This window comes from Agelaius tricolor, unplaced genomic scaffold (genome assembly GCF_023055355.1).
Source record: "Agelaius tricolor isolate 1412-34295 unplaced genomic scaffold, bAgeTri1.0.p SCAF_2, whole genome shotgun sequence".
Lineage (NCBI taxonomy): Eukaryota > Metazoa > Chordata > Aves > Passeriformes > Icteridae > Agelaius > Agelaius tricolor.
In genome coordinates, this window is record NW_027269262.1 from 40,061,401 (window position 1) to 40,349,758 (window position 288,358).

A 288,358-nucleotide genomic window follows, 5' to 3' on the forward strand; every position below is an offset into this window, starting at 1 on the left:
AATGAATTATTACAATTTATGTGTAGTACTTTTCTCAGGAAAACTGCTGTTCACTAGAGACTTGGTTGAGCTCAAAAAAAGTACATTTAATTTAGAACTGCACATTTCACTAAAATAAGATTGATGTAGCCCAACTCCATTAAATATGAACTGAGAGAATGAAACCTATTTTCTTCAAAAGTATTAGAAAAACACTAAAGAACATTAGACACAGGACTGTAAGCCCTGTCCTGTTGTGACAGATAATGTTAATTACCTAAAGAAGAGGAAATACAGAAGTTGTCCTACTGTGCTTACAAATGCATCCTTGAAAGCAGTATATTAACATGTTATATTTGGATGTTCGGTTTTTTATGCTGTTTAGGGAGTAACTGCCTTCAGAAAATGTATTTTTTTTGCCCCTTGCAAAGAAATGTACTAGAGTTGAGGTAGCAATGAAAAGCTTGTCTTGATTAGCCTATTAAGTTTAAGATGTCTTCTCCAAAGTTAACATATGAGAGATTCTATTTGGAAATAATTCATCCAGCTGTGGACTCATAATTTCTTTTCAAATAGGTACTGGTCCTCAGTTAACTCATCTAAGCACAGATCATATTGGTACTTCTGTCTGAAATGCTCTGTGACAAGCACACTTTCTCTCTGTAGAAAACAGGGAAAGCAAGAATAGATGGAGGAACATAACCTTTTGATGCTTTGGTGTGAAGAGAGAGATCCATGGGAGAGTGTGCTATGCTATAAAAGCTAATTTTTGCATTCCTGTTGATTGTGTATGTTCCTACTAATATTCTTTCATGCTTTGACTCAGCACTGCCCCAGGAGTGTAACTAAAGGTGAAGTAAAGAAGAGAACAACTTGTGTTATGTCTTATAGGGTCTTCTCATCACCATGTCCTCATCCAATAACCTGCCCATGCATGTGCAATAAACTGTTTTGACAAATATAAGTTTTGCTGTGGCCAAAGTGTTCTCTATTGGTTTTTGTGAGTAGGTGCATTGCAGATAAATTCTATGTATTTTCACAATTCCCAAAGTAAAACTAGTGGGGTTTTATTACAAAAGAGAGAAGAATCTTAGCCTGTGACTGCTGTGAAAATCACTAGATATACCTTCCTAGATGTAAATTACCTTCTGTTTTAAGATGATAATTTCTCTTTCTCTTAACTAAGTCTCTGCAAAAAAACACAAGGTAATGAAATAAAAAGTTTACATGGAAATTCTTAAACTGCTCTATATTAAAAGGATGTTGCATGTATTTTGAGGTATTTGGGGTGATGCTATTAAATTCCAGCTCCATTTGCCACAGGACATTGATGTAAAAACAAACATACTTGTTTGGACCGGAAAAAATTCTATTGAAGATAACTATAAATTTCCATTTGTTTTGGAGTTTGTGAGGCAAAAAATACAATCAATGAGAGTCATTAACAGCCCTGTAAATACACAGTTCAGAACTGGATGGCTGGAAGTTGTGTTCAAATAGATTCAGAAGATGAGAAATTATGACAGTTCAAAATTTCACAATTGAATTCAGCCAGTATATCTTGAAAGAACCTTTGCTTTTGATAAGAAGTACAACATTAAAGAGCTGCTTCAAGCATTTGAGAGGGGATTTTTTAAATGTATGAAGTTAAAAACAGATATGCAATACTTTTTTCAGTGGCTCAGTTCTTGGACAAAATAGTGGCATCAGTACTGAAGAGTAATTTATAGTTAAGGACTATTAAAAAAAATGGGGGAAGTGGGTGTCCTTTACAAGGCTAACCCTTCAGATGAGTTCACATGGATCCCAATTTGGGGGAGACATTTCTCTCCATTCTGGAGTAAATAATAAAAATCTGGGTTTACTTTGATTCGTAGCATCTGTCTCAGGCACCTCTTCTACTAAGATCCCTGCCTAGAGTGACACTTTCTCTTTGGTGATTTAAGCTCCTCCTATACATTACAGACAATTTGGATGTCCCTTCAGGAAGCTTTTACAGAATTGGAGACCCTGCATACTTGGGGGCATCCTTAAAAGTCAGGAGCCCAACCCTTAGATTCAGCATGCTGTATATGTACCCACCCTATGTCAGAGCTGAGACTTGTCCTCCAGAGAGCAGTTGCCTGCTGGGCAGGATCAGGATCAGAGGCTGTAAGGTATTCAGCTCAAGGCAGCAGCCTGGAACCTGGCTTTTCTGTGGATATAGTCTTTTCCAGCTATTTCAGCTCACAAATGAAAGAAGCATTGCAGTGTCACTTCATGTGGCAAGAAATCAGGATCTATTTGCATATCTCCTCCTTGCAATGAAACAAAGCTGTCTAAAACATTTTTTTGGATTTTTTTCCCCCCAAATATGCAGGTGCTGAATGGCTTCTCAAGTATTCTTCATTTATTCAATTAGTCAGATGGATTCTTTTGTTGGCTTGTTTTTCAGTATCATATTGCAGCTGGCTGTTTTTCTCAGTCTGTCTGCTAGCATCTTTCACTCCAGACTGGTAGTGCTGTTGATTTAGCCAGGTGCTGGCTGATGTTGCCAACAGAAGCATCTCAGGGAAAGCACTATGCTTTTCAGATGTGTGCTCTTAATTTTGAGTTCTGAGAATGTTCCCTTGGAGCCTTTGGCATTGCTGCTTTCTCTGTGAATTTGTTGGCCTGGATACAAACTCCCCCATTCTTTTGTCAATGTGATCTGAGAAATAGCATTTTCATTATCCTCCCTTCTCTTATCTGTGTGTAATGACTTGGGTATTGTAGTTTTCCCCAGTCAGTTTACAGAACACATGATCGTGGCATTGCTGTGGTGTGATGACTTTTATGGGTTTCCAGCTGTTAGAGTTCTTGAGGTAAATAGTCAGTAAAAATTGCTGTTTTTCTGTGTTTGTGCTTGATGCTTTTTTCTTGTGCATGCAACAGTATATTCTCACCTAAGTATTACTTTTTCAGGCTGCTAACATTTCAAGTATGATATGTAAGTGGACAAATATATTTTTCTAACTTAGGACATCAAAGTCTCTTTTAATGAAATAGCTTGGTCTGGGAGTTAATCTCTCCTGTAAATACTGAAACAAATTATGACCTACTTATTTAGAGCAGCTTTTGGCCTTTCATATTTTATTGTTTCCCTATCTCTTTATAATATGTGGTGAGCTTTTCAAACACTGATTTGATTTTTTTTCTGTAAAGTAGAAAGCAGTTTTGTCTTCTTGACTTCATTCTAACAAAAATAACTGAAAGGACAAAACCTATGCAACCACAAGCTAATTTCATTTGTTTTCTCATGTTCTCTGAAAAACAACATAAGTTACTTATTGAGACACATAAGATCTCTCCTGCTCTGTTAAAATCATTCTTTAAATGATGCTTAAAGATCTTTAGCTTTTACATATTTTTATATATTTGTAGCTATGTAGATTGTAGCTAATACATGGTTGTAGCACCTAGTACTTTTCCTAACATTTTTCCCTATTTTTAGCATATTACAGTGCTTTGTAATTCTTCTATTCCAATGAAATAGTTCAGATATGGAAGAATAACTTAAGAACACACTTAAATACTGATTTCACAAATTTAACATTTGATTTCCTCACAGTCATTTCCAGTCACACAAATGGAATTGCATCATAACACTCAGGAAATTTATGTCTGAATAAAGAAACCCAGCACCCTAGTATTACATCTTTCTTCCTGTATTTTCAAAGTGCATGAGTCCCATTTATTACTTCATCCCTACTAAGCAGGTTGAACTAAACTTCATATTTTGTACCAGATTGATTTTAGGTTATATCAGCTTAGTCTACATAACATACCTAGATTTTATTTAGCCTGGCTACAAAAGATAAAAATAAAACAAAAATAAAAATTAATTAGACATTGTCCTGATTCCAGCCATTACGGGTTTAATTTTTGCAATAGCCAGGAGGGATCATGGCTAGAACCTTAAAATTATTCCTTACCACCTCACTGTTATGTGTCCATCTGTATGAGAAACCTTCTTCTAGGTCATCAAATCCTATTCTTTCAGATTCTATCTGTTTGCAATATTTTCAAAATTGTTTTAACAAAGATTAAGCAAGATTTACTATTGTTAGAAAGGCAGATTGGGCTTCTCAATCTTACAGACTGAGGCCTTTAAGCAATACCTTCTGTGCAAGATGCTCTCATCACAGACCTGAAAGGGGCTGTGCTAGATTCTAAGTCCACAAGATAAATGTAATTGTTACTTTATCATTTTAACATCATAACTAAAGTAGATCTTGTGGTTCAAGAGAAATACAGTAAAGAATAGTTTTTCAGTCTTTGCATGTATGTATGGAAATAAATGATCAGTTTTCATGGCAAATTTCTGGAGTCATATACTTTTTCTTAGAAACAAAGACTATTTCCCTTAAATGTAATTTCAGATGCTGTTTCTTTACAGCATCTCTGTTATCTATTTATCTATTGATAATTATCTATTTATCAATTTATATAATCTTCAACATAATCAGAACACAGTGTTAGGTTTATAAATGCTACAATTTTGTTGATGAATGCTCAAGTGTTTAATTAACTTGTGCAGATATTTCAATTAATTTTTCTCTGTAAGAGTTACACAAATTGCTTGATTCAGAGGGACAAAGAGTCTTCAAATTATCTGTGATAATGTTGCCTTAGATGTTTGTACACTTGTACAGACATTTTTTCTGTCTAGGAGTGACTTGAGTGAAGCTTCTTATGATGTTTATTGAAAATGGTATTCTATGAAATTTCAACTGTATAACAATCAGTCAGTCAGATTGTTGAAAAAGACAGCAGGCTCTGAAAGGAGTGATCCACAGCAATATCCAGCAAGCAGACTGAGGCCTTGGATTGTAGCCTTCCTTCCCTTTTTTTTCTCTCAGCTGTCCAGATTCATAGTCACCAAATACAGACATTGAAAGCAGGGGACTGTCACATTACTTGTTCCCTTATGAATCCACATCTCCTAACATAGTTGAATAAGTGATTGTGCCATGTAATAGAGTGGAGATTGCTACAGGGGTGGCTTTTGTGAGGAGCTGCCAGAAGCTTCTCCCATGTCCACCAGAAGAGGGACCCATACTGGAACAATTTGTGAAAGCCTGTGGGAAGAGCTCCCATTGGAGAAGTTCACAGAGGAACTCCACATAGGAGCTGGGGAGAGCGTGAGGAGTCCTTGCCCAGAGGAAGAAGGAGTGTCAGAGACAAATACAATGAACTGACTTCAACCCCTTGTGTAGCTTAGTGTGAGGAGGCTGAGAAAATCAGGGGTGAAGTTGAGCCCTAGAAAAAGGGAGAGGTTTTATCTGGTTTTATTTCTCATTACTCTACTCTGTTCTCATTACCCTACTCTGATTTGATTGGCAATAAATTAACCAGTATTCCTATGTCATAAAACAGAGGTTGTAGTGAATTGGGGCACTGATGGAAGAGTGTTGGTCAGTCTGTTTAGAAATGTCACTTAGGGAATTTTAAGAAACTGTTTGGGGCATGACAGTTGAGCAGTAGTGTCGAGATTCAAGAGGCAGAGACAACTGATTGATGATCAGAAGCCGACTTATTTGGGCCCCACATGGTGTTTATATAGGACCTCTTAGCACTGCAATCATCCAATGACCTTAAACATTGCCTTATTTGGTAACATACTGCTCTTCTTGCTTAGCCAATAACACTACAGTTCACCATATATGCACATCTCTACCTTTCCTGCCTGAGTTACTGTTCACTTACTGGTCATCTGCTCACACATGCTGCTCCTTTTGTCCCGTGTGTTTCATCTCATATCCTGTTTCCACACCCTGCATCCACACAGTGCCTGGGTTCTGTGGCTGTGAATTTGCTGTGTGGTGGTGGTGGGAAAATTACATAAACAAAGTGCCTGCCACAAGTCACTGATGTCTTCCATATCTCTGTTTATGGAACTTGGGTACTGGAATGCATGAATAATTAAATTATTCAGGCATTCATGCTAGGAACATGAGAAGTTTTTCAGAACTTTTAAAATATCAGATGAATCAAAAGCATAGTAGCGTTCAATGGTTTTAACATAAATATGTCTATGCCCATCGCTGATATATTAAATTGCTCTAATAATGATCTCAAGTAATTTTTGTCTCAGATGGGAATTGTGGTGATAAATGATGTGATAGGAAAACCACAGAAAAGCCCATGACAAAATTAATATAATTTGGATAATGTGCAGTTAATAGTGCATTGATTCACTCAGTGAGTGATAAAATAATCCCCAACACTAACAAGAAAACCCAAAACCCCAGCACTGAATAGCTCCACAGTCTGTGAATACTATCCATCTCAGGAACTGAATTAATTTGGGACAGTATGTTGGTGACAGTATTCAATCCATGGTGTGAAACACCATAAAACATAAAGCATTTAAACATAGACTGTAATTCTGGCATTTTCTGGCTCTCAAATTTTCAGAGTTAATTATGAATTTTCATATAGTTTTCATGTACTTATAAAAAGGAGGTAGTTATGTTCTAATTATATTCAATTACATGTTTGGGAATGGTAGGAAATTACTTGGAGTAACTAAACATGTATTCCAGTTCTCAAAAGACATTATACAATATGTTTTTAATTCAGTGGATCTCATCTAACGTTCTGGCAAGACTTTTCAAATAGATTTATAGTTAAGAAAATGAGATGAGGTAACAAGATAAAGTTTAAAAAAAAATAGAGGTTTATGACTCAGTATTCTTTGCTTCAAAACAATGAAACATCCTTTCAAAAGATACAACTATGCAGCTGTTTTGGATTTTTTTGTTTTACATCATAGCTCACTTAGCAAGTACATTTTCATCTACAAGGATGTTATCAGGTAGAATTTTACATAAGAAGACAACATGCATTTGTGTGTGAAAATGTTTACTTTGTGTAAAAATACTTCATATTAATATATGGAGTAATAAATCTGAAGAATGTAATTACATTCACCTATTGCTTGCTTTTCATTCTAAGATGTGTTTGTTTTCTATTTATTTTTTTCTAAAGCCTTAATCAGAAAATTGAATTTCTTCAATCAGTTTTTCTCCTTATATTATTATATTATATTAATTATATAATATTATATTATTATATTTTAATTTAATGTAATTTAATATTATTTAATTTGTTGGATTTTTACAATTCTGTACTGTGAGGATGATAAAATTTAGGAAATATTTTTTGCAGAATAACATAATATTTCATCCATTGTCCCACTTCTGTGTAAAGAACTGACTAGTCTTTAAATCACGATTTAAATAGAAGTTCTATTGCCCTTTTATAATTTCAAGACTGAATTTATTTATAAGAAGAGATATTCCAGAAGTATTTAGGGTGTCACTCTGATTCTGAACGTGCCTCATCATCCAAGAGGGAAAAAGGGACAAAATGAGGATCCAGTAATTCATAAGTCCCTCAAAATCCCCTGGATGAGAATGGTGAAGAGAAACTCAGTGTGGCCAGTCATGATCCTCTGCTGAAGCTGGAGGTGAACTCAAACACAAAAAATAAATTTGAATGGAAATGTAACTGTGTCCATGACAGCTTGATGCAGTTCCAAGTTTGACATAGTGCCTGTCAACTCCTATCCCAGGAAACATTATCTATGACAGTAGATTGGCACAGAGCATGTCATGACTACTCTAACCTCTGTGACAGTGTGGGTGTTTTGGTGGTGTGGTTTTATCCTATGCAGTTTTGAGACACAGGCATAGCCTACAGAAGCATCTCCATTTCAGCCCATCAAGTGCAAGTAAAACTTCTCAAAGAGTTTCCTGATATTGTTAAATGTACTTTTTGTTTGTTTTTTTGTTTTTCTTGCAACAGCTAAGAATTCATTTAATGTGGAATTATTTTATATTTGCTACATACATTTTGGATAATATAACTGTTATTTGTTCTGTTATTTGTTCTGTTATTTGTTCTGCATTTCCTGCGCTACATGAGACACTAATGGTTGTTCCCATACACTAATTAATTTCTTCTTTAGATGGCAGGGCATTTTTCAAAAATTATTAATTTGTATACAAATTAATTATTTGTACACAATTTTGGCTGAAATAATTAATATTCTTTCTGTTAGTACTTTTAAAGAAATATTGCTGCCTGTCAATGCATAAAAATTGATGAATTACATTTTTGCTTTTCTAATTTACAGCAGTACAGGTATAAAGACAGAATTTCAATGTCTCTTTTTTCCTACCCTTGAACCTACTTGGAGATTAATCTCACATCTAAGTAATGCTAAGTTATCAATCAGTCATGCTGCTAAATGTCAAAGGCAAAGGAACACACTGTGCAGTGACTGAGCTCTTGTTCTGAAAAAAAAAATCTGTTTCTATAAGAGAATGAAAAAAAGTTTTAATTTTTTGATGATAATTGCTTGAAAAATGGTAGACAGGTAATTTCCATGTTGTGTTGTTGAAAAAGGTTATTTTTAAAAAATGAACTGACTTCAATTGTGCTCATAGTCTGACAAAAGAGGAAAACAGTCTGCTACCTAATGAGAGAAGGCCATTAAAACAGGAGACTACTAAGAGTGATGACTCAAAGAGGCTGTCAGTGAGATAACAGATGAAGAGGCAGAAGTTTGTAAGGCCAGAGGATAAAATATTTGAAGGTTTCTTTAGCTGCAACACAATCAAAGACACTGTAAACTTTCATGTCTGCCTTCCACTCCCTCTCCTCATTCTGGCGTGTGCCTGATTAATGCAGCTAATACAGTTTTTAATGTTTAAAATAAATGTTCTCAGGTACTTGCCCTTCCTGTTGTCCAGCAGCTAATGGAAATATTAATTGAATTACACATAGATCAAGGAAGGCAGACTCTGAAAAGCATAGTACTTTCTTGGTACCACTGAGAAAATACTGCTGCTCATATTTCTTTTTTCCCCCATCTGCTATATTGTTTCTGCTAAAACCTCTCTGAAAGAGAGCTCAAAATAACAGGAAATACTTTCAAGTGTGGAAAGCTCAGTAATTTCATGATCCCTCTGGATTATATACTTCAGAAAGTACATCTTTACTGATATTTGCTAATTCCAAACTTTTTGAGTGTGTTCAGGATGTTAGGAACAGTCATTGTAGTGTCATTTGGAGTAATCAAGTTAATTGCTCTTTAGTGATGTTAGAAGCACAGCCCCATCCTCCTCTCTAACCCCCTTTTTCCTGACACTCTCCAAGTTCACAAGCACACAGAGGCAGGCAGATCCTGTCAGTACCTCCATGGATTCTGTCTGCTTGGCACACCTGCCCAGATGGTGGCTCCTTACCTGCTTCACAGTCCCTGACTCACCAGCTGGTCTAGCTTGATGCTTGCTGGCAAATTTGTCTCTCACAAGCTCCACATTCTCAAGTCCTCTGCAGCACATGGACCTCCTGCTGACCTACTACCCTGGTCCAGACCTAAGGGTCCCTTACCTGCCGTGGAGTCCAGCTGGAAGTTTGAGAGGAAGCTCTCCAGACACAAGCCCACGCAGAAGTGCACACTCAAATGGTCTGTGTAAGAGGCAAACACTTGTCAGCCGCCAGCAGCTGGCAGCAGGCACACAGGCTGTGCCCCATGGTCCTGCTCCAGCAGCCCATGCAGAAACCCTCACTCAACTCATTCACAGAAGTCCTCACTGTAGCAGGATTTGGGAGCACACACCCCGTTCCAGCCCCTGCAGCTGGAAGTTAAACACCCCAGCTCATTTTGCTGCTGTTGCTAAGACCTCACTTGCTGCAGTAGCTGACACCATAGGCCAGGGGTGCCCATACCCCCCTGACACCCAGTCCACAGAGGGTCACCTGGGTGTGCATGCAGGACACACATCCACATGGGATAGAGACTGAGACCATGCAGTGAGAGAGTTGAGGAAAGAATGAATGAGATTATGGAGCAGACTGGTGATCAGTCACAGACAAGTGAAGCTGACCTCTTTAATACCCTTTTCTGTCTATCGCCCTCCCAGATTCCCTTCACTTGCACATTGATTCATCAGTTGGCCTAGTCCCCTCACCCTCCCCACTGCATTATCCTCTTTGCCTCCTTTCCAGTTGAAAAGGTTGACTGCAGTTTCTTGGTAGCCCATCAATTAGTGTGATTGAACAGGTACATTTCTGCTTATTGTCTTCATTAGACTAATTGTTCAGGTTTTGTGTCTCTGTTTGTCTCTCTCCCTAATCATCCCAGTTTTGCAAGGTCATTAGTCAGACAATCATACTGAAGAAAAACAAAACCTTCTCACCTCCACACCAATTAGTATGATTGACTGCGTTTATCCTTATCATAACTTCCCTTATCAATTGACACTTAGGTTTGCCTCTCTAAGTTCTTGTTTATGGCTCCTTTAACCACATACCCTTAAAAGAGCAGCTATCATCCTTCCACATACCCTTGCAGATTGTTTTTGTAACTAGTAAAATGATTTTACATATAAATTTTCATTTACTGCAAGCTTTTATAGCAATGGGTTAGTGATGGCTAACACTAAATAGCTCTTCCTTTGGACCTCAAGATTTGGTTTTCCCAGTGAATCTATCTAGTCAGACTAGACATTAACCTGAAATATTGTATTCTTTGGAACAGTTTTGCATATATATATATATTTTTACATATACATATATATACATATTAATAATTTGAAATGTTCTCAGTGATTTATTGATTATGGGAGTACAGGTCACTCTGATCTATATTTTCTTTTTTGCCATGGGATGAGTCTAGAATTATGTTTGTTGAATTACTCCATATTTATGAAATGTTTCTGAAATCAGGCTGTGCCCAGTGTTTTTGACCATAGTCATTAAAAACTGTAACCTTTACAAATTTGTACTTCATTTACAAAACAAAGAAACTTATGCTTTCATGCCTTAAACAGTAGTTGTATTGTAGGCTACAAGACTAATGGGTTCAAAAGTGCTGTGGAAGACTATTCAGCATCTGTATTGTGGTCTACAAAACTGAAAGATAACACTGGCTGAGAAGATAAAAAGACCTCTTAGCCTGGTAATGCTAGAATTAATTCCAGCTTTTGAAGAATGTCAGAAAAACTGCCACAGTGAAAATGTTGACTGACAATTTAATCACTGATATCTAAAGAATCTACAATTAATTTTTTGTGTGCAGTTCAAGAAAGTATTTGCAATGAAAAAAGTCTTTATCTTGTTGAGGTAACGAGAGAGACTTGGATAAGATTAAATCACAAATGTAGTTAAAGAAAACAGAACAAAATACATCCCCCCAAGAAAGAACACCCCCCAAAAAACAATCAACCAATCAAAAAACCCAAAACTCCAAAGAAACAGAAACCAAAAACCAGAATATCAGAAGGTAAAAAGAGTTTTAGAGATTGTAGACAGAGAGATAATGATATTCTCCCTCAGAAGTCACAGATAAAATCATCATTTCCTTTATTTAGACTTTTATCTCCTCACACTTGAATTTAGCCTGCCTTTTTGTCCTGTTCAAAGGGCAGACAGAGTAGATGAAAGAACAGACACCTCCCAGCTAGCTGTGAAGTCTTTCTGCTTTGTACGCACTGCACATCTTTGTCCGTTGCCATGTTCTGTGTGAGCCTCGGGTGCATTTTCCTGTCCATCTCTTCTCTTGTGAATCCCTTTGCCTGACATGTGCAAAAGCATGATATGATAACTGCTACATAAAACATGAAGAGAAATTGACTGCTTATATCCAAACAGCTCTACTTGCTTGCTATGTTCTGTGTGCTTGTTTCTTTCATTGACTCTATTTATGATACTGAAAAAAGGAAGCAGAATTCTTTTCCAGAGTAAGATACCATGAGTATTTGGATAGTAATCTAATTTTCTGTGTCTAAGTAGAACCTAAGACTAAATTCCTTACCCCAACTACCCCACAACCAGATGTTTCAGATCTTGAATTACAGCTTGGAACAGGTAATTTGCTTATTGGAGTCCTGGATGTATGGTACAGCTGGAGCTTCATGATCGTCTACTTGACAAAAAAGGAAGCCAGTTTGCTCTTTAGTGGGCAAAAGAAGATCCTTAGTCTTTACAGCTAAGGATTCTTTGGTTTCCTGAAAGTCTTCATCTCAAGCTACACTTTGTTCTGTTTTGTTTCCATTTGACTAATTAAGATAATGAAAGAGGCAAGAAATAGAATTTGTGGGATAAATATGATTAAATAACACATTGGTAAAATTATTAGGTGTTATATCCAAACCCAGTTTTTCTCAGTGGATTCCTGTTTGTCTAAAGGAAATGAAGCCTAGAGAGATAAGTTTTTTTCAATACTCTTCAGTGAATAATTTAATTTTATCAGGCTTTCATACTGCCACTCAGAACATCACCTGAAAAAAAGCCTTTTCCTTTCAGAAAGCTTGGAAAAGCTTATGTGGGTGGTGGTTTCAATGCAATCTGCCTTACCTAATAAAAATAAAGGAAGAAAATAAGGTGATATCTGCTTTACCTAGTAAAAAACCAACATATCGTGCTAATATTTTAGAAACAATATTCTGTTGGAAGAGCTTCTTTCTCTATTATGTTCTGTCTGTGTGCAACAACAGCTAATAAGTTTTGTCTAATGTTTCATTCCTCTGATGTGAGATTAGACGAAAAAAACCTATATGTAATAATTAGATATTAAAAGTTGCTTGCTTTGAATTTAAAAAAGGTTTTGCCATTGTGTCCCACAGTGGTCTGTGTTGTGAAGTAGCAATCTGGAGAAGAGTAAAACAGAATGAATGAAAATGTGGGTGCCTGGTGCTTTGCCTGGAGGTCAGTAAAAACTGGAGGATCTCTGGAGTGTCTCCTTGGAGTTGACCTGTTTCTTTTCTCTATCAGTGACCTGTAGGAGGAAGCAGAAGGTACCTTGGTACATTTTCCAAGTCTAAGGATGACAACAAACAAGAGGCAGCAGTTGACAAGCTCAGAGGCAGGGCTGCTGTGCAGAATGTCCTGGGCATTCTCCAGCCTAGAGAAATGAGCCAACAGAGACATTGTAAAGTTGAGGAAGAACAACACAGGCCCTCACAGTCACTTCTTTTGTATTTATATTTAGACAAGAAATGGTGATCAGGAGCACGGAGTAAGGCTCTTTCTTGTGGGCAGGAGGTTAGAGCTGCAGAGACCACCCAAAGTTTACCTGATCAGCCTAGATTATCTTATGATTTCATGAGCTCCTAAATTACCTAGTAACATTAGGTATTTGGATTCTAGGAAATCAGCATTTTTGGCAAATTTGTGTGCATGACCTCTTGAGCTTAATACATGAATTATAGGACATCCATTGTCAACCGTAGTTTGGAAGATTATTTCTATGGAATTTTTTACACAGTGATAAATTTCACCTACATTATCACCTTTCCTTCTCCATCATGTCTATCACAACAATTCTTGATATGTGTGGGAATTCATATCTATACTTCTGCACTGTTAAATTTTCTTTGTAAGTCTTATTTTTTCTCTGTTGATAGAAACTGATAGAAATTGATAGAAATTATTGACATAAATTTTAAAGTATAAGGAATTTTTTTTTTATAATTGTGAATAGCAGCCTGTCAGTAGGGGTATTATAATTAAGTAGGTGTATTCCATGACCAGGTACTTTTGTCCTTTCTCTTCTTAAGAAAGGCCAAATCTTCTCCTTAATGATGACAAGACCATGATTGATTTCTGACAAGAGAAAAAAAATTACACAATACTTTTACTGCAGAATTTTCCTTTGAACTAGAAACTTCTTTAATATAGATGAGAGCTGTTCTACTGAAGCTTTAAGATAATAACTTTAATTAGGGCTCATTTGAATTTTTAGTGGCTACTGTTTGAATAAGGATGTAAATGAAGGGAATATTTTTCGTATTTTTTAAAGGTACAAGTATGTGTGTGACAAAAAAAAATATATTTTCTTTATTTAAGGACAATTTTTCTTTCTATTTTAAAAGTGATTTAGATTAGTTTGAAAGTATTAAAATGTGTTAAGATTTTCAAAGGTATATTTGTCATACTAGCCGTATAAAGCAACGTGCCATCAAAAATTTTAACAACAACAACAAAAAAAGAGTTATGTGATACTCAATATTGGTGACATGGCCCTTAAAACTGATCGTAGAACTAGAATAGAAATGAACGTTCTCTTTGAAATTCAAGTGGGTTCTTCAGTGCATTGTAAAAGAATTCTGTAAGCCTGTGGGCATCTTGTCTGTTATCTTTCCTTGAAAAAACATAAAAATGCAACTTGGTGATAAATAGTGTGCAATAGCTTGTGTTTAGTGGGAAAAATATAAAATAATTTAAAATTAAATTTATTAAGTTTTTCAAGTACTGAATTCATCAGCACACCGTGTTGCCAAAGTCTTTTCTGAGTATCCAGAGAGTAAAAAGCCTGAAAACCCAACACTGTTTCCAGAATTTAATTCTTGGAAGCCTTGAAACTTGTTCTGCTTTTTCATGATCGGCATATGCTAATATATTAGTGAATTACTACTTTAAAGCCTTGCTCACCCTTTTGTTTTGACTCCATTCTCCCTCTCCTTTTCTTCCTCATACCAATCCCTCTCTTTTACTCTCCTCTCCCTTTCAAGCATGAGTTCACACACAGTGAACTGTGTTAAGCCTTGGACTTGTGTAGCCATCTCATGAGATCAGCTGGGTGTTCCACCAGTTGGTCTAATGGAAATGAGTATTCCTTTCTGGTACTGTCAGAGCTTCAGGGGGACTATGACCATATAGTTTTAGCATGGCTTACTCCATCCCTGGACACTTTTCCTGGAATAATTATGTAGGGCAAATGTTATCCCAGAAACAAGAAGTTTCACCAAATCATTATCAGCATGACACAAGAAATTCAGGGCTGGTTAAAGAAAGAATAGAGCGATAGAAAAAATATCAAAGTAGGTTTTTGTTTTTTGGTTTTTTTTTCCCCACACCAGCTGTTGTTGTTGGTCAGAAAAACAAATGAAATTCACATACACACAAAGGAAAGTGATACTAGATATGCTAGCATGGACTGTAACATATTTTTTACTCTGGGTAAGCATCAGATGTAGATCTTAATATGGATCTCATTAAAGCAGTATAATTTATTTACACAGTCTCATGGTGCAAAAATTTGGCTTTATTTGGGAGGATATTGTCAGTTTGCATCAAAGTGTGTTTATTAGAGGAATTTACTTCAGGACTAAAGATGTTAATTAATGCTGCTGCAAGTAAAGTAACTGTTGTTGACTGCAAAGATGCAATTTTGCATTATCTCTGTAAACAACTTCTGTTCCTGCTGAAAAACTCTCTTATCTCAAAAAAGGATATTAAAAAACCAAAGAAACAAACAAACAAAAAAATCTGATTAACTAACTCTGCCACAAACCAATTTAATTAAATTATAATCCTCTTTATTTTTAATCTAATTCTGTTATGATCTCCCACTTCATTTCTGATGACATTAACTAGGTATCTTTCTTTTTTTTTTTTTGGTTCCATTTCTCTGTGCTCCTTCCATTTTTCTTTTTAAGTGTGGAGGACTTTTTATGGTGACTGTTGCATTGCTGGAAAAGTGTCCCAACTGATTTAATTAGTGTCCAGTGTAATGCCAGTAAATGTCCAGTAAAATTTAGCTTTCAATTAGCCACCAGGGCCAAATATTGTCCTCTTGAGCAAGAAGAATAAAATTTCAATACTTTACTCTCTTTATAAAATGATTCTCTTGGGTTACAGAAGCAGATTAAAAATTTTGCTATCAAAGGTGGCGAACTTGCCAAATGTGCCTTTGTAAGTAACTCTAAAAGGCTGGGAATATTTTCAACATGTTAGGGAATAAAATGAGAGGTGGAGATATCACACTAACTGAATGATCTGGCATTATTGCAAATGGAAATGATCCTTTATTTTTCTAGAAAGACTCTTTTGTATGCTAAATTTGTTTTCAGTGTATTTTTTAAAATGCTTTTGCAATAATTGTTTGTTCTGCTCACATCTGGTCTTTAAAACACATTCATTAAAGCAAATATTTGATGGTAAATAAAGAAGAAATGTCATATTCACTGTCTTATTCACTGTCTAATATGAAAACACATGACTGTTGTATTAGGATGTTCCTCCTCTGGAGCTAGTATTATGAAGGAAAAACATGATTGTAGCATCCCAAAAAAACCTGCAAATGAACCAAAAAAACCCCAACCAACTGATTAACCAACCAACCAACCAAACCAAAAGACCCAAAAAGCTTAGGGGGTGTATCAGGTATTCATTGAAAACTATTCTTATATAGTTTGATTTTATACCTCTTCCTGTACTCAGTGTGTTTCCTTTTTTCTATAATTTTTTTCTTCATTCTAATATTGCATACCAGAGCTGTGCTCCTTCCTCCCTCCCTCTCTCCCTCCCTCCCTCCCTCCCTCTCTCCCTCCCTCTCTCTCCCTTTCTCTCATTTGTCAATTTGTTGCTTGGTTTGGTGCTGTGATTTTCTCCCCAGGTGAGTTTATGGGCATGACAAGTAAATATCTTCATGTGTGATACTTGGTAAATACCTTTATAGTAGAGAATGGAGTAGAGTTTGGTTCAGAATTTTCAAAATCTAATAGCTATGGGCATCAAGTTTCTCCAGACATTACTGATAATCTAGTTTTTGTTCCTGTGGGAAAACTAAGGCAATCGTAAGATGTGAAAGTGTAAGACTTGTAAAATATTCCTGCTTTGAGTACAATTATAATATGTGCTGAGGTATCTTAGATAGGGAAAAATTACTGTTGAATAAAGCTTTCATTTCTGTTTTGTAATAAACGTAGCAGTATTTTTATCTTCTGAAATGACTGAGAGGTTGAGAGAGGGTAGGTATATCTAGACTTAAAATACTATTCAGTTAGTAATATATGTTGGCTCCATTGTCACAAATTAGATTTCACAACCAATATAGAGAGTATAAAGAACTGTGAAAGGTATTTTTATTTTGTGCTTATATAGATTTATCTTTTTTTTTTTTTTTTCCAAGGGGGATATTTAGCCTTTCTTATCATTATCTGTAGAAATCATAAAATAAAATCATTAAGTCCTTCATAAGAAAGAATGGTAGAAGCAAGATATGATACTGTAACAAATAAATCATGCATTCCTAACTTTTTTACAATTTAGAGGATGACCATGTCTCAGAAAGAGCTTTCAATAAGACAAATTTTGTAATGAAAAATAGTTTGTAGAAGTTGTTGTCATGAAGTTTTAGAAAAAAAGTTCAATGACATTTAAAATTGTTTGAATACTTCTTATAATTTGTTTACACACTATTGTGAGTTATAGAAAGATTGACTCAAAACTTTGAATTTTTTTTTTTGATTTGTGGCAATGCCACTTAAAACTAGGATATTATTGCAGTGTACCAAGATCTGAATGCTTTACCTGCCATCAATGGGTGACATATCCTGCAACAGGTCAATGCAAAAAAAGCATCTCTTGCTGATCATTTCATCTAGACGTGATTTCATACTTGTTTTAAGAATAAAAAGTGTAAGCTGTCGAAAATTTTTTTGCTCTTCCCAATTTTCAGACTTTCAAGTCTTGGTTCTTGTCAGTGAGGTCAGGTACAAAAATTATAAATTTCTGTACCACAGCAGAGTCTGGAATATCATTACAGCTTTTGCTCTTTTTCTTCACCTAACCTTTTTGCTCTTTGAATATGTTATCCATTTTGGTTTTGTACTACAGAAATATTTACTATCAGAGAAAAAGTCTGCCTTCAAATACACATATTTGAAGAAATACATGTAGCAAGTCTCATTCACATTAAAAGATCTTCTTCCCTATCTATGTGGTGACCTCTATGTCCTCATTCTGGAGAAAGAAAATAGTGAAATGTATCTGTTTTAAACAGGGCAAATAGGTGTCCTGAGTATCAATTTTGAGCAGGCTTTTAAAGTATCAGTGCAAAAAGGTTTTAATGCATTCTAATTTTGTAAATCTTAACAGAAAATTTTGATAATTTCAAAATTTATGGCAGCATATATAAGATTGAGAATCAAAACCAATTCTTCCTATATCAAAATAAAATTAGTATCTTTACCGAATTCTACCTGCGGCAATCTGAGACCTTATTCATGCTTTGAAAATGACAGCTGGCAGTATTGGGTATTCCTTTATCTGCAGTATTAATGGTGACTCACTTTTTTCTTCTTTCTGTGACTGTAATATATAGTAATATATGCTGTGCAATATTTAGTGATGTATGCAAACTATAGGAAGTTATTCTGTGAAACAGGATTATTTTGATGGAGAGACAGCTGGTAGAAACAAAAAGAGGCCTAAGTAAGCAGAAGAGAAAATTCTGAGTATGTAGGATTTCTCAATGAGTTTCTGTTATTTCATTGTCCCACTCAGACTGAATTGATTAGCAACAGTAAGTACACCAACACTGCTTTTAGGCTTCTGCCACCTCGAGCTCTGTTGACAAACCTACATAAAACAAGGTGAGAGACCATTCTCTAGCTTTAAGGCCAAACTATATTACTTACCCTTGGATTGTCTCTTGACTATCTTAAGCTTCCTTAAGATATATAAATATAATTTTTGTTTATATTCTTTTCCCTTTTCAGAATTTCTAAAATAGGGTGAAAATGGAATCACAGGCTACTTTCTTACCAAGAAATGGGCAGTACATATTGAAATCCCTGATGTGTGGCAATTGAGCAAATGTAGTGCAGAGCAAGTGATGTAGAAGTCTGGAAGTTCAGGAGTGAATTTGAGTTGCATTGACCAGACAAGGTTAAAGTACATGGAAAGTTGCAGTTATTTGTGCAGTCTCTTGTATATTATGGCTCACTTGATGATTCACATGACATAGATGGAGGTCTGAGTTGTGAAAGTAGAGTTTCTACTTCCTGACCCCATCCAATCCTTGCAGAGCTTTTGTTGGTGTTCTTGTTATTAAGCTTGTATTAGCTTAATCTCAGAAAATTAAAGTTCTATTTAAATAGAGGTCATGAGAAACAAAACAACCAAAAATCTATTATGGATTTTTAAGGATGCTTATAAGCTCTCTGTGAAACTACATGAACTTGATACTTCTGCACATCCTTATTTACAACAGTTCTGTACACACAGAAAAAATTCTTATGTGTATGGATTTTTCTACAACAAGTTTATTCAATCAGGTCTCAAACACTGAATTTAAAGCATGCAATATATTTTTTTCTGCTGGTCTGAATGAAAATGAACAGAAGTATTACTTTCAAAAATATTAACAGTGTCCTCCATTCTTGGTAGAAAATGAAGTATAATTTAATATTCTTTTGCATTTTATCTCAGTCATATATACTTGCTTTTAAAAAAATATTTCTAACCCTACTTTTTTTTTTTTGGTGGGGTTTGTAATTCTCACAATTCTTTAAAAGTAAGCTGAGCATAAATTTAGTAGAAAAGATTAGGAAAGCCACTAAAATATTTGACTGAGCTCTATAAAATTATTCTGCCAAAAAGAAGGTGACTCTCTAAGGCAGAGGATAACAATTCTTTTTTTACATTAACAGCAAGAATTCTTCTTTAATCTAATTCTACGTAATCTTATTATTTTGATATGTATTGCTCTGAAGATCTCCCTGTCAATTAGTTTATGTATCCTTCCTAACAGTCTTCTACAGCATTACAAATGTGTAAGTCTTCCAAAATCAAAAGAGTTTTAGGAAAATTATTATTCAGAAATTGAAATATGATGCATATGCAAATGTAAAAGGATGGAGGGTATGCAAAAATGAAGCTCCATTTTTAAAAGGAAGGAATGATAACCTCCCAAAAGGAGATAAAAATGGATTTAAAATTTCAATCTCTTCTGCAAATCCTTGATTTTGCCCTCATCTAAATACAAAGGATAAAAATAGAATATAGCTTCATATTTATGGTTAAATCACAGGACACAGTAAACTGTTCACTGATCAATTTTAAAGTTGAAATTAATATTTTTGTTATGAAGCTAATTGAATCAAAACTTAATGTGCAATAGGACTTAGTGTCTGAACACTAATTTTCTACCTGTTCTTTGTCTGTCTTTCTGTACATGTTCATTAAAAACTTAGGAAATGGCTGTGAACTGGTACTACAGGGATCATCCCTGGCTGGTTGTGCATATCAGAATCATGTCAGGAGAAAGGACTCCATACCTGAGAGCTCTAAAATCAGGAAGAAAATTATTCACATCTGAGAATGAAGGTTTTTTTCATCTAAGAAAATACAATTGTCTTTTTCTCTTTTCAAGTCCTTTCTTTTTTTCTAATTTTTCCTATGGATATATTTTGGACATTCAGGATTTCTTGACAGAGAAAACAAAGTAATTTGTGTGAACAAAATCAGGCCATGAGCATGGAAGTAAACAGCTTATTATTTTTTGGGACATCCATACTTTTTCTCTGCGTTATGTACAGAATCAATTGTAACTAACCTTTGGTCTATTGACAGTCAATAAAGATATTAGTAAAGAAGACAGGTTATTTTGTCTGTGGTTATTTTGAAAATCTGTTTCCAATGTTTTGAAGTATGCTTTCCTCTGCTGGTATCATCTCCCCTACATTAGAAGAGTTCATTAAAAACCAGACCAAATAAAACCAAAAAGAAATAAAATGACAAAAAAAAAAAAAAACCAAAACCCAAGAAGACAACAAAAACCTCAAACAAAACAAAACAATACAAAAAAAAAAAAAAGAAAAAAAATACCCCAACCCAAAACAAAAGAAAAAACAAAACCAAACCTAAACTCAAACACCAAACCAGATCTATCTGTTTTAGTCCACTAACCAATGTATAAATGGTAAAAAGCTGCAGAGTAGAAGACTGAGCTACAAACTGTTTTTCTGTGTATTTGGAACCTGTGCAGGCCTAATAGCATCTAAGAGAGGAGTGTGCACTCTGTCCCCCTGTTTTAAAATCATGTCAGGGCCTCCGGTTTACTTTGTCTTGTAAGAGCCTGTGAAAGTCCTGTTATATTGGTGTTTGTTTCACAGAGTGACCTCTTGAAAGGTTTAAACTATCTTTACTTCTGTACTGGGATCAGTTCTGTTATAAAAGTCCATTAGTCTTTAGTTTCACATATATATTGCACATCTTTCTTATTTCTGATAGGAAAACTTAGCCATAGAAGAAACAATATTTCCTCTCCTCAGGAACATGGTAGGAACACTTTATCTGTCAAATTATATTTTCGTATGGATTCTTCTTTTCTGAGCAGCTTGACATGAGAAGATTAGGGTATGAAATCTCCTTTATCTCTCATCTCTGAGAAATGTCATTGCTTGTACATGCCAGAAATATTTCCAATATTGCAGTTGCTATATTTGCCAATCCTAATGTAAAAAGTATGACAAAAATCCAGAAATTACATTTGTTTGTGAGCAACCTGATTTTTTTTCTGTTATTGTGACTTACATATTTTATATATACATACATATATATTGCTATATGTAATCGCCCACAATAATGTTAAGCTTAAAAGAGACTAACAACTCCAATGTGTCATGAAGTACAAAGTGCTGCAAACTAGTAGAATATACCAACAAAACCAGAAGATAGACTGAGGAAAGGACTGCTGATAGAGTTTCCTTGCACATGCTCCACCAACACACCTTAACAAAACCAGAACAGCATTTGTGATGTCTTTTCTTTCTGATACAATATCTGTATTCTAATTATTCTTCAAAGTGTTAAATCTTCCCTTCTCTTTCTCATTACACTTACATGAAACTGTGGGTTTTTTTACCCTTAACTCCTGCTATATTTTTTCTATTTCACATCCTACCCTATCTTATTCCACCATCTCAGATCTTTATCAGTGATCAATATCCTCTCCCAAGGTATATCTTTTCCGTCCTAAGGCATTCATCACTCTGATTTAATCTTCTCCATCTGGTGGGGTTTCTATCCACACATCTATTCAATGGGCCTATGGAGAGCACCAACATCTCTTATTTCCTGCATCTCCATTACTCTGAGCAGCGCCGTGTAGGCGGAATGCTGGGGACGAGCGGGACAGTGCCACTCTGATGTGTTGTGATGTGCCACTGAGCGAGCTGTTATCATCCCGTGCTTGCCTTTATGTTTCAGCTGGCCCAAGCAGAGCAACCTCAATCAAGGCCAGAGACAAAAGACAAAGCATCAGCTAAAAGATCTGTCATTGGACCTGGCCTTGCTCGGGGATTAGAAAAGGTAGGAGTGCTTTGCTGGCGTTCTGTCTCTAGATGGCACAGTACACACCACGTAAAACAGGGCTGTGCTGTAAACATCTGCGTAATAACCGTGAACAAATCTCAGCTACGCCTTATGTTTAAAATATTTTAAGACATCTCAATTGAAATGTCCTTTCTTAATTGCCTCCTCCTCTTGACAGGGACTTTTGACATTTTAAAGTTGTTTGTGAGATATTCAAAGCGCATCAGATGTATAGAGAACTCTTTTAACCAGCAGATCCCTCCAAGGATTTCCAAAAATCCTCAAAATTGAACTAGAAATTAGATACAAGGCATTGTCAGTACCTACTGATAATTTGTATATTAGTGTTTGTGAAACTCCTCTGTATACTTTCTTAAACATATTTCTTCTATACCACATTGCTTTAGCCACGTAATTGTGTTTCAAGACATAACATCTGCAAAGTCCAAAGGCTCTCATCAGGCATTCACTGGCCAGTATATATTACCTTAACACACTCATACATACATAAACTTTTCCTTTCACCTACAAAATCATAATAATTAGTGGTTACTCTTAAATAAAAATAATTCTAAACAGGCTAAAAGGAGAGGGAGAAAACACCTTTAAGCCTGTTATTTCTTAAAGTCACTGTTCCTGTGAATCTTGTATTACTGTGTTTACTGTTAGGCTTGTCACCATTTATTTTGATTAAGAGGTGTTATACAGACTTTTTAAATGAGAAGAAATAAATCCTCCTGTCTTCATCTCTTTCTACCCCACTGTGTAGGGAATGGTGGTGTAAGTTTCATTATATGGAGAGAGAAGTTGATCTTTAATAGAGTAGACACTCTCTGCAGAGCTACATTTTACAGCTTTTGCTCTGTTTTACTGTTTTACTCCCCCTTTGGTAAATCTAATTTCAGATGGGAAGCTTCAGATCAAGAAATAATCATATGGTAAAACATAAATGCACAGTATTTTTCACAAAAATTTATTTGGTTTTTGTACATAATTTTTCCCCTACTGGTTAGATATAAGAGACTTAATAAAGAACAACATCAATTAAAGAATAAGAGAAGTATTGAGTGAACACAGAAATAGTTGATGCTGTTCATTAAGCAGCATTATTTCAAGTTTACTTTTCATTTTCTTTTCTCCTTTTTTCCCCTTTATTTTCCTTTTCCTTTTTCTTTTTATCAATTTTTCCCCCACTTTAAACCATTGCAATGAACTGATACATTTCAAATATGTTTATTTACTAAGGAAGTTCTTTTTTGCTAAACTATGATTTATATAGTTATAGTCAGCCTGAAGTGTACCTTAAATAAAAAAGTAGTTTTTCAGAGACGACACTTAGAAAATGGATGGTTCTCCAGTGTTGTGCACTTACATTCTTTACACATGGAAGACTCAAAGAAAGAAATTGGGAAATAGCTTGAAGAAACAATCCAGAGGATGATACAGACAGACAGAAAGCTAACATGTGAAAATGGGAGTTCATACTATCAGTGATGCGTTCAGCATGCCATAAATCACAGATATTTATGTAATCATTTTGCCCAGAGCATCTCTTATGATGTTGAGCACCACTCAGTGACTTATAACAAGCTTACAACAATCTTTAGTACAGGGGTGGGTGAATTAAAACATTATCTACTTTTGTGCAGCTCAGTTGTTCATGTAGTCCTTGCAGTAATGCTCAAAAGACCCAGATCCTGCCATGGGCAGATGGTGCTGGTGCATCACAGGCTTAACAGTAACACCTTTTGTGTTAGGCTAATACGATTACACTGACACTGTACAATTACTCCAGGAAACCATGCTGAAGTAATCATCAGGAAAAATAATTAATATTAATTCCAGATTCTGAAGACATAACATCAAAACCTGAATGAGGTAGATGTCACAAAGTTTTTTCTATTAGCATCTTGGTGATATTACACTAAAAGTGAATTCTTGCTTTCATCAAGAAACATAAATGGTTTGTGAGATGATTGAGGACACATTTTTTTTTTATTTCTGTGGCTATTGATATTTGTGCTTTCCCTTGTAAAAATGTGCTTGTATTTTCTAATATATGGGTAAAGATAACTATTACGTAGATTCTGACTTTTTACACCTCACTCAAAATTCCAAAGCTGTTTCAAACAAACTTCTTTCAGTTGAAAAATACAAAGATTTTTTAAAATATGACAATTGTCTAGATCCCAGTGAAAATGATTTGATGTGCTTTTCCCCAGATTTTCTTCATTTTTTATCTATAGAAAAAAATACTAATTCAGAACATTCCTCAGATTCTGTTACTGATAAAAGCAAGAATCATGTGGCTTTGTGTAGTGCTGTCATTTCTAGTGTTATAATTGGGCCATCATATTTAATATACTTAATGTTTACATCTGTTAACAGAACTCATTTTTTACCTGTGTCCAAGTATGTCTGTGGGTATGTGTTTGCCACAGTCTCTAAGCTAAAGGTTCAATTTTTATTTCTCCTCCTCTCTCTATTTCTCTGTTTTGGTCTCAGTTTTGATCTAAGATGCAGTCTGGGTAGTGAAAATATTTTCCTTGAACTGTTTTCTTTAATAAATAACCTTACAGGTATTTCAGTATCTTTTTTTTCACTCATCCAAGAAAATAAGAAATATTTTAATAGGTCTACCTTTAGTAAATCCACTTTTAATATCCTGACATATTTCAATACATATTGTGTGATGTTGTTTTCATAAAAGGATAAACATTATGGTCTGATAGACATTCAGATGAGTTAATATAGCTTGATGACATTATTGTCTCTTAACTACTGATTTTGTATTTTTTTTCAGTTCTGTCATAGCTATAACTATAATATGTATCAATATCACCCTTTTTTAGTGTTCTTTTCTCGTCACTTAGAGCTCTCTTTTTACTTTTCCCAACAAAAGACATTTTCACAGTATGTTTGATACTCTGGAATGTAGGATAGCAAATTGTAAAGTCATTATAAAATGCTAAGTGAAATAAAACCCCCAGATGGTCAAAACCCAACAGGTTAATTTAAGTTATGCTGAAAGTTTTGCAAATAGCACTCTCAAATACTGTGATGAGATCAGAAATTGCTATAGACAAATTTATGTCATAGCTAATAAAAGAAACTTGTAACTTGTTAGAATTTCTAAATGTACTTATGGTACCTCTATCCCATGTAGAGATTTTTGGGGGTTTTTGGGGGGTTGGTTTTTTTTTTTTTTTTTTTTGTTGGTTTATTGGTTTGTTGTTTTGTTTTGTTTTGTTTGTTTGTTTGTTTTTTCTTTAAATAAAACTACCATCTTTTTTTTCCTCTGTTTGCAGTGTGCCTGGTTGTTATGAAAAGAGCTAGACATCTCCATGACAGCCTACAGCACAGCCATGTCAGGCAGTGTTGTTTTGCTCTTTAGCCTACAAGTATGATCTAAGCCAGAATTTTGATCTAATTTTCAAATAGATCCTGCTTTGAGTAGAGAGTAAGACCAGATAACCTCCAGAGGCAGCTCTCAACCTAAAGCATTTCCTCATTCTATCTCACTTATTTAGTGATGTGCTATTCTTCCTCTTTCTCCTCATTTCCTTCTTTCCCCTCGTCCTTTTCTTATTCCTCTTCCTCCTTATTTTGGTCTTTTCCTACAATCTCAGTCTCTAAAATAAGGCAAGTGCATCTTGCTATCTTTTTTTTTCCAAAGGAATTGAGACCTTAGAGTCTTAACTGTTATTTGTCTTTAAAAGCCCCTAAAATAAGTCATTATGGTTTGGTAACTTAACTGATTTAATATTACAGTAAATTTACTGATTTGACTTGCCACTTTTGGTCCAAAATTTGCACAAAAAAGTTGCAAAAGCTTGCATAATATAGCTTAAATAATAAGCCATAATTAAAACAGTCTTGGTTGGAAAGGACCTTCAAATTCTCATCAGTACCTTTGGATGAAAATTGAGTTCATACAGCCAGTTCAAGTAGTTCTGCTCTATGATTTCTACTTAAGTAAAAAAGTTTTTAGGCATTTTATGTCTGAGTTTGCTTGTGTAAAAGGAAGATAGCACCATTCCAGGCTCATAGTGTTATGGACCTAGACAGGAAAATTCCAGTCTCATAGTGTTATGGACCTGTTGGTATTTTTCTTAAAAACAGGCAAATTTTTGAGGTCATCCTAAAGATCACATAAGGGAAAAATTATAATTTATGTTCAATAATTGGTTATAGTTTTTTATATTTTGTAAAACAAAATACGGAAATGATTAGAGGAAATTATTAAGGAAGAATAAATATTGTCTACTTCAAAGGAAACTATAAAATACTTCAAAATTCAAAATTTTGAGGGGATTTTCCTTCAAAAGTACCATATTGAGAGTGGGACTGAAGATGCACAGGAGAAATTAATTATGGTACACCAGATGTTCTAAGGACAGAATCTGCAGGTCATGTAAATTTACTGTGATAGCACTAAAGTCCACAAGGTTGTATGACATAATAGCAGCTTAGAATTATTAATTTATAGCAACAGACTGTAGATGTGAAAAAAACCTAAATCTACAATCAGAACTGTCAGTAGGCTGATGGAAAAAGATAACTTGGTTAGTGTATTTAGTCAACTATGATACTTTTTTTGTGATATTCTTATCTCCAATCAACCAGAAAAAGTCATGTAGTTCTTTATTAATTGACTTGAACAGAATTCTGGTCCAGATGCACTCAGAACACTTTTTTCACACTATCATCCTTTCACTTGCAACTATGCTTTTAGAAAAAAATGCATAAAAATATATTCATAATGAAAGAATTATTCACGTTTCTAGGTAAAATTTTCTTTTTTCCTTACCTTTCCCTATTTCTTTAAGCTTTGATACATTTGGTTATCTATAAACCCTATAAAATGTCATTGCCAAATAAGTAGATAGTATTATAAAAGAGAAACTCATAGTAAGAATTAAATTGCTAGTTCAAATGGAAAGATTTTGTTTGTTCTATGCTGCCTTTCTTTGTTCTATATTTCTTTGCTTTCTTTCCTTTTCTACTTGTGTTTTAGTTACAATTCTATTTGCTGTGCAATTTATTTTCTCTTATTCTATGTTTTATTTGTCACCACTACTTAAAGTGTATGTACATAAATGTCTTGGTTCAGACCAGAGTTGTGCATGGGGAGTAGATATCCTGATAATTCCACTTAACTCTCTTTGGTAGCTTCAAATAGTCATGAGGAGTGAAAAGCAGATTTTTTTCAAGATGTAACTGAACAGAAAAATGTAATGCAGAGGCTGATATATAATTGATTCATGGGATCAGACTGAAGATACTCTAGTCTCTGAATATATATGTGTTGTGCACTAAGTATCATCAGTGCCACACACTTTATTCCACAAACCTGCTCCAATTTTGCCACACTTTTATGGAAGCAGATTTAGCCTTAGCCTCTTGAACTAGTATTCAGTGAAAAATAGCTCTCCCACCCCCTCACCAGTTTAACTAACTTTTATCAATTAAACCATCACTATGAGGATGGAGGAAAAATGAGGATTTGAAGAAGTTTGCATGGGAATCCATAAAATCAGAGGGTTTTGGGAAAACTGGAAAAGACAGGCCTCAGAGACAGCAGAACTGTGATTAGAGCTAAGCAGTAGCCATAAGATTCAGCAGAAAAGTTATGTAGAAGAACTAGAAAAGTAAGGACAAATAGAACAATGGTCTGTGTATTAATGCTTGTCTAGAATAAGTCCCTAAGCTGCTGAAAATTATATCTAGCAAGATATTAGGAAGTTCTAAGCTAAATAACACAGTTCTAAGCTGTGTGCATTGTGTTTTAAGGATTACAAATGTGTATTTTATTTGAAATAAGCAAGCATTGTTTTAACCGAAGGTACGTGTGCTTACAGTGGTTGGATAGAACTATTATGTTTTTGTTGTCAATATGTTTTTGCTTTGTGTGATTGGTCAAAAAACTTTTAAAGTAAGTTGCAACATTAAGTTCTTGGTCTGCTGCCTGGGATGTGAGCTGATGGCATCTTCCCATTGTCATAGCCATGTAATGAGACTGATGCTGGAAAATAAAACAGCTCAAGGCTTGTTCCTAGCAGTCCCATCCTGTCCATGATTTGTACATAGCTCCCGGCCAGCAATAGTGTGATAAAAATACTGCCCTGGGTTATGCCCAGGTAGATATTTCCTTTTAAGGTTGTTATTTATATACTAGTTTCCTGATTATTTCTCCATGCTGCCTCATCTAGAAATGAGAGAGATTATTTATTATCTCTTTCATCCAAATGCAGTACACATGAGGTGTACTTGCTTTATTTATTTTTTTATTTGGCTTTCTTAGGTGTTGTTGTGGTTGGTCCTGTTTCAGCTATCAGTCATCCCAAGTGTCTATAAAATCAAAGTGCTGCTGGTGACATATGTATGTGTGTGCTTTTACAAAAACTCTACATGGGAAAATACATGGGCAGGCAGGTTTGAGGTGATAGAAGTCTTGAATAATGGTGACTGGTAGAAGAACTTCAAGACCTTCTATTTGTTTCATAATGAAACATAATGGTTGTGTGCAGTATTTTAAAGAAATTATTAATTTGCTATTCTATTAGGAATTGAGGGCATAAATTAAAAGCTCCTTGCAATCTGTTCAGTAAGTGAAAGAGGTGTTTTTTTCATTTCCATTCCAGCTCTGAGTGCAGTATTGATGTATGTGTCTTCATTTCTCACAGAACAAATATAAATTAATGGGCAGTTAAATCAAATTTCTAAAGTGGTTTCACTTTGCAAAGTTCAAATATTAGTATGAATTGATTTTTATATTTACTATAGTAACCATCCAGCAATGAAATATTTGCTGCTAATAATTATTTGTAATTCTTGCTTGCCTAGTGTATCCATTTATCAAATAATAATACTGTAGTTTTCCTTCTTCTGTTTACTGTGCAAACTCATGCTTATCAGGTTATCAGGTATTTTTCTAGAAATTTAATCCTCTTCATCTAATTTATTTCTTAATGAGTAAATGAGAACATTTTTTTTCTGTAATCTCAGTTAAATGCAAAAAAACAATGCCCATCTGTAAGGTTATGGGAGCAAATAGCAAGGTGAATGGGAGCAATGGCTTGTCAGATGGCTCAGGAATATGCAGACAGCACCACCCATGATGAGCCTGATTCCACTTCTTTCCTGTTAAACCAGTGCTCCAGAATTGGGCAGCTTTAGGATACAAACAGCAGTTGGTGACTAAAAATGTGGTTTAGTGTGATGGAAAAGTCAGCATGTCAATTTATGTATTTTTGTCTTTTAACTTCTTTGAATGAACAACCCAGAGGGATCAAAAACAGCTTGTCTAATGTCTGCATGGGACAGCTTGTTCTGACTCAGATTACAATTCCAGTCAAAATTAAGATTTTTTTCTTCATTCAAAATATATTTGAAAGCATTTTCTCTATTTGAACTATGAATAAATTTGTTACAGCAGAGCAACATCCCAATGCATGCAAAGACTCTGGAGGAATTATTGTAGAAACTGAGTTGAAGACCTCTAATTCATAAAACATAAGGTTTTTCTTGTGCAAGCCCCATTTAGGTCAGGGTAGCATGTCTGCTATTACCATCATGGGCAGAGGCTATCTGCTAGGGGGAGATGACAAAGCTACATGTTGTTTTGTGGAGTGCACAGTTGCCCTTAAGCATATGGTCTTCTTCTGGTGTTTGAGGAAGCTCTGCTGGACAGATAATTAGAAATTTTGTGATAAAGTCTCTGCTCTTCAGGCAAAATAATCATAAGAGTGCTGAATTAACACAAGCAGCAGAAAATCAAGAAATATTTAATCTTCTAGAAGAACCTACTCTATTTTAAAGTGAGTGTTAACAGTGAAGTAATATACTGTTTGCCAAGGAAGACTGTAATACTACCATTTCTCATGCCACAGAGAGAAATGTGCATCTCTCCTTTGAATAAAAGTGATTCTCCACTTACTGGGATGATAATGTTTATGAAAGTTGGAATCAGCTGTGCTAAGTAGCAAGAGATGTTCCAAGTTTGTTCATGTTGCACGGTTTATAAAATATTTGCATTTGTATATGAGACTGAATTGAGAGTCCTAAATCTTAGGTACATATATCTCTTTGTCCTCTTTTTTTTAAAAAAAGAACAAGAGATAATAAATCTGCAATTACTTAATGAGTGCTAATGAGTAAATGAGTGTTCCTCTCATCAATATTATCTTGCTCTAAAGCTCTGTTTGCACCACTGATAACTGAGGTTACTATTGCTTTCCAATGAAAAGCGTGTTCAGTCTCTTACTGTGCCATAAGAAGGAAGAAAATATTGCCATACTGTCTGATAATATGAATTGTTTTCTCTTGGCTGAATAACAGAAATAAGCAGTTTGTGAAACATTTGCCTTTCTGCAGATTTATTTCTTGCAATTGTATGCAAATGGAATTCAAAACACACCACTTGCAATAAGCTGACCACCACTGCATCTGTGGTTGCAGTTGACACCAGCCTTTTGTCTGAGCACGTTCTAGTTTAAATGAAAAATCAAATGTGTATGTTTTGGTTACACCTGGGCTTGCATATAAGGAACTTGGGTGTTTCTGTGCCATTGGTAAAGTTGCTCCCACATATTCCTTGCAAGCAAAGAGGAGGAAAATCAGCTTCTCTTAAAAAGTGTGGCTGGAAAAAGTAAAATTTTAAAAGATGGATGGGGGAGTAGGTACTATGAAAGAAAACTTAATGGAATGATATGAAAGTGAACAGAGAATTATAGGGGAGAATATGTCCTTGCTGCTTTACATAAGCATCTCCTCACCCAGTAAGAGATAGTTAACTGCTGAGCAATAGGGAGGACAGTAGCTGTCTGATTGGGGCTATGGAAAACACTTAAGAAAGATGTCAAGTGTTTGCTATGTCTCAAATAAATATGCCCAATTTTAAATAGCTGCTTGTTAAGTGAATTTTTCCCATTTTATGACTTAAGCAAATTGGTATTCCTGCTGGCAGAGGGACAAGAAATACTGAATTTAATTACATGGTTTAAGGAATAGGTCTTGTATCTTTCATATTGGAATGTTTTAAGGGCTGCATGTGATACGTTGACTCAGTTACTGTAGAGAAAATGTAAAAAACCTGAAACATAGAAAAAACTAGAATAAGGATTATAATTTGGATTCACACAGAACACTATTTTCAAAAATTATTTTTGTAGGGTAAATATTTAGGAAATTACTGGGCAAAATGGACTCATATGGCTGCTTCTACTCAAATGAAAATGTTCAATATAAGTGGTCTTTATAAATTACAAAATGAGCACTGATATCTCTCTACTGGAATATTTTATATTGTTTCCTTCTAGGATATGCAAGTTTCCCCTTAAATTTCATTAAATACTCTCTGATTTCAGGGGTTCCTAGTATAGTCCCTCTTACAGTGCATTTTCCTGAGTGTTTACATGTGTAATCTGAGTAAAAAATGTGAAAAACTTAAACTACAGTTTCAAATGTAAACACTCAATTCCCTGAATGTAAAAGTTGTATAACTGCATAAAAAATGTAGCAAGGTTATAGATATATTAGTCACCTCAGTGCCTGGGAAGGTGATGGAGCAATTTCCAGGCACACAAAGGTCAAGGCCATAAAGAGTATCATCTTGGATTCACTAGTGAGAAGTCATTCTTGCCTGACTTGATGCACCTCTGTGACAAAGTGTCTTGATAGAAGAAGGGAGAGCAGTGGGTATTGTCTACCTAGACTTTAGGAAAATTTTCTATTCTGTCTGCCACAAAAGCCTTACAGAGAAGCTGGTACGTATGAGCTGGACGATCAGGCTGTAATGGTTCATGGAAAACTTGTTAGCAGGGCTCTGAGAAGTGGTGATCACTGTAACAAAGTCTAGTTGGGAGCCACCAGTGTACCCCAATAGCCAATATTGGATCAAACCCTACTAAAATTTTCCATTAATGATGTGCATAACAAAGAGGTGTTCACTCTCGGGACCACCTGGATTTCTGTCTCATGTTCTGGGCTCCTCAATAAGGAGTCTCAGGAGGAAGTCCAGCAAATAAGATTATTTTCTTGCACAAGCAATCTTTTAAGGGAAAAGAGTTGGTGTTTCAGGGAATGAAGATCAGACATAGGCCAGGGAGTTTCATGAAACACTAAGAGAGGGGCTAGACAGATTAGGAGGAAGGAGACGGAATTATTAGCTGAGAATAAGGTGAATTCATAAGAAACCACTCAACTGCCAAAAATCAGTAACCAAAAATGAACTACTAAGAATTAGAAATATAAAATGAGCCAAGCACACAGAATGGGTCTCTGGGAAGTAACTGCTCAGCAGTTCAGGCAGTGCAGCTACTCTCCGCTGTCAGTGAGTGGCCCACGGGGGCAGAGGCTGCCAGCACCTCTGCTGCTCAGACATTCAACTTCTCTGTCCTCTGGTCCTCTCTTCTCAGGAGCCTTACAGACACTGCATTTTATGTCTTCTTGGAAGCTGGCCTCAAGCCCTGCCTTTGTAAATCTTTGTCTGCCATCCTACTCTGTTGCTGCATGATGGGTGCTCAAGGGGTGAGTAAGAGCTCCCGGTGAGCAGCTTTGAGCGAGAGGCAATCAGCAGCACTGCCAAACTGCACAGGTGGCACCAGGCTGAACCCATCACATTTATAAAGAGCTGCACTTGGCAGGAGCAGGTGCTGCGCTGGCGGGGACTCCGTGTCAGATTTAATTTACTGGATGATCTGGCTCGGCAAACATTCAGCATAGATGCTTGCTCCTGCCTAATGTTAAGTAGCTGAGTAAATGGGATAGAAGATCTCTACAAGTGTTAAATAGCTGCTGAAAAACACAAGGTCTTGAAATGTACTAGTGCACAAGAAATATTTTTGCTCGTTTGCCTGCTAATATGCCTAATTTGTACGTTATATCAAAGCACTACTGCTTCCAGATTACCCAGGAGCTTCAAAATTTCTCAAAGGTCTGTGTATATATTCCCCAAAAGTCAATTTGCAGAGAAAATTTTAAGTGTGAGCTTCAAAGCCAAGAGTTTGAACAAGATCTCAAAAATTTCCATTTTACTACTTTCCAGGAGATTTCCTCAAAAGCAGAATCTGCTCCCAAGTGTCCTATGAGTTAATTATTTTGAAATGTTGTCTTATTTTTATATTACTAAATATATCATCCTTCCTCCAGTTGCATTTTCAGTGAGAGCTGAAAGCTAAGGGTCAAATCCCATTTTTAAAACATACCAATGCTTTGAAGAGAACTTGAGGATGGTGAAGGGGATTCAAAATTACAACAGATTTGGGTTTAAATAGCTAACCTTGACAGCTTTCTTCCTAATTTTATCTTCCAATACCTATTTGTCATTTTTGAAGAGTGAAATTTAAGTATGACTCACCTGTATTTTTAGAAATCATTGATTTGTATTTGAGCTGCTGTTATGTAAGAAGAGTATTCCATCTATTATATCAGTGCAGAAGACTTTCACTATTATAGATTGGGATGTTACCCAATCTACCCAATTCTCCACAAACCCAATTACCTCACAAACAATCCATGTTTGGAAGGTAATTGCAATGAAGATATTTAAATATATCATAAGGCTAATAAGAAGGACATTTTTAGACTTTGTGTTATGATCAAAATAGCAATTTTTCCTGTGTCTGGCTATTGTAACACTTGTTAATGAGTCAGCCTTTGAACAGTTGAAGTAGATTTTTGGCAGTTCATGTGTGAATGTGTGGACACATTCTCTTCCAATCTCCTCTTGAATAGCAGACATAACAACAGAACAACAGAAATACCAAAAATTTAAGCACTTATTTTATAATTTTTGCTACTTTTTTAATGCTTTGAAAAGAATCTTTAGAGTGATACAATTTAATACCATGAATATTTTTCAATAACAATGTATGGTTAGGTACCTGCAATTCTGCTGATGATTGGAAAATTCAGTGTTGTGATTATTGAAGTAAACAATTAGATGACATTTTATTCCAGTGTAAGTGTGACACATCATGAAGAGAAGGTTGAGATCAAGTTGTTATATCATGCTGATATTCTTTGAAATATATTAAAAAAATAGAGTTCAATTGGTTTAAGTGTGACTTTCTTTCTGTTAATGTAGATCCTCGCTTCATTGTCCTTAACATTAATGGAACTTTTGCCTGCAGCAAACCATGTTTGGTCCTACTATGCACCACAGACCCATTTAACAATTAAGATACTCCCAATCAAGAATAATTGGCAAAATTATTTTGTTTTACTGCTGTCCCCTTTGTAGTCATTCTTCTGGTGGTCTGCAATAAATGGCTGTTGAAATTTCAATAATCAAATTATCAGCTTTTTCTATTTGTATGGAATGATTAGCAGAGATTGTATTAAGGAATATCAAGTTTTTAGATGCATGACTACTTCTACCCACAGCATTAGCAAGTAAAACAGCTCTAAGGCGTTAAAAAAAGTCAGTAATTTAATTTACACTCCAAGTCCATGTAATTTTCAGTAATAATTAGGGTTTGGGGTTTTTATACCATTACATAAAGTGCCAAACTGGTGCAGATAAGTGCTTTGTCAGGAGTTTTTTTGGTTAACTTTTTAATTAACAACTAAAAACCCTGAGGGGGAGGAAGTAAATTTTTTGGTGTGGGCTGGCCAAGTCTCTGGCCTGAATAAGACAGAGAGGGTGAGCACCCACCACAGGAGGCTCTGGGTTTTGAGCCATATAAAGGAGAAGGTTGATCGGAAGCAGATCTTTTGGAGGCAGCATGCTTATTATCATGCAGATTGTCCTCTTTTATACAATTCAGTTGTAAAACTGCCCATGGCATGACAGTGTTCATCCCTTTTGTTTCAATTATGTTGGCATGACAAGCAGCTGTCATGTCTTATGAGGGGCCACATGCTATCAAAGACACCCAAAGTTCTTACAGACTCATTCCTGAAGCCAGACCTTCTACCAGATGTCTGCATATGATCCACAGTGCTGCAACAGACCCACAGCCTTTTGCAAAAGACAGCGTAAAAAACCTCTCCAGGGAAGATGCTTGGGTGCACTTACAGATATATATATATATATATATATATATCTGTATATGCTAACCCATAAAATTATATATTTTGGGAGCTTTCCCCCACCCATGATGGATCAAGACTGTGACCATTACTTCAACCAACACCGCGTTGCTGGATCCGAGGGCGGTGATATCTTTCTACTCTTATCCTTCCCTTCTCTTCCTTCCTTTTCTTTATGCATTTTCCAAAGTGTTATTTTCAGTCTTTCATCTTGATATATTACCATAGATAATAACCAAAACAGCTACATACCTCCTTTCCATGACAACCAAATTGTTCTAAAATAAAACTACTACACTTACAAATTCATGAGAGAATTATAAAACAGGGATTTCTGCCTCTCAACCATGAAACCTGCTTTTTTTTTTCTTTAAAGACAAAACAAATATAGATGCACTGATATGAAAAAATACTACTTTTTAGTTTAAGGATGGGGTATGAGCAGGTTGAGAGCAGTCCTGCCAAGAAAACCTTGGGGGTGCTGGTGGGTGAGAGGCTGGAGGTGACCTAGCAACATGTGCTTGCAGAACTCCCAGAAAGCCAAACGTGTTCTGGGCTGCATCCAAAGCAGCGTGAACAGCAGGGAGAGGGAGGGGAATTTACCCCTCTGCTCTGCTCTGCTCTGCTCTGCTCTGGTGAAACCCCACCTGCAGTGCTGCATCCAGCCCTGGGGTCCCCAGCATAAGAAGGATGTGGAGCTGAGAGAAGGAGCTTGGAGAGGATCAGAGGGCTGGAGCACCTCTGCTCTGAAGACAGGCTGAGAGAGTTTGGACTGCTCAGCAAAATAACATGCAGTTGAACTGACAGAGGGATTATTTACAGTGACAATATTATGTATTGTGACATCTGCTTGGAAAAATGAAAAAAAACCCCAAACTTCTGGTCTCATATTCAGATAGTTTCTTGTGTTCTTTTTAAGTGTTATAGAACTGCACAGTTCCATTACTTTGTGGTTGTTTTTCTTTCTTTTTCACATATTTCATTTTTACAGCATGCTGTACAGAAATTGTAGCTTGTTAGAAACTTGTTATACAGGAACAACACAAGGAGGTTATTTGTAAACACCTGGAAAACTGAAATCTTGTCTCGTCTAGACAAACACTTGCAAATACTCTGTTTAAAAGATTTTTTAGAATATAGTTCTGTCCTTGTTTCAGCTTGAATAGAGTCAATTTTCCTCCTAGCTGGAATAGTGCTGTATTTTGAATTCATTTGAGACTAATGTTGGTAATCCACTGATGTTTTGGTAGTTGCTAGGTGATGCTTACCCTAAGTGAAGGACTTTTCAATGTTGCATGCTCTACAAGTAAGAAAATGCACTTGAAGCTGAAAGGGAACATAACCAGGATAACCAGTCCCAACTGGCAAAAGGGATATTCCACACCACAGAATGCCATGCTTAATATATAAACTGGGGGGAATTGGCCAGGAGATGCCAACTGCTGCTGAGGAACAGACTGAGCATCGGTCCACTGATGAGCAATTCCATGTTTGTCTTAGACTCTATTTCTCTCTCTCTCTCTCTTAATTTCATTATTCTTCTTTATTCTTGTTCTATTTTATTTAGTTTCAATTATTAAATTGTTCTTATCTCAACCTGTGAGTTTTGCTTCTTTTTTTTTTCCAATTGTCCTCCCTGCTGTGTCAGAGGGGTGAGTGAGAAACTGCATGGTGTTAAGTTGCCAGCTGGAGTTAAACCACAAGGGTCCTCTCTCTATCACACAGCTTAAGAGTCCTAGGGAAACTGACCTGAAGTAAATTTTCAGTGTGCTGCAGATATTCTTACACATTGCTACACCAGATTCATAGGCATTTTGAGAAATTGAATTCTTTTAATGTGATCAGAGGAATAAATAATCAGATGAAGCAGAGTTTTGAATTTAGATGATGGTATGTTTTCTCATATGTTGTTTTCTGTTTATTAGACTTTCCATATCACTTTAATTATTGTCACATTGTTGAATGAATAGTTGATGTAGCTGTGACAGAAAAGATGCAAGTTTAAAAAGAAAGATTAGGGACTGAGGTAGGAAGCTGAGTCCAAACTCTGTGATACTTGATAATTCATATATTACTTATATATGTTATATATCTTGATGTATTTGGTGTTAGGCTGTATGAAAAATGGTCCTTATGTTTGTATTAGATCACTTCTGTAACAGATTCAGTCTACTTTATGAGGTAACAGAGAGAGGTGATAACAGAACAAAGCTCTTTTTTGTTTTGAACTTAATAGCTTCTATTAAATCTTTCACCTCTACTGCTTCCATGGGCTGTTTCTGCCTTCCTAAAATAAAGATGTTACAGTAGGTGTAAAATAAACAGATACATCCTTTCTCCTCTCCTCTTCTTCCTTTTGTACAGTGGAAGCTAGAGGGAGAAGCTCTATTGACTTTCTGAAATGGAAATGTCCTGTTAAGTAGAGCACTGAGTAGCATCCTTTCTTCTTCAGTGCTCTCAAGTGCACTGGGACAAGTCAGCTCAAAAGACAAAGTTTCAAAGCTTCTATCACACTGAAAAAGTTGTCCTTCAAGGTTTTCCAAAGAATATGATATTATCTAATCACTTTCAGATGTGATTCATACTGTAGATTGCCTTTGGTTTGCTTATAGGTTTCTCAAGACTTCCTAATTATCTGTGTACCTGATTATTTTCAGGGGTGGAAAACTGAATCTCTATGTTTTCCAAAATTGTTTCAAATTACTAAAAGCTTCTGGATGGTCATGAAACATACATAGAGATGTGTATATCTGCCTCTCTGAAAAAAAAGGGTAAAAATTATTTTCAGTCAAAGAAACAAAGGAAATCTTATAATCCTAATTAATGGCAACTTTGAGCTGTAAATGTTGAATTCTCAGATTATATAAATGGGTTTTTGGTCTAAGTTTCATTGAAAGTTCAAAATAAAAGTTTGTTTTTAGTTTTAAAAGGTACTTTTATCTTCCGTTTTAAAGCATTTTCCAGTGACGGCATCCCTCGAAAAATATTCTCTCAAATTTTCATTATCTGAAAAATTCCCATCTCTTTGATTTTTCTGTTCCTGCTGTTTTTCCAAAATTAAAAGCAGCTGAAGAAAGAGTTTATAAAAAGGAAAAAGCTACAAATTATTTTACATTGCGAAATTCTTAAGCAAGTTCATTTGAATTTCTTTCTTGAGCTACATATATTTTAAAAATACAGCTGTTTTATCAGATATGATTAGTGATGGATAATTTAAAGTTGTGCCTAACCAGTAACTCAGAAGGGAAGCACTCCCCCTTAAGTGATTTCTCCTCATATTTCTTTCTATCAGACAGTAGTCTAACAAATTTTTCATGAGGAGATCTTCATAAAGGCGAAAGGTAAAGTTTAAGAAAATTGAAGAATCTGTATCTTAAATAAAAGATATTTGCTTGTTAGTTCTGCAGCATACTAGTGATAAATATGAGGGAAAAACTAGGACTTAAAAAGTTACTTGTGTTTATTCAGGAGTTTTTTCCCTCCCTGTAAAGATTATTTTTCTCCTGAAATGTGAGGATCCAAGAAGCTACAAAGTCACTTCTTTACTCCTTTTTATTAAATTAAGAAACATGGTGAAAAAAAACAGGAGAAGAATATCCATATGTCCTGGTAGGAGCACACTACTGTCAATGCTTCATTATAAGCATTAGGAATTCTGGCATTCACAGCTTCAGTGAACATTCAATTTGGGTAAAAAGTATCTGAAAACTACTATGCTATATTCTTCTTTCTTTTATGTTTTCTGTTTCCACATGAACTCTATGCTTATCCAAGATTAATGTCTTATGTCATTGCTAGAGGATAATGAGTTCTTATGGGAACCAGACATGGACTGGTATAAACCAAGGCCCAGGCTGTTTGTGTTTAACACACAAGACAAAACGGTATCAACGCTTTCTGTTTACCAAATATAGAGCTGCTAAGTACTTACAAAGCAGAATGAGTTGCAATTAAATCTATTTACCAAAATTAGGCTTGCATCAAGTCATGGATTTGTTTCAAGTTGTGCTATTGACATTACTTTTTGCATAGGTGTACTTGCAATTTCCTTTCTAATTAACTGCTATTTTTTAAAAACAATCATTTCTGCTAAGGGAGGAAACACTTGTTTATATAAAATCCTTCTGTCAGTAGAGATGACTTCCTGAATATAATGTACAGAGTAATTTCATTGCTTTTAATAACTGTTCTCATGGAAAATAATTTCATTGACACAGGAAATCCAAAGAAAGTATTCAAATTGTTGAAAAAGGAAGATGACAGATTAATAACCTTGTAACACAGGCATAGAAGAGCAAATAGGACACTAACCTGAGAAGCCTAGATTTTATTCTTGGTTTGGGTAGATTTTTCTTATTATCCTTTTTTCATTGCTCACTTGTGTAAAATTTAATTTCCTGGGATGATGGAACACTCATTACTTAGAGAAATTTTACAACATTTTTGGCGAGAAATTTTAGATACTAGCCCTGTTGATTGCCTCTTTTTCTCACACTAGATTCATTTTAAAAAATCTTAATAAATGAATTCTGTAGCTAAATGTGGATGCTTCCAGTTTTAGAAAATAATTACTTTATTTCTTTATCTTGGTGCATATGTTTAACAACTGGCACTTTTTTGTATATTCTAGCAAGGTTCATGTAGAGTTGTACGTCTTTTGTTTCAGTGCAAAAGACTGATGTTATCAGAGTTCATTCAATTAGTGAACTGTAAAATCTCTTTTATGCTGCTGCTTATCTGTATTTTTGAAGGGTGCTTTCTGATGATGAGAAACAGCTTGTTTGACACTATTTGTTGTGACCTGTAAATGGTCAGCTGGAAACAGCCATGATTTTTTTCCCTCATCTCCAGCAACAGGTGGAGTACTTGGAATTCATCAGAATCTGAATTCAACTGTTTGAGCTATGTTTTTTATTTACACTTTTAAACACAGTAATTTAACCAAAAAAGAGTGAAGAGATCTTTAAACAAACAAAAAATAATATCTCTCCAGCTTATTTTTGGTAGGGATGGGACTCAACCTTTGATATACTTTTTTAAACCCTGTTTCACTTTGTTTTTTTCAAATTTAGTTTTCCTGTCTGAATCTGACATCTATGTGGCCTATGCATGCTTATCTCTGCATGTCTGTATATCATACTGCATTACAATAATGAAAAAAGAAAATAGCTATATATCTCCTTCATTTCCCAAATCTGTAGTAATTTCCTTTCAAGTTGTAATACCTCTTTTCTCACAGCAAATAGTTTGCTTTTATATCAATAAAAGTAGAAGAAAAAAAGGAATGAAGCAAGAATAGAAATTAAATTTATCATAACTTAAGCTGCATATGTTGATATTAATATTGAATTATGACTTTTCATATTTAGTGCATTAAATTATTCACTTGGTATGTATAATTACAGTTTTAGTTTAAAGAAATACCCATTGCCAGTGATATTCTTACATTGAACATATGATTTGCAATTCACAATGTGAGACTTCAGTAGGTCAGCTTTCTCCTTGTAGCTGTTGCAGAAATTCTGTATGATTTTAAGCAAGCACTGCGACCTTTCCATGACTCCTTTTTCCTGCATACAACAAAGTACTTTGAAGTGAGAGGGATTATGTAACTCTGCCGTGTCTGTACTATCCACAAAAGCTGTAGGAATCTCTAATCTGTAGCAAAAATGAATCCACCTGAGTTTTCCCCAAACACTACGGGGTTAAAAGATGCTTAAAAGCCTGGTAAAATTACACCTTAGCCCTGCACTACCTGGGTACCTCTCAGCTCTGGTTTAAGCGTACCTAAACAAGAGGAAGGTATACAGAGAAATGAGCACTGTCAAAAAGAAAGTTTGGAGTCAGTATCAGCCTTAGGTAGAAATACAGAATTTAGGACATGATAATTGCCTTTTTCCTGTTTCTGTTCATATAAATATATTCATACATATGCAGATACATGTGTTTATAGACACATAAAATACGAGTTTAGAGTACAAGGATATTTTAGGAACCTATAGTAGTATTGCTCATTATGATCAGATAAATGGCAACTATTATGAAGATTGTAGTAATGTTTAGTGAAATTCTTTACTCTGCTATACTATTGTGACAGCTGTATTTTTAATTTCTTCACGGATTTTCTTGTTTCTTATTTTTCTGTTGCTAAAAATATAAGCTGTGTATTCATAGGTTGGTTTGTTCCCATTGAATTCATACTCCGTGACCATGACTTTTATTTTTAACTAAAGTATGAAGAGTTGCCAGGTTGCCTCTTTCTAGGGAAAGGAGAAATTGAAGGAATTCTATTTCCACATATAGTTAGTAGACCAAATCTTAAAGGGCAAAGAGATTTTTTTCAAAATATTCTTTGTCACACCAGGCCCTTCTCTGTGGCCTTTTAGAGAAATCCTACCACAATAGAATATTAATTGTCAAAATACAACCAACAGGACAAAAGTGCTTGTAGGCATTGCTTTCCTGTGATTTTAAATTTTTATGTAATGAATATTATAAATGTTTTCTTAAAGAAACTTGTTTTGTTTACAATTATGTGTTCCAGTTAAGATTCTCAGAAACATTTTGGAAATATATTCTCTTATTCTGAAAAAATTCCCTTTTAATTTAATTTAAAGTGTACAAATGTACACTTAAAGTGCACTTTAAGTGTAAAGTGCATTTGCACTTTGAAGTGCAAATGTATGCACAGGTTTCTGTATGTTTATCATCAACTAGGCCATGCAAAACCAAAAAAATCCTTTGTGTCCCCCATCCAAATAATTTTGATCAAACAGGCAAATCAGATGTACATTTTGGCTATGTCAATTTACATTATTTTTCTGTAAATTTACTTTGGGTAAATGAGACAAACCTATTTCTAAATGCATCCAAATATGAGAAATGAAGTGCAAATCTGTAATTCCCCTTTTCATCGTATCTATGAACAACACTTATAACACAAGAAGCCAAAGAACCAAGTGTTAATGTTTCAATGAAATAGTTTTTAAATTCCTGTGAACCGAGTGGGAAAGGCAAGCCCACATCAACTTTCTCTGTTCTGCCCTGTCGAATTACAAAATCTTTCATGTGTAGTCTTCATTGTCCTACTTTGCTTCATACAGTGAAGTTCCAGTCCCAAACACTATTTAATATCCTGTTTCAAAAAAAAAAAAAAATTGTTAAAATTACTAGATCTTGGAATGCTTTTAGGAAACATAAGGTTGTTTTGGACTATACTGGATAATGTTAGTTATTGACAAGGGCTGCGTCATTTTGCACTTTGATATATGAAAACACAGTTATAATAGAAGTTCTAGAGAAGGTTTTAATTTCCTGCTTTACCATTATTTGCCTTAAAACTACTGTTTACAGTTGCCTACTCTATGAGAATTACACCTTTCCTATCAATGAGATTTTTTCCTTCCTGGCTGAAAGCCAGATGTGCTCATAAAAATCTCTTTAAAAGTTACAGTTAACTGCCAGCAGCCATGAAATAACTCACAACCCTTTCAAAAAAATATTAGAATGTATTTTACCTCTAATTTGAAGAAAGAATTATGTATCATTCTTTCTATTTTGCATGCAACATAAGAAAGAATAAGTGATTCTGCATGAAGGTTTCCTGTCACACTGACATACCTAGGGGCTAAATTCACCTACTGAGAGGCAGTTGCAGACTGATGGCCTGTTTAATTGCTCATACTAAATAGCCAGGTTTATGGTACAGATGTATGAGATTTCCATCAGAGAAATATATACAGCAGCTTTAGAAGAGTTTGTAAACTGTCACCATCAATTATTGAAAGCCCTTAGCTGATATGGAGGTGCTATATCTATTTAAGGTGGCCGAATAGGGTTGAGCAGCTTTTATAGGACATGCACAAAAAGCTGCATGGAGGACTGTGTCTGTGTTTATGAGAACCTGAAGTGTTGCTCGGTGTGTACTTTACATCCTAGCACTCCATTTGTCAGAGTCGTTTGCAGTTAGAGGAGAGGTAATAATCTGCTGTTAATAATCTGGAAAAATAATGTCAAAGGGGAAGCCAGAGAAAGTTAAGGTTGCCTTTGAGACCACAGACATGAGAATTCCCAAACTCATAGATTTACAACCTTTTTTCTCGTAATTATTTGCTTATCATGCTTGTCCAAATCTTTGAAAAACTCCGTTATTTTTGCGAAGTATCTTACATAATTTTATTTTCTTGTTTGGTTAAAATGTATGAGAAATGTATAATTGTTTTTAATTGTTTCATTAAAGAAGCCATGTCTAATGAAGTCTGCTGGTATGTATACATTGCACAGGCTTTTAACAGACTTAAGAATGCCCGTGAAGTCCAGCATTCCTCAGCACCTGGACAAAACAACAAGAACATGGTTTCATATTGTTCACCCCGGATACAGGTAAAAACCTCTGGTGGATTTACCCTGACTGGACATCTCACACCGGCCTTCACCAAAGGATGCAGGAGAATCTCTGCTTTGGCACCTGGAGCACCACCTCCCCTTTCCTTCTTCACTGACCTTGACATCTGTTGTTTCTCTCACATATTCTCACTTCTCTTTTTCTGCAATTCCTGGTGTGTGGGTCTTTCTTTTCCCCTTTTATCTGTGTTATCCTCAAGGTGCCACCACTGTCACTGACAATCTCAGCCTTGGCCAGTAGTGAATCTGTTTTAGACTGGCTGGCATTGGACCTATCAGATATGGGAGAAGCTCTGGCAGTTTCTCAGAGAGGCCTCCTTGGAGTCGTCCCTGCTACAAAAACCTTGCCATACAAACCCAATACAAAAGTAAAATGTTTTCAAGAAAGTCTTAGAAATGGTTTAAGCTGTACATAAGACTAGGATGATATGGGATAACTGCACATAATTTGGTGTCATCTTGTAAAAGAAATAATTTAATCATCAGTGTGTTTGAAAGTTGCTTGTTGCACAAGGAAAAAAGAAATCTGAGTATCTTTGCCCAAGCTAAAAGTGTTATGAATGTTCCTATGTAAAATAAATTTTTCTATACCTATTATATAAGACATTTTTGCTAACAATTTATTTTCTTTCTACAGGTAGAAAAACATAGCACTTTTTGTTTTGTCACCTAAACTTCAAGTGTTCTCTGGTATTATCCACTCTGTGCTTTCAAAATAATTTGTGTTTGCTAGGCACAGATATATATTATCTTGATATCTTTCCTAACTTGAGTTATTGTATCTTTTCTCATATATTTCTCTCCTGTGCCCTTCTGGACTTTTATGTTTTGGTATGCATGACAGTTCAAACTGGTTTTACTTGTGTATTTCAGTGAATGCAAACTCTGCCTTATGTTTGGAGTAATTTTTAGAGAAAATATCCTTTCAGGTTAATATAAGGTAACTTTAATCCAAGATTTTGGTTTGTGTGAAGTGGCTCTGGTGATCTACGGGGTTTAAATTGTCCACTCTTTTTCTTTGTTTGTTTTATTCTTAACTAGTTAAGAATGTTGAGAATTTCTGAAATGATAATGCATTTCCTAGCACATTCTTCTTCTATTCAGTTTGCTTTCTAGATATAAATAGAAACAAAACTCACTAGTGCTTACTCTTTACTGGCAACTTCTGCTATTTTACTATCCCAGATAAACTACTGATTTGAATTAGAATGTGTTTTTCTTTGCTATGATTAGTGATGATGTAGTTATGAGTGGAATTCCAGATGTTTGTGCTTCTTCTGGTTCCTCTTATACAAACTAAAACAAAACTAGAGTTGGGAAAAATAACTGTGCTTACTTCATACCTCAGTTATTAATACTAAGAAGGCTTGCAAAGTATGTTTAGTAGTTTTGAGCTTTGCTTTGCCAAACAATTTCAGCACAGAAACTGATTATCATGTCTAATGTCATAAGATCTTGCACAAATCTTGCAGTTTTGAAACGGTATATTGCATTACTTCATACAAATTATTTTTTTGACAGCTCGTTAATTTATTTCAAAATGATTAATTGCTAGATCTAGTAACACTCCAGTTAGATCTCTGTTGCTAGTGTTGAGATTTAGTTGCATACTTTTTCTTAATGATACAACAATATATAGAGTCTTAAAATGACTGACAATTCCAATTTTCTGTTAATTTTATTCAGGTGTATTTAGGGATTGTCATGTGATAAGTATGACTAAGCACAACAATTCAATTTTTTCTTATGTATACAGATCTGTTTCTAAGCTGGGAAGGTTAAAACTCTATTAAAGATCAGAAAAAAGATTTTAATAATTGTATCAGCTTTGTGAGTTATCTCTGTGGGTCATCAATTCCTTTCCTGATATATTTCTTTTCTGTTGGGTACAAACATGAGTACTTAATGGCACTTTTGTGTGTATTTCTATCTTTGTGTCCTGAAGTTTGTGTAATCAAGCACAGATGCACGTCTCAAGTTTCTCAGAGTTACGGCTTGGCTAACAATCTTCACTTTTTTCTAGAGCTGTTTAACTGCTGTGCAAATCAAAGAATCATATTTCAAAATAGTTTTATTTACTTCCATTCTGTTGCTAAGGACAGTACTTCTTTAATTTTTCTGTGTTGTTTATAAATATTAGCTATAGAAAGCATGAGTGAGTAACTCTCAAGATGACAATGGAAGAAGTGATTGTCTTTGAAACCCATTGGCTTTCTCAGAAGCTAAAAAAATTACTTCAGTTGAAAAAAAAAAGCCCAAAAACTAAGTAAAGATAATCGACTATCTTACAAGAATTCTCTTTGAAATATCTACAGCTTTCAATGTATTTAGTCCCTAAGTATCAATTTGTTGTTAAGCATGTCTTATGACATGCATTTGAATATAAACTTCTATAACATCTTTTAGCTGGTGGAGATTTGCCTCCCTCCCACCCACAGGCAGCCAGAGTGCAAGTACAGGTTCTTCTTGTTCTGAGCAGTATTTCATGCTCTCTTGTACCCTCCCTCAGGGTGCTCCTGGTGTTGGTAAATTGACACTGCAGTGCAACAAAGAAGCATCACTCAAAGGAATTTTACTGATATTATAGAGTTCAGGGGGGGAACAGTCTTAAGTATCCTCATGATGAGCACCACCTTTGGAAAAATATGCATGTTCTATTGACAATTCTTCTTTGCGATATAAAATCACAGCACACTAATAAATCAGGTCATTTCTGGCAATGTAAATATTACATCAATGAAAAAGACAGCAGCATCGAATTTCTAAACCTTTCTGTTCATCCAAGGGGAAACAATTTTCCTTATGCAACCCTTTTACTGATGGCCTATTTTAGTTCCATTTTTCCTGCTCTAAAACATCTGTGTTTCAAGGAGTTGTTCTACAGAGACAGGTTGCTTTTTGATAGATGATCTGATGATGTTTCTATGAAAGCACTTCTTCTAGAAATACCTTTCTGCTTACAGCTCAGGGAAAGCCGGTACAAAATACCCTGACTCCATTCTAAATCTGATTTCACACTCTCCACTTCCCATTCATTGTTTTTCTTATTAATTTTAGACAAGATAAAAACACAAGCTGGAGGCACAGTGTTTTCCCCGAGATTCTTTCCTATGGATGTAATTTACTAAGTTTAATAAAAGCCAATTGGGAGAAAAAAAATTATTGTGTTCTTTCTGTTATCAGGTCATCTGAAGTATCTTGGAATTTAGCTTTTCCCCACTGTGTACTCCAGACACTTTTTTCAAAATTTCTTTTCTATCTCTGTGATGCAGAATGGGCTTGAACAGAACAGTGAAACTGCAGAGATGGACCTGAAAGTTTTCCTTAAAGGATGTTGACATCAGGTGGTAAGACCAAGTGTGTCCCAGTGTTGCCAAGGAACAGCATACTTACTTGTGCAGGAGGTTGATGCATGTATTTCACAGAGAAGGGAGAATTTTACTGCTCTACACAGGGTGCTGTGGGCAAATTGGCACACTGTGAATTCATTCTGTGTGATCATTAAGGCAGGTCTCTGTCGTGCAGTATTGCTCTTCTCCAAAGGAGCAGTCTCTCAGTAACACATATAGCCAATTTCAGCAACCTCTTTGTACTTTTGTTTCATTTTGCCTTGCTCATGCTGACAAATTTTTCCTAAGTTTTCTCCCAGTGACATGGAAGCATGATTAGAAAGATCTTGCTTAGGCTCATGTATTGGACTAGCATAGCTCAAAGACCATCCTGTTCCTCATTTTCTCATCCTCGAAAATAAATCTAGGCCATTTCAAACACAGCATGCAAAAAATACCTTCATGAAAGTGTATTTGAAAATTCAGAAAAAAACCCCAAAACATCATTAGATGTCCTATGTAGCTTACTATCTGGATAAAAGTCTCTATTTGTGTTTATGTCACAGCATCTATATGGCTATCTATCTTTCAAAAACCCCCTGCTGTCATGTTCATGTCCCTCTTTGTCAAGACTATCTTTTCTACCTTCCAAAAAGTAATGGAGACTCATGAAGAGCCTCTTTGCAGTAGTTAGGATTTTCTATTTCAGAGCCTCAGGTAGTCTCAACATCATTGTACTGAATACAAAAGGGTTTTTATTTGCTTGCTTTCCTTGTGGAGAGCACCAGTTGCTCCTTTCTACCATGTTCTTTATGTGTCTGTCAGTATCTTAACAAAATGTACACTTTCTTTAGGAGGATTTTTTTTTCAAAAGATACAAAATACTTCATATGAGCAGTATGTTTATTTATTCCACAGACTTAGTTTAAAGCTGCTTCCATACTCAAATCTGATGAAAGGACAGTTTTGTGCATTCCTTATTTTATTAAATAGCTATATAAGTCTTCATTTTTTTTGTTATTTACAGTTTTATTATTCTTGCAGCATTTATTTTCCTGGCTATTAGCTGACACTTGTGCTGGCAGCCAAAGACTAGTGGATTATGGGAACAGAGAATACTTCTGAAGAAGTCTTCAGCCTAATTCAGTCTAATTGTAAATAGTTCTCATAAACTGAACAACTTTCAAATTAGTAATAAGCTTTTAGGCTTACTATTTTTGATGGGAAGCTGATGCAAAAACTCCCCTGTCTGTTATTAAACCAAACTTACCAATGCCCATTCAATCCAATCTTGCCTTCAAGTGTAGAGAAGCATTTCATACTGTTTCCTATCTCCTGATAAGGAATAATTGTACCTCTTTTAAAAAGCTCTGTTTATCTCCACGTGACAACTCCAGCTGCATGTGAGGTAGCCTGATGCCAGTGGTCTGTACCAATTGCCTCTATCAGAGGACTTCTAGCAGGAACACAAGACACAGCAGAGCTAGCTTCTAGTACAGTACAAGCCTTTGCAGACATATCTAAAAGCAGAGTTTTAGTCGTACTCAGCTGTCAGCATCTCTGATCCCTGACTGGAAGCCCATTGCAGACTGCTTTGTTCCCTGTCTCAGGGCAGCACAAGAATCCATAAAAAATTTTCCTACTCCCATGTGTTCAATGACCTCATTAACTCTTACACCTCATCAAAAGAAGCCAAGCAAATAAGAAGGAAGAAGGGATCAGTGGGAAAGGTTTATTTGGCCTCATTGCCAGTTTATGCCACGTTAAATTGACTGTGAAACTATGACAGTAAGACTGAAATCAACGGAGACATTAAGCAGGTCTGATAGCAATCTGTGACCTTCTTTTCTTTTCATTGTGCAGTAGTGGTGAGGGTGGGGCATTGTAACCTCCTAAAGAAATATGTGTTTGTTATTCTCCTTTGGTTCTTCCAGGTGGACAAATGAGATTTTAAGTAATTTATTTGTACTTGATTTTACCTGACAGCTCACCGTTCTCTTCTGCTTATCCAGAAGTGAAAATAAATAGCACAGAATCTTGCCATTTTTTAAGCCATTTTTTTTTATATTCTGTTGCTAGGGATTTTAAGCCCAGAGGAGCCTAAAATCAGCAAAAGTTAATCTGGATCTGGTAAATTGGTCTCATCCAATGGTAAATAGGACTGAAAAAATTATTTGGGAAAAAATCTAGTTTATTTTATGACATTAGGTAATTGGTTTTCTCTTTTGTTTGTGTTTTCATTAAAAAAAGTTCAAAAAGGCATTCTAGTCTGTCTAAAGGTGACTGAAATTTTTTACTTATTATTTTTTTCAGTCTATGAGTTCTGAAAAATAGTAAAACGTACAGTAAGGAGGAGAAAGTAAAAAGTGTCTGAGCATTACTAATCTGACAGCTCTATTGCATGCTCTGCAAGACCCTGGCACCTTTTTTCCTTTGCCTTAGACTTTTCACCAATGCCTGTTCTAAGATCGCTTCAAGAATCACTAGCAAAGGTATCAGCAAAAACAAGTTTAATATAAAACTGAAACCATGACAAAGTTTACTGGCAAGGCTCATCCTATTACTTACTAGATGATTAAAGTGCACCAAGGAAAAGAAAACAAAAATCCAAAATCGATGAATCCAAACTGAAATAAAAGCCAAACTCTCTATGTGGAGGATGGGAGGGTGAGGAGGGAAGAGAAAAGGATAGGAAAGGGTAAGGATAAAAAGGAACACAGAAGACCTTCCCTGTTGAGTCACAAGGTACAGAGTAGAGCATTCTGCTAAACTGAGTTTGCACTTGACTAAAAGTTTATGCCTAAAGACCCAACAGAACTTAAACTTAACCTTACTTAACAATGTTTAAGTGGTAACTGAAGCTGTACAGTTTAGCAAAATATTCATATGAAATTTATTTTATCACTGTAGTAACTCATTTACAGGCCTGACTTACTACAAGTGGGAAATTCTTAAGAATCTAGGAGAACAACACTCATGGCACATTTGCTATAACATATTCACTCTTGTATGTGCACAGAAGGAGTCTGTACTGGACACATACCTGTGAAAAAGTTCCCCTTGAAATCAGTGAAATTCTCACTTCAGATGCCTTTGTGGCTTCTCAGTGGGTGAAGGGCAGAGACTTGAGGAGTTGGGAGTAACAGCCCAAGGTCCATCGTGGTCCTTTGGTGATTCTCTGAGTTGCTGGCTCTGAGAGGCCCCACTGGGAGGGAGAATGCTGTTTGCAGTCTGCTGTGGTCTGGGAGAACTCCAAGGGTTTCACTTTGGACTACTTTTACAGGATTGCTAGAGGGTGTGCTTTAGTCACAGTAATTTTCCATCCTGGCTACAATCTAAGTCACTTCTCTGAAGGTTTGATAACAAAAATATTATTCCACTTGATTTGTTATTCAGGCAAGACAAATAAGTTTCCAAGGCTGTTCATTAAAAAACAGGAGCTTGTTAGACAGCACTAGTATCTGGGAGCAGGCAGTGTTTCTGCTAAGAGAAGCTTATCCCAGGTGCTGCTCATCAAGATTGAGCAAGCATCTCTCAGATGATAGTGTGGCCTGAGGAGGTGGTTGCTGGTGATGCTGATAAAATGCACCACCACAAGCTTCCTACCCATTATCTCATAATATTAAGAATTTTTGCATCAATTGCTCATTCAGGATTGCCTTTCCAAAGAGATGCTGTTCTCAAGTTCTGAGTCTCACAACTTATGAAATGTGAAAAATTGTAGTTAGGAAAACTTCATTAAACAGAATCACTTAGAATCATAGAATATGCTGAGTTGGAAGACACCCATCAGGATCATTGAGTCCAACTCTTGGTGCTATGTGGAACACCCCAAGAGTGATACCATGTGCCTGAGAACATTGTCCAAATGCTTCTTGAACTCTGTCAGGCTGATGCTCTGACCACTTCCCTGAGGAGCCTGTTCCAGCACCCAATCACTCTCTGGGTGAGAAACCTTTACCTGATATCCACCCTCAATCTCCTCTGACTCAGCTTCATGCTGTTTCCTCATGTCCTGTCACTGTTCACGAGAGAGGAGAGATCAGTACATGTCCCTTTTCTTCTCCTTGTGAGGATATTGAATACACCTCACTGTCTGACGAAGAATTAAAAAAAACAATCCCTTATCAGATACTTAAGACAGTGATTGCCACAACAAACAAGCTTGTGAAATGTTATATTTGTCTTGATTTTGTAAAGGAAATAAAATACATTGTATAATTATGACTAGAGCTAAATTTGCCACTACCATGAAAAGGCTCCTTATTTGTTTCAATCTCCTAGCTTAAAAATGGCTAATGTAGCCATATAAGCCACATAGTCTTATGTATTTGCTTCATGTCTGAAAGAAGATTGAATTAGAGAAGTGAAATGCACATTGTGAGAGTTTTTTAAGGTTATTGTAAAATATTCTTTCTCAACTGAAGAACAAAGACAAAAGGACTTTATAGAGCATTTCTCACCTCTTTTTCACAAGATAAAAGACCTTAAGGACTTTGCATTGGTATTTTCCATTAAGATGGCAATCAATATAATTCGCTTGTTTATCAAGACACAAGGCAAGACAGAAGATTGTTATGTCCTGTAGCACACAAGAGCATCAGTAAGATTGTGATAATTGCTACGAGATAAAGTGGATTGTGTAAATTGGATGGATTAATTTAAACTACTTAGGAATGACAGATTTGCTGATTATTTGGATTGTTCCCTAATTTCTTTATGTCCATTGTGCCTTCATGTAAAATCTGTCATGCTGGTGTCCTTGCTACTGCCTTGGTAGATTTTCAGTGTACTTGCTTTATTATAATACAGTTGTACAGTTGTGTCATAGATTAATATACTTAATCATTAGCACATAGCTTTGGACAGTAGGTTGTCTTTGTTATCAAACTACAAATTTGATTATGGAATGGCATTATGTGTAAGGCTTTCAACAAAAAAGAATATAGAGATCGATGATGAAATGTAATGCAACCTTAATTATCATCATCATCATAATCTTTGCTGACTTTATAATACTTCAAAATATGAAGACTTTTAAGAAATTATATAAATACCTGTCTTTCTAGAACAATAAATAAAAGAGAAACTTCAAGATACTCCTTTGTAAGGTCTCCTGACAAGGTAAATAAAACAACCACCTATGTGTAATTTGTCTAGGATTTAATTTCAAGATCAAATGAAAATGTACCAGTGTTATTGGAAAAAAATCACATAGATATGTACACAGTTATACTAAAAAAACCCTGAACTGACAGATGAGTTTGAGCAACTGGACTCCTGCCCACAGCCTGCAATGCATGTCCAGTGTACTGTGCCAGCATGTCTTCTCATGACACTGGAGTTATCAAGGTATGAGAAATACATTCTTCTGAGTGTATGTTTTGAACATATTATTTGTTTGAGACTAATGTTTTGATACTGTGTGATCTAAATTGCTTGCATAAGAAGCTTTTGAACAGCACTTGCACCTAAAAAAATAGCTTAGGTGACAAAATACTTTCCTGATGATGTGTGCAACATCAGAAGAAAGCTCTATCAGAACAGAACTTATCAGCTTTTAAAATAACAGTCTGACATGCAGGATACTTGCACAGAATGAAGATTTCTGACAAGTTTTATAGTTTTGCAAAAGCAGCATTTAGGGCCAAATTTACAGATGGAAGTTTCTCATTGCATGTAATACCTTAGAATCATAGAAAAGCTGGGGAAGAAGGTACTTATAAAGATTTTGGTGAGGATACCTCCTGATGTCATGAATATTATGCATTTCTAGACATAAGGCTCCTGATATATAAGGCTCCTGATAACGCATATATTAAGGCTCCTGATAACGCATGATATCGTGCTAGGCAAAACTGTTCCTTTTGAGAAATGTCACAATTTCTCTTCAATCTAGGACAGCTCCATAGCAACATTTTAACTTTCCTTTATGTATACAGGTATGCGTGCATATGCACAGTCATTTTGGTGGGATTATTTTCTTTCTTTTGAAGCTCTTTGGACACATATTGCTTATACATCAGAACTTGGTAAACTTATTTTTTGTTGTCTATGTGCTTTTATGTGGAAATATTATTAAACAGACTCATATCTGCAGGTATTTTGACTGTATTTTTTTTTCTCCACTGTAAGGATAACTGTAGGAAGGGATGAGAGCTGGTTCAGCTTTGTTTAGTTTTTCTTACTTTTGATCTCCTTTTTATTTGGAAAAGAGAAAACCCTGTGTCTCTGGTCTGAAATGAATAGGACTAGATTATATTGTGTTATCCCTCTTTCACCACTTCATGTATTGTTTCATTCACCACAGTTATGGAAACTATCATTATAATATGTTGCCATTTCAAAGCGTTGGTATATTGTGAGATAGAGGTAGAAAAATCAATGTTACATTCTGATTTGAAATAAAGTTAAAAGAACCTTTTATTTTTAACAGAAATAAAATTATTTTGTTTGCCACAACTTGCCAAAGGCAAAGTATTATTATCATCAGTAACCATGAGTTGAGATGACACATTAAGAGCTGTGACATTGCAGTGTAATTGTGTGTGACTTCTAAATGATAAAGATTTTTCTTCTTTGCTCTATGCCCATTTTTTTTCCTGTAGCCTATTCTGTTGACCTAATGTTGCAGAAGTCTCACTGCTCAAGAAACTGATTTTGTTACTGCAGCCTCACATGGTTTTTATGGGAAGCACCGTTCTAAACTTAGTAATTTTTTATTATTAGTGATACGTCATATCCAAGACTATTGGAGTTTTGCAGTAGCTTAGCTTTTAGTATAAAGGGAAGTAAGTAAGAAATGAAGAAACATTGTTTGGGGTTTTTTGTTGGTAGTGATGGGGGGTTTTGTTGGTATTTTTGTTTTAAATAATGGCACTTATTACAATACCTCATTAGCAGTCTGTGTTCTCACCTGCCACAGTATGTTCTGTCTTAGAGCATTTGAAAATGAAAGCTGGAACTACTAAAGTAGCTGGGAGGAAGAAGAGTTAGAAAGTATGATTTCTTAGAGGGTGGAAAGAAACCTAAAAACTTTGTGCTGAAAGAAATATGAGAAGAACATCTAATCAATTTCCCTGGTCTGAAGCTGTGAAAATATACCTAAAATTTCAACTGAAAGGCTTTCTCAGTGTAATTTATTGCAATTTTTTTCTTTTCTAAAGTTAAGATATCTTTTTCCATATCACCTAATTTCTCCTGCTCTTATGACTGAGCTTATGCGATCTCATTGGTGACTGCAGATACAACAACACTTCTACTTTCTCCAATTTGTAGCAAATTTATTTGAAGACTGTTCTGCCTTCTCTTTCTCATGAGATCTTTTTCCAAAACTGCTTATGATTCTATCCCCTCTGCTTTCTCCCAGATGTAATATATATATTCTTATTGAAATGTAATGAATGCCTCAAACTGGACACAGACATACCGAGAACTTGTGTTTTATGAGCAAAGTGAATTATTTCCTATGTGTATCAATGAGAAAATCAATATCAGATATTGTTTTGCAAAAGCATTCCATTATAATAATAGCTGTCATTTAGCAGTGATTTCTTATCCCTATTTACTATTTTATTCCTACATTTACACATTTAATTTTCAGCTTCCCCTCTTCCCAAGGGCTTGATTTTATATACAGTTTATGGTGTTGCTTGTAGGCTTCTGCTGTTGTGCCATCCTTGCCCCAGTAGTGCAAAGCAGCATGAAGAACTGAATCAGACAAGATTTGACTTTGGGATGACTCCCCTTTCCAGCTGAATCCCCTTCCTACAGTCTTCCTTTGTTATTCTGTTTCAACAGAAAAATGCAATGGCAATGTAACTCAGAGCTAACACTTCGTGAAAAATCACTCTGAAGCCATTTTCCACTGATTTTTGTTTGTCTGCTTACTTTTATAACAGATGTTGAAATGCATTATTATTATTATTTACCACTACAGATTTTCAATCAAGGATTTCACTAACTGAGAAGCCTTATAGCTGGTACTGGAATCAGGAGACTGATTCTGATTTTATCACCAACCCTTCAAAAATATGACTTTTAATCCAGATCAGCTCACTCTGCATCCCTACACCTGGCTCTGTAACACAAGTGGAAGAGCAACACAGACTGAAGCAAACAACCAAGATTTAGTAATTGCTTAAACTGGCTCTGAAAGACATCTGGACAGCTAAGCCCGAGTGTAATAACTCCACACTTGTTATCATTGATCTTGGAATGAAGAAACTTATCAGATACCACTAAATTTTCAAGAGCTTCCCTGTTCTACTGGCCACTCTTCAGAGTGATCTGGCACATACCAGGTAAAAACAAGTTCTGTTTTGTTTTTATTACTTCCCTGAATAGTATTTAATTTAAAAAAAACAGTGTCATTTGTAGTTTGTTGTTTAGAAACTCACTTCAATGTGACTCACTGAAGCCACAAGAGCAACTTTCCATTACCACATGAAAGGAAAAAAAAAACCAGTCTTCTTATACCATCTTCTTTTCTTACTACTACAAAAAGGGCTAGGTAAATATTTGATGCTCTGTAAAGCTCTATAGGGAGAAAACACATATAAACCTTGTTGAATAATCTCTTGAGAGTGACCTACTAGGGTTAAATTAGTGCCAAAATTATGTGGATATATTTATGTAAATCATCATTAGAGTGAAAAAGGAACAATAACCTCACTTGTCATTTAAGACGTACCTCTTTAAAATGTCCTTGCAACATTGGCAAAGATGCTTTACAAGGATTCTCTACCTTCAGAAAATTAATTACTTCAGTGGTTAGTACCTATGAAAACTATGTATATTGAAATACAATAATATCTGACTATTGCCTCAGAATAAATGGGAACTGATGTTTCAAAATTACCTTTGTATCATAGAAAAGATAGCAGTCTCTGAAGCATTGCTACAAAAAAATCTTAATTTTAAGTAACTGGGATAAAATTCTAATTAGAGTTTGGGGAAGAAGGCTAAGATCATGTCCAGACACCAGTATTTCCTGGTGGTAAATGATGCTAAAAGAAGGCTCTGAAAGTAGAGCTTAATGCCATGCAGAGTTTTGTTTTTAAACAGGTGTGTATGATGGATGGGTTGGGTTTTTTGGGTTTTATTAGTCGGGGTTTTTTTGTGGAGTGCAAATATTTTACTGAAGACTGATATAATGGAGAATATAAAACATCGCAAATGCCCATGAAAGAAATGTACTGGAGTAGGCATTGCCACCTATGGACTCAGGTACAGAACAGCAAGAAAGGCAATTTCAACCAGAAAAAAACCCAGTATTAGGCAATAGCAAGAGATACAAATATTTAGATTCACAGAATATTCTGAACTGGAAGGGACCCACAAGGATCATCAAGTCCAAGTCTTAAGCAAATGACCTGTATGGGATTAGACTCCAGAACCTTAGTGGAATTAGCACCATGCTCTAACCAACTGAGCCACTCAAAGGATGTGTACTGTAAAGTGTTGTTTGCTGTTTATCTGTGACTTTAAGAGAATACAGACCAATTTTGAGGCTGGCCAAGAGTAGGGATGTTATTTATTGGTGTGATTTTGTCAGTGTTTCACCTATTAGATTTTCTTACTTGTAGACCAGATATCCAAGGATTGCTTATAAGATAATGGAAGCTATTGACTCCAGGCTGTTTGATCCAAATTGCTAAAGGTCAGCAGAACAGTGATGGACAGTACTTGGACTCTATGACGTGATGACAGCCTATCAAACTGTACTGAATATGTTGTTAATGTCCTTGTAGCAGGCAGGTATTAAGGTCCTAAGAGTTCAGAATCAATCATGTTGTTTGATACATCAGCCAAAAAAAAAACGGAGTTATGAATCAATGGACTGAAGCAAAATGATTTTATATCTTGGATTCTCTTTTGAATCCTAGATTTAAGAGGGTAAAATTTCCCTACTGCTTAAAAAAACAGGAATAAAAAAATGAGTAGAAAAAAATGTTTCTGTGATATTTTTATGCTGTAGAGGTGGAGTTGTGATAAATCGGAAATGATTATTTGTTTATTTATTGTACACGGCTTCTTTCGTCCTATAAACTGATAAGAAATTTCATTGTGTCCTTAAATTTGTGTTTTTACTCATTGCTGCTAAAGAGAGATAACATTTTTATCCAATCAGCATTTATTGTAGAGACTGCTGAAATTATTTTAGTTTGAATGCCCCTGCTCTAGTTTAAAGTACAATATTTTATTGTGGTAAAACAAGAAACTCCTGACCAAAATAATTTTGGAGCTTGTCTGCAGTTGTAAGTCCTTGACACTGGAGACCACAGATTTTCATGAGTTTATCTAGTTTATGTGGAAGGGTTTTGAGGTGGGGGGCTACAGGGATGGCTCCTGTGAGAGGACATCACAAGCTTCTCCCATTTCCAACATGGAATTACCCTCTAACAGGTTTTCTGGTAGGACTTGTGATCCTGCAGGGGACCCACACTGGAGCAGCCTGTTCCTGAAGGACTGCACCCTGAGGAAAGGCCTGGAGCAGTTTCTGAAGAACTGCAGCCCATGAGGATGAACTCATGTTGGAGAGGCTGGTAGAGGACTATCCCCCCAAAGGAACCCCACACTGGGACAGGGGAAGACCATGGAGAGGCCTCCTACTGAGGAGAAAAAAGTGCCACAATTCTGATTTCCCATCCCTTCTGTGCTGCTGGAGGGGATAAGGCAGAGAATTCAGGAAAGAAGTTGATCCCAGGAAGAACTGGTTTTATTTCTCATTGTCCTATGCTGATTTGATTAGCAATAAATCAAATTAATTTCCTCAAATCAAGTCCGATTTGCCTGTGACAGTAACCGGTGACTGATCTCTCACTGTCCTTATCACAATCCATTAACCTTTGGTTACATTTTCTCTCCCCTATCCAGCTGAGGAGCAGGGCGATTGAGCCTCTTTGGTTGACACTGTCCACCCAGCTGGGGTGAACCTACCGCAATTATTAAAATCATGCAGGGGAAATAGGAAGAGGTGTCTTTTTTGTATGTGATAGATTTATGTGGATTCCTTCCTGCAGAAATTCTGTGGCCCATGTAAGATGAAAAGGCAATTTGCTGAGTAGAAATCAAACTCTGCTTATTTTATACCTACTCTAACTATGTTGAAGGTGAAACACACCCTAAAGAAGCACAAGCCGAGTGGAGAATTCGAATAGATATGTGGAAAGAGAAAGAGCATTTGCCAGAAACATGCTTTAAACAGAGGTTGCCTTCAGAAAATATGCATTTTAAATGAATTCTGTAATAATATGAAAATTTATTCCTTGGCCTCATAGAAATCTTTCTACAAAAATGTTTTCAAAATATAAAGTCTATTTTTTTCCTCCAAAATAAGTGCAGAGCTTCTTAAAGTCGTGTTTTTGTTTTCAAACAAGCAAAAAGAAATTTCCTGGTTTATTTTTAGTCAAAAATTTGTTGTATCTGGGAAGGGACCTATCTTTCCTGGTTTAAATTTATGTCAAATATTGGCTATCAATCATCCTGGTTGCCCAACATACCTTCTTTTACCAGTGCTATATGCTAACAAATGTGGAAATCACTTCCATTTTGTAAGAAAGAAGAAAAGTAAAAACATATGAAAGTACTGCAGGTAAAGTCTTGCTGACATTTAAGGTTTTTTTTTACATAAGGCATGTCCTCTAAGATCTTAGAGAAGAAATGCCTAAATGCCAATATATATAAAAGGCGAAAGTACTTACTACAAAGAGCCTGGTCAAATATGAAGTAACCAAACCCCACCCAAGACAGGGAGGACAAAAGCCTTTTTAATAAATGTTTGCTTCTTGTAGAAATTCTGTAGGTTTTTTGTTTATTTTTAAAGTTAGACCTAAATGTATCATATGGTTGGACACTGCTAACAAAAATCAATAGAAAAGCTTTCAACGAATATATTCACAATCAAAATGAAAGCATAAATTAAATTGCTAAAACATCATAATACATCATTCCTTCACAAGATTCCTTAGTCTTAATTGTGCCCTTAATATTAAGTATTGCCCTCTAAATATATTCTAAAGGAGCTGCTGATGTCATTGCAAAGCCTCTCTCAATGATTTTTGAGCGGTTTTTGGAATCCAGAGAGGTCCCAGTTGACTCGAAGCTGGTCAAAGTTGTCCTGATTTTCAAGAAGAGCAAGCAGGAGGACCCCAGTAACTACAGACCAGTCAGTCTCACTTCAGTGCTCACTGAAATCATGGAAAAGGTTATTCTGGGAGGTATTGAAAAACACCTGGAGGACAACTCAGTCATTGGTCACAGCAAACTTGGCTTCATGAGAGGACAGTCCTGCTTATTGAACCTGGTATCTTTCTACTTCAGGATAACCCACCTAGTTGATCTAGGGAAGCCAGTTGATGTAATATTTTTGGATTTAAGCAAAGCTTTTGATGCTGTCTCTCACAGGATCCTTCTGGATAAAATGTCCAGCACACAAGTGGACACAACTGTGTTAAGTGATGTGTGAGCAACTGGCTCATGGGTCAGGCAAGAAGGGTTATGGTGAATGGGGTGACATCAGACTGGTGACCTGTCACTAGTGGGGTTCCAGAGGGCTCCATCCTCCGTCCTGTGCTCTTCAACATCTTCATTAAAGACTTAGATGCAGGACTTGAGGAATACTATATAAGTTTGCTAATTAAACTAAATTGGGAGTATCTGTTGACTCTCCCGGGGCAGAGAGACCCTGCACAGATGGGCAATCACCAACAGTATGAAGTTTAGCAAAGACAAGTGCTGGATTATGCACCTGGGACATGGCAATCCTGGATGGATGAACAGACTGGGGAATGAGAGGCTGGAGAGCAGCACTGCAGAAAGGGACCTGGGGATCCTGGTCAGTGGCAAATTGAACCTGAATCAGCTGTGCCCTGGCAGCCAGGAGGGCCAAGAGTGTTGTGGGGTGCATCAGGCACAGCATCACCAGCTGAGGCAAAGGAGGGGATTTCCCCCCTCTGCTCTGCACTGGGGTGGCCTCACCTTGAATTTTGTATGCTGTTCTGGGCACTGCAACATAAGAAAGACATTAAGCTATTTGAGACAGTCCAGAGGAGGGCAACGAACATGGTGAAGGTTCTAGAGGGGAAGCTGGGTGAGGAATGGCTGAGGTCACTTTGTTCTGTTTAGCCTGGAGAAGAGGAAACTGAGGGAAGACCTCATTGCAGTCTTCAACATCCTCACAAGGGGAAATGGCAGGGCAGGTACCAATCTCTTCCACCTCATGACCATTGACAGGACTAGGAAAAATGTAATGAAGCTGAGTGAAGGGCGGTTTAGATTAGATACCAGGAAAAAATTCTTCACCTAAAGGAAGGCTGAGCACTGGAACAGGCTCCCCAGGCAAAACATACAAGCACCAAACCTGTCTGAGTTCAGGAAGTGTTAGGCCAGTGATCTCAGGCACATGGTGTGACTCTTGGGAATGCTGCTGTGAACAGCCAGGAGTTGGACTCATTGATCCTAATGGGTCTCTTCCAACTCAGCATATTCTGTGATTCTGATTCTATGATGTGAAGCAGTCAAGCTGGAGAAGGATTGTCCTTCTGGGACGTCCCAGCCAGCTATCCAGCACCGCTAGCAGCAGTGGGGAACTATCCCAATCTCCATGGCTCGGGACAGCACCTAAGGCAAACACTCTGTGCTATGACAGCAGCGTGACCTTGTGGTAGGACGTGGCTTGGCTTATGGCTACAGTCAGCAGAAATAAGAGAGCGCGCTCCAGCTGTGGTGAATCCAGGTTTATTGGGTTCAAGGAGAACTGACAGCCAAAGAGAAAGAGCGCGAACTTGCAGCAGCTTATAAGGAGGAAGGGAAACAAGGGAGGAGTCAGTCCTTGGATGAATAGGGTTTCAGAGGGGAGTGGGATACAAAAGATTGACTTAGGGAATACCCCAATGGGGATAACTTGAGGGTGGGGCCCTGGCCCCTGAGCCAATCACTTGACACTCTAGCTGGAAGTTTCTAGACAGTTCTAGAGAGAAGGGTGGGAGCGCCAAGTGATGGACAGGGCACCGGGGAGGGATTTGAGAAAGGGTACATTAATCTCCAAGGCAACTGGGGAGGAGTTGGGATAACTGGCAGCACAAAGGAGGGAAGTGATAACCAGGGCAGAACCATTACATGACAGGGGGAACAGAACAGTCCAACTTATACAGACACAACACAACAATGATATAAGTGTTATAAGACTACAAGGTTTTAAGCAAATTATAAAGTAAAAAAACCAAAAAAAAAAAACCACAAAAGAAAAGATAATCAATGTCTTGTGATAATCTTATTTAACATTTTGCTTCTAGTTGATTTTCTTTTTTTTAACTGTATATAATCTAAAGAATTTTGCCTGGTATAGATCAGCATTTTTGCACCATTTTGTGTGATAACCCCTTTCACATTATTCTGTGACACAGCTTCTGGTTTTACCATGTCCTTTCCTTAGTTACTAGTCAAAAGACATATAAGACATATAAGAGAAGTGCTGCTTTTTTAATTTTATTTTTGCATTAACCTTGTACTTCTCCTCAGTGGAGAATAGCCTTGAAAAGGGATGTCTTTTTTTCCCAATGCATTATAGATTGCTGTATCAGGAGTCTCTAAAAACCTCATGTGGAGAACCATGTGGATGGCATTGACACTTTTAGTATGTTATTGGACTGCCAGCTGCTCTTCGTGCCTTTCTTGCTGGCATGTTGTTTTACTCTCAGCAGGAGAGGACTTGAAACAAGAAGCAAAGAAGTGTTTCAACCATGGTTTTTGAATTAATTCTAATTGGGTTTTTTGTTCTTCAATTTAAATTTTTTCCTAGCTCGCTTCTAGCTCAGCACTACAGAGGCTACTGTCTTCCGACTCTTTTCATCCTGCTGGTATTATACTCTTCTTTTAATACCTTCCACCAAGTTAGGTTCAATAAGAAGGCCTCATGTTAGGGTAAAAATGGGCCTTGATAAGATACTTGTGATTTCACTGACTTTAAACTTCTGTATACGATATGATTCTGTGAGTTTGATTCATAGGCAAATACAGTTTATATTTTTCCTCTTTCTTGTCATTTTTATTGCAGATACATTAGATATTTTATAGCCAAAAAAATAATTATTTTAATCAAGCCAAATCTTGGAAACTACAAAATTAGGAATTTTCATTCTGATGTAGAATTTCAAATGGAAAATCATTGTTCATTTTTATATATTTTATATGGGTTTTTATTTAGAAATTATTAGATGTACTCATTTGAAAAAAAGGCAATTGAAAGAAGATATCATCACTATGTGCCCAAAAATGTCTTTGTCCAGTATTCATTTATGTTATCAGCTTCCACCAGAGGGTAGCTTTACAGAGGCTAATAACACTGTGCCACAGCAAGAAAGGAAAAATCATGCAATTATTATAAAAACATCTGAATCTACTCAATGCAATAAAAGTGCTCATTTTGGAAAGAGGGAAATATCCCAAGAGGTTCTGGTATAAAGCACTCACTATAATTAGAAAAAGACTGAGCATCGTTATACATGAGGGATAAAAAACCCCCTTGTTAACTTTTTATAAGTGAATGCATTCCAGTAACTACATATCTATGTCCTTTGACATCCAGAAGCACAGAATAGATTAGAAGAGAAAAAAAAAAAAGGACTAAAATATAAAGACTTGCCTACCAGTGACAAAAATACTTCGCTGTTTTATACTTCTCTTGATATCTGAGGAGCTGTGAAAATTTGAGTCTGGCAGTTCTGGCTTACAGATTTGGATTTGAACTTCTGAATTCCAGAGTATAGTTGTGCCGATCCCCATATTTCAAGCACTGGAACAGGCTGCCCAGGGAAGTGGCAGAATCCAAATCCCTGGAGGAATTTAAAAGATGTGCAGACCTGGTGCTCAGGGACATGGCTCTGTGGTGGACTTGGAAGTGCTGAGTTTATGGATGGACTCGATGACATCGTAGTTTTTTGCAACCTGAACAATTCTATGATCCTGTGATGATTCTGTCTAACATGTCTTCTGGTAGTACTTAGCTGAATGCCAGATTATTTTGCTGCTGTATGAGATAGCTCATACCAGGCTGAGTCAGAGATCACGTCTTTGGTGCCAAAGCACACTGTGTCGTGTTGCTGCAGAAGGATGGATGACATCTGCTTCAGCTGAGCCCCTTATTTCTGTTAGACCTGCTGGAGTGGGTCCAGAGGAGGGTCACAAAGAGGCTCAGAGGGTTGGAGCACCTGTACTATAAAAAGAAGCTGAGAGAACTGGGATTCTTCACTGTGGAGAACAGAAGGCTCTGGTGACACCTCACTACAGCCTTCCTCTAAATATAAAAAAGAAGGAGACTGACCATTTACATAGGCAGAGAGTAATAGGATAAGGCAGAATGATTTTAAACTAAAAGAAGAGATATTTAGAATAGATATTAGGAAGAAATTCTTTACTGTGAGAGTGCTGAGGCACAGGAAAAAGTTGTCCAGAGAAGTGGATGCCTGTTACTGGTGCTGACCAGGCTCCACTGTCTCTGTATTTGATTTTTTTCATCACTTTTTCATGCAGTTTTCATCCTTCTTGAGCTTTTGGTTGGCATGCTATTAATGATGTTTACATCTCTATGCTAAGAAATATATGCATTTCAAAAATCAGCTTTCTATTAGGGGGTTTCAGTTTTGCTCCTGAACAGTAATTTGATATATCTAAAGTATTTCATTTGTTTTCTAGTACTTTGCATTGACTGGATTTTATTATGGCTTGCCTTCCTTTAGAAAATGGAAGTAGATGACTGCAAGAGCATTATTTACTGTCAATTATAAAGTCTGAGTGGCCTTACTGGCTAACCCACACAGTGAGTGAAGTCCCCAAAGTAGGAGAACATTATATTAAAACTGGCATCTGCTTGTACTGAATCTTTTCTGTTCTACCCTTCACATTAAAAATACAAAAGCATAGATGAATCCAATGAATTAAAAATAAGCTGCTCATTTGGAGTCAGAATGCAAATCCAATAGGTAATAAATTTCAAGAACAATTAGATTAAATTCCCTTTAAAACCTTATGAAAATATTTCATGTTTATGTTTATATGGCATCTTAACTCCATCTGCTGTCAGATTAATCCTCAAAGTACCTTCTTCAAGAGAAAATAAAACAAAAAATAAGTTGTTTGCTTATAGAAAGGCTTCTTACTTTTCTGTTTGTTTTCCCCCTTATTGTTTCAGTTGCATCTGAAGTATTACCATAATGACTGATTTGTCATCAACAATCAAACTTGATGTATAAAAAGTCTGATTTTTCAGCTAGAGGAAGGAAATAGACCATTTGATAGTTCAGGCTTTTTTTTTTTTTTTGGATCAAATCCCAGTCACAAATTTCAGAGAAAAAACTATAAAATGGAAATGCCATTTTCTTTAAAAAAAACCTGCAAACAACTCAAAACAGTCCTCCTTCAAAAAAGCCCCCAAACAACCCTTCCCAACCTCAAAAAAACTCCCACCAACCAAAACCCAAACCCAAACCCTACACCAACCACCTCCCAAAAACAGAGCCTGAGCTGATTTCTGAAGTCAAGACAGTGGCACCTCCACTTGTTTTTTTCTCTTATCCTGGTAGTCAAGGAAGTGCCATGAAGCTGGCATATTAGAGAGATGCCATCAGAAGGGTTAGAGATGCAGCTTGCCAGTGCATGAGCTACTGTTTGTTGAGGTTCATACTCAACCAAGGAAAGTGCACAGCACTGAACACATCTGATCAATCCACAGCCAGTAGGAGAAAGCTGTGCCTTATCATTTAAAGGACAGTCCCATCAGCAACACTGAACCTAACACTGGGCCATTGACATGGCAGTGATCAGATGACAAATCAGATGTTCTATTCATATTTCTGGGGCTTAAGCACATGATAATAGGTCATCCTTTCATCATGGAATGATAATATCATAGTGGAATATTCTAAGAATAAGAGCTATTGAAAATTAGATTGTGCTTGAAGGAATAGTATTTACAAATCCAAAGCTGCTTTAGGATATTTTAGCTCGCTTTTGAGTATAAAGCTGCACAAAGACTAAACTTTAATTTCTGTGTGACTGAGCTAAAAATTCAGACACTATTTTTAAAATAAAAAGAATCCTATGTGTTTATCGGATTACTCCTGTATTACGACATCTGAAGCTAGAAAATAGACTTTCAAAAGCTGAATGTAATCTGGGATCAGATTTATACTATAAGGACATTTGCATCACAGGCCACCTTTTCTCCTTGAAATTTTATTATGTCAACATGAGCCACTTGCTGTGTACTGGAAGCAAAGCTTAAACTTTCAGTTATCTGTATCTACTTTTACCTTTTTTTTTTTTTTATGGAAGTCAACTGTTTTATTAAAGGATTCATGGAAGCGAGAAGTGTGCCATCATTAGAGATAATAAATGTAGGTAACATCTGTAAAAGGAATGAAACATGCTGAGATTTTGTCACTGAAGCTGAGATTTTTTTTCACTGATTTCCTGGTCCTGAAAACTTTGCTTGTGTACTAGAACATTGCATATTTTTGCCTGTGTATTTCCTCCTAATATATTCTAGAGACTCAGATAAGATGGAAATACACAGTATTTAGAGATACTGTAATTATGTGTTTGCCAGTTAATACCTGAGAAGAACTCTTCTTGATTTTTATTTATAAAATTCTGAAGAATTTTGGCACATTAAAATTAGTGCTTTTAAGGTCATGTTCTCTTTGACTTGGAAAAGTCAAAAGATAAACAAAAAAAGACCCATAGATAAATTCTAACAGAATCAACAGCAAAGTTGAATTCAAGCAAACACAAAGGCTGTGGTTCAATAATAATGTGTAAATATTTTGTTAATTTGAAACCTTAACTTTGAATGGAAAAAAATAAAACTTTAGCTTTTGTGTTTGATAGACAAGACCTTCTTAGGGATTTCATAAAATATAAGGCAGAAGAATGAAGCAGTCCTTTGTACCATATGAAGCAGACATATAAATGTGGAGCACAATTACTGCAATTAAAATCCTGAGTGAGGAATGAAAACTGCACTGAAATTCATAAGTCAAGAAATATAAAGTATGGTGTATTCTTTATCTCTGGAGACTTTTTTTAATTAAGACTGATTTAAAAGATTCTATTATTCAGAAAAGAAGCTGTGCAAATCACTATGGGCTTCATAACTGCAGAAAGTTTAGAAGATTATAATGGTCCCTTCTGGCTTTAAAATCTGTACTCATAAAAAAAGAAAATAATTTTTTTAATCTGCAGGACTTCCTTATTGTCATTTATCTCTATAAAATATTCCAAATGGATTCACTCTAGCTAAAAATTTGGATTAACATTAAAAAAAGAGCTTCAGTGTTTATATAAATCTCAGAAACATCAAGAATTATACTGAATGTTAATAATAATAAGGAAATGTTAAATTTTAGAAACATATTTATGTCTTTAACTCTGGGAGCTCAGGATATAAATAAATTTAGACAGCCAAATATATTTATTCTTTGCCTTGAAGAGCAGCCAAAGAACAGGGGCTAGGGAGCTGCAAGAATACATATATGCATATGTCTATTCATTGAGAGGAAAAAAAAAAAAAGAAAGAACCATTTTAGGATACAGCAGAATCCTTAAAATATACCCCTTTCCTTTCCTTTCCTTTCCTTTCCTTTCCTTTCCTTTCCTTTCCTTTCCTTTCCTTTCCTTTCCTTTCCTTTCCTTTCCTTTCCTTTCCTTTCCTTTCCTTTCCTTTCCTTTCCTTCCCTTCCCTTTCCTTCCCTTCCCTTCCCTTCCCTTCCCTTCCCTTCCCTTCCCTTCCCTTCCCTTCCCTTCCCTTCCCTTCCCTTCCCTTCCCTTCCCTTCCCTTCCCTTCCCTTCCCTTCTCATTCTCCCTTCTCCTTTCTCTCTCCTTTTTTTTAAAGAAAAGAGCCAGACACAATGTCAGCTCCTAGCTGTGATTTATCCTTGAGTCTTTTCCAGCCAATTCATATTTTGTGTGATGTTCCATTCATTACATAACAAATGCAGCAATTGCTGTCTAACCCCGACTCCAGTGATTTTAGTCAAACTGATTAGAGTTAAATAAATCAGTCTTATAGGATGAAATATTGAATTAGTCATAACCCCCACTTCCTTAGTAAAGGCTGTAAACTTCTTCAGTCCAACTAGCATGACAGTGTATTTAAAGCCTTAAAAAGGGATGAAGAACATATTTTAAAAGATCTCAAAATCTACATCTGTAATAAAGTCAGTCACTTATACTAATTTTTCCCAAATAGACCATAATAAATACATAAAAATTAAATGTTAAATGTGAAAGCAGTTCAGATATATTAATTTTTAACTGAAAAATCACTAAAAACCTCTGAAAAAGTGTACGATATTGCTGCATTAGTGAGCCAGAACCTCCATATATGTATACTTTTTTTGAGAGGGAACTTTTGAAACAGAGAATAAAGACCTCTAGGAAAGATAGGAGAAAAATAAAATTATTTCAAATCACATCTATTCCCTGTATAGCATATCCTCTTCAGGATGGGGATCTTCACATCACTCTTATTCTCATTCCACTGAATTCTGTTGGCCTTCTGAGTTACAAGAAACTTTAGAAAATCCCTCTGGACAAAGCCTTCTGACAGAAGTCACCTAGAGGTTTTGATAACGCTGCACTGGAGAGCAGGCTGGGCAGAACAGGGGGGTAGTCTTCTCCCCAGTTTTTATGAGACACAGCCTGGCAAACAGGTTGGATAAAATAAGATTTGGTAGGATTTGTCTGATAAGCATTTGTCTCATTGATATTTCTTGTTTATCCCTTGGCTCTGTAATATTGATGGATTAAGCATATCATCATCTTTTTTTATTGTCCTGCTCAGTTTGCAGATGGGCAGCTCTGCACTCAGAAGTAGTGGCCTTGTGGGCTGAAACAAAGAATTGATTTATCTGGATATCAACAGTTTAAAGTGTAGGTAGAAACATTTTGAATCACTCATTTTCTTCACACATTCTTATAAAATGTTGGTCTAGGCCATTGGCTGGCATTGTAATGTGTAACATTAAAGAATGTCAATATATATTTTTTTTGCCTTAAAATAACTGGATCAAACACTTTCTCCTATACCTTTTATGGAAATTATTAGCCTCATCAGCAGAAGCTGTTGCCATTTTTCTCCTGCTTTGTCTCAGTACCATGATTCACTTTGCACCTCTCTACTGAGAAATCCAACCTGTACATAGCTGGAGTAGGAAACAACAGTGCTTTTTGAGAAAGCAGAAGGCATGAGAGTCAGAACATTGAGTGTTTCTGATAAAGTCAGGGAGAATGGGGGAGGAGACCTGGGCTGGGGATCAGCCACGAGTACAATTGAGGATCTTTATCTGTGCCAGGGAGCTGACAGGCCATGATGAGCTGAGTCTAGGGTCCCCCTGATCTTTTCTCTGGCTGCAAGGAATGAGCAAAAAATCAGCACTGCCAGTGCCATGTGCTATAAACATAGAGTTGCTGAAATAGTAAGGGAAATGTGCCTTTACTGCAGTGACCCTTGGGTCTGCCTCTCTGTGCAAAAACATTCAACTGGATAATGCACAACCTTTCCATGAGGCTGAAAAAAAGAGCTGAACAACTTTCATAAAGGAATGAAGTGGTTGTTGGACTGTTTGGTGCCAAAATACCACAAATATTGTGTGTGGAGCCTGACTTTGTAGGCATGATACCAGAAAGGATCCCCTTACAGGATCTGTAAGCATAGGAACACCTGGTTTAAAATCTTTCCTGGGGCATAAGGACCTAAGATGCATGTCAAGGATTGCATATTTTGCCCTTGGATACTCAAAAGCTGACACATAAAACTTCTCAGGACTTTTTTCAGTAGTGGGAAGGAAAACAGAAGTCTCTTTTTCTTGAAACATTCAGAATCCATTTTATGTATTGGTTATAACTTATGAAATTACTCTGTTCATTGATATTGGGAGTGACCTTGCTGGGTGTTTAGTATTCAATTAAGTAGCAACACAGCTTGTAGAGCTGTATCCAGCCTTTAGAGCAGTGTGCAGTACATGCCAATGTGCTTCTACATACTTCAAATCTTTCTATCCAGCACATCAAGAAAGCAGGACTCCCTAAATCTGGATTCAATCAATAGTGCCAATGAGGAAATAACAAAAATCAAACAGATTTAAAAAGAAACTTTAGGGCTAATTAGAAATTCTAAGTGCAAAAATGAGATGCATACAAATAGAATAAATATTTTTGACTTTTCTGTAAGTATAATTATTTTTTATTAATGAGATCGTGGTTAAAAGACAGCAACACAAAAATAAACACCTACAGCTGTGTTTACACTAAAAGTTAGTTTATATATAGTAGTTTAAGTATTCTTTTATTTGAAATTGATAAATGCATCATTTTTCAAACAAAGATATTTATGATTTTTTCATTATTTAAAACAGATTCCTACAGTTTATCAGAAAAATGTTATTATTATTCTCATCTTCTTTTTTAGACTTGTTCAGATTCTTTTTTTTTTTCAAATTTTTTAGTGTGATGATGATGGAGCTATATTTTCACAAAGTAGACAATGCTCTGAAAAGATTATTTTTGGGATCACTATGCTTAGTGCTATAAAAGGAGCATATGCTTATTAAAATGGTTCATGCTTAGAGTCAAAATCAGTAGGTCCCATATAGGGTGGGAAGAGTATTGGTAGCAAGCAGATTCACATTTCTGGGAACTGTGGTTGCATGAGGCTGTGAAGACAGCTGACCAGAGACATATTGACACATTGGACTTGGATGACAAACCCCATCCCTCTATTAAGCTTTTATTAACTGAATAGTAACTTTCGAAGTGTTTGAATGTAATGATCTGACATGTTTGCATTTCATGATGATGTACTAATGTGAGACTCTAACCAGTTGTTTTTGAGTTTATATTGCTCTGATTTAGGTAAAACACTTCTTCTGTAGCTGTGATGCTGTAATAGTGTAGAAGAGGTGGCAGTGATAGTGTAGAAGCTCTAGAACAAGATATTCCAGTTGTATTGTGGAAGAACTCAACTTCCAAACTTTCCTCAAGATGGGGGGGATAGTTTTTCACATGAGTTTGGTTGTCATGTTCTTGGTCAAAGATGATTCTCCGAGTGAAGGAGATTAGATAAAAATCACAACAAGCTTTAGCTTTGCAGGAATGTTTCTGTTATTTTTATAATAAAAAACCACATTACTCTTTGCTCCTTGGTTTCTGCTTAATATTCCCATAAATGTGGCTGTATTTTGTGAGCAACTCAGCTGCTTCTTATTTGATCCTACTGTGAACCATCTCAGGAGGCTAAATAGCAAAAGAAAAACAAAATGAAAAAGTGAGTAATTTTCTGCTGTGCCTGGTTTTTTTAGCAGCAATCAGATGTGCACCAGTGCAAGAAAGAGGAAAAGACCATATCTTTCCCACAGTAATTCTAATGTGACTGTTCAGTCAAACATAGCTAAAGTAATAAGCAATAAATGGACCTTAAGTGTTTTGATGCCCACCTGCTTAAACTGGTTTTGAGCTGGAGTGATTGATGAGTTTTTGAAAGGGAACTGTTGCACATTTAACATCAAGAAAAAATATTTATGTTACCCATTTTGTTTGTCTAGAGATTAAATTACTGCACTATTTTTAGTTCAATATTAAACAAAGTATAACTCTTGGTATGGATTCCTAGTAGAGCAATAGGAAATTATGTATAAAAATAAAAAAAAAAATCTCTAAGACAGAGATTATTTGGGTGAAAAGTACAAAAATCAATATAGAAATATTTCTCAACTGAAAATTAAAGTAAAAACTAATATTGTTATTTAATTTTCTTTCACAAAAGTAGCAAGGTGATATGGTTTTATTTCTTAATTTTATTTTTTTTATTATTTTCCCTTTCAGTGAAATCAACTTAATTACTATTGGAAGAAGGAGCATTAAGTTTCTCTGTTTTCCTTGGCTGATATTTTTCCATTATAGGAGCTTACAATAGGTTTTACCTTAATGCCTTTCCCATGTGTCTGGGCTTTAAAGCTGTATTTTAAAAAAATACCATCATAGGAAAAAGCTATTACATTAACTGGCTGTTGAACTCAAACTGGTCTTGTTTTCAGTCTTCTAATAAAACAAATTGGATATTTAGAATTGTGTATTAGTGTCTGCTCCTTCTAAGTGAGGCACTGACCAGGAAGGACTCTGCCCTGTATCAGATGGAATTACATTGGCCTTGAATTTACACACACCTTGGCTTGAACTGCTCTGTCATTCCATGATTCTGTGAAATTTTTCCATTCATTGATGGAGACTCACTGGCTTTTATATACTGGGCCAGAAGACAGATGTCTGTCCTTTTTCAGAATTCCCTGCATTTATGCACAGAACACAAAAGTTTAAAGAGTGAATTATATATAGGTATTCTTAAACCAAACAAACATTTTTAAAATAGCACAAGTAAATTTTGTTACTGTACATGTGCTACTGCAACATTCCCAAAAACCTGACAGCTTGTGCGCACCTTTTAGAGGGGTGAGGACTGAAAGCAAATGGTTAATATATTTTGAACATTCATATTTTTTTAATATAGTTATATATAAAAATATATATAGTTTATATATAAAACTATATATAGTTTTATATCGTTACCTGCACTTTGCTTTCCCATATGAGTGTGCTAACTGATGTTTGATTTTGTTTCAATGTGATGGTAAGTGTAAAAGATCGTTTATTCAATTCTAGATTACCCATGTTCTCAGGATTCAGGCGTACATTTGGGAAGATTCAGGGGATAAATAATAAAAAAGATTGCACAAGTTTCTGCACTAAATTCACTTAAAAGGGATAGATTTTTCATGTGTCAGAGTTGACAGTGACTAAGGTTCTCCAGGACTTTTACCTAAGAGATAGCTTTTCTTCCTACTTAACATTTTCTCTGCCCTTACAAATAAATATATATAAGGACAGACTGAAAATATTATTGGATAAGTAAGTATTTCTTATCATGGCTACTTTTTCCTAACAAATGTTTTTAAGATAAATTTTGTAGCCAATACATGAAACTCTCTTTGCATTAACAACAATAATCATAGAAGTCTCTCAATAAAGACAATGCTTGCCTAAAATAAGATCACAACCTATTGTGATATCAACCGGAATGAAAAAAAAAAGATGCTATGAGCAAAGATTCAGATGCATTCCTTTCTTTACACAAAATCCTATCTAACTTATTCATGTTCTACTGTGGAATGAGAAGCATAGTTTTACTGGTTCTCAGCAATTAAAGAATGAAATTACACATATTCAATTAGAGGCAAACCTATAGAGTCAAAATTCGTACATTATATCAGTATGTCCAAGAGAAGTGTGAGAAATTTTTTACTCTTCTCTGTGAAACCCAAGAAATCCACCATATCCAGGAATTTGGAACTGCACCAAAATTCTGTAGCCTTTAATCTGAAATTATTTATATATGCTTACTTGATTTACTTCTACTACCCAGAAGTAGCAAAGGATTTATCTATTCCTCATTATGCTATCTGAGTCAATACAAGTCATTATATTCCATTGTTACTGGCATTATAATATAGTGCCAAAGAAATTATAAGCAGCAAAACTGAGATATTTGTTTATCCCTCATGTCTATTTTCTTACCACCAAGAAAATCCCAGCCAGACCAAGTGTTTGCAAACCAGTAGCACCTTGCATGGCTGTCATGTGATGCACCTTCTCTGGACCACAGCAATATTTAACAGTCCCCTGCAGAGGCTTTTCTATTGACATAAATTTACAGGGTCTTTTTCCTTACCTCCCACAATATTTTTTGACTCAGCTCTCTTTGTCTTTTAAAGACTTTTACTGTGCCTTTGCTCAAGAATAACTACTCATTCTGTTAGAGCACTTCAGTTTGAGGAGACTTTCTTTATTTTCATATAATTTATAAATGCAATAAATTCACACAAATAAAGATCTTAGAGCCTATAAATGTTAGAGCTTCATTAAGCTGCATTTTTGAAGCCAGGAAAAGCCATTAAGTGATAAACAGAAAATGCCAACTTTCCTGTGACATTTCTAAAGCCTATCAAAGGATTTGAGAATTAAATGAAAGGTTAGATAAAATTTTGTTTCATAAAGATCTATTTTCTTCACTTTTCGTGTATTCATAATATTCAACAGCACATACAATCCATAGATTTCATGTTTGGTTTTGTGTTTTGTTCCTCTGGACAAGAAAATATATGAATAGATATACGCAAAAGTTTTGCCAAATCATTTTCTAGACTTACTTTTTGTAGAATATATTGGCTATCATTTATTAAATGTTATGCCTTTCTTTATTTTTGTCTGTCACATACCTTAAGCTGCTACCACCATCTGTGAGTCCAACCTGATTCCAGATTCTTTTTTGCCACTCACACGAGTTCTGGCTGGGACAGATCCATGCCTTTCACCTGGCTTTTCTTGCTTACAAAGGTAGATTTTTTTCTCTAATATTCCTACATTGCCTATTTCAGTGCTTAATAAAGTAAAAGAGTATTGCAATAAAATTGATTTCTGTCATCGTTCAGATATGGATTTGCAGTGTTCCTAACTGTGGAGCTGTTGTTTTACTGAGTCCTTTGCTTGAGGCTTTAATTTGAATTTTCCTCTTTAATTGTAGACAAACACTGAGTATAAGAGCAGTTAATAAAATCAGTAAATATATTTGATAGAAGTTGTGTTGAAAGCATTTCATGCCAGTTCTGCACATTATTCCAAATCTATACTTCTTACAGAATACTAGACACAATCAAAAAACACCTGCAAACACCCTAGCTTTTTCTCTAGATGAGGTCTGTTCCTAAATTTTAGCAGTTAAAATATCTTAGTTAGAAAAATGCTACTTTTAAATGCTTAGATTAATTTCTACCTAAAATAATAATTTCCAGGAATGGTAGAGAAACCATATATACTGCAGATATATATATATATGTATATGGTACATATGTGTGTAATATGTTTATATACACACCATATAAAGCATTCCATTTATTCTTTTTTACATTAGAATTAATGCTGTTAACAGTTTGTGTATATTTATTTTTGCTGTATGAAGCCATTAGAGTCTTACTTTGATTTTCCAAGATAAGGACAAAATATGTGTATCTCACAGATTTGAAAAAATTTGCAAATCTTATGTAAAGGAGCTTTCTACATGACTTCTGGCTGAGATTTAACTCAAATTGTTACTGGGATTGTGTGGTCACGTCATGTATAAAACAGTAAAAGGAGAAGGACATTTACCAATTCATAGCTAAAACTGTCTGGAAGTTTAAAGGCTCCTTAAACTCAATTGTTTTTGTAATTTTTTTATTATATTACTAAGTAAAATAGACAATGAATTTGATGGGGAGAAAAGAAAAAAGAAAATAAAACATGCCTTACATCTTAAAGTCAAGCTGTCATGCAGAGTACTGTATCATTTTCATTTTAGGTATTAGTCTTGACAGGGTTTTCCCTTCTATCTCATTAGAGACAGAGCAAACCTGCTGAGATGCAAGATTTTGCATCTTATAATTCTGTCCTAGAGGGAAGGAATGAAAAAGATCTCATCAAAATGAAGATCCCCTGAAAATCAGTTCTGTGAAACTGATCTCCCACTGTTAATATTCAGAGCTAGGAGCAATGACATGTTACTGTATTTGCTTTTCTTTTAACAAACGGCCTCCTGCATTCCCTAGGGATGCAGCGGTGTTAGAAGGCTCCACCTATGCCAAAGCTTCTGACTTCCCTAGCATCAGCCAATAGTCACAACCTTCTCTGCCTGCACATCTGTCTTCCCTTTCCTATCCCTCTCTCAGTTTTAGTTCGTTCTTCCATCTACTTTTCTTAAGTGCCTGCCTGCAACTTAAGTCTGTTCTTGGTAGACACATAATATTTATCCCAATTAAAAATTAAATACACTGGCACCAGAGTTTTCTTGGCCATTTCCTGGACACTAGAACAATACTTGGTTATACCTAGAAATTTTATTTTCATTGATGTGTAGGGTCAGGGCTTGGACTGAATGCTTCTCATGAACTTGCCTTAGTCAACTACAAGAAAACTAAGAATTTTAAGTGAATTTTCTTTATAAGTCGAATACTCTGATCTGTAGCTCCAGTAAGTAACTAAACTTGGGGTGGTAGAACAAATAGAGAACACTAACATATGTATGTATATGTGTATATAAAGCATACCTCTCTATATATTTTTAGATAAATATTTATATGGACACACACACATATCTATGTATCTACATATTTTATGTAAAACATTTATATATGCTATTTATAATATATATATGTTTTACATGACATACATACATATTTTAGGACTCCTTGGTAGAATGAGGACTGGCCACATGGTTGTAGTTACAACAAGAGCTTTATTATTAAATAAATATTTTAACAGTGAGCAAAGTTTATTTTTATGTACAGCAATAGCTAGTGTAGGGTACTGTTGTACAGAATTTTTGCCAATCACCATGGCTTTCAATTAGGCAGAATTTCTAGTTAACTAGACTTTTAATCACTTGGATCCTCTACACATTAGGTCAAAATTCTTAATAACCAGCCGATGAAACAATAATTGCAAAACTAGACTCAAAATATTCTTAACAAGAGTTGCCATTTAGTCCTTGGAGACTTCCATTTTGATGGAAGTGGACTTTGTGTGCTAAGATTTGCTGATAGGAAACCAGGATGATTTCCTTGAAAAGTTGTGTTTTATAACACAAGAACATGGAATTTTGGGAGCTTGTTATGGTAAAAGCTCCCAGTAAATGATCGTGTTTTGACATGAACATGTCCTCACATGATCAGATCCTCACATTCACATTCTCTGGCCTTCCCATATTAAATCAACTGAGTTCACACAAAAGTGAGCATTTTTGACATTGCTACTACTGATGTTCATGAAGTGGTGATACATGATGAAATTCTGGATCACTCTACAATTTTTGCGTGTAATTTTTTGTTGTGTTTCTTCGATGCTAAATTTGTATCCGAACTATTGAATACATCTCTTTTATAGAGCTGTTTTATGATGTGTCTTCTGTCTTCAGAATATTTTGCTTGTGACAAATCAATAGTAAAATGATTAAGATTGTTTCCAGAAAATAAGTGTTTGTGTCAATGAATCATAGCAGCTTCAAATTTATTCTGGGTTATGTGCATGTTCTGAAATAATTCCATTATCTACATGTATGTTTATCCCTGATGTATGAGTGTGCATTCTTTTCCACTTTGATTTGTACTTTGTTCTTTATGCTAAGATGCTGGAGATTAAATTTTTTTGGATGTTTTAAAGCAAACACTTCATTTACAAGACTAATTTGAAAAATATCAGTATATATTTTTCATGATCTTAGCTATTTTTTTTCCAAGAACTTTGTTTAATTTCCTGCTATAGTTGGTCTCCCTTTAAAAGAGAAAATAGTATGGTAGCAGTGGTGGGGGGGTGGAGAATTGGAGTCAATATATGGAGCTTTTCAGTGATTTGAGATTTTCCGTCTGTGAAAATGGAGGCGTTGATGTGACTGGGAAATGCCTGCAGACATAAGGTCGAAGCCACAGAGTGGCCAAAGGGCAGCAAAGTTACCTTGTGTAGTGGAAGGAATGGAAGCACAATGGTCAAATGGCAGCAGAGTGGAAACACCGTGCAGCATGAGGGTTCTGAGGTGTTCTTAACATTATGCTTGGACTCTGCTCCATCAATGTGAACTGCACGTGCACAATTCTGTGTCAACACCCAGGGACGTGTACAGGATTAAGTAATGATTATTAGTGTTGAGTTTGTTTGTTAATAAGCAAAATTGTCTATGTAAGATTTTACTTATTTAAGATTTACAAATTTACTGCATAAATACTGCATGTGTAATTATGCTTATATTGCAATTGTCTGTTTATTGACAGAATTTTGTATTCTGGTAACAACCTCTTAAGCTGTTCATTTACAACACACTTAGTAAACTAATCCAAATTTCCAGGCATTCAGACTGGCGATGTAATTGTCCATTTATGTATGATTCAGAATCAATAAAATTTTCTAGGATTAAATTTATACTTAACATTTTTTGATTTATGTTTTCTTGAAATGTCTTACTGTCATTGTTAGATTTTTCTAAAAGTTCAGTGCTTATAATTATGAGAGGATCAATATAAAACTGAGATGAAATCACTTTTAGGTTTCATTAAAAAAATTGCACTGTTTCCTAAAACATTTCTTATTTATGCTTTTTCAAGGATATAAATCTAAGCTTTTGGCTGCAATATTGTGTTATGTGTTGTCTTATTAAAGTCCCAAAGTAGAAATAAAGTGTGTCCCTGTGCAAAACAAGTAGTTCTTTATGTATTGCATTTAATAAGAAAACATGATAGTTCTGCATTATATTTTCTTGTACTCTAATATGTACTTCTCTTATGAGCAAAAATCCTTGGTTGGAAAATATACCTTGAATTAAATTGTTCCCTCAAATGTGACTGTGATGAGTATTGTGGGCATCGATTGCTAAAGGAAAGGTTGTTTTCTTCGTTTCTTCATCTAAATGCTTCTCAAAGTTGCGAGTCCCCTCAATAAGGGGCATGACCTCAGTATCAGGGACATCTCCTGAACCATGCTTTTGCTAAAAGAAGAAGTTACCAGAACAGCTCTCGGTTAATGTCAGTATTAAATTTGCAATTCTTCTCTTTTTTTTGTTACAGCAAAATAATTTTCAAAAGTAAAGTTCTGAAAGTTGTAATTTACTATAAAATTGCCAAAATGACACCAGCCCACCCTTCCCATGCCTTCTCTGTCCATTCAATTTCATACATTTCCCCTGGGGAATATTTGAAGTGACTCAAGTTGTGAAGCTTATGGTGAGAGAGCAGCTGAATCCTATTAGAAAAGTGACAAGCTGTTTGTCCAGACGGGATGCCTGTCAAAGCAAGTTTGTCCAATCACTGACATTTGGGCTAGGGAATGTGATGGAAGGTGATTGATGCGCGATCGCCACATTCGCTCTTCATTCTGCCCAGCAAGTCAACAACTTGTCAGTGTGGGAAAATAAGCATGTTATAGAGTAAGATGCTAGTCCCACAGATAAGCAGGAAGAATTTGGCTGTCACCTAAGGCAATTTTAGTCTTTAGGTAGGTGAATGAGATAATCACAGCTGGCAATTGCCTTATATTCAAGGAAGAAGCAGAGCCTTCTAAGAGAAGACTTTAAACTGATTTTATATTAGCAGCTACCATCATTTTCAGCAAGAAATTTCTTCAGGTAATTTACAACTCAGGGTATAAAGGAAATGAGCTATATACTCTTGAATTAGAAAGGTTTTAAAGAAAATTGTGTGAATAGCTATATTAACTGAGTTCAGCACCAGGATTTATGTTTGAAAAAACCTTTTATTCAGACAGTTTGTTAGCAAAGACAGTCCTCCTAAAGAACAAGTGATAAACAAGACTAATGGAAAGAACTGGAGGGTGAAGCAGCATAGTTTGCACTTTCTTTGCATTTTTTAAAAAAAGATGTGAAATGTAAACAAGTAACATTGCTACTTTTATCTTTTTGGCTCATCCAAATATATTTCAATTATTCATTATGCATAAATAACTGTAACTTTGCAGTGCTAAGAATGGTGTCAAAATAAAGCTTCTTTAATTGCCAAAAATCAAACATTGACAGTTGGTTAGAAGGACACACAGAAATATTGATCTTTAATCACCTTGACTGTCCCAGTGTTTTATAGGATATATATTGCCTGTGTTTAAATACACTTATCCACCATTTGAATAGTTTAGGAAATTATATTTTTAAAATAATAATTCTTCAAAGGAGTATGAAAAATCTAAAACTTGTAATTAATGTGCTAATTACTTTTATCTTCCTCATTATGTAAATTTTTACTTTAAGGCAAAATCAGATTAATTTTCATTGTTGCCCTGCTATGAACGTACAAATTAATATTTGGATGACAATCATTTCCTGAATGACTTAACAAGTGTGGGAATGAATATAAAGCATTAAAAGTACTTGATCATTTTAACATCACAGGTAGATTTAGAATCAGCTTGCAGAACTGCCGTTCCAGTCCACTGACCACTGCACAATGTAATTTTAAATCTTCTACCTGGAAATAATAATTTAGTTTGGTATCCCTCAGCTCCGGCTTTGAGGAAAAAGATGAATTCATAATTTCATATTTTTTCAAAGATAAAAATTGAAAATGGGTATAAAAACAGAGGACTCTTGAAACTGTCTTCACTCTCAAGGAAAATAATCTTCCCATTGTTTTTTCTATTTTTTTCCAGCAAATTCTATTTGTAATAATATGTAACTTTCTGGAAGTAGATTAAAAACTAAAAAAAATTAAATTCCCCAAGAGGAAAAAATGAGTTATGCACATAGAACAATGCAGAAATATATGAAAAAAAAGAGACAAGTACAATATTATAAAAAACATATATGGTTAGTACAGAATTAAAATTGTACTGCTGAATAACGAAACAACATAAATAAAATTTCTGTAATGATACATAACATTATTTGAACGAAGCGTTTGTCTAGAGACAGGAAAATTGTATGAACCTAAGAACCTACCCCTGAGGGAATATGTATGTGCTATTTTTGCAACCTGTCAAAGCAATTAATTCTGTTTTCCTTGCATCTTTCTTTTCATTTACTACTAGCTCTATGTTTTTGAGGAGCTATGCAGAGTAACATGTAATAAAAGAATTTTTTGGAACAAAATTGAGAATTATTACATCAGCCCATTAACATGGATTTATTAATACAATGTGTTACCTATCCTACCTGTTAAGTGACAAGACGAAGCTCTCTTTTCTTGCTCAAGATAAAAAAAAAAATGTTCTGCTTGATAATTCACTTTCTTCAGTGCTGCATGCTGAATATACCTGAGTATATTGACCACAGTTCCTGCAGACTGTTCAGAGGTCAGCCTCTTGTGAAATAGAAGAAACGAATTTCAAAGCAACTTAGGAAGACAGCACTTATATCTTAGGGGTGTTGTCACATTTTTCTTTCTAGTGTAAGATTTTATTCGAAAGAAACTTGCATTGATATTTTCATTAAGTTTTGACAAATGTCAGTTGAATCAAGGATTTAAAACACCATGGAAATGCATTAACACAGTTTTTTGTAGTTTTGGATGGCATGCCATTTAAGGAAGAGTAAGTAAAGGTTACGACTGCAGCTTGATTTTCACACAGCTACTAAGGGGGAAAATATGTCCACAAGTTTTTTGGAATTGATGAAAAATTCCTGAAGAACTTGAAGAATATGATGAGCTGGAAGGGACCCATGATGATCATTGAGTCCACCTCCTAACTCCACACAGGGTAACCTACATATTAAACCACATGTCTAAGAGCATTGCCCAAATGCTTCTTGAAAACTGACAGGGTTGAGGCCACGACCTGTCCCCCAGGGAGCAGTTCCATTGCTTGATAATGCTCAGTAAAGGCTTTTTCCTAATACCCAATCTGAAATCCCCTAATTCAGCTTTAACATTCCTTTATGTTCTGCTACCAGACACGGGAGCAAGTGATAGGCACCTCGATCTCTGCTCCCCATCATGAGGAAATCATAGACAGCAATGAGTTCATGACTACGCCTCCTTTTCTGTAATCTGAACAGTCACACCCTCTACTCCTTTAACCGACTTTCTTGCCCACCTTGAGACATATTACATTATTTTTTATATCCTGCTTATATTATGTGGATTTCAACACTGAATACTTATTCAAAGTGGGGTTGAGTGTTTTGAACAGCAGCAAAACTGATGAAGAACTGAAAGGAAAAGCCAAAGACAGAGCATTAAAAGTGCTCATGGGGTTAACTTTTTTGTCATATGAAAGTTAAGAATATTTTTAAAAATTCTTAGAGTTTTATTTTGGTCAGTAACTGCAATTGTCCTTCCTCACGTGTTTGCAATTGGTCAGTATTTCTTTCCAGATCTTTTATCCTATAAATATATCAGCTTTACAAGCTTCCTTGTATTTGAAAAAGTGACAAAAGTCATTGAAAGTGACTTACTTTCTCCTAATAGTGGAGGATGTTAAAATGTTAAAATGTTTCACATTAAAACTCAATAATTATTTCCTTTTCAAGTAGAAAGCCTCCTTTTTTCTCCTTTTAACTTAATCTGATTTCCATAATGCATTTTGCATCTTGAATTCCGTTTGTTGCCAGCTGGCAGAGACACTGGAAATTCAAAGTCTGGTTTTCATACTTGTGGTAGGATGAATTCTCAAATTAGTGTTTCAGTCCTTGCTGCTCTTGAACAAAGCTGTGGATCATGGGGTAAATGGTGACAGTGTTACCTGGTGTGTTTCCTGGCATTCTGGCAAAGGATACTTCTGGTTGCCAAAACCTATTTGGCTAAATCCAACTGTACAAGAAGACTTGTGTCTGGTCCCGGTGTTCTGATATGACAGGCTGGAGAGGACCCAATCTCTGCTCACCAGCAGGTACCTCTTCCATTCAGACATTTTGTTCCAGCTCTGGATTTTTCTCATTCTTGGTTTACTCTAAAACTATTTTTGTAGCACTTGAAATTAATTTAATTTGTGAGGTTTAAGGCTCATATTTTTAAAAGTTACATAAGTCTCACTGACAACCTTCTAGGGCCCTGATATAGTGTTTGTGTTCACTGGCAGATACTTCTCTTCAGTTTCCCACTTTTTCCCATTCCAAATGTTTAGTTAAATGTGGATACACAATAAACTCATAAAATATGGTTTACTGTGGCCTCTAAACTCTTGCCAGTAGCACAGCACACTCCCATTAGAATGCTTACAATTTTGAACAGCAAATGCAGATACATTCCTCTTGAGAGGAACAGAAAACAACAGAGAGAACTGGGAAACTGACTGATTTTGCCTACATCTCCTTAGTGGTTCATTCATTTCATTTAATTATCCCTCTAATGCCTTCACATTGTTTCATGTTTGATGTTTTGGGATATGCGAATCTCATCCCTACTTCCTATTTTATGTCCTTCCAGCAATATCCTCCCTGGAATCTGAGCTCAGGATTGTGAGAGGGTTACACATCAGCTTAATATGAGGTGTGTTGGCTGGGAAAGGGGTTCCAGCCCTGGGTTATGAAATCACAGCCCCAGTGTAACCTTTCCCATTTCCCCCATGTACAAAAGAGACTGCCTGCAGTACATGGAACATCCTTCACCTTGGTGGAGCAGCACCTGTGACCAGGCCTGTAGCAAACAAAACTTTTAGGAAAAAGCAACAATATATAATTAGGATTGCAGCATTTCCAATCAAATTTGGGATAAGTTTTTGGGTTTTTTTTATCATTGCTTTGTATTACAAAAATTTTCATAGAAAAATTAGAGACTTAAATTCTACCATTGTTTCCCATTTTATTTTGCCACAAAACTGAGTCCTCGTTATATAAGAACTAGAATACCACACTGGATATTCATTCTGCATAAGGAAAGTTTGCCACCAAAATTCTGAAAGTATTTTTTTTGTCCACATCACATAGGTTATGAGACTAGCTTATTCTTGAAAAAATAGAAGAAATTTGAAAGTCAAAAATTTTAGCAGGATAACAATACCTTCTTCTTCTTCTTCTTCTTCTTCTTCTTCTTCTTCATCAACAAGAACAAGACTTATTTAAAATATTGTCTCAAAAAGATCCAAAATAAATTTAGGTATTCCAAAACCATAAAGAATATTTTAATTGCAAAAAACAAACTGCTCTTCAATTATAACCCAAAACAAAAACAAAGAAACATAACCAAAAAAAAAAAAAAAGAAAAACATAGACTTTTTTTTCTTTAGCTCCAAAGATTTTTAGCTCCAAAGATTGATAATTTAATTTTGAAATTTTCAGATCTAAGTTCAGCTATTCTATGTGCCTTTAAGTATTAATTTTATGAGTAAAGTTTTTATGATGGTAATAACAAAGTTTGTTTTTGGCTATAGTGGCATTAAAAAATGTGTTTACTCTTTGCAATATTTGAATGCAAAGAAGGATTTTTTTCCTTCATTAAAAATGCTGCATATCCTTGTAATGTTTTCCAGTACAGCAAAACTGTCTCAACCCACATCCTCTGCCTTTTGTATCTGCCACTAGAGAAAGGAGCAGAAAGGCTTTTGGTTTTCCTTTTTTTGGGAGTAGTAAATTGGTCAATACTATTCCAAAATAATGACATACATGTAAGTGTGCTTGATAAATAGTTCTGTCACTTGGATCCCTTTTACATAAATCCACATTTACAGAAAACAAACTTATCTGAATCCATCTTGAATGAGATGCCTCAGTCCCATCTATCACCTCTTGATGCCTCTGGAATCATGTGGGCTGGTCACAAATTCCCTACTGGCACTGATGTTTAGGGCAGCAAGTTATTTGAAGTAATGCCAGTCAGGCAGAGGAGAGGTAGTTGAGCTGAGCATGCACCATATGATTTTTCTGACCAAATGATTTGGCCACTTACCTCAGCTGCCCAACTTAGAGCAGCTCTATGGTTGCTGTATCTACCCTTGCTTTGCTCCTCTTACTTCTTTCAAGGCAGGAGGAAATGGAAAACACAGAAGCACATATTTGTCTCAAAAAGACCACTTATAATTTCTTTTCAGCTCAAGATACGCTTAAGAATAGCTATTTTTCATTCATTTTTTTATAATGAAATACTAATCAGTAAAATCTGAATGGAAGAGCCAATATGCACAAAGCGAATACATTTTTGCTGAGTCAAGAGCTAATAGAGCATTATTTTGACCACTGCAACATAATTAATGAAGGTTTTAATTATTTTACTAGAATTAATTTGTTCTGTAGAAAACGCTGTGATTTTGGTTATCTGTAACTTAACTCATGTAGGTCCTCACTATATATATAAATGATCCATAGGAGTAATATCCTGTAAAGCTTTTTAATTATAAAATAAACCCCCTAGTAACTCAAATAGCAAGTGAATTAATATAGATTATGCAATTAATTTCTTGGGTATAGCCTTATTTTATAATTTAAAAGCTTTCTAGTCATACTACTGATGTGTAACATTTCTGTAATTAATGCAACACTCATAACTAGGTCTAATTAGTATGCTTTCAAAGTAATTTGTTGCATAAGGAAAAAAATCCCCCAATATTTTGCAGTAAGGTCAGATCCTCTTATGGTGTACTCTGTCAATGTCTACATAAACAGTGTTAAAAGCCATACAATGTATTTTTGCTCAATATTGAAGAACACCAGTATTTATTGCTTTCTTTGGTAAAAATTTAAAGACAAAATTGCTACCAAAAAAAAAGATTTTCTGTTCTTTTAACAGTCTTGATGATATTTAAACCATTCTGGAAGGACGAATGTGTGACTACAGCAGAACCTAAACTCTGATATTATCTCTGTTAGGACTGGCATGACTGAAGACCTTCTTTCTCAAAGCTAAAGGAAAAGCTGATTTTTCAGTGTGGTAGTTCCTCCTCGGTAAGTAATTCCCAGAAGTATACATTATCATTCTAGCCCTTAACCCTCTTTCCCAGCGAGACAATCAAGCTTCCTCTCTCCATCAGGCTGGGAAAAAGAAAAGTATATACTTGTAGATAATAGGAACGTGATTGGAGTGACAGTGCTGTGTGCATAACCAAGGACGAAGTATCTGCCAAAAGGCCCTTGACCATAAATGGTTCATTGGGATTTTCTGGACAGGTTTTTGTGATTTACTGGTATAAAACTCATTAGTAGATGACTGATCTAAGGTAGACTTCAATACCTGGAGCACAGAGAATGTGAGTGCTGTCCAGCTAATCCTGGAGTATTACTTAAAAGGGGAGGCTAGGGTACAGATGGCAGGAAGGGGAAATGATTAGCTCTCAGATTTGGCAGTAATGGTTACATTCCACTATTATTTATTAGTTCTGATAAACTGAGAGATTTCTTTCCCTTGGATAAGAGGTTTGAAATACCTTGTTTCCTGCCCTACCCCCTAATTTTAATGTGTTATCCATCTTCTGTGAATCAACATGATGAGGAAAATCAGTGAAAGCGAAACATTTTCTTTTCCTCTCTGAATTCAACTCTATCCAGACTTTTCCAGTACTGACGCCTGCTCCAGTTTAGGGTACCTCCCACAGGAGACAATCTTTAATGAGCACCTCTAATGTGGGCACCTTCTCACAAGATTCAGTTCTTCAAGAATTGCTCCAACATGTATTCTTTCCAAAGGGTGCCGTGGAATTCAGGAACTTCCTCAGTATTTCAAGAACTGCCTAAATGCTTTAGCCCATAACTTAAACTTCTGTCATTATCCCCTACTTGCTTGGAAGAACATGGTGTCTTTTGGGAAGACACACCAAGTGTTTGTGTAATAGAATTTGATCATGCAGGTGTTGACATATTTGCACATACATACTTTTTTTGCATATGAGATGTGGGGTGAATTATCAGGGAAGGATTGACATCAGCAAAGAAATCCTTTTGTCACTTGAAGAGACCAAATGAGCATCCTTCTTCTCAATATTCTATAAAAGAGAGCTTTTGGTTTCTACAAATTTGAAGGCATCAGAGTGCTTACTGGCAGGGATTATAGTCTGATTTGTTTACAAGACTAATGCTTATCTCACATAAGACTATATAGTAATAAACTTGTTTCAGGACACCTGTGGTTTTGGTAGGGCAATATGTCACTACGCCAGGGATCTCCCTGCTCTATTCTGGCTGTGGTGTTTCAGCACAGGCAATAGGGGCCCCTACAGCAATGGCAGAGAGCTCACAGCAGAATGTGTTGCAGGCAGGAAAGAAGAGCATAACAGCATCTAGTAATTTAGTGGTATGGCTGCTTGGAGGTTTGATTCTGCACACCAGTAGTATGTAACTAGTCACTGCTCTGCAGACTGTATCATGAAGGGAATATCTCCTACTTTTAGGGTAGATAAAATTTTTCAGTGCTTGACAGGAAGAGAGGGGACATGAAGGCAAAGCTGGTCCATCGCCACAATTTAATCTTCCAGATACTACTTAACAAAATACATCTGTTGAGTTGCCTTGTCCATGTCACTGATGTCCTCATGTCCTCTTGGTTGTGATTGTGAGATGTTCTGCTTGTGACCTCTTATCAGAGGAAGTGCACAAGAGGAAACCTGCTATGTCTTTTCTTGGGGAAACACCTCATTTTGTTAACAAAATTTGAAATGCTTATTCAGAACTTCCCTGCCTTGCAACTGCCAACATACTGATGTTTTTAATTGCAAAGAAAATGACACTAAAAAGAAAACAAAGAACTCTCTGTACCACTAATTAAGATAATAGACCAGAAAAAGAGAACTTCGATGAAATGCAGGGCCAGCCTCCTGATGAACCTGATAACCATTTCTTCTGCAAAATGAGTATGTAACAAGGAGGAGGGGGAGGTATTTGTTTTTATGTTTTGGAGGGGATTTTTTAAAAAGATTATATTAGAGGAAAAGAGAACCTGCTTTATCTAAAAAACAAAAATATTCCAAACAGCACAGCTGCCTACCATTTTCACTACACAAAATAATTCCTATATTTGAGAACTATTTTTTTCTATTTTTCTCATGAGCGAGGTCTATAAAACTGAAATACTATGTGTTTACAGTCTCCTAATATTAAAATGGCTGAAGAGAAATGTGATAGTACAAGGTATTTTTTTATAAGAAGCAAAAATTTTCCTTCTTTGTTAAACAGAAGATTTTTAAATGTATTTATTTGTTTCATTTAGCTGTCTTTTTAAGCTTTGGCATGAACTTCCTGTCAACAATATAAGTATGCCAAATCTAAAGGAAAAGAAATCACTGTCAATAATCAAACATATTTTTAGAAAATACTTGTATGCATCCTTATTTGAAAAGTTATGGCATTTTTCATAACTTTTACAAATGTACTTTGGGTAAATTTTGTTGAAAACTTGCCCTTTTTTATCAAAAACCAATTAGAAAAAGTATGCACAATTATGCTTTAAAAATGTTGAGGTTTTTCAGTAGCAGACTTACAGTAATTAACTCATGTCTTTATTCATTGCCAATACAAGGTATATATAATGTTTGGTTCCCAGTATGGTTGTTTCAGCTGGCACTTGCTTAAATGAGGAGTACTGCTTTGCTAACATGTGGAAATTAGGTCACATGTGATTGTGTAAATGCATCTTGCTATATTATAATGATTTTTTTTTTATGAGTGACAAATATAGTCAAGTTTATTGCCAGATGTTTATGAAAAGAGGGCAGAAATGACTTCACATAAATATTTGTGTTTCACAATATCAATACCTTCCCAGTTCCCAGATCAAGATTCTTGTATAACTTCATCCTTATATGATTGACTTCTATTAATTTCAGTATATTAAAAAAGATGGTTCTCAAATCTAAAACTGTGAAGCAACACGACTGCTACTAAGAAATAACTGCACTTAGGTCACACTTGAAATATAACATTTCTTATCTCAGCCACACTTTTCACTTCACTGGGAAGATAAATGGAGCACAATCCATACATATGGAAAAGAATAGTTTTTGTTTTTTCATAGAAAAACCAGTTTACTTCTCAGTTGTCTTTAATAAACTTTGTAGAATCTTGAACTTGGTTGTGACTCCCTTAAAAACAGTGTCATTTAAGACACTTCGGAAAAAGACACCTAGTAAAAGAAAACATTCATCAATTAAAAAAAAAAAAAACCAACCCAAAAAAACCCACCCAGAAGCAGAATTCATAATTATGCATGTGTATACACACACTGTCTAAACTGGAGCATGAATGCCATGTGAAAAGACTGTGAAATTAATGTGCTCCCAAATCGGGAAGCAAATTCCAGAGAAAATGCTGAAGGTAAAATCTTGTCAGAATTCTCCTTGACTTAAACAGATCAGCATTTTACATTCATCATGTGCTCAGATTTTACTTTGAAATGTTTTTCAGATGTTATGCTAAAGCTATGCTTAGGTTGCCATGTTTCAGTCAGGGGGGATTTCAATCATAGTCCCTGACCTTTTTCCTCTTCAAACCAAAATGACGTCTGTAATTGGTTTAGTCTTTTACATTACACTGACTGCATTTTTCCTGCTCATTTGTGACAGACTGAAAAATTCCTTCTCACTTCATGTCTTTCTTCTGCTTCAAGAGAATAAAATACAATATGTGACAGCACTAACTACTCTTCGACAAAATGCACATAGGAAGTGAAGAAATTACAAAAAGTTACAAAAAGTTACAAAAAGCCAAAACTGGTGGAAGCCAATGGTCAGTCTCTATGTTATGTTGAGGTGATATTGCTGCATGCTCTGAAAGACATTTTTCCTGATTCATAAACAGGAAATCAGTCTAAACATTTCTAGCTGCAGTGAGATTTTAGACAACTATGGCACGATTTAATGAAAACGGGTCAATCTTTTGTGTGTCATACAAATGAGCTTACTGATGTCAGATTTGTGTCTCCCAAAGGTGGCTTTCTAAGAGCTGATCTTGTTTCCAGTGCACAAGAACAGGATGGAAAGAGAGGAGGAACAAGTCACTTGCAGTTCAGTGATGTAATTTCAAGATTTAGTCTTGTGTGTGTTTGTTGCTGCATCCAGAAAGAAGCTTGATAGAAAAGATGATTTGAATACACATGAAATAAAGAAAGATTTTCACTTAACCATATACTTTTCACTGATTTAAGAAACTGTTAGCTCTTGTAGAAGAACAAATATCCAATCCTTCAAACACCTCATTGAGCTGTAGGTGTTATAGTCCTGCTTCCAGCTGTTGTGCTTTCAGCACTGCCCTAACCATAATTTTCCAGGCTAATCTATTAGCTGCCTTTGGCAACATACATTTCATTTGCATAATTAAAATCAATCAGAGGAATAACATTTCAAAATAAACAATGCATTTTCCCTTTCAGTATAAATCAAGCTTTATGCAACTAAGATCAATACAGTTGTAGTTGCAAAAGGATTGATGTCCATGAAAACATGGTCAGGCTCTTATTTTGTCTACTGGATGATAAATTTTATACTACTCACTAACTGAATCAAATCCAGAGATGATCCCTCAACTCTGGATTTGATTCAGTTAGTGAGTAGTATAAAATCCATCTTGATTTATATACTTTATCTTCAGATTTATTTGAAGAATGGTAAGGTGAGTCATAATCACCTTTTCTTTTAATCATGATTATTAGAATATCTCAGGTAAATTTGGGTAGAATTTTAAACTTGGAAAATATCTGGTACATATCTTCTTCAAAGGAGAGAGTCTGAAATTCACTTATCTACGTAATCAGCATCATGATACTTCTTCTATTAGCAATTCTAACTTTTTTCTCCACTGGAAAAAGAACCCCAGCTCTATCTGATAGTTTATGCTGTACCTCCAAGAGCAGTGATTTAAAAGCAGAATTCTGTCACTAAATTCCTGCCATGAGCGTTTGCTGTTTCATGTAATTCATGTCCTAATATTTATTCAGAGGTACTTTTCAGTACAAAAGTATTAAGAAATTAGGCATATGATATTCAACCATTTTATCTCATTTGGATTTATTAACGAACATTCTGTCAGTCTTTTTATTTATTGGGTGCTGATTATTCCATAACTACATTAGGATGATCTTGCTAAAATCAAATAATAAAAAAATCGACCTCTGTGGCATTGAACTGTATATTATAATTTAGGAAATCGGCATTTGTGAGCCTAATTTGGCTTGACAAAATATGCTTTCTTTCTAATAGGAAAGAAAGAAAGAAAGTATCTTTCTTAATAGGTTTTGTCCATTTAACAAATATCCATAACCTCTAGAGTGATAATTTTACTGAAAAATCTGTGTCCATAGTGTACACTTCCTCACATGAAAAAGATCCCACCCTTTTTTCAACTAATTTATCTGGCCAATTTGATAGTGCATGCTTCTTTAATAATTGCAAGGCATTAAGTAATGCTTTGGGGAGTAAAAAACCATTGTAAATTATTTAACAGGGGATATTACTGGGACATCAATTAAAGTTAATCCAGCAAGCTGAAGGGCAATTTAAAAATGGTCTAATTGACACTCACCCTGCAGTGTCACAGTTTTTCAGTTTTGACTAACTATCCATTTATTACTCAACAAAGTGCAGAAGAGGCTTAGTAATTCAAAATGTAATTAGTTTTCACAGAGAACAAAGGAGGAGGAAAAATGGGGGAAGGTTTAGCATACACATGCTAATGTGTTGTCCTCTCTGTGTGCAGATGCACAGCTTAGCATGGCTTGATGCCAGAAAGCTCACAGCTCTTGCATTAATGTGTTAATAAATATTTATGTTTTCATACATTAGACCATATTTCAAGGTAAATACAATTTATTCTGTTTATGATAGAGATGTACTCTTTCTGCTGAAAATAAAAAGTTTTAAAAGCTGTGACTGAAAATTAAAGAACAGTTTTTCCCAAGCAGTTTGTCATGGAACTGTTTGAACTCTGAATTTTTCTTCCATTTTTTACTAGATTGCTAGTAATCTTGCACCAGCTACTACAGTTCTTTGAGGTATGTGTTATTCTGGGATTTCCTTTGATGTTCTCATTAAAATGTGAAGATAATGAAGCTTTTTGAAGCTTCAAAATTATATAAAAAGAAACAACTTTTTTTAAAATTCACAATAATTTCTGGAATGCAATTTATAATATCTGGAATATTACATGTAAACAGCATGTACATTTTCAGTCCTTTAAGGCTGAGAAGTCAGTGGAATGATTCCTGAGTAAAACTTTAAGTACTTGAAGGTTTAGTCTTTGAACCTATGAGAATGACTTTTCTTGAGAAGTTTTTATTCTACCTATGTTTGGGCCTTTTTTTGTGGCCCAGGTAGGCACATTAGAAGACAGTTAAGATTTTTTGGTTTTCACTGTAATAGTCCAAAGGACTCTTAATCGGTAATTTCTTTATCTATACTTTAACAACTTAGGGCTCCTTTTCTGATCAGTCTGTGACAAAAGCTGGTTATGCATTTGCAGCTTGAATTTTATTTCTGGAAAAATACTTCAGCTTCTAACTGTAACAAAATTAGGGAGAGTTTGATTTTAATCATTTAATGAGGAATGGTATAATCAGCTGAATCAGCAAAACAATAAATGCAGAGTCATAAAATAATTAATATTGGAAAAGACCCACAAGACTATCAATTCCAAGAGTAAACCCAGGACTGCCAAGTCCACCCCTATAAAATGTCCCTATATGCCATATCCATGCATCTTTTAATTACCTACCTTCTGGGTGGTGACTCCATCAAGATTGTTCCAGTGCTTGATAACCCTTTTGGAGAAGAAGTTTGGTTTTTTTTTTTAATATCTGATCTACAACTTACTTGGCACAGCCTGAGGCCATTTTCTCTCATTCTACCACTTCTTTCTTGGGGGCAGACACAAACCCTCACCTCATTACAACCTCCTTTTAGGCAGTTGTAGAAAGCAATAACATATTCCTTGAGCCTGCTTTCCTCCAGGCTAAACCATTCCAGCCCCCTCAGCCACTTCTCATAGTACCTCTGTTCCAGACCCTTTCCCAGCTTTGTTGTCCTTCCCTGGACAGACTTCAGCACCTCAATATTCTTCTTGCAGCGTGGGACCCAAAATTTCAACACAGGATTTGAGGTGTGGCCTCACTATTGCTGAGTACAGGTGGAAAATTTCTTCCCTAGCCTGCTGATTGCACTGTTATTGATATAAGCCAGGATGTCCTTGGCCTTCTTGGTCCCCTGAGCAAAGCTGGCTCCTCTTCAGCTCTTGTCAAACAGCACCCCCAGGCTCTTTTCTTCTGGACAGCTCTCCAGCCACTCTGCCCAGCCTGTGGCACTGCCTGGGGTTGTTGTAACCCAGGAATGGGACCTGGAATTTGCCCTCATTGAACCTCACACAATTGGCCACAGCCCATTGATCCAGCCTGTCCAGCAGATGAACACTCCTGACCAAGGATGTATTCAGTCTGATCATCCAAATAATTGGTAGATAAAAGATAATAACCATATATCTTTGGTTTTCTTGCACAACATCTGGCAAAAAAAATCTCATAAAATACCTACTTGTATGGATTGATTTTGGTATTCTTATAGAGCCAAGTTTCAGGACCATTATTCTTCTATTGCTTTTTCTTTCTTTAAATTACTGCTATTAATGTTTATTCTTCCTTTACTGTGTTTTTGCCTTACAAGCATAGTCACAGATTGAAATGGATGCCTAAAAATGACATTGTTATACTTATTTCAAAATTATATTTTCAGCTGATAAAGTATAAACAATTTAGTATAAATATTAAGCAAACCTTTTTCTCCTTGTGCACTTGCTCCATTCACAGGCTTATTCCTCTGAAAATTTCTTGAGCAGAATCTGTTCAGAGGTTTCTTTGTACAGCTGAAATAACAATTCTTCAATCTAAAATAGCAGTTTGCCATTTGCTCAGGAGCAGAGCTTTGTTTTTGCCCTCTGAACGTGAAAGGTCCAATGACACAGAGAGAAGAAAATGAGAAATATCCTGGCCAGGAGGAGCAGATTTCAGGAGTACTGTTTTTCTTTTTAAATGTGAGAACTAGACAAAGATGTTTATAGAACCTGAGGCAGCAGCAAAAGCAACCTGAAAAATGGAGGAGACAAAATGAGTTATGGGATGCCAACAGTGCTGGATGTACGTTGTTTGTGAGTGGCTACCTGACACCAGTTATTTATGAATGAAATATTGACAGCTAAAGTTCATGGAGAAATAGATCTCAGAAATAAAATCGCACCAAGGAGAGATGACAGAAGTCAGAAAGGGTTTCTAACACAAAAGGAAGATGAGTTATTTGTCCAATCTCTGCTCTTAAAATTTACTGAGAGTCTAGAGGGCAAACTCTTAAGAAAGGGTGATGTGCTGAAGAATGTGGCCACATGAATAAGTCAGGAAGAGAAAAGAGGCAAATCAAAAGGAAAAAAGTTACAAAAGAATAAGAGAGACTACCCTAAAGAGTGGGGAAAAATTGTCAATCAGAAAGCAGATTGCTACAGAGGAAGAATAAATTAATTAGGCCCATGTCATCTGATTACAGCAATAGCAGGATGTGAAAGAAGAGGGGAAGATAACCAGGAGGTCTCCAAGAAGTCAATTCGGATCCTTCTCAGACCTGAGAATATTGGAGGGACTTATAAATCCTGAGAAACACCCCTGTAATCAATGATTTTTCTTTTAAGAATAGTCACTAAGGTTTTGCCTGGAACTCTGAGAAACACAAAGTGTTGGCCACCCCAACAAGCTGCAGAAAATATAGAATTCAGCCTGGAAATATATACGCTAAATGGGCTGTAAGTCATGTTCATGTGGGCTATAAGTCTTGTTCAAAAGTAATGAAAGAGGAATCATGAACACAGCATAAGGTATTTCACAGAGGGGACTGAAATATTAGGTGAACAAGCAGGATAACAGAGCATACTGATTACCTAAATTACTCAAAGGAAACAAACAAATAAACGCTCCCCAAAGAAGCCATAATTTAATAATCCAAGCTTGATACAGGTCACATTATATTGAGGGAGCAGCTAAAAATGTTACAGCAAGGTTATATAAAGATTCTATTTAAAGGCTTCAGAGTCAGATCAGGATATGAAAAGAGATCCTTTGATATTTTCAGGCTTTTCTAGGAAGAAAAAATGAGACAAAACTGACTAATGTAAAAATCATATAACTTCATTCACTGCTCTTTAATGTAAAATTTAGAGTTTTTTTCTGTCACTCAATAAAAAGGGATTGCTTTTTTAAATTTTGTTTTAGTGGGTATATTGAAGAAAAAATTTTAAACCCCCCGAGTTTTGGAAAATTATTGAAAGATCATGATTTTTTTAAATCAAATCTGAGAACAGACAAAAGTGGGCCTATTACATAAGTCAACTTCAGTTTATAAACTCTACATTTTCTATTTGATTTTGATGTCCTGGAATGTTATATAAAGAGGATAAAAAGTATCAGAATTATTTCTTCTGAATGATATGACTTTTTTTAAAAAATAGAACCTTGCAACCATGCATACTTCAGATCTGAAATCTTCTTCTTACCCAAAAGGATGATGTTTGCCACGAAAAAATTAAATATAGGCAACCATTCAAAACTGAAGTAATGAGCTACTCTCTGGGGAACAAGAATAAAAAACCAAAACATGTACAATAGTTCTAAAAAAATATTTATATCAATTGCTTCTTGACACACATCCTGAACCCTTAAGGAATGTAGATATATTGAACTATAATATTCTCTCAACAACATTAGGTTAAATTATGAACGTGGATGAAACTCTTATGAGTTGATATTTTAGTTTGTAGCCATATTAAGGTTTTGGATTCAGTATTTAAGGAAACAGAAAAAAATGGAAAGGAAATCCTGAATGGGGCATTCCTTCAAGAATAGGGACTGTGTAATATAAGGTCAATCAAATAAAAATCTCATAGACAGTGGAAATGAATAAGTGAGATATTAAAAGAGAGAGAGAGAGAGAGAGAGAGAGAGAGAGAAAGAAAGAAAGAAAGAAAGAAAGAAAGAAAGAAAGAAAGAAAGAAAGAAAGAAAGAAAGAAAGGAGAAAAGAAAGGAAGAAAGGAAGAGGAGAAAAAAGTAGTGCACAGTAGAGGAAAACAGCTTTAAGATGGGTACAACTGTATTTCATTATGCTCCATTTATCATATTTTGACATGTTCCTGAAAACCTGTTCAGAGGGAAACTGCTTCATAAATCTGTTATCCACTGACTGTGATGTTTAATGTGTTACACTGGAAATTAAGAAAAATAATAAATCAGCAACTCAAGCCCTAGCTTGCAATAAAATGGTGATTTCTGAGCTTTCAGTGAGAAAGTGACTGTATTTACCTTTAGGAAAGGATCCGGGCTGGTGAATGCTGGCTTACCTTGCAGTAATTTTCAGACAGGAGTGTTCAGGACAGAACTGCTATACAGCAAAATAATTGCCTTTATCACTGCTTGCATACAACTCTGAGGCAACTATATTTCAGTATAAACCCTCTGTTGGTGTTTAGATTCCATGCAGGAGGTCACTGTCCAGCAGTTCATGAAGAGCTCCCTCACAAGGACTGAATGTGGGACCTTAGATTTTTTTTTTCTCTTGCTGACCAGAGCATTAGATTTGTGTGACAAGGTTTTGGTAGAGGAGGCTACAGGGGTGGGTGATGTGAGAAGCTGCCAGAAGCTTTCCTTATGTCCAACAGAGCTAATGCCAGCTGGCTCCAGCATGGGCACACAACTGACCATGGTGGCCAGTGGTAACACCTCCAGTGTAACACAGTTACAGAGCAGCAGAGAAGTGAGAATGTCTGAGAGAAACAGCCCTACAGACACCAAGGGCAGTAAAGAAGGTGGGGAAGAGGCGCTCCTGGCAGGGCAGCAGAGCTCCCTCTGCAGCCTGTGGTGCAGACCAAGGTGAGGGAGCAGTGCCCCTGCAGCCCAGGGAGGAGCAGAGATTCACCTGCAGCCCAGGGAGGAGCCCAGGCCAGAGCAGATGAATGCTCCCAAAAGAAGCTGGGACACTGTGGGAAGCCCACACTGGTGCAGGGTCATGTTTGATTTTAAGGTTTTGCTATTTGTGTTGTGGAATTTGGGGGCTGGGGGGGGGGGGGGGGGGGGGGGGGCAAAAACTTTGCTTTTGATGTTTCCTTTGCTCTCCTCTTACACATTTTAATAGCATCAGATTGTGCAATAGAACTAAGGATTATCTTCACTGTGAATGGCTTTTGTGCCCTTTCGTTTGATTGGCTCATACAGAAATCACCAAGAGGCTGCAGTGAATCACTCTGACTCATTACCTTGAAATAATAGGTTAGGCTTTTTTGCAATTTCTTCTGACTGCAAATGTGATTTAATTTTTTTTTATATTGTCTTCAAAACATGAATTCACAGAAGAATAAAACCAGAATAAAAATCACTTTTCTTGATTCAGCTAATATTGTCTTCAACAAAATTAAAACTGGGGGAGCTTCAGCCTTGGTTTGTTTGGATTTTTTTTTTGTTGTTGTTGGGTTTGTTTTTTTTTTTTTTTAATTTGAAGGAAAGATTTTTCAACAGGAAAGTACTGCCATCAAAATAAAGAACCAAAGCATGAAACTGACACTTCTCTGTTCTATTTTTACTGCTCTTACAAGATTTGTTATGTAGTATTTGGCATAAGAGATCCATCGTGCTTTAATTTTCCATCTGTGAAAACGAAATGATGTGCTATAACATTGTTTGCTATAAAAGTGTATTTTGCTGTTAATGTTTTTTGCAGAAGTGGTTAATTGCAAGTAACCATTTCTATAACCTAGCAGTTATAGAAGTTAAACTGGAGGATCTCTGGAAGTCATCCTCTGTGTGTGAGCGTCTGTCTGCCTGTGACTTTCAGCATTTCTTTGTAAATTAGATATGAAAGCTTAACATCTACATCAAATGAAAACATCTGGCCCTGAAGAGATCATATTAATATGTTAAAGCAGCATTAGAGCTGGAATTAAAACCCAAGCTCTTTTTCTTCTTTGAACTACAGACCTAAGACAATGCAGAGAAGCTTTCATATGAGCCACTCCTCCAGGTAATATATTTAGTGAGTGTTAACTTCACTCTTTGAATGCAATATATGCAATTAAACAAACAAAAATTATGAATTTATATTATTTTCATTAATTTGTAATTTCATGACATGTATAGCCACTCATCTTTAAAGGAGAGTATTTTTTTTTGTACCAGTTATCTTATGCATTATGGAAACTGCAGTGTATTTGAAGTAAAATTATCTTATACTCAAAATATTTTTAAACTATAATATACTTTATGAAGTATACATCTTCCTAAATCCAATTCAGAATAAATTTAATCCTTGAGGTTTAAGAATGAATAATAGCATTTCTAAATTCATAATAACTAACACTGCTTAATGTGCAACTTTTAGATATCTAACTTATTTTGAAAGATGTTTGACTAGAGTCCTATAGAAGTGAATTGCATAGCTGTAGAATCCCTAAATATAAGGAACTAATGTGTGTGTCTCAAGCACTGATGGCTGGATGGCTGTGGAACAACCAAGGATTGTTTCAAATAACTGACTAATACACCAGTTTCCAGGCCAAGTGTGTAATTTACTAATAAAACTTTTAGTTTTTTGCAGATCCTCTGACTTTCTTTCAACCATGTGCATTTATGAATCTTGGGTGTTCCCTCTCCCTTAAGAGCAGGATGTCACACACAGGTTAAATACACTATGCATTACATATAAAAGCATTGCATTTATTGCTATTTAATTTCCAGCCTCTTTCTTTCATGCTGAGGCTATCACAGTGAAAGAACATGACTCATAGTAGTCTCAAAGTGCTTTCAAGCATCACCACTAGAACACTTACAGGGTGTACTAGAAGATATTTAAACACTGTGATTTTTACGCACTTAAATTTTCTTGTTTATTTGACAATCAATAGCATTGAAGAGGTGGTTTGATAGCAAATTGTTTTTCCTCCTGGAAATGTTACAAATTCCATGGGTGGTCTCATGGCCTTTTCAGATGAAAGTGGTGCAAATGGTATAGGAGAAAATTTATACTAATGCCTGTGGTAGCCAAAGTGACAGAAGCAGCAACTAACTAAAATAAATTTATAGAGGAGAAAAGTAGAACAAAATTAGGCAGAAATCCTCTCTGTCCCAATGGAACTAGGGACTTGGCTCTATTTTCTATAAATGGATATCTGGAAAAGATGAGAGAGGTTTTACTGCAAATGATTCTCACTGGAAGACTGAACACATACTCAGATAATGAGATTTTCTTACAAGAAGCTGCGGTAGACGAGTCTATCATAAAGTCTTGATATGAACAAATGGAGAAAGCAGAAAGCGTAAGAGCTGTCTAAGTGCAAAGATAGACTTATATTTTTGGTGAGGGAATAACACTACAGAATAGTTACAAGACTATATATTTACTATAGAAATGATACACAGTCCGTAAAAAAACAATCAGAGGACTTATGAAAATCAATTTCTATTTTCCCATTTAATCTCTGTCATATGGATGTCATACATGATCCTTTAAAATTTCTTAAGATAATAAATAACTTCATTTTTTACCTGTTACTTAGAGATCATGCATACCTGCAGGCACAGAGTGGTCAAATACTTCTGTGGAACAAGACTGAATAAAAAATCACATCCCCAAGAGACTGGTCAACACCCTCAACATCGTGCTGTCAGCAGTGTATGTTGTATGCTTTCAAGAGTACTCTCTTCTCACGCTTAAAGTTTCTTTCTGCACCTACCTGTAAGCCTTAGCTGAACCTGATCGATCCCTACAAACTTTCTGTTTTGATAAATCTTTCCCCCTGAAAGGCTTTCCTTCAGAGTTGCTCAGATGCACATAATGAGGCATATTGAAAAACATGTATATGTATGTATATGATATGTAGCCCAATAAAGGCTAAAATTGCCCCCCAGTATTTTCTACACAGAAATAACCTGACCTCCACCACTCCTGCCACAGCAGTATGAGTTTTATCCTGAATTGGGATAGCTAGTTGCAATAAAACAAGCCACAGTTCTGTGACATGCGCAAACACGCTGAACAGACAACTTCCAGACAATCAAATACATTCTCCTTTCTGGAACATCAGATTATCTCCTGTGTCGTCTCACACATGAAAAATCAGAGTAGTAAGCCACTGTGCCATCTAGGTCTCTGAACAGGAGATTATAAAGAAAGGTGTGAAGATACAGTGAATAAAACAGAAATTACCCTTTCCCATTGTTTTCCATAGACTTCAGATTCTGATTCACAGCAGATTTACTCTGGAAGGTGAATTTACAGTCTCTCTAGCCCATATATACCAGACCTTTAAGTATTTTTATTTGCAATTACTTAAGTGACACCCTGCAGCTGAGTATTTTGTAATGCAGCAATTTCAAAAAGATTATTTAATGTCATGCAAATGGATAGGCTATTTCCAAGGCTTTTATGAGAGAATAATATCTCTAAAGCAGACAGGAGAAAAAAGCATTGCTGCCAGGTCGGGTTGATGTGGTGCCTTGCATTCAGTTATGGACAATGAGTCGCAGTACTGATATTAAATCTTGCTGTGGAGGAAGAGATAAGTCTACATTGGTTATGTCTGAAGAAATGCTTACCTAATATATCGACATATATAAATTTTTCAAATCAGAAAGACTGAGGATTGATACAGGCTTTTGTTTTCCCATGGGTCCAGTAGTTATTTTTATGTTAATAGAGGGAAAAAAGGCAATTTTGGGGGGGTTGGGAGTGTTTGGACTTTTAATCAGAAAGCATATATGTTTGCAGATTATACTTAGACCTTGAATTGTTTCCTATGGGGTTCAGAGTGTTCTTCTTGAAGCCCATTCCAATCACATAAAAAGCAATTTTTTTTCCAGCTTTATAACTGACCCCATTCACAATATCTTCACACATAAAAAAAGAGAAGAAATAGTGTTTAATGCGCTACATTGTATGCCTTTTTCCAGGAGCATCCTGAATATCCAGAATGCCATTTCTAATCACTAAGTTTAGACCCCTAAACATGACTCATTTTCTGAGAAAAAATTTTTGAAAATTGCATTTTTGTTTTGAAGCAAAATAAACCTTTTTTGCAGCAAAATCAGTATAGTAATATGAAGTCTTTGCTATAATTTGGCATTCAGAAATCTATTAATTTGTATCACTTCTTAAGATACCCACTCATCTTTGCTATTTTGAAGTGTTACATTGCTGATAATTTCTTAACTGAGCATAAGTGTTAACCAAAAATAATATGTGAAAATATATGAAAAGGTGGAAAAAGGTAAAAGGCAAAGGCAAAAGAATTCCTATATCTCTGCTCATGCCAAATGATTTTTCCTAAATAATCTACCGCTTGGTCAAATCTGATGAGCTATTTCTGTGTGTGAGGTCAATATTTGCAATGTCTCTGCAACTAAGGAAATTAAAAATTGTCTAAAAGGAACAATTTTTTTCTTAGTGATGAGAGAGAAGTAAATTGAAATAAACAACTTTTGAGGGCCTTGGCATCCATAATTCACTAAAATGACCACAGCTTTCACTTCAAATTAATTTTCTACACCGCCAGGTGGCCATGCTGGCTGCATATTATTCTTCTGGAAGTGATTTGAAAACTAAATGAACCCAAATTCCAGGTAGAATGAAATAGGAATAGTAACCTTTGTTCTGTAGGATATATTAAGAAAACAAGATGATACTTGTCTTTCTATGAAATTATATACAAGGCAAATAAAGTTACACCTAAAAGCATTTGTATTGGTTTAATGTGTACTGAGGTTCATTGACTTAATTCAGTTTCCCACTATATTTGAATATATCTAGGTGAAATAAACAAGGGGATTTAAAAATATTTTTAAAAAGGTGTTTTTCCCCCTTTATTTCTGTTGTTGTTGGTTTTGCTGATAAAATTGATCCCAACAAGGACTGAAATGCATTTTTATCAGCAGAAAGCTCCCTTACCCTTTTAAACAATAAATTGGATTCACAAACAGGGCACAGGACACAGTGCTCCCAGCACAACACAGTGGCTCTGTTCTGTCTCAGATTTCATGGAAATCCTACAGGCTACACTTGAAGTTACGAAAGTATTCTCTTACCTCTAAATATTTTTGTTTCAAAAAGGAAGGCAAAGACTCAGAGGTGAACTATTCAGTAGACTAGGACCACAAGATCAAGAGATCAGTGCTGAAATAAATAGAAGGAAAATAAAAAATGGAATATTGTTTTCAAGAACTTGGACAGTTCTTTCCTTTTGTCTGATTTTTTTAGTAACGGATTTTGCTAGGTGTAGAATAACAGTACCTGAACTTTGCAAGAGCATATGCTAATGTTTGACATTTCTGAAAGAGTGTAGAATAATTCTGAATTTATTTTGTCTGACTAATTCAGTGCTAGACAAGACTACTATCCACAGGAAAATATTGCAACTATATTTAAATAATGCTGACACATTTTGAAACATCCTCAAGATACTGGAATTATAAATACCCTTCCACTACTTTTAAGCATAGAGATTGTTGTGGGAATAAATCATAATCCTTTCCTGCTTATATATTACAAAAAGTGAGAGGAAGAATTTTTGCCTTTTCGATCAACTCCTTCCTGAGAAAGAAAGGAAATTCTAAAACAGCTTGGAAAACAGATTGTCTTCCTTTTTGTTTATCATTTCTTATAATCAAAAATAGCAGTAATGCATCTTCAACCTGGATAATACCAGCTCAGGGACTTTAGTCTTCTTAGGTTAATTTGCATGATGATGCATATGTGCCATAACAACCTTTCTCTTTTTTTTTCACCTGCTGTTGGTTTTATAAACAATTTTCTTTTTAAAGAAGAAAAAGAAAACAGTTTTCCTTAAATAATATTCAGCTATTTCCCCAGAGATATAAAGTGCAGGAGGCAAAACTGGAAGGAAAGGAAATACTGTGTTCTCTTAGCTATTAAATTTATTGTGGTGCTTCTGTATGTTATGATCACATCTCAGAGATGTCTAATTAAGGACCTTCTCTCCCTCCCTCCTGCCAAGTCTACAAAAAGAATAGATCATTTGAATTTTTCCTCTGGGTAAAATAGTGCCATCGATCTTGAAACAAGATTTTCATAAGCTTTTCAGTTCAAACATTAGCATACTCTTTTTAGGGAGTCTTTCTACTCTGGCACAGGAAGAAAAGAAAGACTGAATTTGCCTAAGTAAGGCCAGTTTGTTACTCAGGCTGAGTGAGAAATTAGCACTTTAACAGCAGAGAGAAGGAACACTCACTTCTGTCTTCTCTGCTTAATTTGGAGGGCTTTGAGCTAATCTATGTCAATGAAGAAATCCTCTGTGTTTATGTTATCTCCTATAGGACTCTTTTGAGTTACACATCAGGTCCGTTGTTCTGTCTAACTGGAAATTCACCACACTCCAGGGGGGAATTAAAAAACACATTTCTCAAGTACCATCCAAACAGAAAAAAATTATGAGAAGGTTTTGGTCTCTTTTGTAACCAGACTCTACTTTGAAACCACCTTGTTGCCCTGATGAGGAGCACGGACAGGTTAAACTGGGCTCAGAATCTGAACTACTCCATTACCAAGAGTTATTAGAGAGTTTTAGAAGTGCAATTCAGAACTTTTGACAGGTGAAAATGTCAGCAGTCTTTTCTGCCCCAGAAAAAGTGCAAGTAGAATATTCTATTGTGAGAGAAAGCCATGAGGTTAATAGATCTAATTTCCATCTATTTTCCATCACTGTTCTGATTAGTGCTGCTGTCTGTGCTGCATACAACTTTATTCTGACTTTGGGCTGCTGTCTTAAACCGCTTTGTCATATTCCCATATGGAGCAAAAACACAAGCATAAAAGTTGCTTTTTAAATTTTAATTAACTTAAGCTATCAATGCCAAAAGAAATAGTACTTTACTTATTATTCCTTAGTTTCAGTAGCAAAATATGGTCAAAGATGAATCAAAAAGAGATGCACTGAGAAAAACCTTATGGAAGATATCCAGTGATGTTGCTGAAACATGGTGTCATTAAAGGTGGAAGAAACCCTGCTCTATAGTCTTCATCTGTTCAAATTTTGTAGAGTGTTTTTTTTATGCTTTATTTCTTGTTCCCCCCCATTTTTACCATATGAGTTGCTTTGTATGTAGTGTTTTAACTTTGTTTGCCCTGAATACTGCTTTATCTGGCTTTAAATGTTCCGAAGATATTCTCAGTGTTTTATGCTGGGCCTCTGGTGTCCCTGTGGTGTCATCTTGTTCCTGTACTCTCAATGTCTCTGCTATCAGCCCCTGCTGGTCTTCCCTGCTTGCGATGGGTATGATCCAGTGCCTTGGAAATGTCTCATTTTGCACACTTGACACTCGTGTCTTTCTAGTTATTCTCCTTCAAACTCCATCTGAAATGCACATAGTTTTTGAAAGATGGGCATGTTCTACTCTCAAAGAAGGCAAATCACTTCCTTGTTCAGATCCCTTAGCTGGCCTATGATCCAGCCATCTATTTGGACAAATATTTAGCTAAAATGTTTTGTGCATTGTGACCAAGCATATAGAACTATTTTACTGTTAACTACACCAGTAAAAGTCTGTATGAATGTGAGGTTAAGGGCAGAAATTATTTTGTTTCATTTCTTAGATGACTTTTCATACTGAATAAGTGCATCTTGATGCATGTTTGCTATGGTTTAACTTCTAATTATTTTTTTTCCCCAGGATAAATATTTGCTGTCAGGGTAGGACATGCATTTACTGAGTATGTATGATGTGTAAATTAACTTTCTGATACTGTGAACTGAAGTTTTTTTGAGTTCAGGGAAGGAATGAAATAAACACATGACTAATGCATTTTCAAGGAAAAGCAATTCCTGAAACTATTGTTGTGTTCTATTCTTCTATTGTATGGAAAGACTGAATTTTTTCTGAATTCTGCTGAATTGCATATTTATTTGCAGATTTAGCTAGACCAGGCTAGTGGCAATATGGAGGGTAAAATGTGTTTCTGTATAGCCTGTCATAATTTCATGAAATGAAAAAAAATAATGCAGGAACTTCTATTTCAATTTTTTATTTTCTTATTTTTTGAAAGTAGTGGTTAATTGCTTCAAAATAAAAATAGGTTTTTTTTCTATTTGACACTGATGAAATTCAGAGATTAAATGACCACTTCATGCAAATTGCACATAGGCACAAGAAAATAGCTGTACCCATTCTTAGATTTTAGCAGTGTGTCTGCCTTCTTAGAGATAAGGGAAGAAGTAGCTAAAGTGAAAGTTGTTAACTGCCTTTGCATGAGATCATTCCTGTAGAATGATCAGAATGTAGTTGAACCCCTAAATTTTAGCGCTCTCTTTCATCAGTTCTTACTTCTTAAACCAGCTTTATTATATGCCTACCAAAGGTCTGGATGTATGAGAAACAGAAATAATTGTCATTTCTAAAAGAGACTTTAAAAAAAATTATCTTTTAATAGATTAATTCTCTTTTCATCATGATCTTCTTAAAAACTGAAATTAAAGGGGATACTCTGGAAGAAAGGATTGAATTCCAAGGCGCTAGTATAGTTACTGAGTAATGTGTTGAGAACACCGTCACATACCTAAAACTGTCTGGTTCACCACTTTATTGGTTATGAAAATTATTTTTCTGTTCTAGTTGAAATATTTGAAGAAAAACTTGCCCTAGGGTATAAATTTTCAACCTTCACAAGTCTGTTCTGAGTCTTTTTCAGGTTGGGGTAGGTAAGAGGTCAGATCTTGTTTCATATTTCAGCTTTCAAATATTCTTTTTCTTCCTCTAAGCTTTAGCAGAAAAATCTTTCCCTAGTTCTGTCTTCACAGCAAGCCAAAAAACAGGGCCAGATTTCTACTTCTGCTTTTGAGTTTTTCCACAGCATGCTTCCAGATTATTGCAATGTATCATCACTTGCGATAGAAATGAGTTCAAGTTTGGGTCATATGTTCTTTCAATAGGACATAAAAAAATTGCTAATAAACCATGCTGGGAGAAAGTTTTTGTTAGTGCCTATGCATATTTCATTGCTAACCTTTTTTATTCTGATGCTTTTCCAAAAAAGTGAAGTAAATATTTTTCTTTCAAGAGCTGTATTTAAAAGAAATCATATTTGCAGAGCCATGCATTTCAAAATTGCTAGGATAAGTCAGGTTAGACAATATGATTAATTCCGGTGTTGTATAAAACTTTCTAGTGGAATTAATCAAATTCATGAAAATGTCCTTCACGGTTTTGTACTTTCTGATAGGAAGGAAGAGTAAGAATTTGAACATTTCAAATGGATCTTGTTTATTGAAGCCTAAGCTGCATAATCCAACAGGTCTTGCCTATTTATTAATATTATTATTTTATAAGTTGCTGGTTTTGATTTCTTTCTCTCTAATTACAAGAAAATACAAGTACTTGGACTTATGATACATTATATAATTCTACATCTATATTTGAGATTTACATAGACACATAATATAAGGGTCTTCTTCAAAAATTGTTTTATACTTGTTTAAGCTACTGGTACGACCTAGAATTCTTAATATCACTATACAAAATGTTCAATTCCAAATCTTGTCAAACACTGGTGACATCCTTTTCTTCTTTCATAAGGAATCAATGCCTTTTAACATCTTGCTTGTGTCAATCAATGCCTATTAACTTCTTGTGTGTGTGGTGCTCCCCCTCCACCCCAGCCTCCTGCTCCTTGGACCTGCTCTGTTATCTCAGGAGGTCCTGACAAGGCTTGACTGAACGAGCTGAATGGTGAAGTGCCCCTTTACCACACCAGTTGTGTAGTCCTCTGACCAGATCAGGAGCTCTTGCAAGGTAAAGGTGGAGACAGTTCTGACCATACCAGCAATATCAGCTGCCTGACTAAAGTGGGGAATGAAGGGTTAACAACTAAACTTCTTAGCCATGGCAAATTATTCCCCTGAATCATAGCCTGAGTGAAAGGGTATCATCATTATGAAACCTTTTGAAAAGGTCTGGAACTGCTCTACACACACAAACTCCTCCAGGTGCAGCCCTTGCCTGGTAAGAAACACTAAGGGTTTGATGTGAGTGTTCCACTGCACCCAATGGGAATTTTTGATAGGTACCTTTACAGGCACAAATAGAGATGCATCTTGCTGCCTGGCTGCATGCATGTGGATTGATAAGGGCATGAAAATAATTGTTACAACTCTAGCAAATCCTATTGAATAATTTTACAAATGTTAAATCAGTTAATGATTAAGTGTTACTAACCTCTTTTGCACCCTTCTCTTTTTGTATCTATATCCTTCACATGCTCATACTTTTGTATCCCTGCTATCCCTGTAAATCATCCTAAACTGATTCTACTTCAATTTTCCTGCATATGCTTCATCTATGAAGTAAGTGAGTGAACTTTGCTGTTGAAGTCTGTTAAGCTTCACTTTCACAAATTTATATTAAAACCTGCTTTTTCTCCAATTTGTTTACAGTGATTCTTTAAGCTGTCCAAACCACTGATTCATGATAGCCTGTCAAGATTTTTTGAGAAGAGACAGAGGCTGCTAATATATAAGAAACCAACACAGAAACAGCTGTGAAATTCCTCAAGGGAATTAGTGCATGTTCCCCTGTAAAGGTGACACAGTCAATATTGCAGCTGAAGTGCCTCCGCACCAATGTCCACTGCATGGTAGGAAGCAGGAGGAGCTGGATGTTGTGACATAATTGCTGTTGTTGACACATGATGAAACAAAATGTACAACTGGAGCCTTGCATCTGCTGAAAAAGTGTCACAGCAAACTGTAAGCTGTTCAGGACAATCTTGGAGGTAGTCAAGAATAATTTTTTATTCTGACTAAAAGAGAAGTGTTACTAGGCCTGTTGCTCCCTAATGCAGAACAACTAATTAGGGATGTCAAGATTGGTGGCAGCCTGGGCTGCAGCCATGATATCCTGGTGGAATTCAAAGTCTTGAGGGACATGGGCCTTGTGAAGAGTAGAGTCAGTATGCTGTACTTTAGGAAAGCAAACTTTCTGTTGTTTAAGGCAGCAATGGATGAGACTCCCCAGGGCAATGGCCCAACAAAGGGGACAATGAAGCTGAACAGAGCTGTCAGCTCTTTAAGAACATTTTTCTTAGAGCACAGGAGCTCTTGATTCCCATGTGTATTAATTTGGACAAGGAAAGCCCAAGACCAGCATGGCTCAACGAGGACGTCCTGCTCAAAGTAGAGAATAAGAAGAAAATGCACGGACAGAGGAACCAGGAATGTGTCCCTGGGGAAGAATATAGGAACACTATTCATCTGTGTGGGGATTTGGTTAAGAAAGATAAAGTGCTGTTGGAGAAGAGAAGGCTCCAGGGAGAATTTTTCGTGACTTTTCACGATATAAAAAGGATCTTATAAAAAAGACGGAGAAAGATTTCATATAAAGAAGAAATTCTTTACTGTGAGGGTAATGGGGCACTGGAACAGGTTGCCCAGAGATGCTGTGCATGCCCTGTCTCTGGAAATGTTCAAGGCCTGCTTGGATGGGGCATTAAGAAACCTGGTCTGGTGGAGGGTGTCCCTGTCCATGTCAGGAGTGTTGGGACTAGATGGTCTTCAAGGTCCGTTCCAACTCAAACCATTCTATGTTTTTATTTGGAATGGACCTTAATTATAATTAATTAAGGTCCGTTCCAACTATAATTAATTTGTCCTCATACATTTTTAGCAGTTCATTCAGCCAGTTTGAGAGGAAGAAGAGCAGAGAGGAAGAAGAGCTGAGAAAGGTTTGTATTATATGTCTCCTGAGAAAGGCTATTTTGCTTTAAGAGATTCATGTTTTCACAAGAAATTTTTTTGTGTCTTTATATCCATAAGTCTAACATTTCAGGTTAAACGTGCACACAAAAATCAATTTCTTTGTGGTCCTTTTTAATTTTTTGATAAAAGTTCAGGTTGATTTTTATATGGTTTAGAGTTTTGTAATGGAAATTATATAACCGAGTTGCTGTCACCTTGACCTGTTTTCTAAATCTCCTGTGGAAATCTGTAAAATTATACATACACCCACACAAAAGTTAATAGCATAGGGTAGGCAGAGAACATTATTGTGTTTCATTTCAAACAGACTTGTTGAGGACATTTGAAAAAATCAACTGTTTAAAGCATTTGAGTCTTTTTTCTGTGATTCATCCTATGAAACTTGTTTTACCATCCACTAAATAACCATTTATATTCAGAAAGTATAAAATCCTGATATGATAAATTGATTTCAATGTCTCTTTTTTGCAGATGGTGATAACTGATATAATTGACAAAATTTATATAAGACAGAAAGAGAAAAGTGAAGTTATATTACAAGAAAGGAAGAAATGGAGCATTATTAAGAATCTCCACTATATTATTAAAATAGAAAAGTAAGTAGAAAAAACATGTTGGCATAAAACATATATTCTGATATTTGTCATCAATTATTGTTACTGTAAAATATTGATATGGGCCACTAAGCTAAAAAAGGCAACTGCCACTTAGAAAAAAATCACAATTTCTTCAACATATCTCACAAAAAAATTATTTGTATGAAATATTTGCATCATATGTTCTGAATTTTTGGCAGATATACACATCATGGCTCAGCAGCTGCTCATGATTTGGGCTGACTTGTCAATGGCAGTACAAAATGTACTGGGTTCAAAGTCCTTGTAATGATGGAGAAGGGGGAAATTCTTTTTCTGTAGAGTGATGGGTGAGCTGCTAAATTACTTATTCAATTGAGGAGGAGGGAGAAATTGGTTCTTGGGGTTTAAAAAGATATTTATGAATCAGTGAAAATGTTCTGGAAAAAGAAAAAACCAAAACCCCACCAAAAAAACAAAGGAAAACAAACAAACAAACAAACAAAACCAAAAAAAAACCAAAAAAAACCCAAACCAAAAAAAACCCAAACCAAAACCCACACCTTTTTCCCTTTGGCAGGTGAAAAGGGAAAAAAGAAAAAGGGGCTTATTGTGAGTTTATATTTCTGGCAAGTTAGTAGTGTGTTATGCTGTCCATACAGTCTTTGCTGTCTGAAATTAGCATGTTGCCAGTACACTTTCATATGAATTTTTTCAACATGTTTTCCATATGTGTTATTCATTGTTCTTCTTCCTTTAGATGCTATGGGGTACTGGAGGATTTTAAAATTTATGTCTACCTCTAAGTCCAAGATCAGGTGTGCAACTCTACAAAACTTGCAACTGCAAATAAAGGCAATTTTGGTTCATCAATGAAGAAAGGAAATTTCTCAGTGTCTGTAACATGCATAGCTTGGACTTAAAGTATTTAAAATTACAAGACTGTAGAAGGGACCATGCTGCCTGGAACATTTGACTACTCTTTATCTGTCACTGAATATTCTCAGCATTTTCAGTCATTGCCAGATTTTAAAAACCATTATTAAATGAAGAATCTTCTCAGTAGAACCAATCACTGAAAGTATTAAATTTATCTCCATTAAAGACCCTAACAAATAAAGGAGGAGAGGGAAAGATTTCAGAAGATTTTGTGGTATCTCACTTCCCTATTATGCAACTGAAAACATGTCCAAATATATGGTAAGACAAAATGTTTTGACGTACTCCCCTGTCATTCCTCAATTCCATTTTCTCCCTGCATTAAAGATTGAGGCCAGTAATGGACTTCATAAGAAAGGAAATTCAGATGTGGGAATATTAAAATTAATAGAGGTAGGACAGCCTTATAAGAAGCAATGTATAGTTTTTATTTTTATGGAATATCTCATGCTACACAACTGCAATTGTCTCTGTAGCACCAGCATTTCCACAATGCAGAAACTTATCTTCTTTCTCTGTATCCTTTACCAGACTTTAGGCACCTATTGATTTTTAATGTATTTGTGTTAGGAAAGCCAAACCAAACCAGACAGATTGATAACATGTTTATAAACTTTCATCCATTTAGACTAAAAAGGTTTAAATTTCAGTTTCTCCTTTCCTTCTGTTAATTAAGAGTTACTTCCTCAAGCATACAAAATTTTACCTACAAACTGTATTTCATAATTTTTTACCCTGAGGTGAAATACAAATAGAATTAGAAGTTTGAGGGTTAATTTCCATTAAATAGAAGTATTTAGAGCTGTATTCATATAGCAAATTCTTCAAGGAAAATACCCAAAGGAACTGTGAAATATCTTCCTTTTTCTTTTTTTTTATTTTTAAACAATGATTAATTTTCAGGTCCAGGTAAGGGAATTCCTTCTCTGTGCAATCAGACACTGGCACTAGACAATGAATGCTGGTGATTATATATTCCTGCTCTTATTTTAGCTCCCCTACATTATCATTCATTTAAAAAAAACAAAAAGCAAAACACAAAACAACAATAACAAAAAGAAATTCCATTTATGGTACCTGAGTTTATAGCTTTGAGAGAATGGTTTCTAGCAATCCTTGAAGAAATTTGAATTCCAACACAAATTTTTACCCTTTACACAATCATTTTTCAAAATTAATATATAGATGTTTTAATTGTTTTAAATTGTTATATCTACATTACCACTAGTTTTATATATACTTATTGAAAGAGCAAGGAGTGGGCAAGTTGGTAAAAATGCATAAACAGGAAGATGTTTCAATTCTGGATTTGAAAAAACTCCTTAAGATTGTAAATCTGAAGATTTCATGTAGCAGTTTGTTATGGCCTGACTTGCTCAGCCTGGTCACACCTTCAAGGTATATACAAGTAATGCAGCTCTCCTCCACTATGTGGTTTTCTGATGTAGGCTCAGTCAGTGCTGCATTTTAGGAGAAGTAATGCAGTAAGATAACCACCTCTTCAAGCAAGAAAACATCTGGAGTTTAAATTTTCAGCAACGAGAATCAAAAATATTGCCTTAGAAGTGTCGGCTTGTAGACAAGGTGGGGGAGAAAGATGCAAGAGAATTGTATTTCTTTTTTATTGTAAAGTAAAAAAAAAATTGTAAAGGAGAACAAATTCCAAATGCATATTTGACTAAGCAAATAGGTTTTCTCTTTATTAAATTAAACAAATATATTGCTTTTCACTAGTCTTAGTGTTTGCCTATTGTGAAAAGACATATTTAAATATCTGGGAGGCATTTTACAACACCAGTTAACAAGACAAAGCAATCTACTTTTTTCTTTTTCATGGGTGGCATCTCTTATCAGTTTATGAATCATACTGCGAAATCCTGGGAGGCCTAGTATACCACCAAATATATATATCTTTAAGGAAATTATGTTTTTATGACCATGTACCAAAACAGGAAGTCAGCATTGCTAAAATAAATTCTGTTGAAAGAACATGTAATTTTAATTTTTTTTTTTTTCTGGCTAAAATGTTCTTCACCATTGTTCGGCATTAATACGTGAAAACAGTTGTTTTTTGTTTTTCCATGAAAAAAACCCCCTATATATTGCTTCTTATAAGGCCCTCCTAAGTCCTTCAGACTTTCAAACTTTTTATGTTGATTATTTGAGGATAACAACCCTTATAAGACTGAAAATCATTAGAGGAACCGGATGGGTAAGAGAAATTGTCACGATTTTAAGCCTTTTGAAACTTTAGCTCTTATGTTCCAAAAATTTAATGTAACAGAAGAATAAAGTGTATGCATGGTTTAAATCCTAACCTTATACATCCCTGAATTTCTGCTATGGTATCTGTAAAGTTCAAATATAAACTAAAAACTTGTAAATTATGTGTATGTAGTATGATACGAATTAGGAAAACATTGCTTTCATGACAGAAAAAACTCAAAGCCAAAAAAGTCTGATTTACAAAATACTTAAGTACTTAGATTCAATATATTTGCATTTATACTAATTCAAAATTGAAGCTTTTTTCAATTTCTCTTCCACAAAATAAATTCTATGTCAAAAAGTCTTAAGAAATGGAATTTGTTTCAACTGAGATGGAATTCAGGAGAGGAAAATCTCTAGTTTTAAGTAGTTTTTTTAGCTAGCCTAACATTTAAAGGTTAATTTAATATTTATTAATATTTATTATATATTATACATATATTTATTAATATTTATTATTATTTATTTAAAGCTTAATTTAATAAAGATTACAGGAGAGCAGGAATAAGTGAAACATAGACTATTAAAGTATTATAAAAAAACCAGCAGGCAGCATTAAAAAGTATAGTAGATAATTGGCTCACCTTCAGTAGTAATAGCACAATAGGCAAATTTATTTCTCCACAAAAATCAAATGCAAGTATGAATAGTGGTGTCAGGATGTGGATAGGAATGACATCAATAATTTAAAATTAAATATTCTCATTTTTATCCCTATTTTTAGTCCTTTATTCATGTGAAAACACACAAGCTGAAATGCTGTTTTAAATTTAAGAATATCAATCTGTTCTACCTTCTTATATTTGTGAGTCACTTTCAGCTTAATGCTCTTCAGCTAGCAAAATAGTTCAATTCCAGTGTTTTCTAAAAAATGTGGGACTTATTTTTAAATAATTTTTAATAATAATCTACAGATCTGCTCAGCCATGGAGTGGCTGAATGCTTTCTTCTGGCTACGTTACTGTGCTGGTTTAAAGCCCAGCAGGACAATTAAACCATTTCTGTTACCCTGTTCAGCTTTTGGCCCATTATTCTCCTGCTGAAACCATACCCCTGCCAGGATGTGGGTGGTATGGAATTAAACAGTGGTAGAAACTCCACCCCTTTTCTCTCTGACCACAACGGTTATTTTCGTATTTCTACTTATGCCTGAATTTATCCCTTTTCTGTAAGAGAGAAACAGGTTTCGTGCTGTCTTGCATTAAAAAAAAAAAAAAAAAAAAAAAAAAAAAAAAAAAAAAAAGCTTGTCATAATTTCTGTTATTTCAGCAGTTTTGAGAATGGAAAACAGAGGCAGATTATACTCTGTATGAACTGACTAGCTTTTGGTTTAACACAAACCCAGCTGCACAGCCCCCGGCTCTCCCATTCCTGTGGTGATGGAAGCCCTGGTGACCCTGGCTCTGTCCCCTAAAGGCTGCAGTGCTGATAGCAGAGTGGGGTTATGAACATAAAATAAGGGTTACTACACATATGCTCAGATGATCCCACTGGATCCTTCTTTGCAAGTTTATCTATCACAGAGATATTACCATGCAAGCAATATTTGCATCAGGTTTATGTTCATGTGTTGCTTGAAGTGCTCTGTCCTGAAGAGAATTTCTGTTCTCTGCTGCTGAGAATGAGAGTAACTGCTCTGGAAGATATTGCAAAAATATCTTTTCGTTGCCTTTATACCCAAACTCTACCAGCCCAGTTTATTTGCTAGCATTATAAGCTGCAGTTATTACAGGTGTAAGACTTCTCTGAGAGATGCTTTGTCTGCTGACAGATCATACTCAGGAAAACTTTTTTGCTTTTTAAAACTTGGGGGTGGATGGTGGGGTGACAATTTTTCAAGCTTAGAAGCAAAAGATATAAAGGTGAAAACCCCAGAACAAATCAGCTGAAGCTTCATAAGCAATTCTTAGATTTGTCAGACTGCAGAATTGGACATTTTCCCTTTTTCGATGAACATTTTCCCTTTTGTTTAATACATTATTAAAGTGTATGAGTGTAGCATTGTGGTTTTAATTGTAATGCATTTCTAGCAGTCAGTTTGGTAATCTTTCTTATTTTGTACTGTTATAGCATATTTTATTATTGATGGATTGTTCCTTTTCCCCCTGTGTTATTTCGTTTGCCCTGGCTGTCCATCTCTCCAAAGATCTGCCCCTCTGTTCCCTATTCCTCCTCCTACTGAATGTCAATCCCTCTCCAAGCTTGCCTCTTTCTCTAGAAACTTCTCTATCAAACCCCACTGGTTTGTTTAAAGTATTCTTCTCCCTGCAGTCCCTTATTGGTTTAAACATTGTGTTCCCGCCTTGTGTTCCACCCCCAATTTCTCCCAATTGGTTATGAGTTATCAAGTTTTGTATTCCTATATTCCTTTACCTGAATGAAAATATCTTACATTTATAAGACTTCTCTAACCTCTACTTAATAATTTATAAGATTATCTTTTTTTGTTTGTCGGCTTAAGTTTGTTTGTGCTGTTGTTGTTGATTTTGGAATGTTTTCTTAAATGTTGTTTGCACAAATGACATTTATCCTACTGTTTATCATACACTGCTGACCACTCTCTCCTGATTCAAGAGCTCACATTGATTTAAGCAGTGAGCAGAGATGTAATACTTGAACTCCTGACACAGAGAACAGTTTGTAAGCTGAACTTTAATTCACTCCATATGGCACACAACTCACATTTCAGCAATGCAAAACTTACACTTCCCATTTCCACTCTCTATATTTCTATATGACTTGCCGCTTTATATTTTGCCTCATATTTTTTTCCTAAGAATTTCTCTTTCAAGCAGTCTCTCTACAACTCTATTGTAGAGTCTAACTCTAAACAAGTTACTCTATTGTTTTCTATGGCTTTGACAGCTGTACTTTTTGCCCTACCCCATCTGTCTCCTCCCAGATGCTCACTTCTACACACTTCTGGGTTTAGGTATTTAAAAAATATACACAAAATTAAATATTTTGCCAATTTTTTAATGATGATCCTGGCCCCATCTGCCCCTCTGTTCTCACCAGATGCCCAGCACTGTCCTGTTTCTTGTTTTCTGAGTTGTCTCTGATAAACTAAGAACTCCATTTGGTTATGGATACCCATTTTGCAGAATTTTAGTAATCTGGTTTCTTTCTGGTATTAAGATAAACAGTCAAAAGCTCAGAGAACTTGTTCTTTCTCTCAACAACCATGCACCATGGAGGAAATGATTGTTAAAATACCTGAAACAAAAGGGAAGCAAAAGAGTGGAGCTTCTATGCTTTTCCCAAAATACTGATGGCTACCTGGTGTCACTTCATTTCTTGCCTGGCTTGCATGTGTGCAGTGAGCAGGAAATTGAGCTTCCCAGTCCAGCACACCTAGCTATACATTTATAATCATCTAGCTACTCAAAAGTGTAAGAGGTAAGGCTTGATACTGGAAGACTGGGTTCTAGTGTCATTTTGTAGGCTTTATAACATGTTGTGGACTGCGATACTCTGCGATAAATGAAAGAACATTTTGTAGAAGTTTTCTTTATACAGTGAAGTATTTTCAGATGAGGTACACTTATAAATAAAACCTCCCTCAAAAAATCCATTGATTAAATCTACCACAGTGCTTACTAACCTTCAGGATTGATATTGTATAATAATAACAAACCAGTATAGAATTTCTGTAGAAAACAGGTGCCAAGACAAGATGCAGTGGTTAATTGTGATTAATAAGGTTCAGAAATTTACCAAATTCTAAATTAATTTAGGTTGTTGGGTTTTTTTGTATGTTTGTTTGCTTGTTTTTAATGTGCCTTGTATTAAAGATAATACAAGTTGTTTATTGAGGGAAACTATCAAAAAAAAAAGCCAAATAGATCTCCTCACATTTGAATTTACAGAAAACTTATATAAGAATTACAGTAATGATAAATTATATCCCAATGCATTTCATTACCAAAGTCAATGAACACACAAAGAAGGTATCATCGAATCACAGAGTCATTGAATATCCTGTCTTGGAAGGGACCCAGGAATCATCAAAATCCAGCTCCTGCCCATGATTCTTGGGACAGCCCAAGAATCACACCGTGTCTTGAGAGCATGGTTAAAACACTTCTTGAACTCTTTCAGGCTGGTGCTGTGACCACTTCCCTGGGGAACCTGTTCCCGTGCCCAACTCTCTGGGTGGAAAACCTTTCTCTACTATCCAACCTAAAACTTCCCTGACACAACTTCAAGCCATTCCCTTGGCTCCTGTCATTGGCCAGCACACAGCAGAGATCAGTGCCTGCCCCTCCTCTTCCAGTCATGAGGAAGCTGTAGAATGCCATGAGGTCTCCCATCAGTCTTGTCCAGTCTGAGCATGTTGTTCTTCTATTATTTCTAGAGTCCCATATTGTTGTTATTAGATTTCTAAAGTCCATACCTCTCCAGTGTATTCTCATGGCTGCAGATCTTCGCTGCATAGACACCTTCTTCAGCATGCTCTTCACTCTCAGGTCAGGGCTCCTCCAAGGCTCTCCCTGACTAGCTTACCTGCCCCCTTTTATCCCGGTCATCTTCATTGGTTACAGCCACAGCCCAATTAAGGACATCACAGCTGCAGCCCATTGAGGGCAACCGGGATCTCTGGGGCAAAGCCTCTATACACATATTCAAATACATTTCCTCTACTATATGAGCACACCAAGTGACCTCAGCCACTCATACAGTTCCCCCGCAGAACCTTCACCATTTCCATTGCCCTGCTCTGGACCTTCTAAGAGCTTTATATATCTTCCTTATTTTGCAGTGCCCAAAACTGCCCCCAGCACTTGAGGTGAGGCTGCCCCAGCTCAGAGCAGAGTGGGACAATCCCCTCCCTTGCCTGGTTGGTGATGCTGTGCCTGGTGCTGTCCACCAGGACAGGCTTGGCCCTCCTGGCTGCCAGGGCACTGCTGACTGTACTCAACTTGCCATTGACCAAGACCCCCAGGTCCCTTTCTGCAGCACTGCTCCCCAGACAGACTAGGGTCTGTCTGTTCACCCTGGGTTGCCCCATCCCTTGTGTGGCATCCTGCACTTGAACTTGTTGCACATGTTGAACATCCTGCACATGTTGAACTTCATGCATTGGGTGGTTGCCCAGGCCTGTAGCTTATCAAAGTCTCTCTGCAGGACCTCTTTGCCTTTGAGAAAGTGAACAGTTCCTCCCCATTTTGTATCAAAGGCAAACTCACTATGCTAAGTACACTGAGTACAATACCGTATTTTGTAGGACTAGTAGTTCTAAGTCATTAACTAGTTGTAAATATTTAAGAGAAACAGAAATCAAACCTTGTCTTTTAATGTTGTGATCTGAGCACAGATCTGTCTTAGAAATCCAAATCTTTCCCTGAAACAGGTTTCTTAGAGTGGCAGAAGAAGGGAAGAGGTGTGAAAACAGAGATCACCTACATGCACAGTCATTGTTTGTTCCTTCTTTTTCTGGTGCAATACATTTTCAAAAGCTGAGAGCAGAAATTACCTTTACTTCAGACTACCAACATGATTAGCTAATTAGATATGCTTTTGGACACTTTTAAATATTTTTTCTCTTTTTCTTAGGAATATTAACATTTTACTTTAGTAATCGTTTTGGGAAATATTTGGAAAGCTGTTGATTCAAGTTATTTAAAATGCCTTTGTGTCTCAAAAAGTAAAAGTAAATCCTAAATTTTACTTCCTTTCTTGTTCAGCAGGACATACTAGTAAAACTTGTATTGCTTCTCCTCCTGGCACACTTTACTAAATTCAGGGAATCATAATATCAAACATGGACTGGAAAAGTTGATAGCGACACAAAAAATTGGTATGATCTAAAAGTGAAATGAAAATGCATTTTATTTTTATATGTAAGAGAGATTTTGTGAGAACAATGGCATTTTGTGGATTATTTTTCTGTCTGTAACAGATTATCACAGTAGACAGCAGTTGGCACATCTTTGTTTTCTGTGTTGTTAGATCTCATGAGAATAGCAATAAAGAAAGTTGCTGTAATGGCTATTTACATTAATATATGGGTACTGGATTTCTGCCAACCAAGCTTTTTCACTTATATATCTAACTACATAAGGATTTTTTCTTGTTGTTGTTTTCTCAGCCATTCCAGTATCCATTCTAGAATACTAATCCTTACTATTAGCTGCTGAATGCTAAAAACTCTTACACATATTTGACAAATAAATAAGATTTAATATCATCAGTGTAATGATGCAAGCAAGTTTCTCCTTTATGAAGGGTAGTTAGAGGCATTGTGCCTTGATGGCACAACTAGATAAAAATATTATATGATTTCAGAAATCTTAAAGACTTACTATAAAAAATATTGCTTCCTCACCACCATTAATGTTTTGTCAGCACCTTTTATTTTCTTAAAGACTGCACTTTGTTGCAGTTATAACAAATTAGATGTCACTATATATTACAATTTTCTTTTGAGTCCAAGGTCCTTGGTAAAAATTCATAACGACACTCCTTAAGATATTAATAAACAGATCAGAATCAGTATTTCACAGAGTTGGAACTGACTGTATCTATCTGTATTATTTCTCCCCAGCCCAGAAATTAAACTTTTGAACAATTTTCAGCTACCAGACCAGGGCCAGCTGTGTCAGGTTTAGTCCTGAGCAGGATTCTGGTGCCAGGTTTCTCACATATGATTACCTGCCAATCAATTCCCACAGCAGCAGTGGAGGGTATTCTGAAAGAATAGGGATGAAATCCAAGCTGTCATAAGAGGTTAGGGCAAATAGATTTGGAGAAATAAACATGTCATAAAAGGGGTCCTAAACAAGGCTGAGGATATTACTTGGAATCTTAATGTTCACAGAGCAAAACCATTTCCGTCTGCTATGCTGGTGATGAGTTTACAACATACCAGAGCTCCAGTGATTTGGCAGTGATACTTTGATGCCAACATCCATTAAAATACACCCATATGAAAAATTTCCTATTTTGTATGTAAAATTAATGTGTTACAGATTGCATGCAGAATAGTAATATTGAAGTAGAACATCTTTTGTGTTAGTCTCCTGATAAAATGCACTTACATGGCTCAGCTTATACAAAGAATGCTACCATGTTCATGGAATATGGACCTAAAAAATAGCATATATATGGATCTAAAATATAGCAATATCTTACTTTTGCAAGTACTTATCTTTCCTCATAGTTTCAGTGAGACTATTTCATTCACTAGTTAAAGTAGTGAAATTAATGCCTGATATCCTAAACAAATTTTTCAGGTACTTTTTGGGAGATTCAAATGTAGTAGTGTTAATTTATGGTTCTATTCTAAGAGTTATATAAACCTCTGTCTGTAGCAGCAAAACAAATTTAGACTAAGGTCCACCTGTAAGGAAGTGGGTTGGTATGGACTGAAATAGAAAGAGTACCAACTTCCTTGGCAATGCTTGCCATTTACAGCTTGGGTGAAGCCTACAGGAAAACTCAAAGTAGTCTAATGCCTGATCATTCTCACTGTGAAAAAGTTCTTGTGCCCAATTGGAATCTCTTCAGGAGTGAATTTTCATTCATTATTTGTAGCAGTGGTAAGAATATTATATAGTTTATAGTTCTGGATGGCAAATTATTCACTAATTTTTTTAAGAAAAACAGATTGCTTGTTCTTGGCGATAAGAAGTTCAGAAGGGATTATGACTAACCATTGATTGATTTGAATGCTAACTTCCAGGTATTTTAAAATTATTGGTCAACCATCCGTCAATGATAATCCAAGGAGTATCTTCATACTGAGAAGATTGAATTAATTTGTAGACTAACAATAAACAAGTCTAGCTTCTGTCCTAGACCTGCGTGACTGTAGACCAGCCTAAACTAATTAATGCAGTGTTACTTCTGCACCTCACCTGCCAACTAATTCACCTAGAAATTCTTCTGATGTGTGTTTAAAGAGTAGAAATTTCACTTTTTATGTAGCAGTTGAATTTGCCTTATGAATGTTAATATAAGTCTCCAAAATTATCACAAAATCCCTATAATGCTTCACATGAAATACCTTTATCTTTTCATCCTGTTATGCTGTCTTTTGAAAGAAATATTTTAAACTATGTTTTTTGGCTCCTAAATTTTTAGGCCATCTCTTTTTAGAGATAAATGAAATCTGAGAGGAACAGAGAGGTATAAGCTAGAAACACATGAGATAACACTATAGACAAATGACAGAAATAGCCTTATTTCAGGAAGAGAAGGACAGTGTGAAATTACTCTTCTGAGAATGGCACTCCCTGCTTTATACAGAGGAAAATGAGTGAATTTTATTTTCAGTGATGAAAGGTTATTTAACAGCAAATCTTATTCTTGGATATCATCATAAACTCTGAATCCCTGGTATATGTTCCATTTGAGAACTACAAATAATGTTCATGAAGTTTTTATTAAAAAAAGAATCTGTGCTCTCAATATGGTTTAAATCTTTAACCGAAAGAAAGACCTAAGGAATGAAAGTGGTGACTGGTTTGTTGACCTGCATTTTCATATTAAATTTGATTACAGATTCAAATTTTGAAAATCCATATAATTAGATAGTCACATATCACCAGTTAGCAGCTGGGTGCTATTGCAACACTACAATGTAAAATCACATCCCTTCAATATTCCTGTCTATTGATTGTATAGGTTGCTTTGCTTACTAGAAAAAGAAACAGAAGGGTCTGGATTTATGATTGTATTTTCTAACAAGTATTTAATCTGACTTGAGATAGAAGAGAAGAAACTTTCCCAGCAACAACTGGTGTTTATGAGTAATTAAAAACATTACAGAATATTCTAGGGTGTTTGCTTGCTGAGATATATGCTATTTGTCCAAAAGGAATAATTGGTTATAATTAAAAATTGAAATAATGCTTTAGAAATTGTGTTTAGTTTCTTTCATGTGGATAGCACATAATATTGATATTTCAGTCAGTCTACTAGTTTAATCACTGTTGTTCAGTGGGAAAACAGACAAAAAGAATCCCATACCTTCTTTGAGTCTTAGTCCTTGACCACATGTAGGCTCAACAGAAACATAGTTATGTTACATAAGCGTTTTTCAATCTTTAGCTTTTCTTACATTGATGTCAAATAGAGTTTTCATTAATTTCTCTCATTATTCAAGGTTTACTAGTAACCATGAATTAGCATATTGAGCTTTGATACTTTTCAACATGGTGGGTTGCAATATTAGACCTAGAGGTCTCAGTAAAACATGAAATAATAAGAATTTGGCTTGCTCAGTAGGGTGATCCAGAAGCATGATACTTCAGAGTGTTAAATTTTTTAATCTTCAGCTACAACTCAGCGCAAAAACTATTTAAATCTCTTCTCAAAAAATCTTGTAATATCTTGGGGCTGATACTAACTTGTGTTATGCCATTTTTTAGCAAAAGAAAAAAAAGCAAGAGAGAGTTGATAATAGCTACTATTATGGTCCTGATTCCAAATGAGCTTCCCTCATGTTGAGACACAGTTCTAGGATGCTTTAAAAGCTGTTTCAAGTTTTGGTATTAATATTTTACTACATTTTGTTAGAGAAAAGGAAAAAAAGTAGCAGTAATTATTTGTTGCATTCCATTAACCAATAATTTATTTCATACAAACTTCTATACTATAGTTTAGGATCAGTTGATGGGACTTCAGTCATGTACTGTAAATTGTACTGTCTTCTTTACTTGATCATCACTAAGTTGCTTAGTTTTATTTTATAATTTTTAAGATTAAGTATCACACATACTATTTTATTTTTAAGAATTTATTTAGTAGTTCTTGAAATATCAATAATATTAAACTCTATAGATTTTTAGTTTTCAGAGAAATGAAAAATGCAATGCTGCTGAAGGTCTAATTTGTCTAGATGAACCACTTACACTTTTTGGCAACAAAACTGAACAAGCTCTCTCTTGTCTGCTTGTCCACTCATCAAAAAAAAAAAAAAAAAAAAAAAAACAACAACTTTTTCCCTTGAATAAATACATTAGCTTTATTTTAAATATGGGACTAAATCTTAGTTTTACCTGTCTCTTTTTTCATTGTGTTCACATACTGAAAATAGTCTAACTTTTCCTTAAATTCTTCTGTAAACATCATTGATAATTTATGAAATTATTATAAGAATAACAAAGCTATGAAAATGTGATTTTCTTCTTAAAGGTTTACTACTCAGGCAATGATTTATGAACACCGTTATTCTTTTTGTGATGTTGGCATTTATACCATGTTAGTGTTTCAAACACAGACTTCATCTTTTACCTGCAAGGGCTACTGGAAGTGGAAAAGCTAATGGATAACAGGGCTTTGGATTTGAAAAATGTTGGCTTTTCACCAGTAGGTAATTGAAGATGTAGAATAGAGCTTGTATGCAAATAAAGTTTAAGATCAACTGCTTCATATGATAAGGGTACTACTGAGGTGATAGATTAAAGGATATACTGATAAAGGTGTTCCTAAGTACCAAGAGATTTAAGCTTTTGAAAAGTGATACACTCTTTTGGCTTGTTCCACCACCATTTTTTTGTGGGACCTTTGGTTTTTTTAAAGGAAAAACATTAGCTTATGACTCAAAAAGAAAGAGGAAATCAACTCCAGAGAGCAGTTAATCTGGGAAATTTTGATAAATATTATTTTTCTTTTAATTAACAGCATTATTATTTGCATTATGCAATGACTTTCATCAGGCAGCTGGGTTTTCTGATACTTTTATAATTACTGTTTTTCCTTTTGATTTCTTTTCAAGATTTCAAATGCTCAGGTAAGATAGAAAGAGAGTTTCCTACCTGCCATTGCTGAGGAAAATCTCTGGATTTTAGTAAATTTCTATAGAATACAAATTACCTTAACTTTTTCAGGTAGTTGTCTGGTTTCACTCTGTGTCAGTGCATGTACCTCTCCTATGCATAGCACAATTAGAAAAAAAAAAACCACACTGGGAAAGTAGTCAACATATCATTGGACAGCAGAAACAAATTATGAGATGCATTAAAATATCCTTTTAAAATAGTCCTGATAAGATTAGAAAGATGTTAGTTATCAAAAGGGCCTCAAAAATTATTATGAATCAATTTGGGTACCCCAAAGTGCTCCAGATGATCCTAAATCACTGTAAAATAGAGACTCATTGAAAATTAATGATACTTGGCAGGTCTATGAACATTATTTTTCTAGCTTCTTGACAGTATCTTTAATATGTCCAGTCATAATCCATCATGTAAAACATATATTTTATGCTACTGGAGCAAATTCACCCAGGCATTTGAGAAGGAAGAGGTGAAAATGAAACCTTCCTATTACTGAAGACAGATGTGTTCATGTGTACAGAAAAGCCTGAAAGGGAGTGAGAGTGGAAGTGTGTCTCCCTAGTGAAGAAGCAGAAACTGAGGTAGGTGCTTCATGTCTAGATGCTCTCCTGAAGCTACTTTATGAGAAGGGCCTGTGAGCTGTACCAGGTTTCTTATATAGCTGGTGACTTTGAAGATTTCACCTAATGGGTACAAGCAAGTTAAAAACTTGTTTTCCTTTGTCTTGTGTATTTCAAATTGGATTTGATTCTCCAAATACAAAAAGAGAGTAAGAGTTTGGGATTATTGTTGCTACACCTCTAAAAAGAGTGCAAGAAAACTGTCCAATAATGTAGTAGAAAATCCTTTTTTTCTGTGTCTTTAACTTGCAATGGCAAAAAAATGTCCCTGTATGTATAACTTGTCATGCAATACAAAGTGACATAGAAAAGAAGAATAGGTTTTGACTCCACTTGACAGATTAATCCTTGTGTAAGGTGTTTGAGTCATGTGTTTATCTTCATAAACCACAGTCCCATGCTTTTGAAAAACAATCAGTAAGCCATTTGGCTGATTATATGTTGAACATCACCATTTTCTTTGATCGAACAGTAAGGACAGAAAGACTGCATTTGAAATGCCCACAGGAAATCATCAGGAACTGCTGTCTTTACAGAGACAGAGTAAATTTGAAAGACTGGCTTTTATACATTATTTGTGTTCACCCAAATACTTAAAATTCATTTAAACAGCATAAGTGTACATCAAAGCCTTAAAAGTGAACAAACTCTCGTGAAAGAGTAGTTATACTGGGAATTAAAATATCTGATGAGAGCATTTATTTGGAGTTTTCAAAAGTCCTCTGTGTTCACTTCAAGTCTGTTACAGTGTGAATTTTGCTTGGAGCGATCCCTTATACCCTAGATAAATCTGGCCAATGCACTCCACTCAGGAAGTCAAATCTTAATTCCACTTAGAGGCAAAAATAAAGTGTTCAACTTCTACATACAAGCTAAGAAACAAGACCCTCATCTGTTGAAAAGACATCAGGTTTGGCATGGTGAGTCTGGAATTTGTTGCTATGATTTCTGAATTGACATATTTGGTCCAGTGCCTATAAGTCATCAATAAATGGGTGTTGAGGATTGTGTGAGTGCAACTGTGTGTGCAGGCACTTATGTGTGTGTGCATTTGCTCCTGTTTGGTTGCATCCACAACTCAGTTTCTCACTGTGACATGAGAAAGCAGAAAATCCAGCAGTAGCTGGTATTTGCTACTTTACAGGAGGAAAGAAATGTCAGAACCTGCAGTTGTTGCAGTGCTGTACTGGGTGTTTTACACTGGAAGCTTCCAATGGTCCTGAGGGAGATTCACGTCAAATGTCCCTTCTTTTCATTAAATGCAAGTGACCAAAAGGACATCAGCACCAGCTTCTTCCACTTGAGTAATGCAGCAATCATCAGGCACTGGAATTCAAATCAAGACTTATTTCAAAAAAAGCCCCAAAAGAAACAGTAACGTCTTATTAATTTTGAAAAAAATGTCACATGATAATTTTATTTTAGAGGAGTTTTTTCCTTCAAACTAGTCAGAGATATGAATAATAATAATTTTATTATTCATATATCTGATGACTAGTTTGAGGAAACTTACTAATATCCCTGATTTAATGGTACAAATGATTTTTCATAAATTGTTGGGATTTTGTGTATTCTAGGTTTTTTTGAGAAAAATTCTGTAACAAACAATAATGGAAATAATTAATTTTCCAAATAATATAGATTTTTGAGAGGTGTTTCTTTACAATGAAGTGGGAATTGAGTCTTAGAACCGAGAAGTTGAAACTTATTCTGAGTTTTATCATGTTTTTACTGCTTACTCACCTTTTCTATAAAACTGATGGTAGGAAACAGAGAAAAAGACTTGTTTTTCTAATATATCACATCAGCATTTTTTTGTTCTAATGTCCTGATGAATAATCCCAGTTAGTGTAACATTTGCCTTTTATTACATCTATAGAGGAAGTTATAAAATACTGTTGCAGATAGACTAATATGTGTGTATTAAATTAGCACCTTGCCAAAACCAAAAAATATTTAAGATCCTGAAATTAAATTAAAATAAATTGCAGAACATATAGTTAGGTTGATGAACCCCTGCAAGACAATATTTCCCTTAATTTATTATCTAATATTTAAACTAATAAAGCACAAGCACATGTTTATCTCCATAAATTACATGAACATCTGCTTTGCACTGAATGACCTTGTAGAATATTTGCTACAGTTTTGACTGATAACCGATGTGTATTTTAAGACAGCAAGGACAAACAAAGTGCATGGAAGAGGTTCATGATGACAATGTAATTTATAAACATGCTGCATGAGTAATGCAGAGTACATGCACGCTGATAGCACAGTAATAACTGCTTATAGGAAATATTTAACAAATCATTGTGCCTGCCATTGTTTCATGCAAGCTGATTGGAAAAGTGTTGACATTGCAGATGGGCTGCTTAGGGAGGAATAAATTGAATATGGCATTCAAAGTCAGCCCAACTCAATAGCAAGTGAATGTAATAATGTTCTGCAGGTTATTCATTTGCCTACACAGAGAAACTTCGCACATCATACTGAGATCTTGATAAGCTAATCAAGTCAGGACTGATATTAAAGAGTTATTCTATCTATACCCTACCATGACTTATGACAGTAGATAAAGAAATTGCGTAATTCATTTATTGTTGCTATTTGTACTTGTCTGATTTTAGGAAGACATTGGCTATTTTTGACTGTCAACTCTTCCACATTCTAATTCACTTCTATCCTCACTCCAGAACTGTCTAAAGGAAATGTTTACCATATTTCTTTTAAGCTTATTTTAAGAAAAATAGGTAACATTTCTGTCAGCATTGATATGGATAATAAAAACATGGTTTTCAAAATCCTGATTGTTGTCCTACCTGTGTGTCTTGCCATCAGTAGTGTTTTCCTTTCCAGGAGGATGAGTACAGGATGGAAATAAGTCAAAGATTTATTTAACCAGAAATCTTTCATCCATTTCCTTCTGATTTTCTTTTTCAGGAAAAAGAATTTAAAAAATGGCAAAACATTTTGCATTTCAGGCTGCTTTGGGGCTGAAATTGAACGTTGTGCTTATTAACCTGAAATGAAATCAGAAGGTGTTGCTCACTGAAAATATGGTTTAAGGGAATTCATACTATGGTCTGTAAGTGCATATTTGTCTATACACATGTTTAAAGCTTTTTGGACACCAAGATAAATATGGAGCTCAGTCTTGTCTGCAGTTTTCATTGTGTCCTACAGTAAAGCATATGTGCCTGGGATAAAGAACTGAGCCAAGGTGCTACTTTACCACATTGTTTATTTCAGTAGCCTATCTATTGAACTTATGTTTTCAGCAGAAAAAGTTTTCAGAAGTTTTCAGCACTAGTAAATGTGGGGGTTTTTTTGCATTTGCATTGCATTTGTGTGTTGTGCTGTTTTACTATTTAGCAAGTGTTCAGTCATTATTAGAAATTGCTTAGTGGTTTTGTTCACACCTGAGAGAGGCCTAAAGCTGCTGAGCTGAGAGAGCTTCCAATGTCCAGCAAATCCTTTCTGAAAAACAGCCCATGTCCCCACGTTGTCTGTCTTCCAGTATAATAAGCAAGGGCTTTTTCTCAAACACTGCATGCAAAACTTTATGTAGCTGGCAAAACCTAGGTTTTTACAATAATTTTCTATAAACAGGGAACCACGATGAATGCAGCCAGTAGTTATGCATGTGCAAAACCTTTGGATTACAGATGACCAGAAATTGACTTGGAGCAGACATAGAGAATAGGTTGAAGAAATGAGAGTGAGTACTGGAGAAAGAAAAAAGCAAACAATGTCACTTTTATTTTTGTGTCTCTCTACTATTGAAAGAGGAGTTACTATTGAGTTACTATTTGTATCTCCCTCTATTCTGAAAGAGGAGTTAATACTGAAATAGTAACTCCTCTTTTAGAACCTAGAACCAGTAATGAGTTACTCATTGGTTCTTGAGCTGTTTCTAGAAAGACAAGAATGATGTCTTACTTTTGACTAATTAGCACATGGGCTGAGATCACCCAGAACAATCTCATGAAAAGCTTTTACCTATGTTGTTTCTTTTATTTCGTTATGCCGAATTACACAGTTTCTCATAGAAAGCTTCTTAACAAAAATAAATTATTACATACGACGGCGAGAAGAGAGAAAAAGGCAGTTTCTGCTTTACTCTGAATAATTTTTAAAAAATTATTAACCATAAATTAAAGTGTGTCTATGATTAATATATTTATAAAGATTTGTGCTAAAAATCAGGAAGGAGACCCATATGTTAGAACCCCCAAATAAGGAATGATAGTACACAGAACTCTGAGGGATATGAACAGTCTAATCTAGCAAGCACAAAGTAAATATTTCTTCTGCCCCTGCATTGTCCACATTATTTTCCAATGTCAACAGTTGACCCATGAAAGACAGCAGAGCTGAATCTCCTTCCATGAAGTAACAAGCATGACTTATACACAATGTTTTGTAACTGGTACGTGGCTTTGGTGACATGCTGCTGTGAATATTGACCAAATACACATTGCTGGTTCTTTCAAATAAAGTAAAATTTTGATGAGTGCATTAGAATGATTTTTGAGACAGGTTTCATAGTGGTCTTCCTTCTTCAAGAAATATTACACTACAAAAAAGTCTTTGCAGTAACTGTTCACGAGGTCTCTAAAAGGACAGAGAAAAGCTTCACATAAATTTCAACAATACTTTCTGATCACCTTAACTTTCTGATCATCAGATCTGCTCCAGAAAATCTCCTTCTCTAAACGGAGTTTCCAAGTCATCTAAATGTTTGTGGAAACAAAGACTATGTGTATATATGTGGTGAAAGCACAGTGGAAATAGACAATAAAGGCATCAGAAATCATGTGACATATAAGCAAATACACCATCATAGTTTAAATTCAAAACTCTATCAAAATGTTTAATTGAGCTGAATAAAAAAGCAGTGTATCTGTTTCATATAGCAAACTTTTAATTTTAACAGAGAAAAGAAATATCTAGTAACTTGTCTTGAAGAATTTCAAAGTTGTCCATTTTTTTCCTCCCATCTTCCATTTCTTCCCATGAATAAAAGAAGAAAGTTGCTTGCAAATTAAAAATGCTCTCATCATCATAGGAATGACTGGAGAACAGGGAAAAATAATGAAATACTATTAATGTTCATTTAAGATAAGTTTCTAGGAGGTCCTCAATAGTAAAAGATAAAATGACTCAGATATCAAACAATGTGACGTCATTGATGTTCTATTTATTCCCTTGATTATGTTCTTCTTGTGCTTTATCCCTTCTTGTATTTCATTCAAGTGTTATCTTTTTTTTCCTACTTTCATCCTGAAGGACAAGTATTAAGTAGTATTATTTCTCAGCCATAAGTCTATATGTATTTCTACAGATAAGTATAAATGCATGTATGTATGTATACAAAATTATTTGTAATAATTTATGTATGCCCTACTAGACTATGCATACTAGTTATTTGTGTATCTGTACATGCTAATCTACATTAAAGTTGTTATAGTTATGTAGGCTCTACAGAAATTAAAACTTTCTAGAGGGCAACAGAATAAGTGCCCAAAACTGCAATGAGCATATATTATTACTGCAGCGAGCAATTAACCTCCTTCCACTGTTGTTGGTCTGGAGGCTATGTTTCCCATGCTGCCAAGACTCTTTCCTAGAAATTTTCTGCAGCTACTATTTTACCATATGCTGGGGTAATTAAGCATATGATACCTGCTAGCTTTTCAGATGCTATCACACAGCTGATAAAATTTTATGGTTTAAAAAAAAAATCTGTAATATGCAAGCAGGTGGTTTTTTTCTCTTTGCATGGCTCTTTTTCTCTTTAAAAAAACATATTGAGGAATTTAGGAACTTTGTTTAAACCATTACATGTGAAAATAAAAAGAATAAAACAAGTCACTGGAAACTGTCATATAATGAGGTAAAAATGATGTGTCATTTTTTCCTCCCTCTCTTCACAATCAACAACATCAAATTAGTTTATTATATTTTATTATATATATATTATTAGTTTATTATATTTTAAGGATAAACTTGTTGAAAGCCTGGAAAATTAATTTTCCATTTTTTACATGAGAATTATTTTGGTACCTCTTGAAAAAATAATTAGATTTAAAAGAGAAAAAATGGATGAAGAAAAGCCTTTTCCCTACTGTATAATATTACTACAAGCATCAGAAAAGTGCTTCTTTTGCTGTGCTTGTTCTTCTGCTTTTCCAAAACTATACTTAATATAGTTTGTATAAAATAATCATAGTAGGAAACATTAAGTTTAGTAAACATAAAGTAAGTTTTCAGTTGATGCTGAAATATTTAGTATTGCCAGCTAGTTTTTGTGTTGCTAGCTCAAACAAAACTGGTAAGAGAGGCAGTCTCTTCCAACATGTCTTTCTCCAAATGCAGTTTCTTATGAACTTTTCGGCACTATGGTTCCTATTATTATTTTCAAAGGTACACTGTTTTTAAAGTAAAATACTGACTATTTTTGTGTTTACTCTGTTGTTTTGTTGAGGTATTCTTTTTTTAAGGAGAACTCCTGAAGGTTTTGCCCTGAGTATACTCCTTTAATACAGGATTATCCTATTGCTTTTCAGTTAAACACATAAAAGAATTAATAGGCAGAGACATTTTGAAGACTTCCTTACAAGAGTGGCTATAACTATACAAAGAATATTCTAATTTAAAAAAAAAATAAAGGAGAAAAAAGATTTTGAATAGATTACTGTGAATGAAAGCTTCAGAAATCAGGATGAACTTACTTACAATCTATAAAAAAACCTTAGGAAAATACATAAAAGTAGGGCCTGCTTTGAGTCTAAGAACAAAGCTTAGAAAAATGTTTGCATTTTTGTTCTAAAGAATTTTTACCTGTATTGGGATTAGCCATTACTGAAGATTTTACCATCTGAAGGGAATGAATAAAAAATACATTGACATCTAACCTGGAAAAGAAAGCTATTTTAAAGACATTTTATTCTCCTCCCCTTCAAACACTGTGTCTTTAAATGAACTACTTCTTAAGTTTTCAGTTTCAATCAAAGAACCTTAACTTTATTTTTCAGTGCAGAACAACTGATTAATTTTAATTGGTAGCTTTTCACCCAATATTTCCATTATTTTAAGGCTGTTTGACAGAATAGCATTGGAAGTCCCACAAGAACCTGCAAGTTTATCCCCACCAAGCTGCCAAATGAGAAAGAAAGAGATAAAGAGGGAAAGAGGGAAAGAGAGAGAGGGGAGAGAGAGAGAGAGGAAGGAAGGAAGGAAGGAAGGAAGGAAGGAAGGAAGGAAGGAAGGAAGGAAGGAAGGAAGGAAGGAAGGAAGGAAGGAAGGAAGGAAGGAAGGAAGGAAGGAAGGAAGGATTTTTTTTGTGATTTTCTGGTGGATGTTGGTTCATAAACTTCACCTATTTTATAAATCATTAAGTGAAAAATACTCATTTAAATGTATCAGCACAATTTGTTTCTGTTCTACAGGGAACATTGATATTTGATCTCCTTTTATCTCTAGAAAATTTAGTGAAAATAAATACTGGAGTACAGTATAAAACATTTCCAGTGGATGCAGTGGAATATGAGCTTCTTTTATGCTGCTAATAAGGACAGGTTAAAATACATATGCATTAAAAACTGTAGATTAATTTTAAAGGAAAAAAAATGAAATAGCCACATTAACTCTTCAGTCTCAAGGGCAATGCTGAGGTTCCCTTCCTATGACTTCACCTTGTCACAGTAAAAAGATTCACTGATGTGGAAATACAGATTATAAAACATTATATACAAGAAAATTTTAGTTGCCATCTTAACTATGAAGAATCCATCCCATGAAATAGTGAGAGCTCTTTCCTGATACATTAACTAATCTATTTCCTCTCATTGTAAACTTAATCATATTAGGATATGATTATATAGGAAATTTTAAAAATACTATAACAAGGTTAGACAACTGTTATAGTAGCTTCCCTTTTTATTTGTGAAAAAAAAAATCCTAAACAATCACTTTCTTTCCCTGTACTCATGTTTTCCTTCATACTGAACTCACATCAACCACCACAATCACTTTCCTCTATAATGGTTTGGGGGAAAAAAACCCAACGTGTATCAAACAAAAAAAATTATTGGATACAAATGATGGCAGGATTTGGATTCCATTGAAATTAAGACACTGAATGCAGTTTAAATATTCTGTGGACATGTACACAACTCAGTATAGGAAGCTATTCATCTGCACAGGCTGTAGGTGCTTACTTGAAAGCAAACATCCTACCCTGGCAACCCTATCCTTTGACCAGCTTTCTTTCAGTATTATGACAACATGAAGAAACTTTTATTTAGCCACTGATCCTTCTGTCTTGGTCATATGCTCCTGAAATATATAACAAAACTTATGGTAATCCTCAATTTTAATTTTCATCTTTAATCCTCTCTTCACTGTCATCAAGGAAATGTGTCCTGGCAACAGCAATGGAAATTATTTGCAGTCAGAATCTAGTAGTTTCTAACTGAGGTGATCTGCTGAGTTCAGCCATACCTTGGCAGCATTCTCTCAGCTTTCTTTATGTCTTTCCCTATGTATTTCAAACTGCAATTCTAAACCTGTCATTAACTGCTGTGAAGACCATATCCTTACTTTTATGGGTGGTAAACTAAACTAAACACTGGACTTTGCAGCAAACAGATACGGGCTGGTTGTCTTCAAGTTCCAAAAGCTGTACTCTAATGATATATTAAACAACAAAAAGGGAAAAATTCAGAAGCAAAGAGCCCAAGGAGTTCCTATTTTCCATTAGATTAGATGACACTCATGGTGTGCCTTGTGTGCCCAGCGCAGGTGAATGGTGCTGTTGAATTTTCAGAGGAGCCAAGCTGGGGCAAAGCAGCTCCCTGCTGGCTTTCAGAAATGGACCATGCAGTGGTGGGCTGTACGGACCATAGGGACTGCCTGGGTGCTGGGGGGAGTGAGCTTCACTGCTCCAAAAGCAAGGCCTGTGGTCTACATTAGCAGTGTGGCTACTCTGGGACCATGGCCATAGAGCCAAGCAAGAAGAAACCTAGCTGGCTATTTAGAGATAGCTACAACACAGCCCAGCTGAAACAAGGATTTCTGTCCTCAGCAGTGTTTCGGACTGAAATTCATTTTACATCTTCTGAAATGCAAGAAACCTAAGTAAGGTGCAAATAGAATTATGAAGTTATAGAAGATCAATTACATAAATGCTTCCCCTTTATTTAAACATATTTGTATTTCAGCATATGGCATTGTTGAAATGCATATTTGACTATGCTCTGTAATGAATAAACTCCTCTGTAAATCTTTCCCCTCCTCTTTCTTTCCTGAAGCTGAATACCTGATATTTTCAGTCTTCTAGGGACATTGCTTTATTCACTGAACTCTGTAGTGTGATTGCCATTGGCTCACAAATATCTCATGTTTTCAATTATGAGACAAATACTTTTTGCTCCTGGAGGTTTATTAGTTTTCAACTTCATAGTTTAATTAATTAGCTCTGCCTCACTAACCCTGCAGCTAGGAAGGAATGTGACTTATTCTTAATATCAAATAGCATGCATCTAGTCTTGTTCCCCTAACCTTATTTATAAGGAATAGATATAATTAAATTACATATAAATACTGAGATTTAAAACTAGACCAAAAGATGCTTCATTATCACAAACCAACCATTATCACAAAGCCTAAATATTAATCTTCAAAAAGCATATTATTGGTTCTACTTAATGTAAGATATATAATATGAAAACTCTTATTTGATATAAAATATTATATAAATATTATATAAACATATAATATATAATATAGATATAAAATAACATCTCATAGCTGGGCTTGGTGAAAAGTATAAAAGTATAAGCATGTGAGAGAGAACTAGCGTATGAGCTGCAATGATCATGAAGGCTCAATAGCACAAAATCCATGTTTTTGAAGATTTACATTGGGTGTTGGATCATCTTATCCTAAAATAAATTTGATTTGTCCATGCTTTACAAAGCATTCAAGTGTATTCTAGTCTAAGTATAAAGTCTTCATTAAAATGCATGCAAATACTCATTTTCTTTGATGAGTTATGGCTTCATTATCCAATTTCTTCATTTTCATGATTCCAAAAGTGCAAAAGTGAAACTCTTGGAGACAAAAGAGAACAAAGGAACATTGTATTAAACTCAAGCTCTGGTAAAACACATGAGAAATACAAAAGGCTCTTTGCTGTTGCGAAAGCTTTTTCAGCATTATTTTATCTAGATAGATTTGTAAGAAAGGAAAAAGATGCTTCTTCTTCCCTCTTGTCTCTTATCTTCTGAAGCAGTGTCCTGAATTTTGTCCACCCAAAAAATAGCATTTATAAAATATATAGCTTCTTTCACAAGCGTATGCTTATAAAAGAACCAAGCAAACAAAAAAACCAAAACCAAACCAAACCAAACCAAATCAAACCAAACCAAACCAAACCAAACCAAACCAAACGAAACCAAACCAAATGAAACCAATTCTTTTTTTGAAATATTTTTTCACTTTTTTTTTCTTTTAATAAATCTTAGGTTTTTCCATTCTTACACTGCTTTTTATGTATTTTGCAAAAAACCCCACTAAAACTACAATAAAAATGCTTTTTAAGATATGTGGATGTAAATGAGGTTCATGTTCATATGTAGCAAAATAGAAATTATTTTAGTGTGTTCTAAATGCATACAGCATTTTTTTATACAATCTATAATGTGTGTTTACAATTTGCTTATACTTCTCTATTTTTGTGGTTGACCTTAATTCAGTTTCATAACATTGGGTGTAGGCTCAGTGTGAATCAGTAGAGCCTTCCACCTGGTGGGATAACATTCTTTTTACATTCTTTCCTAGTACTGGAATACGATAAGAGTCTCTTAAGTAAAATTGAAGTATTTGTGATATGTTTTCATATGATAAATGATAAGGGATTTTTTTTTTTACTGGATATCTTTATTGGGTTTTGCATTTTTTAAATTTGATTTTGGTTTGTTGGAGTTTTTAAAATTATTTCTTTTACTTTTGAATTTTGATTAATTTAAAGAGTTTAGACCAGAAGGGATGAAGTAACACCCCCCCAACCCCAACTCCCCCCCCCAAAAAAACAGTCAGTCAAAGGAAACCATCATATCCTTCAGCATTTTGCAAGTTGTCTTTTTTAGAATTATCTACAATTTCTATCACAAAGAATCATTTTAGATTGCAAAATCCTGATGCATTTTATCAAATTTCTTAATGCCTTGGTCCATTCCTGATTATCCTAATCTCCCTAAAATAAAAATCTATGGATGACCACAAATAATTACTATCTACTAATGCAAAGTCAACTACATGTCAGAATGACAGTTATTAAAATACAGTCATTAAAATTCAGGGGAAATTCCCATCTATTTTAGATGCATTGAAAGACATTATTATCAAGGTGCATGATTCATTCACCATTACTATAACTATTACAAGGAGTGTGCAGTTTGTGATTAAAAATGGCAGGAAGAGCAGCATATACCATTGAATATTGATTTATTGTGATTCCAAGATAGATGTGCAGAAGATTTCAAAATAGTCTATTAATAATAAAGGATTTTGTTCTCCCATGATAGAAGTAGAAGTAGAAGACAGGGAAGGTCAGCATGACATTGACAGTCGTTATACATGGAAGTCTGCTGAAATAAAATACATCATTATGCTGGGATTAAATGGAAGCTCTTGATTTAGAAACCTTCTACAAGGGGTGAGGGGAGTGATGATTACAGACTATTTTTTCTGAGGAAATCTCTGTAAGACATACCTACTATTCATGACAGAAATCCAGTTAAAAAAAGATGTAGAATTTCAACATTAATAGAAACTTTAAAAAGAAGAAACAGTAAAGAAAATCTGAAATGCACCCTGTGACTCATAACTAGGAAATAAAACTATTTGCAAGCATCTTTATAACTTTTCAAACTTCTGGGAAGAATTCACTTTCTATTAGGAAGGGAAAATAAAGGTCTCCTACTGTTGCCTGAAGTATTGTAAGAATCTCCTATGCATACCATGGTTCTTTCAGCCAGAATGAAAATGTTTATCTATCTTTTAGGAAGAAGGATTATGTATGTCAAGAGAATGCTATTTTTTCAGATTCTACTGAAATCAGTAGTACTGTGCTTACTTTCTGATTGCTCGTTATTTGATCAAGCCTTTGTACTATTGATCCACTTAGAATGTTTATGTGAAAGTTTTAGCAAAACTGTTTCCTTTGTCAATAGTGCTTTGAGAGGTTTTTCAAGTCACTGTAAAAAAACAAATAGATGTACTGGGGCTAGTGGTTTTAGAACAAAATTGCCCACAGATGGTTTATGACTTCTGAAGTCAGAATACCAGTAAGTGTTCAGGATGAAAGTCCTGCTGAATTGCTGCACAAGCTACAGAACAGGGAACAAATGGAAAATAAAAGCACAGACTGCTAGGAGTGATATTGGTTGGGCGTTGCCTACAGAGCACACACCACACCAAACATACTTCAAAAGACAGATATAGAACTGTTATCTTCAAAGTTCTACTGATATACCCAAGAGTCTAATGGGGTCAATTACTTCAGATATTCATTATTTAAAGGACTATTTTCTCCCCTTCTATTTTCTGCTTCACTGTTCTGATCCTTTTTTTTTTTTTCTCCTCATGTGACTAGACTCCAATTTGAAGGAAACAAACCAAAGACATCCTACCTCTAACCACATTGAGTCAAGATTCAGGCATGCCTTCTGCAGGTCTGAGTTTTGTAGACCACCTGTTTATCAGCTCTTTACATCTCTGATGACATGTTCTTTTTCAAGAATGATAGTAGTGCTCCAATGTGGGGCTTTTTGCCTTCAGCTGATTTTGAAGTAATTTCTACTTATATGTTTTCACAGAAACAGCAGATTTTGGTTTGGATCCAGATACAGTTAAAATGTGAAATTAATTTCTAATGGGAAAATTTCTTTTTTTTCAGTAAAGGTTTGGGGTGAAAAGCATTTAGCTTATCATTTGATATGGAATGAACAGATGGATAGGAATAATATAATTTTCTAAAGACAAAGCTGTTTTTTATGCTAAGCAACTTTTAGTGAGTGAAATGCTAAAGTTTAATGGCTCAAAACGATCAGCCATTTGCAGATGCAGCAGGCAGCTTTGCTGGGGCCATGTTTGCACATCCCAGGGGGGAAAAGATGAGTTTTGGGTGTGTGGTAGCGAAACCTCTGATCTGCATAAGACAGAGGGGGTGAGCACCCACCACAGGAGACTATTTTGAGCCAGATAAAGGAGAAGTCTGATAAAAAGCAGAGCCTGCAAGGTGGGATAGTGCTTTTTGTTGCGCCAATGTCTTCCCCTGCCCCTTCTCTGGGGAAGGTCACATTCACAGAGGACATTCTCATTCACACACAGGCATGAGGGTATTCATCCCTTCTGATGGGACATAACTCACATGGCTCTGCTGACATGAGAGGCAGTTGTCGTGTCTCAGAAGGGGCCATAAACCATCACAGCACTCTGAAGTGCCCCAGACCCCCATTTCTGAGACCTTCCACCAGATGACTGCCCATGAGTCCACAGTGCCACAGCAGAATCACAATGTTACAAAGGCAGCATAAAATTCCCTCATGCCCAGGAGAGGTATCTGGGTATTCCACCCACATCTAAATGTCTATTAACACACTGAACTTTGTTTTTTGCTGACTTATCCCCACCCCTGATGAGCAAAGACGGTGACCATCACCTCAACCAATGGATATCAATCAATTCTCTTTGCTGGATCTACAGGTGATGATATCTTTTCACTCTTTTCCCTTCTTTCCTTTTCTTTCTTTTCCTTATACATTTTCTTGAGTGTCATTTTTATGCTTTTGTATTTCTATATCACTATAGATAATAATAACAACCAAAATGATTACATACTTGTTTTCCATCATAACCACATTGCTCCATAAATATATTTAGAAACACCAATCATGCATTCTAATCTGCCCCAAGGGATCTATTAACAAGAACTTAAGTTCAGGGGAAGGTTGTAACAGCTGCTATATGTACTTATTTAAAAATTTCTACTAGCCTATTATTTTATCATCCACTGAAAGCTTAAAGCATTTTTTATGAAAAATTAGCAATTATATTGAAGACAAACTGTATCTGTCAATTAATCACAGTCTTTTTTTGTCTGTAGAAGAACATATATTCAGAATCTGTTCACGACATTTTCCTTTATTTGTCTGAGATTGTATTTTAAATGAAAATAAATTTGAAAATCTTCATATTTGGTTGCTAGGTGATTAAAGAAAAGAAGAATTAATTCTCAACATTTAAAAAACTATAAATCGTGACATGCCTCCTTTTCTGTGAATAGAAGTGATGAAACAGTTAAGTCAAAAAGTGGGCTCTATCTCAGTCAAATAGAACAAATTTTACATGCTTAACATTTACTTCCCCTTTAGTTGAGAAATTTTGTTAGCAGTATTAAATTTGCATAGAGTTTCATGTCTTGTCTTGCAGTAATACATAGAATATCAGGTGAGGAATTTCCTCCTCACTGTGTGTTAACAGCACAGACAACTCCTGATATTACACAATGGCTCAGTCAACTCTCAGGCACAAGCAGGGCAAACACTGTGTAAATAATGCAGCTTATTTATCTGGAATCATGTGATGGTATTTGCTTGAAATTTTATTTTTTTCTCTCTCCTATAAACTCTGTGACATAATACTGAAAATAATAAAGATGTCATTATGCACATATACAATCATATAGGTGCTTTGTAAAGATTATATTGTAGGGATTTTTTTTGTCCTTGTTAGTCACTTGTTAGTCTTCTTTTCAAGATCTAGAATTATGACAACAAAAGAATGGGTCTACAGATAACATCTGTGCTTTAACTTGAATTGCTGAGGCCTTTCTTTTGGTTGTCTATGTGGTACAAACTGTGACTTGTGAGTTAAAATTACAACTTGGGAAAAAAAATAAAGATCTTGAGTTTGGGGTCCTACTGTGGCCATTAAGTATAATAGAATCTAAAATATGATACTATTTTCTGAAATTAGACTATAAACATCATGGAGCGTAACTGAATCAAAACCACTAGTTAACTTGAACTTCTAGAGTAATACATTTTATAGTGTCTTTAAGTATAAAATTACTTAATGACTTTGTTCTTCCACAGGAGTTCTAATGAAAGTATCTGCAAAACTTTTAAGATATTACTTATCTAGGCTTTTTTGTTTTAAATCACATACAATTAATGGCTTTCGTGCCTCTTATATGGCAAAGCAGAAAATGACAAACTTTCTCTAAGGACAATGTTAATTCAATATGATAGCACTGTCTAAAAGCAAACTAAGCTGACATAGTGATTATCAGCTGAAAGATCAGAGGGTCAGCTTGTTGACAGTTTTGTTCCAGAAAACAAGGAAAGGAAAAAGCATGAAAATGCTTCAAATCTGCAATAATCATCAGTTTGAGGTGCCAAAAGGCATAAGAACTGGCTGGACATAGAGGCATCAGTGATTTGCATTGTCAGTGTGGAGCAGAGTTGTCAGGACAAACTTGGCACCAACCACATCCAGAAGCAGTCTGGGCCATTGCCTCCACAAAGCTGGCAGCAGCATAACCCCAGGCAAGTCTGCCTCCTCTGCTCCTGGGAGGAAAGTTCTGATCTCAGCCAGCCAGGGCTGAGTCACCCAGAGAAATGTGAAGAATTCAATCTATTGCAAGATGTCAGCTTGGGTTGGTACTTCTGGATCTCAACAAAACTGTGTGCAGAAATGCTAAGGTTTACACAAGAATGTTAAGAATATTTTTGGGACTGACCAGAAAAAAAATCCCAGAAAACAAATATATAATAGGTATTCAACAGAAAACCATTGTTTAACTTTGATTCATTGATTAATTGCGTTATTATTAGCTATATGATATTTCATGTCATTTAATGGGTTAAGTAAAAATGCTGCTGTATTCAATGTAATTATGTTCTTCCATAGTTACAAATCAAAGGCAAGTTTATTGAGAAAAAAAATGAGACTCCATTATCTTTCCAGCATTTTTGTTTACAATATTTGTTCCTAAAGATAAAGCAAATGTTCTTATCAGGAAAGCAAAAAGAAAGCACTATACAGCTTTTTATCTTGAAAGTGATGCCACCAGCATCTTGACATTTTCCAAATATTATCAATGATTCTTGTGATCACAGCTCCATGTAACACACTGAGCAATGACCAGTAGTAAGCAGTTTAGGAAGACTTGGATAATTTTGACAATATGCACATTTATACTATGTGGTAGGCTATATCTGAGATTTCTAACATCATTAGTTGTGTTGATTGCACCCATATCAGAGAAGCCTTGATACAATCTTAAGATTAATAGATTAAAAGATTAATAAATATACCTGGAAGTCTAAAATTTGAATACTCCTTGAAAAAATGGCTAAAAATTGCTGTAAACATAACTTTCATGAACAATTAGCTGATCTTCAAAGAAAACTTATTTACAAAGATAAAAGTGTTTATTGCTTTTTTTTTTTTTTTTTTAATACACTGTGAATTAAAATTAAGCTCCGAGCACAATTCTAGGTGTAAGGAGCTAAAAACAGAAAAACAACCAGGAGATAATATTGAATGTTGATATTGGTGCAGAACATAAAGATATTAAAAAATGAAAGATATGTGTGTTGGAAAACAATATATATATAGATATATCACTTTTTGTGGGGGTGAATTTTATTTCTGCTTTTTAATGAAAGTATTATTACTAATCAAAACAAGCAGGTTTTTTTTACTACAGTAAGCTTGCATTCACATTATAAGAAACAACTACTTTTTTATTTGCATTAGGTAGTGAAACTGGTTATCTCTCCATTTGTTGGGAAAGCATTAGATCTAGAAGAATTTTAATTTTATCATAAAGCAGCATAAACTAGAAGTTGAAAATAAGAATGGAGTCAACAAAAATATTTCTTGTCATCAAGTACTGTGAAATTTAAAAATGGCTTACCAATGAGAGACAAAAAGGCTGAAACAGCTCAAAAGGGAGAAAAAATATGGTCTCATTCATTCTTTATTAGTAAGGGAGGGGTGAAAAAACCCCACACCTATTAAGGGCTAGATTTAGTGAGGACAGTGAAATTGCCCTAAAAATACTATGGATACAATTTTTTACTCATTCTGTTATTTCTTGCTCCTATTACATCTTTCCCTATCCCTACAATCATTCATGCACATATGTTTTCCCTCTCTCTTTCATCCTAATCCCTCAGCAATTCCCAACAGAATGTATTCAGGGACTTCAGAATCTGTCATGCATGCAAGCACAGTAATGTTGTGATTGTGTTGCTAAGAGTGGTAGCACTTTTCTGAGCTGTCTATGGACCAACTCTTGCACAAGTTCCACTTGTAGCTTTCTAGCAAGGTTATTGTCCACATGCCATCGCAGGATTTCTTAGCTGTACCCTACAGTTACTGCACAAGACAGAATTTTACTGAATTCTGAATTTTTACTTGTTCAGGGTACAGTCTGAAAAGTTTTTAAGAAGACGTTTAGACTTGTTGTGAGGGTTGCATGCAGTCCAACACAGTGAGTATTGAGGAGAGTGAACAGATGTTTGACAGCTTTCATTACACCTCAAAAGAATTTCCATTACCATGCTGCTTGGTTTCATTAAATGGATTAAAGGAAGTATGAAAATAAGCTAAGTTACATTCTATGAACCATTGCATCGTGTCCTCTTAGTAGGTAGAACAGTTGATTTATGTTGGGGCTTGCTATCAGAAACAAATGTATTAGCATTAAAAACTTGGCTTTCAAATGCCAGGCACATCCCCAGGAAATAACTGAGAATTTGCAGGCAGTGAGAACTCTTTATTGTGGAGAGAGAAAAAAAAACAGTTAACAAGAAAAATAAATACTTAAAGCTCAGAAATCATAGTTTATCACTGCTCTTATGAACTAGTAATAATAGTCACAGACAGCTGAGTATAACCTCAGAGCTAAGATGATTCCAGCAATATCAGAGAAAGAGATCACAATGGATTTAGAGGAAGAGCACAGGAATGTCAAAGATACTTGGCACGCCTGCCAAACTGCTTGCATTGGAAGGATCTAGGACTGCCACATCTTGCAGAACAGATGTGCTACAAGACTACATATATAATTTTGTTTTTTCCTTCTAAATCCAGGGAGCTCTAAGTCTTGGTATCAATGTTCTTAGTTAGATAGAATTTAATTACTTTAGTTACTGCCTTATTCTTCTCTGGCCTTTTCACTCATGCTGAGCAATTTGCTGAGTGCTCTTCAGCCTCTCAGTACTTGCAGACTACATTCTCTTATAGCTCAGGTCATCAAGTAAAATACCTTTTCACTAGCATTTATCATGAATCTGTGCAATGAAAGCCTGTTCCAAAAAGATAGCACACTTCCTTTCTTTAAAAATATAGATGGCATTTTACTTCACATGTAGTTTTCTTTCTATAGATAAATTGCTCAGTTTAAAATTACTGTAAACTTATCTCCTATTTGAGTTTGTCTAGTTTTATCTTCCAGTTATTGGTCCTTGCTCTGTCCTATTCCTTAAAGAGCTCTTTATCTGTTATGAAAGTAACTACAAGTTGTGATTAAGTCACCTTTCACACCTCTTCCTCTTCCTCCTCCTCTTCCTCTTTCTTCTCCTTCTTCTCTTTCTTCTCCTTCTTCTTTGTCTTCATCTTTGTCTTCTTCATCTTCTTCTTGATAAGTGAAATCCACTAAGCACAAAAGAAGTATTCCTAAGGCACATATTCAAAATGGTATATTTCAAGTTTGATGTTAGCAATAATCTAAAACTGCGTCTTCTAACACGAAATGTCAAACTGCCTTATCAGTTCTACTTATAATTGTACCAAGGGCAAAGTACAACTGATGTCCTCTAGAAATCACTTTTCCATACATGATCACAAGTGAATTGGTTTAATACTGATATTTAACAGTAGGAATTTAATTTCCTGACTTTCAGGTATTTAATTTCCGAAACAATTATGGCTGCTTATACACTAAATTTGTGTATGCCTTTTCATTCTAGCACCAAAGAATAAATTTTATAACAAAACAAAACTGTGAATGCTAAAGTAGCTATATATATATATATATATACATATATATATATGTATATTTATAGTGACTATTTGAATGATTCCTAATAAAATGAGGGGAGGGCTGCAATTCTTATCACAGGCCCAGGGATGCTGCAATACAGTGTTTTTATAATGGAAGCGACTGAATGGCTGAGGTGTATTCAAATAACTTACAGTGATAAAATAAAGGCATTTTGCAGACGTGGCTGCAATCACTGCATAAATAATTTCAGGGAAGGAATTGCATCATGTGGTCAGGTGAATGCTTTGCAGTATTTCAAGAGGTAAGTCAGAAATGTTTAGGGACCCTGATCTTTTAACTTCAAAACTTCATTTCCTACCGGAGAGTAGGATATGAATGTCAGCATCAGCACTAATTTGATACCTTTTTCAGCAATTACTTATGGATATATTGCACTCCTTTGATCTATAAAAGTAAATGTGCTCAAAGGTAATTATCATGTGTTAACATTAGAATAAAATCCCCAGTGTATTTTTCATCCATGTCATTAAGTCATCATTAAGTAATGATTACTCCTGATCTCAAATTGAATGTTGTTTCTTCATTATTTTGCTTTGTTTTGAGTTTTTGCATTTGCACCTATGCAAGAATCCAGGCCTCAATATTCTAGCTTATAATTACTAGTTAATATAACTAGTTACTTAATATTCTAATTTATATTAAATCATGACTCTTGCACAGCTGCTAAGTCCAATACACATTTTTCAATAAAACGAGACAAAACTTTTACAAAATGAAAATGGTATTTGTTACTGTTATGAGCCACAAAAGGAATGCATTGATTGAATAGATCTTAGAAATGCTTAAAATTATACCTAGAGGCAGAGAGCAGGCCACCTACGTACTGCAGCTAATTCACTTGGCTCATTTTACATTTCTGCAATGCTCTGGAGAGAATATGTCTTTCAGAAAGGTCTTGCAGTTATTTAATTGGGACAGTCAGATTCCAGCTTCTCGCAATGGGGACTGAGTATGGTATTATCTCGGTGGATATTGATATGCCTCAACCCCAGCCAGCAACTAAGCCTCGCACAGCCACTCGCTCACTCCCGCTCAGTGATGTGGAGGAAAGAATTGGAAAGGTAAAAATGAGAAAAATTCATGGCTTGAGATAAAGACGGCTTAAGAGGTAAAGCAAAAGCCACACAAAAAAACAAAGCAAAACAAAGAATTCATTTAACACTTACCCTGGCAGGCAGGTGTTCAGCCATCCCCAGGACGGCACAGATCCACCATGTCTAAGGTATATTTGGGAAGACAAATGCTGTAACTTTAAAAATCCCCTCTTCCATCTTCTTCCCCTAGCTTTATATACAGAGAATGTTACCATATGGTACAGAATAACCCCTGGGTCAGTTGGGGTCAGCTGTCCTGGCTGTGTCCCCTCCTAACCCCTTGTGCACCCCCAGCATGCTCGCTGGTGGGGTGGGGTGAGAAGCAGAAAAGGTCTTTACTCTGTGTAAACTCTGCTCAGCAGTAACTGAACCATCAGTGCATTATCATTAGCCTCATCCTAAAACCAAAACACAAGACTGTATCTGCTACTAAAAACAAAATTGACTCTATGTGAGTGGGACAGGTACAGTTGTAATTTTACAGCAGCACTGGAAGCAGCTCTGATTGCAGTTTCAAGTCCCTATTCTTTGATGTAAAATTGAGTAGCTATAAATACTGCTAATTTTGAAAGTGATATTTCATACTATAATTTCGTCAGGACAGGTCCTTATGATTCTCATTTGCATAAAGTTTATGTTTAATCCTGTTGAGTCTTAAATAGTTTTCTTTTCATATGACTGTCAGTTAGCAAGCATAGGTTAAGGTTTACAGTTGTATTTCTTATTAAAAATCTCCAAACTAATACAGACCTAGTTTTGCATTATGTCTAAAGTCAGAGTTTCCATTTAAAACTGCATGACTTGCCAAGTGATCTTGGAAGGACAGGTGAGACTTCATGAAAAGGTGGTACTCCTTTATTTGTGCCTTTAGGGTTTTGACCATGTTTTGTTTCAAAATGAGAAAGGAATGTACAACTCCCAAATGGCCCTTCATACCATGTTAGAATTCAGAATAAGAATCACTAAACACGCATTATTGGGTAGGTGCTTCAAATATGTTCTGGACAATGGTGTCCCTCAATTTTCTGCAGTACTCCAGCCCTTTTCACCGTAGAATAACACTTCACAGGGAATTGTATTGCTCTTCTCTGACAAATTCTCAAATATTAAAAGGGCAATTATCCTAAGAGAATTATCCTGCCTAGTATCTTTCAATTATATTTAGTAAATAAGTCAGTCCAAATTTTTTGGTCTTTGATGTTTACTTTTATTTTCCTTTGGCTGCTCATACTAGTTCTCATGGAACAAGGCTTTTTGCAATACCCATTTAGCTGATTTAAAATATAGTGCAGTTTTTCTTCATAGCATCTTGTTTTGGTTTGTGGCTGTAGTGAAACCTATATTTCTTATAAGGGCTTTGGAAGGAACTGAAGCTGCCTTAAACTGCCTGGCTTATGGATTTCTTTTTGCTGTCAGCAATGCAGGAGGCAGCAGGTTATTAGGTTTTGCTCTGGCCTGTGCGTTCTGATTGATATGATTGTGTCGGGTTTAAAAATCCATCCTGTCAAGTCTTGTAATGCTTGTTGCTGCCAGACAGTTCCTTGTGTAGAGTCCAGATAAAATATATTTCAGTTCCATTTTGTTTTACCACTGAAAGTATTAATTTCAATTTTAATTTTAATTTTAATTAATTAATTAAAAAAAAGGTGGTTTGGAGTAAAAATCTGAAGGTGAAATCCTATTGAAATCGATATGAATCCCAATTTCAATGACACCTAAGAATTTTACTCTGGTAATTGATATGTTCAGTGATATTTCAAGATATTTGCCCTATTCATATTCTGCTTAATTAATCTTTTTAATTTGTATTCATTTTGGTTTTACATCTGTCTTTTTTGCTATGATGCTGTGAAATTATTTACTGTGAAGTCTGTTTATACATGATTGCTTATACATAATTTACATAACTAAACCTTTATGCCTGGCATATATAAGTGACTGGAGCTTCTTGAAGTGCAGTAGGTATTCCAACTTAGGGCTCATTTATATGAATTTTGAGCTGTATTTTGGTAAACTTTCCTTCAATTAGAGTATACAAGACTTGGAAAAATGTATTCTTTGCTAAAATAAAAAAAAAAAACCAACTTCATAGCCACTAGCATAAGCAATTTTCTGAATCAGAGAATTGAAGTAACACCTAAATTCCAATTCTCTTGACAGTTATTAGCAGACTAGATAGAAGAATCTGTTCATCTCATGAGGTAATTCTTAGGGGGAGAGAGGGGGCTTTGTGGAAAAGGTATTAAAATTATATCATATATCATATCTATTTTCTCTTTTTTCATCAAAGAAATGTTGGTATCCCTAATGATAAAATAGTTGAAGAATGCTTGGAGAAATAATTGAGTTGCTAAAAATCCTTCATTAGTGGAAAGACTGTATCTCCTGTTCTACTTCTAAAGGTCAGAGCAAGAGTTAAGAGCTCTAAACCCTCTCATTTTAGATCTTCCAGACTCCACAATGAAAAGTCCTAGAATGTAATGACCATGAGAAAAGTCCAGATGCACTAATGGCATCACTTTTGAAATTGCTCATGGGCATATCCAAAAGACAGATACAACTAAAAGCTTTTTAAACTTTCAGTCTCCAAGACCTCTGAAAGAAGGAAGTAAGCAGCATGACATCTCAAATCAGTCACATTACTTCTTCACATTCGTGTTGTTATGACTTGTGATTGCCTCTTAAAATTCTCAGCACTGGTTTGTGTAGAAATAATTTCCAATAGATTTGCAAAAGCACACAATAAATAATTCGCTTTGTATTGCTAACAACCTCATGGCATTGAATTGCATATTCCATTCGGAAACAAAGCAAAAACAAAACAAGAAACCCACAAAATAAAACATAAACCCCCTTGCTTTCTGCTTTTGTTCCAACTGAAATGAATTTTAGAATGTATGCCATATGCAGCTGAATATTCCAATTCAGAGTCTGAAGTAATCTCTCCTAAATGATGAGAAAATTATTTGTGCTAGGTTGTGAAAAACATGCAGGATCAGATCAAGTTTTAAGAATATTTTATGTATATAAAATTAAATAAAGGTATGCACATGCAAGGGCAGAACATAGGATAGTTTTAAAAAGTCAAGATGCATTAAGGAGCCTCTGCTGAATAATTTAGAAATCCAAGACAGAAGATAGACTCAGTCACAGAAATCAGAAGAAAGCTAACCTAACCATATCACCAGAGTTAGGTGATATAACATAACATTGTATAAAGCCACAGGGTAACCCCATGGGTTGTTGACTAGGTTTCAGAGCTTTTCTTCTCCGGTTAAATTAGCAATACCATGAACACACAGATTATGCCATTTCAATATCCACAGACTTTTCAGAGTTCTTTTTATACACTATGAGGTTTTGTGAAGTCATTGAGTTAGATTGTACAAATTAATATCAAACCTTTCGGACCTCTAACTCATAGCAGATTTTAGTGTTACTATGGATAAGCCTGTTTTTCTCTCCCTTTAAAATTGAATGGTCAAACATAAAAAGAAAAGGAGAAAGGAAAATATTTTTAAGCTGCATAATTCAGTGATGCCAGGCTCATTATAAAAGAAGGATTTATTAGAGAAATGGACGACATACACTAGAAAGATCCATTATGCAACTGGCAGGACACCAAGAGGAAATGGGTGTAAGAAAATAATTCCAAAACAAGCAACACAGCAATTTTTTTTCTCTTGTTTCAGTTTGCCATATCAATTCTTATAGTATAAGTCTGCTAAAGGGTATTTTACAAGGAAGATAATTATGATTTTTATGTGTTAATGAACACTTTTATTGTTTTGATCTTTTCAAGTAGATAGTCATAAATAAAAAATTTCTTCCCTCTTCTCGGCTCCTACAAGAATATTTTTTAGGCAAAGATAGGATAATTTGTTGTCCTAATAAAATTTCTTTGGGGTTATTACCATGTATCTCATGGTAATGAGCTCATGGTCTGTTAATAGAGTTGGACAGTCTTTGCCAAACAACTGCTTAAGGGTGTGCCTGAAGCAAAGGATATTGTACTGTTTGAAACACCAGGAAGAGACTGCAAAGTCTCTATCTGCTCTTTTTCCTTTTTTATTGAACAACTTCTAATGCAGCATACTTACAAAATATTGACTGTACTCAGTTATAAAATTAATGGCAATGAAAAAGATTTGAACTTTCCTAATTCTCACCTCCTCCTCTTTTGCATACTGTCAACACAGTCTTTGTTCTTCACAGCCTAAACATGCATAATGCCCTGTCTGCCATTGGAACAGCCTTACAGTGTCTTTACTTGCAGTAATGAGTTTGGCACCTATGAGAAACTCTGCTTGCTGAAATGAACTGGGATAAGTCCTTGCTGCTTAAGAAAATTTATTTCTCTACCAGTGCTTATTTTCTAATATGAAGGAAAACTCAGTCTTCAGATTTATACTAATATTGTATCAGTCCTTAACTAGGCTGCCATGCTGAGACAAGTGGAGAGAGGGAGATTTTTGCATACTCCCTGTTTTACCTAACAGTCTGTTGGGAAGGAATAATGGCTTGGGAATAGCAGAGTATTTTTTCCATTGAAAGTGGGTTGTGAAGGAGAAATGTGAATTACAAGGGTAAAAGAATTTTTACAGATACTTGTTGCTGCGCAGAGATTGTTATTAATCATGATCCACTTTACCATGCTTGGATTCTTGTTGCACTGTAGTTTTGTTTACTTTCCTACCATTACAACCTCCACAACAAAGTATCACTCCCTGGTATTTTTTCTTTTAATTTATGAAAAGCTGCGTATTTGTCTGTAGTGAAGGTATCAGTTTAAGAACCACACAATACTCTGAATTTTTTATTTTTTGGAATGGTAATAATCTAGTGAGAGAAAACTGAACATATAAATATGAAATGCCTGCTATGTGAAAATGCCTATAAGAAAATGCCTGCTTTGTGTTATTTTCTTCAGTAAAAAAGAACGCCAGCAATGTTTAAAAATCATGGAGATCAAATGTGCTTTCCCCAGAAAACTGAGCAGACAGCAGAGGAATGCTGGATGCCAACATCCATAGCAGATAGTGACAAAAAAACCAAACCAAAACAAAAACAAACAAACAAAAACAAACAAACAAAAGACAACCTTATACTAGATTTTAAGAGCTGAGATGAAATTTGAGAAAACAAACAAACAGCTGAAAATGTGAATAAATTTCCTTGCAATAGTTCGAGATGCAGAATGCCTGTACCTGATATAGGAAAGAAAGTTGTGTCCAAGGTTGAAGTGTCACTCATTTGGTTTACATCTTCCTTTGCTGTTCATTTGTTGTTATTAACAGGAGTCTTCAATGGCATTTTTCATTGGTCAGTCTTCAGTAGCACACTAATTGGGTTTAAAAGCACAGAGGAAAGAATTTTTCTAATCAGGGCAGAATTCTACTTTGCAGTGAGAGTAGTAAAAGTAATCCATTCAACCTACAACTTGTCTGTACCATAGGGGATCAGTTGCTCTTATAGGTCTCTTTCACCGTCACTTTTGTTAATAAGATGTGCATTCACAGTTAACAAAACTAAAAAATTGCCAGACTACATCAGGGACACTGGGGGAAAATATATATATATATATACACACACACACACACACACACACATATATATACGTATATATATATGTATATATATGTTTAAAGACAAAACAACTTTTTTTTATTCTCAGTAAAACATATACTCAACGTCCGCAACAGCATCTGGATACTGGACATCTGCAGGTGGCTGCAATCAAATAGTAATTTTCTTGCCCACTATGAGCTGTCTGCATTAAAGCCTTGTTTACAGGCTTTGTTAGCCTAAAAATTATTTTATTCTTTACTGCAAAATGGCACAAAAAAAGGTAGTGTGCTCTGCCCTCCCATCACATAGAAACTCAGAACACTAGGTGTAAGAAGAAAGGTGTTCAACTCTTCTAAGGGAGAGAAAAGAACTGAACATCAAGGAGAGTTCTGAATGGAGCTGGTGAATGAACAGAAGAAAAAGCTGCTCTTTTAAAAGAAAGTGGTGATTGCTGCAACATTTTACAAAGGCATGATTTGAGATTGTGTAGCAGAGCATGGCTGTGCAAGCAAGCAGGCACATAGAAAAGGCCATCCCATAGCCTTTCTTAAAAAGTGGTGATGTCAAATCTCCAAACAGAATGAAGAATATCTGGGACATTTGATGTGGAAAAAATATGATGCCAGTAAGCATCGTGAATTCAACAGATGAATTTCAAAAATAAACATTTTGAGTTAAGGTGATGGATTAATAACTTTTACATGTAGGGTTCTGAGAATCAAGAATTTCACTTGAGATGACCAAAAAAAAAATCACTGTCACACTATTAATCAGAGTCTGCAGTATGTGTCATTTTGGCTTTTAGTTTGTGGGGTTTTTTTGACACCAGACTTTTTCTGTTCTTAAGAAGTAAGGGCTCATTATCTGAAAAAAAAAGGCTTTCCAGAATTTGAAAATTGTCACATTTTTGCTCCTGCTCATGAAAGAAAGACTCAAGGATTCTTTAACATAAGACAAATATTCTTTTCAATTTTTTCAAAAGCACCCTTGAACTAAATTCTAAACATCATTTTCTGTCACATTTAGTATAGGTTAAAGTTGTCAATAAAGATACGACTTTAGGTTAGCAATGAATATAGCTTGTGAGGGCAGTTAGGGAAGCTCAATGATAAATACTGCTTTAATAATCTTCTGAATGTCTCAAAGTCTCAAACAGAGGAGAAGAAAATCTGACTGTTGATGGTCTATGACAAATTTTAGTTCAAGTGTAGATTTTTTTAAATTTCTTTTTTATGTCTTTATTGAGAAATTTATATGGCTAAAGTCATTACTATTAATGTGATTTTGTATTTGTTGTGAATTTCCGTGGAACAAACTTTTGATATACTTTCTATATCAGTGTAATAACCTTTGTAATAATAATACAGGTTATGTATTTTTGAGTCCAGATGTTAAAGCACCTTTTATTTGAGAGTGAATAGGAATTTAAATTTGCCTAGAAATATTCTGTAGAAGATTATTATATGGTATTATGGTATTATCAGAAGTGTCTAAAGTCATTTTAAACTTAAAATTAGATAAGAATATTTAAGCATGAGAATCTTGACATGGTCCAAAAAAGGAATGTCAAAGAACTCAGAAAAATGTTTATTTTTGAATAAACATTTTTTATTGAATAACCCAATTTTTCAAAAGTAAATACAAAATGTGATAATAATAAAAATAATAATTTTTCTTGCTCTGGGATTGGAGTGAAATAAATAAACAAAGCATAGCAGAAATATGTGTGAAATTAAGTTTAGTAATAAGCATATTCATTTGGTGGATTTTACAGCTGGAAGACCAGAACTTTATTTTAAGGTCTGAGCACCTTTTTCTCAACCATCACAATTTTTAAGTTGTTCCTTCAGTGCTCCATGTGTGTCTGTGCCAAGATGAGATCTAAACTAGTAGCAAGTCCCAGATTAAAGTGCATTGTCTGGAACTGGAATGGTTGCAAGTGCTAATGACAATATAAAATTGAATCCTCATCTGTATGACCCATTGCCATTAAGAAACCATCAAAGGTATATTTGTTCCACAGATGATTGCTCCTTTTGAGAAATTAATAGTCTAAGGTACAGTGCTTGCTTTCATTTAGCAATATATTTTCCTCTAAGAACTGAAAAACTGTTAAGATCTTCTCACTTCCTTTAACTGTGAGAGGGTTTGTAGAATTTTTTTTAACATAAAGATGAATAGAAGTACTTGAATCAAGACATGTTATATTGTTTCTAAATATCTTTTCTTTCAGTATGCCTATTGAAATAAATAAATTAAGATCTGTATATTCCTCACTCAACAGCTCAGAAAACATGAAAGTGGGAAATATATTATGGAAACCCCCAGTCTTTGAGAACTTTTCTCCTATCTGTCATGATCAACCAAAGTTTATTGCAAGAGTGGCCTCACAATGACATCAGCCAGCACCTATAGGACTTCTGGATGAATCGCATCAAGTCCCATGGATTATATGTGTGTCCCATTTGGCTATGTCTTTCCTGAACTGAACATTTTCCATTAAGTTATGTCTTTCTTTCAGCATCCTTCCCTGGTCTCTGGGGCCCCATTTAGTTGATCTTTCTGGTTAGGTGCCCTATAGGGAACACGGACTATAATGTCACTATCATTTACATGCATTCTTTGTAACTCTAATGTTAAGTTATGAAGTTCCGTAACTAAATGTCCTCCTAAAATAAATGAAATACTATTCAGGGTCTTTTTTTGTGCTCCATGCTGTCAATGTGCTCCAAGGAGACTGATTGATATACCTTGTTTAGTAGAAAAATACAATTACAAAAGTTGAGGTCAAGTTAATGTACTTTCCCATTATTTAGATTGTATTTTCACTATGAGAAATAAAGATTATTTCTTGCTCAGATTATTATCTAAGCTTAAATAAATGTTGGTTGGCTCTGCGCAATATAGGATGGGTTTCTTCATAGGGACATATGAAGTAAACACAATGATTCTGATTTCATTCATATCTTTTTAAAGAAATCAAATTAATGTGTATGTATTTAGATGTCTGGTCTGAATATCAGGTCTGACTTGAAGTCCTACCTGAAAGCTACTGAATTTCTTTGCAGGTTAATCTCTGGGCCTCTGGATTTTCTCATTAAAATGTATGTCCCTCACTGATGTATTACTCTAAAACAATGTTTCTCTGCTGGGCCTATTTCCAGATTATTGCTGTTCAATCTCCAATTCCTCTGTTTTTCATCAGTGTTGAATTACAGTTGGGTTTGCAAATCTAGCTTCTGAAATGACACCTATCCATTTCAAATGAAATGGTTTAGACTACTTATACTTGGTCTTTAGTGTATGCTTTGACAAAGAGATTTTCATGGTTTTTGCTTGACTGTAGTGGTGGCAATGCAAATAGATCTTGGGGCAGGGGTCAAGGAGGGAGCACAGGAAAATAGAAGGTAATTACTATTTGTTTGGATGCAGGTATAGCATAAAGTAAGACTGTGAATCTCACAGAGATGTACCAGAGTCAAAGGCCTGTACACCAGTAGTTCTCTGTGACTGGGGATTATCCCTGATGCCTCTTTCACAAGCACATAATACCCCACTCCTGAAAGGTGGACACAATCTACTTTTAGTAATTCCTAAACCTAACTGATAAAGACAAAAAAATTAAGCCAAAAATATGTTTTTTCCAACCTGATTTTGGCATTTATTGCTATTCTGTCAGAACTTATGAACATACTATGTCCAAATCCACTCCAATTTTAAAAGACATTGACTGGCTTTATATACGCTCTCTCTCATGATCCCTCCCTACAAAGTAGCAATGACTCCAGTTTTTACTTTCTCTGTCATTAGGCCCTTATAGAAATCATTGTGGTAACATTACTAAAAGTCAGAAGTATGGAAGAAATACTTTCAGTTTATTTTTTTTAATACACTCAGTTTATTTTTTTTATACACAATGCTTCTCCTTTCCTTCAAGTCTGTCTCAGCCTTTGCAGAACGAGAACTGCTACATCTGCAGAACATTTCCTAATTCCCCCCCACAGAATCACCTCATATACTATTTCCCTATGCCATATTCATGTTTCTGTCAATGGGGGTCCTGCAGATGGACAATGAGAACAGAATAATCAAGAGGCCTTTAATGAAGATCAGAGTAAAAAATGCAGTTACCTACTGAGTTAATTAAAATTTTCCACCTGCACTCTCAGGGGTATTCTTGTAGAGAAAAAAATGCCAGGACTTTGGTTGTACAGTTTTTAAATGTGAAGAAGTTTCAAACCTGGATGTCTTGCATAGAGTCAATATTATATCCTACATGCTATTTAGCTTTGGCCCATGAGCCATTCAGTGACCTGAAGGAAGGTAAATTAATACCCTTCATGTCCCAGGCTCTCCATACATCATAAACACAGATAAAATGAGGAGCATCTCCAACAGATGATTCAGGTCTCAGAACTTTGTAGGGCTCCACTGATGTAAAGTAAACCTTAACTTGTTAAATTCAACCTTTGAATATTTTTCAAAATAGCACTGAGGAGCCACTGTGAATCACATTTATTTTCCAGTGTGGGGGTAAATGTACTGTCCCATGGGAGCTGGAGGGACTGCATGGGATGTTTATAGTATAGTTTGTCTGTTTTGATTATATTTTCCCAATGAAGGGAAGAATAAAATATAATGAAAAGCATAATGGTAGTTCCTGAATTATTTGAAATTAATATGTTATGACACCGGGTAAAACAGTGCACATTGATGCCTTTCTCGGTGAGATATTAACATATTACACAAAATGCAAAATTTCAGGAGTAACAAATGAAAAATAAAGATTAAATTATACTCTGATGTATCTAATTCTATATAATTATATATATATATATAATAAATTATATAAAATCAGATATATTTTCCTTTAAAAATTCTTCTTCTTTTCTACTTTAAAATTTGGAAATTTGTCAAAATCATAATTTCCACTAAATCAGTATTTATAGTGGTAAATGTGTTAATTACACAATTTCTAATTATGTCTGTTTGTTTTCACCTCATTAGCTGCCAGCAGACTACTTTGCTGCTCAAGGGGAAAGAGAACCTTGACCAAATGAAATGAAGGCTGGAGCAGTTCCATAATTGAGTGTTTGTGCTAACATATAAATCTATTTGTTCTGGCTTGATTTGCTTGCTTTCCTTTAAAGTATCTCAGATAAACAAAAATATCTTCCTTTTTAATTAATGGCAGTAAAAACTGAGCTTTAGTTAAATTCTAAAATAAATCCTTGGCATTAGTTTCAGGCTGCAGAAATACATTTTAATTTACTGAGCTGAATGGAAAACTTATATAATTCTAGTCTTGTGGAATTTACTGCATGTAGTCTAAGCTCCTAGATCCATCTTGCAAACAGAATGTTGTTGTATAGATTACTATGGATCCATTATAAGCATACAAATTAATAAAGTGAGGCATTCTTTCTAGACTTTAGTCATCTGAACAAGAAGAATAATGGTTGAAATTCTATCCTTAAACATATTTCTAATTTAAAAATCCATTTGCAATTAACAGATGGATTTGGGATAAAATGAGATCTACTCAAAGACATGCTGACTTTATATCTAGCAGTCACTGAAGGAGACGGAAGAAGGCTCTTGAACTGTGTAAAGTTCAATTTAGGATACAGCTTCTGTGCTGTAAGTGTAGAATAAACAGTAAAGCTGCAATAAATACAGGAAAAAGTGACTCGTAACAATAGAGAAACTAAGAGGGTTATTCAGTTTGGCTGATAGGAGAAAGCTACAGAAAAATCTAATTGATGTAATTGAAAGGCATTTTTTTGAATCCATGAAAAGTGTAGAGTCTAAAATATTTATTCTATAATTTTGCATTAACTGATGTGAAAAATTAGGTTAAAGTTTTTGTAAATTGAGGAATCAGGAGTAATAATATCAGAAATAAAAAAAAAATACCCAGAGAGTAAGACAGATACAGACATATTAGGGGAAAAAATGAGCAGAGGAATAATTGCAATGATGAAGGTAATGGAAGCTGAAATAAAATCTAATATGGCCTATTGCAAAATAATTTTACTTAAATAATATGCTATGCTTCTTTGACACTATAATTGATTATTCTTAGATAAGCAAGAAAAGCTATTTCTCCTGAGACTGGAAAATACTCATGATCTATAATAGTCACAGAAAAAATTTAAATTGCAGGATTATGTGTACTCTCACCTGTCTCTTTCCAAGATGGTAAATTAAAATAAGGCCAGGAAGTGCTATTTAGATGCTTAGAGTAAGAAAATACTCATCATAAAAAAGCAACAGATGAGAAAAATTTGGCTTCTTCTGTATGACAGAACAAAAGAGCAAAAGTAGAAAACAGCTGTGATTTCTCTCTATAAATGCATATGAAAGCTAAATTCCAGGAAAGAAGAAGAAATATTGAAACTAGTAGATAATGTCATCATAAGAAAATGTACATATGAAGCATCTTGCAGTTATTAAAGGCAAATATTAAGAGATACACAACTAATCTGGTATAGTGGAAAGGGTCCCTGTCCATTGCACACAGTTTGAAAATAGGTGATCTGTAAGGTCTCTCCCAACGCAAATCATTCTATGATTCTATGGCAAAAGTAAAACTTTCATGATCACCTCACCAAAAGTGAGATTTGCAGTACCTGTGAAGACACCAGATTCTTTTCAGTTTCCATCCTTGTTGTGGTTTTATTTATTTTAAACTAAATCTTCATCTTTGAGTCAATAGTTTGTTTCCAAACCAATTTCTATGCCTTTTAGGTACTTCTTTATTTGTTAAGCTAGTCTAGAAAACAGTGCTATCTATCCAACCACTTAAAATAACCCTCTTATTATCAATGCTTGAAACTTTGGTCTTTTACTTTTCCTCTTTATGTGTTTTTAATGATAATTTCAATTTAAAAAATACAACCCAAAATCCAAGTACAGAATATTAAATCTTTTTTTTTTCATAAAAATATATATAATTGTAGTTCTGTAAACTACAAAATTTGTCTTTCTTGCTAATGTTTAGCTTTTGTAGTACAGGCTTCTGTTTAACTTCTGTTCTGCTGAACATTGTTTTGCATGTACTTATGATCCCATTATGTTTTCTTCCTGAAGTGGTTGATGCCTGTCACAGGCTGTGCAGTTATGTACTTGAATAAAAGAACAACCATGCACTTTAATTCTGAGTTATTTTTTTTAATTTATTTACCTAGCCTTAAAAATATTAACTGCATTAAAAGGTCAGATGCTTCCACTTCAGTAAGGCAATGTCAGTTTTCATGGTTTACAACCTAGACCAGCAAGGATATCTTATTATTTGTCCTAAAACCATGTTATTCTTTCAAGCTACTGTGAAAAACGTCAAATCTACCGTTCTTTTACTTGTTCTCCAAAAATTTAGAAAAATTTAAAAAATTAAGGAGCAATTTTTAAATAAAATTTTAAAAAAGCAAATTATGATAGAGAGATAACTTCAATAGTCACACACACTACATCTTGTATGTGTTTTTTAAAAATTAGGGAGATAATAAAACTTCAGCCACAGAATCACAAAATGGTTGAGGTTCAAAGGGACCTTTAGAAGTCACTTTGTCCAATCTCCTTGCTCAAGTAGGGAGGCCTACAGATGATTGCCCAGGACCATGTCCAGATGGACTTGAATATCTTCAAGGATGGAAAATCCACAACTGTTGTGGGCAACTTATGAGGCAACAGTGTTCAGTTTCCCTCATATTGAAAAACTTCTTCTGGATGTTTAGAGGAAGCCTCCTGTGTTTCAGTGTCTGCCTGCTGCCTGTTGTCCTCACACTGGGCACCAATTAAAAGAGCCTAGCTCCATCTTCTGCACTTCCTTCCCTCAGGAACTTATAAACAGTAATTAGATCTCCCCTAAACCTTCTCTTCTCCATGGAGAACAGCCTTTCCCACTCTCTCAGCCATTCCTCAGGACAGAGATGCTCCTGTCCCATCATCATCCTGGTGGCACTTTGTCAGACTCTCTCTGGTACGTCCATGTCTGTTTTGTTCTGGGGAAGCAAGAACTGGACAGAACAATCCAGATGTGATCTCACCAGTGGTAAATAGAGGGGAAGGAGCACCTCTCTTGATCTGCTGAAAATGCTTTGTCTAATACATGCTGGGAGAGCATTAACCTTTTTTTTTTGTCTCAAGGGTACATTGCTGGTTCATGTTCAGCTTGGTGTCCAGTTGCATGAGTTCACACTTCCCCTTGCTGATCTGGAGTACATTCCACATTCCTCTCAGATCCATTCTTCAAGAACCCTCTGGATGACAGCAAGGTCCTCTATCACTTCTGTCAGTTTTGTGCCATCTGCAAACTGAGGATGAACTCTGCACTCCAATCTTTTTTGGTGATGTGGACTCAAGATTGATTTCTGGGGTACACTGCTAGCTACTGGCTTCCAACTAGACTTTATATCTCTGATCACCATCCTCTGAGCCCAATCATTCAGGCAGTTCTAACCCACCAAACTGCTTTCTCATTCAGCTCACAGTTCATCAACTTCTCTAGGAAGATCTTAGGGGAAATTTAGGGGAAACTTCAGTCAAAAGGAAGTTTGTTGGCTGGGCTTGATTAAACAAGGTTATGATTTGGTACATTTGCAGACACAACAGTGTGAATGAACATGATATACAAAATTTCCATTTCTCTATATTTGAAGTATGTCTTTTAATTGAACAATGTTTTTAAAATATTTCAGCTAGTTTGAATTATCATTGCATAAAACATGGAAATGTATTCATCTGGGACTGTACAGCACATGTTGAATCTTGTCTTAGTCACATAGATGCAGTTAAGGAAGTTGGGAATTAATCCCCTAGGCATGTTAATGTGCTTTTTTGACAACTGTTATTAAATCTAACAAGATATTTAAATTGCAGATATTTTTCTGACTGAATATTCAAAAGGTACTTGACAGCCAATCACCTGTGTCCCAGATGTGTTTCCCTGTTGCAAGTGTATCCTGTGACTTTGGCTTTTAGCTTAGATAGTTTATTCTACCTTTGGAACCTTGGTGTCACAGATCACAAAATGACAGAATCGTTAGGGTTGGAAGGGACCTCTGGAATGCCACCTAGAATGGGTTAAACTGGAATGTGTCCAGGTGAGTTTTCAATGTCTCCAGAGAGGGAGGTTCCAGGACCTTCTTGGGCAGTCTTTTCCATAGAAAGGCTCATGAACTTCTTCCTCCTGGTCAGGCAGCCCATAGCAGATGCCCACTCATATTATCCAGTCATATTATCACCCATATTATCCAGTCCCTTACTTCTCACCCATAAGTTCTCAATCCATTTGTCTGTCCCTGGGTAGAGCTTGAGACATTCCAGATGCTCCCTCACATAAAGAGCAAATCCATCACCTCATCTCTCTTACCTAAAAAGGGCAGAGCCACCCATGGCAACAGTCCAGTCATGTGAGTTATCACACCATGTCTCTGTAACTGCAATGAAATTCCATATCAATTTTTAATTCTTCTAGTTTATTCTCCCTACTGCATACATCTGTGTACTCTTTACAGTAACAATTTGTTTTCCTCATCTTAAATTCAGCATTTGTATCAGGGAAAACCTCATTATTTGTTGTGGGTTTTTTTAATAGATTTGTGTTGAATGCCTCATGTCTCAGCATAGAACTTTTTGGAACTCTGTTGGTAACATATGTTGACAATTTTCACACTACATATAAATATATATTCTTCTTTTCTTACTTCTTGATTTAATCCACAAAATAACCTTCCTAGGCTTTAAGCATCCTTAATTGAAAAGCTTATGAGAAGAATTTTAAAAAGTAAATAATCTTGAATCTACCTTCCTAAGTGACTGCTCATGTAAGACTGCTGTTTTATTGGTGGACATTATTATTTAAAATACCTATATAGACAGTTCCTGACTAGATAATACATCTGTATGACTATTTTTTATTCTTTGTTTTTTCCTTTTTAAATGTATTTTCATCTAATTGGCTTGATACTGAACTCTTAACCCCAAGTTACTGGCTGCTTGAATTCTTCCTGAATCCATTTCTGATGGCTGTTAACACTCCAACCATTTTTAATTTTTCAAGTAGCAAAAATTTTAGGAATAGTTGTGCAATACTCTGTCATAGAATTTTTAGTTTGGAAAATTTCAGATTTACACTTCTTTGGAAGTTTTTACTGAATAGTAGCTGTATTTTTTCTTTGTTTTGTTTGTTTTGCCTTTGGAAGTGGTTGAGGGAGGGTCTCAGCTGCTTGGTTTTGTATAATCCTTCCTACTTAAGCTATCTCTGACACTTAAAAAAAATCCAGTCTTCTGAATCTTGCTAAACAGGTATCCTGTTTTTTCTTCTCATAGTAATTGAGTCTGTCAGGTCCACTCTAAGTTTGCAAGGTCACCCTTTCAGGAACTTACACAGATAAATCACATAAGTGGGAACAAACGCCTGGTTGCTGTGTGTGTGTGTGTGTGTGTGTGTGTGTGTGTCTGTGTCTGTGTCTGTGTGTGTGTGTCTGTGTGTGTGTGTCTATAATTAGAGAAGAGATAATGAGTTTGCAGCCTGAGATGTCTCTTGATAATTTGTTCATCCTAAGTGAAGAAAACAAGAGAGAATTGAGGAAGGCAAGAGAAAAGGATGGGACTGTTTTTGGGCATCAGCAATGATTTACTGATTATTAGTGAGAGCTCTCCACTCTAGTGCTTAACCAATAAGCAATGTGTGAGAGAAGTACATGGACCTAACATTCACTCTACTATTGAAATTATTTTAATTAGGACTCAACACTGAAGTCCACCTTCATAGATTTTTTTCTAACTGCATGTTGGGAGGAATTCACTTTGGAGAATAACCTTTCCATTTATTCAAAATGTAGTGGCATGTTTACACCTAGGTAATTATAATCCAAGCTCAGTAAGCAGAGAAATAAGCAAAATTATTCCATATACTAAAGGACTGTTTGTAAGCACAATGATAAAAAGGTGGTGCAAAAAACTGCTTTATTTCTACTGGTTTTCTGGATTTTTTCTTAAAACAGAAACATCCCTTTATGATCTGTTTTTTCCTTTTCCTTCTCCTTTTGAAAACCTAAAGAGAGGTCTTTTACTTGGGTTTTCCTAAGACTTAGGGAATTTTGCATTTGTCCCAGAGAGACTGACTTTTTATTTAAAATTTCCTTTCATATTTTTTCTGTGTCTTGATAAAGAAAATTATAATGTAAGATATGAAATAAGATTTATAAATTGTTATTATTAACTAAAATTATGTTTTTCATGAGAAGAAAAAATTTTTTTTGTTTTTATTGTGGGAATACTATAACTAATTATTATTATACCACACAAGCTATATGACTATTGTGTGTTGTCTCACAGATTTGCTTAAGTTAATTAAATCAATGATATTGAAAAAAAAAGGTGTGGTGCAAACTCTTAATCTTCCCTAACATAAAAATTTTGATCAAACTTGATGTTCTTGTATATACTAGGAGTATACTGTTTCTGCTAGTGATCTTTTTAAAAGAATAAAGAAGAGCTGACATGTCAATGACACTTGAAATTCCTTTAAAACACATCTTAAACTAGAATCTCACACTGTCATCCATGAGAGCTTAGGGCAAGCTGTGCTGCAGCTCACTGTATAGAAACCAGAAAATTTCCTTTAAATAAATTTCATATGTACAGAGTAGTTTGATATAATTATCTATAAAAGAAAATACATAGAAATTGGACAAAAATTTAATTTTGAGTTACTTGAATTTCACTTTTGTTGTGATTTAAGCCCTGCCAGCAATGCAGCACCAACTACTCATCCAACCCCAACCCCAGTGAAATGAGGAGGAGAATCAAAAGTTGAGATAAGAATGAACAGTCTGATAACGGAAACAAAACTAAAGAATAAATAATTAATTATTAGTATTGTTATTATTATGGGAAAAAATAAAACCAAGAAAAACCAAATTATGCACAATACAATTGCTCACCACCTGCTGACCAATGTCAGACCCCATCCCTGAACCTCGATCATTCCCCTTTCCAAGTAATTCTCCCAGCTTAAATACTGGGCATAACATTCCATGGTGTAGAATATCCCTTTGGCCAGTTCGTGTCACCTGTCTCCCAGCCTTTTTTGTGTACCTTCTCACTGGCAGAGAATGAGACACAAAAGAAGTCCTTGGTTTCAGGTAAATACAACCTAGCAACAACCAAAACATCAATGTGTTACCTACATCATTCTCATGCTGAATTCAACACACAGCACTGTACCAGCTACCCCAGCCAAAACCAGGACAACGCTGTTGCTTGTGAGCAAATAAACACCGAAAAATCATAGAATCAAATGCAAAGGAAGTTAAAATCTGTGATGATGATGTTCAGGATATTATGCAGTTGATCTATAGAACAAACTCCTTGGTTTTAGATAGGTGTAATATTTGTATAAAGAAGCAGTTATACAATATTTGTATATGAAGCAGTACTGAGATCACAAATTGTATATGAAATGCTAGAGCTGCTCATGTACACAAAATTTCTCTATTTAGAGTGAGAAAATTTGCTGATAGCAATGTTTATTTGCTTTAATGACTAAAATAAAAAGGAGTCCAAAATCTCAAATGAATGCTCATTAACTTGTGCCAGGCAGTGTTAGTGATGTGATTAAATGTAATGTGTTCATTACATCATGTCAATAGTTTCTGGCTTTTTCTGAAATTAAACAAGAGAACTGCGAGAAATGAGGTTCAAATGAAAGCCTGATATTTGCTGAATCAAATCTCTATTGTCTTGTCAGCAGTATATCCATTTGATTGAAACTCAACTTTTCCTATATGTCTATTCAAATCCTATATTGGTAATACTTTCAGACTCAATCCCTAAAACAACATGGAAAAGGGACTAGAAAATAAGTGATAGTATGAAAGAGGTGAGCGGTTTCACTACTCTTGTAGAACTACTACTGGCCACAAGTTCCCAGTCCTCTTTATGAGTATTCATTACTGAGCTGATCTCCAAAGAGATGAAACCCAGTTGCTGACAAATTTGCTGAGCCAGTTAGACTCTTAAGATTTTTGTGACAGTTGACCTTGCAGCAACATTCCTGACAAAACAAAATGTGGTCCTGTCTGACCAGTCTACTGGCCTTCTGTGATAGAATGACTGCATCATGGACAAGGGAAGGGCTATGGATATCATCTGTATGGATTTCTGTAAGACTTTTGTCTCTGTTCCTCATAGCATCCTTCACTCTAAATTAGAGAGAGGGATTTGATGGGTGGACAGTTCAGTGGACAATGAATTGGTTAGACAGTCATACCCAGAGGGTAGTGGTGAATGGTTCAATGTCCCAATGGGGCACACTGGGACAAGGGTGACAAGTGGTTTTCCCCAGGGATCCATACTGGGACCACTTGCTGTTCAGTGTTTTCATCAATACATAGGGTAGGGGATCAAGTGCACCCTCAACAAGTTAACAGGTGACACCATGATGAGTGGTGCAGCTGAGACATCAGAAGGAAGGGATGCCATCCAGAGGGACCTGTTCAAGCTAAAAAAGTGAGCACATGGGAACTTCATGAGGGATGTTTATTTCTTATGGAAATGACCAGCATACAGAAATAGACCATTTTGTCACTTCAGGTAACCATTTTGTATTGTTTTTCTTTTTCATTATCCTTGTCCCTCTCCTGATTTTTTAGAAGTCAGAGACATCAAGAAAAGGCTTTTGTGCAACAACTAAAGTATTTCTTTCCACTATAGCTCTGGACAAAACTCTCCTGCTCTTCAAGTTGTTACAAGTAACAGTTGGTGATAATATCAATCTAAACAAAGAATATCCGCACAGCTATCTTCTATTTCCTTTCTGTATTTTAAGAGCATGGACTGGACATGTCTACCCAAAAGATCCAGTGGGTTGGGAACAGTGTAATTACTTTTACCTTTTCATTGAGCTTATGGAACTGCTAAATAATAGTGTGTTTCAAATAGGTCCATCAATGATCATTGCCTATATACACAAGGAGTCCCAAATCTGAAGAAGACATGCTGAGGGACAACATCAGTTCTTTAATTATTCTGCTGGCGAATATAGTGCTTGCACATATACTCTTCTGTTACTCCAACAGAATCCAGAAGTAAGGGGAAGTGGGATAAGCCATGCAATTTTTTCATCATAAAAAGAGTAAATTTTTTACACAATGGTATTTGAACTGTTTGGAAAGAATAATATACTGACTAGAAGTACTGCCAGTGTAAAGGCAATACATCACACATATAAAAATGTCAGTCAATTATATCTATAGTATAGCTTTTGAGTTCTGCTTTGTGTTGTTTCTATCCTCGGATCAGCTAAATATGTTACCCTTAAATAATAAGCTTCCTGTGAACAAGATGAAAAGAATTTGGGAGTATTGTGTTGTTGTAGTGACTCTGAAGTTACATCTCCAGGTTTGGAGCAATCAGGTCAGGGTTATAGAATTCTATAAACCAACAAAAAAACTCATTTGCTCTTCTATAAAAGTGTTTTTCAAAACTAAAAATTAGAGAAAAAAAGAAGAGTGGTTTCAAAACTAATGTGTCTATAAGGGCATACCAAAGTTATTTTTGTGATGTTCTTCATGTCCTTTGCTAAATCTCAAGACAAAATAATCCTGAGACTTCTGTCTTCACAATGTTTTTGGTATCTGGAGATAAATCTTCTACATAAATCTCAAAGACACAGTAATTCACCATCTACTTCAGTTACTGTAAACCTCCTCAGTCAACATTTAATGCATAATCAAATAATTTTGGATTATTATTAACAGTTTAAGATGCTGGTATATAGCATTCCAGCATCTTAAACTGTTGATAAGACCTGCTAGGCAGTAAATGTTTGGGGGTTTACTGTATTTACTTTGATTATCTGCTTTATTTAATTTCTAAAATGCCAGTTAAAATTCTATATTTCTGATTTTACAGTTTTGGTAACTGGAATTCTCCTAACCTTGAGAACAAAGTCAGACTTTCACATATTTCACAGATTTTCTGTTTATCTAAATCACAGCTAATCGAAGTCACTGGGGTAATGATGATTAATGCTCAGTTACCTATATGCAGAAGTATGCCTACACTTGGGAACAAGATGTTATATTTATTTTAGCTAGGATATAAAAATAACTAGTCTTGGGCTTTTCTTGAGTAAACGTCTTTATTATCTTCTTAATTAGGCATGCCATTGTGCTTTTTCAGATTGCCTGGAAGTTGATTGTGTGTTTCTCTCTGAAGGGGAAACTCTCTATGTAAAAGGTTTCTTTACTAAGTACACGCAGCAATTCATGTACCAAGGCAGAATTCTTGCATCATGCACATTTCCAGTCCAAAAGTTACATAAGTGTCACTCTTTGCATGCAGTGTCCCAAAATTACAGATGATATAGAAGTGTAAGGCTTGCAAATTTATACACTCAAATGAAAACTGCCCTGAGTATTTTAGTGTTAGAGGTTAGGAGACAAACTATCAGACCTATTTTGAGAACCCAGCATAGTACACTGTCTCCTTTGCACACATAAAGAGAAGAAATTAGATTTTAAATCTGCTTATTTTTACTGCTTTCAAGCAAATATGGCCCCCTTTCTTATTTCAAACTAAGTAGCAATGAAAAAGTAACATCTTTCATAACAATGAGGAAAATAGCATTAAAACTATTTGCAATTTGAAATAATTTACATGAGTTTACCTTTTATATGTTCCTTGTTTGGTTGGGCTTTTTAGTGGTTTTTGTTTGCTTGTTTGTTTTTTCTGGAGTAAAGCATGTAAAAATACTCTTTGAGACCATATGTGTCATTATGAAGGTTCTTTATTGATTACTAGAGTATCAGTTGACAAGGTGAATGACTAGTAAAGATATGTTTTTGAGCAAATGCAATAGTCTGGAATATAATCACTCTCTAAGCAAAGAGGAGGGGTGCTTCAACCATCCAACAAAAAGAATGTATGAAGACAAATTTTCTAATAAAATAATAAGTAAATGTGGAAACATCAAAAAATGTATGCTTTAACAGAAGTTTTAAGGGTTGGTGGGGGTCAAATGATGCATAAAGAGGTTTGCACCACTGTCTGTCTTTAATTTTTCCTCATTGTTACTATGGGGTTATAAATGGATTAAGTGAAAGACAAGAGAAAATACACTTGCTCCTAGAATCTTTGAAGGCAGTACATGTTAAATAAGATAAAATCACTTTGGAAGTCTTGTAACCCTTTCTTCTTGTTGCTCCTGCTTGGTTTTGGATTTATTTTTTTTTCCCAATGCCTAATAATGGAAAGGAAATGTTTTTCAGTTGTATGGAAGGAAATATCATTGAAATCTGATTCTAGGGAATAACTATTTCTGCAGTTACAAGTATTTCTGTAGCTAACTACAAGTTACAAAAAACGACACAGATGGTTAAAATATGTCTAGACCTTCTCAGTCCACAAGCCAAAGGGCTTTGTCATTGACTGATCTATAATCAGTGTGAGATATTCAATAGTGAGAGAGCAGGAAAACTGAGCTATTCCATTTATTCTGAGGAAACCAAGGTCAGTTTTTGAAGTAAAAGCTGATTTATGCTACGATATGGATTTCTTCCTGAAGAAAATTTGAACAAACAGGGAATCAGGCTGTTCTGCACTCCTACCTATGCTATCCTCTCATTACATGAAAAAGAAAAGTATTACAAGAGTTAAAATTTTTTGGGAGACAGGAATTGAATTTAATTTAGGGCTCTGTTCAACAGAAAATGTGTCCCACTTGTCAGTCGTTGAAATGCCCTATTAGCTATGGCAACAAAGTTCTTGTGTACATCCAGGGAATTTCTATCCTTCCTGTTTCTCACTGCTTTTTTTTAAAATAATTGTTCCCACTGGGAGAGAGCCTGTTGAACACATTCTCTTTGGGCTACACTAACTTTATGACCTATACATGGAGCTGCACCTACACATGGAGTTGGAGAAAGGGCAGATGCAGACATAACAATGTGAAGAAATTAAGAACTGTAGGGGATGATGAGTACATTTTCTTCAACAATATGAGCATATAAAAAAAAAAAATACTGGTTTTGCTGGCTTCTGTGTTATGATACCTTTGTGACAAAAAGGACAGATCTACGGACCAGTATAATTGTACTATTATACATGTACTATTACAGCTTAGTTTAACAAGTGTTGTTGCTGTCCACTAAGTATCAATTTTTTTTCCTTGTTTAATTTAGAAACATGGATTCAACTGAAGTCTCATCCTCAGGAAATAATTCCTAATGAGGATTTCATTATGACATAAGAAAATGACATAGCAGCCAGCATCAGATTTGATGCCACTCAAAACAGCTAATTAAAGTTAAAACTCTGTATTTCTCCAGTTTCTCATTCAGCTGTTAAACTCCCTCTGAAAGTGAAAATATTCTTATATCTGTGTTGCAATAGATTGCTTTGTGGGATCAAAATTATACGAATGCTTTAAACCTATCCAGCATTATACACTTTGCATTCATTTTAAATGAAGTATAATCACCTTAAATGGGTGATAATGAAATGTGTTAGCTGCAGAAATACAGGCAGCTGCATTCTACAGAGCAATGCTAAAACTTGTTGTGTTTTGTTATCTTCCTTATTTTGATACTGGGATATCAATAATACATGCACAAGCAGATTTATCTGTACTTTGCAGATATATTAAATCTAGACAGTTCTCTCTCTCTCTCTCTCTTCTCTAGTATCCTGACAAATAAGAAAGTGATATATATATTTAATATGGGGCACCATATTAGTGTGAAGTGTGAGCATTTGCCAGCCTGGAATGTGATGTTGCCTTCAGTTATGTGACTATAATTTTGCATTTTTTTCTATCAACAAATATCAAATATTCAGAGATTGATTCATCAGTATTCCTGAATTCTTATTTGTATTAATTATAATTAATGTTAAAAAGTGATATGGACTTAGTACACTCAGTAAAATGCCTATTACACCTTACTTGCCTAAATGCATTTTATCTTCTCTCCCATATTTAAGTTTTCAGAAGAGGTGATGTCTTAATTGTCCTTTTGCTGATCTAAAATGGACTCGTGCCTTATGTTTCATATTTAGGAATGTTCAGTGAATGAAGGATCCCTCCTTCATTCCAGCCAGAAAAGCTGGAATCCTGAGGAACAGCAGTGGATTATTTTGTTGCAGGCTCAGCTTGTCCAAAGCACAGATGAGCAGAAGGCAGGAGCCTGTAGAGTCTTGACAATAACATAAAGAGAAACAGGCTGAGAAGAAAAGGTCATTGGAATAGAAAGGAGAGAGAGGATTTTATCAGTTGATTTAAGACCTAATCCTCTCTCACATACCAAGGCTAAATAAATGCTCCTGCTACCTCAGTGTTTAGGAGTGATGGCCTCCCCTGTGCCTGTTACCTCTCCATACTGTGGCCTTGTACATTAAGTCAACCTTCTTAACTGCTCCTGTAATAAGCTGTAAAAATTTATGAGCCTTTTATTGTCCAAATGGCAAGGAAATATTTTTTTTATGAATTTAAAATGAAATTTTTCTGGGTCACAATTGCAACTGTTAAAAAGATTATATTGGTATCTTTTTCAAATTATTAAAATAAATCTGCAAACTAGAAATACTCTTTCCATGGAAATACAAAGCAAGAGGACACACCTTAAACCCAGAAACAGGGTAACTAAGATAGATCAGTGAAACTGCCTCAGTAATTCAGTTAGAAATATTTTACTGGAGTCTTCAGAAAATTCAAAAGGCAAACAGGAATTATTATTATACTAAGCAGCATGTTTTATTTTTAAGCATGCTGAATTAACAGATTTTTTTTAAATTATCTTGTCTTACTACTTTTTTTCAATATACAAGAGTATATCATAGCACCTGGGAATTTTGTGAAAGCACTTGTGAATCTATCTCTCTTATAATGCCTCAATTTCATGTGAGAAGCTAGGCATAAAACAACTTTCGTGGTTAGGAGTGAAGGCAAGCAAGCTTATTACAGAAGAGTTGGATTTGAAATGCATTAAAGCATTTTTACATACTGTTGCAGCGTGATGCCATTTCCTGTTTCACCTATCCCAACCCCCCAGGTGTGCCAACCTCTCCTTTCTCCTTTGCCCTCCTGCTGAGAGCTGTCCATCAATCTTAACATTCCAGCAGGGTCGTGGTGTGGTTGGCAGAAGTTCCAAAGATGTCCCTCAGGTCTGGGCTCATTGGCCTGTCCAAGTGTCTTTATCCCTTGAGCCTTCCCCTCCTCACACCTGGTTGGTGCCTCACCTGTCCCTTGCCCTCCCCCTGTCCCTGGGCTTAAAAGGAGACGGGGCCATGCGGTCTGGATTCTGTTGGGAGCTGTTACAACATTCAGAGGTCTATCATCCTGGAATAAAACTCTGGATTAAAACTCTACGATAGAATCCTCTCCTTTCACTCTTCACCGTCGCCTGAACCTTTTCCACCAGAGATAAACTGAGTTCCTACTATGCCTGGATTTGTTCTGAGTGCCCAGCTGCAGCACCCAGCCAGCCAAAGGTATCTCTGAGGTGAAACACCACAGCTGCTGCCTTTGGTCCAGCAGCAAGGGTCAGATGAGCCCAAGCACGTCCCACCCGGAAATATTGGGATTAATATTCCAACATACAGTTCAAGCTTGATTTGTCTCCACACCTTGAGTTGCACAAGGTTTTGACCAATCTAAAAGAGACAAGGCCTATAAAACTGTACTCCAGCAACAAAGGAAGTAAAGTACTGAATTCAGAATAATGCTGGGATTCCTGTTCTGAGTTGGAGTTTTTATGTCTTAAAATTTTCTGTGCAAAATCTGTTTTCTGTTCCAATTTCCATGAACTTTTATTCTTTTGGAAGGAGTGTAGGCAATTAAAATTCTTGACTGTAATGTTGTATTGGGTTTAATTGGCAAGGTTTTGGTACCTGAAAGTTACCAAAGTAACTTACCAAAGATAAGTTTTCCCCAGGTTAGAAAAATCCAGTTCCAGCCATCTCCAAGAAGTACCCACCACTGGCCAAAGAGGAGCCAATCAATAAGTTTGATAGTGCCTTTGTGATAACGTATGAAAAAAAGCATAACAGAAAAAGATGCTGTACAACAGCTGTGAGAGAGGAGTTAGAAAATGTGAGTGAAACAGCCCTGGAGACATCAAGGTCAGAGAAGAAGGATCATGAGGAGATACTCCAGACAGTGAGCAGAGCTTCCCCTGCAGTCCATGGTGCAGACCATGGTGATGCTGGCTTTGCCTGTGCAGCCCATGGAGGACCATGGCAAAGCAGATATCCACGCTGCAGTCCACGGAGGACTGCAAGCTGAAGCAGGTGCCTGGCGGGAACTGTGACTTGTGGAGAGGAACCCACAGAGGAAGAAGTTTTCTGAAAGTAGCTGTGGCCTCATGTGGGAGTAGTATCCTCCTGAAGGACTGTACTTCCTTGAATGGGACCCAAACTGAAGTATTTCATAAAGGGCTGTCTCCCATGGAGGGATCCCATGCTGAAACAGGGGAAGAGCATGAGGAGGAAAGAGTGGAATAGATGGAGAATTATGAGCTAAGTACGACTACCTTTCCTGCTCCAGATGACACAGAAGGGATAACAGGGGTCAAGAAGGTAAAAGAATTAGGGAGAAAATCAAATCTGAGAGGAAGGGAAGGATGGGTGAATTTGGGTTTCGTTTTTTTCATGTTTCTAAGTATGTCAAAGTATCCTACTCCATTACAAGAAATTGACAACAAATCAGGTTATTCTTCCTCAAATCAAGGAAGAAATCCTGTTTTGTCCATGTTGTTAATTCGTAAGTAATCTTCCTGTCCTTGTATTGACCCAAAAGAGTTTAATTTTATTTTCTCCCCCTGTTCTGTTGACGAATGGAGTGACAGACCAGCTTGGTGTGCTCCTGCCAGCCAGCCAAGGCCTATTGACCAAAAATAATTTTATGAATAATATAATCCAGTTAGGGGTCTTGGACTACAGATTAAAAATTATTTGTCTGTTTCTACAGAAAAAATATTTTTATTTTTGTAAGATGTTGCAAGCTTGTAAGTTTAAGTAGAGAACCTAGGATTTTAGCAAGTCAAGTAATATCTAACAGAAAAATATAAAAAAAAGTATAATAAGATGTACTGACTAGATCTATGGCTGCACAGTCTTTCTGTTTATATTAACTCATTGCAAAGGGAAAGACGTTAATGGGAAAATAATAATCAGTGTTTAATCGCATTTACTCCAAAGACCATAGTGCAGTAAAAAAGTGATTTCAGGTAGTAAAGATCATGTTAATTGATTACTGCACTGATTATCTGTTTTTTTGTTTTTTGGCTTTTTGGTTTTTTTTTTAATATACTAATTATGTGAAGACTAAGTATAAAATGTACAAATAGTAATGTTGAAGCTTACATTTACGTGTCAAAGAATGGCTTGTCAGAAGACAATCCACATATTCAGACTAGCTACAGAATGTTGAAAATGCTGCATTTGAGCAAGTTCTGGACTTAAACTGTCATAATAGTATTTCCACCAAGAAAATTGTGAGAGATAAGTAGTTATTCCATGTATCATGCAGGGAAAAATATATGTCAATCCTGCCAAATATTCAACTCACATATATTTGTTTTAGGAATAGAGAGATTAGGAAATTAATATTAACCTATATCCATGATTTTTTTTCCATTTGTCATTCACACAGACACACTCCCCCCACAGATATGAAGCTCTGCATGTGAAAAAATATTTCTGAAAAAAATAAAAACTGTAAGAGGAAGACAAAGAAAGCTGGAAACAAGAAACTCAAGGCTTCTCTAAATAGCTTCACTTGGAAATATCAGAACAATGTACCTCTACATCACAAAAATAATTTCCTAGAAGGCACCTTTTCCACAGATAAAGCATTGTAGCCACTCAAATGTGAATTAAAATTGATTTTGAAGAAATATTCAGTTTGCTGAAAAGTAAATAGGCCTTGTTAATAATTTCTGCCAGTAATAATATCTCAAAGATTGCTATTTACTAAACCTAAGGTTTAGTAAACCCTTTAACTAGTGAGGTTCATCTTCTCCCAACTAGATGTTATGACAGTTTATACATCTTCTAATATAAATCACTGTAAATGTAAGCTAGAATCAGCAGTAGTATGAAGAATTGTGAGTAGATGGCTGTCTTTCTCATTTCCTCTCTTGTGAACCAAGATTTGGAATTTCTCTAGTTTTGGGCTTCATCTGTGTGCCCTAACTTGCTGCTTGTTTCCTTAGTCTCCAACCTATTTTATATTGCCCAATGACTTTTTTACTTCAAACACATTATTGGAAAAAATCAAGGATGTAAGACATTTGAGCTTGTAGTACTTCTTGAGATTTTCATAAGCTTGTGTCTCAAGAGTGTTAAGGTCCATTTGGATGGCATCACATCCCTTCACAGTGTCAACTGCACAACTCAGCTTGGTCTCACCTGCAGAATTCCTGGGGGTGCACTCAGTTTTCTTGTCCATGTTATCAACACAGATGCCCACAATGCCAATTCCAATACCAACCTTTGAGGAGCAATGCTCCTCACTGGTCTCCATTTGAATAACAAACTGCTGAACCACAACTATCTGAGAGTTCAGAGAGTTCAACAAGGCCTAGTCTAAGGTCCCACATCTGTGTCAGGGTATTTACAAGATATAGTCAATTGATATGATGTAAAATTGATATAGTCTGGATGAAGAATGGGTTTAGAGCAGCCCTGAGGAGAGGGGCTTGGTGCTGCTGGATGAGAAACTTGGCATGAGTTTGCAATGTGTGTTTGCAGCCCAGAAAGCCAATGTGAAAAGCAGCAGGGACAGCAGGGCAAGGGAACTGATTCCACCCCTCAACTCTGCTCTGCTGAGACCCCACCTGGAGTACTCTGTCTAGATCTAAGTCTTATATTATAAGAAGGACGTGGACCTGTTGGAACCAGGCCAGAGGAGTGACAAAAATGATCAGAGGGCTGGAGCACCTCTCTGATGAGGATAGGTTGAGCTGGGGGTTGTTCAGCCTGGAGAATAAAATGCTACAGGGAGACCTTATGGCAGCCTTTCAGTACCTGAAGGGGGCCTACAACAAAGCTGGAGAGGGACCCTTTACAGAGGTATGTAGTGACAGGAAAAGGAGGAATGGCTTCAAACTGAAAGAGGGTCAGTCTAGGTTAGATATTAGGAAGAAATTCTTGACTGTAAGAATGGTGGGACTAAGTGATCCTTAAGGTCTCTTCAAAACAAAAATGTGCTATGATTTTAGGATATAGGACATGGCAGAAAGGTTTCAACATTTCGTTAGCTTCCAAATCCCATTTCAGTACAATGATTTCGGAAGCTCACGTATGATCATTCCCACATGTTAACTTTTAATCTCCAGTCATGCATTCAGGCACCCAGAAAGAGCTTACAGCCTCATCAGTGCTACAAGGTTGATTCTTAACTGCAGGGTTATATCCTCATGTGTGTTTCTGTTATACCTGATCTCTGGTAGCTTTGCTTAATTATTGAGGGACATGCAGTGAAAGTTGCTTCTCTCTTAGACCAGTCCTGTGAAACTTTGTCTTCCCTTTGGATATAAAGTCAAGCAAGGTATTTCAGACCACAGATGTGTCTCTCCTCCTCCCGTTCAGACATTTGTTTCTAAAGTGAGACAGCAAGAGTCTCTGTCCCATCTAGGAGCAGTTTGTTACACACCGGACAAATAGAAGTCAGCTATTTCCCTTAAGGGAATAGAACAATGTTGTCTTACAGAGACAAATTGGTTTTCATTTATTTAAAGATCAATATGGACAGTATAGCCCCCAGGGATATAAGGAGGTATAATGATTATATTTCTATCTGTGCAGGAAGAGAGTGTAGTGTTTTGTTACATCAGTGCTTCAGTGGTTTGCGCTCTTTCTTCTAAAAACAGCTGTCAAAATAAGTTGAATTTTAAAAAAGAGAAGGAGGGAGTAAATTTATTCTATTTAGAATAATGTCTTAAAGGTAGGTGTGTCTTAAAGGTAGGTAGCTCCATTGCTCTTATAGCTGCACTAGCGCAACATTGTAAGCAAGACAAACATTGCAGGAAGAGGGGATATCCTTTATGATATCAGATGATACAGATTTTTGATTTTACACATGTTTTGTGTTGGCAAGATCTTGGGAAAGGGCTTATATGCCCTGAAAATATCTCAGTAATCTCCTTTCTACCCCTCATCAAGCAACAGAAAAAACTTGAATTGCTGGTTGTCATACAGACATTTATCAGGATAAAATTGATCTTGCCTAGTAATTATATAGGTGAAACTGAACATCTACATGTTAGAAAGATTACATGCCTAAGATAAAGAAAGTAATGGAAACATGCAGCTAATGCTAGAATAACAAAGAGCTTGTCCATCTCTAAACACTTAGGCCACTTTAAAAGATGAACCTGAGAAAATCCATGAACATCATGGTTTCATGGTGTCAAGCAGAGATATTCCATAGTATTTCCCTACTTTCACCTAATAGCTCAGTGTTCCAGGACTGATAGTTTTCTACTTGTCTCTCTCCCAATACATTTAACAACCATATCACCTCTTCCTCTGCTTCCACATCATTCTCTTCACCCATAGGTAATAGCCCTCTCATTTTTCAAATTAGTCTAATTTGCCTAATCTACTTAAATTTAGTGTAATTTCAACATCAGTGGTGCATTTCTATTTGAGATGTAGATGAACATCTGATTTCCTCCAAATTTTACAGTGTGATCAGGAAATGGTATGCTATATTTTCTTTATGCACTATTTCTAAAACCATCATTTCAGACACATTTCAATTATTTAATACTGGTTATTTCAGTTTAAGAATCTGCACTTGTTTTACTGTTAAAAGTTTTAGCAAGAATAATTTAAAACATTTAAACAATAAAGAAAACTGTTTTACTCACTGTCACTGAGACTGATATCAGCGAGTCTGCTGATTGTGTAAAAACACAAATATGAAATAAAATTACCAATTAACACTTGGGAAAAATAGATAAAGCTGACAAATAAAGCAACTATGAGTAGACAGGAGAAAGTAGGCAGGAGAAAAATACTGGTTTTCCCAGAGTCTCACGGGCTATGATAACTGCAGGAATAACTAGAAATTATGAAAGAGATTTATTAGCTGACCAAATAAATAAATTGTTTCAATAGCTTATTTGCTTGACTGAAGCATGAGTAATCTCCTAAAGAGTATGATATATTAAGCTCTTGCTTTGAATTTTGAGATACAGAGGGAATAAATTAATTAAAAACTGGAAAACTATCTAGAATTTTTTCCAATCAATTAAGAAAATAATTACTTTGAATAACTCATGGTATTTTCTTCTGAGGTTTTTTAGGGTTGCTAAAGGCAAGGTTGGAACAAAATTTATATCTGAAGTAATTTATTATAGAATGTGTGAGTTTTGTCATAGTAAATATTAGACATAAGAGGTGCCACAATGTATGTGAGCTTTATGGATTATATTTTTGTTTCTAAAACAGGGAGTTTTGTGAATTCTTAGTAAGATTAAGAAGTATGGAAGAAAAATAAATAGAAACTGAGTTTTAATTCTATTGAATAGCTTCAGTTATAAAGGCATAATGTAGGCACTGTTCATCAAATAGTTTCTCATGAATATATAATTCATGAGAAAATATTTCTCTGAGTCACATCACTGTATATGAGTCATAATAGTATATTCTACATGAAGTCATCATTGACTTCTCCATAAAATATATTAAATCATCAGAATACTGGCAAAAGAGTACTTTCCTCTCAAAATTTCATATGAATTTAGGTAACTAATTTGTTTAGAAAGAATAGGAAATTATAAGTTTTAAATCAACATGTATAATGGTATTAAAATATGCACTGCAATTCTGAATGTGCACTAGGATTATTGTTTTATTATGCAAATTAATTTATAACCTTTGTTATCTTGAGATGTACTTGGAGGTTGATTTAAAAGCTGATATTAAAATGAAATATGTTTGTTGAAGCATATCAAGGACATCTAGCTGAAAGTTATACTATTTAGTACAATTGGTGACAATATCTTCCTGATGTTTCAATACTCATACCATTAATTTTCAAACTAACTGTCGAAGGAAAATTTAGTATAGGGTTATTGTTACGCGGGTGATATGTTGAGGAAGTTATTTTTTTGCTGGTTTCACATTCCACATTGAGAAGGGAAAAAGAAGAAATATTTATTTTCTCCTTTTACTTTTTTTCCATGTCTTCATTGAAGATGTTAGCCTTGTTACATGTATTCATTCTTCTTCCAAGCTTTAAATGTATACTGCTAGCAAGTTTGAAGTGAAGACAAGGTCATTTAAATTTTTAAGGCCTATTGTTCACACTTGGTGAATCCTCTAATTTATACAGTGCTGCCTACGAGCCAAGGATGTCTTATACTGTGCTAAGGGTGAAGAACCTTAATCACATGGAAATACATGATAATGACCAACATCTTCAAGTCTTCCTGTATATATATTCTCCTGCTGAATAAGGAACACTAAGAGCAAAGAATCTTTAGTACAATATTGCCTGCAAAAGTGAAAAAACTTCTTGATGCACCCTGATAATTTCATTATATAGATGCTGTTCCAGTTAATAAGTAGTGTAAATATTTTGGAAAATGAGAGTATAATTAATAATTTTGTGATTTGACTGGATTCTTTTTTAACTTCATATTTGCGTGAAAATTATATTTTTTAAAAGCTGGAACATCTATCTATGGATCTGGGTCATAGGTTTCCCTTTATCTTTCTACTTGAATCTATTTACTTGAAGCAAAAGTTCTGGGGAATATTACAGAATTAAATTTAAATTAAGTAGCACGATCTTTAATTCTAATCTATACATTGGTGGTAATTTCTTCCTAAGGTGTATAACTGGCATTACTTCAAATGAAAAATAGATTCTGTATTGTTTCTCCTACAGTGGTTTTGGGTACCCTAATCATTTCACAGATGAAAAACACTCTGATATAACAAATGTACATAAGAAATAGATAATTCCCGTGTTTTATGTAAACGCATTAACACCGCTTTAGTTTTCATAGGAATTTAAAAAAATCATTGAGAGCCCAATTCCTTATTCTTCGTCCACCTACAAAAATTAGTGGATTCAAAGCTAGTGGCATCTAAAAACAGAAGTAATAAGAATGGCTCCAACAATCAATCCCTTTTTCTTTATGTTAGCAAGAACTTTTATATTCATTTGAATAAGAGCACATTTAAACACAGAGTTTGCCATCAAAATGCCAAATCTGGGGAATGATTTTCTGGAACTGATTGTTTTTAAAATGGGTTAACAGGTAATTGCAGTGTAAATACCAATATATTAGTGCAGACTGAAAATATTAACTCAGATTGTCCTCCACTTGAAGATGTGGATTATTGTAATGTTTAAATGTATTTACAATAAACCAATTTACCTGAAGAATTCTAAACTTAAATCAAGTACGATTTTGTTTCAGTAAAAAGAACACAGTGTTGAGATTTTGCTTATATTCATATATATTCATATATATGTATATATATACATACAAAAGGAGAAATAAAAACATCATAAAAACTTAAGATGTATTTCTCTAATTGCTTTTTAACTCTTATTTCATTATATACTAAATCTTTGCCCTCCTCACTAAAAGAAAATTTGTTCTTGTGTTTTTGCTCCATCTGGCCCTATTAAAACTTTCATGAAAGACTGAATTACAGTGGTGTGTATATATATATAAATATATATAAGCAATTTTGGAGAATAATTGAATGAAGAATTGGAATACTTTATGCAACAACTGCAACACACAAGCTTAAAAAACCTTGTGTGTTGCAGTTCAAAGAGTACTGTCCCGGTTAGCTACTAGAATGTTTATATAATCTTTAAACATGATAAGAAATATAAAATCAATGAAGTCAAGAACTATTTTGTTGAATAATTATTCTTCCTAGTGGAATTCTTCTGATACACAGTTTTCATTGTATCTCCAATATGACACTGGTTTTTTATCTAATAAAAAGTAATCAAAAATAATCCTCCATTTTTTATTAACCACGTTATATGAATCAGTATTTGCCATTTCTGATTGAGAGTGTACAGCATATTTCTGAGTCAAAAGCTAGATATTTTAGCTTTGCTAATTAACTGTATGAACGATAGAATGATAGAATCATAGACAAAGCTGAGTTGGAAGGAACCGATCAGGATTCTTGAATCCCATTCCTGTCCATGTGCCAGACACCCCAAGAATCACACCATGTGCCTGTGCCTGAGAGTGTTGTCCAAATGCTTCTTGACCTCATAGTTCTTCCCTGTAATGGTAGAAATAACAATTCTACCATATAATTTACTCCAGAAAGTAATTAAAAACCTTAAAATAGAGTAAAAGAAAGAAGTCATCCATTGATATTTTCCCATCAATTAGATTGGGAACATACATTTTAACATTCATTCAATATTAATAGTTAAATTTTTTTAAGCAAATGACCATTCATGTGGAAGATTACTTCTGCAACAAAGGTCTTGAGTGTTAAATTACTTTAAATGTAATGTATATTAATTTAATTACAATCAGCTTTAGATGATGACAATAATGTTGTTTCATTATGATATATCAGGGGTATTAATCTGAAAAAAAAAAAGTGTTGTTTTTTTTTTTTTTTTAATTAAGGAAAGTACCATTTCAGTGTAATAGACTGGAATATTGCAACTGTTGTACTGAATACAGTATATGGAAATTTTTAGTAGGTCATTACCAAGAGCAAATAGAACTCCTTCCCTCTTTTTCAGATCTCCATCTTCCTTTCTTTGCTCGAATGATAATTGGGTTTTGACTGCTCTTGTTTGTTTTGTTTTGTTCACACCTTTTTTCTTTTTGCACTTCTAATGGCCTTCCTTGCCCTTCTTCAAACTTCAATGCTTGTCACTGACAACCAGTACAAGACTTCTTAGACCATTATCAAGGTAAACCAGACAAGCTTAAAAGTGCTTTTCAGAAGGGACTTTTGTGGGATTTTTTGGGATGAAATTATTCAGCCTATAGTAAAAACATTAAATCTGCACCTGAAGACTAAAAGGTTTAAAAAGATAACCAAAAGCTGTTCACTCAGTAAAAGACATCTGCATTAACATCCACCACATTTAGAAGAAATATCTGTTGATCATATTTCAAGAAGCCTGTAAAGTTTTTCATCAACACTCACAGCTATAAATGTCCACTTTCTGGACATTCACACAGTATTTCATTTTTATAAATTTCATTCATAGACTTGGACCAGAACATGGATCTAAATGAAATGCCTAATTGTTAAGATAAGTGCCATTGGAAACTAATTCAGATATCTAGATGAATTCATAGGGCATGTGTAAGGCAAAATACACTTTGAGGACATAAGAACTTTTGTTAGAAATACCTGTGAATCTTGAGATACGTATTGGTACAGCAAAATCTCATGCATAGTCCCTATCACCTGAACAGCAGGTCCCCTTCTTTTCCTCTTAATTGTGTCATGACATTATTAATCCAGTTTTCTGAAGCTGAGTGTGCCTTGAAATGCTGAAACCATGAGGGAGCTGGCATTCAAAAGATGCTAAGAGGTAATGAGCTGCTGTTATGATGTCATTTAAAAAGGTTTACCATTATACATAGTTTTCCACTTAAAAAGTATTTTCTTGTTTGTACAGACAAGGTGTAATTTTGTTTTCATTTCAAAAAGAAAGTATGGTATCACTGAATATTTTTTACTGTTGCCTCCAATATTTTTCTGTTGTTTATCATGTATTAAATGCAATACAAACCTCTATGACTTTAATATTTCAATATACTTCTCATTTTCTATTCCAACATGCAATAATAGACAGAGCTTGGCACTGTATATTAATTGCAGCAATTGTGTGAGAGGAAACTCAAGATCTAAATCACATGGAAAATATGAACAAACCTCATAACTTTGTCATATAAAATATGCAAAATTCAGGGTTTTTCAGAGGCCAAATTTTATGCTTTTTATGGTTTAATTTGGTTTAAGAGAAATTTCAGGGAAAGGGTCATTTTCTTCTAGGCTAGGAATCTTTAACCAATACATTTAAGCCCATATATGTGTATTCATTATCATAACTGGTAAAATTAATTCACAATGCTTTTGCATAATATTTCTATTTCCAATATTAGCTCTGTTAAATATATTATAATTAATGTAAAGATAAACCGGTCATATTTCATTTGTCCCTTGCTTGCTGTATTTCCTAAATCCCTTAAAATAATGTTCTGCATAGCAATTTTTATATATTCTTCCAAATTATTCTGAGAAATCTTGGAGTAAAAGATTTGAAAAAAATAAATGAGATTGTTTTTCTCATGAGCTTTAAGCTGGTTTTGCAGGAAAGATACAAGTTTTGAACATTCAGTGGCGCAGGAATTTTGCCAAAACAGGAGGGAGAAAAGGAAGAATAGTTTTCTTGGAGGTACTTAATCTGCATATAGATAAGCTTCTTCACTTTGCAAATCATAAATATCAATCATTCATGTTCATCAGTGTCTCATACATATTCATAAGAACAAACTGTTATGCGTGATTAAAGCTGTTACAAAATGACAATACTGTGTTTTGTTTTTATCTCAGGCCTCTGTGTACTGAAAACTCTGCTGGCTGTTTCCATCTCATAATCTGACAATATTTTCTGCTATCTACAGAGAACCAAAACTCCACATGAGCTTGCATGGATTTGTACTCTGAATCCAAACTACTTTGGACTTTTTAAGTAGTTATAAAGGGATCCTGAAGGCTTTATATTTTTTGAACCAAGATTTCAGCAGTGTTCAAAGGCAAGTTCCAAGCTTTTATGGATTAACTAGAAATAAGTGTATTTAACATGTTTATTTGCATGCAGGTACTGGGAGGAATGTTATTACACGAGAAAATGCAAGGTCATTTTCCTACTTTCCCTAAATATGTTTTGTCTTTGAAGCTGTCCTTATACTTTCTAAGCTTGAATTTCAACTTATCGACTCCGTGAGACTGCAGGAAAGAAAAACCCCAGCCCCTTTCTTGCCTAAACACTCTTTTCCAAGGACCTTGATTTGTTATTTCATGTCTCCAGTCAGTTGTGTAGAATATGAAGCTTTGCTGATTTTGCTAGAAGTGGAGCTGGGAAAGACACGCTTAGAAAATACATGGACAGGTTTCTGAAGCATTCAGAGTATATTGCCCATCTCTGTTTGATCTTGGAAATTTAAAAAGCATTTGTTTAGTACCCAGGCATTTTCTGTAAGACTGCTTCTTCAAAAGATCATGGTGATTTGTTTGTCAGCTGAAAAAAGTAAGCACTTCAAATTTTGGCCTGGAGGAAAATGTTTTACACAGGCTGTCTGCTCTAGATATTCTCAAACAAAAAATTGATAATCCCCATTAAATTAGAAGTGAAAAGTAGTTTTTTATTATTACACTTGGGTGAAGAATGAAGAATACATTGAGTGACTAGTATTTCTTTGACAAAACACTTCCAATTTTTGCCATTATAATTCCATTGTAATAACCATTTGTCATCTAAAAATGGCAACAATTTTCTTAGGGAGTTAGTGAGACTAAAAAGTATGCCTTGCACTAAACTGAATCCTAGATAGTAGAATTTCTTTTTTTAATATTCCAGCATTAATTGGAAAAAATATGTCTTTCTCTGTATTTCTAATCTATAAAACTGGAACATAGATGGTAAAAATAAACTCACACAGGATTGAAAAGTAATATGGCAAGACAGAAAATACAGGTATTTTCTATGGCAATCTGCTCGAGGTGGAATCTTGTGATAATATTCCATTGTCTGTTCAACATATAACCACATCTGGCTGTCACTTGAATTTTCTACTGTGCCAAAGAAATCAGTCAGGGCTTTGCAAGCCTTTCAGTGTAGAAATTTTGTTCTGAATCGAATCTAAATTTCCTTAGTTATAATATAAAACCATAATTCCTTGGACTCTCAGTCGAGCACATAAAGAGTAGCTTATGATCTAGAACTAAGAGCCTTGATTCACTCTGTCTAGACTTAAAAAGTTAAAGTCTCACAAGATTTCCTTAGTTGTCTTCTATAGATGAATGATAATTTTTCTCACTGTATTCTGGGCCTTCTTGGAAAGTTTATACCTCAAGTTGGTCACAGAACTCTAGCTACATTTTTATTAAAAAAAAAAAAACAAACCAAAACCCCAACATTTTAAGATTATTGCCAATTTTACAAACAATGAGTTTTTCTGTATAACCTAGTATCCTATTTGTCTTTTTCATAACATTGTGGTAATACTGTTTCATACTCAAATTTAACTCTAAGATGACCTGAAGTTAATTTTTGACAACTTGGTGTCAGGCATCTTCAATCCATCCTTTAAAATAAATATTTTTATTACATGTAGGATACTGAATCTTACTGTAACTATATTTTTTTTATATTATTGCTCCAATGTATGGATACCTCTCTGAAGACTATTCCTGTCCGTCACTAAGCCTACATGGATTCACTGTCATTTGCATATTTAATATAAGCACCACTAAGTCTTTAAAAACATTCATGACATTTTGATTGTATCAGATTTAGAATAGGAGATATTCTAAATTATTCTATATCTGCACAGTTTGTCAGGAAAAAAAATACAAAATTATTTTGAATATATTTTTAAAATATACTGGTCAGTAGTAACTTCAAATAATCCATGTGCTTCTAATATTCTTATGCAATTATGTGAGATACATTTTCAAAAGTGTTACTATGGAGACTATATATTAATAGCTAAGTCAATATGCATGATATCATTGTACTGTTCTATCCACAGTCTTTTATCCTCTTACAAAAAACAAAAGAGATTCTTTGGAATGTTTTGTCCTTCACACTTCTCCTTATTGACTTCTAGATGTCTCTAAATTATTTCTTTCCTTATGGTGAAAACTATCTTTAGGATTACACATTTACAGCTTTGCACTTTTTAAGGTTAAACACTGTATCTCTGCTTTCCCAAAAGCTTGGTTCTTCAGCTCTCCTCATCATTTTCTCAAAGATTACAGTACATGACTTTAAGCTTAAACTCAGCCACTTCATCTCCCTAAGTATTCTAAGTTAAATTTCACAGAGCCTGCCAGACACCAAAAATTGTGTTTGTATAGTTTCTAACCTTTTGCTTTAGCCTAGTCTAATTGCTTCTATGTCAAATTAAGACATTCATTATGTCTGCCCACATCACCATAATTTTTGCCAATAAACAAACAAAATGAAATGCAACTTTTCTGCCTTTTTAACTAAATAGTACAAGATTTGTGTGTGCATTTCTATTGGCACAATGTTATAACTTAATGTCAATTTTATCTATGTTATATGTGGAGGAAATAGTATGTTGCCAGCTGGTACAGCTATATTTGTTTACAATACTTTTAAAGTAAATTAGAAACAAAAGTTTTAATTTGATAGAAGAATCTGTAACTTGGAAGACATGCCACCAGTTAATATTTCTATTTAGAAGTTTTACTCTTTCATAAATAAATTAGCCCACTAGAGCAGGTGAGGGAAATTTAAAGATGTTTGAAGCACAGTCACATCAGAGTATTCTCTCTGGAGGACTAATTTTATTCTTCAGTCATCAAATCCTTTTCAATTTCCTTTCAGTGAAACCCAGTAAAATCTTTCTGCTCAGAGACACTCAGCAAGTCTACTTAGTTCCTTCTTAACCTCTTCTTGGTTGCACCAGAGTGGTTCAGAAAGCATGAAATATTGTGTCCATACACCACAAACCTTGAAAGGGACATCCACAGAGTCCATCCATATTATCAAGGCATTTTCTATTTGCAGCAGTCTACACATAAAGTAGAGCTCTTTCTGCACATAAAGAAGTTCCATCTCCTTCGGCTTCAAAGACCAAGCTTGGTCCAGAAGTAAGATGCATAACTGTGAAAAGCTCTGAAACTGGGAAGGAAACATTGATGTTATGATCCTTTAAGTAGAGAGAAAAGAAAAAAGAAAAATGGGGGAAAAAAAGAAGAGGTACTTAAAAGACATTTAAAAGTTTGGCTCCTGTCTTCTCCTCAAGACACTCAAAGCCATATCTATTTTTCTCAGAAAATTTTTGAGGAGCTGTGGTATAGATTTCTTTTAGTGAGGCACTTCTATAACATTAACTCCCTTTAAGATTCATAGGAGTAAATAGATAGCAGTCTTTTATAGCCCTCTGGGTAGTTCTGTATGGAAAAATACTTGGATTCCTGACCATGCTATCATACGCCTACGATCTGTTCCAGTTTTGTTTGGTTTTGTTTTTCCTGAATGATTTAAATTAATTTGCCTGGATTTATTTAGAATAATATATGATAATATGTGATTAAATCCAGATTCCTTGCAAAAGCATGCTCCAGCTTCTAATTAAATGCAGAAAAATTAAAATAAAAATTTAATTAAATCTTATGATGGAATTAATAAAGAGAAGTTTTGGCAGTGTTAGAGACTAATGACTATTTAACTAAAATAAAAAAGTAAAAGTGAAACAATGGGGTTATTAAAAAGGTGGATGGTGATAGGTGATGAAAAGTAGGAAAAATAGGGAGAATAAAGGAGACATGGTTAAATGTGGGCAAATATTGGCAGAATGTGACTATGGCCACCAAATTCTTTGCAGCTCAGCACCAGGAAATTATGTGATTAAGCAGTAATCAATTAATTAGGGGTTTATAATCCATGCAATTAATTGTATAAACACACAATTAATTAAGTGGGAAAATCATGTAGGTACAGAGTCAATTAGGTTGTAAAACTCATTATAAGTAAAATACACAGGTAATGGAGTGAAATTAAACAGGCAAAGTTAAAGGATTAAAAATTAGCTGAGCAAATGAAATCAATAAATGGACAATCAACGGAAGCAGTGAATCAGTTAAGCAGCATGAAATGTAATTGCATTATTAAAAGGGTCATCAATGAATCAATAAATTTATTCTCCAGAGAGTGATGTGATCAGTAAAGTATGGACAAACAGTCCAGTCATTATCAATAGGCAGCCAACAAGGCATGAGAACAGCTAAATGGACAAGGTTTAGTGGGTGTTCTGGGTACCATCAGCAGCCACAGGAAAGAAGATTGCAGAAACCTACCTTTCCTAATGTATTTGCCACTACAGTATGCCAATGCACTTTGTGTGAGGAGTTATTTTTTATGGATGAAAAAAAAGCCTTTTTAGAGGAAGAGCTGTAAGTAAAGCCCTAGTAACAGCAACAGTCTTTTGCAAATCTAAAGGCATGTAACATACAACATTTCTTATTTTGCAATAAATATATTGCAATATATATAGACACAAAAAATCTCAGTAGTGAAATTCTACTGTAGCAGTTCTAGACAGCAGAAAGTGATAATAAATCTCAAGGTTGTTTCAGGAATACTTGCTTTAGATTTTCAATCTTTTGTATTACAAATCCAATTTCGCTATTTCCACTATGTAAGTAATCACCCCAGTATCTTCTTTAGTCATTTGTAGAGCGAAAAATCATTGTGATATATTTTACATAAGCTACTAAGACTGTGGTCACTTTAACTTGTTTACAACATTTATAAGTTTGTTTAAATATTAGTAACTTTTTACAAGGCCGATTATGTCAACAAATAAATTGCATATTTAAATGATCTATTCTGCACTTTAGTTTTGTGCAAAATAAATGCATGATTTTGAAATAAACTAAGTGATCTCTGCTTTTTATGGTAGAGATAAGCATTAGAGGTTTCAAATGGACTGGAAAGGGCTGTGTAAATTCCTTCATATATCTCTTCCAGTTAATTTGATTGCCTGACTTTCAAAAGTCCTGTCATTCTCACTCTGCTCAAAACTTGTCAGTGGCACTGATTTGTGTGAAGATCTTGTAATGAACATTAATTTCATGTTGTAATTTCTGTTCTTCTTAATGCGCACTTGAAACCTAATTTTGGAACTGAACTTCATTTGGAGAAGGTGAAGTACTTCCATATTACAATACACTGCGGTACACAAAATTGCAAATCTTGGAAATGCCCCATTAACCAGGAATTAAATCCTGGAGTACATGCCAAAAGTTCAAGTCTAGAAATACTGGAAAATGTTGCATTATTACTCAAAACATTGCATTACCAACCTAAGGATTTCAAATTCATCATTAAAGTGAAAGATACCACAACATTATTAATGTGTGGAAATGCTGAGCTAAATCATTCAATCTAACTTGCCTTGCCATGAGACCACAAGCTGCTGGTGTTCAGAAGAATATGTACAACCTTCCAGGTTTTGCATAGGATCAGTACAGAAACAATGTGCCCAATCAGCTCCTCATTGACTGGAGGAAGACAATTCACAGCTGTCAATAAGCAAAGAAAAAGCAAACATACTGCCTCTGAAGTGCAAGGGTGATATCAAAAAAACTAAGCAGGAACAGACCCAATAGAAAAATTTGATAAATTGTCTGCTAAGGACAGTTTCATCATAAAACACCTTTTTGTTGAGTCTAAAATACAGGTAAAATTCCTCAGGTTTAAACATTCCTCAGAGTACAGGAACAAATCTTGTGTGTCTCTTTATAAGTGCTGCTCAGTATAAGGAAGATCCGGGTTCCTTGCCCTACAACAGTCTACCATTCCTTTGTTTATCATAGTGTAATTTATCATTATTTCTTTGAATAGCAATAAGAATATCCAGAAATACAACTGAATTGAAAACTGTCCTATATATGGAAAAACACCTATGTGTAAATGGGTGGGAAACCTTTGGGTTATAAGAGTCTTTCAAAAGAGCCAATAAATTTACACTACTAACATAGCTATAACAATAGTTTGATGCTTCATTATAAGCTGCAGGGACTGAATCTAATTTTCTGACATTTAGGTGTCCACAGCTGGTTCTAATGACAGAATTAGTGATTTGCAGAACTTCTCAGATGATTACTATTGTATCAGTTGGAGTTTGCGATATTACATTCTAAATTCTGTTCCAAAATATTATTAGGCATGATTCACAAACAGCTTGAAAATTACTTGCATTATATTTCAGTATACTTCAAACAAGGATTGAGACATCAAAAAAGAACAAAAATTAATTAGAAAGCACTTTAATCCCCCCTAGGGTTCTCATATCACTCTCCTGTGCTGGCAGAACATCTTGTGCATTATGTGGTACTGGAACAATTCCTACATTTTAAACTAACTGTAATATATTGTTCTCTTTCACATTTACTAATAACAAAGAAAAAATTATAGGGCAGAAAACAAGCAAACAATTCAGCATCATACTTTACTTGGCATATATAATTCAGGATATATATTACTTCACTTCTCAAGAAAGAGTGTTTCAAAAACAATTGGAGTTCATAACTTTATTCTGTTAGTTCCCAGCTCCTAGAATATTCCTCCAATCAGAATGAGGCTTAAAAAACACTTTGACCCATCTTGGCACAATATTCTGTTCATGCTATATTCTGAATAATTTCCACAATATAAAAAGTCAATAAAAGTAAAAACTGTTTCAGATTGGCAATACCAATTAGATATGCACTTAATGGCACTTAATGTTTAAGAAAACAAAGTAAAACAATGCATAGAAAGATATGTGACTTAAAAGATTTTAAAAATAAAAGGTTGGTTTCTATGGGTTCACTCACCTCCAGTACAAATGAATAAATGTAAAGCTGTGTGTAGGTAGAAATTGAAAAATTTCCCCTCGCAATTAACCAAGCAGGAATTTGATTACCAACGGGGAGGTTCTCAGTTTTTGTAAGCTGTAGTAAATTCTCTGAGCAGATTTTATACTGATGTAGAAGCCAGAACTTTGAATAGGACACTTAGACACTCTATATGGAGGGTTAACCTCCATATTTTATTCTTTGAATGAAGATATTGTGATGTTTGTATGTTACACAATTGTTTGTATGTTATATTAAAAATTTATCAATTTTTTTTGCAATATAAAATATTGCTGTTTGAGCTATAAAATATCAAATATAGCTGTTTGAGCTTGAGATAAAGAAATGTTTTTGAATAATCTGAGACAAACCTGTGTGTAATAATAAAAAAAATAATAATGAACTTATAGCCATAATAAATTTTCCCCTTATCTAATAGAAAGAGTACACTGCAAGGCTTAATTATTTAAGTTTGTTTTTTCCATTTGCTTTCTGGTGTCATGGAATTTGAAGATGACTAATTATGTTGGATGAGCTGTTAAATTTAGCATTAAGAGGAAACTGCCAGTTGTGGACACTAAATAGGTTTGACTAATGCTTTTTGGTGTATAAATTGTTTTTTGTTTTCAGATTGGATTCTGTCAGAATATTTAGGCACTACTCCAGCACCACACATTAGCAAGTAAATGCTCAAAATACTAAGAGAGTATTATTATCCCACATGTTTTAAGTATATTTGGCTTGTTGCAGTATAAATATATAATTTATTTATTTAATACTGCTTTTGTTTGTACTATAAATAAATTTCCTCTAAAGTATATATTTGAGAAAACCTTAATATCATCTTCAAAAGGGCATGAAAGGAGATCCAGAGAACTAAAAGTGACATGCTAGATCTGAGCCAAAAAATAATGGAATGCATCCTCCTAAAAGCTGTTTTTTGGTACCCAGTGAAAGAGAAAGTGATGAGGAGCAACCAGCAGTTTGTGTCTACCTAACATGATAGTGGTCTACAATGAGATGACAGCTCCTGTGCACGAAGGGAGAGTAGCAGATGTTGTTTGGCCTTGACTTGATCTCCCATTCTATCTTTACAGCCAGTCAAATACAGTTTGGGAGGGGTGGCTGACAAATGCAGTAAAAATGTGCTAAATTATTGGGTTCCAGTGCGTGAAATCAACAAGTGGTAAAAGGGAAACTTGTGGCAAGTTATAAGCTGTGCTCCTCAGGGGTCAGTTCTGTTCAGTGTCTCTGATAATGACACAGTTGGAGAGAAATAGTGCACCCTGAAGAATTTTTAAGACTGACACCAAACTGTATATGGATTGTGGATGTGGAAGAAAAAGTGATCGACTTTCTGTAGGGCAGGGCTGCTGCAGAGCAACCTTGACCCTGGTGAAACAGGCTGATAGAAACTACACCCTGGAGTTCAGCAAAGACTCGTGGAAACTTCTGCTTCTGGTTTGAAATAACCTGTCATGGTTTAACACTGGCACAATGCCAGTGCCCCCATGAAAATACCTTCTCCCTGGTTTCTGCTGTGAGATGTGACCAGGAATAAGCAAAGCAGGCTCCTACTTAGGGAAAAAAGAACCAGAACTTTATTAACTACTCTACAACTACAAATAAAAAGGAACACACACACAGGGAAAATGAAAACTTCACAAATGCATTTCCTCCTCCCCCCACCAAATTTCCAACACAATACATTTGTTCCTCAAATCACCAACTCTCGGTCCAGCAGCACTTTTTAGACAATCAATCCTCAGTTCATCAAGAGGAGAGGAGTCCTTCTTGTGCCATGGGCTTCCCCTGGAAACACAGCTGAAGCCTCGTGTGTTTCTGTGTCACTTGTGGCACTGCCCAGAGTACATCTGCCGTCGTGACTTCTTCTTTTCATGTCCAGTGCTCTCACCACTGAACACGGACCAGAGCTGCTTCTAGGGTTGTCTTTTAAGGATGCTCTGTCCCGATCCAAAAAAGGCACAGTCTCTCCTTTGGGACACCTGTCCCCACAATCTCTCCTTTGGGACACCTGTCCCCCCCATATTTTTTCACCCCCTGGGGCCGAGGGGCATCAACACTGAACCCTCTTGGTTCTGTCCATCTGTATCACAAGGAACATGGGTCTGTCCATCTCTCTTTTGGGACACCTGTCCCCCCCATATTTTTCACCCCCTGGGGCCGAGGGGCATCAACACTGAACCCTCTTGGTTCTGTCCATGGCTGTACAAAAAGAGTCCAGCAAAAGCTACTCCATCATCTCTTCCCACTAGGATTCTTCTCTACTCTTCTACTATCTCTCACTCGCCCAGACCTCTCTCACACTGGCCCATTTTCTTCCTCATCTTCCACTCTATCTTCTAGGAAAGGTCAATGTTCTGTGAAGTTCTCATTCTCCAAAAAGGGGTTAAAAGCTCCTACAAGTGGCCGGCTGAACTCTCCCCTCTTCTCCGTCCCAGCCGTGCTGCCGGCACAGGCCCATGTTTATCAAGCTTCAAGGTTACAGTCTCAGGCAGCGGCTCGTTCTCTCTCTCTCTCTGTCTCTCAGGGGGGGCTGCCCGATGGCTCCCGGTGTCTCTCTCTCTCTTTCTCTCTTCCACCCTTCCACCCCGGGGCTCAGGCCTACCTCTCCCGGCCACATGGCTTTCCCCTCCCCCTGCCCAGCCAGCAGCTGGGCCGGGGCAGAGACCCGAACTCTTTCCCGCCGGAAACCCAAGAGGACCCTCCCAGGGGAGAGCTCTGCTTTTAACCCCGTGTTCTCAGAGGTGTGTCCAATGGCCAGGTTAAATGCCAATATTAAAGTCTGAATATCCATTGGCCAAAAACACAGCATCCCAAAAAACACATTTCCTGTCAAACCACCACATAACCAAATGTAGGCTGCACCCTGGCTGGAGACAGAATAACTCTACAAGGCTCAGAAAGACCTTTGCAGGACTTGATAGTCATGGTAAAAAGCAAGCTGAATGTCAGCAGCATCCAGAGTGCTGTTGTTTCTTACTTCAGAGATCCCAATACAAGAAAAGATGCTTTCATACCACAGTGAGTCTGGTGGAGCACCACAGTGACAATTGGGATGGGAACACATATTAAACAAGGAGAGGCAGAGGCAGCTTGGTTTTATTCATGAGACTGGTGCAATCTGAGAGTGAAGCAGAGACTCAGAAAGGTGGTGAAGTCTACATCTTCAGAGATAAATAAAATAACCTGAAAAGCTTCTGAGGACCTTCATCTATTTGGCTCTGATTTTCCAAGGTGGTTAAACTTTCAAGGTCCCTTCTAAATTAATTAAATCTATGAGTCTATGATGTCCAGGAGTTTTTAAAATAAAATTTGCATGTTACATAGAGCAAAGACGCTGAAATATTATTTTACAGAGCTGGACAAATGAAAGAACAAATGGTCTGATTCTGAATAAATAGACCCTGCTAAAAATACAACTGCTATTTTTTATGTAATGACTTTATTGAGTTGCTCTTTTTTTCTAAATGTTTACTTGAAAGTTAATAATCTGTGCAGCATTTTACATCATCAGGCAGGTATTATTTTCATGTTTGAAATAGTTGTTATTGAAACCCAAAGCATAAAAAAGAGCATATGACTCACACAACCATTACTGTAAGTATTCCCAAAATTTGAGTGCAACACTAAAAAATATTAAAAGTCTTGAGTTATAAGTTATTTGCAAAAACCTACACCACTGTGATTTGTCATACCATTGTGTTTTCCTTTACTTCTACTTTCCCCAAATATTATATAATGCCATTTTAATAGTTCTGAAAGGACTGTTAGCAGGATATTCTTTGCAATCACCTTTCAAGTTATTCTTCCTCATATATTATTATGTTTCCTGATCACAGGAAAAATCAAACATAAAATAATAGTGTGTATTTGGGAAGAGAAAGAAATCCTTAAGTGCACTGAGGTTCAACATCTACACAAATACATAGAAGCCACAATAAGATTCAATGTAAATGGTGATATTACCCCCTTCACTTATTCTACAAATTCTATTCCCATGTTTTCACCCTCAATGAGCATATGTTGATAAAAAAGTTTCTGTGCCCTTTTCACAGCTTTGTTTTTTTAAAATTCATGCATGGTCAATCAGTTTTCTTCCACCTTGTTTGCTTGCAATCTATTTCTGAAGACTTCAAAAGGGTGTTTCAGTTTCTTCTTGCACTGCAGTTAGGCTGTGACCTACATCTGTACCATGAAGAATTATGAGGGAGGCTGCTTGCTAATGAATTTCACTTCCACCTGCTTCCTATTAATGAGGATTCATTCATGAATTCTCAGAGACTCTTACAAGCAATCACTTAATTTGAAATTGAGGCATTTACTTAATGATTATTCAATTTCCTGCATGGAATGAAAATTCACAATTTTCTTTTTTTTTTTTTAATCCATATTACACAATGTTATTTAACCACATCCATTTTTTCCCTCTTGAGAATAGTTTCATAATAAGACTGAAGTGTAGTTATGGGCTCATCTCAATTATGGTAAAAATGCCTTTCACAGTGTAATTATTTCACATTTAAAGTCCAACCATTTGGATTATGTCCCAAAGTGCTCAAGGCCTATTTCTTGCTTTAAGTGTTCAACTATACAATAGAGTGCATTAATTCTGGATCATCTTTTTATTGATTTGTGGGAGGCAACAGCCAAGCAAATCATTACATTTCATTACAGAAAATACAGGAAATTAGTCATAATACTAGGATATGCAAACAACGATGCCAAACATCAACACTTATCTTAAAGTCCTGTAGTAGTCACTGTTTAAAGTCAACTTTTTATGACTGTTTGCAAAGAAACAAGTACGGTTTGAACAACAAACTTAAAAGTTGGAGCTCATATTTTGTGTTAGGCAATGTAACTGAGAAAAAGACTAAAGGTGAATAACAGGAGAATATGAATGGACATTTTTACTCCGTATAACACTGGCTAATATGGGATGATGTTACAGGCTACAAAGTGATGATCCACAGTATGATCAAATGCTGACCTACATCAATTTCATTTGCAATATTTTTTGTGGAAAAGAGATCAAAGCATCTATATACTGTTCAGTGTGCACTTCTTTGCTTAAAATATTCTTTCATTGAGAATAGACACATAGTTACAATGATCCAGCTATACAATACCCTCTTCTGTAATCGTCCCTGACTTTTACAGACTTCAATATTATTTGTCAGATGGAGCTATTTAAACTCTAGCTGAATGACTGGAGAAGAAAGTCACTGAAATAAAAATAGAGTCCTTGGGGTGCAAAGAAGAAAATGAGTCCCAGAATAAAAAGAGTATGACTCTACTTAAAAAACCTGAATTTTTATGAAGAAGCAAAATTTCCCAACTTCTGTCTCCTTCAAAACAAAAAAAAATTATGTAAGAAAAACCTGAACCCTTTGAAAATATATATGGGTCTTAATTGAAGATGATGATTGAATAAAACATTGAAAAAACTGAAGTGTAAGAGGTTTGCATTATTCCTTCTATTGTTGTTACTGAATTGCAACTGTCCAAAAAGAAACAGCTTATTCAAGAGAAATGCTTGAAGAACAGTCTGAAACTGCTGTTAAAGTCAGGCTTAAGGATATAATTTTCTTATTGAAAAGTGCCGTGTACTGAGCACTCTTCTTCTACTCATATTTACTTTGTTGAAAACTTCAAAAGGTTTCAAGAACAAGCATTAACTATTTTGTTGACACTCACTGTCAAACTCTTGTTGGGAGAGATTAGTTAGATGGAAAAACATTTATAAAACATAGTAAAGCACTGATGTTTCCATTTGAAATAGGTGCCAGAGAAGATGGGAGATCACTTGAAAACTTCAAGAACATGGTAGTTGAGTGTGGCAGGATTGATAAGTGAATAGCTGTACGGCTGATAGGAAGAGGAACTGGAGGAACAATGAAGATATAAAAAAACTTCTCCATCTGCACTTCTGGGTGCTGCCTATGTACATATACATTTTACAACTATGGAAACAAGCCCTATATTTTACAGCATATGTGCACTTGGGCCATATACAAATGTATAAACATAGTTAAAATACAGTCTAAAATTTTTATTCTCAGAATAAAATGCTCTATGCTAAAGCATAACATTATATTGACATAAATCATCTTCTAAAAGGAATCAGTAATATGAGCCACAAAAACACTGTCACAGTCTGAGAACATTTGCCTGGATAATGCATATTACAAATAGCTAAAAGCCATGAGGTTATCCTAACTGAATTCTTGCTTTCAGTCACTCAGGGAAAATATACATTTGGAATTTAGGTTTGTTTAAAGATGCAAAAAAAGGCATTCATGCCTTCCTGACAGTGAATGAAGGGCCTCAATGATCCTGTAAAGGACTCTTTCTGCAGTAGGTGACACTGCCCTCCCTAGTGACAAATCATGTGGGTGTGAAGAGCTGGAATACCCTGGACATGTTTTTTTATGGACCTGACAGAGGCACTGCTTTGTTTGTGGTGGGGTAGAGTATAATTTTTCCTTCCCTCCTAGATATCCCACTCATCCTAGAAAGCTCTGTGCATTAACACACACAGAACTGTATAATTCAGTAGTCTAGGGCTGAAAGACTTGCACTTGCATTGTGAAAGGAAATAAAATATGCCTGTTCAACATAACAAAGACCAGGAAAAATCTGATCCTCCCAGTCATTTGCCTCTGAATAATTATTCTTCCTCTTATTAACTGTCACGTTTTAAATTATCATCCAAGATTTTGGAAAACAAAAATTCCAGAAGTAAATCAACTTGAGCAGCAGCATGTCTTACCAGTGCTTTCTATTTCAGTCCCTGTACTCAGAACCAATATTAGGTGAGAAAATAGGGTTGTAAGGAAATAGATATGCAAGGATTTGGAATACTGTCAGGAAAGATTGAGTCTTTCAAATACAGTAATCTTTCTGCATTATAATGAAAATTATTCTGTTTCTTTCATCTTCTTTTATTCATTTTCATCTGTCATCTTCTTCCTACCAGGAAAGAAAAAGGAAATATTCATTAAATGTATTATATGTATGTGATATAGAATTTTTTCCCCTATTAAGTCTGATATAGATTCAGAAAAAGTTCTCTAGTATTGTGAATTCCTATGGGAAAATTATAAAAGAGAAACTTTCATAACATCTCACCTAACATCTTTTCAATTTATTCAAGTTCAAATGGTGTTTGGAAACTTTAATGGATATAAAATTCCCATTTTATTCACTATTTGTTAATCGTTAGTTTCCTTCTCTCTGATAAACAGCTATGTGAAAGTACAAAAATATTCAAAACAACTTAAAGCCCTCCATCTCTCTTTTTCTTGGTAACTATTAGGTTCTGTATCTAAACATGTCATTCTTCTTTCTTTTTATCCCCATACACTTCTAAAAAGTAATTTTGCCACTTAACATATTCAAAATGTTATTTCTATCCTGAAGAGTTTAGGAATACTACAGTCATGCTTAGCTGAATGAATCACTTGACTTGGACTCTGTTTTCTATCAGTTATGTGGTTTAGATAAAATTATAGATGCATTTCCTATGAAAAAAAGACCAGTTCTTAGTTATATCTAAGCTTTCAGTATTTCCAGCTGTGTAGAAGTGTTTTAAGTGGAGAGTGATTCAAAGTCTAAATATTACATAGATATATAGAAAAGAATAACACTAATTTTGAACCAATATTGCAAAAATTTATTTTTTCTGTCTGGAATTTTTATTTGTTATTAGATGACAAAACTATTTTTTTAAATTGCATTTGTTGAACCTATGGCAATAGAATCCAAAGGATTAAGATTCTGATATGAGCATCTAGTGAGAACAGTCTGTTGTGAAAATAAGGCTGTGGCATCATAAGCAAAATGATCACCAGACGTTAGAGAAATAAGACTCAGAAACCATTCAAATAAAAATTCTATTTGAGTCACAGTGGTTGAAAGACAATAAGAGAATGAACTAGTTAATAAAAGTGCATTAGAGTCCATGATTTTTTCATATGTTGCATCAGCAACTGGATCTGCATTTGAGTAAAAGTTTGCTTTTGATTATGACACAATCCGTACTTAAAGAATGAATTTAGAAAAAAAGAAAGGAAGAAGAATGGGTCTGCTCAAGCTACTAGAAAGAAAGCAAAATTTACTTTCAGTTTTACATAAACTAAATATATTTATATAAATATGACATTTGAATATGGTTGCTAACGAACTATGAGAAAAAATGTCAAATGACTCTTTAAGAGAACTGATATATAGCAAACATTAATAAATAACAAAATAATGCTGGCTTTATTTTTATAGCACATGCATTTTTTGTATATTTTATTTAATCATTGTACACAGAAAGACAGAAGGTTGTAGACCGGTTCTTTCTGTTGTGTTCTCTATATTATTTTCTCTGAGCATTTTCTTTTTCTCAGTGAAGAAAATAGTTGTGCAGAAGATTCCACTAATGGCTACAAAGTTTGCAGCACCGTCTAACAAGAGCACACTGAGGATGGTTTTGCAGATTGGTAGTTGCTGTGTTTAATGGTTAGATGGACTTACAAGTAAAAGATAAGCAGCCACATAGAAGTTAATTCTTTTTTATGTCACTATGGTTTCAAACCCTTGACCTAGGAGGAAGAAATGAGTATTTCTCATTGTTACATTTTTTAAAAGAATGACTTATTGAGATTGAGGGGGAAAAAAAAAAGTGTAACATAAAATTCTGGAAAAAAAAATATCTGAAGGGACTTTGAACTAAGAGAAACCAAGAGAAAGGAAAGAGCCTGACTTTTGAACCTACAAGATTAATTTGATTCTGTACTACAACTTTAGGGTTTTTTCTTTAGTGAGAGATTGGGGGCGGGGGGAAGATACTTCTTCTCCATTGAAAAAGAAGTATTCCTGCCATTTCTGAATCTGAAAATTTTGACAAATGTTTTCAGGTTCCGCAGATTTTCTTTTACATTCTAAATCAGATTGTGTGGCAAACCATAGCTTACCAGTTACAAGGCAGCACATTGCCATACTGCTATTTAGTTTTCTTCTACAGCAGATATTTTACTCTAATTCTGACATTTTCTTCATAAAGTTCCTGTTGTCTCATTGTGGTTTTTTTATATTTCCAAGATTTAAGGCAAAAAAGAATAAAGACATGAGATGAAATAAGTGGAGGCCTGGGATCCAGATTCAAATTCAAAATCATGATTGAGCCCAACCTCCCTAATTATTGTAGTGTCTATTTGCTGCTTCTCAGTTTTCTTGTATGGAATGAATAAAAGGGTTCTCCAATGCAGAAAACCTAATTTGGCTTCATGTTTGAATTCTACTTGTTCAGCAGCATTGAAACAGCATGCCTGAGACTTTTGTATTTGTAAAATCAAGCTAATATTCAGGAACAACAACAATGACAACAAAAATTTGCCAGAACCCAAAATTCAAAAGCAGCAGTCAAGTTTTGACTTAATTTGAATGTCTTGGAGTAAAATAATAGATCAAAGACCACATTGTTCTTTGAAAGCTGATTAAATCCTAGCTGTTCATGCACATAAATTCAAAGAGAAAGAGAATTCTAAGGTTTTTGCAAGAGATGCAAAGGTGCTTCAGGCTTCAAAAATGGCAATCTGCTCTAAGTATCCCTCCCTCCCTCCCTCCCTCCCTTCCTTCCTTCCTTCCTTCCTTCCTTCCTTCCTTCCTTCCTTCCTTCCTTCCTTCCTTCCTTCCTTCCTTCCTTCCCAATAAAAGCATTTTTATTTTCATAGTAATTTATTCCCTCTGACTTCTCTCTTCTATTAAATTCAGAATCAATCTAAAAAATGAGAAATCTCTTTAGCAGTGCCAGCGAACCAGTAAACAGGAAATTCAGAAACTCATCTCCATAAGAGTTCTCATAAGTTTAAACAACATAGTCTGATAATGGTTCAATCAACTCCTTTCATCAGCATGTCAAGGACTTAGAATAAATTGTACTGTGCTACTTCTCAGAGAACAGCCAGGAAGTTTACCTGTCTCTTAACAATGCACTTAAGGTAATTTTTGGATGTCCTCCCATAGACAACATTTCCTTCATTTTTTTATGTGTAAGATGCAAAGAAAAAAGTTCTGTGAAAGATACAAAGGAAAGTGTGATGAATGTCTCCCTACACTCAATTTTGAAAGCTCAGGCTTTTTAAAATCACATTGAGAACCTTGTTTGAAAAGTCTCCTGTTAAATTATTCACTCATATTCCTAGACCAAATAGGATTTTGCTATGCTCAAGGAAGAGAATTAGTGCTGGAAAATTTCTTTGATTCCTTTTCTCAATCAACACTACCAATGTTCACTTACTAGTCTGAAACCTGGTCATAGCATTGTTATCTTCTTCTGGCTTTTTCATTTTTGATTCTTTATTCTTTACATGGAATGCACGATCAGATAGCATTTTAACAATCATCAGTTGCTACTGGGCTATTCTGATCTCCTTCCAATTCAACATTTTGTAAGGATGTCTAATATAAAGTTTCGGCTTTTGAACACATTCACATTTGGTATCACTGAAGGGAAGAATATTTAAAATAAATAAAGTCATTTGCTCATGAGTAAAAGCTTATTGAGAAAGTCTCAGTTTTTAAAGGATTTTACTTTTAATGTTCCTTTTTTTGAAGTAACACACTCTTCTATCCGTGCCAGTCTTTCACACAGTTCTATTTAAAATTACAAAAAACTTCACGTCCCATGAAGTTTATAATTCATGATAAAAATACATCATAATAATGGTAATAAATATTTATCAGATTGGTTATGGTAGTTTAATTACCAATTTCCCACTTTGCAGATAGTTTGTAATTTATTATTTCTTTGTAGAGTATTTCCCAATAATTTTCATTCTAGTTTTTACATCATTTGTTACATTTCAAGTTTCCATTTGTTTCAACATTATTTTCCTGTATTTTTAAAAGATGAAAGTATTATTATTCCTTTCTTTATGAAAACTTTCTGAAGAACTACAGTATATACCACACAAAATCATTTTTTTCTTTTTTTTCAAAGTAATTGAGTTTGGCCATTCTGCATTTGAAATCAGAGGAAAATAAAGTCAGAAGAAACTTTGACGTGCTTAGATAGCTTTAATTCTCTACTATATTAACTGCCAAAGGACTATAGAGAACTCTGAGAGAAATTCAAAGATACTAGTTTCCTATGCAGTTATTTCAAGGCAATATGTCTTAAAGTGGTTTATAATAGTTGAGTGTAAAAAGACTCACTGGACTTTGGGTTTTATTTTCTGTTTACTAAAAGATTAAACAAGTCTTTGCTAAACTTGAAAGCAGCAAACTCTTAAACATTGTAAGAATTCAAATGAAATGCTTTGTTGATAATAACATAGAAAACTAAGAGTCTATCTATCTATCTGTATTCCTAAACTTTAATATAGCTGAATGGCTAAGGAAAACACATTTCTCTTCTCTTCTCTTCTCTTCTCTTCTCTTCTCTTCTCTTCTCTTCTCTTCTCTTCTCTTCTCTTCTCTTCTCTTCTCTTCTCTTCTCTTCTCTTCTCTTCTCTTCTCTTCTCTTCTCTTCTCTTCTCTCACCTCCCCCCAAGTTTTTCAAATTACTTTTTATCTTAATTAATTGTACAGATGTCAAATTGATGCATGGAATTATGGGCAGGGGTGAGGAAGGATTTTATTGAACTATGCATTAATTGTAGGTTCTCAGACCCAAAGAGAAGCAAATGAACACTCTGACCTTAAATTTTATTTTTAGTTTTTGAAAATTAATTTCTATAATACCAAAACCAAAAATTAACTGTTTTCTGTCATGTTGTCCATTTTTACAGTTAATCTGGAGTATTAATTTTTTCAGTTGTGTTTTGAAAAATGTCCTCTTAGTTGAGGAGACCATAAATCCATTGCCATTTATTTTTCAAAATTCAAAATATTTCTTAAGTATTGAAATAAGGAAAAGAAAAAATCATATGATAAATCTTCACAATAACTGTGTGAAGAATTTCAAGCATTCTGCCCATGTAAAAGGTACAAAAGAAAAAATTATTAGCTTCTGTATTGCAATATCAAGTATGTTTATTCTGTGTTCTTCCTGTAGGTTTCTTCCTTGAGCTTCCATAAAGGATTTTTAATTTTCACTTTATTTCCATCAGCTTTAATTATTTTGCATTTTCCATTTATATAGCTACTAAGGTGACTACAGTTCTAGGAATTCTTTACATTCTTGGGTAGATTTTCCTTGAAGAAAGGCACAACAAAATAAAAATGAAGAAACAAGAAAAGTTATAAAGCAAAAATCTGTTTGCAACATAGAAATTTATGCTCTGAGAAACCTGAGAATTTTTTTGTGTTTATATTTTTAATATTTTATTTGTATTGAGAAAATATGAGCTATGTAACTTATTAGTGTGTTATATGCATAAACTCCTATAGATTCTTAATTGATTTCCTTTTTATTTGATTGTTTTCTGCTTTACCGATGTTAGCATGGATAGGTTGAAGATATTTTCTATTAGACAGGGACTGGCCTTAAACAAATTTTGTATGTATGTCTGGCCCATTAAAAGAAACTTTTCATGATGTATTCCCATATTTTCATATGAATTAAACCATCAAGCATATGTTAAATACTCTGTTCTTCCCCCAGCCTTGAACAACATTCTGCCTAACACAGTCTCTGAAGGCAGTATTCTCCCAGGCCTGCATGAATGCAAATTTGATAGACCAACTGGTCTGGATTTTTTGCATTTTACCTGGCCCTGGCTCGGTTTTTTTGTGGGGTTCATGCTGGGGAAAAGAATGTGGTCATCTCAGAAGAGTAGTCCAAATCAAGGGATGTTCCTCCGCCTTCATTCCTGGAGAGTTTTCCTTTGCTAGTGCCATACTACCTTTCTAATAGAATGGGGCTTTTTATACCTAAAATGCTCTTTTAAAAAAAAGATGCGTCCTGAGAATGAAAAGACTGTAATTACTGTGCTTGTTTAACTGATTGTCTTTTCCTACTGGAAACCTACTGTGTGCTGCTACTTGCAATCATTAGGCCACTGTAGTAGGTTTTGTTCTCATTCCTAGAGAATCACCACTTTATCCCAACTTAGAAGTGAATCTTGGGAATGTATACTTGTATTTTTCCTTTTTGTTTTGTGATTATGGAAAGGATAAGGATATCAAGTTAATAAGCCCTCAAGTTAATTTTGGCTTTTATGTTAAAATTTAAATCTGATATGATTTTCAAATAAATAATAACGGCTGAAATTTTTGCTTCTGTTGTCAGTTATTTCTAGCCTAATATTGCTGATACACAAAGTATTTTTTTTATTGCTTTTATGCTGATTAATTATTTCAGACCTTTAATTTCACATATATTTTGGTGTAGGTATAAATTCCCCCTTTTTTAATGGAAAAGGAAGGTCTTCCTTTATTGTATTCTACCTCCCGTTAATGGTTGTGTTCATCGGCATTACCATTAATCAATCCTACCCCCTAGTAACAGAGACAATGATGGCATTCTCTAAAGCCAATATTTTTATTGAAATGGAGAATGAGAAAAAATTCAGATTTTATTTATGACACTACTTACTTTGGTGGTCAATATCATTAACGATGCCTGAATGCCAAAGTAAATCAAGAAGCAGAAGAGTTTTGGCTTTCTTTGTTCTACTGATGCAGACTGATGTAGCCTATTCACACTACGCCTATGAATTTCTCAGTAGGTTCTTTGTAAGAAAACTCTATCAAAAGCATTTCTTACAGTAACATCTCATAGTATCTCATCCTCATCTTTTAGGAAAACAACTTTACCAGCTCAGACACTTTCATTGTTAGGTAAAGGGTATCTGGAGCCCTGGAAAATATAGATGATTCTTTTTTTATATACTATAGAAAGCTAAATGGTCCTTGGACTTTTTCTCTGTAGAGGAATAAGTCAAATTTGACAATAAATAACTCTAATGTACTTTACATTTAAATGTAGAAGTGTCCCTGTTGTCTGTTCTAGTTGAAATAGTATGGAAAAAGTCCCAGTATGCATATTGAGGAAATCTGCCATGAAGCGTCTTCTGTAACAAATGAAAGTTTTTATGTTAAAGGCCAGTATAGTATATTATTATATAGTGCTTTGACTACTGATCCTGCTGTGAATTTAAGAGTGAAAATTTTTTCTTTGCCTGGCTGAGCCCGAAGTAAACTTCAGTCATATTTCTACCTACTAGGAGAGACACAGAAGTTATGTGAAAAAGTTTACAAACTGTGAAGTGATCTTTGATTGAGATCAAATAGAAATAGGATTTAAAAGTAAAAACATCTACTTCTTGTGTACTCCATTATCAAGCATTGAACTCTCTATTATAAAATAGCAATAATTGGCACACATGAAGTAAAATGAATAAAAGAAATAAAAAAATTCTTTCTGACTTTTTCTTTATGTATTTTTTTTAATCTATCTCTTTATAGTTTATGTTGTTATTTCTGGTTGTTTATTCTATGCAAGGTGCTTTAATAATTTTTTCTCAATCCTTAGTTTTGTTGATGATTTGTACGCCACTTTCATTCACAGTATAAACATTTTTAACTCAGTGAATTGCAAGTCAGCTGAGACTTTAAAGCTCAAAATATTTTTGGGTTCCTTCACAATAATTGGTATACATTGATTTGGTTGGATATTTTGAAATACCTTCATTAACTTCAGCAAAAGAGAATCACAGAATCAATTAGGTAGGAAAAAGACCTCAGAGACCATTGAGTTCAGCTATGAGCATGGGATTAAGTGTCACATCCAGTCTTTCCTTAAGCACTTCCAGGGGTGGTGACTCCACTATGTCCCTGGGCAGCATCTGAAAAGTTCCTTGTGGAACAGTGTAGGATAAATGTTAAATAATAGGAAGCAATGTATCCTACTTACACTGTATACTCGTTCATCTCAAACAGAACATAATTATGGTGAGAAGTTGGTTGTTTATAACTTCTCATAACTCTATCGCTTATCAGTGGGTGAATCAGTTTCTTCCCAAGGCACTTTTACCTGTATTTTTACTTTTTGTCTCTGACCATATACCTGTCACGAATGGCATGAACACCTGATACCAAGCTGACAGGACAGAACCCAATGTTATGTATAAATATTTGCTACATAAAGACATACACTGCTTAATGTACAGCTTAATGTACTGAACAATGTACAGTACATAAGGACTAAACAAAAGAGTAAATATCTTCAGGTTTGTTCTTTCTCTTCAACCCTTGGTCAAATCTTTGTCCTGCACTTGCCTTTCAGCTATGTTTCTAGTTACTCAGTGTTTTGTCATAACTTTTTCCTTTGGCAGCTATTTCCAGGCTTGTTTACTCCGCAAGTCTGTGCCTGAAATGCTCATGCCATCTTAGGTTGCAACAAATGTAGCGGCACATTGCCCCAAGAATACATTCTCTCTGCTGATGCTACAAAAAGACAACAAACCAAACAGGATTTGACATCCTTTCTGCAGCCATAAAATTTTTCTTCTTGACTCTGGTGGACATGCCTGTTGCATTAATTCTTCCTGTTCACATCAGCTGTCTACAGAGAGGCAGGCAGGTACCTGCTTTGTACGTCTCTGAGGGCAAAATCTCAGATGCTTGGGTGTTCTACAGATCATACTTTCACTCCTTCTTCAACTCATGTTTTCCTTCATGACTGCTTTCCAGTAACTAGTAAATGGGTAGAGTCAGTGACCTACCTCTAGGACAGATTTGAACTTAATTAGATCCATTCTGTCTCCCTCTGCTTAGGCCAGCCCAAAACTGTCTTCATCAGCAAATGGTTGCAGTTTCATAGATCCTGTTCAATAGTCAGTCAATGCCTCTTTTTATGTGTAACATAAAATACCTGTTTACCGTCTGCTATGCATGTTGCATGACCTCCATAAAATCCTGGGAAGGATTTGCACTGGTTCTTTTTTTTCAGTATCGTAACTTAACATCTATTTTATTTTTTTTCTAAGAGCAACTTCTAGGCCACTATGGAAAATAATATCATAGACACAGTTAATTTCTGAGGCTATCACATTGTTTATGGTTGCTGTAGTGTGATACATGGAAATTCAGTAATTCCCATCATACCAGGCATTTAACACTCTCAAGAGCAGTGGAGGGGGAGAGCTTTGGATTCACTGACGGTGTAAGAGGAAATCTATATACCAAAGTAACAAAATTTCATATATTTTTAGTATAAGCTGGACATGTTAAAAACAAAACAAAACCAAACAAATACTAGGAAACAATGTGAAACATAGATCAGATGAAACACAAAACACTTCTGCTGGGAGAGTAATTTACTAATTTTGGCTAATATGGTAAACAATAGACTGCTGCCATGGCTATAAAATATCAGAAACTATTTAACTTAAACTGAAACTACCATTTTAAGATTTTTGTTCTAATTTCTGCCATTTCTGCTGCTTGATAATAGGGAAGAGAGGGAAAGAAAAAACAAGTAAACAGTTTTCTAAAAGTGTCAAAATTTTACAGCTTCAACTATCAAAACTGAACTGAAAACCACTACTGTATAGGAATTCTTCTCCTGAAAGAGGAAAAGAAATAATAATTAAATAATAATCATAATCAACATCATCATAATAAGCATAATGTTTTCTGCAATGGTGATGTAATCCAGCTTTGACTCAATGCTTTTGCTTGCTTTTTTGTTTTTCTTTTCTTGCTTAGTCCAGTTTACAAAAAGTATTATTTGAAACATATTTTATTTAAAATTTATTTTAAATAATTAAGTAAAATTACTGTTTTATGTTGATAAAAATACCTAAATTCAAGCTTTTAATACTCTAATATTTATGCACTTTAAAATGCTTCAAAAATAGGCAGGTATCAACAAAATCCTAGCCAGTCCTGAGTAGAATATTGCTACCCACAGATCGCAGAATATTTCAGAGGTAACAAAAACAACCATAAAAAAGAAAAATCCACTTTGAGTTGGAGATAAAATAACTTTTTCATTTAAAAAGAGCATAAAATCCCGTGAACTGAACACCTTAAATGCCGCTGGCACAATGCATTCAAATACTTCCTTCAGTAGTCTAAAATCTGTTTTCAAAGAGCATGGTAGTTGCATGTCTCATAAAAGCAAAATATATTTCCATAAGAGATTATCTTTGAACTGACAGAAACATCCCCCAAACCTAAAACCATTGAATGAGCTCTAGAAATCCTAAAGAATAAAGGAAACAACAACAAAATAAAGTTAGCATTGATCTCGTTCCAAGCTATGGTACAGTTGAGGGAAAGAGTTGCAGCACAAAATCTGCCATCAGTGCCTTAAGTGATCTGAGTGTGCCTAACTCCCAAGCAGCTGCCTTTCTCTCTCTTGTAACTCCCATTTAAGCTTTCTTTTCAATAAGAAAAAGCCAGAGCAATAATAGGGAAATTGAAAAGAGAGACATTGGTGATGTTCCTCAGTGGATGCAGACATAAACTTGTCTTGCAGGAATAGCAAAGACCATTATGGAAATTACAAGGTAATCACCTATCCTTGCTAACCTGAAGCAGCAATCTTAGCCAATAGGTCTGAAACATTAAATTTAACCTTAGAACATGACATTTGAAAATAGACACTTACTAAGATGTTAACTGGTTATTACATATATACCTTGTTGCTTTGTTTAAGAGTAATGTGACATTGTTTGAGATTAATTTGAGATGCAATACTGGCAGTCTACATACTTCACTTGAACTTTTCACTAAATATAACTTTGTTTCAAAAATTATTTATATGCATGAGTTCTGAAATTTTATGATCTAAACCTGTGTTATTTCTTCTAGAAATCCATTACTGATGTTTCCAAGCAAACATACAACATCTAGAAACAAAGATGAAAAAAAGATCAAATCTGTGTCTTCCCATGTGCTTCTATATACTCAGATATCTGACTCTGCACAGGATTTCAGAGGTTAAAAATGTATTATGCAAATCCATGCACTTTACATACTTGGATAAATATCAATTGCAGCAGTGTGAATTCAGCTGCAAGCTCAGGAAATTACTGGCTATTTCTCAAGTAAAGAAACCTGTACTAAGAAAAGAATTATCCTCTGTGTTCTCTGTTTATATTGTTATTTTCCTAAGCATTTTTCTCTACTGACTGCTGTTGGAGACTCTGAAGTGGGATGGATGGGGCTCTGTCTGGCCCATTTGCTGAGTACCACAGTCCATAGAAAACTGTTCTGTTCTGAACACTCTACTAACAGCATGCCATCCTTCTGTGAATGACAACATATCTTTGTCTTCTAAGAGGGTGAAAAACCCCAGAACACACAGAATACAGAATAAAATTCTTAAAACATATCAAATGAACTCACAGTTGTTGCAAAAAGTTCTGTACTTTATATAGTATTCCTGATACTTTATGATTCCCGAGGGAAGAAAACAGAATTAGTCTAGGCAAAGACATAATTATTAAATAAACATAAGTAAGACCAGAAATTAGCTATAGGTACTATATGACTGATTAAATTACAGAGAGGAACAAAATAGAATTAAGCAATTTGTAATTAAATATATATTCTTTGTGATGTTATTTGTGGAGTATATGTATGAACATATCAAGACCCAGTTTCTCTCTCAGAAAGGTTTCAGAATAACACACTTTCAAGGGTAAATATTTTATTTTTCAAGAGATAATTAAAAAAAAAAAATCAAGAAGGATCTTGCAGCTGTGGTGTGGAGTCCTCTGCTTACAGCAGCTCCATTCTGTGAAGCTCACTAAAGCTGGTGTGGAATGGTTTGCTCTGAGAAAACAGGTATCTGAAATGTCAAGTGGCCACAGGGAAAGGTTAGTATAGAGGTCAGTCTTCCACTCCTCAGAAAGCTTCACCCAAACACTGGGGAAAAGAATAAGTTGCTTTTGAAAAGAAAAATAAGAATTGGTAAAGAAATATAAAACTTCCTTTGTTCATCTTAGCCTTAATGTGGGTGAAAAAACTCAACAAAACAAATAAAGAACCTCAGAGCAAAACAGTTCTCAACTTAAACTGATTTTATAAAGTTCAACTGCTTCAAAAGTTCAAATTCAAGGACATAGGCATAAAATCACTGTATTAGTTAGCCTTAACAGCAACCTTGTATCATCTCTATTATCCAGTAGATTTTTTTATGTTTCCAAAATCTTGTTTTCCTTTCAATATTACTTAGATGTTATGAAAGGTTTAAATATCTGCAGTATCCCCTTCTCATGGTAAATGTAGAGAAGGCCTACACCACCTTGAAAAAAACTTGACAGTTCCTGCAGGAAGAACTCTCTGCTGGTAGCTACAGGACCTTCCTACAGGCATCAGTCCTACGCGTCACCTTCGTTGTACAAAATTTGAGGGTAATTCTGTTTAGAAACACTAAAAAAGTATTTTTTTTTCTTTTTTTTTGGTTGGGATTAGTATAATTATGGTTTTTTATGTTTCTAAAGCCATATTCAGCAAAACTATGTCCCTAGGCCACCTAACTGGAGATGCAGCTTGTATTGATCAAGGGTGGGAGCTCCACATGTAGGCAGTGATGATCTTGTATTGCTTCATTATATCCTTTCTTATGTGTGAAAAATGCTTTGGTGAATAAGTTCTTATAAGGTCCTGAATTTTTTTTTTGTGTGAAATCTGATGACAATGGTATCTCTGTTTTAAGTATACATAGAGAAGGAAACAAAATTTTATGTATTTAATAGCTTTAAATATATAGGTTTTGCATATGTGTGTTTTATTTATGGGAAGTTTTATTAAATGTATTAGGTTTATAAAATATTTTAGACTTTAATTTGACATGAAGTAGGATGTCCTGGGTGATTGGTCTAAGTGTTACATATTTTATCTATTTAATAAATTTGTTTTCATAAGATTATTTCAACTGCAGTAATTAATTCTCTGGGGCATGCTTCTTCCTGAATGCACAAATTATTTAGTCAATTTTACTTCACTATTCTAGAATCATACTATTATTGCTACATATTATTCCATTTTACTTATATATTTATTTACTGAGCTAAAATAAATCCATAAAATAGCATAGACATTTCAAATTTGGAACAATTACATATTTATTTTTTCCTTTTGAATAAAAAAGTGGCTTGCTGCAATCATTTTAGGCAGCAGGGCAGCTGTTACATATTTTAGGCTCTGTCACTGTTTCCACAGCTTATTTGCTTATGTCAAATTAAATTCTGTACACAAACTTCCCTGCTTCTGCTTATGAATAAAAATAAAGTGTTTGAATGATGTCAACAGTGGCTTTCTAAAATACAGGAAAACTGGCAAAAACATTGAAGAAAATAAATTGGTTTGAGTAGAAGCCCAGTTAAGCCTGAAATCTTACCTCAAAGGCAGTTGCATGGACAGTCTGCCTCAACTCTGGAAACCCTGGTCAGCTATGGAATGAAGCTGAAATATTTCTATTGCTGAAAGCAGTGATCCTACACCAGTGTTTCCAAACAGTATGAGACTTTGGGTTTATGAAAAAAAATTGGTTATAGTTATGTGTTTTGCTTTGGAGTAATTTGCTGCTTAAGAACCATGTATGAAGTTTCTGAAAGTAACTGAAGGAGAACTGGTTTTATACTCATATGTTATTGTTGTTTAACATTCTCTTACAATCACGGAATGGAAATCAGTTCCCAGAGGACTCTGTAACTTTGGAACCAGAAAACAGCAATTTGAGATCCAATGTTCTTTAGCCATTACAATAATTTTCCTCTCGAGAATAATTTCCTGTTAAGTATAAATCTTATCCATTTTTCTGGCTTGAGTGAATATTTGTGTTCATATTTTTACCCTGAAATGGGAATTTCCACAAATAATTTGTGAATCAGAGATTCATGACAGTGTCTGTGACCTTTACCAGTCATCACATCCCTAAACTCTGTTAAGCAAATATATTTGGAAAGTAAACTTAATTAATTTTTTTCAACACATTCTTCCACTACTGTATTTAATATGTCTTATTACAGCATCTGTGCCTTACTGCTATGTGGCCACTCTTAATCACTTTTTAAAATGCAACTACTATGAAAAACATGATTATCCTTAATTTCATTTTTGTTTTGACTTTTCAAATATATATATTTCAAATATGTGTATCACACTTCAAATGTATGTGCAAACATATAGTAACATGCACGACTAGTACTTTAGTAGTATATTTATTTTCATTTCAAATACAAACACACAACACTCAGTAGCATACTTTCTGCAGACATTTTTCTTGTAATTTCTTGGCTCTGACACTGTTCAGATTTCATTGAATTGTACTCAAATATTCACTGAATCAGAAACATTTTTTTAATATTAGAGTTGGAGAACCAAGTATTTTGGAAAAAAAATCCTGTTATGAAAGATACTCTGTTTCCAAAAGTAGAATCATTCAACATTTCTTGAAGTAGACTGAATATATATGTATAACTCACTGTAAATTTCCAAGAAATTTAGATCAGCAGTAACAGATAACTTTTAATTTAGTTTCTATACTCTTCTACTATTCAAAGAAGAAAATAGGTTTTTTGCAAATCATAGTTTTCAAAGGAATTTGAGTCACACTTTTTAGTAGGAAAGAAACTATTACTGCCATCTATTTTGATATATTTAAATGGTCATCACTTTTAATAACATATATGACAGGATAGACATCAAGTATTGCATTATATAAAATTATTCATATTCTAATTAACTAGTATTATGAAGGTTTTTTTGTGAAATAGGCCTCAGGACTTTCAGAATATGATTTTTGTTATAGTCGGGATTTCTAGGGAAAGACTGCCTGTGTTGGCTGTTACAGTGCTTTAGCTGTTCATTTTAAAAATCCTTTATTGCCTATGTCTGCTCACTGCTTTTTCATATAGTAGACATTAGAGAACATAAAATGTTTATTTTTTATACCCGTCTTTTTTCAAACACATAAAGGAATTACTTTTCTTTATTGCCTTTTAAAATACCATTATACTAATTTTCTAAAACCAAAATCTGTTCCTCTCTGTATGTAGCTGTGATTTTTCTGAAGCATTTCTGGGTTTTTATTTACAAGAATTGGCTTCATCCAACCTTTCTTGATAGTATTATTTTATAAAAAATGTAAGCAATAATATATGTTTGGAATGTCTTTCTGGTGCAAAAGGTCTGGGATGCTGCTGGGGGAGGGACCAGTCCTCTCTCATAAGCTGGGGATGGGACACCTTGCATGTCACATCTTGCATGCCAGTTGCCCCCAGAACAAGTGCCTGGCTTGTATACCATTTACCCTTTGGTGGTGCTATTGAAAGTGTTGTGGTTTTCTTCTTCTAGTAACCCTAGCCACACCTTGCTTTCTTTGTGCTCTACCAGAGCCCTGAGATGGAGAATGCAGAACCTATGTAAGTATAAATATACATACCCAGTACACCTATCTGTATGAGTATGTGTGTATTTAAAGGAGGGTTCACCAAGAGGAAGGATCCAGGCTCTTCTTGGTGGTGCCAGCCAATAGGGCAAGAGGAAACAGAGGAAAACAGATGCACAGAAAATTCCACAAAATTCCACCTGAACATAAGGAAGAACTTATTTACTGTGTGGGTGACCAACACGTTGCCCAGAGAGGGTGTGGAGTTTCCCCCACTGGAGAGATCCAAGAACTGGAGAGATCCAAGATCTAGACCACTGGATGCAATTCTGCACCATGTGGTCTAGGAAGACCCTGCTTGAGCAGGGAGTTTGGACCAGATGACCCACCAACATGAATTCAAGAGGACAGATTTCTAAGTATAACACTAGTTTTAAGAAAAAAAATAGAAAAAATAGAAAAGACCTGTCAGTGCAATTTTCTTTCCTACATACTTTTGTCCCTTTCAATTGTAGTTTTGAGTTAGAAGCCACATCCTCCATAGGTTTTCCATTGCTGGTGCATAGTAATTTCTTTGTATCAGTACCCAGAGATAATAACTAGGACAACCCAGATATCATGGTTTGGGAGTACAAAGGCTTGAAACTTTCCAGTCTTATGAAAATTTATTTTGAAGTTTTCTTCAAGTTGTGAAAACATATTCCTTCCTAAGTTGTGCGTTGTGTGTATGTGCGTGCATATGTCCTAAACTGATATATAAGCAGAGCCTGCTTGTCTAAACTGTGATTTTTTGCTTCTGGAAATGATGAATGTAATAGCCAGTATTGAATCACTGTCCTAGTGATATTATCAGAAAAATATGTTATGAGAATTAGAAAAATGATAGCGATGTCTGCTCTGTGGTCATTACTGTAAGCAAGCACTGCCTGTGAGGCCTGAGCTGTACTGCCCCCTGATGTACCTTGTTTATGACTCATTACAAAAAGGGGACAGTTAGCATTTTGCTTATTAGCCTCAAAGTGGGTACTATTTAATAAAAATATATAGCCCCTTTTAAGCATAGTAAATTGACTTAAAAACATATCATGGCACAGAAACAAATACCTATGAAATGGAGACTATAATGATCATTAGTTGAAGGAGAGTATTTCTGAATAGCTTCATGATTAGAAAAAGTATAAATGCATGGAGATGAGGAGAAATATGGACAAATAGGAAAGAGAACAAATTCTTTTTTTCACTTTAATTACAGCTTAACAAAGTAAAACCAAAGCATGTCCAGGGTTCAGAATTCTCATGGGAATATATACATTTTACAGAAAAAGATTTGTATTCTCAGACTAAATGAATGGCATAATTAGCCACAAGACAGCAAACTATGAAACGTCACTGAAGAAAAAGAATTCTTTCAAGATTCTGAGGATGAAGTATTTTTGAAACAGCACATTAATATTTATTTATTTTCCTCAAATCTTCTTTTGTTGATATTGTTGTTCTGTTGCTTGCTGTTTCAAAAATGTGGATTTAACACGGTAGTAGTACTGCCCCTTTTTGTAGAAGATTTCTGTCAAAAACCTCATTTTCTACTAAGACTTAATTGGGCCTAAGTGGTGATCCCTCTGTGTAGTTTTGTACACTTCATCCAGAAAGTGTGATGGTCTACTCCATAAAAAGACAATTACATATGGCCCTACATTAGTTAAGAAAACACTTTTCCTTACAGTTTACACTTACAGAATTACAGGAAATGCCAACTAGATCAAATATTTTTTACTAAAAATTTTAAGTGACCATTTCTGATTCAATTGACAGGAAACACTGACCTTTTCACCACTGGGCACATTGCAGAAGAGAGTTTTCTGGTTCAACCTTTTTTCTGAGTATGAGAAAAATAAAATATTACTATGTTTTTCCCAGATCTGCTGGAGCACCTTCTTGTGTTTTCTTAGATAATTTTCCACTTTATTTCTACTTGCCTTTCAACACAAACTGCTTTGGTTTATTTTATTCTGAGTTAATAAAAGGCAGTGTAAAGGCAAACTCTTCCTACTTTGAGAATAATTTGTGTGAGAATAATACATATATTGATCATGTTAATTATTTTTCATTCTTTATATTTATAAATAAATATAAATAATAATTTATATTATTAAAGGGTATGTTATTACCACATTGCCAAATAATTCCTTTTGAGAGGAAAAGAAAATTTATATATAAGCTTAGATTTCTTAACATAAATGACTGTCTTTTGCAGAGCAATTTGAGACTTTTCCTATGCTGAATAACGATGTTCTAGGGGTGTATTTTCTGGCACAGGAAGTTTTATCCTGTAGGTTCTTTGAAAACTACCTCCTTGTCAATTGGAGTCTAGGAAAAGGAAGAAGAAGAAAAGCACAAGAAAAAAACATAAGAAATTGTGCTAACTCATTTTTAGACTCATATTCAAGTATGTGTATGGTATATATCACCATAGATACATTTTTATAATGAAATTCAGACTGTTTTACACCAAAAAAGACATCCTTAATCCTGTGTTTTTCCTTTAACCTAGTTTTCCTACTCTTTATTAATATTTTCTTTTCAGTATATTATGCCAAAATACTCTCAAGATTTTGTTACAGATTGATTTTTCCAGCTCTTAAAAATATTTGCATTCTTATCTGCTGGATTCCAATAATAGCCAGAAAGAAATACTCACTTTTAAACTCTGCTATGAAAATACCTGCAAGTAGGAAAGCAAAATTGAGCATCTTTACTCCTCAGGTTTATCTTGAATTAAAGTATTGAAATTTTGTGTTTCCTTTAAACACACTCATAAAAACACACACACACAAAATTTAAAAAATGCCCAACAAAGAAATTTCTAGTAGCAGAAGAACATTTTATAAGAAAAAACCCAAATTTTCTTGACTCTGTCTTAGGGTGGGATATTAATATTGAATCCTCCTTTCTCATTTGTTTTTTGTGCTTTTTAAGGATCTTTAATTATTTAACCTACAGAATAACTTGTGTTATAAGATTTACTGCATATATATTTATGATATATCCTACAGATTACAGAAATTAATTCAGAATGGGTTGGATGATTTAGTCCATAAAAGGTGCAAACCCTATATTGTCAGGTCTTTGGACCTGTTTAGTCTCTTCCAACATCCACCGAATTTTCTCAGTCCACTCTTTAAAATGCATCTCGCTTCCTCACTATAAAGCTAAAATTTAAGAGAATCTGTGCAAACCCACACAGCCTCTGAAGTCTTATCCTGTATTTCTAAATAGAACAGATTTTCTTTTCTACTCTCATTTCTCTTTACTGTCTGCTCCAAAGAACCTTGGCCAGAACACCATGCTGAAGCTGGCTCTGATTTTCAGTACTTCTGCTTCTTTCTGTTCTTACTTACATGCTGTAAGGAGAAAAAGATCCAAAGAATGCAAAGCCTATGAATATTCCACAGTTAAAAGGTTCCCAAGAAATATTAGATCAATGCTGACATATGGTGATTTTCTGTTTTACTGATCCATTTTAACTTCCTAAAATATGCTTAATACTTTATGATTCTCAACCAATTGTTCTATTTACTTCATCTGGATTTTGTTTCCACTTTCTAGTCACTGGGACTTTCTGGCAGACACAAATAATTAAATAAACTTTAACTAGAATGCTCCAGGTAGGTAATGGTTCTTTATTGATGGCTCATGAACAGTGCCTTTAATAATACAAAGCACCACTAAAGGTTTGATGAAGCTTTTGTGAGTTTGGGGGAAGGAGGAGGAGGAAAAAAGGTGAATTTCATACATATTTTGTGTATTTTTTAAAATATATCTGTTTAACATGAATAATCTTAAAGTACTGAAAATATGTTTCCACTCCACCTTGCAATTCTGTCTAATGAAGCAGCTTTCAAACTTATTTTGGGTGCAGCTTATGCTCAGAGAAAATGAGAAGCAGAAGCAAGTAAAAATGTTTATTGCAGTTACTAGGTTCCTCAAAGAACCGCATCTGATAATTGAAATTTAGCTGGTTCGACTCATCTGGCAGATGGAAGGATCAGCTGGTTCTTTTGGAGAGTGATCAATATGCTACAAGGAGTATTGTTTTTCAAGTTCTCTATTTTCTTTTTCTTTTTCCCCCTTCACCATCTTGTGCATTCTTTCTTTTTTATTTTACTCATTAATGTCACCACAGCCAAGTGAAATGTTCTTTAATATTAGTCTTTTTTATTTTAATGTCACCACAACCAAGTGAAATGTTCTTTAATATTAGTCTTTTTTCCAGGGAGGATCAAAAGCCTAAATAGTGACAAAAGAAAAGATTTTTTTTAATGAATTATTTATATTTCATGCAAAAAAATGTGAGGTTGAGATACATTACTTACTGAACAGTACTAATCTGTGATAGACTGTCCTCCTCAATAACACTCAAGCAACTAGTCAAAAATGAAAGATGTTGCACAAAGAGCAGGGCAGGGTTTTACTCTCCTAGTCTCCCATGTAAATGTCAATAGACAATTAACATGCTCAGAACAAATGCCAGTTGGCTGAATTTTGCAAACATGTTTTAAAATACTCAAAGTATAAAGCCTAAGGCATCAGCTAATTTTTAAAGAATCGCATAGATTTCTAAAAAGTTCTTTTTTTTTTTTTTAGTTGGTTATCTGGAGCATATATGTAGTATTTTAAGAAAAGAACATTTTCCTAATGAATAGATTGACTTAGGGCTTTTTCCCCTTTAAAATTGCAAGCCTTTATTTCAAGAGTAAATGTCAATGAATCATCACTTGAGAACTATTGTTCTTCCATGTGACCTAGTGCATTTCTGCAGGTTTTTCTTGTTTGGTTTTTTTTTTGTTTATATTTTGCTTTTTTAGTTGCTTGCCTCAGTTTGGATGAATGGAAAAAGTAAATACAGTAATGCCCAGAGGAAAAATTATCCATTGAATAAGAAAGGGGCGTATGTGCCTTCCTTGAAAAAATTCTTTCCTCTTGGAAAGAATTTTCAGAACTTTCTATGAAAGAGGTTCTTCAGGTTGCAGGGAGAAGAGAAAAAACTAATGTAGTGTTAGAAAATACATGCATTCATATATCATATTGAGAATTTTGCCCCAAACCCAATAGTAAAAGAGAGAGAATACAAAAGAATAGATGAAAAAAAAAATTATACTTGCCTTATTTTCAATCATGAGTTTTATCCTCCAAGAGGGACGATGGTATACACATTATAAAAAATAAAAATCCACACTTATTTTTTCTCCTTTAGACTTTAATACACAATTCAAGTTTAAGAACATACAGAAACAAAGTAGACTGAAACTGCCAAATGGGATATTACAGCTGATTTCTTAGAGAGACATTGATAATAGATCAAATACATTACAGCCATATGTATACATTTCCTGACAGATAAAATTGTTGAGCGCCCTAGCAAGCAAGCTGAAAACACCACAGAGGTGATCCATACACTGAATGGGTATTCTTCTTTTCCTAAAGAAAAGGGAGAACTGAATGATGAATCTCATCTACTGAGCATAACTGACCAAAATTTCTGAAGAAATTGACTTCTGAGACCAAAAGGGAAAAAAAAATTTAAAAAATGCAAGGGCCTTTAGAGAAAAAATTTGGATAAAAATTTCAATTCAATTGAAAAAATTATTTTTTCTAATAGAATCCTGGGAAGGGTCTCAAGGGAACAAAATAATGAAATGTAGTATTAGGAAAGCTAACTTACAGGAAGCTGAGCTATGATCTTTTAAATTCTCAGTATTGGTGTATTAGTAAGAAGGTTTGTTGGGTTTTTTTTTGTTCGTTTCTGCAGGTTTTGTATGGATAAAATAAAGGTGTTTTTGTCAGAAAATAGTATTTTCAAATATTTTTAAGCTAAGAAATACAAGATGACCTAAAACACAAATATCTCCTGATTATATGTAATAACTCACTCTTATGAGCTTTCCTTCTGCCCATATGCAATCCAGCATGAATATAAGATATTTTGCTTTATTCCTAATATTCCATTTCCACTGCTCTTCAGGTCAGGCAAAAATGCTCCCAATTATATGAAACCACAATGTTGAAGAAATAGAATGAAGGCTGACTGAAATACTTACTTTTATTATGTCATAATTCATTTTCAGCTGAATCCTCATCCCTCACCCCTAAAAATCAAAACAAACAACAAAAAGAGTGGCCCATATGATTTTTTTGGTAGTATCTAGTTTAATGAAAATAAAATAATTTAAGAAAATAATTTTGCAGGATATGTTCCTACAAAGGGATCAACACAATTCTGCTAGGAATTGGAACATGTCTAGGAATAGCAAGCTACTTTGGTGCTGCTAAACTATGATCCCAGAGGGAGATTTCTGGTCTTCAATACCCAGAGGTACACAGCAATTCTTGTTCTCATTCCTCAGCTGACAGCTGTATCTGCCTGGGGAAGACAGCTTTGATCTCATTGCATTGCTCATGGTCTGGACTCACATGGGGTGCTCTTACTCTAGTAAGACATTTTTTGGTTTTGGTTTTGATTTTTTTTGTCCAGTTCACAAAGTTTGAAACACTGCGTGGCCCTATGAAGGGCAATGTTTTAAACCCTTAAAGGTTAGGAGTTATACATATCTTCCCTGACATAAGGGATGAAGATGCATGGCATGAAAAGCTCAACATATGCTAAAATTCTCAAGGATGGATGACTTCATATGTAACTGCCATACGTTGTGGGACTGTGTTCAAAGTATCTGTTGGGATTTCTCCATAAACAGAACTTTTCCCAGAACTATTCCTACATGAACTGGAATTCCAAAAAAAGGAGACTACACACAGACTCAGCCATCTGAGGTATAAATGCCCTGGGAACCTGGAAATGAAACTGGAAATGAATTTTTTTTTTTTAATTTTTTGAAGTATACATGGACAAGTAGCTCAGCTTTATAAGAGCTAATATGATTCTCGTAACAAGCAGTTCTTCAAGGTCTAGAGTCTGCTGAAACTATTTGGAAATTGATAAAGGTGTCAGGTTCTCTAGAGTTCCCAAATGCTAATTTCTCTTACTAAAAACAGAGATGACTGAAATAAAGTCATATTGAATCAATGTGTATTTCCTACACAGATACTACAGAGAAAGTTTTAAATGGAAAGATTAAAAAATTGAGCTAGTCAATTATTTTTTCACTTCTAATGACGGTGATCATTATTCTAAACTGGGTAGGAGAAGAAAAGCTTTAAATTAAATTTCTACAGACAGATAAGAAATAGATTAAATAGATTAAAACATTAACACCTTCTAAAGTTGAAAATAAATTTAGGCATTGCTCTGTGTGAAGATAAAAGAAGTCAGACCTCAAAGAACATAAGCTAGGACTGAAGGGCCCATTCTCCTTCACTCCAGATTTTCATTATGTTAATCCTTGCTCAACACTCTCCTAACCCTGACTCTTATGGAAAACAAAGTTTATACTTTTACAGGGAGATTTCTGAAGTAACAAGAATCCTGAATATGTAAAATTGTCTCATTTTTTGATGTGATGAGCAACTCAATATCTAACCCCATACCTGAGTGCTCCCATGATCTAGACATTGCTATTATACTATACATTGCTTGATCTCCTATATGCACACAGAGGACTTAGGAGACAATATGTTTTCTCAATTTAACACATTTTGTATTTTAAGGGACTTTGAGAAATTTGCAGAGTCTGGAAAATTTCAAGCATTTAAATTTCTAAAACATGAAATCAGCATTGTCTCAGTAACAATCAGTGGGTCCAGATGTACAGAAATGAATGTGCACCAGCACTGGAGAACCAGTGGAGAAAGTGACTCCTAACTTGAAGCTACAATAAAAGTTAAAAAAACAAAACAAAACAAAACCCCAAAAACACAAAAAAAAAAGAAAAGAAAAGAAAACAAAACAAAAAAAAGAGGGAAAATTAGGAAAATTCAGATGTTTGGTGTTTCTTTTTATACAAGCTGCATGGTCACTTTCCATAGGTCACTACAGCAAGATTGTGATAATGGCATTTGGGTTGCTGCTGCTGAAACTTTTTTATGAGTATTTATCACCTTGCAGTTGAGTTGATTGATTGATTGATTGATTAATTGATTGAAATTATTTTCTGTCACCACTTAGCAGGGGTTTGGTCAGGATATCCTGGCTTGAATGGGGATGGCCACCCTCTTGGGCTTGATATGGGACCTTCAAAGTAAGTGTTTTCCTGATGTAGTGCTCTCATGTTTCAGGATAAGAAAGTGTTTCCTTGGCCAGATGTCAAATTGGACTCTTAGCAATTTAAAGTTCAGTGCTCAGCTTTTTTTCTAGATATAGAAGATGATATGCTCTTACTGACACCTTTCAGTAACTACAGTAGCATGAAGCCATGACCTAGTTTGCTGTTAAGAAAGAAACAGCCTGGTAATGTGCATTTCCCTTCAATACACAAATTCATGTATTCAGTGTGTGCATTCATAAGAGGTCCTGAAACCCTCTGACAGTCAGTTTCTGCTTCTCCGTTGTCTATCACGAAAAGCCTAGAAGCTTTCTCTCATTTTGTGGGCAGGAGCATAGGTATGGGTGGTGATTTGGAATTGAAAGGTAAAGAAGGAATTTTAGCTAATTGCACTAGTACTGGGCATTGGAAGGAGACAGAAAATCAAGAGCAGCTGGTGCAAGATTCTGGTTCCTATCTGTAAAAAAGCGTGAAATACTTGTACCCGAGGCTCCTCTCTATTAACAGTCATCAATGTAAGAAGTAAAAGAAGTTTCTCTATTCAACTGTAAACTTCTCAAGCATTAAATTAGGCATCCTTTTACCTTCTTTCTTAAAATTGCCCCACGAACCTTGAACAAAAAGGCCTGAGAGCCCCATTCTTTACTGATTAGATACTCTCCCTAGAGGGTACAACTACAGATCCATATCTGTTTAGACAAAGAAACAACTACAGTTGGTGTTTACAACATTCTGAATGAGTGCTCTTATCTTCTAAAGACACCTCTCACCATGGCATTTTGAAAGAAAGCCGGACTCTTTACCTCTTGCTAAAAGAAGTCAAGATTCCAGAATCCAAATGAGGTTTCTAAATCCTCAGTGACACACCACATCCTCAAACACATCACAAAGTGAGGCACTTCTATCATCAAGAAAAGAAAGAATTCATTTAAGCCAAATCCTTCCCCACAGAGGTTGTGCACAGCAGGCTACGTGTTGTGATGTATTTTAATATCTGCAGTTGTTTCTAAGGCAGGTACAGCTATCACAGGTTGTAATGGGAATATTAAGAAATAATTACAAGCAAGAAAGCAAACAAAAGCAAACCTGCAACGACAATAAAACCCTTTGACAGAGATTGAGGAGGAGAAAAGTCATACTAGTATTATCTAATCTAGGGAGTCAGGTGTCTGCTTTGGGAATATGGATTTCATAACCAAAGACAGTTAGAATTGTTAGCATTTTGATTGTTAAGGTGAATTAAACCTACTTTAGAAATTAAACCATAAGCTTCACATAGATTTTGCTTCTGTGTACTTAGTATATTTTAAATGGCTTAAGGGGCCTACTTAAATGGCTTAACAGGTTTAGAGTTACTTAGACCTTACAATACATTGGTAAATTCTTTCAGAAACTTTGGATCTCAGTTTCTAGAAAGCATTTGAAAACCTTCAGTAAATGGAATAAATAAAGGAAGTCAGGGGGCTTTAATGTATACCTAAAATTAAGATTCTAAATCTGTACTATGCTGCCCTGCAGTAGGGCAGTTAAACAGCTTGGTTTTTAAAGCATTGGAACCTCAGAATTCTTTTGGATAACAACAGAATGATCGTATGTTTTCTTCTGGGTAAAAGTAAAGTTCTGCAAATAATTGCACCATGTCTTTGCTGTAAACAGTACTATACTGCCTGTTGAGAAGCATATGTTCAACACAGTGCAGAGTTCTATTAATGCAGAGCCAATGTCAAAGATTTGGCTGCTTCCCAGAATTAGCTGACAGCATTGTCTGGGCTCTGTGCATTTCACAGAGTCTCTACACCCTCCAAGGAATTTGTGATTTGAAGTGATTTGAGAGAAGGAGCTACTGCAAATCTCGATATCCATCTTCCCAACAATAAGGCAAAAACAAGTGTAATCTTGTAATTTTACATCTGGTAAAATACCTTTTTCTTTTTTTTTTAAATGAAGTGGCACAGAAAGATACAACATGTTGACATTTAAGTTAACTTGCAAGCTTGGATTTTTTGGCATGAGCCACTGCCAGCTGAAATGATTTACACTGCTGTAGCTGTCTGCAGCTAGGTATACCTTTCCGTTTTGAATATTTCATCTTTTCTATTTATTTTGTTTAATTGTATACTGCAGGATATGGCAGTCACAGTTTTTCCTACTGTAAATATTTTTTTGGAAAATGCATAAACATTAGATAAACATATAGAAGGCAGATTTTATTTTTCTGGATGTTTTTCACATTTCTTTTCCCTTTATACACTACAGTTTCAGAGTGTAAGCTCTTCTTTCCCAGAAAAGTAGCTGATGTCTTTCACAAAGGAAAACTACACGTCTTCAGCTCTCTAATGAGAGACTATGGCTGATATCACAGTTTAGAAATATTCACTCTTGGTAAACCATAGGCTAAAGGATAGTGTAAACCTTTTGCATTCCCTTGCTGTCGATCATTGGGAACTGTTAGTGAAAAACTTTTAATCTTAATTTTTTATTTACCCTGATGTATTAAAAAACTAGCATAAATGGGACCTAAAGACATTTTTTATGCCACTTTTTCTACCAGGAAACGAATGATTCTTCATTGCTATCTCTAAAATAATGACTTAGTGGAAACCTTTGTCTAGTCAGTTCTTTAAGGGCAAACAAGATATTCCGTTGTGATAGTGCTTAGATCTTAATTGAAGCTAGAGACAACTCCTTTGGTGAGGAAGAAACCCACAAAATACTATCTAAATCTAAAGACTTCTTGTGAGAAATTCAGTGTATCTATCTGATTTGATACAGTAAGGAGTTTCCCTACACCATGGTTCAACTCCACCTGGCAATTAAGTACCATACAGACATGCACTCATTCACTGGTGGACCGGTGAGCAGAATCTGAGAAATGCAAAATCCAGGGCCTGAGATAAGAACATTTTAATAATTGAAATGAAGTACTACTCCTACTACTAAAAATAGTTCTAATTAAAATTGATATAACAAAGAGAGAGAGAGAAATAAAACTGAAGTTAAAAAAAAAAACAAAACCAAAACCAAGTGATGCACAATACCATTGCTTACCACCCACTGACCGATGCCTGCCCTGTCCCTGAGCAGCAAGCAGTGGCTCTTGATCATCTGCCCCATTTTATACACTGAGCATGACATTCAGTAGTCTGGAATACTCCTTTGGCCAATTTGAATCAGCTGCCCTGGCCATGCTCTATCACAGCTTCTCGTGCAAGTCTTCACTGACAGCATGTGGTACTGAAAAAAACTTGATTTAGTGTGAGCACTACTTAGTAACAACCAAAACATCAGTGTGTTATCAGCACTACTCTCACAGGAATCCAAAACAGAGCATCAGTTACTAAGCAGAAAATTAACTCTATTTCAGCTAAAACCAAATGAGAGTTTTTTTCAACTAAAGATGTTCTGCTTGGCTTTTTGTTGCAATGTGAATGGTTGAAATGAAATAGCCTTTCTCTAACCTGCATTTATCCCAAACATTCTAACTGGTATGAAAATAATAAAGAAGGATGCTCAATTTAGACAGAACTACCTTGCCAACCAATATAGCTGCAGAAGCATGTCATCCTAGGAAGAGCCATGAAGTATGGAACAAAGCTGTCAAAGAATCAGCTCAATGCCTGTGGCTTAAGCAGCATCTTTTCCTTTTGTAACAGTATCTGGATGTCAACTAATGTAGTCAGTCATGTATCTTGTATGATAAAAGCCTGTGCTCTAAGCCTGAGGCATTATCCTTATAGGATATGATGGAGATTTTTCTGATCATATTTTTCTGACTTAAGAACTAATAAGTTGAATTAAATTTATACCAGAGGATATTATTTACATCAGAACTGTTTCCCAGCTTCAGGAACAGCCAGGTGTTTTGTAAGTGCCACAACTCCCTTAGGTTCTGCCTTGCAGGAGGCAGAAGCAGCAGAAGGCTGCTCTGAGTGACTCAGAGGGATTTTGTTAGGGCAGACATTCCTTCACCATTCCTTCCAGTGTGATAGAAGCAGTAGTAACCTCTCTCTCTCTCTGGGGAGGTTTATTACCAGATGTAGAACAGGCATTTGACTCTTTGCACAGTACTTCTTCCCTAACAGAGATTTTCCTTTCTGTGGGGAAAAGACAGATGGGGAAGATTCCTATGGGTTTATGTCAGCTCATGATGCAACATTTGGATCACTCCAACTCTGGCTGCAAGGGAAGCACTTGAAATTCTGAAATACTGGATGTTATATTCTTTACACTGGCTGAAAAAGCCTCTTTGGTTGCAAGCACAATACGAACTTTCTATTGACATTTTGTTGGATATTTTTTATTGGAACACATGAATTACTAGAGTACCTAAGAGGGGATGCAAAGACAGACTTAATGGAGACTGCAGAAGCAAATATGAAACTGCATTTCCTGTCTCTCTGTTTAACTACAAATCAAAAGTAATGTTTTTTCAACCAGCTTTTTGTGGGTTTCTGGTTTTTTGCTTGGTTTTTCCTGGTGGTTTTTTTTTTTTAAATCTAGTGTAGATATATATTTTAAAAAGCAGGTTATAACACCTAAGAGACAAAGTAATGGAATGAAAAATACCAAATAACATTGCTTGATTTCAAAAATTGATTTGACCATAATTTGCAAAGTTATCAGTGCTGACTGTTGTTTCTATTAATTTTATTTTTATTATGAGCTTTGGGGAAAAAATGACAATGTCACAGGACTTGTTAAATAACAAAGATATATCGAACTATATGTGTACATTAAAATATCATAAGACCCAAAATATAATTCTTTGTAAAATCTGGATTCAGCACACAACTGGACAGTAGAGACACAAGATAAAAACTAAACAGAAAGCATGGAGGAATTGGAAGGAAATGTGCCTGGTCTTCAGCCCAGAAATCAATCACAGTTGAATACACAACTGCAAATATATTTTAAAACTTGGGGGCGAGTTTGAGAAAATTAAAACAGTAATATTTCACTTTTAGAAGACTCAACATCAGGCCCAACATGCAAAATATTCTAACAATTGCAATTTTATTACTAAAACAGCAAACAGATACTTCAGTCTCACCTATTATTGGAAAAGGAAATTAAAAAAATAAACAAAACCCCCAAAACCAAACAAAAAACCACAACAAAAACAATACAAAAAACCCTACACACAAAAAACCACAAACAAAAGCCAAACAAACAGAGAAAACTAGATGATTCTGTTTGTTTAGTTCCACTTGCATATGTACCCACCACTGACAAAGGGCAGCAAAGAAATGAAAATGATAGGTTTGTACTGAAGGCTTCCTCTGTTTGGATCTGGATCAAGGTAAAATATCTGACAGCTTCCCTTGGCTTGTCAGACCATAATAGCAGCTTACAGAAACAAAGCCTTGCTTGAAAAGAGACTTGGAATCACAGCAGAGAAAGCTGCTGTGTAAAACAGAGATGAAGCGAACCTAGGAAAGGTGGGAGACTCCACAATATTTTAATGCAGTGTTTGAATTTCAAGCTTCATTACTAGTATCTCTGAAGTCAAAATAGTTCAGTCTCTGAGGAGCTCTGAGCTCTGTCAACTCATTTTTAAAAACGTTTTCTGATTGATACGAAGGAAGCTTATTTCATATTCATGGAAAGCCTTTTAAGAAACACAAAAGAAAACAAATAAAGAAAATAAGCACATATTCAAGCACTGTCATAGGCCCTAACACTGACTACAGTCAAGGGACATTGCCCAGTTTCCACTGTTGTTCAGATATCATTTTTTTCTGCTCAGATCATCTCCCCTGATCAATTATTAAAACATTAATTAATTATTAAACAGTAGTTAATCAAATATTAAGTATCTGGACATTTTTGAGCCCATTGTTATCAGCTGAATTTACATACAAATCTAAATATGATTGAATCTTCTTACTAATTGGAATGGCTACTGCCAAGTCTGCATTAGGGAACAGTTCCTGGTGGCAGAGATTCCCAAATCATGACAACCACAGGGTCAGTGAAGACAGACAGCTTAGTTGTGAAAGTTGAAAAAGCCTTGTTTGCATGGCCCTGTGCTGAAATCCCACCATCTTGCTACCAAGCTTTCACTCTTGCAGCTACCACAGGAAAGCTCAGAAACCCCTGCTGTCATGATGCAGACATGGCCTCAAAAACATGGCAGGAGGGGGAAAGACAGGTCCTGAGCCACACATAATTACATAGGGAAACAATTGCGCGGATTTACCTCTGGAAATAAATGGGAAGTTAGTACAGTCTCTGGAAAGCGAGAATGTAAAGCTCTATGTAATAATTAAGAATTATGTAAGATTAAAACTAGATTAAAAAAAAAACCACATCAAAGCATTATGAAATGGTGTTTCTAAGATGCAATGTTATATTGAGTTTTATATCTGCAAATAAATGTAGTTTTAGTACTACCAGCATGATAAAAAACCCCAATATATACTGTTGTTTTCCTTTATTAAGGAAACATTAGGCCTCTTGATCCTACTCACCATCACGTAAGATTAAAAATCTAAGTATTTCAACAAAATTTTGTGATGATTTTTAGACTAAATTTTGGAAAAATAATCCTGGTAGCTTTTTACCTAAGAAAGCTGAAATGACAAGTTGACAAGATCACTTGGTGTGAGGAATAGTGTCTCTGTCAAATGTTTATCAGATTGGTAATTTTGTGACAGTGAATGCTGCTTTGCCTTCCTTTCCATTTGATATGACTTCCTGATAGTGGACTTTGTGACCCTAGAGCTCTCAGTAAAGACTGCAGCTTGATATTCATGCATTAAATCAAGAAAACTATAATTGATTTTCATATTACAGGACGTGCTTGCAGGATAACCAACTGGAAAAAAAAGTAATTTGGAGAGATATGTTGATGGATTTTTGATTGTTTGTTTTCACAGGTGACTTAATTTTGTTAATGAGTTTATGAATTTTAGCTTTTTTAATTATTTCTACATACATAAAAGGACAAGATGGTTTATTGCCAAAAAATTCAAGAGTAGATTTTGACTTTTTTACCCACTTTTTCTCAGGGTGAGCAGGAAAAAAAAAGTTTTACAGTCTTCTTTATGTGACAATAAAAATGCATTTCAAAATTTATCTATGTAATTGCTTTCCTACCATTTTAAATATTTGCTGTCAGAAGAAGAAGCATTGATAAAGAAACAGTATATATTTTGCTTTGGATAAACATTCCATAATAAAAACATAACAAGGTGGGGGCTTTTGTTATTACAATTCATTTTTACAAAATGACCTATCAGTAACGACCTTGACTCTGGATCATTTATTAGAAAATAAACAAATAGGTGGAATAAATGACTTGTGGAAAAGACTTGGGCTATGAACTCTCCCACGTGGTCATTAATCCCCCAAGAAATGCTACAGACCCTGATCATCGAGACATAATAAATGTATTAATACAATGTCTAAATGCTGAACTGCATTTTCTTTTTGTTTAATTAACCTTTTGGAAATTATTTACTAATGGAAAAGGGCAATATCTGTTTGCCATGGAGATGCCACATTATTTTTTTTATTCACAGCAAACACAAATAAATTATGGAAAGCTCTTCATGTGTTTGTACACTTCACACTTCACACAGCTGAGAGCTGTTGACTATTGGAAATGAAGGGCAAGGGCATGATTAGAAAGACTCATTATGCACTGGCTCAATACTTTGGTGCTATTCTTCATGAATGTGCTTAGCACTCAGAGCAGACTATGAATTCTCAGCAGGGCAGGCAAAATTGAATTTTGCTGTTCTGTCACAGGGAAGCTAAAGGGCAGAGGAAAAGGGCAAAGCTAAGATGATTGATCAGGGAAAAGATTCTTGGATACCCAGGCTTCCTTTTTCTGTAGTTACTTGGGAATGCATTTCTAGGGAACTGTCATGGACATTGCCAGTGATTGCCATACTTATGAGTGGGGAATACTCCTGCTGTTTTGGCTGCCTGGCTACACAGAGTGAGTGCTCCTGACATGCCAGGACACTTGATTCCTCAATGGCAACCCCAGGAGCAAGACTGGTTTTCCAGAGTTCTTGAAGAAACTGAGATATAAAGTCAACAAGAACTGTCATAAACATTAATTTCCTACCAGCATTGCCAACATGATGTGGTGCTAGTCATTTGGAACATCCATCTGATCTTGCAATTTCTAAAGCTGATTAAGGGTTGTACACATTCATCCTCAATTAAGGAGCTCTTGATTCCCCTGTTAGCAAGATTTTGAAAATTTGATGTTTATATCTGATTCATAACCAATTAACCACACAATGGATGTCCGAAGACACCTCATTTATAGATGCCTACTAATATTTATTATTCTTAAGGAATATGGTACAAAATGTTTCTATTTTAAAAGTGGGGTTGCTTTTTTCTATGTATCTCCAGGTACTCTCACAGATTTCAGATTAATAACTCAACTGCATTTTGAGCATCCACCTGCCTCTCAAACATGCATATTTAAATATAAGCATGATGCACTATTTTGACATAGACTATTTTAATTTTAACAGTTATTACGTACTAAGTAAAAGCTTCTCCTTTCTTGTTTAAAAATCAATTGATCAACACAGCTTGAGACAAATTCTCAGCTATGAATTACTTCCATTATATCAAGAAAAGTCTTTCCAAGCAGTTCCCAAGTTTTTAGAAAAAAAAAACATTGGTAAACAGTTCATGCTTATCATCTTCCTTTCATTTAAGACTATAAATTCAATCAAAAATTCTGAAAATATTACTTTGTCAGGTATGTATTTACTTTGGAACAAGGGACAATGTATTCAACCAGGTTAATGGAAAACATGGAAGAAAGATAATTTAACGTTTAGTTTAGCCTTTTATCTGATTTATCCTGCAATTTTCAGTTTTATTCTCCCAGTTTATTAAATAATTTATTAAATACAGTTCCTTTACTCACGCCTATAGGAGCAAAAAATTAGACAGGAACTTGATAATGCATAACAAGTACACTAGAACATATGTTATGGTCACTAACAACTATAACTTCACAACAGTCTGAAATAAATTACTTATTCTACCATTAGAGTTGTGAGGTAGAAATCAATCCCCTTACAGTGAGCAAAAGTTGGCCTATAACTGGTTGGGAACATGTTTTTGTGGGGAGGGGGGGGCGTTGGTTTTTTTTGGGATTTGAGGTTTGTTGTTGTTGTTGTTTTGTATGTTTGTTTGCTTGTTTGTTTTTGGGCTGTTTTTTTTCCTTACTTGTGTTTTCCACATTTTAAAAAGCAAAAAAAAAGCCAAGCAAAAATCAATCACATCCCAGCTTTATTCCTACAGCTATGGAAACTGGAGGACCCTAAAGTAATATTCAATAATCTGTGGAAAAAGAATAGTGGAGAAAAGTTCAAATTAATTCATGACCCTAAAACAATTACATCTCATTTGTATTTAATTGTTGTGAGGTTCCAGTGCCTATAAGACTCTATCTGCACTTTTTCATAATCACTGAACTTAAACATCCATACCAAAAGGTGTTTATGGGAGGAGTCTGCCTCAGGCTGAGTATTTTGGGTGAACCTTAAGCTAAAATAGCCTATTTAAAAAAAAAGAAAAAGAAAAAAAAAAGTTGATGCTAAAAATGTCCATTATAAAACTCTACCATTTCCTTTCTTTTGCACAAAGAAAAGGAATTCACTATGACTGAGACAGTGCTCTCTGTCTAGTATGATTATTCTGTCCTTTCACATGGGAATTTAAAGGCTGGACTAACCTTACATGGGTCAGAGGAAACACAAGAGCAAAAGAATGATTGCAAAAAATGGATTTTTCATATATTAAGTTGAAACTGCAGAGCACTTAGCTTCTGTAATAAGAGGAGCAAAGGCAGAAGTTTGTCTGGAATGCCAAATAAAAATCAAGACTACAAACACGGAGCTTTTGCCTTCTGCTTAACCTGCACTTCCCCCTGCCGATGTCCTGCTGAGGAGGAGGAAGTGGAATGGAAATAAATGAATAGCCTGGAGGGAAAGAGGGAAAGTGGGAGAGTGCAAGGTCAAGAAACAAAAAGCAGATGTTATGATGTTGGAAAATAGGACCCTAGAGGAACAGAAGACAACAGGGTTAGGTAAGAGCTATGAAATTGGAATAAAAACTAATTTATCTCCACACCATGCCACCGCATGTTTTTTCTCTCTAGTGCCAAGGGTAGAGGGGGAAGGAAAGAACAAACTCATTCCATGCAAGAGGGAACCTTAAAATACATTCTTTGTAAAATGGAACCTTTTGTCAGCATCTGATACCTTTTTCCTCATGCTTGTTAATGCCATCATTTTGTTCTTGTGCTTATTGTTGTCTGAATGCAGATCCTAACCTTTAGACTGAAAGCTCTGAGGGACCCTCTCACCAAGAGTCCAGCATTATGGAGAATATTTCAGACATCTATTACCAAATGTATTCACAAGACTGGGAAATTCCTAAAGAAACAATAGAGTAATTAGCTTGACAGAGAAACCTAATGGCAGAAATAAAGTATGAAAATCTGTGTGTAGCAGTTTATATCTTGGTGAAGTGATTTAAATACATATACATATATATATATGTATAGTGACCACTCTTTTAATGCTGATTTTGTTTTCTTGAAAGTTATTATTGTAGCCTCTTCATTTTGATGCATGACCATATCTTATCTGGGATACTTCAGAAGTCATTTTGGAACAGCAGGGCACATTTGGTTCTAGAGTAAAATGTAGGGGGAAAATTTTGATATACATATTTAGACATATCTTTCCAGAAAGTAGTTGTGTGGAAAAATAAATGTAAAATTGCTGCAAATTTCTTCAATATCTGTTTGCAGAGATGCTATAAAGGATAGAGAAATGCTATCTCTCAATAGTATCCATCTTCAGGAAGAAATAACTTGGCTTTGTGCCTTCATCACACATTACAAACCCTCTGGAAATTCACTCCTTATTTCAATAATAGACTGAATTGGATTAATTTCTGTGTTAAATTAGAATGCTTCAAAATCCACTACAAAACTGCAGTGTAGTTAATAAATGCTTACTAAGACAAAGCTCCAGCCATACCAAAGCCTCCACATAAGTGGAAACAAGCTCCACTTCAGGAAAGCCATTGCAATTCACTTTTAAAACATCATAGCAAACTCTCTGCTTCTGCCCTTTGGTTGGAATTTCAGAACAAAAAATACAGAAGTGCTCTTCAGAGAGTTGACTGGACAAGTCAGTGTAATGAACAACAGGTGCTTCCTCTTTCAGAAGAATATGCTACCTTATTTTTCTTTCTCCCAGTGGTACTCAACTTGAAAAGCAGAGAAACTTGCCTATGAAGAAGGCTGATGGTTTAGCTTTTGGTTTGGTAGTTTGTTTTTTTTTCACATATACTGAGAAAACTATGATTTACCCTTGCTCCTCAATTTCAGTCAAATAAAATCCACAGGTAATGGAGATTTACCACCTACACACTTATGAATGAAAATGTCCTATATTTAAAGCAATCAAATGATAAATTTAACTCCATGTATGTGGGAGAGGATATACAGCTTTTTTTGTATATATTATAACTGATTTTTACTCTAGTCTCTGCTACAATTCAGCATTTTTATTAAAGAATTCTTTCCAACATTTTTACTTCTCTTTTTCCTGCCTTTTTCTCATATGGGTTATAGAGCAGTCACTGAAGGGTACTTAGCAAATCTCACAGCCCCAAATAAAGCTGTGTTTGAAAATAATAATGGTGATGGTCACCCATTACATCACCACAATTTTATTTCTTCTTACTGCAGTCTCATGTTATTGTTAGGATGAAAACAAACTACTTTTATGGTAGGATATTTCTCTTACTCTTCCATTTTTAAAATAAATTTGCTGCAGATGTCAAGAAAACCTTTAAAATACTGCACTGTGTATGACTGATGTACTGCATTATTTTACCAAATATCTCTGATGCTACAGAAATCCCACTGCTACAGACTAGCTTGTATTTTTACACACATTTTGAATCTTTTATGTTTTTTCTAAAAAGATATTGTACATCTCAAAATTAATATCACAAGATTGAAATTGACATTGATTTGCTTTGTGGTTAATAACCAAGGGGTTAATTTAACATCTGAGAAGTAGAAATTAAATTCTTCTTGATTTCAGAATTCAGATAGTGCCAGACTGGGAACCAGATATTGGATTAATCTCTCTCTAAACCCACATATCTAAACCAGTAACCTATATCTCAACTTGTTACATAGGCTTCTTAACAGATCAAAAGAGGTGTTTATTGTATACTGTTTAACATATTCTAAGATAGATGACTTAGGAGACATATCTGTCAGCACCCTTTCCTATTTACCTTTTTTGTTCCTTTTTTAGAGCAGGCTTTTGGACACAGAAAGAACTGTTAATACATCAAGGTTTGAGGAAAGCTTTCCAATTTAAAACAAAAGATAAATATGCTTTGAAATATTAAAATTGCCTAATGTTTGACATAATTAGATATGAAACTTCTGGTATTTTTTTTCTGACTATAGTTGTATGTTTTATATTTTGAAGGCATGTCTTTTGATTTTTTGATATTTTAGTAATACATGTTTGAATTATGGAAATAATACATATTTTTATTTAATTTGTCCACTTTGATGTTCCCAGGCAACCTAATGTGTTGAAGCCTAAAAAAAGGGCTTATTCTGTGGCAGAACAAAGATAGAAAAACTGCTTGAAGAGGTTTGTGCTATTTTCTACTATATTCAAAGCACTCATGCTAATTTAACAGCAGTCTAAAATATTTTATTTTCTTATTCATTCGGTTGCTAAGGAATCAGAGGTTAAGAGAAGGTAGGGCACCTTACTCCTGACAAGTGAACTGCCAAGGAGATGAGGAATATAAGTGCTAAGATGACTAGAAATTTTGTCAGTTACTGTCACAGTTTCAAAAGATTTGATATGTTAATTCAAACATTTCGATCCCACCAATCAGTAATATCAATAAATCATTTACTTCTACAAAGAAATGTCAGGAGATTTTTGAACAATTCTCAGTAATTTCTTTGCAACTCTAGGCAGCTGCAGTGCCTATCTGTCACAAGCCTAATGAGCTCTGGGCTGTAGTAACTGGAACTTGGATAGTTTTCTCTGCATATTGCAAAACAATGTGGATTTGTGAGGAAGAAGGAAAGCTGCAGAGGTATGCCAGAGGTAATCCCATGTCTGTGGGAGAGGCATAGTTCAGCAGATGCAATTGAACTCGTCTTGGTTTTTGACACACCTTGTCTGTATGTTTGCTTACTGCTCTTACGATTGTAAAGATATTACAAATGATAGATGTTTTTGTGCACTAGAAAAGCAAAGGGGGGAAAATATTAGAAACTGAAGGTTCCATTTTTGTTGACAATTAGAAGAGAAATCTATCAATCGTCATATTTTCTGGAAATGAAAAAATGCTGGAAATGTGCTGACTGCTGAATTTTTCTTTGAAGCGTTTGTAATGGCAAGTATCTCACATTAAATGGATGAATTTTTTTTGTTCTTACATTTATTGCTTTTCAGTAGTGCTATTTAGAAAGCACTCAAGTGCAGTTATCTTTCTGTAAATACTTCAGTCCTGTGAGTCAAAACAATACTGTTCACATGTGCCAAGGATACCTATTGTACGTATTATGAAAAAAAATTTGTCAGTTGACACGCAACACCTCCATATAAAAGTTTGTCACCCCATAAAGCCCCCTAAACAAAACAAAGTCTTTATGACACAAATGAATTGTTGAAATTAGACTGCAGATTGTTATGGAAGCCCTCATAATGGTTACTAAGGTGGGATTCTGAATAAGCCCAAGACAGATCAATGAATCACTGGGATTGTCAGGGCCAACTTCAGGCATTTAAGTAGAGGCAGTTGCTTAGGCAATAAAATGGTTATGGACAAGAAAATATCCATAGTTTAATTATCTTCTTTAAGTAGATCTTTAATTACTATACCTTCCTATAGCTATGCTACATGACTGGAAAGACATTTGGGTTGGCTAATATAAGATCAGTGTGCATGAGCTAGGAGTTACTGCTATGCAGAAGCAGGGCAGGAGAAAAGAGGCAATAAGACTGACATGAAATTCTGTTGTCATATTTCAGCCCTACTTCTTGTCCCTGTGCCTTCTTTTACTGCCAGACTTGCCTCCCCCCACTCAGAAGTGCAAAAATTACTTTTTGTCATGTGTTCCTGAGAGGTCTTGAGCTGCTCCCTAAACCAGTTATGTTGGCAGAACAGAAAGCAATTCAATTGCCATTATAAGAAACCTATTTATATGACCTTTATAAATGTCCACTGTACTTTTCCACTTTTGTAGATGAATGAATGTCGTAAAAGAAAGTCTGATGTGATGAAAAATTCATATTTTAGGACCTCTGAATTTCTCTTGATTCTCTTTCAGCACCAAATTTGACAATATCTTTTGAGAAGTACATCTGGTTTTAATTAAAGACTCCAATTACAGCTAATCCATCATATACTTTGAAAAACTTTTCCAGTCTTAATTACAAACACTGTTAATAATGTAAAACTCATATATCATTAAAGTTCAAGCTTCAGGTTTCAGCTATCTGATAATTTCATTCCTCTTGTTATTAATATGTAAACCCTCTGGTGTGAGCTCTCTGTGTAGGGATCTGTAGACTGATTACCTTGCATCCTAACTTTATCCTCCAAAATTTAAATAAGAGTCTTCTCTTTAATATGGGTCAGCTAAGAACCATCCACTGCCCTGAAGTAATATTCAGGCAAATTTTTGATGCATCAGCTTAGATCCCAGGAGGAACAGCCTCATTTATAGAGCATGTTATCTATTCCAGGTAGCTAGGCTTGTTAAAACTGGCTTGGGTACCTGTGTGCAGAGGTGCACAGTGTCATGTAGACATAATTGGCCTCTCTGGCAGCATTAACAAGTTAAAAAAAAAAATATATATAACAAAGGTACTTAGAATAACAGATGGAAATGATACATTAAAAGAAACCTACAGGCCAAAATACGTTAGCAGGGAAAATGGCAATAAAAGTGGAAACTTCCTAAAATTTAGTGTTTGAATGATCTTGGTGAAATTTAAAGGAATTTAATGCAAACCCTGTGTTCTAGGTTGTGAGAGTCACTGTGCTGTCCATAATCCAGCCTAACTCACTGGTATATCTACTGGCATATTGTTATGAAGTTAGTATTTCTGCACTACTTTCCTGACATGACTCAAAGAAGCGCAGGGACAATCTAATGAACATTTGGCAAAACAAATGTTAAAATTGACTGGTAACTCTAAGAACTTGAGAATGTAACTTTTGCAATAACATAGAAAAGTATTTGCAACAATGAGCTCTTACTTCAAAGGTTTGATAGTATATATTTTCAACATTTTCATGCCTGACACTCAAATTTTTCATGTTCCCTTGGATGATTAAAAATATTTAGCATTCTAGACCTCTCCTCCTACAGAGCAAAACATCAGAATTAAGAGTGGAAGGACTCAACCAAGTTACAAAATTGTTTACCTTAAAGAAGCCTCCAAAGATGTGTTCTTTACTACTGCCTACCTTCAGATATGTTATTTTCTATGCCAGCTGAACTAAACTGAGGGAGATTTTCTAGCTGAAATCTCGTAGTTATTTTGACAGGTAAGATTTTTGAAAAACCAGTCCCCTAACCTGGTTCATCACAGATATCTAATCCTTTGAAAAGGGGGAGATGGGAATAGTCAGCCAGGTATGACAAAAGTGGCAGATCACCTCATCATCAATGTTAAAATTCTTGTAGAAACACACTTTTCCATTAAGTAGTACTTCATAGTAATTTTATTAAATCTCATAGGACTGTGTAAAGTAAGATATCCCACTGCAGTGGATGAATGTGGCCTTTATTGACATGAAATCACTTAGGATATTTAGGCAGAATAGGTTAAGTATAATTTGAATTCAGGGTGCTGTGCTGCACACTGAGATATCCCATTTTAACCTGAGACCTTGCCTGTTTCCCTGTGATAATGACTGAACTAATACATGCTACTTTGTCTGACATTCCTTATAATATACTATGCTTTGTTCAAGTAAATACAGTGTTTGAATTCTTTGTGACGTAAATCATCTTAATATCTGCCTTAAATATTGTTTAATTTATAAAAAGCAAACCCAGGAGATACTATTAATCACTGCTGCCAACCTGAGCATACCCATATGGGTTGTAATCTGTAGCTTTCCTGTTTTCTAATGCTTCTAAAGCTGCTAAATATAAGCCTGTACATTAGTATAATGAATAAAACTACAAAAAATATGCTTGGTTAAGATTTGTAGTTGTACCTTTTAACTATAATGTATAATTTAGTATCTCCTTAACCATATAATTTGGAGACAATGGTGTAGATCATAAGAGTTTCTGTTTTCAGTCTTATGATTTAATTGCTGCCTCTGTAGGTTCTGCTTGTCCAGTAAGAACATTTTTCATATACATTCCTCATGGGCTGGAAAATATATTTAAAAATATATTTGGGCTAATTCTAATTTATGGTTACTTGTGAGTAAGAATACTGTATTAGTAACTGCTGGTGAAAGGAGCCCCAGTGATGGGGTACTGGGATTCAGGCCCAAATACAGAGCTTATGAAGTCAGTAGAAAGGCATGCACATCATCAATGGGGCTTATATTAGGATTGCAAAACTACAGCTGAGAAATCTCTGCTGAAATGAATTTTAAAAATGGGATTTTTTACCAGTACTTGTTACCTTAATACCAAAATCAATGGAGAGTTATGTCTCCATGCATTGATTCTTCACATGTGATCTCTAGCTGCAGTCCAAAGATAGAACCCTATTTACAGCAAATTATATAAACCTTATCTACCTCAGAAGATTCTAATGTTAAGTGTTTCTCTGATCCAGACTGTAGCATATATTTGATCATGCATATGTCTGGTGAATGTACCACACTGAGGTTCAAAACTTAATGCCTGGTAAACTTAGTGTTTTTATGTTGGTCTGTTTTCTTGGGTTTTCTTTGGCAGTGGAGAGTTAAATGTCAAGAACTTTATAGATTGTCAAGACACCAAGTCAATGAAAAGGAGGCTCTTTCATCTCCACTCTTTTGGGTTTTGTCTTATGACTAATTTACCTACATACTGTGCTTAATATGTCAATATCTAGCAGGTTGAAAAACACAATCAGCAAGACTTGAATACTTAAATGCTTCCACAAATACAACATTTATAGCATTAATCTTCTTTCTCTGCCTGCTGATGAGTTTTCATAGTGAAACACTTGCTTTGATGTAGATCTGCACAGGTGTTATTCCAATGAATTTGATACCCTAAGAATTCGTCTTTGTGCTGCTCTGACCTACTGCTGAGAACCTTCTCAAGATCCCACCACTGTACACAGCATCATCGCTGATGCTTTTAAACCACTTCCACTGAAGATTGTTTGATTAAAATGCTAATAAATACAAATGGTCCCATTTGCTTCATACACGGCATCTGAGGTACTCACAAATGGATTTAAAATCACCCCTGTATGCAGCTGACATTTCTAAGGGGCAGTTTAGCATCTACTTAAGCTGGCCTAAAACTGCTGTCCCGTTGAGTCTGCAGCACCAGTTGTGCAGCAAAGAGACTTCCTACTGCTCTGACACAAAGAGGCTGGCAGGGGCACACAGCTGGGACAGAGGAAGAGTGCAGCACCACAGCTTTTGGCAGCTGCTCCATCCTCCTCTCGGCTGACTGTGACATCAGACACTTTTCAGCTCTTCAGTCATACAGTGATGGAGAACTGCACTAACAAGAGTATTTGCAATATGGAAAAAACATGTCGCTGCCTTTTGTACTTTGTTTGAATGGTATGATAAACATGTTAATTTTCAGTTTTAATAAAACCACATATTCTTGCCTGCCTTTTTGTGTTTTGTTGCTATTGCTTATAGCTAGTTACCAATCCCAAATGCAAAAAAAAAAAAATCTTAAATAAAATAGCAGTAGATTATAAAAATAAAGAGTGTCACACACGTTCTTTTCCATGTACTCTATTCTCCATTTTCCCTGAAACCACTTGGTCCCCAAAAGACAGAAACTTTGCTATCAATTATTTATATACTTTATCCTTCACCCCCTTTATTTGCCACACGTTCATCAGTAACATCAGATTTCTCCCTCCAAAACTAGTAGTCTCACAATGTGGAGTTTGTAATTTTTCCTGTCAGGTGGGGTAATACAAAGAGGAAATAGACCTGCAAAAAAAGTGTCATAGTCAAGCAAGAGACACAATTTGGAGGAATGGTCTTTTCTCTGAGAATGTGGTATACATTTTGTTCCAATCCCTGTTTATTATAAAACATGTGAGCTACTCGTGGGTGGCAGAGGGTCTAACTTCTTCCCTCTAACACAATTCATTTATGTGTGCAAGTTTCTATGTGTGATTCCATTCCACATGATTTCACAGGACGCCCTTTTTTGTTTGAAACAAAAAGATCCTGTTTGCTGAAACAGACAAGAGACTAGGTCATTTGAGAGTTGAGAAATTGTGGTTATCATCCTTAAAGGGGAACAGTCCATTTCACCCATGTTTTCTTTGTGAAAGGTGAGTTCTTCTGAGAACAGACTAATGCTTTAAACTGGATCCTTATCACTGCTGCATTATTTTCCAACATTTTTTCATTTGTCTGTTGTAAAAGAAGGGATTGTGCATGAGTGTTTCAAAAATTCATAGTGAATTAGGTCTTTGAGTAGATTTAGATTCAGAAAAGTCTATCTTTCCATCTGTAGTTGGGTTGAGTAATGAAATAAGCACCAAGCCCTGCCAATATGGAAAGACTTCCAAGTGGTCAAGAACTCTCACCCAAACTTGTTATGCCTCTTCAATAAAACCTCTACTTTAAACTTGGGAATTTATGTACTGGTGCTTGGGAGTTAGAAGTTTGAAGAGTTCACCACCACTGGAACCTGATTATCTCAATCCAGATCCTTCCTAAATACCTGGCTCTTTTTGTGAATGTTGATTAATGTCTCATATTTGACAGCAGCACCTCATTCATGCATGAACTTCTGAACTATTATTCTATTTGACACTGGCAAGTATTTTGTTGCAGTCCAGCTGACTGTTCTACTCTTCAGTCCCATCTGTTAGCACTTGGCCTGTACTCGAGGAAAATAGCACTACTGGCATTTTCAAGATCATTCAGATGGATGATGTTGGTATCAGTGCAGAATGCTATCCCTGGAGCAGTACACCACAGTGTATCACCAACAATGACCCATGATTTCTTGCATTAAGAAATTGATGTGACAGTGATGTCACTTTCCCATGACTTAAAACTTATTTCTCTCTTACAGTAACTTTTTCTTGCTGATAGCCCATAAACCTTGCTTTTCAGCTATTCATAGTTATGAAGTATATTTGAAAATGTAATAATATAATTCAATTGGTTACCAGATGGTCAGTGTCTCTACAAATAAAAATGTACATGGTAACTATTAAGCTACTTTCACAATAAACAGTTGTTCTGGAAGTGACTCTGTTTTAGTGACCACTCTTTAAACAGCATTATGCAATTATTAGGAAAGGTGCCAATATAATATTATATTATGCCAATATAATTCAGACTCATTTTGAGCAAAAGAGTTGGTTACAAAGCAGAGTCACTATTTCTAATTACCTAAATCCACCTCCTTTGAAGTTTGCTTTACTTCATTGTTTATCCTTGATACCAGCTGCATCCAAATTTTTGGTTTTGTTCTTGAGTTGTAGTATAGTTACTATGTGTCTCTGTTGACTATTGAAAACTACCAATAGAAAAAAAAAAAAAAAAAGAACACTATTTTTTACCACTAGTGGTTTTAGGTTTTGTCTGAACTTGCATTTTGTGGTGTTTTTTGGTTGAGTTTTTGTGTCTTTTTGTTTTTTTGGGTTTTTTTTTGATGGGTTGTATTCAAAGCAGTTTGAAAATGACAGACACTAAGTAGCCTAAACCATTTGAAATCACACATGGTTAAAGACACTCCTGCTTTGCAATTTGCTTAGCAAAAAATGAGTTGAACTATTTTGCCAGTGCATATTTCTTAATGTGAAAAAAGCTGCCACAGAAAAAGCGAAATGCCATACAAATGCCTTCATTGCCTTATTTATAAGACTTTTTCTAAATGGTGCCATTTGTGAATATATGGGGCAAGTCAGTAAATCATGTTCATGTTTTTCCACAGATATCACACTGCAGTTGAACACTGTACATGTAATGATCTCAGCACTCAGGTCCCAGGGAGTGAGAAAAGCTCTTGGGAGAGCTTTACTCTTGCTTTTAACCTAACATAAGTCTTACACATACTCTGCTCATTCTGAATTGCCTGACAATTTATGGGAAAAGTCATTCTCTGAGACTTTAATATTTTCCAGAATGGGCCAGCCTTGGGGAAAAATGTAATGGGTACAATGAGAATAGAAGGAAAGATTTGGGGGGTTTTCATTTGTAGTGTATTCCACTCAGTTTCTACAGACTTAAAGGGGGATGTGGCCTCTATTGTTGCTTTACATTTCCTTTTGCTTTCCTCCTGGAATAACTTCTCTGGTAGCATAAAAAGGCACAACTGTAAAAGATTCAAGGTCAGGGAATTATGTGCTGATCTTTGTTCATTATGCAAATTTCTTCTGATGGGAAGATATGATCCAGGCAATAATCAGTATTTTTCCCTTTTAAGCCAAGTCTATAGGGCACATCTGAGACATTAGAATCGTTCGAGGCACAGTTCATCACTAATGTAAATGTGCATAATTTAATAATTTAATCCTTCTGAGGTGCACTCTGTAGCACAAAGAAACAGAATCAGTATCCATAATGTATGGCCTTTATATATTCATATTTTCATTTCAATATAGTTACACATTGAGTAGCTTGAGCAATACTTAAATATGCAACAGCATTTCTAGGTATGGGGGCAAATAAAAAAAAGAAGAATACAGGCCTTGGAAAAATTTATGCTTATTGAGATGATTAAACTCCACATCCTTTGAAGTACAGATTATAAACACAGTAAGTGGTAACACACCCAAAATCTCACAGCCTTTTGTTTCCTGCACTCGACTACAGAAGAGCAGCTTGATCACAAACATCAGTTCACGAAATCAGGCTCTGAAAGTCATCACCGTCAACCCAAACTGATTCCAACCCGACAACGCTGCTATACATCTTGGATTTTGTGGGCTGACCACAGCACCAGGGGGGGCAGGCCAATATTTTCTGCAGGCCCTTCAGCGCACCACTGACCGTGACCACCGAGCGGCAGAGGATTTTACTCCTCATGACACCTTTGTATTTTACTTCAGAAGCCTTCAGCTAAAACTGAATGAGAATCATTTTAATGCAGAAAACGAAGAGCCAGCGCAGGAGCGCTGTTAATAAAGAAGTGTGACGGCCACAAACAAAAGCGGATGGTGCGCATCCCCGCGGTCCCTGAGACACGGGCACTGCTAGGTAGTTATTCCGTTCTTACGAAGTTGTCACCCACAGCAGCGGCGGCTCCTGACGCCCTGCCCAGCCCTGCCCAGCCCTGCCCAGCCCAGCCCAGCCCAGCCCAGCCCAGCCCAGCCCAGCCCAGCCCTGCCCTGACGAGCTCGCCGGTGTCCGGGCCGCTGCCGCTACAGGGTCCCTGACACTGCCCCGGCCGGGAGCTGCGGGGGCCGGTCCGCGGCGGGGCGGCGCCTGTCAGGGCCACGGGGGTGACCCACCGCGGCAGCTTTTCTTTTCTTCCACGAACCCCCTCGTACCTCCCCAGCTCCCAGCTCCCCGCTCCCCGCACCGAGACCCGCTGCACCGGGTCCCCGCGGTCTCTCGCCTCCCCCCGTCCTGCACCGCTTCCAGCCGCGCCCCCCCCGCTCCGGCCCCGGCCCTGCCCCTGAGCGCTCCCGCCGAGCCCGGCTCCGCTCCGCCGGCAGCCCCGGCGCGGTGGCATCCTCGGCCGGGAGCGGGGCTGGGCGCCGGGAGCAGCGGGGCAGCGCAGGCAGCCGCAGGGAAGAGCCGCCGGGAGCCACAGCGGGACCGGCAGCCTGCCCGCCGCCGAGATCGGCGCGGAGGATCGGCACATCCCCGTTCCGCCGGGGGCGGCTCTGCCAACCCCCCCCCCCCCCCCGCCGCTTCTCCGCCTCCCTCCCACCCTCCTTCCCTGCCTCCTTCCCTGCCTCCTTCCTCGCCTCCCCGCCCCTCCGGAGCGACATCCCTGCGAGTTTGCCTGGCTGCCCGCGCCCGTCGCTGGGCGCTCGCCGCCGCATCTCCCTCTCCATCAACTCATCAACTCCTGGGAGCCGCCGGCGGAGGGCAGGGACCAGAAGTTGCGGCCAGCCCGGGTGGAAAAGTAGCGGCAAGAGCGGAAGAGGCCGGAACCGAACGCAGCCCGGCCCAGCCGAGCGGGGCCGGCACGGCGGCCGCCACCCGCAGCCCCCAGCCGGGGCCGGCCCCGCGCCCCGGGCCGCGCCGGCCGGGACAGAGCGACGCAGCCCCGCGGGCGCCGGCGCGGAGCCGCCGCGGTAAGACGGGGCTGGGCTCGGGGGCGGCGGCCCCGCGGTCCGCGCCGAAACTTGTCCAAGTTGTGCGGCCCCGGCGGCGCGGGCAGGGGCGCGGCGGCGGCGGGCGCCCTCTGGCGGGCGCGGTGCGGGCGGCGCGGCGGGGCTCCCGCTCGGTGATCCCGGCTGCCGGGTTTCCTGTTTCCCGCCGCCCTTCCGCACGCTGAGCCGCTCGCGTGGTTAAAAAACACGCGTGTGCTCTTATTTTAATTGGAGGTGAATTGAATTTCGGTGGCGTGCGTCAGATTTATTTCTATGAATAGCTCCTGGTAGCGTAACTGGAATTTATTCCCCGAGACCTCATGTTCGCGCTGGAAATGGTGAAATAAAGTGAGCTTGAGTAGCCAATCTGAATTAATTGTTCTTTTGCCGAGGGTAAATTTTGTGGAACTTTGAAATGCTCCTTCCTTTATTTCTTGATTTCTTTAAAATTCTTTGATTTCCTTCATCTTTCCTCTAAACTTAGCAGCAGTTTGTTAACCAAAGTACTTTAAATATGTTCTGACATCTGCACAGCTTCAGAGAACTTTTGTTTCTGTTTCCACAGAAAGAACCTACATATGAAGTGAAAAGAAACCTGAAACTAGTCTTCTTACAAGAAAGTATTGGCTTTCTGCCTCTTTCACATGTTTTTTTTTTGCATCATAATGGAAGAAGCAGGATTTTTTTAATCATCGAGGCCAAATTTGGGCATCACTAGCTGAAGAGAAGATTAAAAGACTTGAAAATATGTCAATATGACTCTTAATTCAGGTGCATCTTTCACAAACAGAGAGGAATAGTGGTTAAAATCACTGCAGTTTCATCAAAAGGATCTAATGGAGGATCTATGTTGATTTTTTTTAATTATTGTTTTCCTTCCTGTCCCTCCATGATTCCCAAAAGAGAAAGATGGAAAGAGTGTGTAAGGAAATTGAAAAAAGGCAACGACTGAAGACAGTAACTTCAATTTTGCAGTCTATTTTCCAAGCGTTCTATATTCCCTATTTTATCAAATATAACACATTGTTTGGAATAAATGATATAATTTTGTGATCAGTGGAGTTTTTGTCAGCTCTAAAAGTGGAATTTGGTCTGAATGAAAGCTTTTTAAAAAAGCAAACATATTACTCCAGTTTCCTTTTTAGATCATGCTTTTCAAGTTACCAAGAGATAGTGTTTCAGTCTGTTACTGTGCAGTTGACCTGTGCTTTATATGCATATCGTAGAGATTTTACTTTGTCCCTGATTTTAGTGCTTATGCTTGTAGTGTTGTATTTGAGAAAAGTGTGAACAGACAAGGCACCTGAGATTTAATTTTTCAAGAGCCTTGTCATTTCAATGTTGTATCTCAGATTACAAGTAGTCTGAGCCTTTGTTGTAATGCACAGTATACAATAAGTCTTTTCTCATAAAAATATGCCTTAAGATACTATTTTTTTAACAAACTGGATGAAAGTTTGATATCTGAACACTGTTTTGTGAAGAAATGTATGTCTGGGGAAGAGGAGCTGCCTAATGGATCATGGCTCTGATGTTCACGGGGCATATTTTATTTCTAGCATTAATGGTGTTTGATGTCTTCACTTTTGAAGAATCTGTAAGCAATTACTCTGATTGGGTGACTTTCATAGAAAATGTAGATCAATATGAAAAACAACAACTTGAAGGTCTTAGTGCTGAGCAGAAGCTGAAAAGAACAGTTCTTCATCCAAGCTTGTATTTCGACCCTCAGGATGTTCAGGCACTGAGGCAAAAGGCTCGTACAAGCCATTTGCATCTCTTCAGAGCCATTAGAAGTGCAGTGATGGTTATGCTGTCCAACCCTTTATACTACCTACCTCCACCCAAGCACATTGATTTTGCAGCCAAGTGGAATGAGATTTATGGTAACAACCTGCCCCCTCTAGCATTCTACTGTTTGCTGTGCCCTGAAGATAAAGCTGCGTTTGATTTTGCCCTAGAGTATATGGATAGAATGGCTGGCTACAAAAACTGGTTGGTTGAGAATGCTCCTGGAGATGAAGTGCCACTCGGACACTCCCTGACAGGATTTGCCACTGCTTTTGACTTCTTGTATAATTCACTGGAAAATGAGAGAAGGCAAAAATACCTGGAGAAAATATGGTCCGTAAGTGAGGAGATGTATGAGTACTCCAAGGTTCGTTCCTGGGGAAAGCAGCTTCTCCATAATCACCAAGCAACCAATATGCTTGCTCTGCTTATTGGGGCTTTAGTTGCCGGAGTGGACAAAGGATCTCAGGCCAATGTTTGGAAACACACTGTGGTTGATGTGATGGAGAAAACAATGTTTCTCCTCAATCATATTGTAGATGGGTCTCTGGATGAGGGAGTAGCTTACGGGAGTTACACAGCCAAGTCAGTAACACAGTACGTTTTCCTGGCCCAGCGCCACTTCGGTATTAACAACTTGGAGAATAACTGGCTGAAAATGCACTTTTGGTTTTACTATGCCACCCTACTGCCAGGCTTCCAGAGGACTGTGGGTGTTGCGGATTCTAATTACAACTGGTTTTATGGTCCTGAGAGCCAACTGGTTTTCTTGGATAAGTTCATAATGAAGAATGGAGCTGGTAACTGGCTGGCACAGCAAATTAGAAAACACAGACCCAAGGATGGGCCAATGGTGCCATCCACTGCACAGAGGTGGAGTACATTACATACAGAATTTATATGGTATGCTGCTGAAATCACTCCTCAGCCTCCTCCTGACTATGGTACTGCTAAAATGCATGTGTTTCCCAACTGGGGAGTTGTTACTTACGGGGCTGGATTGCCAAACAGTCAGACAAACACCTTTGTATCCTTCAAGTCTGGGAAACTCGGTGGACGTGCTGTCTATGATATTGTTCACTTTCAACCCTACAGATGGATTGATGGGTGGAGAAGTTTCAATCCGGGGCATGAACATCCCGATCAGAATTCCTTCACTTTTGCTCCCAATGGACAGGTGTTTGTATCTGAGGCTCTTTATGGACCTAAACTCAGCCACCTGAACAATGTCTTGGTGTTTGCTCCATCTCCTACAAGCCAGTGCAACCAGCCTTGGGAAGGACAGCTTGGTGAGTGTGCCCAGTGGCTGAAGTGGATTGGTGACGAGGTTGGAGACTCAAGTGGAGAAATTATAACAGCCTCCCAGGCTGGTGATATGATGTTTGTGAGTGGTGAGGCAGTATCTGCTTACACATCAGCAATGAAACTGAAAAGTGTGTATCGCGTTTTGCTGCTCTTAAATTCTCAGACCTTGTTAGTGGTTGACCATATCGAGAAGGAGGAAGACTCTCCTGTTAATTCAGTCAGTGCCTTTTTTCATAATCTTGACATTGATTTTAAATACATACCCTATAAGTTTAACAACAAGTACAATGGAGCTATGATGGATGTGTGGGATGCCCACTACAAGATGTTTTGGTTTGATCATCGTGGGAGTAGTCCTGTTGCTAGGATACAGGAGGCTGAACAAGCTGCTGAATTCAAAAAGCGATGGACTCAGTTTGTAAATGTTACCTTTCCAATGAAAAACATGCTTACGAGGATTGTTTACCTTTTCTATGGCCCATATGTCAATGTTTCTAACTGTAGACTCACGGATAATGCAAAATCTGGATTTCAGATTTCGCTCAGTGTCAACAACACTGAAAATACCATCTCTGTTGTGACTGACTATCAGAATTTAAAGGCAAGGTTTGATTACTTGGGATTTGGTGGTTTTGCTAAAGTAGTTCATGAGAATAAAGTGACCAAGTTTGGTCTTGGTACTGAATCTGTGAAAAAAGATATAAAAAATAATAGGGTAGTTTTCCCATTTGGATTCAAAGTGAACATAATTGCAGGGTTAATTTTGGGTGTCAGTTTGGTCATACTGGCTTTTCAGTGGCGCTTTTACATATCCTTCGGCAAAATGTTGCGTTGGATCCTGATCCTGGTTGTTACACTGTGGCTTATTGAATTGGTGGATGTGTGGAGCATGTGTACTAAGCCCATCTGTGCCAAGTGGAGCACTGACGTGGCAAGGCTAGAACGTGATAAAGGCAATAAAGCCAAACAATTAGAAGGAAACCCTGTTGTTTTGCCAGATGTTATCATTACTTCACTTCCCACTTCTGGTGCAGAAATTTTAAAACAGCTGTTTTTCAATACCAGTGACTTTTTATACATCAGGATACCTACACCCTATCTTGAAATTCCTGAGACTGAATTTGAAATTGATTCCTTTGTAGATCCATGCGAATGGAGGGTTTCTGATGTCCAGAATGGTAATTTTCGTCTTATCCAAGGTTGGCTCCAGTCTCTAGTTCAAGACACAAAGTTGCATTTACAAAACATTCATTTATATGAAGCTAGCAGAAGTAAAATTGCTCAGCATTCTGCATTAAGCAAAGACAAAAAGAAAAGGTCCAAAAAGAGAGAATCCCTGTTAGAGCAAAGAAGCAGGGCAAGAGGAAGTCAAGAAAAAGATGCTGAATATATTAGGGAACTGAGAAGACACCTTGTCTATTATCCTAATGCACGACCTGTACTTAGTTTTACCAGTGGGAGCTGGACATTAAAGCTTCCCTTCTTTCAGGAAATCTTAGGACCATCAATGAGAGCGTTATATGTAGTGAGGGACCCACGGGCATGGGTCTATTCAATGTTGTACAAAAATAAGCCGAGCCTTTACTCCTTGAAAAATATTCCACAACGCTTGGCTGCAATGTTTAAAGGGGAGAATGGTAAAGAAAAATGTAGTTTAAATGAAGGCTATGCCTCTGAGTTTGAATCACTGAGAAAAGAAATTTCAAATTCTAATTCAAATGCTATTTCTGTGTTGTCTTATTTATGGCTAGCAAACACAGCAGCAGCGATGAGGATAAACAGGGACTTGCTGTCAACAAATTATCAGCTGGTCAAGTTTGAAGATATTGTGAGCTTTCCTCAGAAGACTGCTGAAACAATTTTTGCCTTTCTTGGTATTCCTCTTCCTCCTGCTAGCTTAAACCAAATATTATTTGCCACCTCCACCAGTCTTTTCTATCTTCCTTATGAAGGGGAGATTTCACCAAGTAGCATTCATGCCTGGAAACAAAACATGCCCCATGAAGAGATTAGACAGATTGAAGATATCTGTTGTTCACTGATGGACCACTTAGGATACCCAAAGTTTATAGAATAAATGCTGCTGGTCAGCAGAAATTTGCACTAATGATCTCTGAGTCCCAATTTGTGGATAAATATTAGATAAGTTTGTTTATTCTTGTAAAATGTGTACAGTCTGCTACTTTCAGAGAGATTATTTTAAGAAAAATGTAACTGTTCTTGAAACTGTGGAAGGGGTTTTTTTGTTTTGATTTTGTTTACTTTAAGAAGATATTGTAACTATTTTTGTGGCCTTTCAAAAAAAGCTGTGTGAACCTTTGCAGAAGCACCAGCTGGGGCCTCTATAGCTCAGGGGATTAGTAATAGAACAGAGAGCTTTTCACCTCCGGCTCACCAGTTTGACTCCAGCCCAAATGGTTAATTCCAGAAAGTATTTACCATTTGATGATTGTATATGATGGTTTATATGAAATTATACTTGTCAAACTGGTCCTGTTCCCAATGGTCATTATTGGCCCCCTTGGACGAGTTTACTGATGCATTCTGTCAATGTCTCACTGGTCACTGTGGTGGTACAAAATAAATATAAGCTGAGATTTAGGGCTGTTCAGCATCCCTTTAGTGGGAGGAAGCAGAACATTTAAGTAAATCTAGTTTCCTATTTACAATTTAAGCAGACAGGTCCAGGACTGGGATGGACTTGGATATTAAATCTCGTTCTAGGATATGATTCCTGCATGCCAGAAATGTGCTACTTAAATTTGGGGTTGATGTTTCACAAAAGAGAAATATTAATTCTCCATTCCTGACAATGTGGCACCCTTTGTGAGCTTGAAGTAAATTATATGGAGGAAGAGAAATGGGATGAAATCTAAGAAACTAGCAAGATCCCTCAAATAAGCAGTTAAATTTGTGTAGTTTTAACCTGCCTCCATCTAATTTTGAATGTTGTTAACATATTGACTTCTTGAGCTCTTTTATTCTATACCTCTTGTCTTAGAGGTTCTGCAAGGATATTCTCTTTTTGAGTGAGACTCTTCATCCTTTGTTGTAACACATTTCTTTGCTGATTTTTGTGCATAATTACCCTGGGACCAGTGCAGCTATGTGATGCCATTGGCAATGGCTTATTGTTGATGTCTGCATAAAATGCAATCTGAGATTTAGAAGACCTCAAATAAATCTCTAGCCCTGTGTTGCCATGGGATGTTTTGCTTGTCTGTATAATGAATTTCTGAAGGACAGCCATTGCTAACCTCAGGTCTTCCATCAGAGAGGGGAGAGATCTGAAAGTCACCTGACCCTCAGCCACCTCACATTTGAGTGATGTTTCCCTGCAGCAAACTATTTCCAAAGTTATCTGGCTAGTGTTTTTTTAACATAATGCTGTGATGTGATATTTGTTTGAAAACAGATAGGCCTGATAGGATAGTTGCATCTTTGTCACAGCTTATTCTTTTCTTGAATCACATTCTTTGTTTGAGCATGCCCATTAAGAAAAAGATTCCCATTTCCCAATTTAAGTTGCTCAGCATTCTCTGGAAATGCATGCATATTGTAAATGTCTGCAGATGTGTATATCAGATCACAAAGAGACATCTATTTCCTTGACCATCTGTTTTTTATTATAAGTGGAATTGTGTTGAAATATGCTTCAATTGGTTTGTGGGAGCTGGAATCAGAGCTTATTATATTAAAATATGTGTGTAATTGTTATTTATTTGGGCGGTAAGCGTTGGGCAATGTCAAAAGTGCAGTGAGTTTCTTCATAGGGATTACAGATACCCTTGCTGAATTTTAATATAAAGGAGTTGTTCTTTTTTCTTCCAATGTTACCATTATGTCCCTATCCTACCCAGCTGTTTTGTCCCTCCCATATGTACATTTCATGTCCTTGAGATAGCTCATTGCAACCTAGATAAAAGTACCTCTTTCACAGACAGTCATTAGTATGGCAAAACAGGCCTCTACCACGATAAAGCTATTGATAATTTGTGGTTTTACTCACAGTAAATTACCTGTCATTTACTAGCAGTAGCTGTATTTTCCCCTTCAAGCCTGTGTTTCACCTTTGGCTTGGTGGAGTGCCATGTTAAAAGAAATATTAAACAAGTTAATATGCATTGACATTTTAGTGAAACTTTTGTTTCCAAGTATCATTCTCTCAAATTGCCTTCTCTCTGCTGCCATTTTTGATTGTATGTTAAAAGAAAGTATTGATGTCTGTACAGTTTGTACTTGACAGAATAATTTTCAGCATTTACTTTCTATTTCCAAGATTTACAGTCTAGAATCAGAACAAATAAAAAGGCTTTTCTCTGTCAGAAGTTTTAGGGCAGCTGAAGGTAAGATTTTGTGGTTATACAGAGTTGTTCTCTAAAATTCTCTTCTGTTACTGGTATTCAGAAGAAGAATGTTCACTACACCGACACAAACATTGATCTCCCCTTTCTCCATATAGTAATGTTTAAGACTGTCAATAAACTTTGAGAATTGTTTGAACTTTTTGAAAAGAATATCTGTTTAGGTACATTGTGTTGAAAAGTGTTCTGACACTTTCATTTACACTTTCATAAATACACTCATGAAAACAGTCTCAGTACTTTATCTTCTTTTCCTTCTTTCTCTCCCTCTATTAAATATTGATAATTATTTGTACTGTATTGTAGTTTGAACTGTCCAGTAATGACACAGCTAAGATTCTAATGTATTTTTAAAAAGGCAGTTTTTATTTAAATTCTTGCCTCTAAATCATATTTGGAAGCATAAAAAAAGTAAATACCAAGGAAAACATTTCAGTTATTTACTTTGTAAGTAAGTGACATTGGCCTTGGGGAGATGCACATAGGTCTTGGCATTCAGAATTCTATCAAACAGGATAAATCTGTAGTCTCTGAGCACATCTAAATGCCTCTAGTGCTCCCAGTAGGCTTTTTCCAAGAGCAATGTCTGTGGAGCTGATCGTCAGTATCATGGTCAGGCTGGTTCCTTCACCCTTTTTGCATGCAGCTGGCATTCAGCTCTCAACAGATTTATGCTTGAACTTGCCAGATCCAGAGTTTAATTTCTGCACCATTATGTAAAATATATGGCACAACTCATTTGACAGTGTAATACTATTCTGTTAGTGCTAGAATCAATTCAAATAAAAATTGCTTTTCAGATTTTATAAAGTTATTGTTACCTGATTTGTAAAGCTTCAATTATGGATCAGAATTTTTTTGAAACTGTAAACATGGTTTCATTTGCTGTTGAAACAATATGGTATTATTAGTAGCTAACTCCTGTCCATCCTACAGCCAATTACTAGCATTAAAGACACTATTTGATAAATGTAAACATATATTAACTGGAACATAATGCTGCATTGCCTGAAAACATTTGAAGTGCACAGTTCAAGATAAAGGATGAAAACATGTTATCAATATTTCTGTAAGTTGCAAAAATGATCCCTTTTGCAAGTGGCCCATATGTTGGGTTCCATATGCTAGACTATTTTGTAATTAGAAGCTGTGATACTTGTTTAGGTGACTTAGTAATTTATAAAAAATTATTTCTTTTTATTTACATATAAATTTTCTTCAAGAGGATAAGTACTGGATCCTTACAGTTCTATGGTCAGGGCATAAGCTTTCATTTCTTCTGTACTCCTTTATTAGATTTGGTTCAGACTAAAACCTGATTTGCTTACATCTCATGAGGAATGGGCTGTTTTCCAAGTGAAGAGTCTGTCTGGAGACTTACAGTCTCAAATACCATATTTCAGTGTGGAATACGGACCATGAATTATGGATCAAATCTGTAAATTGTGAGCTGTTCAGAACTGGACCATAAGTGGCATGATGCCTTGGTGACCTCAGTGAATTTTGTGCCCTTGCTTTCAACAGGAACAAAATACTGTCATCTACTGTCATAAAATTACTATCAACTAGTTAGACTGAATATTCCAAAACAGAAGAAATTGCAGGAAATAAATACTGTAAGTGATCATTTAAGATTATTCTTCGTGATATTTGGTGGCAAAAGGAAGGGTATTCTAATATTTTAAAAAATATAAATTGCTCTGTAAGTCTAATCAAGGGCTGTAGGCTGCCTGCTAAATTTATAAGCCCATAAAAGGAGGTATAGAAACAAACATATATTCAAAATAATCTACAAAGCACAATTTTCAAATGTCAGGACTCTGATTTTCTTTAGTGAGGAAACATTTGCTGGTGTGTGATCAACACTATTCTCATAAGGGATGTGAACGGATAATCTCACGCTGTCTCTGAAAATACCTAATAATGGGAAAGTGCTGTTTCATGTGGCTGAAATGATGCTGTTTCAAATTAAACTATACATCTTTTGAGCAGGCAATGTGCTGAGAGTTATTTGTGATGGAGGAGAACAAAGACAGTCTGATCTCATTCACACAGAATAATTTCTGAAAGCTTAATTTATGGTGGTATAAATTCAACACTTTGTTTACTGCCTTTACTGAGAAAGGTATCGTGGAGTTTTAAGAACATGACCTGAATTAATCTATGTCACATTAGGTAATTTAACTTTCACATCTAAGTAAGGAGTCTTGTCAGCCTAGAATCAGTGGAAAATGAGTGTTGCCCTCAAAGGTAAATCAGACATTGCTGCTATCTTTTTAAATACTCAAAAGCCAGGATTGGTGTAACCCTTATTTTAGATGCCCACTGACAGGCCTCAGATGAAGTAGGATGAATTTGGATTTAAATGTGTATGGTCTTACATTTTAGTAGATACCTATGTCTAAACAATTCCAGTGTATACACTGTCCTAACAAAATTTTCTGAAACATCCTGCATAAAATAAAACTATTGTTAGTAAAACAATGTGTTTGTGTTATCCTCTTTTTTCTTCTATGTTATTTTGCCACTTCATATATTACAAAACTTTGTGATGCGGTCAAGTGTACATATTTCAATTTTTAAAATCCTGCTATTCTTGTTTGGAATATGGAAACCATTGTTATCTTTCAGAAAGTATTGGTAGCCAGACCTGATTCTGTCTGCCTTTGAAAGCACAGTAAGTACATTTGGTATTAAGTGAAAGACTAAAAACAGCTATATTCCTAGAACAGAAAAGGGGATTTCTCATCCAGATTTTTGGGAACTAGACAGCTGGTACGATCTGTAAATTTGAAGTCTCTTACTCTGTAGATACTACTTGCAAACTGTATTTAGAGTAGTCCTCTTCCAGTTCCTGGACTATACACAGGAGTTTTTTCAGAGACAGATATTTGGCCTAGAAACCATTCTTAAATGTAAGGAGGCAAGCAAATTGCAGCAGCCATGGATGTTCCCATGTGTTTATTTCTCTTTTTAAAGACACATAAGTCTAATAAATGAAGCCCTCTGGATATCTTTTGCTGGATGTGGGCTGGCACAGGCAGCATCTATCAGATCTAGAGGCACAAGTAGTTCAGCCTCCTTATTGCTGCAAAGATCTGTAGCCCATGGGAGGTGCAGCTGAGCTGCATCTAGTGTTCTGCAGCTGAGTTTTGCAGGTTTAACTTGGTTTTTTTGTTCACTTAGTTTTGCAGTTTGTGCTTGTGTTTGGTAACTTACAGGAGCAAGAACCTGATTCTGTTTATCCTGTGAAATTCAGCTTTCAGTTATAAAGAAAAGGTTTGTGTGTTTTTCAGTCTTTTTCACATGATATTTTAACTGTGAAGCAGGTAATTTTTTTGTTTGTTTTGGAGTTGGGTTTTTTGTGTTTTTTTATTTTGGGGTTTTTTTGTTTGGTTGTTTTTTTTCCATTGTTGTTTTTGTTTGGTTGCTTTTTTTTCTGTAGGGTTTAGCCCAGTGCCTTTTCTGAATGATTTTGCAGTGAGTAGTATGTGCTTATGCTTTGTAGTTCATCCTAGGTCATGTCACTACTTGTACAAGTAATTTTTTTTTTTAACCTTCTAAATCTTGACCCCAACCTTGGCTTTTAAGAAAATTATGTGGAAAATGCCTGTTATGATAGGAACAAAAATGTGTTTTCTAAAAAAAAAAGTTGCTGCTTATTGCAAATTCTTTGACAATATTTGTCTCCAGCTATTTTCTGAAAGGTTGTTCAAAGTGAATATATGCTGTGTACAAAGCTGAGAGAAAACTAATACCAGAAGCATGATAAAAGGCAGGCTGTCAGAGATAATAAATGCACACTTGTATCTGTGAAAGTCATTAATATTTTCACTCTTAATTGATTTTCTAAGAGGCTACTTGCTTATACTTCCTTTGTTTTTTTATTTTTAACTTTTTTCTGTTTTCATCCTATATCTTGCCAAAATAAACTTTTTTCTATGTTTTCTGGATTTTAGTTTGAAATGTTGATTTTGCATTTTCTTGAACCTTTTGTTGTGTTTCAGGATTTTCAAATTTGTTCTCTTTATAAATTGCACCCTACAGCTGCCACTTGATTTCAGGAAACATAATCTCAAAGGTAGTGGGATATAGGTACACAGAAATGAACCGAGAAACAGAAGAAACAAAATGTTGCATTGCTGAAGAGAACAGGCCATGTGTGTTGGAGTATTTAGATCTTAATGAGCTAACAAATCATAGCCTGAATAATAGACTTTATTATTCACTTTAACTGATCAGATGAATATTGTCTATTTCAAATTACCATATGAGTAACTGAGTACCATATGAAGCTGATGGAAGGTGAAGTTAAAAGGAAGTTTTGTTTGTGCATATATATATATTTTTTTTTTCTTCAAAACAGTGCTATTCTTTTGTATTCCCAAGATGTGTTCATTTGCAACAAAATAGCTATTAACCAATGCAGCTCTACAACAAAATTGTTGATACCAGAGGATGCTGTTCAATGATAGAGGCAGCTTTACCTGCTGGGTATAGATTCAATATTGATGGTTTCTCAACTGCCAGCATCCTTTGGTGACACATTTGAGAGAAAAGTTTACTTCTGTAAAAATGAATTGTTTCATGTTAAAAAATGGACCACGTTGTTGCTGATCAAAATGAGGTGACACGAGAAACTGCATATTACAGACAGAATATGATCAGTTAGGCATGATTAAACCAGTCACATAATAATCAGATCTTTAAAAGTATGGATGTAGCTCTCATCTATTCCTCAACCTAATTACTAACCTCCATGATGTTCTTATTTGCAGGCCAGGCTAAGATGAATTTCCTTCTATCTGGTGAAATAAAAGAGCAAGCCTACATGAAGATGCCCTGGCTTTGTTGATATGCTAGGGTTTTTTGAAGTTTCTGTCACTTGAATGTATGTCTGTATCTCTCAATCACTCTAGGGTACATTTTTGCAAATCCTATGTAATGAATGATTCTGTTGATTTCAGCATGCAGAATTTACCTATTTGTATTCTGTCCTTTTCTGACAACAGCCATGTCTTAGTACCCTTAACAGATTAAGTGAATAGAATGATTAGTAAAGAGCCAGGCTAGACAATAAACAAAGATTTCTGGGTTTCATGGTTCACACCTTGTTGGGAGTGTTTGCCAGCAATCTGCTTCATCTGCATTTAGCTCAGCTGGCTCTGCATAGCAACAAACTCATAGCACCCTTTGAAGAATTTCCCCTGAGAAATGTATAAGTTAAAGGTATAGTTTTAAACAGCTAAATGTGTTTATCATTCCTTTAGGGCCTCTTAAATTAATGTAGGTGAAGTTTTGTTTCGGATTTAAAGGTGCAAGGAAAATGAAAGGGAAAAAAATAACATTTCCTTTAAGGTTAATAAAGATCTAACTTCTTTAAAAAATACTCAGATGTTATTAAAGAATAGAAAAAAATCTGTAGGGTCAATTTGGCAAAACCGCTATCAATTGTGTTGTTTAATTATTCCTCTTTATGCTCTATAATGTGTCCTGCCAGACAGATACACACATGACCAGTTTGCATTTGTTTCATTTCTGAAGCTAGAATCAGCTAGATACACAAAAGACTTTTAACTGACTTTTAACCATCGCTTGTTATTTGTGGGAAGCTACTGAATCCCAACTGCAACCCAATCCCACCTACAACCTCCTTTGAAATAGTTGTAGAGAATGATAAGGTTGCCCCTCAGCCTTCTCTTCTCCAGGCTACACAACCCCAGCTCCCTCAGCCACTTTTCATCAGGTTTACATTCCAGACTTCACCAGTTTCATTGCTCTTCTTTGGATGCACTTCAGCACCTCAGTGTCTTTCTGAGGGACTTCTCAGCCTTTTGTCTAAAATCAAGTATTGCCTGGTGTAATATGCATGTTTGTGCATGCATATCATCCGGTTCCTAAAATCCTCCTAATTTTGGGAAGGAGTCAAAAGGCTGGAAAGCAACCGATGTCTATATGGTGTTGAAGTAGGTCTTCACAGAAAATGTATGCAGTCAAGTGCAGAGAGATTTGAAGGTGATGAAGGCTCTCAGCAAATACACTAAATTTGTTCTGAATTCAGAGCTTAAAACAGGCTCTGATATTTGAAGCTTACTGGGAGGTGTTTGGGTTGAGGCTCACTTTCCTTGCAAATCAAGCACTTCTTTTTTCTTAGTGGGGCATTTTAGCTGAAAGTTTTCTGAGATTGATCATATATGTTAATCTTTTTTCATGATGTATAGTTTCCCTATAAGACTTCTATTTATCTATTTTAGAAAGATATATTTGTTTATCAAGAGTGAATTTGATGAACTGTTTCATTAGTTTTTCCTTCTGTTCCTTTAAAAATATAAATCTTACTTTCAGGCATTTTGTGAAGGAACCCATCAGAATTTCTGTAAGTCAGAAATTAGAGAAAGCAGTCAGAATATGACTGTGGTTGCAAACTCCACAAGCATTTCAAAATGTCATGTTATACCAACAAAAAGAAGCATAAGAATTAACTTTATTTTCTCTGCTGCTACTTTAGGGGTACAATTGTATCATCTATGTTGAAAGTACATCCTTTTTTTTTAAATAAATATTGTCTTCATCAAAACAAGTACATACAGTTCACAGTTTTAATTATTATATTATGAATAGCTTGTAGCTGGAATTCTGTGGTAGACCAAATCTGCAATATCTCTTGTACCCTTTGTGAATTCATCTGCCACAAAAGTTACTTAACTGGTCCCTTGCTCTAAGGCAAAATCTGTTCATAGCACTTAAAACACTGGAAAACACATCTAGAAAAAATAATTAACCATATTTTATCATATTTTAGTCTTGTGGATCTTGTTTGCAAGTGAGGATTGAATATCCTGCTTTCATTTTGATATAAAATACACTCATCTAAGTAAGCTCTCCTGTAAATTTGCATATCTGTTCCCCTCCAGATTTTGCAGAGACAGATTTCTAATATGGCTCTTTTCTTCTTTCAGTAAAGTGTAATTTTGACTAATTGGTTAGAGAATGTGGAATTTAAATAAATGAGTGTTGAACTCTTTTAATTTTTTTTTTTTTTTTTTTGCAAGTGGCCTGTACTGATTGCATCTCTTTTGACTTTGAGTTACAAGCATACCTCTCAAAAAACAAATTCTCAAAAGTGGTACCTCAAATCTGTCTCATTGACCATTCAATTCTTACTGCAAAATGGTTGTAAAAAAGCTGTACAATGTTTGCCCAGGATATTAGTAAATAAAAAAAAGTTGCTTTTCACATCAAACTGAGAACTCTTCTTGGACCACGAATATCAAGGCACAACATGACTTCTCATCCTGCTGTTATGTGATTGTCTTTTTAGGATGAAGTGATATGATGTTCTATGATGCCCTGATACCAACAAAAAAGCTGTCTCAAGAATCAAAGATAGTAGTTTTAATCAATATGTAGTGATATTTCTTGCCTGAATGTATATAGAATCACATTTTGCTGGAATCAGTCTTTTTAACTGAGGTCAGTATCTTCTGGCCCTAGGACAACGTGATGATATGCTAGCTCATATTATGCATTGACAGAAGTAGTCAATGCAGGATAGTCTATAGCCTAGAGTTCTTAATTTGTTGCATTTTAGTGTTGCCAAAAATATACTGTAAATAGGGTTTTTTTTTTATTTTCCTCACAGGGCATACTGCAAGCTGTGGAAAGAATTATTTTTTTCTTCATTGAAAGGCTAAGCAGATTTTTTTGTGCCATGTCTTTCACTGCTGCCAGAACAGCAGAGCAAAAGGACATAGCTGGAAGAGAAGATGCATGCCAGGATGTCCCTGCAATGTGATGGCCCTCAGAAGTGTCACCTTGGCTGTGCAGCCACAAATAAAAAACAGAAGCCTATTGCTTCTTCCTAACTCATGGATAAATTCTTGGAAGTCTCCTACTTTTGAGCACCCTACAGACTCAGAAATGATAAGGCATTTAAAAAAATGACCCTTGAAATTGCTTTTAATGTTATGATGTCTGAGATAATCACACAACTTCTGTGACCTTGACTGATGCTCTTAAGAGATTGAAAATGCCCAGATGGGGGTATACAGTCATGTAAAAGAAAAATTTCCTGGAATGTAAGAAACACAATATTTAGATCATCAGGCTCTAAGTGTATGACACAGCATAACTCAGGAGTAGGCAAGTAAACTGACAGCAGAGATTTCTGGACAGCTTGTCGTGCTGGTTCAGACTGATCTGAACTGTGGCTGGAGTCAGCACAGAGGCTGGGCACTGATTAAGATACTGATCTAAACAAATGCTGTTGTGTGGCCTCATTCAGGTACCTTAAGAGGGTAGAGGCTTCACTCCCTTTATTGCCCATGTTGGTCAAAAATGCTGTTGTAGGTCCTCAGTGCATTTGTTCTGAGTGGCATCTGCCGAGATATGTGCAAGGGATGGCGTGCACAAGGGCATGTTCAGGAATAGGGCTGGCAGTGGGGATGGGAGGAAGGAAGCATGTAGTGCAGATGAAAAGGCAGTGACAGCTTGAGATGAACAACAGGAAGGAAAAATGGTGAGATGTGAATAATTTGTAGACGTCTGGAGATTCCAGGCATCTGCAAGGAGGCAAAAGTTTGGCATTTTAGGAAGTGCCTATTGCAATTCTTGTAATGATACTACTTCTCTACATTCGCTTCTGTGGAATGTGCTATCATTTCAGATTTCTGCATGGTTCTGTAAAGAAACCTCATTTAATTTTATAATTAAGCACATTTTACAAAACTGACAATTACTAGCATCATACTTTTTTTGCTTAGTGACGAATTAGATCTCGGAATGTAATATCTTGAGAGTTAGTTTTTGTTTTAATTTATTTTTTTTAATCACAGATTTCCATTAGGAATAGATAAATAAAATAAATACCTCAGTGAACTGCTAAAAATAATATGCAACAGTGAGGGATATGAGAGCTTTGCTATTTCCAAGCATTTCAAATGAAATACTTTAAAACTGCGATGCCATTTGCAAAATCTCTAGGTCTCCTGCCTCAGTACTATGAAATTAGATTGTAGCAAAATCCTACTATGTCTCATCATGTGTATTCTTTATTTTCAGTTTTGTCATTTATCTTTTCTTTATCATTGGGGGTTTTATTTGTTTTCTATGAATAAACACTGAATAGTTATATTTATGTATCCTTAAAAACCACTTTAAATTAGCATAGTAGCACTGAAGATAATGAAGCTGAGCAGGGCTGTAACAGCTGAGATTAGATAGCCTTCTTTGTGCAAAAGAAATGTCAGTGTGGGACAGGAACTTCATCTTGATGAGAGAGTGGCATAACGTTTTGGGATGTGAGCCAGAAGACAGACAGTGTAAAACTGAGCCTGTGCAATGCATTATATTCCCTCCATATCCTCTCTGCTCTTTCCCTTCTGTAGCTGAAAAAGAAGCACTGTCCACAGCACAACCGGAAAAGAGATGTCTTTAAAGATTTAACCTCTTGTTTTTTCTGCATGTTGGTTTCTGTTCATTTAGATAAATAAATAAAAGCTCCCATTAGTGTTGTGTAATCAGCCTGCAATCAGAAACACAAAAGGAAAATACTGACTGGCTTGAACTACATGTTCTCTCTACAAGTTCTCAAAGCATTACATGTTCTTTGTTCTCTTACAAGGCAGTATGGCAGTCCCTGGTCTGGTAATAAATAAAAAAGGATATTGAATCTTTATCTGAAAGCTGTGCAAGAACTAGCTGTGTACCTATTTCTGTGCTTTGGGTACCTGAATTGTGAAAAACCTATTGATAGCAAAATAGATCACAGAGGTTTAAAAGATTGAAAGATAGGAAAGTAGTTGCTAAGCTTTAGATTTACAGTTGTCTTTGAAGACCTGACTGAAATCATAATGATAAAGGATTTTTGCTTAGCATGCCTGCTATGGTTTTGTCAGACATCAAGTATTTTAGGCTGTGTCTATACCTGTGTGCTAAACTCATGGCAGCATACTCCTGGGGCTGGTTTCTATCCACTTGCCAACAGTAGAGGTATTTTGTTTTACAAAGGAGTACAAGAAGGGATGATACCTGTTCTTTTTCTAAATGGTGAAATCAAGAAACACCAGCAGTTTCAACTCAGTTTAATTTAGAAATAATCTTGAATTTGAAACACAAGTGAAATTGAAATAAATATTTAAATCAGACAGTATCAAAGTTGATTGTCATTCTGTATGTTAGAAAGTAAAGGTAAGGTAGTTTGACAAGTAGTCACAATTTGTTGTCTTTACCAATTGGTTCATTTCCTTTTTTCTTTTAAATTGCACTGCAGCCCATGGCTGCCATTTCTGCTTCACGAACACACAGTGCTGCTTGTGCTTCAGCACAGGCCAGCTGAACAGAACATCTAGTTAAGATCAACAGTGAGATTAGGTCTTATTTAGAAAGCATCATCTAATCCAGCCAAGTAAGCCAAACAGACAAAAGTAATGTGAACAAAAAACCGTGACCTGAACTCACAGTGATCTTTCAAGCAAGATAAGAGAATGAATTAATTAGCCTAACCTTTAGGTGGGATTGCAAAGCATTTACCTACATAAAACTGCATGGCTCTTGTCTATGTGGAAACAGTTAACTCCTTAGTGAGGGCTGAGATGTTCTGAAAGAGTCATTCTTTGTGTATTTTCTCAAATCTGTAGACACATCAGCTGCTGATTTCCTATCACAGGCTTACTTTATGATACTGGTACCTGAAATACAGGATTCTGAATTGCATCAAACAACGTAAGATTTCCTTACTCTTGGCAATTTTTCTGTAGCAGATGTTAGAGAAATTACAATGCAACAAAATTACAGATGTTCTTCTGTTCTGCCCAAATTTGATATTGACTTTTTAGAACTCAGTCCCCAGAGACTCAATGAATAGGCACTTTTCAAAAACAGTAGAGCTTCTCCCTGGCTCTTAAAGCTATGTCTGTTTTAATGGGCATGAGCTAGCTTATAGCTCTCTTGCCTCCAGCCTTCTAGAGCTAACATTAGGCCATCAGCAAGAAGAGTGAGTATGAGAAAATTACTTTTGAGATCCCTAAAGTTATAAATTCTATCCCATTTGATAAACAGAGCTGAGATTACAGGTCTGAGGGACGTGTATCTTAGCCTGTTTTTCCCCAAGCAGATACCTTAACATAGATGAATTAGGGCATGACATTTTGGAGCCCCACAGCTACCACATTTCCTCTGGAATTCCTTCTCCAAATTGATAGTTTGGAGAAGGGGGAAAAAAAAAGAAGAAAATAAAAAAGAGGAGTTAAAAGAAATGCCTGACTTTCTATTGGTGACTTGTCCTTCAAGAATGAAATTATCCCATCAGGGTGTAAAGAAAAAAATAGGATTTCAGGTATCGTAGAGATATGAGTTTGTTTAAGCTCCTATTGTAACTTGGTGCAAAATAAGTTTCCCACAGAACACAAAGGAAAGAAGAGTGAATTTGAGATTATAAGTAAAAAAGGCTGTACTTGACTGGAGCAAAAGACCATTCAATGCAGTGTGCTGTTTCCAGTAGTTGCAGCATATAAGCACATAGGTAAGAGTACAAACAGTGTAAAAATAGGATTCTTCCTCTAATCACTTTCTCTGCCTCAGGACTGAGCTAGATGCATTTAGCAAATTTAAATAGATTTCTTTTCCATTAGGTTTTTCAGTCTTCCCCAGAGTCCATGTAAAATTTAGAATCTATTATGTCCTCTGGCAAGGAGTTCAACAAGGTTGTTATTCCTTATTTTAGGTGCCATCTTTTAGCATTTGTTTTCACCCTGCCTCCTGTCATCTCTTTTCTAAACTGAAAAGTCCTCTTTTACTTAGTTACTCTATGCTTGAAAGAATTTCCCTCCTGTAATCATCTTCACTTCCCTTATCTGATATTTTGTTATTATATTTGTTAGGCAGGCAAGAGCTGCTCATAGTGTTGAAGATAGGGACAAACACAAGTTTAGGTACTAACTTATGACTCTAAGTTGGTGTAATCATATTTTAAAGGTGCTTACCTTTTTCTGCAGCTGTAACCAGTTCTGTTTTGTTCTCTGATTCTCAGAGAGAGATTTTGAAGTTTGCATTTGAAGCACAGAAATGTTATAAATAAATTACAAGCATATTAACTGAGTGTTTACAAGTCATAGCAAAAATCTTCAGATGCTGTTCTACAGAGCAAAGCCTCTGTTTACAAAGAAGAAGCACTCCATTGAAATTTTGTCAACATCGTTTATTTTTTTCTTAGAATCAAAACTTGCTACTAGTTTTCAACTTGTCACAAAGAAGAATAGGCAAATTTTCAAGACAAAATAGGGAATGAATAGCTTGTAAGCCGATGCAAATATTAACATAGCAGCAGCAGCTTCTCTATTCTGACATGAGGGCAACTTGGCTTCAAAGTCAGCTGTGTACTTCTGAAATTTTTACACTGTTTTTTTAATCTGCACAAGATGTTGCTGGCTAAATCTAAAAGTAGAATCACCTCCGGATTTTGTATGGCATTGTGCAAAGACAAACAGGATAAAAAAAGGGTACGAGAAGATTTAATTAACTCTTTAAATATTCAAGAGCTCTTACATAGCTTCAGGAATATATGAAATGCTGTTTACTGCAGAGATTTGCACTCCCTGTCTCTGTTTCTCTCTTTATAGAAAAGTTACTCACACATAGGTGGGTAAAATACTCTTGATGTTAAGATTCCTTGTCTATGCAAATATGAATATGCTTTGAGAAGGAACATTTTCTGCTTAGAATGCTCTTCTGGAGCTCTTAGTGTTGTTTCCTGTGTAATCATCCGGTGTAATCATCCTATATCAAGAGGAAAAGAAATCAGTCTAGTTTCTGAACGCATAACTGTATGTCTGTCAATAGAAAGGAGGATTATACAAAGGAGAGGGTATGCTCCCTAAAAATTGCTTTATCACTTGGTAGACTTTGGTGAACACCTGAAAAGATTCACTTTTTAAAGTTACCTATGTACAGCTTTTCCTCAGTTGTTTAGCTTAGATGTTTAAGTCCCATTTCCAAACAAAGCAGTTCAATGGATGCACTTGATTCTGTTAAATAGTTAAACATCTAGTCCACATTCCCTGGCTGTGCACAGCTGAGTCACATGTACTCATAGTGTGTCATGAGAATTACAGTAAGGAGGGGAATGCAGAAATCTCTGGCTTCTATGATGCCATGAAAGACAGATCCTTGAGTAATCTGAGTTTTTCACATTGGCTTGAAGTTCTTGGCTCTCTGACATACAGTTGGCAAGACATCACAGAATGAGACCCTCTGTTTTTTAATCACATGAAAACCCTGTATCCCAAACAAACTAAACTCTCTAGATCACAAGAAGGATGCATGGTTGCCAAATTTACAAATCATCCATCCACATAATTACGGTAGTCTATATGCATTTGGCAACCTTCAGCCTTCAAAGAGCCTACCAGATTCAAGAAAGCCGAAGGATCCATCTGTGATATGGCTGTCAAAGTGGTGTAGTGGCTAGGGTTCATGCTCTGACTGATCATCACATAAGCATTCTCACCCCATATGAGTCGTTAACATAGCAAACACATTGAATTTACTGTTGCTGTACCACTGGTTTTGACCACAGTAACAAATCACATCTGCTGCTTAACTGCATGTGTGAAGATAGAGCTGAGTTCTGGCTCAACAGGGAATGATAGAGTGTTTCAAGTCTCTACACATCATTTTTCAAGGTGCACACAGTGATAAAGAGGACCCTAACTTCTTCAATGTAAGGGATGAAACAGCAAAGAAATTGCTAATTATAGAAAACAGAACTTCTCAGTTCCTGCTAGCAGGATTGGGGAAGACTTCAGTCAGGGCAGAGGGAAAAGACTGAAAAATCCAGAATCAAATATGGGATTAGAAGAAAGAGGTAAGAAAGGATATTACTTGGGCAACAGTGTCTTAGAAAACTCCATAAATGTGTCTCTGTTTTATGTGTGATACTGGACAGCTTGTTCCCCCACTCAGGTTGGGAGTAAAAGATGCCAGATTTCTACTGTGAAATTGCAATGAATGGAGGATGTATGCATATATCACAAAGTGAGGCATACATATATTTTCAATATGGACCTTCCAGCATGAAAGTCCAGGATAAAATTCATTACCATAAGTATCTCTTTCAAAGTATATTAGAAATTCTATTTTCAGAGTGCAAAACAGCAATAAAAAGCCATTTCCCAAGCAATTTCCCCTGTGTTTTATTGAGAGTAGGAATGAATGTTTTTTTCTGTTCGGGATATTGAAGGAACAGCTCATGTTCCAGAGGTGATTGAAGCAGTGGAATTTATTCTGAAGTAATGAGCTTGGAAGAAAAAGATGGAGAGAGAGTTCTGTCAGAGTTGAAAGTCATATAGAAGGAGGGGAGTATGCTGAGAGTTGAAGAAAAAGTGATACTGCCAGCAAAAGCAAAGGTAGCATCCTGTCTGACCTTTCCTTCATGATCAGTGGGACATCTTCTCAGAGTGTTGTATTCTGCTTTTTATATTTTAGAGCTCCCTCCACCATCCAGTGCCCTCTTGCCTTCTCTGTAGCAATTTATTGTCCCAGGGAGAAAACCAAAGAACAGCAGGGAGACAGTGTTTGGTGAATTGTGGGATCCAGTGTCATCCATACTGAAGTAAGTGTTAAGAGCATGGTGGGTTCTTCTGGATGTGTCTTACACACTGTGATCTCTGTAATTCCCAGCATCTTGTTTATAAAAGTACTGGTTTTTTCCCCCAGGTTATTAATGTTATACTTTAATTATAAGCTCTTCAAAAATGTAGGCTAAGGTCACTAGCTAATTTTCTTTGGCAATGCTAGATGGTACAATAACAATTTGAGGTGGCCTACTAATGTTCAATTACAGTTATTTGTTTCATCAGCTGAAATGCAACATTAGGGGAAAAAAGTGTTTTTCCTTTATGCTCATGTTTGTGAATTGCTAATAACAATTTTACAGTTCAGAACTACTTTCTTCAGTCTTCTATATTGTCTTATGCTTCTTCTTGTGACTGTCCCTATCATATTAATTTCAGAAAATTAAAATTCTTAAGAAGTTTCATGCATTACTTTTAGTTCTGAAATGGTTGACATCCTAAATTGGGTAGGAAAAAAAAAAGAAATGTAATATCTTGCTCAGGGCCAGATTATTATATTTTAAAATTATTATCTAGTGTCAAAGAAGCAAAGAAATTAACATTTCCTTGCTTAAAAGAAGCCAATGATTATTTGCAGGACTCAAGCATGCCCCGTTTATCTGGTGATTTCAGTGTTCTGATCTGAGCAACAGCTAGTGCATCACTCCTTTGGGAATGATTGGTGGTTAGAAACAAGATTTAACAAAAATTAACTGCAGAAATAATCCTCTTGCAAAATGTATTTAACAATATTTGTATATGCAAGTACATGATCACTCTCCTACTTACTAATAATGCAAAGATAGAGTTAAATTTTAGAGTTGCTGTTAAAAGCCCTTCTGGAAAATATGGTCCTAAGTACTTAAAGAAAACACAGATTATTAAGGTAACATTCTTAATTTCTGAAATGAAGCTCTTTAAGCAAAGTCTGTGTGAACAGAACACATTATGTACAGAGAACCACCCCAGCAGTGTGACTTGCATAACGGAATAACTAAATCGGTGTTTCTCCGCTGGCAATATTTTTTTACTTTAAATGTATCTCTTCTCCCATTTACAAGCACAAGAGTGTCTGAATGGTTACCACCACCCTGTAATACATTTGTGTGAAAGGCATCAAATATCAGTGTTAGAGAGAGGGTCATGCCTCTTGACTTGACCCAAAGACGTAATGTTAAACGATTTTCATCTTCTTTCTTCCTAGGAATATGAATTCAGCTAGTGGGGGAGTTTGGTTCTGTCTGGTTCTATGTGCAACATCAGGATGACTTGGATAGGAAGCAAAGGACACTGCTGGGAACACTTTTGTATATGTTCTTAATGGGGAAAATAAGTGTTTGCTTATCTGCTGTGTTTAATTGAGTTGGGATTATAATTGCTCAAGTTTTCATTCCCGACTGCTTTTGTAATGGGAACAGTGTTTGCAGTGTGTTTTAGTCTTCCTGGGCTTCACTGTGTGCATTAATCTAGCTTTATGAAGGATTTACATTTTATATTTTCTCATCGTATTTTTTTTATAAGAAGCAAAAATCTTCCCAAGTAAGCCCATCAGGCAAGTCTATGGACATTTAAAAGGAAAGGATAGCTGTCAGAGTAAGGATTTGTAAATTGAGTGTAGCAAGGTTGGCAACAAAAGTTAGAAAACTATTTATGCTCTCAAAGGGTAACTAATGGTTTAATAGTAGATGGCCTGAAGAAAATAAGTGATGTAAAAGTTTACAAGATGTTTTTATTCCCAGTGAAAACCATAGAAAAAGGAAAAAAAAAAAAAGAGGCCAAAAAGTATGAAAATAGCTTTAAAGATAGAAAATATACATCAGGGAAAAGAGGAATTATGCCACGTTTTTAAAAATCTGAGAAGATTTCACTTGACTTGTGACCTTTTGACACAAGCCAGGATTTTTGTACAGGCTTTCTATTTTGGATAATAAATGTATGTTGGACAAGTTCAAATGCCTCTTGTATCTAGATACAAATGCCTATATTATGGTGGAAAATGTAGCAGGTTATGTATAGTAGTGGTTGTTGATATCAATGGATAAAAATAAATGGATTAGTTCTGAAAATTATGGTGGTGTTATGGAAATATCCTGGGAAATCATGAACTGAGGGGATGTGGAATGGATCTATATGTGGAACAAACTGAAATATGACTTTTTAAATTATTTAGCTGGATTCCTCTATCTCCTTTCCTATCTATCTATACAAACATAAGCACATACAATATTAAAGAAAGAGGGAGAGTCCAGAGTTTAAGGAAAATCTCCCATGGTCATAAACTAACCTGTAGCACTGGAAAAATAGGGAGAAATATTCCTCAAGGAAAAACTATTCTGTAAATAACTAATACATAGTGCTGCATCTTTTGCTGAAACTGTTACCGGCTGTAACTGCTGCAGAACCTGCACTAGATGGGCAGAACACTTAGGGGTTTCATCTTTCTTACAGTGTTTTGATTCTTTTTTTAAATTTTTTTGAGACATTTTGTAGTTCACATTTTTGATATTTCCCACATTTAATTTCTATCTAGCCGAAGCATGAGCCTTGAAAGTTGCATTTGCTAAGGCATTGATTATTTCCTTTCTAACAAACAGAAAAATACATCATCTATCACTGATATTCACAGAACATTAACTAAGTTTTAGTTTATCCAAATTTATCCTGAGGTGCAAGTCATTCTTACACCCTGTACTAGTCAATCAAATCCACCTTAATATTCAGATCCTCCATTTTACAGGTTTCCCTTGGTGCTATTTGTCAGAAGATTTAAAGTCACCTGAAAATTTGTACACCATGGTAAGCCTCAATTATCAATTGCCATTTTTTCTTTTCTGTGTCTTTTTTCCCCTATACAGTCATTCTCTTGTTTTTATACTTACTTGCTTCTTCTTGATATGATTCATGATGACTATTTTTAAAACATATGGTGATCATTGTGCATCATGAAGATGAGGTCCTTTACCCACTTTTAAGATTATGAAATGTTTTGAGAAAAGCTCCTATTCTTTCTCTGTATCAGTAAATCTCCCATGTCACTTCCACAAATACATGCATCTCCTCACATCCCAATGCTTCTAGGACCTTTGGAGCCAAAGTGCTATGCAGACTTACACCAACTGTAAAAGCAAAATGATTTAATCTTTTTATTTTAATTTATTGTAAAATATTTTAGTCTATTGATAAGAAGATCCAAAGAATGGATCTTACCCATTTTTCCCCCTAAAGTCAAATTGAGTGTATCTTATATTGTATGTTTCCAGCAACTTATTTTGAATCTATGTATGCTTTCAAAGGACTATTACTTATAAAAAAAAAGGTTTCTTACTTTGCTAGTTTTTGTAATGGATCGGGGTGTAGAAATATTGAGGATGTATAGGAAATTGGGCTACCTGCTGCCTGGGAAGAAATCCATATTAACTACTGTCTACTTCATCTCCTCTTATTGTTTGGAGTGGAAATTAACTCTCCAATACCTACAGTGCCATGGAAAACATAATCTACTTTTTTAATAGCTTGTAGATCAAATAGCTCAACTCTGGTAAATGGGTTCCAATAAATGCTCCATTTTTTTTATGCTGGGCAGCAAATCCATATTATGGAAGCTATCTTCATTATTCATTGGCATTTTCCTAACTTAAAGTTTCCTTCAAGTAGTGTTAACATTTGATGATGGAAAATGAAGGCCAATAAGCTGTACAGGGTACGTGCTTTGTAAAATGAATTGGCCTCTTGGGAACAGAAGAGCTACAACTTCAGTGATAACAATTATGTTTTTATGGCCCAAGACAGAAATAAAATGTTGAAATGGGAAATTAATGCAAAAGCTTAGTAGGAAAATTATCAAAAGCGTAGAATCAGAGCATGTAAAAATCATTGTAATATATCAAAGAATCTGTTTATGAATGATCAGTTACAGAGAAGCTGAGAGTTATAAATAAAGTTATACTTTCCCATTCTTCTAACATCAAATACAAGCTAAAGAATCTTTTTAATAAAAATGTGCTTTATGTGGGTTTTACTTCCTTTTTTCTCAGGTTCAGTTTTCTTTCTTGCTTTAGGTAATAATTGAATAAAGAACAATTCATAAGTCAAAGACTACTTCAATTTCTAGTTTAATGATGGATAGACAATGATAGAACTTATGAATATGAGGGCACATTATTTGGACACTGTAAGCTTCACAGTCATTTATGATGCAGTATTAGATGTGATACTTCTGTTGTCAATCTGCAGAAGTTGTCACAGCAAGAAAACAAAAATCAGCATGAGATGAGAGTGGGTTCCTGTCTCAGATATCTTTTCATTAAAATCCTTTCATTAGGATTTTTCCTGCTGAGAAGTTTCAGCAACAAGATGTAAACAATGGTTATCTACTGCTGTGGAATGCAACAAGTCCATCTGTGATTGGCCCATCTTAGATGTTTATAATTAATGGCCAATCAAGGCCGAGCTATGTCGGACAGAGTCCGAGAGAGCTGCCCTTTGTTATCATTCTTTTCTATTCTATTCTTAGCTAGCCTTCTGAGGAAACCTGTCCTTCTATTTCTTTTTAGTATAGTTATAATGTAATATATATATATCATAAAATAATAAATCAAGCCTTCTGAACATAGAGTCAACATTCTCGTCTCTTGCCTCATCCAAGAACCCCTGTGAACATTGTCACAGGTTCCTAAAAAATCCTTAAAAAAAGTCTGCAAATCCTTATTGTCGTAATGCTCAAAAATTTATATAACTCTCATCTGGTCAGTCCTGGCTAGTGTCACTTTGCTTTTTTTTTTCCCCCATTTGTTATTCTGTTGTTCATTTGTTATGGTGGCTGGCAGCAGTTAGCAGGAGTGTATAGAAGGATGCAATATGCTTCATAACCTTTATTAAGAAAGGCTTCCATAAAATCCAAAATTGCATTAAAAATTCCCAGTTAACTCACTGCCCATAGGAATTAACTTAATCCTTTTATAGGTTTATTTAATCTGATTAAACTTTTCATGCTTTAGTATCTGCATGCATATTTCCATGTGCAGTGTGTGCATATGCCATGTGCAGGATAGAAAACCCATTTTTAAGCAATTTTAAGCTTCCAGTTACTGAGAGGCAAACTTTTGGTTTCCATAAATGCATAGCAGGTGCCATTCACTTGTGTATATCTGACTTTATATATGTGCTGGAAAGACTCTAGTTAGTGTGTATTAGAATGGACAGAAAAATATTAATTTTTTCAGAAAGCTCCCATCTCAACTTGGGGTGACACTAGTGTATTCTATTTTGTATGAGCACATTAAATCAAATAAACATCTAGACAATCTTTCATCCTACTTAAAATATTTAGAAGTATGAATGATAGGATTAAAAGATGCTGTGTCTTCCCAAGGTCTGGCAGAATGTTTGTGTCAAAGTGAGAATCTGAAGACAGACATAGCAATAGCTCCTTACACTTCAGCATTGCAACAGCATATGAATAGTAAAGAAATATTTTTCAGGGAAAGACAGTTCCTACAAAATTTTAAGGGTATAAAGACGGCCCAGAGATTTTAGGCTTTCTGGAAAGTGCCTGGGGAAAGATAAGCACTTTCAAACAAGATCCACTTGAGTCAGCAAAATGAGTGAGGAGCTGCCAGAAGCCAATTCTTGCCTATTGTCCATTAGACATGTAATAGGTGGTGGGAGGTGTTGAGATGGGGAACTCATTGTAAAACTCAAATGTTAGAACTTCACAGGGACTCCCTTGAAATCCTCAGCCTGATATGTTGCTTCATTAATAGATATCTACATAGACTCTCTGAAAAACAGTTTTCAAAAAAATTGAGGTAGTTTCTTTTGTTTCTATTCAGTGCAGCTGCAGTCTCTTAATTCACATTTTCAGGCTAAGAGTGATTCTTTTCACAACATAAGGTGACTAAATTCTGCTCAGATCCCTTCAGACACATGAAGGCCAGGGAAATTTAGGGTTTACTTGTGAAGTGTCCCCTTTCTTTTCTTAAAGGAAAGATACAAGAGTAAGTTAAAGTCCCATACCCCTGTCTTTAGTCATTTTTCTATCTCTTATGCAGTCCTAAGCACTGATTGCTAGAGAGTTTTTTTACCAGTAGGGAGGCTGTGGGTAGTTTAGGGAGTTGGTGTAAGAGATTTTTCTTTAATACTGCTAGCTGAGAACTCTGCTTATTCGAGAGAATAAAGAAACATGGTATTAACTTTGCAGTAAAACAGGAACTGCTGCTGATAATTGCCAGTTGAGCAGTGGCCAGCCCAGTATGTCAGAAGGCAGTTGTTCTTGATTTTTCAACAGCCAGATTAATGTTATTTTTGTGGGAAATTTTTCATTTCTATAGTTTCTTATTTTGCATGTGGTTCACAGAAAAAAAAAGAAAGAGAGAGCTATAAGAAGATACAGTAGAATACCTGATCAATAGGTGGAAAATAGCATCCCCCCAACATGGATATATTCAGCATTATGTGTTTAATAGGAAGCTGTTACTATTGATTAATTTTTAAATTCACCATCCATTAAAATGGTTTGCCTTTGTATAATGCTTTTTCTTTTTTTGTCAATATGTTTCAGCAAGCTCCTTTTATCTGATCCGTGCAATAGCTGGTGCTAACACAGATCAAAGTGTATCAGATGTTTCACAGGGCACAGTTTAATGAAATGTGACTGACTTAATTTTTAGCAATTTAAGCACCCAGCAAAGTGTCATCCAGGGGTGTTTGTGTCAGATATTCAGGTGGAACACTGAGCACATCTCACTGAGATCTTTGAAAGAAGGGTTAGGGCCACCCTCCCTTGTAGAACGTGAAGGGCTGGCTCATGCAGCCACATGCACACCAGCCCACTGAGGTGGAATGAAAATATCTGATTTTGAGATGTAGGATCATTTAAGGCTTTTGTCTCCTACCTAAAGGCTAAGTGATAGAAATCCATTACATTTCATGGAGCCAGCTCCAACCATCTCTCATTCTCAAAAGTGCCCAATGTTATCATGGTTGCCCTGATTATCTCCTATGGCTTTAAGAGAAAAGTGTGAGAGCATATTATTTTCTTCTTCTTTTGTTGTGTTTTAACCATGAGACAAAATCTTTAGCACTAATTATTTATCTCAGTGGAACTTATGTTGGCCTTGTAATAACACTGTCTGCCAGCCCTCCCATAGAACAGCAGTGGAGGATTTAGTCTATTAAGGATGAGAGGAGATATGTTTCTTTTTGTCTTGCTTTTTTTTGTCTTAGGTAGTTTCATTTTGCTGTGCATTTTCTATGCTAGTTCAGGAACACTCGAGAAACAATCCTATTCTTCACTTCAAATCACTCCTTAAACACAGAAGAAGTTATCTTTTTGTGACAATGTGGGTTTGCTCTTGCCTGTGAGTTGACTGCTAATCGCCAGGCTGTTCATTCCTGCTGGCTTCACAACCAACCTAATCAGTTCATTACTGAGCTTAACTAAAGTGTTCTCATCCACTCTGCAAGAAAAATACTTCTGAAGCAAGCAGATGGGCACTTGACTGCCTTTGCTCTCAATGTGTACTGTGTGCTGCACTTTAGATGGATGGCTGGCAGGGATCCCAGCCTCTTCCCTTCCTGAGATCCTGTATTGCTACATTTCATGTTCTTGGCTACTGAGGTTTTACATGTTCATTAAATAATGCAAGACGTTTATGCATGCAGACACAGAACCTTAAAAAAAAAAAGGGTTCTTACAGTGGTTTAATTTTTAGTACTATTGAGCAAATGAAGACTGAAAGCAAAACACTTGCTGGAGAAAAAATGTAAGGGTAAACTGAATATTTTTATCAGTTTTTCTCTGCTTTCTAGGTCAGCATCTCATACAGGAGACTAAATCATTATGACAAGTGAATGCATTTTGCCATCTAATTGTTTGAAATAGCATGATCGCAGCCATATTTCTACAATAAACTTGCTTTGATGACTGAAATAGATCTATTTTTATCACTGCAATATTAGCCTCTAGAAATTGTCCTTCCCTCATCCAATAGAATTTCAGTATTCTTTCCTCACTAATTTAAAAACAAAACAAAGCAACTCTATGAATCCTTTCACACACATACACCTACATCTGCAGGAAATATCTAAACAACCAAATATTATTGTTATTTTATAAAAAATATATATCTAGGTCAAAAGACCAGTAATCACCACCTGTGGATTCAAGTCCAGCGTTCTTACTTTGTTGCTCTGATGTTTGATATGCTTCCATTAATTAATGAGGAGTAACTGTAAAAAAAAGATCAGTTTTATTTCAGTATCAGCAAGCTACTTTTTAGACAAACACTGTTAAAAATGTTTTAGCATTGATACAGTATACTGTTTTATCAGTAATGCAGTTTTTGTTCATCAAGGAGATTCAGAGTCTCAGAGTTTGCATTTTGATGAACCTGCAGGTCTTTTCCCACCTTAATGGTTCTATGATTCTATGTAAGCAAATGATACAAACAAGGAAAAAGAGATTACGTCCTCTGTCTATTGCTTCAGAATGTTTGCCATTGAAAGCTGCTTCATATCTAGTGTAAGGAAGAACTTGCAGGTAAATATATTATCAAGCAATACAGGAGTTTATAATGGCATAAGGTATATCACTTCAGCTGGTAATTCTTTCATTTTCACAGTAATGATTTAGGTAAAAGAATAACAGTAATAAAAAATAGGACTGTTAGCAGAACTACTGTTTCATACATAGTGTAAGGAATAAAAGCTCACTATTCTTTGTTTAGAAAGGAAAAGACCTTTAGAAACATGTCCGTTTCCTAACTTTCAAGGCATTAGGAAAAGATATTCTGAAAAAGTCAAAATGAAACTATCAGAACATTTCAGAATGAAATATTGAAATTTTTGGTACAGAATTTCTTAGAATTATTTTAATATTATGCAATACAAGACACAACAGCTTCACAGCCTCATGCTTCTGTCAGATTTTGAGTGTCCCCTACATTTTTTTTTATAATGGAAAACCTTTTACTACAAGTAAGTAAGAAATACAGCAGCTGCAGGCAAATGCTTTCAGTCAAACAAAATGTGGTTTTTAGTGTAGTCCATCATCCTGACCTGGAAAAAGTATTTGAATGTGAATTCTTCTTCAGAGAAGCTCTGTTTATTGCTCTAGAGATCAGCTTCATCATCTTTCATCATTTAAGATCCAACCCAGAGGTCCTAGCATTCAACAGAAGTATTTATTCAGGCTTCCATGGGCTTTGGATCACAAGGTGAAAAGGAGTTCCAAGTCTCATTATTCAGTGAAAACTAGTGGAGTTTGTTTCAAAAGTGAAAGCAGATATTGATCTGCTGTGTGAAACTATTACATGTTCTTCTAAACATTTGGACTAAGATCTGGAATTGTTTTACATGGTTCTGGCTTAATATGCAAGTCACATTGGCTAACCAAGCATGAACCTAAAAATCCACTGAAATTTTATAGCCTAAAAAATTCTGGCTAACCTCCGTACCCTTATTTCATGCCTGGCTAATCAATAAATATTGTGATGGTGTACTCTTGGGGTTTTTTTGGTGATAGATTCTATTAGGTGTTAAGGTGAAATGTTCCAGTGTGCTTACCCAGAGAAAGCACAGTTTCAGAAGTTTCAGAATCAGTCTGGAGTGGTTCCAGTATAAACACCTTGACCCCTTGACTCAAGGCTTCTCCACAGTGTAGTGTGAGAATGTAATTTTTCAAGGCTGAGAGTGAGAAGTGGAATCTAGTCTGGACTTGGGTTTTTCTTGATATGGGAAGGGGAGAGGAATGGCAGAGCTGCCTACAAAACAAGGACAAAATTGGAGAATGATGGCTTTGGTGCTTCTGCTGCCCTGCAAAAGAGAGAAGGGGATAAGGATGATGTGTCAGCTGTGTCTGCTGGTTTGAGGGGGGGGCTGGAAGTAGGTGCCCTGGATCACAGCCTAACCCCTACCTCATCCTCAGCAGTGACAGCAGCAAACCTTTTTATGTCCAAGGTTTGCTGCCAGTACAGATGATCTTTGTACCATGGGCGGGGTTGTTTTCTCATCTGTTGTCTGAAGCAGCCACCCGTTTTGTCTGTGCCTAAAGTTTACTTTGTTCTTCCAAAACTAATTCCTTTTTTTTGTTTTGCTTTGAGAGATAATCAACACTCATTTATTTCCTTGCAAACTCAGTTGAAAAGACACATGGTTTTTTAAAGGCCTTAAAAATACTTTCTGGGGATTGATTGTGACATTTCAACTGTTCCTCCTATACTAACATTGTAATTACACTCCTGGGTGTAGGAAAAATAAAATAAAATTTAAAAAAAATCAGTGTGGTTAAGAGATCTTGAAGATCACCAAAGATTTCTGAGAGTTTTAGCTCCAGAAAATCTGGGAAAGTTTGCATGAAAAAGTCTAAAATAAAAACCATTTTACAAAGAATCAGCAACAACTCAATCCACATTAATTAGGACGTTAGGACAGCAACATTATAAGCATAATTATGTAGTGGTGTTAAATATGAAAGCTTCTTAACATTTTGCTTGGATTTTGTTGAATAATGATGTAATTAAATAATGTTTATTTGACTCAGTAAACATTTCTTCATTTTACAGGATTACATCTATGAAGCATGGAAGGTAAAAAGTACTTAACATTAAACTCTATCACAAAATCTTAATTTGCAAAGGACTAAGGTTTTCTTTAAATTTTCTTTTTAGAATAACTTCTAAATAATTCATATATCTTTGAAGTAACTGTTTTTTATTTATGTTCACATTTGTTTCCATGAAAAATTTCGAGCATAATAAAATATTTTCTAGGACTTTTATTTCTTTGTATCTTTATAGTGGTATATGGTCAATTTCCAGCGAAATCTTGTCTTTTCTATAGAGAGAAAATGTTAGATGTCACAATAGGTCATCTTCCTTCCTAAAAATATAAATTTGCCATGAAAACCAAACCTTTGTGTAACCAGGATATTTTGACAATTCTAATTGCTTCACATGTTCAAAACTATGATAGTAAGTAGATGTCAGGCAGGTATAGCAAAATTATTTTTTTCTTCATTCATTGCATAGGAAAGAACTAGAAAAATAAAAGCTAGGAAGATTGATTTTTCTGCTGTCTGTGATGCAGTAATTCACTAAAATTGAAATCTGACATTTGTTGACTTAAGATTAGTAGCAGTCAGGCACAGGAGAAAGCAATGCATTATACAATTTTCTTTCTGACTTATGTTCCTAATCCCTGTAAAATGTCAAATTGAAGGTGAGAAAGAACAAATCTCCTGTGCAAGAATGTAACGAGAGAAACTCTTGCCATGTGACCAACTCTTGCCATGAGTACTTGCAGAACATCATTTTTGCTGACAGTGGAGCAGTGGTGTTGTTTTCATGCTGGTAAATCTGAACACACCAAATGAATTCTGGTGACATTTACTGCCCAGGTCTCAGCTTTGCTTCTTCTAGTCTCATGCGTAATACTCTTCCTGATTCCCTGTTCCGAGGCAACATACAGTGCAGATGCACTGAAGTGTGCTATTTGGGCAACTTCTTTCAGGCTGAGTCCCTCAGGAATAGCTGCCATACAGCTTGTGATTCATTGCTTAGTTATAAAATGCAGCATACACTGTATGTGGCCAGAAGAAACAAAAAAAAGTATTACCTAAATAAACAAAAACTGTCATATAAGCTTTTGAATCCCCCTTCCCACCAATTTTTTGCTCGAGGCAAACTGCCTAATGAAAATTAAACTGCCCTGGAAATATGAACCTACATTGACATCATCCAAGTGCCGTCACAAAATTGGTGCAGGTTATGCAGTTCTTATGATCTGCTGGATATTAATGCATTTTGAATGTAGGATAGAGCAGTTCACTCAGCAAGTCTGTTTTTTACTTTGTCCTACCTTTCTGTTGGCTCAATGTGAAAGAAAAAATTCTTTATTGCTTTTTTTTCTTTCAAAACCAGCTGCAAAAGCAGTGTGCTTTTGAATTCCTCTTGCTTGTTTACATCTTCCTTTTTACACTTAGTATGATTTGGATATACAGCATATTTTCAACATCATGATGTATTTACATGTTAGTGGACGTTTGTGAAAAGGCTGATTTTAATGCTGCTTTAATTTAATGCTGCTTTAAATACCTTTTCTCCTTATTGTTGTGAGAACTCTTAATTTTTGCCAGAAGAGAAGGGGCAAACTTTACAAACCCAGCTTTTCTTCAAGTTAAATCCTAGGTTTCTGCTGAGAAATCTATTCCAAGAAAGGCAAACTCTTTCCACGGAAATTCACCTTACCAAAACCACAGTTATTCATCAGAAAAGTTTGGATGGAAACGCTTCATCCAATCTCATTTCCTTCTGTATTAACAGCTATCTTCAATGCACAGATCTTTGAATGCCTTCCAGTTATATCCCTCAAAGATGAGAGATGTACCCCTCCCTAACAGTAGCCTCATTTGCAATTTCCTGATCAGACCTCAGCCCTCAAGCACAAGTTCAGTGTTTCATAACATTAATTTCTTATAGCCAACTTAAAATCTTGGAAAATTGAAGACATTCTGTTGGAGCAGCAATGATATAGCATCAATTACTTGTATATTTTTTATGTTCTTCGTTATCTTATTAGTTTATAAAAAAATTAGCAATGAGGGAACATATTTAATGGTGCTTTGATGTGTTACTCTTCGAGCCAGGTCCTATGAGCTCTCACAGAAACTCATCACACCCGTGAGAGCTCAGCTACCTGGAATGGCGTAAAATTAGCAGGATGGCTTCTGAGGTAGTGTTGAAAACAGAAAAAGGTTTAATAAAAAGCAAAATAGCAAAGCTCTTAAAAGAGAGAGTTTTTCTCTTTTCTTAAAGAGAAAAACCGAGCTAGGGGCAAGAGGTCCTTGCTCCTGCTAAAACACCCCACAAAAGCGATTATTTCCTTTGTTCTCTTCTTTTTCTAGTGAATTACCTAGGCAGGACCTCTTGGCCTCTGTCCAATTGAGCTGCCCCCAGGTCTGAGGTGAAGTCCCAAGGGTCCTATGAGGTGTCTTTGTACCAAACTGGGGAAAGAATCTTCTGAGCTTTTTGCCTTTTTAAGCAGACAATGAATAATTTAGCCACTCCGTCAACAGGGGGAACATTCCTACATGCTTGCCTTTTTTCTCTTCCTCACAACCCTTCTTTCAAATTTCTATTTTTATTATTTTAATGCATTAATTTTATTTATTGCAAGTTTAATATTTACATTATTTTGCGATATTATAGCTAACAGAAACTACATAACTCTAATTCTTTATTGCAGCCATCTATCATGCAATTATATACACACCCTTCATTGTGCACACTTCAATAGGGAGATAGTACAAAATTATAAGACATGCATGACTTTGAATGATGTTTTTACTAGTGGCTAGTGTGGTATTCATTGTGGTAATGAAATATTATTTTTAAATACTGTGTTCATGGTGTAAGGTTGTTACTGGCAGGTAAGAATGCAAGAATAATAGGGATAAAAATAACAAGCAGGACAATCCTCATCAAGAAATTGATTATGTTTGAGGAAAATGCTTTTACTTCTACTTCTAATTGATAGATTTAAAAGCACCTGTTTTCTAAAACAGCTATAAGAAATACAGCAAAAGGGAAGAGTAGAAACTACTGTTGCTAAAGCCAAATGCAGTAAGTTAGATCTGTGGCTTAGTAATCAGCACTGGAATCTTTTAGCAATATCCAGAAAATTACAGATTCTGTGCAGGTTCCTCAGCTTTGTCTCATTCAGACTGGAAGGGCATTTCAAAACACAAATGATTAGAATTTCTATTCCTGGCTATTTTTACTTTTTGAGATATCCATTTCTGCCTCAGTTATCATGTCGTAAGTGTAGTTCTTTGATAAAAGTCTCTGGCAAATTTCATGATATTCATAACGAGTGTATGACTCAGTGAGACTGTATACCCCTGAAAAATAGAGGACAGAATCACACAGAAGATACAGATGTTTGATCACATTTTTCATGCATACAGAGCAGGGAAGAAACATTGCAATGGGCAGAACTGTTTGAACACCATTTTGAACCCAAATGAACTTGTGCTATTGAGTGGTATGATGTACTACTTTGAGGATTTTAGTGCTTTCGTGTGCTATGTGACTGTCATCTCATGTAGAGGTGGAGCAGAAAAGGTGGATGACCATGCACACAATTTCTGAGGTTTCTCTGCAGAGTTAGCAGGCCTTCTACTAATTGATACCTTTGCTCTTAGTGGCAAGGAGAGTGATTAATCTTTGCACTGAATTGCTATGGCACGCCCCCACCTTTAAATTTCACATACTTTGAGAGACAGTATTTCTAAAGAATAGCATTACTCAGTGATCAGTCAGGGCTCGTTACATTTGGAATAAAAGTTTCATCAAAAGTTCAAGACTTTTGCTAAGTCTGGACCTCAAGAGACATGAGACTGGCAGGAGAAGTAACTACTGCCATATGAAATACCATGGCTTGTACAGCTAGAAAAAAAAAAAAAGAATTAAAATTCTAGCTTAATGACTGACAGAAAAGAAATACCAAGTCTTGTAAAGGATGAGAAAGGGTAGGCACCATCTGCTACTCTGTGGAGTAGGATTATAAAATACGTCAGTCATGCCATCGATGAGAAAAGCAGAGAAAATGCTGCATGTCATGGCATCTGTTATCACAGGTAGAACTTTCAGGGAAGAAAAAAATGCCTGATATAGTGCAGAGAAGCTGCTGGTGGTGGTTATGTGACTCTCAGCACTCCTGAATGTTCAAGCTCTAGATTCCAGGGATATTCTCCATTCTGATGGAGGAGGAAGCATACAGAGAAATGCAAGGGAGATCTAACATTTATCTTAGTCTTTATCTATAGAGAAAACATCAAATATTTCTACTGTAAGAATTTATTTTTCCCATGTAACATCATATCCATCCTATTTCTAAACTAATGGCTTTATGTGAAAAATTTGAAAGCTTCTTGACTTAAAAGTTTGACAAATGTTGAAAAAGTTATTAATTCTGCATCTACTCAGAGAGGCAGATATTTGATCTCCATGTCATTCAACTTCTCAAGAGAAATGCATTTAACACAGCAGCAGGGTTGTTTCTAGCATGCTTTTTGCCAAAGACAGTCTGGTCAAGGTCAGAGGACAAAAGGACAGATCTTCCAGTGACCAACAGCTGCATGTGCAGAGAACAGGGCAGATTAAAGGGGCTGGGGTGCTCAGTACAAAGGTGCAGGTGAAATCCAGGTGAGTCCTCTCAGTGCTCTAGAAAAAGGCTACCTATTTTATGCTTCTTCTATAAGGCCTGGATCAGTGATGCCAGATTGTTGAGTTAATATTGGAAAAACTGAAAGGTGGAGATAATAATAATAATATCAATCTGGTTTCCTACTGCAGTTTAGAGTCCTTTAAGGGATGCAATTTGGAGTACTTATGTAGGATGCTTTGTACATATCTTGTCATCTTGTTTTCTAGCCTCCTACTGTGTAGATATCTTTATAAAGGACTATTTGATTAAATTTTTGAGGTTCCAGAAATATTATTTTACTGAACACTTGTAAGAATGTGGGTTTTCTTCTTCCCTCAGTTCTTAGTGAATGATAGAGATTCATGAGAAGTCAAAGGAGAGGTACTATCCTCACTTTTGGTTGTGGCAGAAACACTGGTTCATGTTGTAAGCTTCATAAGTTTGGGAATGCTAAAAGAAAAAAAGGACAAACCTTTAAATGATTTTTTTCCTGTTGAACATTTTAGTTTTATCTTCTATCACAAATTTAGCATATTCAAACCAGAGATCATTTTCTAAAGAAATACCAATTCCTGATGCTATTTACAGAACACCTATAATTTTTAGAGATTTAGTTCCATGTGAACCCATGGCAAGAGCACTGCTGATCAGATCCTGGCCCTGTATTGCCATTTATATTGATGTCATGTATCAGAGCTCAGAAACATGTCTATCCACATGATCACTGCAACCCATTTTTCATTAATGTGAGTCAGCAACAGACCTGCAATCATTTGACTCATTGAACAGTGGGTAACATATGTGTTTTGAAATAGGAGATTTGATTGTCTTTCCCTTGACCCTATCTTTGCCCTTTTAAATATTTGATTTTATTTTGTTGCAATTGCCCTGTACACTTCTGATTCTGTCTGCTAGTTCTATAAAAGCAGTTTCTACAGTAAACCAAACTTAATTTTGACATAGATTCATATAAGCCAATTCAAGAAAAAAATACCATTTCCACATCAATGTAGATTTCTTTACTGATCTTAGAACAATAATACATAAGACCTAAGAGATATTTTGACATATGAATAAGAAAGAAACTCCTGGTCCCATTCTTAATGAGACAAGAGGTGAAATAATAAAAAAAACTGCCAAAAAATAAGAAAAACAATCAAACCATCTTCAAAATGAAAGACCTTTTGAATTTTTTAAAATTTATGTACATGCACATATATTATGCATGCTTCTATTATATGTATTTTATATACCTGATGAAAAAAGCTGTAAAATCTGCTAGGAGAATTTGGCAAATTTACAACTATTCATTCACAAATTGCCAGGAAATTTCTGACTGTACTCTGTGTTTTTCTTGAAAGAGAAAAATATTCTGCCTTTCAGATCACAGAACTACAGCTGGTCAAAAAAAGCTTTCTTTTCAGTAGAAAATAAATCATAATTTATATGGCATTCACTAAGAGGACATAAATATGGAAAGCTAAGTTACCACTTCTTTGAAAAATCCATAATTTGAAAACCATATTTTTTTCAGTGACTTGTATCTCAGTAGGAAAGAATATCACATTGAAAAGAAGAATCTCATTCTAACAGATTTAATTGGACTATATTAGATTTCAAAGAGTATTTTGTTAATTTTATTCTGCAGTAATATCCTTATTGCTTAGATATACACATATTTAGAGAAAACAATGGACAATTTGCTTATATTAGAATTCATCTTTTAGGAAATAAGTTGCGAGAGCATCTGCAAAGTGAAAATCTAAGGGAATAGGAATTCTGTAATAAATACTGAAGTTTATTGTAAAGAATATCAATTTTGGGTGGCATTGTCACTTTTTCCAGTGAATTAGAATAATAAATGATAATAATTTTTCTATTTGGGAGATAGAAAATACAGGTTACAATGGAAAATTAATGGGGGAAAAGAAGAGTTGAAAAAGAAAACCAAATAATTTATTGTCTGTATTTTATATTAAAGATTTGACAACTAATAATGACCGTGATGGCTATCATGTGGATAAACATGATGATCCCTTAGCAGCATTTTCTAATCCTTTGAACAAATATTAGGACCTTTTTGACAGAAGAAAATCATTCTAAGCAATTATCTACTATCACAAACCGCAAATTTTGTCTTGACATTTGGAGTTTGAACATTTGATTTGACTTGGCCATGACTGTTGAAGACACCTCCATACTTCTTGTATGTGTGCAGAGAAGATATGGGACTGACGGATCCTGCAAGAAAGAAGGAGAACGACTGTTTACAGGGGCATGCAGTGGCAGGACAAGGGGGGATGGATTCATACGGAAATAAAGTAGGTTTAGATTAGGCGGTAGGAAGAAATTATTCATCAGTATGAGGGTGATGAAGCACTGGAATGGAAAAGGTTGTCCAGAGAAGTTGTGGATGCCCCATCCCTGGAACTGTTCCAGGTTGGATAGGGCTCTAAGCAACCTGGTCTAGTGAAAGATGCCTCTGCCCATAGCAGATGTTGAAAATAGATGATCTTTAAAGGTCCCTTCTGACCCAAGCCATTCCATGATTCCATGTATAATTCTCAAAAGCACCTTTCAGAAGCCTTTGCAGAATTAATTATATTCTGCACATTGTTGATTTTGTTAATTTTGTATTATATTTGCCATACCAGAGCAGTGAAAAATAAAAACTGAGAGCACAGATATGGTATTTCCTATGTTGTCTGTGATCAGTTAGGAGGCAAGTCTTAATACACAGCTACTTGTACTAAATTAACTCATTATAAAAATATATTTATATCTATATGTATATCATCTAAGAGACATAAAAAACCAAAGAGAGACATTGTAGAGTATTAGGAGGGTAAATAAAGAAAATGCATATGAATAGCTACATATGCATATATACACACATTTATTTAGAATATGCAGCCACATAAATGCAGCTTGGGTTGTGTTGTTCTCAGTACTGATCATATTTCCAGTAATAGACACTTTTACCCACCAATTTATTTCCTGTATGAAATTGTTAGATGTGTAGTCAAAGGAAAGGAAACCGACATTGCAGCAAATTACCTTGCTCAGAGTTGTGCAGAAGGTTCGTGATTGATTAGTGTTCCCTTTCATAGTCAGACCAGTGATGTGTCCTTTATGTAGCAATGCTTCCTCCCCAGGAATTATAAGAAGGAAAATATCCACAGTTCTGAAGGGCAGTGTTTAAAAATGGAGCTGTTTATTTATGGGGTTTGTAAATGAATGCCACCTATTTTAATTTTTATGATTTATGAAGAAAAGGCTGTGAACCGAGTAAAAAAAGTTTCAAGCAACAAGCTGAAAAACTAAATAGAGATGTCAGTCCACTGGAAGTAGGCTCTTAAAGTCCAGGTAAGCAGCATAGGAGAGTAATAGGAACTGGTATCATGAGGATCCCTTAAACAGCCCTCATTTGGAAACTTCATTGCTTTATAAGAAACAATTTGCTTTCAGCAATAATAAAAAGAATCATTTATATCTCCTATACTTTTGCTCTCAGTATATACCTTCCTTTGTATACTCTTGATAGATGTTACTAAATTGCCTTTATTTTGCTTAGCTATTATAGACAAGAATTCCTTTAATACTGTTGCAGTTTATTCTAGAAAGTCTTTACAAAGTATCAAAAAATGGGTATTTTCTGGTCTTTATTTCTGGAAATTGTATTTCTCAGTTACCAGGAGTACTCATAATGATGGCGTGAGAGGGTCTTCTATATTTATTTACCAGTAAGTTTTATGTCACACTGTGACATTACAGAGTGTCTTATCAGCTGGGTGAATTACACCATTTTTTGGTGAATGGCAGCAGCCTCAAATATGAGAAGGAATCTACTGTTACTCTGCAGTTGCACTGCTGTTGAGGTTTGTCAAAGTCCACAGGTGCACTGAAATATTCTTGTAATGCAGAGCTCTTAGTGGAACAGGACTTACTTTACTAAGATGTTGTTCAAATATTTGGTGGCCTTTCTGCTTTAAAGTAGGGCTTTTTTCAGAATTTTTGATAATAAATATTAAAAATAAAACTTTAGAAAAATTTGGATATATAAGGTCATACAAAATATCAAAATGATACCTGCCCCCAAATCAATACTGTTTGATTTACTTACTGTATATTTAGAGGATAAAAAAAATAATAGTTTCAAAGGCACTTTTGCTTTTGTAAGATAGAAAAGATCTTAAATTGTTGTGGGTTTATTTTTCCATAAACAGAAATATTTGTATAGACTATTTAGGAAAGCAAGACAACCTCTCAGAGTATTTATCACTCCATTGCTCCTTAATAAAAGATGTGGGAAGATTTGGAGTAGGCAGTTGAGGTCTGTAGGGCACCATAATCTGAGCTGTCAGGTGTAAAGTATTGTTTTGCAACCTGTTCTTCACAGTTCATATTTCCAGGAATGAGCTGAAACTCTCACAACTGTAATTTCTTTCTACCTTTATAGATAATTTCATTTACAGACACAAACAATATTAGAATTTATTTTATATTTTAAGAAAAAATATATTAAGTAAATTAAAGCTTTATATTAATTTCACTGGATAGATTCTTATGCCAGAAACAGCCTAAATGCCAAACAGAGACTTCTTAAGAAATTATTAATTACCGAGCATTAAGTATAAACTGGTCCTCTACATCTAAGTCAGGAGTTTTACTAGATCACATGGATGGTCATATTCAGATGTATTTATTCAGAAACATGGGTGCCACTTCACAAATGGCTCCAAAGGCAGTCAGGGAATGAAGTATTCCTGGGAAATAGCTTTATATATGTGTGTACCAATTGTCATGTGATGCACACAAAACCGCCTGACATTGATAAACTGACAAAAGATGCTAAGCTACTGACTTTACTTCTTGTGGAAGCCCAAAGCAGTGCTAGAAATGCTCATGATGCAGGATTTAGTTGCTCCCTGAGCATACTTCAGAGATAAGAGAAGCTGCTCATGGCTTCTTAAAATCTTTATTCAAGGTCCTACTTGAATCACTAACATATGCTCTGAGGAGAATGAATATCTACTATCAGCAAGATTTGTGGTTATAACTTAGCACTGACAAGTGACTCTTCAAATTCCGAACATTCCTATGAGCGTGTAAGTTGGAACACAATTCTTCTATTTGGCCCAGGCTAAATGGGTGGGGTTTTGTTTTTTGTTTTTTGAGAAATGAGAATATTTTCTATAAGAAGGAATGAGATAGTGGAGGGATTGTGCACTTCAGCTGAGGTACTCAGAATGTACAGCTTTGGAAAGTAAAACATCACATGTCTAGCAAGCTCATGACAGCACTGAGGTACCTCTATGTATACAGTCTGTCATAAAAGTTTACCAAAACTTCCATTTTTTTGGAAGCCCCTTGCCAGACACTTGCCTCATGTACACAAAAGAAATCAACGGCATTATCACATAACTATAGTTTGACTTTTTCCTATGGATTTCCACAATGTCTAGTTGAAGACGCAGCAATCTTCTTGCAGATGGAGGCTATGGATAGTATATAACAAGACTCCAGAGGAAATGAACACATACATTTTCCTCTTTCAGTAACTGCCTATGGCGTGGAGATGATTTTTTAGAACCATCACTGATTATCTGTAAACTAAAAGAAGCTGGAAGTGGAAATAGCATATGCTCTGAAATAAATGAATTGCTTACAATGGGCAGTATAGCAAACTGACTGTGATTTTTATATTGATTCTCTCAAAGCTTTTTATGGTTAATAAGCTGAGAATGACAAGTACAAGGAATAGTATTCACATAATTAATTGTGATTTAGAGAGTCTTTATCCATAATTATGTTTGTGTTGAACCCTCCCAAGCAGTATTGAACAAAGAACCGAAGGCTGTGTTTGAGCAAAATTGTATTGATTGTCCCCAGTTGTATCTTTGTCCGAAGTCAGTGTTCTTCACTGCTTTTTAATTATATTACTGATTCTTTTCTGTTGTTCTCTGCATAAAATTGCACTGTTACTACGTCTATACAAAACAAAAACAGTTGAAGCCCAAAAGCCCTGACTAAAGCTATATAAATCTATATCTGTATAAATTAGGGTAGGTTCTGAAATAAAAAGTCCATAAGAAGGTCTTCAGTGTGCTGAGAATACAATGAGAAGTGATTCCCCCACTCTCTAAAGAAGTACATCTAAAGCACAACTAAATTTAATTTGGATAAAATACTGTTCAGGCTCACTAAATACTCACCCAAAATAGATGTATGCTTAAAACAGGGAATTATCTTGGCATCTGTGAAGCAATTACTTGCTCTGCAATGAACTTTCAGTCGTATGTTGAGAAAGGCCTCTTTCTTCTCAGTACTCTTCTGGTAATATGGAGGATTACATAGCTCTCCTACCTAACAAGGATGACAAATACTATTGCAAAATGTTAAATTGTCAAATACAGTTGTCAATGACAATACAATAAGTTGTCAATGACAACTTAGGACTAGAGCTTTGTACAGTCTCAAAAATGCACCATGAAAATGTTCAACACATTTTGAGAAGAATAAGAATGTCCCGAACGTCTTTGCTGCTTACATACAGCGACACCTTTACATTTTATCCTGCATAGTTGAAAGGATTACATATTTAAATGTTTCCAGTATGCAGCTTTGAATGTTTGCATTGTGGTGAATGGGGAAGAATAATTTAATTTTAGCTAGGTATGTATCTATTTATTCACTGATTTACTTACTTACTTGAATACTACCTAAGCCTATTGCAATATGTCAAATGAGATGGTTTTCCCCCTCAAAGATTTTCTATATATAATGATATATAACCTATTCTGTATATAATTCTCTATATAAGAATATATAACCTATCTTCACTCATTGGAATTCCACCTTCCATGCTGAATTTTATCACAGTGACTTCCATAAGCAATGTAAAGAAACAAGTGTGGAACTCCTGAGAGGATGACGCTTCTTTACAGAAAATAACTTTCATCAGCAAAAATCATCCCTGCTTACTAAAAGGTAGAGTTCTAAGGCTGAGGGAGAAGCAGTTAATACATAAGCAAACCCCAAGTATTGCTATTCAAAAGTGGTAAAAATAGCACTAAAACTTGTTAACTGCAGCCTGTAGAATAAGGTTCTTTATGCACTGTTCTTATGTGATAGCAGAATTTACTTTCCCTTTTTCTTTCACTTGGACTAGTTAAGATGTCTGGGAAAAAAAATACAAATAAAAGAGTAAGGAGTTGAAAATATCCTCAATAACTTCTGTGAATGTGAGGGTTAATTAGGCCTACGTAGTAGCTATGTCTAAGGACATTTTATAGAGATATTGAGTAATAAAAGCTATCACATTTGTAAAATTAGACAGTTGGTGAATAATACTTCCAGAAGAAGGCTGGAGGATCTAATAAAACAGGTCAATTTGAATATACTATGGATAATTAACTACTCTCATATCAGTCTGGTACCTCTTTTCGTATTTTGATATTAATAATTGTTTTAAGCTAAACATCATTTGACCCAAGCTATATACTGCTTGATATTGAAAACACAAAAGAAACATAATCTCTAAATAAATAAATGAATCAAAACGCTTGTACTTTGGAAAAATTGCTTTTTTGATTTTGCCTCCTCTATCATAAATGTGAAATATGTGGTTTATAGAAGAGAAAGTACTGAAACAAACAATATATAATGAAAAAACCACACATGCAGAAAAAACCCCCATAATTGGCAGGAAAGCATATTAATCACATACATAAGCAAGCCCATATATAGCAAGTGATTTGAAACCAATGTGTTGAGTTGTACCAAATTTTCTACAAAATATGAAAACCAAAAATAAATCAGTGTTCTTTAAAAGGGCAAATATGCAAATGTAGTTGTTAGTGAGGTACTATTTTGTCTTTAACTGTATTCTCTTTATCTTTCTATGTTTTCTACTTTGGGAACCTCAAGTGACATCATGCAGGCAAAATCAGCAATGAATAATGTACTTTTATGCAGTTCTTTCCTTTGAAGAATCCAATGTTGAAATATTAATTAGTTTTCTGTGTAAGTCCCAGATAGCTTTTCCGCAGCAAAGCCTTTACAGAACAAGGGAAAAGAAGATTTATCCCCCACCATGCTAAAACTCTAAGTAGAACAGGCAGTAAATGGCAACAACACATTTTGAACTAACTAACTAAAAAAAAAAAAGCATATGATTGAGTCCAAGTAGATTTCAGTCTGCAAATACTCACCAGTCTCTGTGCCTCCTATGTGAGGTGAAGATTCATTTCTGGACTAATTTTTGTTACAGTGTTTGGAATCAGAAAAACCTTGCTTGCAGGATTAGCTTTTTTTATGAGTTACACTCAACTCAAATATTAAATATTTCCATGACTTCTGATCTCTTTATGTGACATGCAAAATGTAAATTGCTAGAAAAAAATTATTAAACCTTTATATTAACTCTCACTAAAATAGCACTGGTCAATATTTTAAAATTTCATCCACATCAGATTTGGAAATGTACATATGTGCACACCCTTTCCTAGATTTGGACAGAAATTAAAAACTGCAAGCTTTATGAGGCGATGATAGAGGTTTCATTTCTTATAATTAAGAGCTAAACATTTTGTTTGCTTCTGGATGTTTCCTTTTAAAAAATGATATTGTAGAATCCAGACGGATTCGCTTCTGAAAAGTCAAAGTCTCAGTGAAGGCAAGGAAAAAGCACAGAATTGTAATTTCACATCGATTTCTTGGTCTTTATTATGCAGTCAACAGGAAAAACTAAGGGGTAATACTCTTCTTAGTTCAAGACTGTTTTTTGCTTTTTATTATTATCTATTAGGTAATAGATGGTCATTATCTATTAGGTAATAGATTAAGTCTGACAAGTTTCTATATGTTTTGGAATTCATTGCATATTTCAAATGGCTTAATTGTTATTGAGTCTCTTTCCATGAATTTACTGTCTTGATGCTAAACTGTTGGATGCTTTTCATCAGGTATTATATCAATCTATCAAAATCGTATAGATATATAAAAATGCAATAATGTGAGAAGTATTCTTTTAAAATATGCTGTTTTAAAATCCTTAAGAACCTTCAGAAAAGCTGTATCTTCAGCATCAGAAGATCTATATCTTTTTAAAGTTGCCAGGGCCTCTTTTACACGAAGTTGGCTTTTTAAAACATGCATTTAAGTGTCTATGAATATTACATGTTACGCAGATTTCATTACTGTTATTTTATTTTACTTAAGCAGGAAAACATTGCCATTTTTATCTGACATGTTTTGGTTTAACTGCACACTTATGCAGGCATTTGCAAAGGCAGGCAAGCACTCGTCCTAATTGAGCACTAAGAATAGGATGCACTTTGAAAACACGAGCATGTGTGCTTGGCAGGTTGCTGAAACAGGGAAATGTCATCGCTGTAATTTGCAGTCAGTGCTGTTCTATACCACACTCCTTAAGCACCATTCCATACTGCCGTGTCTCAACTCAGTCAGGGGTTTAACAAGGAAATGGAGGAAGGGCAAGGGGAAGGGGAAGGGGAAGGGGAAGGGGAAGGGGAAGGGAAGGGAAGGGAAGGGAAGGGAAGGGAAGGGAAGGGAAGGGAAGGGAAGGGAAGGGAAGGGAAGGGAAGGGAAGGGAAGGGAAGGGAAGGGAAGGGAAGGTTCAAAAAGGAAAGGAAAGGAAAGGTTCAGAAATGAAAGGTTCGGAAAGGAAAGGAAAGGTTCGGAAAGGAAAGGAAAGGAAAGGAAAGGAAAGGAAAGGAAAGGAAAGGTTGGGAAAGGAAAGGTTGGGAAAAGTTAGGAAAGGAAAGGAAAGGAAAGGAAAGGAAAGGAAAGGAAAGGAAAGGAAAGGAAAGGAAAGGAAAGGAAAGGAAAGGAAAGGAAAGGAAAGGAAAGGAAAGGAAAGGAAAGGTTCGGAAAGGAAAGGAAAGGAAAGGAAAGGAAAGGAAAGGAAAGGAAAGGAAAGGAAAGGAAAGGAAAGGTTGGGAAAGGAACCATTTGGAAAAGTTCGGAAAGGAAAGGTTCGGAAAGGAAAGGTTCGGAAAGGAAGGGAAAGGTTCAGAAAGGAAAGGAAAGGTTCAGAAAGGAAAGGAAAAAAAAAATACTGTTCCTATATTGCAATGATCTCCTGCTATCCCAAATAAGATTAAGAGCAGTTATTAAGATATAGACACTGTAGACGTCGAGAATTTGATTCCTTAAAAATGGATAGGAAGACATAGAAATGTTCTAAGCTCTTCAATAAATTCTTATATTCAGTCCTAGATTGGACATGATTTGCAGGGGGAGGAAATTAATTACTTTCTAGCAAGGGAAGGCTCCAGGGTTTTTATTGTTCTGGGGAGAGGTAGTAGTGTTGAGTTGATGCAAAAAAGTTAAGTGCTTAAAGTGATTCAGCCTTTAAGCCAAGAGATTCTATTATTTGAAACATAAGTGGTGAGAAATAAGCCGTAGCAGAAACCACTTTATTCTTGCCAATACCCAATTAGACCTTTGGAACAACTTGTTCTCAGTTTGGCTTCTGGTCTGTTACAGAGGATGCACTTTGAGTACTTTTTGTTTCTTTACAATTGCCTTTTGTAAATAAAAATGTTTGTTTTTCTCACACAGGATTCCATGTGGTGAGGGAAGAAGTTATTAGCTCTACTTTCTAAAATGATTGCCTATTTAAAGCCATTTAGAAGCTATAGGCATTTTGTTGAAATTCTATGCAGTATATTTATATTAACTCTGGCAAACTTAAAGAATTATTTGAGAACTAGGAAAAGGTTGGGGGCCAGTGCACTTTAAAAAAATCTTTTCATGGTTTCTCTGCACTAATTTAACTGTTATTTAAAATATCCTCTGGCAGCATTTGTAACAATAATTGTCTAATGATTTTCTCATATTTAAACCGTGGTAATTAAATTGTGCAGAGAGTATTTCTTATTCCTGCTGCAATAAAATGTTTTCATTTGATTGAAGCTGAATGGCAATTTGGCCTTTATGTTGTAAGGGAAAAAAAGCCACAGGACTGCTGGGAGCAAATGGATCAATTAAACAATGTTCTTTTGTAATGAGGGTTACATCATTCTGCCAGTGATAAAAATCTGTAACTGAAGCTGTCACTAATGATATATGCCATCTTCTTAGCCCCACGATGCTAACCTATCAGGAGTCAATTATAAGGCTTACCTTTCTATTGATCCTTGCATGTTCTGTTACAGAAGTCAGTAAAAAAATGAAAAATCAGCTCATTATAAAATATTGCCTTTATGAGCAGAGGTTACCAGAGGCTGAGAACAGCAATACAATTATTGGAGTGGAAATATATTTTTGGAGCTTGGGGCATCAGCCACCACTCTAGGAAGCCTGTTTCAGTATTTGACCACCCTCAAAAAGTAGTAAAGAACCATTCCCATGCAGCCTACCACTGGATCCCAGGGAAAAGATCTCAGCACCTCCCTCCCCAATTCCTCTCCTCAAGAAGCTTCAGAGAGCAATGAGATCTCCCCTGAGCCTCCTTTTTTCCAAATTAGACAAGACAAATCCTTAGCCACTCCTCACAGTTCCTGACTTCCAGCCCTTTCACCTCCTCTGTTGCTTTCCACTGGATGCTTTCAAGGACCTTCACAACCTTTTTAAATTGTGTACCCCAGAACTGCACACAGTGCTAAAGGAGAGGCTGTACCAGTCCTGAATACAGGGAGATAATCACACCTTTTGACTGGTCAAGCAAAAAAAGGTGAAGCAAATCTGAACAAGCAAAGAAAAGCAAACCCAGACATTCATTTGCTATTTCTTATGCAGTGTCAGGCAGGGGTACTCTGTGGAAAGCAATTCCTCTGCACACATAATGTTTACTCAGAAAGACAAAACTGGAAAATAAAACCTGGGGACTTCTATGCAAGTCTTTGATCTGTCCAATCTCTCAAAGACATTTATGTCCTTACTTACCCACTGGTTTGGCTTTAAGGATGCTTTTGCTGAGAGAAAAAAGCTGCACTCAGGATTCCAAATCCATTTGTGAAATTATTTTGGATTTGAGGAAAGGACAGCAAACCAATTAATGTGTTTGCTCAGCAAAGCAACCGCAACCAAAACCAAAACCAAAACCAAATCCAACAACAAAAATCTGCTATTGAGTGTCATCATGGTTTAACCCCAGCTGGCAAATAAGGATCCCTAAACTGCCCACTTACCAATCTCCCTCATCCTCCCAGTGGAAGAGAGAGAATAGTAAAGAAAATGTAAAACATCATAGGTTGAGATAAAACCAGTTTAATAATTAAAACAAAATAAAATACATTAGCCCTACTAAAAATAGTTGTAATGAAAAG

General features: G+C 35.5%; 1 protein-coding gene across 1 annotated transcript; it reads left to right on the forward strand.

Moving 5' to 3' along the window:
* The first annotated feature begins 238,052 nt into the window (after positions 1–238,052).
* DSEL (dermatan sulfate epimerase like) lies at positions 238,053–248,733 on the forward strand. The gene is made up of 2 exons (XM_071456539.1): positions 238,053–238,771; positions 239,355–248,733. The coding sequence occupies exon 2, from the start codon at positions 240,312–240,314 to the stop codon at positions 243,960–243,962; it is 3,651 nt and encodes a 1,216-aa protein (XP_071312640.1). The 5' UTR covers positions 238,053–238,771; positions 239,355–240,311; the 3' UTR covers positions 243,963–248,733.
* Positions 248,734–288,358: the final 39,625 nt, after the last annotated feature.

What these genes read in the sequence shown, in the direction of transcription:
- DSEL (XM_071456539.1), top strand. Translation starts at nt 240,312, where the DNA reads ATGGCTCTGATGTTCACGGGGCATATTTTATTTCTAGCATTAATGGTG.